General features: G+C 34.1%; 5 protein-coding genes and 1 long non-coding RNA gene across 8 annotated transcripts; 1 reads left to right on the forward strand and 5 right to left on the reverse strand.

The window, feature by feature from the left end:
- Positions 1 to 8,307: 8,307 nt before the first annotated feature.
- Positions 8,308 to 114,871, reverse strand: LOC133178604 (glutamate [NMDA] receptor subunit 1-like). 3 transcript variants are annotated; one of them, XM_061313337.1, is made up of 18 exons: positions 114,793 to 114,871; positions 106,107 to 106,528; positions 105,012 to 105,182; positions 104,743 to 104,843; positions 104,519 to 104,631; positions 102,877 to 103,057; positions 93,310 to 93,466; positions 91,414 to 91,512; positions 90,956 to 91,067; positions 77,665 to 77,789; positions 67,223 to 67,387; positions 57,972 to 58,206; positions 54,931 to 55,079; positions 50,154 to 50,311; positions 43,176 to 43,348; positions 35,746 to 35,850; positions 35,228 to 35,373; positions 8,308 to 8,897 (listed from the first exon to the last, which is right to left on the reverse strand). In XM_061313337.1, the coding sequence occupies exons 2-18, from the start codon at positions 106,485 to 106,487 to the stop codon at positions 8,589 to 8,591; spliced, it is 2,880 nt and encodes a 959-aa protein (XP_061169321.1). In that variant the 5' UTR covers positions 106,488 to 106,528; positions 114,793 to 114,871; the 3' UTR covers positions 8,308 to 8,588. The 3 variants fall into 3 exon arrangements, with proteins under 3 accessions (XP_061169321.1, XP_061169320.1, XP_061169322.1); XM_061313336.1 differs by having other exon boundaries at positions 114,771 to 114,839; XM_061313338.1 differs by lacking the exon at positions 8,308 to 8,897 and adding an exon at positions 29,200 to 30,419 and having other exon boundaries at positions 114,771 to 114,838.
- Positions 114,872 to 115,999: 1,128 nt separating this feature from the next.
- On the forward strand, positions 116,000 to 138,163 carry LOC133178910 (HIV Tat-specific factor 1-like). Its single transcript, XM_061313569.1, has 8 exons — positions 116,000 to 116,080; positions 120,998 to 121,138; positions 122,852 to 123,200; positions 127,409 to 127,617; positions 128,417 to 128,586; positions 129,436 to 129,532; positions 137,075 to 137,164; positions 137,625 to 138,163. Exons 1-8 carry the CDS (start codon positions 116,078 to 116,080, stop codon positions 138,000 to 138,002), a joined length of 1,437 nt encoding a protein of 478 aa, XP_061169553.1. The 5' UTR covers positions 116,000 to 116,077; the 3' UTR covers positions 138,003 to 138,163.
- A 2,395-nt stretch (positions 138,164 to 140,558) lies between these two features.
- On the reverse strand, positions 140,559 to 146,518 carry LOC133178605 (transcription cofactor vestigial-like protein 2). The gene is made up of 4 exons (XM_061313339.1): positions 146,329 to 146,518; positions 145,534 to 145,843; positions 143,883 to 144,278; positions 140,559 to 140,956 (listed from the first exon to the last, which is right to left on the reverse strand). The coding sequence occupies exons 1-4, from the start codon at positions 146,401 to 146,403 to the stop codon at positions 140,910 to 140,912; spliced, it is 828 nt and encodes a 275-aa protein (XP_061169323.1). The 5' UTR covers positions 146,404 to 146,518; the 3' UTR covers positions 140,559 to 140,909.
- A 33,191-nt stretch (positions 146,519 to 179,709) lies between these two features.
- LOC133178491 (uncharacterized) lies at positions 179,710 to 189,525 on the reverse strand. The gene is made up of 6 exons (XM_061313185.1): positions 189,232 to 189,525; positions 189,079 to 189,147; positions 185,698 to 185,949; positions 184,988 to 185,455; positions 180,198 to 180,270; positions 179,710 to 180,087 (listed from the first exon to the last, which is right to left on the reverse strand). The coding sequence occupies exons 1-6, from the start codon at positions 189,368 to 189,370 to the stop codon at positions 179,733 to 179,735; spliced, it is 1,356 nt and encodes a 451-aa protein (XP_061169169.1). The 5' UTR covers positions 189,371 to 189,525; the 3' UTR covers positions 179,710 to 179,732.
- A 2,006-nt stretch (positions 189,526 to 191,531) lies between these two features.
- LOC133178911 (uncharacterized) lies at positions 191,532 to 198,689 on the reverse strand. Its single transcript, XR_009720072.1, has 6 exons — positions 198,332 to 198,689; positions 197,330 to 197,366; positions 196,421 to 196,476; positions 196,077 to 196,144; positions 195,675 to 195,747; positions 191,532 to 192,528 (listed from the first exon to the last, which is right to left on the reverse strand). It is a non-coding gene; the product is annotated as an uncharacterized LOC133178911 (long non-coding RNA).
- Positions 198,690 to 242,043: 43,354 nt separating this feature from the next.
- Positions 242,044 to 260,086, reverse strand: LOC133178912 (probable insulin-like peptide 7). Its single transcript, XM_061313570.1, has 3 exons — positions 259,982 to 260,086; positions 242,347 to 242,537; positions 242,044 to 242,269 (listed from the first exon to the last, which is right to left on the reverse strand). The coding sequence occupies exons 1-3, from the start codon at positions 260,083 to 260,085 to the stop codon at positions 242,085 to 242,087; spliced, it is 480 nt and encodes a 159-aa protein (XP_061169554.1). The 5' UTR covers position 260,086; the 3' UTR covers positions 242,044 to 242,084.
- Between the last annotated feature and the right edge of the window lie 8,532 nt (positions 260,087 to 268,618).

Here is a 268,618-nt window from a genome sequence, read left to right on the forward strand (position 1 = left end):
TGGTCCCAAAATTAACGCAATTTCAATTTTTTTTTCAAAGTGCGTAATTTTTCAAAGTGTGTTGTAACACAGCATACTCTGCTTGTCGGATCGAGTTAATTTTAAATGTCTACAGTACATGGGCAACATCATTTTTCGACGTGACTATGAACAACCGGACTACAAATTGACATTTCGTGCAATGAGCGTCTATCCTCTTCCTGAATCTTTTTTATGCATTTAGAAACAGGTGCATGTACTCTGGTTTCATTTTATAGATAGAAAAGATGATGCTAACAAAACGTGTAAAAATTCATTGATGTACCTCAAGCGGTTTCAATTTTATAGCGCTAGTCCACGAACTTTTTGATAACCCTTTATAAAATTCATATTTTGATGATGTACTTTGCATAGTGTATATTGTAATATTAAGGAGGAATGCTTCACCAAAATTTTATTCAATGGATATTTTAAGACATATATTTTGAAATACGGTTCAAGTTGTGATTTATCCAACATAAAACATATTATGACTCAGAATTGTGTAAATCTAATTCAATATCAAATATAATTCAATAAATAAATAAATCTGATTTCAATAAATATTGTCCAAATACTTTTCGGGGTTTTTTTTGTTTGTTTTTTTTCATAGAATGACTGTTTGTGTTTAATTGTGAAATAAATTTTCGTTTGAGCGACGAGTCCGAATTTTATAACCAGGAAGTCGTAACCTGAAAGTGTTCAAGTCTAAGACTCGTTAGTACAAAGACCGTACGAAACTAGAAAGGTGCCAAGATACGTAGCAAACCTTAGGCGGCCGGTAGAAGTGACACAAGTATGTCTTAATGTCAGATGAAAACAACAGCCAAAATAATAATTATATTAATAATCCCCAATAATTTGCAATTCAAGAATTTTTTAAAAACAAGTTTCCATGAATTACCAGCATTTGTGTAATATATCTGAGGATGGTACATACAAATGTATGTAAATTTTGAATTTACTGGGTGGCAGTCAATATTTTTACAATTATGACAACTAGTTGTGGTGTTGTTAATTTTGAATTTACTGGGTGGCAGTCAATATTTTTACAATTATGACAACTAGTTGTGGTGTTGTTAATTTTGAATTTACTGGGTTGCAGTCAATATTTTTACAATCATGACAACTAGTTGTGGTGTTGTTAATTTTGAATTTACGGGTGGCAGTCAATATTTTTACAATTATGACAACTAGTTGTGGTGTTGTTAATTTTGAATTTACGGGTGGCAGTCAATATTTTTACAATTATGACAACTAGTTGTGGTGTTGTTAATTTTGAATTTACTGGGTGGCAGTCAATATTTTTACAATTATGACAACTAGTTGTGGTGTTGTTAATTTTGAATTTACTGGGTGGCAGTCAATATTTTTACAATCATGACAACTAGTTGTGGTGTTGTTAATTTTGAATTTACGGGTGGCAGTCAATATTTTTACAATTATGACAACTAGTTGTGGTGTTGTTAATTTTGAATTTACGGGTGGCAGTCAATATTTTTACAATTATGACAACTAGTTGTGGTGTTGTTAATTTTGACTTTACTGGTGGCAGTCAATATTTTAACAATTATGACAACTAGTTGTGGTGTTGTTAATTTTGACTTTACTGGGTGGCAGTCAATATTTTTACAATTATGACTAGTTGTGGTGTTGTTAATTTTGAATTTACTGGGTGGCAGTCAATATTTTTACAATTATGACAACTAGTTGTGGTGTTGTTAATTTTGAATTTACTGGGTGGCAGTCAATATTTTTACAATTATGACAACTAGTTGTGGTGTTATTAATTTTGAATTTACTGGGTTGCAGTCAATATTTTTACAATTATGACAACTAGTTGTGGTGTTGTTAATTTTAAATTTACTGGGTGGCAGTCAATATTTTTACAATTATGACAACTAGTTGTGGTGTTGTTAATTTTGCATTTACTGCTACCCGGAAAATTCAAAATTTACAAGACAGTATTCCTAAATACTGGAAATAACTTGAATGTTGCTGATATCACAATTTTCGGAATACATTTTTTTTTTTGGAGATAATGAAACGTTTAAAATTCTTTTGACATACGAATTTTTCCTTCTTTCACGAGCTTTTGATTTTTTCTGATCTCGGGGATCGTCTTGTAACTTAAGATACGTTGTGTGCCACGTATAATATACATAAATTTACATACTATATCAATTTAACTTTTAGTGAATCTTGAATTACATACTTTCGTTCAAATCAAACGACAAAGCTACACGAGCTAAAAATATATGTGAATAACTAAATATATATTATTGCAGAATTAGCTCTATATGTGCAATTTAATTAAGTATATATAAAAGATACACATGCGGCAAATTTGACTGTGTGCAGCTAAAGCATGCACATAAATATACTATTTTTCTGGCTCTATACATATATGTGCAACCTACATGTATGTACATGTACATTGCTAATCTGGTTCTGTTCTATCATAATGCTCTCAGTCTGGCTATCATAATGCTCTCAGTCTGGCTATCATAATGCTCTCAGTCTGGCTATTATAATGCTCTCTATCTGGCTATTATAATGCTCTCTGTCTGTCTATTATAATGCTCTCTGTCGGTCTATTATAATGCTCTCAGTCTGTCTTTTATAATGCTCTCTGTCTGGCTTTTATAATCCTCTCAGTCTATTATAATGCTCTCAGTCTGGCTATCATAATGCTCTCTGTCAGGCTATCATAATGCTCTCTGTCTGCCTATTAGAATGCTCTCGGTCTGGCTTTTATAATGCTCTGTCTATTATAATGCTCTCAGTCTGGATATTATAATGCTCTCAGCCTGGCTATTATAATGCTCTCAGTCTGCATATTATAATGCTCTCAGTCTGGCTATTATAATGCTCTCCGGCTATTATAATGCTCTCAGTCTGGCTATTATAATGCTCTCTGTCTGGCTATTATAATGCTCTTTGACTGGCTATTATCATGTTCTCAGTCTTGCTATTATAATGCTCTCTGTCTGGCAATTATTATGTTCTGTCTTGCTATTATAATGCTCGCTCTCTGTCTGGCTATTATAATGCTCTCAGTCTGGCTATTACAATGCTCTCAGTCTAACTATTATAATGCTCTCAGTCTGGCTATTATAATGAATTCTGTCTAGCTATTATAATGCTCTCAGTCTGGCTTTTATAATGCTCTCTCTGGCTATAATAATGCTCTCTGTCTGGCTATGTACATGTATATTTAACTTACATACATTAACAATGTAATATATATCTGCTACTTAAGTATGCAATTAAGCATGTAAATAATGTACTGTCAGTCTGGCTCTGTATCTGCTACATATAAGTATGTAAATAATATATTGCCAATCTTGCTCTGTACATGTAAGTGTGTCAATGATATAAATACTGCCAATCTGGCTCTATATGTGCTACATAAGTACATGTATGTTAGAGTAAAAAAAAAAATCTTTACAAAGAGGTGGCAACCATTGAGAGAGCCCTCCACAAACTCCACCGTCTACTCTCAGTGTTGACTCTACCCAAAAAAGTCTCTCAACAATTGCAATGAAATCAGTCTCTCAAAGAATGTCCGGAGAGCGCAGATACTAGTAGTTTGTCCAAGAGTCTCTTTAATCTCCCAATCTCTAAAAGTCTTTTAAGGAATGCAAAGTGTTTTGAGGCTCTCTCAGTGGTCTCTTTTAGTCTTAAAGTGATCTGTCTCGGTCACATTTGATCTCTCAGAAATTTCTGTAGATCTCTTAACGATATCTATTGTTTGCAAATCAAGCACTCGGCAATCTCTCACATCGAGGTCACTACAGATTGAAAGCAATGTAACCACCAATCTATTTGGAATCTATAGCCTGGGCTTCTTTTTAATAAGCACTTTTTCATTGCACAACAAGCCCCTTACAGTGATGTCCCAAAAACATTTACACAGTGTCAGACTTTTCAAGGCTTCTGGAGTTTGTTGAGAGATCAGACAAGTTGTACATTGCTGGAAGGTCTCTCAACAATCTAGTCATGTGTATAAAGGGGCCTAAATTATATACTGCCAATCTGGCTCTACACGTGCTACTAAAGTATTTGTACTGTAACTTTAACCTTATGTACATGTATCAACACCATTGTATAATATATACAATACGTACATGTATCTATTTGTACATGTATGTTACTTTAGCAACAAGAGGCCCAGGGGCCACATCCCTCACCTGACCACTATGGCTAGGAAAAAGCAGAAATCAGTTCAGTCTTGAAAGGTTGAAAAGTTTAAATATAAAAGTGGTTTGGGGGGGGGGGGGGGGTGAATTGAAGAAATTTGAATTAAGATTACCTGAGGATGCTTCCATTTAAATATAATCAATCATGGCTTTGCTGTTCTTGAGAAGAAGATTTTAAAAGATTTTTCCTATGTATTCCTATGTAAAACTTTGATAACCCATTGTGGCCCCACCCTAGTCCCAGGGGTCATGTTTGAACAAACTTGAATCTACACTATCTAAGAATGCTTCCATATAAATATGACCGATCATGGCTTTGCTGTTCTTAAGAAATAGTTTTCTTTAAAGATTTTTACTATGTATTCCTATGTAAAACTTTGACTGCCCATTGTGGCCCCACCCTATCCCCGGGGGTCATGATTTGAACAAACTTTAATGTACACTATCTGAGGATGCTTCCATGCAAATATGACCAACCATGGCTTTGCTGTTCTTGAGAAGAAGATTTTTTAAAGATTTTTCCTATATATCCCTATGTAAAACTTTGATCGCCCTTGTGGCCCAACCTGACCCCCGGGGTCATGATTTGAACAAACTTGAATCTACACTACCTGAGGATGCTTCCACATAAGCTTCATACTTTCAAGCACAGTGGTTCTTGAGAAGAAGATTTTTTTAATGATGCCATTAATTTTTCATAAATTCATAATTATCTCCCCTTGGAAGAAGGTGTGGCCCTGGACATTTGAAGAAACTTGAATCCCCTTTACCCAAGGATACTTTGTGGCAAGTTTGGTTGAAATTGGCCCACTGGTTCTGGAGAAGAAGTCGAAAATGTGAAAAGTTTACAGACGGACAGACAGACAGACAGACAGACGGACTACAGACAAAATGTGATCAGAAAAGCTCACTTGAGCCTTCAGCTCAGGTGACCTAAAAATAATTGCTGTGGGCTCATGGAATGTTCTACATCTATGGCAGTAATAGAAGATCGAGGCACACCAAACAGCAATTGTTATTAGATAATGATTTTATAAATACTAGAGGTGGGGCTGAATGCCCAGACAAATTGGATTATCAGTCGAAATATCTGACATAATATTGCACACTTTATTTTAAAGATGTATAAAGACAAATATAAATTCAGATAAATAAAACAATTAAGAAATTTGCCCTAAATTATAGAGTGTTTTGAATGTACATGTAAATTAGAATAACCAAATCCTTATAGAAAATACATGTACTTATGCTTTTTTTAAGTAATCAACCTTTAAAGACTAAAATTCTTTGAAAAAATTATGAAAATCACTCAGAATTCAATTAATGTATATCAAACCCTATAATTGTTTTAATTGCATGTATAACAAAACATTTAATCATATCTAACATATCGAAAATATAACCATGAAATAGAAATGAATTATTTGACTGACACTTCTGGTTTGAATACAAATTTATATTTTATATGTACAGTAATTCTAAATGCCGAATTCAGAACAAAAATATTTTGTTTGGAAGCATAAAAAACAACAAATTTGATAAAAATAAACAGTAAGGAAGCTCTGAAAATGACATTATAGACAATCAACAATTGGTTACATAATATTGTATAATTAACGGCAATACCAGTAATTGGTAAAGGTTCCCTCAGGTTATCATACAGCTCTACCTTGTGTCATGGGATATGTGCCAAAAAATAATCTAGACTACAGGAATTCATCTTCTGAATTAGCACGTTTTCACTTCTAGAAGGAAGAATTCTATAGATTTTATTTAAATATGCATGTAAAATCTGACATCCTACTGCTTAGCCTCATCTCTAATTAAGGGATAATTTATGTAATTTCACTACGCAAAGTTTGACAGTTCTAGAGGAAGAAATAAAAAAAAAATATCATATACATTGCAATGAAAATCCTCCCTTCCCCCCATTCTGCCTTTCCCAACAAAAAGGACATGATCTGAAAAACTAGTGAAAGGTGTACCTCCATTTTATGCAAATTCTTCCTTAATTTACAATTTTAAAAGATTTTTTCCTATATATTTCTTAATGTAAAACCAAATTGATCTTCAAATGTGGCTCAGCTCGGGCATTCCTGGGGCATATGATTTGAACAAACTTGAATTGAATCTACACCACCTGGAATGCTTCCATATCCTATGAATAAATCATGCCTTTGCTGTTTTTCATTACATTTTTTTTTTTTTTTTTTAGATTTTCTTCCTATATATTTTATCACCTATTATGACCCCACCCTACCCCCCAGTGGTCATGAACAAACTTAAATCTACACTACTTGAGGAATGAAGATGCTTCCATATTGATATACGAGGGTTGTCCGTAAAGTTCATGGACAACCTTGATAATACCGGTAACTGAAACACATTGATAAAATATATGAAACTATTTTTTTCATTAAATTCATGTTTCATTTCATTAATATGCATGTTTTCATCACAAACAAAGCACAAATAGTTATATTTTTATCAGATACAAAAAAAGACACACTCATACCCGGAGCACTAAAATGAAAATCCTTGACGTCACCCGACGTCAAGCTAAATACATTTAACTTTTCTCAAAGTAGTCACTGTTTAACTCAACACATTTCTTATGTCGCTTTCACCGATCATCAAATATGTGTACAAACTGTTCTGGTTTCATACGTAATATAATATTTAACACTTCCTGTCTAAGATTCTACAAATCATCAAACCTCTGTCCGCTTAAAAACGACTTTATGTACGGAAATACGGCAAAGTCACTGTTAATCACGTCATGATCACGAACTTAATTTTTTACAGCACTGCAATCTCGGAAAGATGGTCTTCCTTCACGCATGTCATCCTGTAAACTGTTCCTTCCTTTCGATCCGAAATATTTTGTACCGCTTAAACACTAAAGAATGGCTTACTTTTCTATATTTTCCCGACTTTTTTAGGAATTTGTGGGTGTATATAGGTGTTTTCCGATGTCTACACAAAATTTTATCACTGCTCTCTGCTCCACCTCTTCCAAAAACGTCCCTTTTTCGAACGATGACAATCCTGTCTTAAAAAATTCTAACCTCAATTTCTCTGCCATATCGAAACTTTGAACGTTCAAACTTTGCATGTTTGACGTTATAACTTTTATCAACGTCATTATGTGAAAGTAATCCAAATTTCCGCGGAATTTTACATAATACAAATGAGATATATTAAGTGATAAATAGCTTTTTAATTAAAACTTTGCCATGCTCCGGGTCACCATCCCAAGTCTAATAATGTAGTCATAATTGATTTATTACATTTAAAATTGAATAAAATTTTACATTTTGTAATTCCCATATAGTAAAGGATTATAAATATGCTAATAATTAATATCTATAACACAACTTCTATTTAAATTTTAGTCTGTCCACGAACTTTACGGACAACCCTCGTATTTAAACATGCCCGTGCTTTATTGAAAAGATTTTTTTAAAGGACTGTCCTGCATATTCCTATGTGAATTAAACTTTGATCACATATTGTCTCCCCCTCTCCCTTTCATGATTTTGAACAAACCTGAATCAACACGTTTTGAAGCTTTCACATAAGTCTCAACTTTTCTGGCACAGCCTTATGTTCTACAGAAGAAGATTTTTGAAAGATGCCATTTTCACAAATTCTTAATTATCTCCCTTGAAAGAGGGTTTGGCCTATCATTTGAATAAACTTGAATCCCCTTCACCCAAGGATGCTTTGTGGCAAGTTTGATTGAAACTGGCTCAGCAGTTCTGGAGAAGAAGATGAATATTTGAAAAGTTAACAGACAGACAAACAGAAGGATGACAGACAAACTTTGATCAGAAAAGCACACAAAAGCCTTCGGCACAGGTGAGCTAAAAAGTAAGTCATTAATCAAATCTGGTCTATGAGAAAAAATCAACTAGCATTATTTTATTTTTTCATAAACAACTCACCAAATTTAATGTCCTAATTTAATATCTTCTCTGACCAACATGTACTTATATCATTTTAATCAATAAAATAATATCATAACAAAAAAAGAATAAAAACAAAAACAAAAACAATATCAACAAAATACCAAAATAGACTTAATTCATAAATAGACGAAAAACAACATTTTTCCTGCCTTCATTAATTTTAAATAATCTGTAAGAAAAAAAAGGTTAATTTTCCATTATCTTAAACATTTTTCAATAGCTAGGATGAGAATACATGCATCAGTAAGTCATTATCTTGATAAAAAAAATCTGGATTTGAGTCTCCTTTCACTGATGGTCAGAAATGTGACTGCGTTGGTTATAATCAGAAGCACAACATTAACAGGTAACTCTATCTTCGTCAGCTAAATACATGTACAAAAATCCTGTTCCTTATCTAGACATAGTTATCTTCAGCACTTTTTTCTGTGAATACTGGGTTGTTGATGGTGGCTGAGTGAGTGACAGTTCTGTACGAAGGAGGGGAGTACATCATACCTCCAGTTGCTTCTGTGTACGATAGCCTATGCCCAAGACGGGGAGGAGTTTGGTCTACAGGGAAACTATAGCCATTGCCCTGACCTGTAGCCACTCGGCCCAGGGCACTGCCATTGCCCTCCACAGTAGGTTTCTTTGTAGCCAGTTTAGCCAGGCGTTCCTGCTCCTCTCGTTGTCTCTGTAATGTTTGGCGAAGGGTTCTTCTTTTCTAAAATAAGAGAAAAATTAAATGAATGAATGAATTGTAAGCTAATTTTAACTTAAGAAATAAAATTAAACAAGCTAATTCAGAGAATTTTGGTCCCCCACTTAAGGAAAAAAGAAGAGCATGCACAGAACTGGGGGGGGGGGGGGGAGGGCCAAATCCCCCCCCCCCCGGGATTTGCAGAGTACTGAAGCAAATAAAAAATGCAAATATGGATATATAGATTTGATTGCTTATTCTTTAAAATGTATACAGAGGAGTCTTTTTATATAAAATATTTATCACACTATAATAATGATTTAATGAGAAGGTTTGTACAAGCCAGACGTCATAACTTCTTCATTTCATATGGTTGAATACTATCATTTAGTAAATCGAAAAATAGACATGTATATAATATATTGTCAAAAATATACACAACACATGGTGTCTAATTTAGCCTTTACTAAACAGTACGTTCTAATAGATGTAATTAGAATATAAAGTCCGCCGACAACCTGTATTACACGTAATAACTCTCCACATGCTAATAGTTTAATACAAACGGGGAGTAACTCTAAAACGCTGAGTGTGTTTGATGCCAACAAATTTCCTGACCAATTGACTTTTGAAAAAAAAAATGACCAGAATAAAGAAAAAACAAGAGATGTTTGTGAAACACTTATGCCCCCCCCCCCCCCACCTTGGACATTCATTATAGGATGGCTCTATCATACCCAAAACAGAACCTGACCTAGATATTCTTATGATAAAACTGTATACCAAATTTCATCTCAGTATGAGCAACCTCTGCGAAGAAAATGATTGGAAACTGCAAATAACTGGAATTTTTCTAAGTCCAAGGGGCACAACTCTGTCAAAAATTGCTTGATTGTACCCAAAACAGAATTAAACTTGGATATTCTTATGATAAATCTGTATACCAAATTCCAACGGAATGAACGGAAACTGTTGGTGGACTGACACAGACCGATTGACAAACAGCAGCAAAGCAATATGCCCTCCCAACTCTGTTAAAAATTGCTCGATCAAAACAGAACCTGACCTAGATATTCTTATGATAAATCTGTATACCAAATTTCATTACATTATGTGCAACCTCTGCAAAGAAAATGAAGGAAACTGTTGGTGGACTGACAGACCGATGGACAGATGGCAGCTAAGCATTATGCTCTAGCTCCTTTCTTTGAAGGCGGGCATAAAAAAATGGGACGGGACACTTTGAGAGGAGCGGTCTGGATCATAGGGAGTTAAGGTATAAAATTTCATTGCAAAAGCTCAAAAGCTTCTTGAGACATTGCCCGGAAACAAAAGTGTTACACACATACGGAATGCATGAATTTACGACCTTGACCTTTGGACCTCAAAATTAATAGGGGTCTTTCTTAGGCTACAGGGAGTTGATATGTAAAATTTCATTGCAAAAGCTTAAAGGCTTCTCGAGATACCATGCAAAAACAAAATTATTACAGACTGACAGAAAGACAGATGGGCAAAAACCCAAATTAATATCCCCCACATTCAATGAAAGTGGGGGGGCAAATAGGAAGTCTATGACAAGTTGGTTACTTCAGTAATTCAGTGATTTAATAGTTTAATAAGAGTTCAACTTTTTTAACATTTTGTTTTGAGTTTTACATTAAATGAATTTATCTTGAGCTTCCAGCACAACATCAAGTATCCTGCATAACATTGAGTATCAGCCATGTTAACCTTAATAAAAAAAACTAGGCAGATTAATGTTTATGATTTAATTTTTAAAAAAATTTCTCCTTGATATTTAGAAGACAAAAACTTGTATTTAAATGTACTTAAATATTCATTTATGTTGATTAAAGTTCTTCTTCTGCAGACACTCTATAGACTTCCAATGTTTGTCCTTAATAAGGATAGTTGCTTGTCAGCCAGCTCCTAATTTTTACTCTTAAATTTATTATTTAATCAAAAAAGTCTCAAAATGAAGCTTGAAATTGAAATCTTTTCGTGCAACAATTTTTAATTCAAATTCATGCATCTCAATATGATTCAAGGTTTTATTAAAGTCTCAGAAATGGTCTTGTAAAAATTTGACATTTAAAGGCAGAGTTTTTTTACTGGTGGTAAATTCCAGGTGAAGGAGGGGCTAATTTTGTACAGGTGTGAATACCTTGAGGGCTAGCAGCTAGTCTCTCTTGGTCGTTTGTCTCCTAATCCCTATACACAGGAAGTGATTTAATACACAGTAGAATACCCAAGAAGTCAAACTTTACCTGTGTTGGGATTTTGAGATGATTTTAAATTAGAAATAAAAAAAGTTGTTAATAAAGTTTAATCTCAATGATTTTTAGTAATTTGTAATTGTGTGTGTCTCTTTATAAGCATCCCCACCCATTAAAAAATTATTATTTGAAGTATTTGTTGAGCTTTGAAAAAAAGTTATACCAAATTTTGATATATATTATAATAATTTCATAAAGAATTTCATGATTATTTCAAATACTGAAGGTTTGTATGTATATGTTATCAAGCTAAAAATTCCATAGTAACACAGTTTCTCTATTGTTTATACCATGTGTGGTACATATTAAAGGATCAAAAGTTAATTTAAAGGTCACCACGAGCGCCAAACAAGGTGTACAGGGTATACACAGGGAATAGTAAGTAATTGTCAATCAAGTTCTAGCACCCAGTGATGTACCTTAAGGAGGCTGGGGGGGTCAACAAATTAACCATCAGATACAACTTATTTTTTTAGATATGATATCTTACAGTACCCACATCGTTATTCTTTACAGGATACACGATACGATAGGATACACGCACGATACGATAGGATAAACGCATGATACGATAGGATACACGCATGATAGGACAGGATACACGCACGATAGGATAAATGCAAAACACGATAAACGCAAAACACGATAAACGCAAAATACGATAAACGCAAAACACGATAGACCTGATAAACGATCTTCACGATAGGATAAACGCAAAACCTGATAGGATTGTTTCAAAATGCGAAACAAGACGAAAAGTTTTCTTTTTGATATACTATAGTATGATAATTTTAATTACTTACAAAGCTGCAAATCGAAATGATAAAACATTTTAAATTTATCATGATAAAACATTTGAAGTAATTATGCTTTGTAAAAGATATGGTGTTTTTGTCAGTAAAATTGATCGTCATCAAACTCAAACTGTAATTATTTTAAGAATAATTCCACTATATGATGGAAATTAGGCGATTTCATTTTTTGTATAATTATACAAATGTCGAAATACCGTTCTTAGGGAAAAAAAGGATATTCATATCTCCAGAGGGACCAGATACATGTAATTCAATAAATGCACTTTTTTCAGAATATGGTAAATATATCATTTCATCACAGAATTAAACTTTGATTTATCATTTAAATTTACTATGGTATAGAAGTCGGGGGGGGGGGGGGTTGGGTTGGGGGGTTGGTATTGTAATTCTTTAGTTCTCTTTTGAGGCATTGTGTTTATCAAATAAAAACAATATACCCACCACCTTGTAAAATCCTTGATCTCAAACCCTGTCTAGACAAAAAAAATGTAATCAATAGGCGCGGCTCTTAACAATACATTCAATATACATGTATACATGACCAATGAAAGCTAAAAATTATGCTCAAGAACTGCTTGATTAATAAAACAACTACTATATAATTATTTAGGATTTATTTCTATATAATTTTTTATTCACGAATAGACTGGCAAATTATTTCACTGTTTACAGATAATCGGATAAAGAATGAATCCTCATAACACTGCTTTCTCGCCCCTTTATAAATGCAGAGTTTTACCTTTTCAAATCAGAACATTGTTATATTATAGCTAAAGTCTTCAAGCATAGTCTGTATAGATACTCATAAAAGATTTTTTGGGGAAAGAGACTTTCAATATATACATTATATCGATTAAAAAGAATCGTATACTTCACTGTAAAATCCCGGTTTCGCCAATACAGCTATGTAGGTCATTGTATTATTTGAATGAGAAGGCGGAGCGCCTCTCAAGCGTGCGATTAGTATGAATACATTAGCGTGTGTTCAAGGTGTACTAATTTTTATGATTAACTGACACCCAAAAAGACTTTTTCATGTTAGAGACCGACAAAATATAAGCATACATTTTTAATTTGGTTGGCTTAACTTTGATTTCTTTTCTGCTTAACTTACGAGTTGTATTTGAAATGATTTACTAGAAATTCGTTAAATTATTTATATATTAAATACACATTGGAATTTGGAAACGGAACGTATAACGAAGGATAAACTATTTTTCACACTTTAAAGAAACCTTTAAAAAAAAGAAGAAATAATTAATCCATTTAAGCTTATTACGTACATAATTAGAAATTGTTCATACATATATATAATTTTGCAAATTCCGAGTGCTACAACAAATACACCTAGGCGGTTGAATTATGATATAAACTACACTCGGTGTATAAAAAATAGATTGTTAAGAAAGTGAAAATTTAAACGTCAATTAAACGTCAGTTTAACGTCAGTATCATCGCTGGTGGATAAAGAAACATCCGTGTCAGTGTACTTTGTACAGTCCAAATAGCATTGCTTCAAAAAATCCTGTTTATTCATGCTAGACAAGTTAATATGATCTCCCTCATTTAGGAATTCATTAATTGTCGAAATCCACTCCTGTACTTTTTGATTTTAACAAACTCTCTCCCTGGTGTAAGATAAATAATAAATCACTCCGAGGTATTCTTAACACCCTTTTTCATTCGACTGATTTTTTTTTTAAAGTAATATCTAGATCGGACATGTGAAAGGGTTATACAATGCATGTTCTTGCTTTTAAACATTGTGCTTTAAAAATACCTTCAAACATGGACTTTCTTTTACATGATCCGCAAAAAAAAAAAAAAAATTAAATAAAATAAAATAAAAAATAAAAATAAAAATTTTAAAAAAAATTGTGAAATTTTGTGCCGATGTAAAAAGTTATAGCATTTGCTTCAGAAGAAACCTGAAGCTTCCTTCTATTCAAATTAGGGGTGCTTTTGTGCATCCAGTGACTTTTCATCTGATACACAGATTTTTTGAACGCTCCGTACTTCAATTTCTTTCCATGAAGGTTTCTTCTATTGGAAGTATGCATTGTGCACTTGTAACAAACAATTTATTTTTCTAAAGATATGATTAATTGTTGTTTTTCAAATAACGGACTATAAAATTAATGACAGTTTTAACTAAAAAAAATCTTTTCTCTTCTTCGAAGGCAATGAACGGAGCACCGATGTATATTTAGGAACAAGGGCAAATGTATGATATATACCGACAGTAATTTAAATTTTAAAATTCTGTATTTATGAGACACAAGCAGTAAGTGCAAGCTATATGCTACAGTACAGTACTCTGAAGTTTATATCAGAAGGATGTTGGAATTCCTCATTGACAATATCTCTGTAGTCTTTGAAGACCAGGTCTTCCAGCATGCTTTTGCTGGTAACTAATTGTGCTCCTTTTTTAGTCGACCTTCCTTTGAAGTAGAATTTATGCAAATGCTAGACTTCAATATAAATTGATATATACCCCCCAAAAAATCAAACAAAATCGACTGAAAATATTAACACATCTTAATCATAAAAAAGTTTTCTCCCAGAATTTTAATTACCCATCTGAAAAATGATTTGACCATCGATAGCTCGCAGACATTAGACATAATGTCGCATAGGTGTGCTCAAAGCGTGGAAGTGAATAGATTTGAATCACGTGTTCAGTGCTTTGTTATTCATGAGGTCAAAGACGGGTTGAAATTTATAAACAAGGTGCCTTTACTATGGAGACAAGCACCCGTGATTTTGCACCTTTTTGGAAAATAACACATGAGCGCAAGACTGTTTCAATTTCTTTCATGAATGTAAATGACAAGTATAACTCTTTACATTGACCGTACTAACGACAACTTGAAACATCCATGCGCTCATATAAAAAGTGGGCTTGCAAAATGGGGGTGTGGCCTAAAGTCTATGAGAAATCGATGTAAACAACATACCCCTGCTATATTAATTACATAAATACCTAATTACAGCGCAAAGAAGTAAAAATTGAAATTGAAATCAATAAACTACAATGTTTGAAGGAAAGATTGAGGCAAAAATATTTAGAAAATCTTTAATTTAATTTTTTTGTAAATTATCGGGGGGCCAGATATGGACGTTTAAACGATTCATCCTTTAAGAAATAAAATCCACAGGTATTTATTTGTACCTATTAAATACATGTACTAATAAAACAATTTAATTTCACGAATTGAAAATTAATCGTTATCGTTGGTTGTCATCTTAGCCATGATTGACAAGAGCTAATGCATTTAGCAGAACACGTTTTCAGTTCCCGGCACGCGGAGCCCGTGATCGCTGTTGTAAATGACCTTGATCACAGTCGTAAGAAGAGTGTTGGAAGTGTAAAGAAGATTCCAAAATATTTTTAAGGGTAAGGGGTGCATCGGGCGCACCCCGAAAAAAGCAATAATTTTCTTTAAAAAAGAAAATTATGTATAAAAACTTGTTAACAACGAAAACTTAAAAGTTTGTGTGTTTTCACTGGAACCCCCCCCCCCCCCAGAAATATTTAAACCTGTATTTGCCGATGTGTGTGAATTATAATTCATTTACATGACAATTATTAATCAACCAATTTTATGCATAAAAAGACTATAAATGACTCATCGTTTCAAAATTATTTGTAAGAAAATTATGTTCGTTTTTAAAGAAAAAAAATTAATTGTGCTCCCCAGCCTAGAATTCCCATACTTCACATTTATAGCAACGCACTAAATTTTGTATTTATTTTTCACGCCTGTCCTATCTATCTATTATTTTGTATTAATCCCCCATATGTTCTTATAATCTCTATACACAATAATTGTAAAATGGTGAAGAGATTCAAATTAATGATTGAAAAGAATTCCTGATGAATTTTCTTTAAAAAAATGTTCAGTATTGCTTCCTTTAAAAATTATTGAATCAAATACCTTAAAATTGATTTGCATATAATTAATTACTTTGAACACGTTTTCTTTCCATCTTTATTTAGATAAAAAAAAAGAAGAAAATCAAACAAATATGAAATACATTACCGAGTTATTTTATTTAGTTGTTTCCGTATTTTTTTTTCTCTTTTAAAATACCACCGGTATGATAAATCCGAATAAGAATTAGTAACAAACAATACAGAATGACATGTTGTTCCATCAATAGCCATATTTAAAACAAGAAGTCTGTGAGCCAATGCTCACTAATAATACCCCCGCCCTAATGTGAATACACAAGTTCGGTTATGGACAAACACAGTGATAATCAGGAAATTGACATCGGATTTGTAAAAAATGAATCCCAACATATGGCATGCCTAAACAAAGACTGTGCTAAAATTTCAAGCATCTGCGATGTCATCATGAGTAGTTGCTGAGAAAACTACGACCAAAATTTATTATGTATGGTACGGACAGACGCATGGATAAACAGGAAGTTGACATCGGATTTGTTCCAAAAATGAATCCTATTATATGGCATGCCTAAACAAAGATTGTGCTAAAATTTCAAGCATCTGCAATGAGTAGTTGCTGAGAAAACTACGACCAAAATTTGTTATGTATGGTACGGACAGATGCACGGATAAACAGGAAGTTGACATCGGATTCGTACAAAAATGAATCCCACCATATGGCATGCCTAAACAAAGACTGTGCTAAAATTTCAAGCACCTATGATGAGTAGTTGCTGAGAAAACTGCGACCAAAGTTTGTTATGTGTGATACAGACAGACGCACGGATAAACAGGAAGTTGACATCAGATTAGTACAAAAATGAATCCCACCATATGGCATGCCTAAACAAAGATTGTGCTAAAATTTCAAGCATCTGCGATGAGTAGTTACTGAGAAAACTACGACCAAATTTTTTCATGTATGGTACGGACAAACGCACGGATAAACAGGAAGTTGACATCAAATTCGTACAAAAATGAATCCCACCATATGGCATGCCTAAACAAAGAGTGTGTTAAAATTTCAAGCACCTACGATGAGTAGTTGCTGAGAAAACTGCGACCAAAGTTTGTTACGGACAGACAGACAGACAGACGGACAGACAGACAGACGGACAGACAGACAGACACACAAGGGTAAAACAGTATACCCCCCTCTCCTTCGGAGCGGGGGTATAATAAAGTGACTTCCGAATGAATCCTACACGTTTCTCACATGATTCTTGCACGAAAGTCGCACGTTTCTCTCACGGTTCTTACACGAAAGTTGAATGTTTTTCACACGCTTCTCGCACGCTCGCTACACAGTTTGCACGAAACACTTTGGAGCTTGCACGAAACGCTACACGGTTTGCACGAAACGCTGCACGGTTTACACGAAACGCTACACGGTTTGCACGAAACGAAAAGCGCACGAAAGTCACACGCTTTTTTGGGGTAGTTGCACGTTTCAGTGTCTGTAGTATAAAATTTTTAATTGTTAATTAAGCGTTGTTCATAAAAATTATGAACAATATCCAGAAAATAAGTAGATGCATTTCATTGAAACCCAGTAGGGTTCAAGGTAAATACTTGACACCAGGTGAGAGCTAGAGTTCAGGTATGTCTACGTTGAATACACACGGGCCGGTCATGTGGGGAAAGGGGGGGGGGGTCTTGACTTGACAAGAAGACAGTGTACTGATTAGGCAGGTAGGTGTCAGTTCTCTTGTCACGGGAGCGCTTCCACCTGTCACCAAGTTACAGTATGTATTACTTCATCTCCGCGCCGAACTAGGTAAGATGTATAATAAAAATTTGTGTGGTTTTGTTTATTTATCTATTTATTTATTTTTTACATCTTCTTAATGCAGTAGTTAAATATGAATGGCAAACATCTATATTATAATATATACTTATCAGAGAAAAATAATAATACAAAGGAACAACAAAACTTGCGTGCATTGACAAAATTTATGTTTCCATTATCGATAAAAAGGATAGCCTTAATAAAGATACTGATACTTTTTTTATTCATAATTTATTTTTTGCACACATACCTAATGTTTTATATTTCTATAATTATCAAAACAAAGTTAATAAAGGTCTCGCTTTTGTGACTCTGACTGTGTAAAGGGATTATAATATTTCTATCTTTGACAAAAATATTTCTTACATATCTACAAATTTAAAAAAAAAAAATGAATGACTTAAACAGTAGATTGATTATTTCATGTACAAAAATAGAACTTGACTTTCGATTTATGCTCTCTGCTTGGTGACGGTACTTGACATTTATTTATTTATTTATTTTCTTTACAAAATATACCAGAGTTAGAGTATTAATTTCTCTTTTTGTTCAACAGTTAGAGTAATCCTAAATAAATTAACAAAATGAAAGATGAACTCGAGATATCTCGGGTGTTTCTTTTCAAGGTAAAGATAAAAAGCGAGGGTTTCCGAATGCACACGATAAACGCAAAACACGATACACGATAGAACCTGATAAACGATCTTCATGATAAACGCAAAACCTGATAAACAGAAAACACGATAGAAAATGCAAAACCTGATAAACGGAAAACACGATATGATAGGATACATGCATGATACGATAGGATAAACGCACGATAGGACACAATAGAATTGTAAAGAATAACGATGCGGGTACTGTAAGCCGTCAACTCTCATTTAGCAAAGAAAAAAATCATACATTTTAGTTTTAAAATTTGATCATTTTTGTATATCTTAATATGGAGCTCTTCTTCTAAAGGAGATCAATATAGTCTGAAAATTGCCACAACCACCCAGCCCTCCTAATGCACTTGATTGACAGGGGTACACAGACTAGGTATTTTTGAATGTGGTGCTTAAAATCTCTGCCTTTAAGGTGTAATATCACTCTGATAAGAGAGATAACTTTCCAAGGAAATTATTCCAAGAAATCCAATGAATTGTCTTACCAGAGTTTAGTAATGAGGACCATTATGAAATTGGTGAAATTTTGAGCAGAGGGATATTTCACCTTACAGTTTTATCGAAATCGAATTTCCTTTAATCTAGCCTTAGATACCATAATGGTTATTAGCATGATATGATATATTTATTAGAAGTGACCCCCCCCCCCCCCCCGGGTATATTTGCAATGCAACATGAAAATTTGTTTTAGTGTATAAAATTTGATGAGAATATCTTGAATAGTTTCTTTAAAATTGAAATCTAAAGATTTGTATATAGATAATAAATTCTCACCAAATTAGGTATAAGTGCATATGCTTACATAAATATATCTTATGGTTTCTTTAAAACTTAGCAAAATACAAATTTCAGAAAAGTGAAGTCAAGGTCACAGGAAAGTTCAAGGTCAAACATTTTTGATGCTGCAGTTGAATAGTTCTCACATATACGTATCAGCATATTAAGTTTGATAAAAATATTTTGAATGGATTATTTAAGACTGAGCTAAACACTAATTTAAAATAAATGAAGTTAAGGTCAAAGGAAATGTCAAGGTCAAAAAATGTTGATGCAGTTGAAAAGCTTACATCAGTATATATTAGCATATGAAGTTGGATAAAAATATTATGAATGGTTTCTTTAAAGCCGAGTTAACACAAATTTATAAAAGTGAAGTCAAGGTCAAATGAAAGGTCAAGGTCAAAAATGTTGATGCAGTTGAATTGCTTACATCAGTATGTATCAGCATATGAAGTTTGACACTAATTTAAGACAAGAGGCCCAAGGGCCTTAACGGTCACCCGAGTATGATACAACAATTTAAAGGATGCATAGAGTATAAAATGAACTGAAAGGTGAAACTTTGTTCCCAAAAAGCAAGAAAAATAGGGTGATCATGATCAACAAAATAATTGGTCTTAATATTCATTAACAGTTTATAAATTATGTTCTATAAATCTGATCCCCATTTATCACTATCACCATACAGTATATTAACAAATTATCAATGCTTCTGTACTATTTTAATCCTTTGTTGAAATTTCTTACATTGGCCTCTCTTGGTCCTTGATGAACATTTAATAAGACAAGTTATTTTTGTCTCATTTTTATTTATCTACTACTTATAAGTCTATCTGATCATTAAAACTATGAAAGTACTTTTTGTATTATACAATAAAAGTTTTTGCATAATTATCTTATTCTATTTACCTTTCAAGTACATTATTTACAGTGATAAATTATCAAAAGTAAATGGCAAAGGGGAATAACTCCTCTCAATAGAATACAAAATAATAGAGCCCTGGCCAGGACCAGAACACTTGACCAAATGGTCCAGATGTTCAAAAATCTGGTAAAAATAATCTTCCTTACGAAAACTTTTACTCTTTTTATGCCCAGGTGTGGGGAAGATTTTTAAAGAAATAACACATTTTTACTACAGATTCACTATATTATCAATAGAGCCCCCCCCCCCCCCCCCCAACACCAGAGCTTCTGACCCTGGGACCATAAGTTTGCTCATCATAACTAATCACTTTGTTTATCTGCTTAACACCAAGGAGCAAACAGGATTATTTAATAGAATTAATGCATTTTTACTATATTATCAAGAGCCCCACCCTCACACCAGCACATCTGACCCAGGGGTCATGAAATTCACTACTCTGGAAGAAGCACTCTTGCTCATCATAACTATACACTCAGCTTCATTGCTTTTTTAACCAGAAGCAGAAAGGAATATTTTCAAATAAATTTTGCTTTTTCACTTTATAATCAATAGAAGCCCCCCCCCCCCTCCAGAACCCTTAAATCTGGAGTCATAAAATTCACAATTTTGGAAGAGGCATCCTTGCCTATCATAACAATGTACTTAGTTTTATTAAACAATACCCAGGGGCAGAGAAGAAGATTTTCAAAGAAATAATTCACCTTCACTACAGGATCTATATAGCCCCGCCCTAGCACCAGAACTCCTGTCCCCGGGGCCACGAATTTCACAATTTTGGAAGAGGCATCCTTGCTTATCAAAACTATGTATTTAATTTGTTTCAATAATACCCAGGAGCAGAGAAGTAGATTTTCAAAGAATTAAGGCATTTTCACTATATAATCAATAGAGCCCTGCCCTAACACCAGAACCCCTGCCCCTGGGGCCATGAAATTCATAATTTTGAAAGAGGCACTCTTGCTCATCCTAACTATGTACTTAGTTACTTTATTTAATACCCAGGAGCAGAGAAGAAGATTTTCAAAGAATTAATGCATTTTCACTATATAATCAATAGAGCCCCGCCCTAACACCAGAACCCCTGTCCCTGGGGCCATGAAATTCACAATTTTGGAAGAGGCACTCTTGCTCATCATAACTATGTACTTAGTTACTGTAATTAATACCCAGGAGTAGAGAAGAAGCCTTTCAATGAATTAATGCATTTTCACTATATAATCAATAGAGCCCTGCCCTAACACCAGAACCCCCTGACCCTGGGGCCATGAAATTCACAATTTTGGAAGAGGCACTTTTGCTTATCATGACTATGTACTTAGTTACTGTAGTTAATACCCAGGAGCAGAGAAGAAGATTTTCAAAGAAGTAATGCATTTTCACTATATAATCAATAGAGCCCCGCCCTTACACCAGAACCCCTACCCCTGGGGCCATGAAATTCACAATTTTGAAAGAGGCACTCTTGCTCATCATATCTATGTACTTAGATACTGTATTTAATACCCAGGAGCAGAGAAGAAGATTTTCAAAGAACTAATGCATTTTCACTATATAATCAATAGAGCCCCGCCCTAACACCAGAACCCTTGACCCTGGGGCTATGAATTCACAATTTTGGAAGAGGCACTCTTACTCATCATAACTATATACTTATTTAGTTTATTTAATACCCAGGAGCATAGAAGAAGATTTTCAAAGAAATAATGCACTTTCACTATATAATCTATATAACCCCTCCCTAGCACCAGAACCCCTGACCCTGGGGCCATGAATTTCACAATTTTGGTAGAGGGGTCAATGCTTATTACAATCATGCCAACAGTTTGACTGCTTGATGTCCAGGAGTAAAGAAGAAGATTTTTAAAGATTGCATTAATTTTGGTGGTCTTAGCCCCACCCCTCAGGCCCCAGGGGGGCAGGGATCATGAAATTCACAATTTTTGTTCCCCTTCACCCATAGATGCTATATGCCAAATTTGGTTGAAATTGGTTGAGCGGTTTCAGAGAAGAGGCTAAAAATGTTCAAATGTTAACGCACATCGCACGACGCACGCCGACGGACAAAAACGGATAGCAATAGGTCACCTGAGTGACTCAGGTGACCTAAAAAGTGAGGTCAAGGTCAAAGGAAAAGGTCAAGGTCAAACAAGAGGCCCATGGGCCACAACGCTCACCTGAGTAACAATCTGATTAAATTCAGATCCTTTGATCTGCTCACATAGATCGCTACACAAGGATTTGAAGAAACTCCATTTAGGGTCATCTCCTGGTGACCTTTCCAATAAAAATATTCATTAAAATATTGACCAATCAGAGAGATCGTACTTAAGCGACATTCAGGAAAGAGGATGTAAAGTGAAAGTAGCTGTAGAGAAAATCTTATCGTTTCGTACAAACAAAGAGCTAAAAACAAGGCAAAAGCAAATACTAGATATATTTCTGTACAGAAAAAGACTGTGGTCATTCTTTTGACAGGCTATGGAAATTAGGTCACAATTTTCCCTTCGTGTATCATCGGGGCTTTCACTTCTGAGACTGAATTCCGAGATACTTCTAAAATCTTGCAAGTAAACGTTTGATTGGATAATTGAAAGGTCACCAGGAAATGACCCTGAATGGGGTTTCCTCAGATCCTTGTGTAGCGATCTATGTGAGCGCATCAAAGGATATGATTTTAATCAGATTGACCTAAGTAACTTTGGCCTTGCTGTTTTTCACCTGATCCCCCCCCCCCCTTGTAGCACTTATTGTGGCCCCGCCCTACCCCAGGGGTCATGATTTGAACAATTTAGAATCTACACTACCACAGAATGCTTCCACATAAGTTTCAGCTTTTCTGGCCCAGTGGTTCTTGAGAAGAAGATTTTTAAAGGTTTTTACTACATATTTCAATGTAAAACTTGGATTCCCTATTGTGGCCCTGCCCTAACTGGGGGTCATGATTTGAACAATCTAGAATCTACACTACCACAGAATGCTTCCACATAAGTTTCAGCTTTTCTGGCCCAGTGGTTATTGAGAAGAAGATTTTTAAAGGTTTTTACTACATATTTCAATGTAAAACTTGGATTCCCTATTGTGGCCCCGCCCTAACTGGGGGTCACGATTTGAACAATTTAGAATCTACACTACCACAGAATGCTTCCACATAAGTTTCAGCTTTTCTGGCCCAGTGGTTCTTGAAAATAAGATTTTTCAAGATTTTTACTACATATTTCAATGTAAACCTAGGATTCCCTATCGTAGCCCCAACCTACCCTGGGGGTCATGATTTGAACAATTAGAATCTACACTACCCCAGAATGCTTCCACATAAGTTTCAGCTTTTCTGGCCCAGTGGTTTTTGAGAAGAAGATTTTTAAAGGTTTTTACTACATATTTCAATGTAAAACTTGGATTCCCTACTGTGGCCCTGCCCTATCCCTAGGGGTCATGATTTGAACAATTTAGAATCTACACTACCCCAGAATGCTTCCAATAAGTTTCAGCTTTTCTGGCCCAGTGGTTCTTGAGAAGAAGATTTTTACTACATATTTTCAATGTAAAACTTGGATTCCCTATTGTGGCCCCGCCTTAACTGGGGGTCACGATTTGAACTATTTAGAATATACACTACCACAGAATGCTTCCACATAAGTTTCAGCTTTTCTGGCCCAGTGGTTTTTTAAAGATTTTTTACTGCATGTTTCAATGTAAAACTTGGATTCCCTATTGTGGCCCTGCCCTACCCTTGGGGGTCATGATTTGAACAACTTAGAATCTACACTACCCAAGGATGCTTCCACATAAGTTTCAGCTTTTCTGGCCCAGTGGTTCTTGAGAAGAAGACTTTTTAATGACCGCTCCCAATTTTTGTCTTTTCTTGATTATCTCCCCTTTGAAGAGGGCTTGGCCCTTCATTTTAACAATTTAAACTCCCCTTCACCCAAAGATGCTTTGCATCAAGTTTGGTTAAAATTGGCCCAGTGGTTCTTGAGAAGAAGTTGAAAATGTGAAAAGTTTACAGACGGATGGACAAACAGACAGACAGACGGACGGACGACGGACAACGGGTGATTAGAAAAGCTCACTTGAGCTTTCAGCTCAGGTGATCTAAAAATGTTGATGCAGTTGAACAGCTCTCACCAGTATGTATCAGCATATGAAGTTTGATAAAAATATCCTGAATGGTTTCTTTAAAACTGAACACTAATTTAAGAAAAGTGAGGTCAAGGTCAAAGGAAAGGTCAAGGTCAAAAAATGTTGATGCAGTTGCAAATCTCTTAGCAATATCTAACAGCATATGAAGTTTGATAAAAATATCTTGAATAGTTTCTTTGAAAATGAGCTTTGAACTGAGCTAAACGTAGAGCGCGACAGAAGGACAGACAGAAGGACGGAAGGATGGAAGGACAGAAGACGGACATGACAAACACAATATGCCCTGGCCATATTCATGGCATGGCTTAAAAATGAAATTTTCTCCAAATGCCTAGTAGATACCTGTATTTTTTTATCCTAAAATACATTTGCTGATCAATTTTCAATTACATGTAGAAAATGCATAACTGGTGCTTTTATTCACATTTCATGAATAAATATTTGAGATTTGATAATTTGTATTAATTTCCCTATATAATATGATAAACCATAATATAAATGAACTTTGAAGAAATACCATGGGTAAGTACACAATACTCTGTGAATTCAGAGACATTTTTGTGGGCATTTTCAATTTCTTTCGGATGATTTTCAGAACCTGAGAATCGGAGTACCTGAACAAAGATATGGCACAGAAAGGAATTAAACATTTTGCTGAGAGTGACCTTGAACATGTCCAAATGAACTTTTGTTAAGGTCATTTCAAACCCTCAGGTCATAAGTAATCTTTACGTGAAGTATGAATTTCTGATTTTTCTTCATTAGACAGTTATAGACCAGCGCAGAACAAATTATACAGTGTTTTTCCGACAGTGACCTTGAACTAGCCCAAATGACTTTAAATCAAGGTCAAGACACACCTACAGGGGCTTCAATAGGAAAGAACAAAAAAATTCTCTCTTTTTTGTTATAATATAGTAATACCATTTTTCAAATCCACACTCAATATTCAGAATTATGCATGCATGTTGGTGTAGTCTTTTTGTGTACCAAAATGTATTGAAAATGGACTATGTTGTATTTTGTAAAACAAACAGAAAGACTAAAAGACTGCTATTAATACAAACTAATCCCTAACATATTATCACATACGTCTGGTCTTGGACCAGTAGAGCTTAAAACAACAACAGGCTCATCGGCCATCATCAGTCACCAGAGTATAATGGATACTCTCTAGCTAGGATCAACTCTGCCCCACTTGGGCATTTTTAATATAAGATCAATTTGGCTCAACTCTGAGGACCATTTTTATCCCCCAGTAATTGAAGATTTTGAGGCATATATCTTTCAGTCTGTCCGTCCATGTCTGTTAATCTGTTTTCCCATAACATTTGAATTGTTGGTATTTGGGCTTTCATATTTCACATGAGTATTCCTTGCGACAAGACCTTTCTTTGGTTGACCTTGACTCTTGAGTTTGATTTTTTTAGAGAAAATTTTACCAAACTTTAACCTTGGCCATAACTTTTGAATGATTGGTGCTAGGGCTTTCATATTTCACATGAGTACTTCTTTCTTATCGTACAAACATTTTTTACCTTTTGATCTTGACTGTGGAGTTTGACATACTTTTGAAAAACTTTAAACTTGAACAGTTTGAACACTTTGGGTACCAACATTTTGACATCGACCTTTAAATTTGACCTACATTTGTAAAAACTTTAACCTTGTCTATAACTTATGAAAGGTTGGTGCTTGGGCTTTCATATTTCACTTAATATGTATTCCTTGTGAGAAGACCTTTCTTTGGGTACCACCATTTTTGAACTCTTTACCGTGACCTTGGGAGTTTGATTTACATTTAAAAACTTTAACTTTGGCCTTGAGCTGCCATATGGGGGCATCAGTGTTTCACAAACACATCTTGTTATATTTTGGTTAAAGAGTTTACAGCACTGTCATCATGCTTACAGTTCCCTTCTAAAATTCTTGTCTAGGACGATAAGATTTTCAAAAATAAAATGAATTTATAATGTATGACCATCTAATTAATCTTCTTCCTAGGACCTGGACTCAGGGAACACATTTTACAATTTTTCTTGAAGGCAAACTCTTTTACTATAATCAAGTTTGCTTGCTAGATGTCATGAGTAAAGAAGGAGATTTCATATCTCACACTGGAACATAATCCCTAAGGACCACTGAATTTTACAATTAACAAGCATTCTGAGAGTATTGCATTAGCAATACTAGTCCCCTACTGGCAAGTGTAATCTGGTTCCCGTTAAAAATTGAAAATGCCATAATTCCATCAAAAATCAATGAAGCCAAACAAAATGCAAACTTGATCTATAACTCATCAAGGTAAAGTCACATACCAATAATCAGCTCAATATCTGCAAGCGTTTAGAAAAAAAATTGCAGAAAACCCTGAAAAATTGAAAAGGTCGTAATTCCGTCAAAAATCATTGAAGCAGAACGAAATGCTAACTTGATCTGTAACTCATCAAGATATACTTATATATCAAAAATCAGGTCAATATCTGTAAGTGTTTGGAAAGAAGTGCGGAAAACCAAGTGGGACAGCCTGACAGACAGACTTAGGGACAGACAGACAGACGGATGGACAGACTCAGAGGAAACCTATAGTCCCCTCCAGTTTCACCGGTAGGAGACTAATAAGAACTATTGTCATGTATAATCATACAAACACTTTGTCTGCATTAGGTCTAACTGGGTCCAAATATAAAGATTTTCAGATTTTCTCTTCTTTTTTTTCATTTAACCAAATTTGCTCCACCTTGGGACCCAAACTTTGGACCACAGGGACATGAATTTTATTCTTTTGGTAGAAGATTTCTTCCTCATAATAATCATATAAAAAGTTTGCTTGCTACTTGTCCATTAACAAAGAAATTTTGAATGTGTAATCTATTTTCAAGTTATGATCAACTTAAAAACACCCCTAGGCCTGAATGCTGAATCTATGTGGAAATGAATTTTACAATTTTAAACATAAGTACTCATTGTAAAATGCAGTTTACATGCTAGGTTTCCATGAGCAAAGAAAAAAAATTAAAAGTATCATAATGTATTTCAATAAAATAACCAACTCAGTCCTACCCTGGCCAGGGGCTTGAATTCTTGACCGAGGGGCCAAGAATTTCACAATTTTTTCTAGATGTCAAGAGCTAACTGTTCATTTTCAGTCATGCAATTTTCCTAGAAATCCAACTATTACGCAGATTTTGAAAGGTGTAATTTATTTTCATTTATGTCCACTTTAGCCATACCTTGCAGTCTTTACCCATGTCCCAGGGCCAGGTATTTTATAATTTTTAGAGATTGAGTGCTAAGAGCTGATTAAACTCAAGCAAACAGCTCGATTACCTGCTGCTAGATGTCCAGAAGATTTGGTATTTTGATGCTTTGTACAGTTTTTTTATTAATTCAGACCAAATTCAGACCAATATGGTAAATACAGCTGAAACGAATGTTCGAATTTTCGCGAATGAGTAGTAAATGGCAAATATTCGGTATCATGATTTATACTTCAACGTTTACTTTGTTGATTAAATTATATCGGTACTTTAATGGTATTAATAAGGATTTAGCACTACTTTATCCTTTCGATGCTCCACATGAACTGTTGACTACCTCTCAGGATTTTATTAGTGTTAGAAAGTACCAGAAATATGATTAGAAATTTAAACGAAGATTTTTCTTTTTCTCAGTATAAATCCTGTTGATTATATGCTCAAGATATTTCATTTTCATATTGAGTGTAATTCACAACTACCAATTCATTACCGATCGTTTGCATCGCCCCCCTATTTCCATGCGTTTTTCTATCACAGGTGTCACTAAATCACAAATGTGTTTTAAATACCTGGTATTCTTTTAAAAAGAAATAATCCTAAAAACTAATTACTGACTTTAATTTCTTTTGAAACATGTTTATTTACAGACTAACCTCTTAAAATGTTATAAGCATGTTAAGTAATGTGAATACTCCGGTCAAGCACGTGGACTTTTGCATTTCCAACTTTTTCTACAGTATATGTCATTCTAACTATCAAACTGCGACTTTTCTGTATTTTCCATGTATAGATTTTTCTAAATTTTAGCATGTCAAGATAGTTTCCTATCTTAGAACGTAAATTTACACATTTTCCCACCAACCTAGCCTTGCGTGATATAATAAGATCTATACTGTAAATAGGGCGAGATCTGCACCACCGAAAAATATCGCTGTTTTCCATTTTCTTTGAGGAGAAGCTTTAACAATGGGCAGTTTAACGTCAATTAACTATATCATTATAAATTTTATTACTATATACGTATACAAATTTTCTTTGGTCTGCAAACTGTATAGGTATTATAAAATTTTTAATTAGAAAGTTTTATCTTTATATATAACATTGACAAATATTCTAATACAAATAGAATAGTAGTCCGAATATTCCAATGTTGATTTCTGGTATTCGTTTAAGCTCTATAATATGGTAAAAGTATTAAATAATTTACTTTTAATTGAAAATTCTTACTGTATACAAGGTTATTTTTCTCTTTAGCCTTTCAGTTACCATGATTACTGCTGTTGTCTTTGAATTTGCCCCATTTTAAATACCCCTCCCCCTTGCAACAAGGACTGAAGGGGCAAAAATAAAATGAGGGCAAACATTTCACTGTATATAGCATTCACTAATTAAATTCTATAAATGTTTCTTGATGTCTTCTAAACTTGCACTTTATTTTAACTAATTCAACGAAAAACTGTACGCATGATGTATATTTTTTAAAATTATTAAAAATATAACATTTCTTTATAATTAGTACAAAGCATAACCTTCAACATAAAAAAATTCAATAAAAAGAATTATGTAATATCTGTATCAAATCTAATTGTGTCCCAATTTTGTTGAATTTAGATAAAAACCATAGGCAGAGTATCAATGTAGATAACTGCTTACAGATACTCAAACATTCTTCTGATCTAACAATCTAAGTTGACCCAGTAAATAACAACAGACTATATGTTGAAAATCAACTTTAATTAAACTCAGAACAAATTTCTGTAATAAATATCTTTAAAGGAAAACAACAACAAGGACAGGGGTGAATAAAAATCACATCTCTCATTTACAACAAAAAAGAAGTAGACATTCTGATTAGCTGGATTACTTAATTACATATTCTAGTTGACAGATGCTGGTTAACTAAAGAACTTAAGTATGGATTCTGGATGACTGGAATACTTATAACTATGGATTCTGGTAATCTTGAGTACTTAATAACAGATTCTTGATGACTGGAGTACTTAACTACAGATTCTGGTTAGCAAGAGTGATTACATGTAACTATAAATTTTGGTTGTCTGGAATACTAAACTACCTTGCAGATTCTGGATGACTGGAGCACTTAACTACAAATTCTGGTTGACTGAAATACTTAACTATAGATTCAGGTTGATTGGAGTTCCTAACTACAGATTCTGGTCAACAAGAGTTCTAAACTACAAATTCTGCTTGTATGGAATACTTAACTACAGATTTGGATTGATTGTAACATTTAAGTACAGATTCTGGTTAACTGGCATTCTTAACTATAGACTCTGGATGACTGGATAACCTAACTACAACTTCTAGTTACCTGGAGTGTTTAGCTATACTTCTAGTTACCTGGAGTGTTTAGCTATACTTCTAGTTACCTGGAGTGTTTAGCTATACAGATTATGGTTGATTGGAGTTCTTAAGCACTAAATAGTAATTGGCATATCTAACATGTAACGTCTGGTTTTGAGATACAGATTATAGTTAACTCGATCTCTTAATGATTGGTTTCTACTGAACAGGTATTCATAACCACAGGCTACCTTTTATTTCTTTCTTATTAAGTCTTTATAACGGTGGCTACAAGGCCTTAAGAGCAGTTTCTCAAGAAATGCAATATTAAAGACTACAAGCAGAGTTTTGCGAAATAATAAAACTGAACTCTAAATCTCAAAAATAGAAATAATTTGGCACATCACATTTCTCTCACATATTAAGATTTTTTTGTGCTTTAAGATGCCCATTCAGACTGGGGCCTTCCTTATTTGTCATAACTTAATCTTTCTACATCACATTTATGAACAGGGACAAATCAGCAACATCCTGATTAACATTTCTCGGTTTCTTCTGTAATCTCGGCCATGGCTTCTTTGTCTTTTAGTGCCTTCATATAATGCCAAGTTTCTCTTAACAATTTTCTTTTCTGAAAGTGAAATTTTCAAATGAAAATGGGTCAACATAATCAAATATAATCAAAAGTCAAAAATATATACCAGAAAAATTACATCATTGGAATATGTCATCTCAAGGTTTCTTAATGAACTAGAATTTTCAGACATCTAGATGCTATAAAATGAATTAAAAACAATGTGTTCAGCAAAATATTGAGTAAGATTTTCATAACTAATAGTTTTCCCCTCAAAAAACAAACACAGCAAAATGTCATTAGCTCAAACCTAAAATTTTTGTTTATAACAACAAGAGGCCCATGGGCCTTAATGGTCACCTCTGTGAATAATCAAAGAGGAATAACTTTTCTCAATGTAAAGTAAAAATTTCCTTACATATCAGGCTCCTGATCCCCTATTGTAGCCTCAACCTATTCCCGAGGAGACTTGATCTGAACAAACCCGAATCTACACTTCCTGAGGGTGCTTCAATATATCAATATGACATATACCACTTTGCTGTTCATTAGAGGAAGATTTTAAAGATTTTTTCCCTATAAATGTCTATGTAAAACTTTGATCACCTATTGTGGCTCCATCCTACACCCAGAGGGTCATCATATATGAAACAAATTTGAATCTATATTACCTGAGGATGATACCATATAACTAATCATGGATTTCCTGTTCTTGAGAAAAGGACTTTTTCCTATATATTCCTCTTTGTAAAAGTTTGCCCCCTATTCATGATTTGAACAAACTTGAATCTACACTACTTGAGGATTCTTTCATATTAATATGACTTATCAGGGCTCTAATTGGCAATTAATTTAGTTGCCATAGTGCCTTAATTTTTTTTTATAGGTGCCTGAAAATTTTTTATAAGTTGCCAAATTGGCGAACATTTTAAATTGGCTTGGTGATCGCTGTATTCTGCAACTTTTAACATTTTCAACCATTTTTTTTTCTGAAGAGGAAAAAAGAAATTTAAAAGCAGAGAAAAATTATTTTTTGCAATGGAAGTATCGTGTTTTCTTTGTCACCTTGTTTTTTTTCAGTAAGCACACGTGAGAACAAAATTTTGCGTCGTGTCAGTGCACTCAGAGCTCAGGTAGACTAGATAAGACATTAGCTGTCCAAGGTAAGTGTTGGCTTCAGAAAATCGATAATTATGGAATGCATTAAATTAGACAGGTAATTTTTTGCCAATTAAGTTCTCACTCATTAGAGATACCATCTACATATTAGTGTTAGGTCATCTTTATACGGACGAGAATCTTAATCATGTAAACATTCCTCTATATTATTATACTTTTAAAGAATATTTCATTCGATCCAGGTTTTCTTAAAAAGAAATTTTAATTTACAAATCGATTTACAAATTTTGAATATTAGAGTTTTACATGCATGCTTAAGTTAAAGGTTGCATTTAATTGACTAATATTTCATGCTAATTTTTTCTTTACAATTTTTAAATAGATTTATATTCATTACATGTGGAAAGTTAAAAGATGGGGGAGGGGTGGTTTCAATCAAATATGAATGTTTGAATAGCAGCACAGGGAGAAGGGAGGGTTGGGGGCACATACTCTTGTCACAACCCCTTTCAGAAGCAGAAGGGGCACTAGACATTCCCCTTCTGTGACTACCCCCTCATGAGAACCTATATTGATTACAATCAACTTTTAAAGTTGGCGCCTAAAATAAATTGCCTGGTGACTAAAAATTTGCAATGGTGACTACATTTTTTTTGACAAGGAGCCAGCTGGCGCCTTAATTTTTGAGGTCACTTAGAGAGGCACCTGCTTATCAGTAAATATGGCTTTGCTGTTCTAGAGATGTTGTGGAGACAACTTATGTAGGCAGTGCCTGCTGTCCAATTCTTGTATGTTTAATTCATGATAAAATATTGTTTCAATCAAAAAGATGTTTAAAGATTTTTTCCTTTATATTCCTAAAACATTGATCTCCTATTGTGGCCCCACCCTACTCCCAGGGGCACTGATTTGTATAAAATGCTTCCTGAGGATGCTTCCAGATAAATGACTAATAATGGCTTTGCTGTTCTTCAGGAGGAGATTTTTTTTAATACATTTTTTTTTTATATTCCTATGTACAATTTTTAACGCTTATTGCGGTCCCACCCTTATCCCGGGGTCATGATTTGAAAACTTGAATCTACACTATGTCAGGAAGCTTTTCAATAAGTTTCATCTTTTCTGGCCCTGTGGTTCTAGAGAAGAGATGCCTTGAAATTTTCACTTATTCTTAATTACATGAATTCCCCTTGAAAGAGGGTGTGGCCCTTCATTTGAACCAACATGAATCCCCTTTGCCCCAGGATATTTTTGTGACAATTTTGATTGAAATTCGCCGAGTGGTCTAGAGAAGATGTCAAAAATATTAAAAAAAATTACAGATTACAGACAACACATTGATGCTGGACACCATTTGATCAGAAAAGCTCACTTGAACCTTTGGCTCAGTATAGTAAAAAAGTTCATTTGTTTTTTTTCATTTTTTTCTAAACTAGTTGTCCAAAGAGTGCTGTATAGTACCAGTAGTGAAGAGGAATGTTATTAATTCTTTGACATATTAGTAGGTTAAAAAATTTAGTAAAAGTTAATACCTTGCCAATACCACTGTTATTCATCTTCTGCACTTCCATGCTTGTGAAAACAGCATCAAAGCACCACAAATCATGCTGATGTGACAAGACATGTTATTAAATGTTACAAGCACTGCTGTCTTATACTGCATAGATCGACAAAAAACTCACAGGCTTCAAATACAGATATCATAATGAATTAGACTTTTGAGCAGCTCACACAAGATCAGGTATTTTCAGGTGGTTTATTGTATATGCACAGGTGCTTCAAACAGCTGACACTGTAAGCTCAAATGTCAAAAGCTTGTACTGTAAGATTAACTTTTAGTAACCAGCTTACAATATAAGCTAAAGTATTGACAACAGTTAACTTCAAACTTCAGTGATGCTGAGTGCATAAAGCCCCATGTAATACTAAGCTCTCCACTGTCTGTACCTGTGCACTTCTACAGTAACTTTTGCATACATGCTGCTAAATTTGCATTTTTCCCACAGCTTCAATGAACAAAATGTATCATTCACGTCTTTAATAAATGTCAGAATTTAGCTCAAGTTTTGAAATACTTGTGCAAGTTGAGGATTGAGCTTATGACTGTGATACACTGGTGATTATGAGGAGTTGTAGTTATGATACTGATGATTCAATAGTGATAATGAGGATATAATGGTGATTATGAGGATTACTTATAATACTGATATAAAGGTGATTATTAGGGTTTTACTTATACTGATATAATGGTGATTATGAGGGTTTTACTATAATACTGATATAATGGTGATTATAAGGCCAACTTTAAAATAATGTTTGTTTACTCTCTCCAGACTCAGGATGAAAAATTTTGATCAGTAGGTAGGTGGAGAATTTTTTTCCCAGAAATTTTCAACATCAATGCTGAATTTTCAAAATCTATTATACAGAATGCATAAAAAACAATAATTGTTTCCTGAAGGCTAAAAAAAGTTTTGAGTCGGGCCATTTTTCAACAGTCAGTCGGGAGAGGGCAACCAAACAATTTTTTAAAGATGGCCTAAAGATTTTACTTATAGCACTGATACAATGGTGATTTTGAGGATTTTATTAATAATACTGATATAATGGTGATTATGAGGATTTTACTTATAATACTGATATAAAGGTGATTATGAGGATTTTTCTTATAATACTGATATAATGGTGATAATGAGGATTTTTCTTATAATACTGATATAATGGTGATTATGAGGGTTTTACTATAAAACTGATATAATGGTGATTATGAGGATTTTACTATAGTACTGATATAATGGTGATTTTGATGATTTTACTTATAATACTGATATAATGGTGATTATGAGGATTTTACTTATAATACTGATATAATGGTGATTATGAGGATTTTACTATAGTACTGATATAATGGTGATTTTGTGGATTTTACTTATAATACTGATCTAATGGTGATCTTGAAGATTTTTCTTATAATACTGATATAATGGTGATTATGAGGATTTTACTATAATACTGATATAATGGTGATTATGAGGATTTTACTATAATACGGATATAATGGTGATTACGAGGATTTTACTATAATACGGATATAATGGTGATTACGAGGATATAATGGTGATTATGAGGATTTTACTTATAATACTGATATATATGGTGATTATGAGGATTTTACTTATAATACTGATATAATGGTGATTATGAAGATTTTACTTATAATACTAATATAATGGTGATTATGAGGATTTTACTTATAATACTGATATAATGGTGATTATGAGGATTTTACTTATAATACTCATATAAATATGATTATGAAGATTTTACTTACGATACTGATATAATGGTAATTATGAGGATTTTACTATAATACTGATATAATGGTGATTTCGAGGATTTTTCTTACAATACTGATATAACGGTGATCTTGAGGATTTTACTATAATACTGATATAATGGTGATTACGAGGGTTGTACTTATGACAATTATTCAATGGTGGTTACTTCAAGTCATTCACTTTTCATGCTACATTTCATTAAGTTTCCTTCACTTTATCTGGAATGAGCATGTTGCTGTATTACTGTACTATTTAAGATAAGGTTATATAGTGCTAGGTTCTTTTACTCAGTAAGTCCCACTACATTGTAAGATAACTTTAAAGTTTTAGAAATCTAAAGCAAAACCTTAATTTGGTTTAAATATGAACATTTTTTGGTATTTACAAGCAGTTCAAGTCAATCCTTACCTCTATGTTACCCCTCCAGCGGTCTGCAGCATTTCTGGCCAGCTCTAATTCCTTGTCCTTCAGGCCTCTGTGTCTTTTATAAGCTATCTCAATCACAATCAAAATAATGCCAGCAATGATGCCCCCTGCTACCATCAAAAACACACCTAGAATCATACAGGGGGAAAATATAGGAAATTCTCCAAATAAATACTAAACAATTAAAGAACAATACAGTCATCTACAGAATAGAAATATTAGACATACAGTCAAACCTCGTTATCTTGAACTCTGTGGGACCGTGAAAAATTTCAAGATATCCGAGGATTCAAGATATCAATAGTAAAATACTAAAGGAATATGTGGTTGGGACTTCCAAATCACTTCAACATATCCATGGTGTTCGAGATATCGGTGTTCGAGATACCGAAGTTCAACTGTATTTAAGAAAGAGGATTGGTCCTAACTCTCAACTAGCATACATCTCCACTGGTTTGTGCATGCTTTTAAGTAAATGTATGGTTGAAATGATCACATACTGGCCATGTTAGTCAATCCCAGTGTGGCAGGTGTTGTATCTTTCTCAGGACAATCATTTCTTCCCTCTAAAATCCATTTATTGTCTAGATCCTCCATATTTCCCTCTATAATGAGGTAAGATGCATGAGTTTTTTTCAAAAGCATAAAATACTTAACAAAATTGTTTGAAAATCTTAAGTATTAGGACTTGAATAATATTCTGATACATCAATGATACAAGGTTCTATGATGTGTATCAATACACAGAGTCTAGTATCAAACATTTCCTAACTGCATGATTTTAATTATGGTTCAGTCAAACAGAATGCATCTATGAAGTTTTTATTTTGCTAAATCACAAATTTAATATACCTTCTCCTACATAACATCACTTTTAATTGATATTAATCAGCATTTCTTCTGGTGCTTGCTAGTTAAGAAGACAATTTTAAATAATGCACTTTTTCTTTTTTGCCAATTTGGCCTCATCTCAAAGATCCCTTAGGAGTGGGGCTCATAAAATTCAAAATTTTTGTAGTCCATCATTTATAGAATCTCCACAATAAGTTTGGTTTAAATTGGCCAAGTAGTTTCATCAGAGAAGTTGAAAATGTTCAAAAGTTAACAATCAAGAGACCCCTGGGCCACAAGGCCCTGCTGTTCTTCATCAGAAGATTCATTCACTTTATATTCCTTTGTAAAACTTGGATCACCTATTGTGACCCTACCTTACCCCCAGGGTCATGATTTGAATGAACCTGAATTTACACTATCTGAGGCTGCTTCAATATCAATATGACTAATCAAGCCTTTGATATTCTTGAAAAGAAGATTTTTAAAGATTGATTCCTACATTTGTAAATTTTGTTTGTAAAATTTTGATTGCCCATTGTGGCCCCACCCTACCTCTGGAAGTTATGATTTGAACAAACTTATCTACACTATGTAATGAAGCTTCATGTAGGTTTCATCTTTTCTGGCCCAGTGGTTCTTGAGAAGAAGATTTTTGAAAGATGCCATTAAATTTTCTTGAATTCTTAACTATTTCCCCTAGAAAGAGGGTTTGGCCCTTCATTTGAACAAACTTGTATATTTCGTATGTATCCTAGAGTACCCATAAATCGTCCCCTTATGACATTCAACAAAATAGTAACGGCAAGCGCGTGCAAATTGATAAACAAACTTCAGTGCTAGCTATAGAATGGAAATGCTGATTAATTGTTAAAAGTCATTTTTTCATATCACGCTTGACAAGATTTTTAGAGCTCTTCTACAAAATCAAACTTTTACACTGAAAAATGTCACCCATACCCTATTTTCGTCCTTCGGGGGGGGGGGGGGGGGGGGGGGGGAGGGGGGGTGTTGAATTTTAAAAGCATTTTTTTTCCCATATTTTCATTTGTAAAAATTTGATCCCCCATTGTGGCCCCCACCCTACCCCCGTGGGCCTTCATTTGAACAAATTTCATTCTACACTACCCAAGGATGCCTCCATATCAATAATCAATTTGACTAATCATAGCTTTTCTGTTCTTGAGAAAAAGATTTTTTCCTATATATTCCTCTGTAAACTTTGATCACCCATTGTGACCCAACCCTACCCCTGGGGGTCATGATTTGAACAAACTTGAATCTACACTACCTGAGGATGCTTCCATATAAATATGACCAATCATGGCTTTGCTGTTCTTAAGAAGAAGATTTTTAAAGATATTTTCCTATATATTTCTATGTAAAACTTTGATCCCCCATTGTGGCCCAACCCTACCCTCTGGGGGTTATGATTTGAAGAAACTTGAATCAACACTACATGAAGATGCTTTCATATAAATATGACCAATCATGGCTTAGCTGATCTTGAGAAGAAGATTTTTAAAGATATTCTCCTACATATTTCTATGTTAAACTTTGATCCCTCATTGTGGCCCCATCCTACCCCTGGGGGTCATGATTTGAACAAATTTGAATCTACACTACCTGAGGATGCTTCAATATAAATATGATCAATCATGGCTTTCCTGTTCTTAAGAAGAAGGTTTTTAAAGATATTCTCCTATATATTTCTATGTAAAACTTTGATCCCCCATCGTGGCCCCACCCTACCCCCGGGGGTCATGATTTGAACAAACTTGAATCTTCACTACCTGAGGATGCTTCCACATAAGTTTCATCTTTCCTGGCCCAGTGGTTCTTGAGCAGAAGATTTTTAAATGATGCCATTATTTTTTCACTAATTCCTAATTATCTCCCCTTGAAAGAGGGTGTGGCCCTTCATTTGAACAAACATTAAATCCCCTTCACCCAAGGATACTTTGTGGCAAGTTTGGTTGAATTTGGCCCAGTGGTTCTTGAGAAGAAGTCAAAAATGTGAAAAGTTTACAGACAGATGGACAGACAGACAGCTAGACAGACAGACGGACTACAGACAAAATGTGATCAGAAAAGCTCACTTGAGCCTTCGGCTCAGGTGAGCTAAAAAAACAAAACAAAACAGAAAACTTTAATATAATGGTTGGGGTTAAGATGTAGACTTGAAAGACTTGAATTGATCACCTAATTATAATGTGTAAAATATTTACATTACAGGAAAAAAAATTTATCTACTCTGCAGTAGATGAGAAATTAATTAAAGAGTGGCAGTAAAGATCTCTTTTTACTTGATTATCAATATATTGTTGTGAATTTCATACCCAGTAGACGACCACTGAGTTAGTTATGCTTCAATGCACATGGCACCTGTGAAACTGGTAAAAATTGTGACAAAATACACCTTCTTTGGTTGACTAAATAAAATGACTGTTTACTGAAATAAAGTCTCGGTTCATAAAAATAAAATATTCTCTTCTTCATTACTTGGCTTCTTTTCGATTTTTTTGCGGGGGGGATATTGATCAGGACTGGCGACTGAGCAAAGTGATTATTATTGCTTGGGCATGTTGAAAGATTGATTTATTTAACAGGGAGGGGGGATGATAAATTCTTATGTACGATAAATATTGATTTTATTTATTTGTCATTTTAATAACATATTCCTGGAGGGAAAAAAAATCTCAATTATATACAACTTATAAAAAACAAAAAAATGAAAGAAAAACCACCAGCATGAAATAAAATGTTTTAATTTGTAGGACCAACAGATATTCTATTGTTGGAAGCATTCACAGTTATTAGTCAAAGTTACAGATAAAATCTTTGATTTTTGGAGACTCTATCATTTACAGTGATGGCTTAGATTTTTTTCTGAAATAATTTGTAATACCCGTATGGCCGCGCAGTACGTCAACCAAACACGGTAACGTCAATATCTAGGTGGAAAGTGTATAAGATCCTTATGATCTGGGGGCATTAAATTTTTGTTTTCAAATTCTTAAATTAAAAGCCCATGCATGTAATTCAATACATAGACAGGCATAAAATAATAAAATGAAGGTAAATTTGATCTGGAAGTGATTTTTGGAGACGTAACTGCCGTGTACACCTTCAATACAAAATGGACCTCAGGAAAAAACAGATAGTTTAAGGATTTTTATTTTCTTTAATTTTACTACTAGTTTAAACTGTATATTCTAAAAAATAATTGCTAATACATTTGCATCATTGTGTTTACCAGTTATAACAATTAAACATAGGTAATCAGAGATCACAGAGCTCACCTCAACGAATGTTGCCTTTAAGTAAGGCAAAGTCCCACACTAAACTAATAATCTAGGAGTGTGCATCCCTAGATGCAACATTTATGCGATTTTGGTCTGATAGGGCTTGCAGTTACTTGGTAATAGACTTATTTGAAAACTTAAAACTAGTCACTCATCCAGAAAATGTAAGTCAAATCCAGCATCCGAAGCAAGTTTGAGATTGTTCGTCCCTTGATGCATCATCCATGCAAGTTTTGATCAGATAGGCCTTATAGTTACTTGGAAATGAGATCTGCTCCAAAAATTTTAATCTGGTTACTCATCCGGAAAATGTAGGTCAGATCCAGCAACCGAAGCAAGTCCAGTAGTGTACATCCTTAGCTGTATCATCCATGCAAGTTTGGTCAATATAGGGTTTATAGTTACTTGGAAATGACATCTGCTCCAAAAACTTTAACCTGGTCACTCATCCAGAAAATATAGGTCAGATCCAGCATCCGAAGCAAGTACAGTAGTGTACATCCTTAGATGTATCATCCATGCAAGTTTGGTCAATATAGGGTTTATAGATACTTGGAAATGAGATCTGCTCCAAAAACCTTAACCTGGTCACTCATCCAGAAAATATAGGTCAGATCTAGTATCCGAAGCAAGTCCAGTAGTGTGCATCCTTAAATGTATCATCCATGCAAGTTTGGTCAATATAGGGCTTATAGTTACTTGGAAATGAGATCTGCTCCAAAAACCTTAACCTGGTCACTCATCCGGAAAATGTAGGTCAGATCCAGCATCTGAAGCAAGTTCAGTAGTGTGCATCCTTAGATGTATCATCCATGCAAGTTTGGTCAATATAGGGCTTATAGTTACTTGGAAATGAGATCTGCTCCAAAAACCTTAACCTGGTCACTCATCCGGAAAATGTAGGTCAGATCCAGCATCCCAAGCAAGTTCAGTAGTGTGCATCCTTAGATATATCATCCATGCAAGTTTGGTCAATATAGGGCTTATAGTTACTTGAAAATGAGACCTGCTCCAAAAACTTTAACCTGCTCCAAAAACTTTAACCTGCTCCAAAAACTTTAACCTGCTCCAAAAACATTAACCTGGTCATTCTTCAGCTGAAATTGCAGCATCTGAAACCTTGACTGGTACAATGAAACACACTAGAAGCATCCTCCATGCATCTCTGACTAATATAGGCCATAGAAGTACTTGAAAAGAAAACTGCTCCAAAAACCTCAGGGATCGACATTAACGGTTGTCCGATTGCCCGGGGCAAGTAAATTCTCAGTACGGGCAAGTGAAACTGCTGATGTACTTGTCCGATCGGGCAAGTGAATATTTGATAGATTTTTTAAATCTTACATTAGTTTATAAACAAAACAATAATTTGAACATTTGATTTCTACCAGGAATATATGACATTCTTTTTGTAGACGGAAATTCCTCAGTAGCGCCGTTATTCAAAAATCGGGTTCGTTATTCCATTTTTCTTTCTGGGTAGTTGACAAAACTGACTTCTTAACATTCTTATTATGAAATATGATATTTAAAAATAGCTCATTTATTTACTCACAGAACATAAAGAAAACCAGTTATTCTCGGCACACGATGTATTCTGATTAGGATAATCAGTGTGAGTTTACAAGTATTTAAAATGTAGCATCACCTGCACATCAAGATATTTTTCTGGCACTTAACTTGCCAAATATAAAAAAAAAATATCTCACTTTATTTACAATAATAAATTAAGTTATCGGTTTCCCTTCTTTCTAAATTTTGGGCAACCAAGTTTTGTATTCGGACAAGTCAAAGTTTGAGTTCACTTGCCCAAAGGGCAAGTGAATCTTTAAGTTGATGTCTATCCCTGAACCTTAACCTGGGACGCCGACGCCGAGGGTATTACATAAGCTCCCCCAACTTCGTTGAGGTGAGCTAAAAATGACGTCATCGATACATAGTTCGAAACGTGCGGTCTGCGTGAAGCTTGAGGACAATTTTAGGATACGGATGAATTTAGGGTATACAACGATAAAATTTTGGTCATCCACTGTTGCCTAACTCTACCCCTGGGGGGTCAAGATTTGAACAAACTTTAATCTACACTACCTAAGGATGCTACCATGTAAATATGACCAATCATGGCTTTGCTGTTCTTGAGAAGAAGATTTTTAAAGATTTTTCCTATATATTCCTATGTAAAACTTTGATCGCCCATCGTGGCCCCACCCTACCCCTGGGGGTCATGATTTGAACAAACTTGAATCTCCACTACCTGAGGATGCTACCATGTAAATATGACCAACCATGGCTTTGCTGTTCTTGAGAAGAAGATTTTTCCTATATATTCCTGTGTAAAACTTTGATCACCCATTGTGGCCCCGACCGACCCCCAGGGGTCACGATTTGAACAAATTTGAATCTACAGTACCTGAGGATGCTACCATGTAAATATGACCAATCATGGCTTTGCTGTTCTTGAGAAGAAGATTTTTAAAGATTTTTCCTATATATTCCTATGTAAAACTTTGATCGCCCATTGTGGCCCCACCCAACCCCCGGGGGTCATGATTTGACACTACTTGAGGATGCTACCATGTAAATATGACCAATCATGGCTTTGCTGTTCTTGAGAAGAAGATTTTTAAAGATTTTTCCTATATATTCCTATGTAAAACTTTGATCGCCCATTGTGGCCCCACCTGACCCCTGGGGGTCATGATTTGAATAAACTTTAATCTACACTACCTGAGGATGCTACCATGTAAATATGACCAATTATGGCTTTGCTGTTCTTGAGAAGAAGATTTTTAAAGATTTTTCCTATATATTCCTATGTAAAACTTTGATCGCCCATTGTGGCCCCACCCGACCCCCGGGGGTCATGATTTGAACAAACTTTAATCTACACTACCTGAGGATGCTACCATGTAAATATACCAATTATGGCTTTGCTGTTCTTGAGAAGAAGATTTTTAAAGATTTTTCCTATATATTCCTATGTAAAACTTTGATCGCCCATTGTGGCCCCTCCCGACCCCCGGGGGTCATGATTTGAACAAACTTTAATCTACACTACCTGAGGATGCTTCTACATAAGTTTCATATTTTCAAGCACAGTGGTTCTTGAGAAGAAGATTTTTTAATGATGCCATTAATTTTTCACGAATTCATAATTATCTCCCCTTGGAAGAGGGTGTGGCCCTTCATTTGAACAAACTTGAATCCCCTTTACCCAAGGATACTTTGTGACAAGTTTGGTTGAAATTGGCCCAGTGGGTCTGGAGAAGAAGTCGAAAATGTGAAAAGGTTACAGACGGACAGCTAGACAGACAGACAGACAGATGGACTACAGACAAAATGTGATCAGAAAAGCTCACTTGAGCCTTCGGCTCAGGTGAGCTAAAAATCAGACGTCATCAACATTCTTATTTCAGGAGGAAAATTGATGAATATAAAGCTGCTAATTGTGAATAATACACAGTGTGCATCTTAATAGGATATGGACAAAAACCCGCTATCGCTAATACATAAAGGAAAATTAAATAAATGTTGAATTTTCATACTTTAAAGGAAGAGTATCATCGACACAGTTTTTGGGGTCTTCGAAAATGTTTGATAGGAAGAAAACAGTAAAAATGAAAGTGCATTTAATAGTAGAACCAAACCAAGATCTTGTTCCGAAAAAGATCCAATAAAATTCTTACTCGCCATGTGGGCGATAACATCCTCAAGAGTTGGTGGCCCGCAGGCAAAATTACTCACATTTGCGAGAGGGTTAGTGGTTATTTGCAACCCTGAGTAAGGTTACATACTTTCATGTAGCTTGAGAATAGCCATCGAGATTTTGGAGGTCCATGGACTCTTTTTCTGCAGTCCCACACCCAGTCCTGACCGCCCAAACAAGTCCCCCACAGTTATGAGGTCACAGTTCTGTCCTGCTTCATATTCCAGCCGAGAGGAGTCCCAGATAAATGCCTGTAATTTCCTAAAATTAAGTATCAATAAAGACAATCTTAGAACAACTGACAATGATGATATAGATTATGGTTATATGTGTATCATCTAAAACTGCCTTTATGTCTCTGATATATACAACTAAAAATATGTCCTTAGGACATGAATGCCCTGCCCAGGGTTCATTAGTATTGTTACATGAAAATTTGTATAAGTGTATGAAGTTTGATGAAAATATCTTGAATAGTTTCTTTAAAACTGAGTTTTAAATACAGTAAATATTAAAGTCATTGGAAAAGTCAAGGTAAAAAAAATGAGCACAGTGGATGAATTCTCACCAAATTATGTATCAGTGCATAAGCTTACATAAAACTATGTTGAATAATTTCTTTGAAACAAAGCTAAATGAAAATTTTAGAAAAGTGAGGTCAAGGTCAGAGGAAAGGTCAAGATAAAAAAATGTTGATGCATTTCAATAGCACTCATCAAAATGTATCAGCAATAATGTTTTACAAAAATATCTTGATTTGTTTCTTTAAACTGAGCTAAACACAAATTTGAGAAAAGTGAAGTCAATTTCAAAGAAAAGGTAAAACAAGAAGTCTGCGAGCCAATGCTCACTAATAATACCCCGTCCTGATGTGAATACACAAGTTCAGTTATGGACAAACACAGTGATAATCAGGAAATTGACATTGGATTAGTAAAGATGAATCCCAACATATGGCATGCCTACACAAAAATTGTGTTAAGATTTCAAGCACCTGCAATGGGTAGTTGCTGAGAAAACTGCGACCAAAATTTGTTATGTATGGTACAGACAGATGCAGGGATAAACAGGAAGCTGACATTGGATTTGTACCAAAATGAATTCCATTATATAGCATGCCTAAACAAGATTGTGCTAAAAATTCAAGCATCTGCGATGAGTAGTTGCCAAGAAAACTACGACCAAAGTTTGTTATGTATGGTACGGACAGACACACAAATAAACAGGAAGTTGACATCAGATTCGTGCAAAAATGAATCCCACCATATGGCATGCCTAAACAAAGAGTGTGTTAAAATTTCAAGCACCTGGGATGAGTAGTTGCTGAGAAAACTACGAATAAAATGTTTGTTATGTATGGTACGGACAGATGCACAGATAAACAGGAAGTTGACATTGAATTCGTACAAAAATGAATCCCACCATATGGCATGCCTAAACAAAGATTGTGCTAAAATTTCAAGCATCTGGAATGAGTAGTTGCTGAGAAAACTACGACCAAAATTTGTTACGGACAGACAGACAGACACACAGATGGACAGACACACAAGGGTAAAACAGTATACCCCCCTCTCCTTCGGAGCGGGGGTATAAAAATGTTGATGAATTGAATAACTCTCATCAGTATGTATCAGCAAAAAAGAAGTCTGTGAGCCAATGCTCACTAATAATACCCCACGCTCTGATGTGAATACACAAGTTTAGTTACGGACAAACACAGTGATGATCAAGAAATTGACATCGGATTTGTACAAAATGAATCCCATTATACAGCATGCCTAAACAAAGATTGTGCTAAAATTTCAAGCCTCTGCGATGAGTAGTTGCTGAGAAAACTACAATCAAAATTTGTTATGTATGGTACGGACAGACGGACCGATAAACAGGAAGTTGACATAAGATTCATGCAAAAATGAATCCCAGAATATGGCATGCCTAAACAAAGATTGTGCTAAAATTTCAAGCATCTGGAATGAGTAGTTGCTGAGAAAACTACGACCAAAATTTGTTATGTATGGTACGGACAGACACACGAATAAACAGGAAGTTGACATCGGATTTGTACAAAAATGATGAATCCCAACATATGGCATGTCTAAACAAAGAGTGTGTTAAAATTTCAAGCACCTGGGATGAGTAGTTGCTGAGAAAACTACGAATAAAATGTTTGTTATGTATGGTACGGACAGATGCACGGATAAACAGGAAATTGACATCGGATTAGTACAAAAATGAATCCCACCATATGGCATGCCTAAACAAAGATTGTGCTAAAATATCAAGCATCTGCGATGAGTAGTTGCTGAGAAAACTGCGACCAAAATTTGTTATGTATGGTACGGACAGACACACGGATAAACAGGAAGTTGACATCGAATTCGTACAAAAATGAATCCCACCATATGACATGCCTAAACAAAGAGTGTGTTAAAATTTCAAGCATCTTGGATGAATAGTTGCTGAGAAAACTGCGACCAAAGTTTGTTATGTATGGTACGGACAGACGCACAGATAAACAGGAAGTTGATATCTGATTAGTACAACAAGAGGCCCAAGGGCCTAAACGGTCACCTGAGTACAATACAACAATTTAGAGGATCCATAAACTAAAAAATGAAGCTTTGTTGCCCAAAAGCAAGAAAAATAATATGATTAGCATCAACAAAATAATTGGTCTAGTATCTATCTGCCTATCTGACTTTCCAAGTCATTAAATCTATGAAAGTACATTTTCATTATACAATAAATTATCTTGCATAATTCTCTTATTCTATTAAGCTTTCAAATACATTATTTACATTGATTAATTATCAAAGGTGAATGGCAAAGGGGAATAACTTTGCTCAGCAGAATACAAGTTAATAGAGCCCTGGCCAGGACTAGAACATTTGACTAAATGGTCCAGGTGTTCAAAAATCTGGTAAAAATACCCTTGCATATTAAAACTTTTACTCTGTTTGCCTTGAACATCCCCAGAAGCATAGAAGATTTTCAAAGAAATGCATTTTCACCATAAAATTACATAAATAAAGCCCCATCCTTACCCAGAACATCTGACCCATTGGCCACGAACTCACAATTCTGGAAGAAGCACCCTTTCTCATTATAACTATACACTTGTTTCTTTACTTTATAACCAGTAGTAGAAAAAATATTTTGAAAGAAATTATGCATTTTCACTATATATAATCAATAGAGCTCTTTCCCCCTCACCAGAACCCCTGACCCAAAGGCCATGAGGCATTCTTCCTTATCATAACCATGCACTTCCTTTGTTTGAAAAATACCCAGGCGCACACAAGATTTTGAAAGAATTCATGCCAATTCCCTATCTAATCAATAAAGCCCCGCCCTAACACCAGAACCCCTTACCCAGAGGCCATTAAATTCATAATTTCTGAGGCAGCCATGCTCATCATAACTATGTACTTAGTTTATTTAATATCCAGGAGCAGAGAAGATTTTCAAAGAATTAATGCAATTTTACTATATAATCAATGGAGCCCATCCCTAACACCAGAACCCCTGACCCAAGGGCCATGAAACAATTTCTGAAAAGGCAGTCATGCTCACCATAACTATGTTCTTAGTTAGTTTATTTAATACCCAGGAGCAGAGAAAAAGATTTTCAAAGAATTAATGCAATTCTACTATATAATCAATAGAGCCCTGCCCTAACACCAGAACCCCTGACCCAAGGGCCATGAAATTCAAAATTTTGGAAGAGGCACTCTTGCTCATCATAACTAAGTACTAAATTAGTTCATTTAATAACCAGGAGCAGATAAGAAGATTTTCAAAGAATTAATGCATTTTAACTATATAATCAATAGAGCCCCACCCTAACACCAGAACCTCTGACCCTGGGGCCATGAAATTCACAATTTTGAAAGAGGCACTCTTGTTCTTCATAACTATGTACTTAATACCCAGGAGCAGAAAAAATTATTGCAATTCTACTATATAATCAATAGAGCCCTGCCCTAACACCAGAACCCCTGATCCTGGGGCCATGAAATTCAAAATTTTGAAAGAGGCACTCTAGCTCATCATAACTATATACTAAGTTAGTTTATCTAATACCCAGGAGCAGAGAAGAAGATTTTCAAAGAATTAATGCCTTTTCACTATATAATCAATAGAGCCCCACCCTAACACCAGAATCCCTGACCCTGGGGCCATGAAATTCATAATTTCAGAAGAGGCACTCTTGCTCATCATAAATATGTACTAACTTAGTTCATTTAATATCCAGGAGCAGATAAGAAGATTTTCAAAGAATTAATGCATCTTCACTATATAATCAATAGAGCCCCGCCCTAACACCAGAACCCCTGACCCAAGGGCCATGAAATTCAAAATTTTGGAAGAGGCACTCTTGCTCATCATAACTATGTACTAAATTAGTTCATTTAATACCCAGGAGCAGATAAGAAGATTTTCAAAGAATTAATGCATTTTAACTAATGTATATAATCAATAGAGACCCGCCCTAACACCAGAACCCCTGACCCTGGGGCCATGAAATTCACAATTTTGGAAGAGGCACTCTTGCTCATCATAAATATGTACTAAGTTACTTTATTTAATACCAAGGAGCAGAGAAGAAGATTTTCAAAGAATTAATACATTTTCACTATATACTCAATAGAGCCCTGCCCTAACACCAGAACCCCTGACCCAGGGGCCATGAAATTCACAATTTTGAAAGAGGCACTCTTGTTCTTCATAACTATATACTTAGTAAATTTATTTAATACCCAGGAGCAGAGAAGAAGATTTTCAAAGAAATAATGCACTTTCCCTATATGATCTATATAGCCCCACCCTAGCACCAGAACCCCTGACCCTGGGGCCATGAATTTCACAATTTTGGTAGAGGACTCAATGCTTATTACAATGATGCCAACAGTTTGACTGCTTGATGTCCAGGAGTAAAGAAGAAGATTTTTAAAGATTGCATTATTTTTGGTGGTTTTAGCCCCACCCCTCAGGCCCCAGGGGGGCAGGGACCATGGAATTCACAATTTTTGTTCCCCTTCACCCATAGGTGCTATATGCCAAATTTGGTTGAAATTGGTTAAGCGGTTTCAGAGAAGAAGCTAAAAATGTTCAAATGTTAACACACGACGCACACCGCACGACGCACGACGCACGCCGACGGACGAGAACGGATAGCAATAGGTCACCTGAGTGACTCAGGTGACCTAAAAATTACTCCCACCATATGGCATGCCTAAACAAAGATTGTGCTAAAATTTCAAGCATCTGCGAAGAGTAGTTGCTGAGAAAACTACAACCAAAATTTGTTTTGTATGGTACTGACAGATGCACGGATAAACAGGAAGTTGACATCAGATTCATACAAAAATGAATCCCACCATATGGCATGCCTAAACAAAGATTGTGCTAAAATTTCAAGTATCTGCAATGAGTAGTTGCTGAGAAAACTGCGACCAAAATTTGTTATAGACAGACAGACACACACACACAGCTATACAGACAGACACACAAGGGTAAAACAGTATACCCCCCTCTCCTTCGGAGCGGGGGTATAATAAGGTTTGATAAAAATATTTTGAATAGTTTCTTTGAAACTGACCTAAACACAAATTCTTGTAAAGAAAGGTCAAGGTCAAAAGAAAAGTCAGTCAAAAATTGTTGATGAAGTTGAATAGTACTCCCCAGTATGTATTAGGATAAGTTCAATAATGATACCTTGAATATTCTTTTTGAAATTTAGCTAAACAAATTTTTGAAAATTGAGGTCAGGGTCAAAGGAAAGGTCATTGTCAAAAAATGCTGATGCAGTTGAATAGCGCTCATCAGTATGTATCAGCATATAAGGTTTGATAAAAATATCTTGAATAGTTTCTTTGAAACTGATCTCTAACAAAAAGTGTGATGAAGGACAGATGGAAGGATGGAAAATGGCAAATGACAAACACTATATACCCTGATCATATTTAGGGCAGGGCATAAAAGTATCCCACCCCATAAAAAATTCAAAATTAAATAATAATGTTACATAATGTTATATTACATTGTTATCTTATGGAGTCATGCACATATGAGCCTATTTTAGCCCTAACCAGACCTAAGGAGCCATAATTTCAACAAGAGGCCCATGTGCTACAATACTAACCTGAGTCATCTTTGCCCTTTTATCGCAGATTAATGAAACTTGAGGTACTGTGAACAGAAACTATAGGTACTGTAAGCACTGAGCTCAGTAAATGATACTCCCTGCCTCCCATATGATTAAAATGGCAAAGTCCATGTTTTGCTCTGGGAGACCCGAAATAAATGCAGATCAAAAAGTAAAATAGGAGGTGCACAATGGCACTATGTAACAAAGATTCAGAGAAAATCTAATTAGATTTCATTCAGTGGTATAAAAGGAGTTGTGGATAAGAGATGGGTACCCCAAAGCATAACAGACGGACAGGCGGATGTAAAGACAGATGGAAGGACAGGTGGACGTACACCCCCATCACTATATACCCCCTTGCTTTTCAAGCGGGGGTATGAAAAGTTGTATACTGTAAATTCACATATTTTCATGGGGTGAAATTTTCAAGGTTTAAGGAAAATTCATTGATTTGTGGGGATTTGATTTTGTGGGTGAAGAAGTGCTGAGTCATTATATATTTGAAATTTTAAATTATGTGGAGGAAATGAATTCGAGGGTCTTTTCATACAACAAAAATTTACCCCCCACCAAAATTTTACAGTATTAGATTAATAAGGATGATTGCAGAAAGGTCAAATTTTGAACATCATTAAAAGTTTACAATTTCTTAATATTTTAGAAATTTAATATTTGCATCATTTACAACCGCAGTAGGTCTAAAAATATATATCCAATCCAGGCATCCATTTTTTATTTGTATCATCTCTCCGTAAGGTCACTGCACACCCTTTACCCACAGGCACTCTATGGGTGAAGTTAGAGCCAGATGGTACCAAGTGGAAAGAAAATTATATGCTCAGGACAAATGAAATCAGATGGACAGTGGGATGAAAAGAACAGAATGATCCCTATAGGGCCCTAGTAATGACTTACATGTTAACAATGTCTCTGATTGCCTCATCAGCTGTCTTATAATTTCGTGGTTCCATCTGACGATACATAGTGGACAGTTCCACTTGTCGTTTAAAGTACATTTCCACTGCACTATTTCTCACTGTTGCATACTTAAAATCTTCATTAGGGTTCCTCAGCTACAAACCATAATTAAAAAAGAAGCTAAATATCAAACAGCCTTGCTGACAGCTCTAAATTGCAGTCAAATAATACCTGAAGCCTTCTATAATTTACTGTCAAAGCCTAGGATAAAACACTATGGCCCAAACCCTGCTGTAGGGGCCATTATCACTGATCAATATTAAAATAACATTACTTACAAATTTTTTTACAATATTGCTCTTAATTTAAAATATCCAGCTTAATTTGTAGTACTTGGGTTATACTGTATAATTTGAACTTAAATCTGCAGAGTCTTCAACCAAGTTGAGCTAAAAATATGACTAATCATGACTTTGCTGTTTTTGAGAAGAAAATATTTAAAAATATTTTCAATGTATCCCTAATGTAAAACTTAAACTGCCCATTGTGGCCTCACTCTACCCCTGGGGGTTATTATTTGAACAAATCTGAATCTACACAGTCTGAGGATGCTTCATAAATATAACTAATCATATTTGCTGATTTTTATTTTACAGATGTTTTTTTAAAATTGCAGGTCTGTTTTATATTTAAACAAGAGGCTCAAGGGCCTTAACGGTCACCTGAGTATAATACAACACTGTCAAGGATCCATAGAAGTATAAAACAGAATCAACTGATAGACGAAGCAATGTTGTCCAAGAATTTCAAAAATCTGGTAAAAATACCCTTGCTTATTGCAGTGTGCTAGACCCAAACGATCTCCTTGAGATCATACTTGGTTTTCCCAAGCCTTAAAGGGATGATAATGAATGCAAACAAGAGGCCCAAGGGCCTTGAATTGCTCTTCTGATAAACTGTACAACCTATCACTTCTATTTGAAGCCTCTAAGTATCCTGTATATTTAGATAAACCCTTGAAATTTCATAGGTAGGTTATCATGACCTACATTTTAGATGAAACACTCTGAAAACCCAAGATATTCTCAGCCAATCAGTACCTGAGAGTTGGTCATGGTGACCTAATTATCACATGTCATTCTCTGAGGACCCAAGATGCATCAACTAAGTTTGATGATTCTAGGCCAATTGATACCTAAAATATTTTTAAAATTATAACCATAAAATTTCAAAAGTAGGTCACATTGACCTACTTTTCAGATGACATACTTTGAGGACCCAAGATGCATCAACTGACAAAGCTTGATGATTCTAAGCCAATCAGTTCCTGAAATATTTAATCTAAAGCCATAATTTTTTTTAAAGTAGGACATGGTGACCTACTTTTCAGTTGACTTACTCCGAAGACCCAAGATGCATCAACTGACAAAGTTTGATGATTCTAAGCCAATTAGTACCCGAAATATTTAATTATAGTCATATAAATTGAAAAGTAGGTCACGGTGACCTACTTTTCAGTAGACCTACTCCGAGGACCCAAGATGCATCAACTGACAAATTTTGCTGATTCTAAGCCAAATAGTACCCGAAAAATATTAGATACAGCAATAAAATTTCAAAAGAAGGTCACTGTGACCTACTTTTCAGTTGTTGTACTCCAAGGACCCAAGATGCATCAACTGATAGTACAAATACCTTTTCTGCTTAAACTTTCAGTAAGGTGTGACATTCTCGGCGATACATAATTAGCGTCTCAAATAGTGACCTAGATTCTCATTGGTTGCCAGATTAGCTCATCAATACTGAAATTTACACAGCTTTTCATTCACGGGTGAAATACACATGGGATTAAAATGAGTCAGAGTCAACGAGTGATGCAAGGAACCAATTACATCGTTTCTTACAGTAAAGAGGTGTGGCTTATGTAATCTTATTGTTTGTTAACAACAACCTAAAGTTGCTAATGTTGTTAATTTCTTAACCAATGAGAATCTAGGTCCCTATTTGAGAGAACTCTAATTATATATCGCCAAGAATGTCACGCCTTACTGAAAGTTTAAGCAGAAAAGAGATTTGTACTAAAGTTTGATGATTCTAAGCCAATTAGTACCTGGAATATATAATTAAAGCCATAAATTTTCTAAAGTAGGTCATGGTGACCTACTTTTCAGTTATTGTACTCTGAGGACTCAAGATACATCAACTGACAAAGTTTGATGATTCTAAGAATTAGTACCCAAAATATTTATTTAAAGCCATAAATTTTCAAAAGTAGGTCATGGTGACCTACTTTTCAGTCGACCTACTCCGAAGACCCAAGATGCATCAACTGACAAAGTTTGATGATTCTAAGCCAATTTGAAATATTTAATTATAGTCATATAAATTGAAAAGTGTCACAGTGACCTACTTTTCAGTTGACGTTTTTTGACCAAGATGCACCAACTTACAAAGTTTTATGATCATAGGCCTTAAAATGTCCAAATTATGCCTCTAAAACGCTTTAGAATCAAATGCCTGCAAAGTTCAAAAAGTAGGTCAATGTGACCTACTTTTTAATAAATATATTTTATGGCCCCAAGATGATCATCTTACAAGATTTAATGATTCTAAACCTCTCAGTATACGAATTAATGACCTCAATTGTTTTGAAAAAGATTAGCCATAAAATTCAAAAAGTAGGTCAATGTGATATTTATAGTTTATTGATAGTAATTCATCCACTGTCAAACAGATGACCTCAGTGTGAACATACTATGTACACTTTTAGCTTAAGCCAAACATTCATTCTTCTTTTGTTTCTATATATATAACATTCTTTCTTGTATTCTCAGTCAATCAAATAACCTGTTAATTAAATTTTATAAAAGGATTTCTTGATCAACACAATCTAGCAAAGGGAAGGAACTCTCATTTACTTCCCTTATTACAATTGAGTACTCTGTTTGCCTCCTAGAGAAAAGGCACATTTACTTACGATAATATTTAATACATTTACATTGATATTATTGCATTTAGCTTGTTTGCTAAGTACTCAGAGGCAGAGGAGAAGATTTTCGAAGTATTAATGCATTTTTGCTAATTAATCAATAGAGCCCCACCAAAGCACCAGAACCCCTGACCCAGGGGGCCATGAAATTTACAATTTTTGAACAGGTCGAGGAATCTACCTTATATGGATATTGTTGTCATTGCGCACAGCGGTGCTCACAGCAAACAATGGTCCAATCCAGTGAATGAGCCGAAAAGCATTCACAAAGTCTTCACAAGTAGATGAGATTCCGATTTTTTTGATATTCTTAAATTTTCCATGCTACTGGAGTTATTCATTGTTGCTTTGTTATTTGTTTACAAGAAATTAAAAGTTAATGCATTTATAAAAAACGTAAGTTTATTGCTGTACGGCATTTATTTTAAACAGTATTAATTCTCATGTACATTGATCATAGAACGTGTATTGAGTAGCATATATATCGAAGTTGTATACGTTGTAAAGAATGACAATAAATGAGTACACCTCAGAGTCGATTGTTATTGTTTTGGACCAGCTGGGAATAGCCATGTGAAATTCATATTCACTGATAGTACAGCGCAGGAAAAGCTGCCAGGCAATTGTCAACAAAGGAACTTGTACAATGGCGTGGAGAAAGCCCAAATTTTACCTTTGTAAAACATTTGACAATGTATGTAAATGTGAGCATGGAATAATGATGTACATATTGTATCAAGTGTGTAAAAATGCTTCATATGCTTCAAATGCATCATATCTTTCCAAGAGCGATTTGAAAAACTGGCCTTTTCCAAATGTACATGTTGTATTTTTTGTAGTAACCCATAATGCAACTCATTTAGCTGATTGGTCAGTTTGACAGTCACGTTGGTGCCTCATTTAGCATGTAAATTTATTCTGACATCACAGAAAATAGTTTCCTCGACCTGTTGAAGAGGCACTCTTTTTCATAATTACTATGTACTTAGTTTATCAGCTTAATACCATGAGCAGAGGAGCAGATTTTCAAAGAATTAATGCATTTTCACTATATAACCATTAGAGCCCTGCCCTAACGCCAGAACCCCTGACCCTGTGGTCATGAAATTTATAATTTTGCAAGAGGCACTTTTTCTCATCATAACTATGCATATTGTTTGTTTGATCAATACCCAGGAGAAGAGGAGAAGATTTTTTGAGAAATACTCATTTTTACTATATATTCAACAGAGACCCGCCCTAGCACCAGAACCCCTGACCATGGGGCCATAAATTTTACAATTTTGGTTGAGGGCTCAATGCTTATTACAATCATGCCAACAGTTTGACTGCTTGATGTTCAGGAGTAAAAAAGATTTTAAAAGATTGCATTAATTTTAGTGATTTTAGCCCCACCCCTCAGGCCCCAGGGGGTTAGGGACCATGAAATTCACAACTTTTGTTCCCCTTCAACCATAGATGCTACATGCCAAAATTGGTTGAAATTGGTTGAGCGGTTTCAGAGAAGAAGCTGAAAATGTTCAAATGTTAAAGCACAATGCATGATGCACGACGCCAGATGAAAACAGATAGCAATAGGTCACCTAAGTAAACTCAGGTGACCTAATAAAAATGAATGATTAAATTTTGTTTCAATATCAAAATTATTTCAAAAGTTATAAAAATTTGAAATTTCGACTTACAGTAAGTCTTCTCAGTTTATGGTCTTGAGACCTGTTTAAGACACTATGACATTCAGTGTGTTGTTTTATCTTGATTGGGTATGCTTATTGACAATATCATTACCCTGGCATCATCAATTCCTGTAATGGAGGCTTCAGGTCTATCTAAAACAAGGAAGGCAGCTAGGTTAGCAGTATAAGATGCCACAATGATCATGGCAAAGCCTGCCCAAACCATACCAAGAACTCTAGCACTGAAACTCCTGGGGGTTCCTGTGTAAATCCAAAAAAAAAAAATGATTAAAGATGTTAAAGAAATTAATGGAACATCATTTCTTAATAATTACATCATTGAATATTTTCTCTTTTATTTCTTATGAAAACCAAATTGCTATTTACTTACTTATTTAAAAGGCAATAAATACAATTTACTTCTTTTAAACTAGCTAAATCTGTTAAGGCCATCAGTAACTCCAAATATGAAAGAAATGTTAATGATCATATCTTTTGAAATTATTTTGATAACACAACAAAATTTACATCAAATGTTTATACTGGAATATTATACAAACCTGCAAAATTTTAAGTATGTATGTTAAACAAGAGGCCCAAGGGCCTTAACAGTCACCTGAGTACAACAATTTAGAGGATCCATAAACTGATAAATGAAGCTATGATTATGATTAGGATCAACAAAATAATTGATCTAGTATCTATCTGTCCCCCATTTATCACTAATACCATGCAGACTATTAACAAAATATCTATTTTTTAACCCCATATTGTTACCTCTCACATTGGTCTCTCTTGGCCTTTGAAGATCATTTAAAAAGATAAGTTAATTTTGTCTCATTTTATTCATCTATTATTTCCAAGTCTACCTGATCATTAAAACAATGAAAGTACTTTTTGCATTATACAATAAAAGTTCTTGCATAATTCTCTTATTCTATTTACCTTTCAAGTACATTATCTACAGTGATAAATTATCAAAAGTAAATGGCAAAGGGGAATAACTCCTCTCAGTAGAATATAAACTAATAGAGCCCTGGCCAGGACCAGAACACTTGTCCAAATGGTCCAGATGTTCAAAAATCAGGTAAAAATTCCCTTCCTTATAAAAACTTTTACTCTGTTTGCTTCAGATATGCCCAGGTGCGGCAAAGATTTTTAAAGAAATAGTGCATTTTTACTTCAGATTCACTGTATTATCAATAGAGCCCCCCCCCCCCCCCCCCCCCCCTCCGAAACACCAGAGCTTCAACCCTGGGACCATAAGTTTGCTCATCATAACTAATCACTTTGTTTATCTGCTTCACACTAACACTGCCCCACCCTCACACCAGCACATCTGACCCAGGGGTCATGAAATTCACTACTCTGGAAGAAGCACTCTTGCTCATCATAACTATACACTTAGCTTCTTTGCTTTTTTAACCAGAAGCAGAAAAGAATATTTTTCAAAGAAATTTAGCTTTTTCACTTTTCACTTTGGGGTCATAAAATATAAAATTCACAATTTTGGGAGAGGCATCCTTGCGTATCATAACAATGTACTTAGTCTGTTTAAACAATACCCAGGGGCAGAGAAGAAGATTTTCAAAGAAATAATTCACCTTCACCATAGGATCTATATAGCAGTGCCCTAGCACCAGAACTCCTGTCCCCGGGGCCATGAATTTCACAATTTTGCAAGAGACACTCTTGTTCATCATAACTATGTACTTAGTTACTGAATTTAATACCCAGGAGCAGAGAAGAAGATTTTCAAAGAATTAATGCATTTTCACTTTATAATCAATACAGCCCCACCCTAACACCAGAACCCCTGACCCAGGGGCCATGAAATTCACAATTTGGAAGAGGCACTCTTGCTCATCCTAACTATGTACTTAGTTAGTTTATTTAATACCCAAGGGCAGAGAAAAAGATTTTCAATGAATTAATGCATTTTCACTATATAATCAATAGAGCCCCGCCCTAACACCAGAATCCCTGACCCTGGGGCCATGAATTTCACAATTTTGGAAGAGGCACTCTTACTCATCATAACTATATACTTAGTTAGTTTATTTAATACCCAGGAGCATAGAAGAAGATTTTCAAAGAAATAATGCACCAGATGCCCTGACCCTGGGGCCATGAATTTCACAATTTTGGTAGAGGACTCAATGCTTATTACAATCATGCCAACAGTTTGACTGCTTGATATCCAGGAGTAAAGAAGAAGATTTTATAAGATTGCATTAATTTTGGTGGTTTTAGCCCCACCCCTCAGGCCCCAGGGGGGCAAGGACCATGAAATTCACAATTTTTGTTCCCCTTCACCCATAAATGCTATATGCCAAATTTGGTTTAAATTGGTTGAGCGGTCTCAGAGAAGAAGCTAAAAATGTTCAAATGTTAACACACATTGCACGACGACGGACAAAAACGGATAGCAATAGGTCACCTGAGTGACTCAGGTGACCTAATAAAACTCAAGATATTCAAAATCAGAATTTTGACCTAAAGTTCTGTTCTCATTTTATGGTCTCGAGGCCAGTTTTGTCCCACCTGAAACTGGATTTCTGGATTCATGTGACAGAAGGTTTACAGGATTCGTTAATCATTATAACATTCATGAACCTTATCTTCTAGAAGTTTAGGAGTAAAGAAGGTATGGAATAGTGATAATAAATTTCAATAAATGACCAACTTAGCCAACTGTGGGGCCCAATACTTGTCCAAATGGACAAGTAAGGAAAAAAAAGTTGAGTCCTGGAAGCTTTAATCTAATTTAGCAGTTCTAGCACAGTTTTTATCCTGCTCTATTTTCATTTAATAATTTTCCTTTGGAAAGGGACATGGTCCTTCATATTTGAACAACTGAAAGCAGAATTCCCATATCTAAGGATGTACTATTGTAAGTTGGTTGGAACTAGCCCAGTATTTTTGAAAAGTTTAAAATGACATTAAGAAAAGTTTATGCGCAATGTATGGCACTCAGATGAAAACAGACAGCAAAAGTAATGGTAATTTCTACATAATATACATAGATTGTAGTGGTTTAACATCCACTGTATAAATAATGCCTACTCTCTTTAATACCCCTGTACAATAAGTGTCTAGTCTTCTCCAATACAACGTCTTCTTCAATACAACAGTAAAATATTAATTTTCTACCTTCTCCTATTCCGCTGTTCAGGAGGACTCCCCATGCAAACCACATGGCACTTGACAAATTCAGGGCATCCTCTTCAGTGTCATTATTTTTGGCCAGCTTAAACCGACCAAATGGACTGAACCTGTCCAGGAGGTAGAGAACCAGTGCAACCACATGTACAGACAGCGCCACCAAAATCCAAAGTGTGTCCTCAAAAGGTTGCAGGAATGAGTCCAATTTAGACTCTGTGGCTGTCTATACAATAAAATTTAATAACATCACATATAAGACATAATACAAATATGAAAGGAATGCATTGAGATGATATATACAATAGGCCCATGGGCTACACCTGAGCACCTTGGCAGGAAAAAACAGAAATCAGTTCAGTATTGAAAAGTTAAAATATATAAGTGGTCCAAAATTACCCCCCAATGGAGGGAGGGGGCATGATTTGATCAAACTTGAATCTACACTTACTGAGAATGCTTCCATATTTCCTTGACTAATCATGGCTTTTGAAGAATTTTCAAGATTTTTTCCTTATACGTTTCATCTTCTATTGTGGCCCACCCTACCCCTGGGGGACATGATTTGAACAAATGGACAGACAGACAGACATCCCCATCATTATATATCCCCACTTTTCAAGCAGGGGAGGGGGGTATAAATACTGGTACACAACTTTTTTTATATGTTACAGATTATTCAGGGGGAAAAAACTCATCAAAATCCAAAACAAAAAAGTTCATTACCGTTTTTACAAAAATAAGAATTCAAAAGACTCTTGAATGCAGATATTCCAGAAGCATTTCTAATATAGTCTGGCAAGTTATTCCACTGTTTAAATGTTGATGGAAGGAAACTCCATGTATGATGTAGTTCTAATGTGAGGAATTTTGAATTGTGCTTCACTGGTTCTGAGGTTATAGGAGTGATTTGATGGATGATAATGTTTAATCAAATCATACGAATATTGAGGTGAATAGCCATTTATAATTTAAATTTGTAAAATAATATCAAGAAGTAAGTAAGATTTTGCCTTAATTGTGCACTAAAAATTTATTGTTTACAAAAAATTTTAGAACTAGCTTAAATATGAGTTGAGTATATGCACCGGGTAGAACGGTACATTCGGGGTGGCGGCAATGCGTGACTCGGGGTGGCGGCACCGAGGCGAGGAAAACATCAACACCGTGAGTAAATCTGAATTTTTTTCATATGTTTAGACGTGTTAGATCAGAAAATTGTATTCTACGGAAGAGAGCAAATATCAACCTACCTCTGACCGTTTAAAGCAGCCTATAAGAGTGCTCCGTTTTCTCAAACACTCCTCCTCACTTTTTGGGGTATCAACGTTTTTGACTTTTGACACAATATTCTGTTTCAAAATCGACCTCAGAAGGGTTTTTTCCTTATATCTTAAACAGTAATAAAGTAATACGATAGAATAAACTTCTATCCTACTTTGTAAGTCAATATATTTTACTAATTAAGCCAATTTTGCCTTCAAACTCGATGCGACGCTCGGGGTGGCGGTTTCTGTGTCTTGCGGGGTGGCAGCATGTATGAGAAATAGGGATTATTTTTTCATGCAGCGTTCTCCTTAGTTAGAATAATCTAACTGTGTCTCGGGACAGGCCCACACCACAGTTAGAATGCCTCCCATATATCCGTAATGTAGCAGAAAATTGCAGAATCGCTCCTAAATGATTTTGGAGAAAATTAATGAAGTTGCATTGAAAATAATAGTCAAATTATTCATAACAAACCTTTTTGAGACTGTCAATACCTTTCATCTAAAAATTTAATCCATATAATGGAAGAATTCAACACTTTTTCACCAACGTTTTTTTCTCGTTTCAAATTTACACACCATGTTGACATTCGGAACTCTCGGGATTTTTCATAGTAAATGCACTGAGTTAGAGTTATCTCCGGTACTTTCTTTGCTACATAGACAATACACGAAACGCATTCTATCGTTAAACCGGGTCCGTAGGACATTTATCATTTTAACGATAGAACATTCTATCTACATTCTCCTGGACCCCTTTCGAGACAAAAAAAGATTCAGATCTCTTAGAAGAATTAACATTATGTCATGGTACGATGTTATTTCGCTATACATGTGGCTATGTCAAACTTTAAGAAGCATATTTTTTATAATTTAAAGACCGGAATGAACAAGGAATGGGCACTATATAATGATAGTAGTGCGTTGCTAATATTGGTATTACTTTATACAGTTCCTACATTTAAGTTTTGAACAGAAGTCCAAGTTAAGCAGAATAATCAAGATAATTACAATCAATGTTTATATACACATATATACTGTATATTAGCAAATAATCACGATGGTTTAAATTTCACTATGTTCGCGATTCATCATTTTTCCGCAAAATTAAACCTATCGTGAATGCTGCATTAGTTTTTAAAAACGTTTAAATGCGTATACAATATTTAAATCAATTTCTTGCATCATGAAATTAAAACCATTGCGATTGGTACTTTTTGAGAAATCGTAAAATTTTAACACCGTGGAATTAAAACGACTTACAGTAAATCCTTGTTGTTGTCCCTATAATAAAAAACAACTGAATGACTGCATGTTAAATTATTAATTGTGATAATCCGCTTACTCGGGACATATGTTCAAAGCCGAAAGATTGGAGTTTTAAAAAGTAACAAAATAATTATATTGTGGGTGTCAACTTTTTCCATGAAACCCCCTGTCTTTTTCTTTAAAAGATTTCTTATTTTTTCAAAAAATATATATAATTTTATCCCTGACCTGTGATACACATAAATCGACAATTTTAGTTTAGTAGGAACCTGTCTGGAAAATGATGTATACAGGAATACCGCAGATCAGAAAATGGGCAAACCCACAATATAATTATTGTGTTACTTTTTAAAACTCCTATCTTTCGGCTTTGAACATATGTCCAGACTAAGCAGATTATCACAATTAATGATTTAACAACAGTCATTCAGTTTTTTTTTATTGTGGTGACAACAACAAGGATTTATATATGTCACATAATTACAATCAATGTTTATATACACATATGTGTATAAAAACATTGATTGTAATTATCTTGATTATTCTGCTTAACTTGGACTTCTGTCCAAAATTTAAATGTAGGAACTGTATAAAGTAATACCAATGTTAGCAACGCACTACTATCATTATATAGTGCCCATTCCTTGTTCATTCCGGTCTTTAAATTATAAAAAATATGCTTCTTAAAGTTTGACATAGAAATAACATCGTACCATGACATAATATTAATTCTTCTAAGAGATCTGAATCTTTTTTTGTCTCGAAAGGGGTCCAGGAGAACGCTGCATGAAAAAATAATCCCTATTTCTCAGACATGCTGCCACCCCGCAAGACACAGAAACCGCCACCCCGAGCGTCACATCGAGTTTGAAGGCAAAATTGGCTTAATTAGTAAAATATATTGATTTATAAAGTAGGATAGAAGTTTATTCTATCGTATTACTTTATTACTGTTTAAGATATAAGGAAAAAACCCTTCTGAGGTCGATTTTGAAACAGAATATTGTGTCAAAAGTCGAAAACGTTGATACCCCAAAAAGTGAGGAGGAGTGTTTGAGAAAACGGAGCACTCTTATAGGCTGCTTTAAACGGTCAGAGGTAGGTTGATATTTGCTCTCTTCCGTAGAATACAATTTTCTGATCTAACACTTCTAAACATATGAAAAAAATTCAGATTTACTCACCGTGTTGATGTTTTCCTCGCCTCGGTGCCGCCACCCCAAGTCACGCATTGCCGCCACCCCGAATGTACCGTTCTACCCGGTGATATGACTTTGATAAATCATGGACCATTCTGGAAAAATGACATCATTATTTTGATACATTTCTCTGTTTTAAACAGAAAAAGCCTCAAAATGACCTAATTCAAGGGTTATTTTCCTTAAGAAAATAGTGTCCACAGCCGTTGCCCACTTAAATTTTTTGGATATGTTGTGAAAAATTCTTTGAAACATCACATTTCTCAAAATCTTTGTGGGCAATGCATGTGGACTATATTATATGAAAGATAATTCCACTGAAAAGTGATGTCTTCTACAACTCAAGAACATAGGTAATCAAAGATTACGAAGCTCACCTCGATGATTGTTATCTATAAGTAAGGCAAATCTCACATCATATTTAGTGTACATCCCAAGATTAATATCCATCAATATTAGATTCAGAATCCAAAGCAAGTCTGGAAGTGTTCATCTCTAGATACATCATCATCCATGCTAATTTGGTTAAAATATGGCTAAAATTCACTCATGTGGAAAATCTAGGTCAGATCCAGAATCTGAAGCAGGTTAGTTAGTGTACATCCCTAGATGCATCATCCATGCAAGTTTGGTCCAGGTAGGGCTTACAGTTCCTATGGAATGGACCTGCTCGAAAAACTTCAACCTGGTCACTCATCTGGAAAATCTAGGTCAGACCCAGCTTCCAAAACAAGTATAATAGTGTCCATTCCCAGATGCATCATCCATGCAAGTTTGGTCAAGGTACGGCTTATAATTACTTGGGAATGGACCTGCTCCAAAAACTTTAACCTAGTCAACAAATCTGGAAAATCTAGGTCACATCCAGCATCAGAACCAAGTGTGGTAGTGTCCATCCCTAGATGCATCATCCATACAAGTTTGGTCCAGGTAGGGATAGTTACTTGGGAATGGACCTGCTCCAAAAACTTTAACCTGGCCACTCATTTGGAAAATCTAGGTCAGATCCAGCATCCGAAGCAAGTGTGGTAGTGCCCATCCCTAGATGCATCATCCATGCAAGTTTGGTCCAGGTAGGGCTTATAGTTACTTGGGAATGGGACTTGCTCCTAAAACTTTAACAGGGACGCCGATGCCAACGCTGGGGGTATAGCATACATGTAAGCTCATCTCGACTTGGTCGAGGTGAGCTAAAAATACATGAAAATGCACAAGTTCATGACATCATAGTTAGCATTTAAGATCAGGTGAGAAAAACAATTTGTATGTTTTTACTGCATGGAAATTCAACAATTCAGAAAGCATGAGTTTTAATTTCTGACATCACTTTCATATTTAAGAAAAATACAATTTTGCAACACAGTAGGATCTTTGACGATCAGAAATTTGTCTTACTGAAATTTTAATCAAACAAATCTACTGTCTTGCAATTTCTAATGCAGAGCACTTGATTGTCTCTTAATTAGGGTACATTGTCTTGATTCACCCTGTATTATGAATTACATGTACAGGCCAAGATCTATCGTATAGTCGAACGTCCCTCTGTAGACCTTATGCATGAAGGAACAAAGAAACATCATTTTTTTTCACATGTCCATGTAATCGTATCATTGCTTGTTGAATTTTTAATAATATTTAGATACTTAAAATTAATTACATGCATATCTTTACTTAGAACCACGTCTCTAGAATTATGTTGCCACTGTGACTGTGAGTCAAACATCATACCATAATCCTTTATTGATGTATAGTTGAAGTAGTAAAGACACCCCTAAAAATTTTTTACTATAATTCTAAAGTTTCTATTTTAAATTCAAAAACTTACCAGTAATATGATTAAATTACAAAAATCATGGCAAATGTACTTTTAAGGACCCTCTCTACACTAAACGAAAATGTTTTTCGGACATTGAGAAAATTATATTGTATAAAGGTGTAAATACTGAGCTTATTTATATCATTTTCAACATAGGGTGCCTGGCTTTACTCCCCAGGAAAAATGTTCAGATTCAACAAAGTTTTGATGAACAGAAATCACTGTTGTTTACCTAAGTGGGGAAAAAGCATGTAGATGAGGTGTTCAATGAATTTATATTGGCCTTTCAAAATGTTAAGAATGCTTGAATTAATTGATAAACTCTAGATTTCAATTTATTTCATTTTAGTTCTAAGGGCAAACTAGAACTGTCCAAAAGGGACAAATACCCCCCACTGGGTTTTTCAGAGAAGGTACCAAATCACTGTTTTCTAGATGTGAGAGGTGTTCACAATTTGCTTAAACATTTAGAGTGATATTTTTTTAATGAATAAAACTAATGTGCAGCCTAATAAAACATCAATACTAATAATTACAGTGTTTTTTATTACATTGATAAAATAGTTTGCAACTATCTGTCATCTCTGCAAATTGATTGTTGAAAAAAAAATATCATAATTAATTATACAAAGTCAAATTGATCTTAATACATTTATATCAAACTCATTTTAAAAATAAAAGGCTGGTTTCAGTAACTATGTATTTTGACAGACATAAATTACAATATTAAGAGGCTTAGACAACAGAGATCTTTATTTCTTTCTCCCCAGTTCTCAGGAGATATAGATAAGACCTGCTTAATCAGAGATGCCCTAACAGCTTCCCACACTGAACTCATTAATTAATCTTTAACTGGATGCATGTCCACTCATTACTCCAAAGGGACAAATAGATTTACACTATCTGCTGTGTACTGTAAAAACTGTTTTTAATATTTTGTGATTTTTTTTTTAGTTCTGATGAGTAGTTTTCAGCTGTAGTTCACATTTTTGTACAGATGTTCTAGATTCTATGTCTCAAACCTTAGACATGAACCCGAAATGACTAAGTCAATAAAAATGAAAAAAAAAAACACCTGTAAAATGCAGAAAAATTATCAAATAATGTTGAAAATACCAGGTGCACATCTTCATATGGTAAATAATAAGTGTACAGATTTTCATACAGATCTATGCAATAGTCTCTGGGAACAGATCCGAGTTATAAGAGTGAAAATTTAATTACTCATTATATTTTTTTTTAATGAATGAAATTAAGGTGCAGCCTTATAAAACATCAATACTTATAATTACAGTGTTTTTTATTACATTGAAAAAATAGTTTGCAACTATCTGTCATCTCTGCAAATTGATTGTTGAAAAAAAAAATCATAATTAATTATACAAAGTCAAATTGATCTTAATACATTTATATCAAACTCATTTTAAAAATAAAAGGCTGGTTTCAGTAACTATGTATTTTGACAGACATAAATTACAATTAAAAGGCTTAGACAACAGAGATCTTTATTTCTTTCTCCCCAATTCTCAGGAGATATAGATAAGACCTGCTTGATCAGAGATGCCCTAACAGCTTCCCACACTGAACTCATTAATTAATCTTTAACTGGATGCATGTCCACTCATTATACTCCAAAGGGCATAATAGATTTACACTATCTGCTGTGTAATGTAAAAACTGTTTTTAATATTTTGTGATTTTTTTTTTTAGTTCTAATGAGTAGTTTTAAGCTGTAGTTCACATTTTTGTACAGATGTTCTAGATTCTATGTCTCAAACCTTAGACATGAACCCGAAATGACTAAGTCAATAAAAATGAAAAAAAAAAAAAAAAACCCTGTAAAATGCAGAAAAATTATCAAATAATGTTGAAAATACCAGGTGCACATCTTCATATGGTAAATAATTAAGTGTACAAATTTTCATACAAATCTATGCAATAGTCTCTTGGAACAGATCTGGACAGAACCACATAATAAAAATGAAAAAAAAACACCTGTAAAATGCAAAAAAATAATCCAATCATGATGAAAATACCAGGTGCACACCTTCATATGGTGAATAATAAATGTACAAATTTTCAGACAAATCCTTGCAACAGTTTCCAAGAAATGGTTCGGACAAAATCTCATCTACAGACAGATGGACAGACAGACGGACATGCTGATTCCAATATACCCCCCCTAAACTTCGTTTGCAGGGGGTATAATTACTCTAACAACATAAAAATACCACAGAATCAGAACTCTTAAGTGGGCAGTGTATAGAGGACTCTTAAGGATGGCAAGTAGTTTCGATTATATTGACCAGAATTTCCTCTGCTCTTCAATGCATGTTTATAAAATATGAAGTTATATAATAATATGAACATAAAAACATCAGGGTTCTATACTTACAACATGTAGATACTAATACAATTAAGTATACTATTAAGTTTTTTGTTTTTAATTGTACTAATGGTTTTTTTTTCAAGTTGCATAAGAATGTGTGTGTGTGTGGGGGGGGGGGGGGGGGGGGGGGGGGGGGTTACAGATTGTTTGTGTTATAGTATCCCAAGTTATTATGTTATTATATATTGGAGACATTCTAATTGTTTTCAATATCCATTAGTTCATTTTTTACTAATATGCAGGATCACACCATTTGTGTATCGAATTATTGATACAAAAAAGTTGTGTGTGGGTGTATGCTTTTGTAATTATAATGAATAGTGGTTCCGTTGCAAATTTGATCGCGAAAATACCACGAATATTACTGCTTCACAAAAGTCTGCAACACAGTTAAATTTCAAATGATGGAGAACCCTGATGAAACCCAACCATTCAAAAGTTCTGGGCAAGGTTAAAGTTTTTGTCCCACATATATATTACAGTACTGTTACTGAATTTATCCTTTTTGGCTGTCGAAGAACTGTCTTTTTAAACTTGCTTATCATATAATGGTAATGCCTCATAGCAGCATGTTTTAGTAAATATTATACGACTCAAGGTTAACAGGGTTAGACACTAATGTTAGTCCATTTAGTCTTGAACTAAAAAATTTCATTCGGACAAATAAAATCTCTGGCCCATTAGTTCGAATAGACCAAAAACTAAAATTTCTGGAAAACAATGTGAATAAATTACCAATGTCCAATTCTCGACAACTTTTTCTGGAAAACCCGGCATGTATTTTTAGCTTTCTAATTTCTGGCCTGTAGTTGGGCTATTCTGAGTCAATTCAGTGCTCAATTTTAGACTGATTGAAATGAGGAACAATGTTTTAGTGATCATGATTAAGTATGACACATAGAAACATATTGGACATTTTGGATGTAATGTATGGAGAATGAGATCGGGAATACAATCCTACTTGCTGGTTGTGAGATTTCAACGAATCTGTGGAATATGAAACACTTCCTGTAAATGCTTTGTTCATAAAAACGTATAAAAAGTACATTGTAATGTTTAATAAATCGTTACAAAACATTGATGTTTCCTTTTTCAAAAGACTTGTTAAAAAGCCTGCGGACTAATGAAAGTAAAGAAGCACTGTTGAACCCTGGGTCAAGTAAGGAATCTAAAAAAAATTTTTCTAGAAAGTAATCAAACTTTTTGGACAGTAATAGCAAGTTGATAGCAAACATGTGCGTGAGATGAATGAAACTGTAGAGAAGTGTACAAGTTATAACAATAACATTTTAAAGATAAACCTTTCTGACAAGAATGGTCAGGCCCTGGTACTTGAATGGCTTAGAGAAGTCGATGCGGCCAGCCCTCTCTGGGTTTATTGTCAGTGGAGCTACAATCATGTCTGCTTCTTTATCAATGAGTTCAGCTATGATACCATTCCACTTCTTCTCCCCTGTCTTATTCACCTGTAATCAATAATTATACTGTTAGGACTAGCTCCTATTATACCAGCCTACACCTGAAATCAGTAACAATAATTATACCCGCACTTTCTAAAGAAAGTTCGGGTATATTGTTGTTACTCATGTCTGTCCGTCCGTCCGTCCGTCTGTCACACTCTTATTTCTCAAACTCCTCTTAGATTTTACACAGTAGCCTAATCATCTTTTGGGAGATGTTTGGTGGTGTCATGTAGATGTGCAGTAAAGTTTCGGAATTTTCATTTTCACCCTGGGGGTCAAATGGGGGTCGAAAAATGACGTTTTTTATGCAAAAAAGCCCCTGGTTCCCTGAACTCCTCTTACATTTTACACAGTAGCCTAATCATCTCTTGGGAGATGGTTAGTGGTGTCCTGTAGATGTGCAGTAAGGTTTCGGAATTTTCATTTTCACCCTGGGGGTCAAATGGGGGTCGAAAAATGACGTTTTTTATGCAAAAAGCCCCTGGTTCCCTGAACTCCTCTTACATTTTACACAGTAGCCTAATCATCTTTTGGGAGATGGTTGGTGGTGTCATGTAGATGTGCAGTAAGATTTCGGAATTTTCATTTTCACCCTGGGGGTCAAATGAGGGTCGAAAAATGACGTTTTTTAGGCAAAAAGCCCCTGGTTCCCTGAACTCCTCTTACATTTTACACAGTAGCCTAATCATATTTTGGGAGATGGTTGGTGGTGTCATGTAGATGTGCAGTAAGGTTTCGGAATATTCATTTTCACGATGGGGTCAAATAGGGGTCGAAAAATAACGTTTTTTATGCAAAAAGCCCCTGGTTCCCAGAACTCCTCTTACATTTTACACAGTAGCCTAATCATCTTTTGGGAGATGGTTGGTGGTGTCCTATAGATGTGCAGTAAGGTTTTGGAATTCTTATTTTCCCCTGGGGGTCAAATGGGGGTCAAATTTTTTTTTTAAAAATATGTTTAAACATCCTGGTTCCCAGAACTTCCCTTATATTTTATGCACTAGACTTAAATCATGATCATTTGGAAGATGATTGATTTTGTCCTGTGGATGTGTAAAATGGTTTTAAAATTTGCATTTCCATGTGGATAGCAAATAGGGGCAGGAAAAAAATGGCCCCTCCCTAACCCATGGGGTCATGATTTGTACAAACTTGAATCTACACTTCTTGGGAATGTTTCCATATTAATCATGTTTTTTTTGTTCTTAAAAAGAAGAATTTTGAAGATTTTTTTTCCTTTTAAATCTCTATAAAACTTTGATCCCTTATTGTGGCCTGACCCTATCCTCGGAGGTCATGATTTGAAAACTAGAAATATGTCCATAGGACATAAATGCCCCGCTGAATGTATATTACTAATGCAACATGAAAATTTGTATGAGTGTATGAAGTTTGATGAGAATATCTTGAACAGTTTCTTTAAAATTGATACTAAAATCTAATAAAAATGGATATAGATGATAAATTCTCACAAAATTATGTATAAGTGCATGCTTACATAAAAATATCTTAGATTGTTTCTTTAAAACTAAGCAAAATACAAATTAAAGAGAAGGGAGGTCAAGGTCACAGGAAAGTGCAAGGTGAAAAGTTTTTGCTGCAGTTGAATAGCTCTCACTAATACATATCAGCATATTAGGTTTGATAAAAATATCTTGAATGATTTATTTAAAACTGAGCTTAACACTCATTTGAGAAAAGAGAGGTCAAGGTCAAAGGAAAGGTTGAGGTCAAAATGCTGATGCAGTTGAAAAGCTTATATCAGTATGTATTTACTATTAGCATAGAAGTTCAATAAAAATATCAGAAATGGTTTATTTAAAACGTAGATAAACACTAATTTAAAAAAGTGAGGTCAAGGTCAAAGGAAAAGTCAAGGTCAAAAAAGTTGATGCAATTGATATCTCTCAGCAGTATATATCAGCATATGAAGTTTGATAACTGTATCTTGAATTGTTTATTCAAAACTGATCTAGACACTTATTTAAGAAAAGTAAGGTCAAGGTCAAAGGAAAAGTCAAGGTCAAAAATTTTGATGCAGTTGAAAAGCTTACATCAGTATGTATCAGCATATGACGTTTTATTGAAGTCGGACATGACAAACACTATATGCCTCGGCCATATTCATGGCAGGGCATAAAAAACTTGAATCTACACTATATGAGGATGTTTCCATATCAAAATGCCTAACAAGCAAATTCAAAGAATTGTGGCCCCCTGCTTTCCGTGTCCTAGTGGATGGGATGCCATTATTTATGACATATTGTTTCAAATATGCAGGCCTTATCATATGTCATTCAAAAGTAATCACCAAAGTTAAAATTTTTGAAAATTAGGTAAAACATCAAGGTCAAGGGGTAAAACCAGAAGTCTCTGATGAGACTGTAGCTCTACTGGTCTGTTTGTATAACAAAAGAAAAGTAGCACTTGGATTTGAAACATTGCAACATGCAACAATAAATAGAATTATGTATCTTAATGTAGTCTACTTTTGTGACAAGTTATATTGAAATCAAATGAAAACTAGGAGTAGTAGCGTTCTGAAAGTATTTCATGGAAATTTCTATTTTTAGTAACCATGACAACACCATTCACCCAAATAAAAAAAAAAACAGAAATACATATTATGTATCGTAGTGTATTCTAACTGTGTGCCAAATTAGATTGAAATCAGACCAAAATTGTAGGAGGAGTAACGTTTTAAAGGAATTTCAAAGAAATTTCTATTTTAAGTAACCATGGCAACACTGTTCATCGAATTCAAAAACCAATGCAATAAATTATGTATCTTAGTATAGTCTTCTTGTATGCCTAATTATATTAGAAGCAGACTAAAACTGTAGCAGGAGTAGTGTTTTAAAGGAATTTCACAGAAATTTCTATTTTTAGTAACCATGGCAACACCGTCCATTGAATTCAAAAACCGATGCAATAAATTATGTATCTTAGTGTAGTCTACTTGTGTGCCAAGTTATATTGAAATCGGACCAAAACTGTAGGAGGAGTAGCGTTTTAAAGGAATTTCACAGAAATTTCTATTTTTAGTAACCATGGCAACACCGTCCATCGAAATCAAAAACCGATGCACTAAATTATGTATCGTAGTGTAGTCTACTTGTGTGCCAAGTTATATTGAAATCGGACCAAAACTGTAGGAGGAGTAGCATTTTAAAGAAATTTCACAGAAATTTCTATTTTTAGTAACCATGGCAACACCGTCCATTGAAATCAAAAACGGATGCACTAAATTGTGTATCTTAGTGTAGTCTACTTGTGTGCCAAGTTATATTGAAATCGGACCAAAACTGTAGGAGGAGTAGCATTTTAAAGAAATTTCACAGAAATTTCTATTTTTAGTAACCATGGCAACACCGTCCATTGAAATCAAAAACCGATGCACTAAATTGTGTATCTTAGTGTAGTCTACTTGTGTGCCAAGTTATATTGAAATCGGACCAAAACTGTAGGAGAAGTAGCGTTTTAAAGGAATTTCACAGAAATTTCTATTTTTAGTAACCATGGCAACACCGTCCATCGAAATCAAAAAAAACGATGCACTAAATTATGTATCTTAGTGTAGTCTACTTGTGTGCCAAGTTATATTGAAATCAGACCAAAACTGTAGGAGGAGTAGCGTTTTGAAAAATTGTTTACAGACAGACGGACAGACAGACAGACAGACAGACGGACGGACGACGGACACCTTACTATCGCATAAGCTCTTCTGGTCTCTGACCAGTAGAGCTAAAAATCATAGCATGCTTGGAAACATCTTGTTACAGGTAATGTACATGTCAAATATAAAAGTCCTATCTCTTCTCATTCAAAAGTTATAAGGAAATATAACATTTTTGAAAAGTAGGTTAAACTTCAAGGTCAATGTCACAGAGTCAAAAGTCATGATATATTTAGAAAGGTCTTGTCACAGGTCATATACATGTATAATATGAACGCTCTATCTTTTCTCTTTCAAAATGATCATTTAAAATAATGTTAAATTTTTTGAAAAGTAGGTCAAACTTCAAGGTCAAGGTCATGGGTTCAAAAATCATGGTATGTTTAGAAAGTTCTTGTAGGTAATTAATGTACATGTGAAATATGAAAGCCCTATCTCTTATTATTCAGAAGTTATGACCAAGGTTAAATTTATTGTGACAGACGGACAGACTAACAAACAGACAGACTGACAGACAAATGAGATTTAATGTCCCCTAGGTCCCTTTTGTGAATAATAATGCCCTTGCTGTTCATGAGAAGAAGATTTATGATGGAAAAAATCCCCTGCATTTTTCTATGTAAATCATTGGATCCCCATATGTGGCCCCACCCTACCCCAGTGGGTCATAGTTTTAACAAATTTGAAGCTACACTAAGTCTATGTAAAGAAAGTTTCAACTTTTTGGGCCCAGTCAGTGGTTCTTGATAAGACTTTTTTAAAATGATACCACCAAATTTTCACTAATTCTTGATTATCCCCCCTTGAAAGAGGGTGTGATCCTTCACTTGAACAAACTTGAATCCCCTTTACCTGAAGATGCTTTGTGGCAGGGTTGGTTGAAATTGGCCCAGCGGTTCTAGCGAAGAAGACAAAAATGTGAAAAGTTTACAGGCGGACAGATGGATGACAGACAAAATGTGATCAGAAAACCAGAAAAACTCAAGTGAGCTAAAAACTGATGATCACAAGTACTTGGAAAGAGTTACAGTATTTGAAAAGCAGTTTTTTTTTTCATGCATTGTTTTCAGAAGCTGAAAAGGTATGACTTGTATCCATGTTGAAAAAACTTCACATTTCAGAAAACAGTATGATTAAAAATAGTTAATCAAGGTGCTTTGAGTAGCAAAATAAGCTAAACTGGTATAGCTAATTCAACCACAGAGCTTAGTGAATTTTAAAATGCACAACCTTTTCAACTCTTAATCATTCTTAAAATATTTATATCATCATTTCTGATTCAAGGGAGAACTAGAGATATGATCAGAAGTATATCCCTTGACTAATAAACATGTACATGTATATTGTGTTTTTTAAGTCATTAATGTTTGTTTGTTGTTAAATGTCCCTCTTGGGAATTTTTCACTCATACGGAGACACCACCACTTAAAAATAATGAAGACGTACAAGTCGGATTTGAGGTTAACATTCATTTTAGGAGTTTTCAACAATTAAGACGTAAAGAGATAACTCCTTCCCCTTGCCCCTTCCCAGACCCCTGTTTGTTCATGTATGCAAACTAGTCTAATACTTTGGTTTGACATAAAAAAAAAATGTAAATATATACAAATAGTTTCATGGTCCATCTCTTTGAATGATTTTCATTCCTAATTCTAGGAGGGTACATGGGTTGACCCAAATTCATGAATGAAATGTCAAGTAATCTTATCATTGATGCACTTTTATTTAATTTGATGTAGTCATATTATGAACATTTCCAGTTCATTAAGAGAGTGGGGATGACCTCCAGGGGTTCATAACCTTAAACCATTAGATGTACATAACATAATAACACAAGAAACAAAATTATGTATAGTCAAATGGAAAAGTCTTCTACTATTTAGGAGTCACATGATCATTTGTCATTTTAGGGACAGGGAGCGGCTAGGGAGATTGGAACCCCCCCCCCCCCCCCCACCTGGAATTTGCAGAGTTATTTAAATAGGACTATATACTGATTTACAGAAGCAAATAAAAATTGACTTTGGATACCCTCCCCCTTTAAAAACATGGACCCCACCATCATTGTTTTTATTTTGTGTGTTTGTTTGTTTGTTTTTTTTTTTTTTTTGCTCCTCAGGAAATTCTGGGCTGGAATTTTTTTGGACTGAGGTGTGGACCCCCCTCCCCCCCCGGAAAAAAATTCCCGGATCTGTGCCTGTAACTGAATGTAATGTATTGTAGACAACGGGAGATAACTCTTCAGAATGTGAAATTCGTCTATTGTGGCATCCGATGATCCACTCTCTACCATCGGCTCATACATTCAGTGTCTGCACAGGGGCTTGCTCCCGGCGTGTAATAATTATTTATTTTAAAAAAATCATATACGTTAATACTAAAACTACATTAACGTATATGATTTTTTTTAAATAAATAATTATTACACGCCGGGAGCAAGCCCCTGTGGTGTCTGTGAGAGAAACGAACGACAACTCTGCATAGGAGATTGCCGATGATCTTTGATTCTTTTTAAACTTTAACCTAACCATTTGCATTTCGGTTTATTTTACCCCAATCTATACTTAAACTTGTACTTACCGACTGTCATAGGTCCTGTCAACTTCATGAAATATAATCCAATTAAAACACAAAATGAATTAATTTCCACTGATATACATGTAACACTGCACCATGTCACATGGCATGTGCAATCTAAAAATGATAATGGTAAAACATAGGCGCCTAGTACTAGCACTGGTAGGGTGACGCAAGCCCAGTGTGATGTAGAAATTTTCAAAAAGGTGTTCACATACATGTACAGTACAAGAACAAATTTGAAATTATCATAACAAACGATGTTTTAACATAACTTTGCCATCTAGGCCTATTTCCAAAAACAGGCAAATTGTGTGTGTGTGTTGGGGAGGGGGGGGGGGGTAACAAAATTGATTGGGTATGGCTTTTCAAAGAGGTTTTTGCCTAATCAAATACTAAAAAAAAGTTTGCACATTTTGATAAATTCATCAAAAACGCTTTGTACTAAAATAATATTATTTCTGGTTGAGAAAATAAATTTTAAAAAGTTCCAATTATGGGCCAAAAATTTATATCCCCCCCCCCCTTTTATCAAAACCTAATTTACATCATTAATTAAATTCTGTTATTTCAGACTGGTAATGAATTAAGTATATGAAATGCGCATAAGAGGTTCATGGGTCACATGGTCACCTGAGCATTTTATGCTCGATTTGACGAATACATGTACTGTGTAAATTATAGAATTATTTGGACTTCTTCCTTGGTAAGCCCAGTATGAAGGAGTGTGCATTTAGAGGCAAACACCTTAGTGCGGGTATTACTGTCTCATGACAGCATCTAGTTATACTGTTAGGACTAGCTCCTATTATACCAGCCTACACCTGAAATCAATAACAATAATAATACTGTTAGGACTAGCTCCTATTATACCAGCCTACACCTGAAATCAATAACAATAATTATACTGTTAGGACTAGCTCCTATTATACCAGCCTACACCTGAAATCAATAACAACAAAAAGCCCAAGGGCCTTGAATCACTCTTCTGATAATTGTACAACCTATCACTTCTATTTGACTCCTCCAAGTATCCTGTATATTAAGATAAAGTAAAGCCTTGAAATTCCAAATGTACATCATTATGACCTACATTTTAGTTAAAGCAATCTGAGAACCCAAGCTGCATCAACTGACAAAGTTTGATGATTCTAAGCCAATTAGTAAAAATATTAAAATATATACTAGGCATAACATCAAAAAGTAAGTCATGGTAACCTACTTTTCAGTTGACATACTCTGAGGACCCAAGATGCATCAACTGACAAAGATTGATGATTCTAAGCAAACAAGAGGCCCATGGGCCACAACGCTCAACTGAGTCAATATGGCCCTGTTGTTCTTCGTCAGCAGATTTTCCTCCTATATATTCATATGTAAAGTTTTGATCGCCTGTCACCAAACTTGAATCTATACTACCTGAGGATGCTTCCATATCAATATGACTAATCATGGCTTTCCTGTTCTTGAAAAGATTTTTAAAGATTTTTCCTATATATTCCTATATAAAACTTTGATCCCCAGTTGTGGCCTCACCCTACCCTCAGGGGTCATGATTTGAAAAATATTGAATATACACTACCTAAGGATGATTCCATATTCAATATGACTAATCATGGCTTTGTTGTTCTGTAGAAAAAGATTTTAAAGATTTTTTTCTATATATTCCTATGTAAAACTTTGATCACCCATTATGTCCCCACCCTACCCCGGAGGTCATGATTTGAACAAACTTGAATCTACACTACCTGAGGAGGATTCCATATCAATATGACTAATTGTGGCTTTGCTGTTCTTGAGAAGATTTTAAAAGTTTTTTTTCCTATTTATTACATGTATTAAAAACTTTGATCCCCCATTGTGGCCCCACCCTAGCCCAGGGGGTCATTATTTGAAAAAAATTGAATCTACACTAGCTGAGGATGATCCCATATCAATATGACTAATTGTGGCTTTGTTGTTATTGAGAAAAAGATTTTTCAAGATTTTTCCTATATATTCTAAGTTTCAACTTTTCTGGCCCAATGGTTCTTGAGAGGAAGATTTTTAAAAGATGACACCAAATTTTCACCAATTCTTAATTATCTCCCCTTGGAAGATGGCATGGCCCTTCATTTGCACAAACTTGAACCCCCTTCACCCAAGGATGCTTTGTGGCAAGTTTGGTTGAAATTGGCTCAGTGGTTCTGGAGAAGAAGTCAAAAATGTGAAAAGTTTACAGACGGATGGACAGACAGACAGACAGATGGACATGACGGACTACATACAAAATGTGATCAGAAAAGCTCACTTGAGCTTTCAACTCAGGTGAGCTAAATAGTACATAAATAATAATATAAATAAATACATTAAATAATATATACAGTCATAAACTTTCAAAAATAGGTCACAATGACCTACTTTTTAGTTGGCATTCTCCAAGGACCTAAGATGCATCGTCTGACAAAATTTGATGATTGTAAGCCAGTTAGTACCTAAATATTAAAATATAGCCATAAAATTTCAAAAGTAGGTCATGGTGACCTACTTTTCAGTTGACACACTTCGAGGACTCAAGATGCATCAACTGACAAAGTTTGATGATTCTAAGCCAATTAGAACCTGAAATATATAAATATAGCCATAAAATTTCAAAAGTAGGTCACGGTGACCTACTTTTCAGTTGGTTCCAGTAAATGTTTTACCAAGCCTCTTTCTTTACTCCTCACTAAGATATTAACAGTAGTGAAGGAGAATCTTCAAGAGTACTGTGCAATAATATATTTGAGAAGTGGTGTAAATCAGATGTGGATACTAAAAAATTCCAAGGAACTTTTGGAACATTTGAAATCACAAAATTTTACCAAAATCAACAACATAAAAACTAATGACTTTCTGACATCGTTGACAGCTGCTTTTTCAATAAAAATGGAACTCGTAAATTTACTTACCTTGTCATTGGTCATTTGCAAAATTACTTTGTTAAAAAACAATCTGATTGTACACATAAGTACTCTGAAGTTGACAATAAAAAGATGCTCGAGTTTCTGATTGACAATACCTATGTGGTTTTTGGAGACCAGGTCTTCCAAAAAGCTATTGGAATTCCCTTGGGTACCAATTGTGCCCCGTTATTAGCAGACCTATTTTTGTATTCATATGAAGCAGAATTTGTTCAGAATCGTTTATGTGAAAAGAAGAAAACACTTGCTGTGGCCTTCAACTTGACATTTAGATATATCGACGATACTGTCAATTAACAATGGTTATTTTCCATTCTTATGTCGACAAGATATATCCCAGTGAGCTTGAGATAAAAGATATCACTGATTCTGACACATCTATTTCATATTTGGATCTTTTATTAGAAAAAGACGTTAATGGTGATCTAACAACAAAGCTTTATGATAAATGTGATGACTTTAACTTTTCAATCGTCAACTTCCCTAACTTATGCAGCAATATATACCCTTATCACCTGCATACGGGGTTTATATCTCAGTTGATTTGATACGCCAGAGCATGTTCTACATGTGAACAATTTCTAATAACAAGGTAAGTTATTGACAAACAAGTTGATGAAACAAGAATATCAGCAGTCTCGTTTAAAGTCATCATTTCATACGTTCTATGGTCGATACAATGACCTTGTCAGCAAATACAATCTTTCATTAAGTCCAATGCTGACTGACTTTTTTCACACTAATTGTTAGGCCATTATTTACACACTGAATTGTCAACAGATTTTCCCATTATTTCCCAATCATGACAAGGAGTACACGGCGGGTGTGGGGGGTCAGCAGGGGATGCTCACTCCTCCATGGCACCTGATCCCACCTCTGATGTCTTAGAGGTCTGTATTTGCTCTGCTCCTATCTTGTAATGTTTAATGGACTTTTGAGCTCGAATACTGTTCGTTATCTCCACATATTTCATTGATGTTCTTTGAGGACCTAAGATGCATCAACTGAAAAAGTTTGATGATCATAGGCCTTAAAGTGTTCAAAATATGCCTCTAAAACAATTTGAAATGAGATATTATAGCCACCTTTTTGTAAGATCCAAACTCTCCACTAGAGCCTAGATGAATAGAGTATGTAAAGTTGACCATGTCTGCTATCTGTATCAGCATGTCTATACAGTATCCCCAGCAGCAGTAGTCTTCTTTAATACCTACAACATATATATCATACTGTACAGGGAGCTCCATATCACCAGTTTATTGTACTACTCAATACGCTGTATTATAAGGACAGCAACCTTAACTATTCTACACAATTTGGTTTACCTTGAACTCAAATTTTAAAATATCCACAATACCGTCAATTACAATCAAGTATATATCAGATTAATAGTCAGATGGTCAAGTCAATCCATTTCTTTTTTATTCACTATATTTGATATTATACTAAACAAGAGACCCATGGGGCTAGAAAACACTTTTTATTTACTGCAGACCAAACAAAATATTACATTTTTGCTGTCTGTCTGTCTCTCAAACAACTGGAATACATGTGGAATGTACAGTACATGCATGTGGATAACATCTGAAAGAAGTTATGACATTATATTGAAGATTCTTTAACTGGTCTTAAATTAAGGTCAAGATCTAGTAAATGAAAGGTGCCTACGGATTTTTCAAATCTTAGAAACGAGTTCTTTTAATGATTCTTTACAAATATAGCTTGGTAAAATAAGGTGTTTCGGGACATAATTTTTTGATAAACTAGACGAAAAGACATACTTTAAACAGTAATTTTTAATGAAAAACAAAGAAAGTCAAGTATAAATTTCGGAGTTTTTACCCATCTCAGATAAAAGAAATGTATCAATATTGCCTACATGCAGTCCCTAAAAAAAACGGTTTTTTGTTTCTTCTTAATCTCTACTTCAAAATGATATTAAATTGAATATAGATATCAGGGTTACTTTTGACATGAATTCAAATTGAATACAATGAAAATGCTTCATTTTCTACATAATTCTATTACAGATGTAAAGTACAGGAAAAATTAAGCTAAAATCAATTATGACATCATAATGGATCTACAGTCCCTGAAACGTTCTACTTTCCCACTTGAACGGTGAGCGAACGCTGAACGAAAGGTGAACAAACGCTGAACGAACGGTGAGTGAACGATGTGTGAACGCTGAACGCAACTTGGTGAACGATGTGTGAACGCTGAACGGTGAGCGAACGCAGAACGCGGAGCGCAAACGCGAACGCAAAGTGAACGGTGAACGAACGGTGAACGCAAGATGAACGATTTGTTCGGAATGCCTCTGATCTTTTCCTTACATTGAAACTATTCTATTGTATGTATGCCTGGTGCTAAATGAATAATAGATAAATAAACAAATCAATGAAAAGTATCCTAAGAAAGACGATACAGGCACATTAAGTAAAATTTTTATTTAAGTTTTTAACAATATTTTCTGCGCATATGTACGATGTTTAAATTCAACTTTTTAAAAACACGATTTTTATATCTGTAAAACATTGTAATTGTTACCGAACGCTGAAGTATAAAAGATAAAATTAATCTAGTTGTAAAATAAATATGTTTATTCTTATTTGATATATAAAATCATTACAAATAATGTGGATTTTAGAAGAGCAAACTACGGACTTATAGAATGAATTACAACGGTTGTAACAACCATACATATATTTCCGTGCCAAGACGATTCCGTGTAAAACTAGTGCTAATTGTAACGGGAACCGTTACAGATGTTCCCCAAACGGCTCCCCAATCCCTTATGATGCCCCATTCCCTACAAGCTTCAATAAATTAGACAATACTTTTGTAATATAGATGGACACTTTATTTTTAAGGGTATTTTATTGGAAAACTACTCCGATATAGCCATATGGGTATTAGCCAATCAAATTTCAGTGCATGTGCTTGCACATGTTTTCTACATTTTTCACATTTATTTTCTTATAGTGTCTCACAATACATACATTTGTTTTAAATATTAAAGAATTTCATTGATAAATAAGAGAGATGTGACCATTTAAGTATTAGCCAATCAGAATTCAGCATACGCGCATGCATGGCCTTGCATTCAATTTTGATAGTATCATAATGTAGGAGTTCTATGTGCCTATCCATGTCATAAATTTCATCCTGTTTTGTTGAAAACCAAGGGAGTTATAGACATTTAAAGTTTCAACCAATCAGATTGCAGCACACCTGCATGCACATGTTTTCAAGAAATTTCCTATATAACATGTTGTAGCACCTTATAATATATACTTATATTCTAAATTTCAAAGTATTTTGCCAAAAAACAAGGAAATTATTGAGATTTTTGTATCAGCCAATCAGAGAAGAACGCACGTGCATGCGCGTGAGTTCACACTAATTTGACCATGTCATCTTGTCTAGACTACTAATATATCTTTATATTTTGAGTTTCAAAGCAATTCATCAAGAAATATAAAAGTTACGACTTCATCAAGTATATCAGTCATTTCACTCATTGCACGCGCGCGCACGTGCATGCATGTGCGCGCAAAATGACCTTCGTTCCGAACACCTACGCAACATGCCCATTAACCCTAAAAAGGTTTCATGTCAATCGGATGAGTGGTTCTATGAGAACACTCCCGGACAAAAAAGTACCGGAGAAGAAAGTAGAAAAAAAGAATAATAATAATAATAACTAGTGCTAATTGTAACGGGAACCGTTACAGATGTTCCCCAAACGGCTCCCCAATCCCTTGTGATGCCCCATTCCCTACAAGCTTCAATAAATTAGACAATACTTTTGTAATATAGATGGACACTTTATTTTTAAGGGTATTTCATTGGAAAACTACTCCGATATAGCCATATGGGTATGAGCCAATCTAATAGCTACATTTTTTACATTAATTATCTTATAGTGTCTCACAATACATACATTTGTTTTAAATATTAAAGAATTTCATTGAAAAATAAGAGAGATGTAACCCTTTAAGTATTAGCCAATCAAAATTCAGCATACGCGCATGCATGGCCTTGCATTCAATTTTGATAGTATCATAATGTAGGAGCTCTATGTGCCTATCCATGTCTTAAATTTCATCCTGTTTTGTTAAAAACCAAGGGAGTTAAAGACATTTAAAGTTTCAACCAATCAGTTTGCAGCACACCTGCATGCGCGTGTTTTCAAGAAATTTCCTATATAACATGTTGTAGCACCTTATAATATATACTTATATTCTAAATTTCAAAGTATTTTGTCAAAAAACAAGGAAATTATTGAGATTTTTGTATCAGCCAATCAGAGAAGAGCGCACATGCATGCGCGTGAGTTCACGCTAATTTGACCATGTTGTCTTGTCTAGACTACTAATATATCTTTATATTTTGAGTTTCAAAGCAATTGATCAAGAAATATAAAAGTTACGGCTTCATCAAGTATATCAGTCATTTCACTCATTGCACGCGCGCGCACGTGCATGCATGTGCGCGCAAAATGACCTTCGTTCCACACACCTACACAACATGCCTATTAACCCTAAAAAGGTTTCATGTCAATCGGATGAGTGGTTCTATGAGAACACTCCCGGACAAAAAAGTACCGGAGAAGAAAGTAGAAAAAAAGAATAATAATAATAACTAGTATTAATTGTAACGGGGACCGTTACAGATGTTCCCCAAACGCTCCCCAACTTCCTTTTGGTGTCTTATTCCCTGTAAGCTTCATTAAATGAGGCAATCAAGTATATTAGTTTTTTTTACGCATTACACGCGCGCGCGCACAGGCATGCATGTACAAAATGACCATGGCAACTTGTCTACACTTTTAATACATCTTTATATTCAAATTTCATTAAAAGATTTTAAAAAATTCGGCTATATGAAGTATATCTGTCATTTTACGCATTGCACGCGCGCGCACGTGCATGCATGTCCATGATGATCGTGTCATCTTGTCAACATTATTAATATATCTACATATTTCGGGTATCAAATCATTTCATCAAAAAGTATAAAAGTTACAGCTATATCAAGTAAATTGGTCATTTTAGCATTGCATGCGCGCGCACGTGCATGCATATGAATGTTGACAATGTCGTCTTGTCTACATTTATTATATGTCTTTATATTCTGAGTATCAAAGCATTACATCAAAAAATGTAAAAGTTCTGGCTATATCAAGTATATTGGTCATTTTACTCATTGCACGAGCACGCACGTGCATGCAAATGCATGCATGTGCGCGCTGATCATGTTATCTTGTCTATACTTCTAATATATATTTATATTCTGAGTTTCAAAGCAATTCATCAAAAAATATACAGTTAAGTCTATATCATTTGTATAGGTTATTGTAATAATTGCGCATGCGCACACGTGCATGCATGTGCATTCTGACCTTGTCATCTTGTCTACACTATTAATATATCCTGATATCCTGAGTATCCAAGCATTTCATCAAAAGATATGAAAGTTATGCCTATATCAAGTATATTTGTCATTTTACTCATTGCACGCGCACGCACGTGCACGCACGTGCATGCATGTTTGCGCTAATCAAGTCCTCTTGTCTACACTTCTAATATATATTTATATTCTCAGTGTCAAAGCAATTCATCAAAAAATGTACAAGTAAAGTCTATATCAATTGTATTGGTTATTTCGATCAATGCGCATGCGCGCACGTGCATGCATGTGCATTCTGACCATGTCATCTTGTCTACACTATTAATATATCCTTATATTCTGAGTATCAAAGTATTTCATCAAAAGATATGAAAGTTATGGCTATATCAAGTATATTGGTCATTTTACTCATTGCACGCGCAAGCACGTGCATGCACGTGCGCGCAAAATGACCTTCGTTCCGCAAATCTACATAACATTCCTATTAACCCTAAAAAGGTTTCAACTCAATCGGATGTATAGTTTCGGAGATCACTCACGGACAAAAAAGTACCCAGGAAGAAAAATAATAATAATAATAATAATAATAAGAAACAGAGTAAAAACAATATGTTCCCAAACTTCGTTTGGGGAACATAATAACTAGAAACCTTGTTGCCATGGCAACAAGAAGGTCTTCCGTCCCTTCTCTGTCTTCATAGATGTTGATTCCTCTTTAAACTACATGTTATGTTGTGCATTCCCTGTCACACCTTCATACAAAAAATAGTTCCTTCGCCATGCGCTCGGCACTTTGAAGTGAAAGTTGCGGATATTTTGGATGAGACCTTAAAAACCGAGGCCCCGTGTCACGGCAGGTATTGGCACGATAAAGATCCCTCACTGCTCAATAGCCCTAAGTGCCGAGTAAAAGTCTAAATTTGAAGCCCTTCACCGGTGGTCACGTCTCTATATGAGTGAAAAATTCTCGAATGGGACTTAAAACAACATACAATCAATCAATCAATCAATCATACATAAAATATAATTAAACGTTTATATTTTGAAAATATTGCAAAACTGGAACGAAAAAAATACGAGATATCATTTTAAGGAGGGGGGAGGACCTACGTTCCAAAATATTTTTGTGTGGATTTCTTTAAACTTTGAGATTCTCACATATAATTGTACAAAATATAAAATTATGTTAAATATTTTTTTTTAATTTAAGACCTACATGTATCTACACTATTTTGTTTTATTTTACCCGATTTCATGCATTTCAGGTTACCCCCCCCCCCCCCTCCCTGAGTCAGCACCACACAGGCATAACAAAATGATTGACACTTTACGTGAAAGCATATTTTTTCACATACTGTTTCAAGTATACAGATTTTTATGTATTTCATTGTGTTAATACACTGTATACCATTAATTAACCATACCTTTATCCGCTAAGTCGCTTTGAGCTCTTAATTATGGCGGATCTTGCTTAAAATAAATGTCATTGAAGTTCCCTCTCATTTGAAATTGCTATTTTTATTCAATCAAGATGAGAAAATAATATATTCTACTTTCAAAATATAATTTGACAAATCTCCGATTTGTGATTCAATTTCATAGGTACCTAGCTACATTAACATTTTTACCTTATTTCGTCATATCACAGACATATGCACATTAATTAGTGCAAAATTCAACTGCAAACTCTCTATGAAGGAGTAAAAAGACACAGTACCATTGTGAAGTCAAACACCATTGCTCTGACGTTGAACGACATAGCCCCCCCCCCCCCCCCCCTCCCTTTCAAAGATAAAATATTACATTTGAGCCCAAACAACAGTGTGAAAAAAATCGGACATTCTGGGGATTGAATAGTGCAAAATTTAACTGCAAGCTCTTTATGAAGGAGTAAAAAGACACAGTGCCATTGTGAAGTCAAACACCATTGCTCTGACGTTGAACGACATAGCCCCCCCCCTTCCTTTAAAGATAAAATATTACATTTGAGCCCAAACAACAGTGTGAAAAAAATCGGACATTTAGGGGTTTGAATAGTGCAAAATTTAACTGCAAACTCTTTATGAAGGAGTAAAAAGACACAGTGCCATTGTGAAGTCAAACACCATTGCTCTGACGTTGAACGACATACCCCCCCCCCCCCCCCCTTTAAATATAAATAAAATATTACATTTGAGCCCAAACAATAATGTGAAAAAATTTGGACATTCTGGGGATTGAATACGAGTTCCCCGCGTGAAAATTCAACATGCTAGCCATTACGCTATCAAAGACCATCGTATCATAGTAGCAAGCAATAAATATCTAAGTACGGGTTAATCCATTTTTGAATAAATTACATATTTAGCATTCTGATAAGATTCTCTATTTAACCTATACATATCATAAAAAAATAATGAAAAACAAAAAAGTTCAAAAAACTACCCTTTTTTAATCACTTCCTGTGACGACCGGAAGTGGCGACGACACACGAAATGTTTCGATCACACATCTACAAATCACCTTCTATCATACCTGAAAGTTTCAGACTCCTACCTTTAACAGTTTCCGAGAACATTCACGGACTAGATTTTTAGTAGAAAAAGTGAAAAATCGTAATAACTCCTGACCGGAAGTGAATTTTTCCAAACTTTTTCAATATTTCAAAATGGCATGAAATAACACATCATTCCTGAAAATTTAGCTGAAAATGATTGAGTAGTTTTTGAGATATCGCGATTTGAAAAGGTCAGAAAAATAAAAATGAAAAATAATAATAATAATAATAACTAGATGAGATCTCGTTGCGAGCAACGAGTAGGTCTTCCGTCCGATTTTTCGATAAGATGAGATATGATTTTGACTATGATCTTTGTTAAAAGATAATAATATATATAGACTTCCCTAATAAGATTTCAATCCTTTGATTTTATATACATTATCAAAGAGCTATCGATGAATTGCTTTTGGCCCCTCTGAACCCCTAGTTTGAGGGGCAGCCCCTTTTTCTTGATATCAATTGAAAGGTCTTGTGTGTGATTTTGAAGACTTTTTGTTCAACAACTATTCAGAGATTTCTTTTCGTTGTGGAGATATGCTGAATGGAAATATTTAGGGGCCACCCCTCCAAGTCCTTAATGGGGCCGTTTGACAAAAATTGAAAGGGTGCATATTGTTTAGAACATTATTCTGACCATCTTTTGTTCAGTATTGCTTATCAAAATATTCCCCCTTTTCGAGATATAAAGCGTCAAAGATTTAGCATTCTGGCCCCTTGTGACCCCTTATTACGTAACATATGATCAGAATCTTATCATATATTGTCGTAAATCGTTAAGATAAGCATATTTGCTTCAGTAATGTATTACAAATTATTGATCGTTAAAGAGTTATAGGTTGAAGACTTTTGGCCCCTCTCAGCCCCTAATTTGAGGGGTCAGCCCCTTTTTCTTGATATCAAATGAAAGGTCTTGTGATTTTGAAGACATTTTGTTCAAAAACTATTCAGAGATTTCTTTTCGTTATGGAGATATGCTGAATGGAAATATTTAGGGGCCACCCCTCCAAGTCCTTAATGGGGCCGTTTGACAAAAATTGAAAGGGTGCATATTGTTTAGAACATTATTCTGACCATCTTTTGTTCAATATTGCTTTTCAAAATATTCCCCCTTTTCGAGATATAAAGCGTCAAAGATTTAGCATTCTGGCCCCTTGTGACCCCTTATTACGTAACATATGATCAGAATCTTATCATATATTGTCGTAAATCGTTAAGATAAGCATCTTTGCTTCAGTAATGTATTACAAATTATTGATCGTTAAAGAGTTATAGGTTGAAGACTTTTGGCCCCTCTAAGCCCCTAATTTGAGGGGTCAGCCCCTTTTTCTTGATATCAAATGAAAGGTCTTGTGATTTTGAAGACTTTTTGTTCAACAACTATTCAGAGATTTCTTTTCGTTATAGAGATATGCTGAATGGAAATATTTAGGGGCCACCCCTCCAAGACCTTAATGGGGCCGTTTGACAAAAATTAAAAGGGTGCATATTGTTTAGAATATTATTCTGACCATCTTTTGTTCAGTATTGCTTATCAAAATATTCCCCCTTTTCGAGATATAAAGCGTCAAAGATTTAGCATTCTGGCCCCTTGTGACCCCTTATTACGTAACATATGATCAGAATCTTATCATATATTGTCGTAAATCGTTAAGATAAGCATCTTTGCTTCAGTAATGTATTACAAATTATTGATCGTTAAAGAGTTATAGGTTGAAGACTTTTGGCCCCTCTCAGCCCCTAATTTGAGGGGTCAGCCCCTTTTTCTTGATATCAAATGAAAGATCTTGTGATTTTGAAGACTTTTTGTTCAACAACTATTCAGAGATTTCTTTTCGTTATGGAGATATGCTGAATGGAAATATTTAGGGGCCACCTCTCCAAGACCTTAATGGGGCCGTTTGACAAAAATTAAAAGGGTGCATATTGTTTAGAATATTATTCTGACCATCTTTTGTTCAATATTGCTTATCAAAATATTCCCCCTTTTCGAGATATAAAGCGTCAAAGATTTAGCATTCTGGCCCCTTGTGACCCCTTATTACGTAACATATGATCAGAATCTTATCATATATTGTCGTAAATCGTTAAGATAAGCATCTTTGCTTCAGTAATGTATTACAAATTATTGATCGTTAAAGAGTTATAGGTTGAAGACTTTTGGCCCCTCTCAGCCCCTAATTTGAGGGGTCAGCCCCTTTTTCTTGATATCAATTGAAAGGTCTTGTGATTTTGAAGACTTTTTGTTCAACAACTATTCAGAGATTTCTTTTCGTTATAGAGATATGCTGAATGGAAATATTTAGGGGCCACCCCTCCAAGACCTTAATGGGGCCGTTTGACAAAAATTAAAAGGGTGCATATTGTTTAGAATATTATTCTGACCATCTTTTGTTCAATATTGCTTATCAAAATATTCCCCCTTTTCGAGATATAAAGCGTCAAAGATTTAGCATTCTGGCCCCTTGTGACCCCTTATTACGTAACATATGATCAGAATCTTATCATATATTGTCGTAAATCGTTAAGATAAGCATCTTTGCTTCAGTAATGTATTACAAATTATTGATCGTTAAAGAGTTATAGGTTGAAGACTTTTGGCCCCTCTCAGCCCCTAATTTGAGGGGTCAGCCCCTTTTTCTTGATATCAAATGAAAGATCTTGTGATTTTAAAGACTTTTTGTTCAACAACTATTCAGAGATTTCTTTTCGTTATGAAGATATGCTGAATGGAAATATTTAGAGGCCACCCCTCCAAGTCCTTAATGGGGCCGTTTGACAAAAATTGAAAGGGTGCATATTGTTTAGAACATTATTCTGACCATCTTTTGTTCAGTATTGCTTTTCAAAATATTCCCCCTTTTCGAGATATAAAGCATCAAAGATTTAGCATTCTGGCCCCTTGTGACCCCTTATTACGTAACATATGATCAGAATCTTATCATATATTGTCGTAAATCGTTAAGATAAGCATCTTTGCTTCAGTAATGTATTACAAATTATTGATCGTTAAAGAGTTAAAGGTGAAAGACTTTTGGCTCCTCTGAGCCCCTAATTTGAGGGGTCAGCCCCATTTTGTTGATATCAAATGAAAGGTTGTATCATTCTGCACAACTTTTCTTCTATATGTTTTAACAAATTCTTAACATGTATGAAGATATGAAAGAAAAGGTGTAAAAATTTTTGAGATGTTTATGAGACATGTTTTGAGCCCTACCGAGCTTCGGCGCCTTTTGCGCTAGAGAGATTTGGACACCTGCCTGCAAATCTACAAACCTTCCCCTACCTTCACTGAAAATCTTGACTCAATATCTGAAGTCGTTTCGGAGGAGTTTCCAGGACAAGCCGACCCTCTGAAAATCAGAAAATCCTAAATATCTCGAGATGGAAAGTGACGTCATCAACGAAAAAAATTTCCAATAAGGTTCAGATCAATACCTATCAGATCTGAAAGTTTCATGAAAATCGGCCAAGACGTTACCGAGAACTTGCGTGCACAAAATCGGTAAGAATAATAATAATAATAATAATAATAGGGAAAAAGAAACCGAACGAAAACAAGAAGGTCTTCCGTTGGAGACGGAAGACCTTAATAAGAAACAGTAGAATCACTATAAGGTCTTCCGTGAAGACGGAAGACCTTAATAATAATAATAATAAGAAACAGAGTAAAAACAATATGTTCCCAAACTTCGTTTGGGGAACATAATAATAATAATAATAAGAAACAGAGTAAAAACAATATGTTCCCAAACTTCGTTTGGGGAACATAATAATGAGAAAAAAAAAATAAAATATTTTACAAAGGTATATGGATGTATTGCATAAATACGCCCTTTTTTAAAATTGTAATGCAATAACATATTTATCAGTCAGTTTCATTTTTTATGATGATTTATTGAGCAGACTTCTACATGTTTCCCGGCCGTGATTATACTTGGACAAGATGATACAAAGAGGCATTCATATCATTTGTTATATATTAAGTTTTCACAACTTCATATTTAGGTAATATGCTGTCATAGATTTTATTAAACAGACAAATTAGAGAGAGAGAGAGAGAGAGATTTGGTTTTACCCCCCTTTCTCAAATGTTTGTACCTATATCAAATAAAATTTCTTAATTATTTTCTAAATATACCAGTCAATGAAAAAACTATTTTTATTACCAAACCTATTTGTGTTACAGTCATAATCGGTTTTTTTATTTTCCTGCTTCAAGTTCACACGAAGTCCACGTGCTTGACCTGTCAATCAAAATCATTCGACACTGTGCAGGTGTGAAAGTCTCGTCACACCGAAGGCAAAGCGTTAAGTATCTCCAAGAAGTTTTAACATTTTTTCTTATCATTTCTAGATCTGATTCCAACACTTCTAAAAAAAAAAAAATAATAATAAATGAATAAAATACATTGGGAATAAAAACTTGGAATGATTAAGCCGCTTGAATTTGAAACCTACTCCCTGCCAATTTAAAATATCACCGCCGGCACATGTATATTTTGAACTACTATTGTTTAATGACTTTGTTTACATGCATTGTTTTGAGACTGAAATTTTTGTGCTACAAAACACATTAACTTCTATTTAAATGTTAATTAAAATACAGGGCTCGACATTAACGCTTGTCCGCTTGTCTGGTACCAGTGAAAAAAAATTACGGACAAGTGAATATTGCTGGGCACTTGTCCGATTGGACAAGTGCATTTTAATGTAAAGGAGTCTCTAAATAATTTAAAAAAAACGACTGTTGAAAGTTAATCGGTAGTTTCAAGACGGAAGCTGTACATAAAAACCGGACTTCGATCCCGATAGGGATCGCTATTAATGAGTTCAAATTTGATCGGGATCCAAGTTCACTAATTGCATACTACTGAAAAGGCATGGAACTTATGAACTTTACGAAGTTTGGTTCACTTGTGGACATTTATGTTGTTGTCAGACCAGAAAGACTAGATAAAATTTCATTTTATGTGTTTGTTGTATTTATCAATAACATCACGAATCAATCAAGCACATGTCATGTGTAATGGACTTTATTTTAGTTTTCCAGTTGACAGTATTAGATATTTATTAAAAATTTTTCGGACAAGTGAAGTTGAAGTTCGGACAAGTAAATGTCTTGGTCACTTGTCCGCATGGACAAGTAGGAAAAGATGTTAATGTCGAGCCCTGAAATATACTGGAACTACTACCTAAGTAACAGATTTACGGGAAAGGGGGGGGGGCTCTTAATTATATCCAATGACAAATATATAAAGTTATGGTGAAAAATATCATCACTGGAGAATCACTTTGGTTATGTTAATGATTATCATGTTATAAAGGCATTTCTCTCTCTCTAATTAAAGACTTTATATTTGTAAAGTAGAAAAAAATTCTATAACGTATTAAATTTTAAACAAATATTTTTTTTTTCAAACCACACTATCAATTTAATTCCCTCTAAAGATATTTTAATTTAACTGGATAGCTGCAGTACTGTTTTTAATCCTCAGAATTAGTTCTAACATGTATTTCTGTACTATTTAAAAAAAAAATATGTTAGAAATAAATATTTTCGTATTTCTGCTGAAGTTGGTAAATTAATTGACTTCGGTTATTATCTATCCATTAACGATTTGTCGTCTTTAACACAACAACAAAATGTTGCAGTGCTTGAAGCATCTGTATATTGCCGGTATTTAAATTTGATTTTTCAGCATCGTTCTACATAGGTACATACATGTACTTATAAAAACATTTATTTTCCAGATAAATTTAATAAATAACCTAACAGCTAAGTTAGAATAATAAAAATAAATATTGTGGATAATTTTTTGTTTAAACACGATATGTTAATTATTAAATTTGTAAATCCTTACTTAAAAAAAGATAAGTCCATTCACTTCGGAGTTCCGAATGACAATAAAGACTGAACGATAAGTGAACGCTGAACGCAAAGTGAACGAACGAAGAGCGAACGCTGAACGCTTCGTGAACGGTGAACGCGAGCGCACGGTGAACGCTGAACGCAACACTGTGAACGGAGAGCGAATGGTGAACGCACAGTGAACGAACGGTGAACGCACGCTGAACGAACGGTGAACGAACGGTGAGCGAACGGAAAAATGGGAAAGTAGAACGTTTCAGGGACTGTAGCACAAAAAGACAGTCTAAAGTCATTCGCTAGATCTTCACCTTAAAATGAAGTAAATGAGGAAAACAAACTAGAACTGTCCAAAATGGACAAATACCCCCCACTGGGTTTTCAAGAGGAGGTGCCATATAAAACAATGAAAATAATTCTAAGATTTTTCTCAATCTCAGCAGACAGCTCACAAAAGATTTGCGAAGAGATTTAAATGTTGCTGGTCCTGAAGACTGTCCTTAAGTTGGGAACATTCCTTGAGTTCACTTGTTATTAATTTGCATGTATGGCTTACCTGTTGTTTCATTTACCAGGGGACATAACCTCTCATTCTTGTCCCAGTTACACGAGTCACTCTCGGTCATCTTTCTTGTGTATACAAATGGCACAGATTCCAAAGTCACAATCTATCACGAAATTTTACATCACAAATTTAGAAAACACATCTTTTAAAAAATTTGTTCATATAAGTCTTGGGACTCATTTTTTTAAAAATAAATAATCATTTTGAAAGACAAGGTTGATATAATTCACAATAGGTAGAGTTTTGCCATTAGTCACCGCAGTAACTCAGAGGAAATAAATATTAAATATTATATAAGAGAAAATAAATATTAAATATTATATAAGAGGAAATAAATATTAAATATTATATAAGAGGAAATAAATATTATATATTATATAAGAGGAAATAAATATTAAATATTATATAAGAGGAAATAAATATTAAATATAACAATTAAGACTTAATACCTTTAATTCTGTAGAGATGTTAATTCCACTTGGCCTGGTTGTCTTCTTGCCTGGCCAAACTATTTTGGACTCATTAATTCCCAGAACATTACTAATGACCTGTAAACTATACTTATTATAACATGTATCATGCACTCCAAGGCATGCAACATTAATTTTTTGCATTGCAATACATGTGTCATAATTCACTATTCACACACACTAAATTCACTAATAATTTTCATCAGAAATAAAATTCACATCAATGATAGAGATATTTTAGGATGATCCTTATTGTTAGATGTATATGTATAAGATAATATTTACATTCAGTGTAATTTTCTTTATGAAATCCATTGGAAATCTACAACAATGAACCCCCTATAACACAAATCGCAGGTAGGTTAAGGCTTCCCGTAGAATATGATAGTGCACTCTGTGCCTTCACATCTCTGAACTACCAATATATGACGTCATAATGGAGAATGACGTCAGGTCACTGCAAACTTGAGGTGTTATGACGGGGAGAGTGTCATGAACTTTACACTTTATTTCAAACTGCATGTAAAATGCTAGATAGCTATTGCAAAATTCACGGGTCGTTAAAGGTTTTTTAAGTCTTATATGTCCGAATATTTTAAAAATGCACCGCTTACCTACCCTTGATTGAAATTCATCATGTTCAAAATGCTTATGAAAAATATACTTTTGAAATGTACTCTGTTTTATACCCGTGGTTGGAGGTAGAATTTATTTTGTGTGTATAAAAGAGTCTGGCGCAGGTGATTAATGAGGATTAATCTGAGAATTTTTGAGGAGATCTGAAAGAAGAGGTTGTTCTCTATCTGAATCTTGCTTGGGAAAAATGTGTGTTGGCTTTGTTTTAATACAGATTACGATATTGTGTGGAAAATACCCTCAAATTTGTAGGTAAGTTGAATTTCTTAGGAAATATTTTGTACCCAAATAATACTATAACTTTTCCCAAGCACATTTCGGATACACAAGGATACGATGAATTTATTTATGTAACAAAATGTTAATAATTATTGTGTTAATCAGCTGCGCCGAAGCGATTTATATGAAACACTTCAAAAAATTATAAATGACTGTCACGTGATCAACAAAGTCATGTGATATCATAACAAATATGCTAATATATAGCCGAGGAAACCCTTTATATAAATTGGAAGTACTAAAGTTCAATACTTATAAATTAAAACCAAAACCGACCTCGCAATGATATATTATGTTTTGAGCGCATTTTAAAGCTTCGGGAAGCCTTAACATAGCTGCGATGAAACCTTGTCGCAGTGCAGTAGAAATACACAATAAGAACTACATACACTTTAAATACACTAGGAACACCAAAAAGGCAAAATATATATTGTTTAGACTCAATTTAATTAAGAACAAATGCCCTATTAAATTGTTGTAAAAATAGAATAATTCTACATTAAGAATTAATTTGTCTTTTTTTTCCCCCTCACTATATTCATTTGCTTTATTTAACTTTTCATGTCATAAAGGCTCCTACGTCTTTTTAACACACCAGTTGTGAAAGGCGATAAATCATAATTAAACTGAATGGAATTAATATTTAAGAAGAGAGAAAATTAGAGAATGCAAATATAAAAATTGATTTCTTATTTCTGTATGTTGTTGGTCGTATAACAGGACCTGTCTGGGCCGACAAATGAACATACTGCGCAAATGCGTGGTATTCAATTTGTCGGCACAGTCAGTGCTGTTATATGACCAATGACATCTAAAAATAAGAATTCAATGCTGAAATGAAATTGATGGGTGAGAATTAGTTTTTCAATAAGATCTTGAAATTATGTATCTTGATATTTTCTACTGAAAATGACTGAAAATTGAAGGGGGACATTTATGAAAAGCTTGTACTGTCAAGACCTTTGGATTTCCATAGAAGCCAATATTTTCAATGCTAGGCTTTCCATTTTTCAGCTGAACATTCTGAAAATAGTAGACAGGATTCAGGCGATCTCCTGATGAATCAAATGCAATCTGTCCAGTCTTGCCTTTTTCCAACTTGGCATCCAAGAGAGCCCTGAAAAAAAGTTTTATTCCATACTTTGGTAAACATGGTACAGTATCACAGATTGCTGAAATCATACAAACAGAAGAACAAAGGTTTTCAATGGTATGAGGAATGATGCCTGAACACAATAGGCTTGAATTTCATTATTTTGGTAGAATATGCCTACTGCTCATTATAATTGTGATACTATGTTCATGAGTAAAGAAGGTGGAATGCTTTTATTCAGTACTAACCTACTAAGTCGCACCCTAGGACCTGAATCCTGGTAAATGGCTGACTACTCATTGTTATCATGCAAAAATGCAAAAAGTTTCAAAGTAAATGTTCATGGGTTAAAGATTTTCAAAGCTTCAAAATTCTTTCCAAAATATGATAAATTCATCCCCACCTTAGAACCTGAAACCCTAATCCAGGTGCCCTAAATTTCCCTTTTGTAGAGGTAATATAGCTGCTAGCTCATAATTGTCACATATTTAGTTTACCTGTCAGATATTCAAGAATATATATTTTTTATAATATAATTATGATAATGAAAATGAATTTTCAATGCTTAATCCACTGTTGAGCCTATCCTGGGCCCAAAGTGCCATGATTACAAAAGTTTGGTAGAAGGTTATAGTAGCTCGATCATCAATATCATGCAATAAGATTGCATGCTAGAAGTTCAGGAGTATAAAAAAATATTTTCAAAGATATAATCAATACATGTATATTTTCAATATAATCTAAAATTTATAACCCCAGCCTTGAAACTGATCCTAGGACCGATTTAGTAATATTGGTATAGGATAACCTGTTCCTGATTATCATGTGAACAGTTTGCCTGGTAGATGACTCAGTGGCAGTGTGCAGAAAATGATTTTTGTAGATTACATGAATTTTGAAGACTTTGAACCCCCAACCCCTCAGGTCCTTTGAGATTGGGACCGTGACATTAAAATCTTTTATTCCACTTTATCCATAGATGCTATAAAACAACAATGGTTCTGACAGCCATTTTAAAAAGCCACTTGAAATATTCAAAAGTTAAAGACAAACAAGCCAATTTAAAGAACTGTGGTCCCCTGCTTTCAATCTCTTTGTGGTTGGGATGCAATTAATTAATGACAATTTGTAACTGTCTTGTCTGTGAATTGTTTTGTCTGTCCATACATGTACAAAAAAGATTCTTTGAATTCATAATTACAAAAGTTGCAGCCAAGATTAAAGTTTCTAAAAACTGCATCAAATTATGTCTTCACTATCAGAGTCATGAGGTCAAATATCATAGGTCTTTTCACATGTGAAAAAATATGAAAGCCCTGTTTCTTCTAACTGAAAGAAAAGTTACAACCAAAATTTTAGATAAGTAGGTAAAATGTCTAGGTCAAGGTCATAAATTCAAAAACGATATTTCTTTCTGAAAGATGTTGCCACAGGTAATGTACATGTAAAATATGAAAGTCCTATTTTCTCTCATTCAAAAGTTATGTAACAAGAAAGGAGAAAATGTATGGCTGGACAAGGAATCGAACCCGGGACCCCTGCATCACTAGTCAGGTGCTCTACTGATTGAGCTACCCAGGCCGATATCCATGACCCAATTCAGTTCATTCCTCCCTCCTTAAATTGTCTTTGCCCTTGACGACACAACCCAAGTTCTTATTTGCCCCTGGCAGGGCTTTCACCTGCAAGTCCAGGGGTGGTCAACAGCACCAAAGGCCTATATCCACTGTCCAAACCATTACAGTTATTACCAATGTTAAAAATTTTGAAAAGAACTGTAGGTTAAACTCTCAGGTTGTCACAACATCTAAAATTCATACATTGGGAAAAATCTTAAAACAGGTAAACACATACAATGTTTGAAAGGTTCATCACTTATATCAATATGGTCAATTACATATATCGGTTTTCTATCGAATCCTTCTAACTATTATTATGTCCAATTGGATTGTAAAATTAGTTATATGTATTTTTTTTTCCTCAACAATAACACAGATATTTACTTGTATATAAGATAGAAACCAGATGATCAAATAAACCATCTCAAGCATCTATATAAGCACATGTAACCAAATTTTGTCTGAACTCCACCTTTAAAATGTAAATGATGATTAATGCAATTAAAAAGTGTGTATAATGAGCATTGATTTTTAATATATAATGTCCTGTGAAAAACAAACAAAGAAAACATTTCTTTCCTGAACATTAAACAAAGAATTTACAAGAAGAAAACATTTTAAAATTTACTGTAATCTAAAATAATCACAAGTAATCATGATTACATGATGAAAAAGTAATCAGCTGTAATTGATTACTTTTACAAGAGGCCCAAGGGCCTTAACGGTCACCTGAGTATAATACAACAACTTAGAGGATCAGAGGATCCATAGAGTATAAAATGAACTGAAAGGTGAAGCTTTAATTGTTGCCCAAAAGCAAAAAAAAAAAAAAAACCAGAAGTCTCTGATGAGACTGTAGCTCTACTGGTCTGTACGTATAACAAAGGAAAAGTAGCAGTTTGATTTGAAACTTTGCAACAAGAAACAATAAATAGAATTATGTATCTTAATGTAGTCTACTTCTGTGCCAAATTAAATTGAAATCAAATGAAAACTGTAGGAGGAGTAGCATTTTGAAAGTATTTCACAGAAATTTCTATTTTTAGTAACCATGACAACACCATTCACTGAAATCAAAAACCGAAATACATATTATGTATCTTAGTGTATTCTTATTGTGTGCCAAATTAGACTGTAATCAGACCAAAACTGTAGGAGGAGTAATGTTTTAAAGGAATTTCACAGGAAATTCTATTTTTAGTAACCATGGAAATACCGTTCATCGAAATCAAAAACCGATGCACTGAATTATGTATATTAGTGTAGTCTACTACTGTGCCAAGTTATACTGAAATCAGACCAAAACTGTAGGAGGAGTAGCGTTTTATAGGAATTTCACAGAAATTTTTATTTTTAGTAACCATGACAACACCGTTCATCGAAATCAAAAACCGATGCATTAAATTATGAATCTTAGTGTAGTCTACTTGTGTGCCAAGTTATATTGAAATCAGACCAAAACTGTAGGAGGAGTAGCGTTTTAAAGGAATTTCACAGAAATTTCTATTTTTAGTAACCATGGCAACACCGTTCATCGAAATCAAAAACAGATGCACTAAATTATGTATCTTAGTGTAGTCTACTTCTGTGCCAAGTTATACTGAAATCAGACCAAAACTCTAGGAGGAGTAGCATTTTATAGGAATTTCACAGAAATTTCTATTTTTAGTAACCATGGCAACACCATTCATCGAAATCAAAAACCGATGCATTAAATTATGTATCTTAGTGTAGTCTATTTGTGTGCCAAGTTATACTGAAATCAGACCAAAACTCTAGGAGGAGTAGCGTTTTAAAGGAATTTCACAGAAATTTCTATTTTTAGTAACCATGGCAACACCGTTCATCGAAATCAAAAACCGATGCACTAAATTATGCATCTTAGTGTAGTCTACTTGTGTGCCAAGTTATATTGAAATCAGACCAAAACTGTACGAGGAGTAGCGTTTTGAAAAATTGTTTACAGACAGACGGACAGACAGACAGACAGACAGACAGACAGACGGATGGACGGACGACGGACACCTTACTATCGCATAAGCTCTTCTGGTCTCTGACCAGTAGAGCTAACCAGAAGTCTCTGATGAGACTGTAGCTCTACTGGTCTGTTTGTATAACAAAAGAAAAGTAGCACTTGGATTTGAAACATTGCAACATGCAACAATAAATAGAATTATGTATCTTAATGTAGTCTACTTTTGTGACAAGTTATATTGAAATCAAATGAAAACTAGGAGTAGTAGCGTTTTGAAAGTATTTCACAGAAATTTCTATTTTTAGTAACCATGACAACACCATTCACCCAAATAAAAAAAAACAGAAATACATATTATGTATTGTAGTGTATTCTAACTGTGTGCCAAATTAGATTGAAATCAGACCAAAATTGTAGGAGGAGTAACGTTTTAAAGGAATTTCACAGAAATTTCTATTTTTAGTAACCATGGCAACACCGTCCATCGAAATCAAAAACCGATGCACTAAATTATGTATCTTAGTGTAGTCTACTTGTGTGCCAAGTTATATTGAAATCGGACCAAAACTGTAGGAGGAGTAGTGTTTTAAAGGAATTTCACAGAAATTTCTATTTTTAGTAACCATGGCAACACCGTCCATCGAAATCAAAAACCGATGCAATAAATTATGTATCTTAGTGTAGTCTACTTGTGTGCCAAGTTATATTGAAATTGGACCAAAACTGTAGGAGGAGTAGCGTTTTAAAGGAATTTCACAGAAATTTCTATTTTTAGTAACCAAGGCAACACCGTCCATCGAAATCAAAAACAGATGCACTAAATTATGTATCTTAGTGTAGTCTACTTGTGTGCCAAGTTATATTGAAATCGGACCAAAACTGTAGGAGGAGTAGTGTTTTAAAGGAATTTCACAGAAATTTCTATTTTTAGTAACCATGGCAACACCGTCCATCGAAATCAAAAACCGATGCACTAAATTATGTATCTTAGTGTAGTCTACTTGTGTGCCAAGTTATATTGAAATCGGACCAAAACTGTAGGAGGAGTAGCGTTTTAAAGGAATTTCACAGAAATTTCTATTTTTAGTAACCATGGCAACACCGTCCATCGAAATCAAAAACCGATGCACTAAATTATGTATCTTAGTGTAGTTTACTTGTGTGCCAAGTTATATTGAAATCGGACCAAAACTGTAGGAGGAGTAGCGTTTTGAAAAATTGTTTACAGACAGACGGACAGACAGACAGACAGACGGACGGACGACGGACACCTTACTATCGCATAAGCTCTTCTGGTCTCTGACCAGTAGAGCTAAAAAACAGGGTGATCAGGATCAACAAAATAAGTAGTCTAGTGTTCATTAACAGTACATAAATTAGGTTCTAATCTGTTCCCAATTTATCACTCTCACCAGACAGTATATAAACAAATTTATAATCAGTGCTTCTATACTCTTTTAATTCCTTGTTGAAATCTCTTACATTGGCCTCTCTTGGTCTTTGATGAACATTCAATAAGACAAGTTATTTTTGTCTCATTTTTATTTCTCTATTACTTACAAGTCTACCTGATCATTAAAACTATGAAAGTACTTTTTGTATTATACAATAACAAGAGGCCCAAGGACCTTAACGGTCACCTGAGTATAATACAACAATTTAGAAGTTAAATACACTGACAGATGAAACTTTGTTGCCCTAAGGCAAGAGAAGAAGGAAGATCAGGATCAACAAAATAATTAGTCTACTCATAAATTAAGTTCTAATCTGTCCCCCACTTAACACTATCACCATGCAGACTATTAACAAACTATTAGTGCTTCTGTACTATTTTTATTTAGACCTCTAGCATTGACCTCTCTTATGGTCTTTTGAAGAACTTTTAATAAGATAAGTTATTTTTGTCTCATTTTTATTTATCTATTACTTACAGGTCTACCTGATTATTAAAACTAAGAAAGTACTTTTTGAATTATACAATAAACATTCTTGCATAATTATCTTATTCTATTAACCTTTCAAATACATTATTTACAGTGATTAATTATCAAAGGTGAATGGAAAAGGGGAATAACTTCTCTCAGTAAAATACAAATTAATAGCCCTGCCCAGGACCAGAATGCTTAGACAAATGGTCCAGATGATCAAATCTGGTAGAAATACGCTTACTTATATCATTTAAACTTTTACTCAGTTTGCTTCCGATATCCCAGAAGCAGAGAGGAATTTCACAGGTACAATGCATTTTCACTACAGATTCAACAAAGCCTTACCCTAACACCAGAACCAAAGACCAAGGGTCAAGAAATTTACAAATTTGGAAGAGTTACCCTTATCATCCTATCTATGGTCTTCAAAGAATTAACACTTTTCCACTATATCATCAAAAGTCACCCCACCCCACCCCCCCCCCCACCCCCATTATGCCAGAACCCCTGACCCTAGGACCTCAAGATTTAAAAATTCTGTTTGAAGCTCCCATTTTCATCATAGCTAAGCAATTTATTTATCAGCTCAACACTATGGAGCATACAGGATTAATTAATGATTAATTAATAGAATCAATGCTTTTTTTCACTATATAATCAATAGAGCCCCCCCCCCCCCCTTCCTCAAGAACCCCAAAAACTGAGGCCATATATTTAAAAATTTTGGAAGAGGCATCCTTGCCTACCATAATCATGCTCTTAGTTTGTTTAAATAATCTCCAGTAGCAGAGAGGAAGATTTTCAAAGAATCAATGCATTTTCACTATATAATCAATAGAGCCCCACCCTAACACCAGAACCCCTGACCCTGGGGCCATGAAATTCACAATATTTGAAAAGGCACTTTTGCTCATCATAACTATGTACTTAGTTACTTTATTTAATACCCAGGAGCAGAAAAAGATTTTCAAAGAATTAATGCATTTTCACTATATAATCAATAGAGCCCCACCCATACACCAGAACCCCTGACCCAGGGGCCATGGCTTTCACAATTCTGGAAGAGGCCCACCTCCTCATCATAACTATGTACTTAGTTTATCACCTTAATGCCCAGGAGCAGAGGAGAACATTTTCAAAGAATTAATGCATTTTCACTATAAAGTCAATAGAGCCCCACCCTAACACCAGAACCCCTGATCATGGGGTCATGAAATTTACAATTTTGGAAGAGGTACTCTTGCTCATCATAACTATGTATTAAGTTACTTTATTAAATATCCAGGAGCAGAGAAGAAGATTTTCAAAGAATTAATGCATTTTCACTATATAATCAATAGAGCCCCGCCCTTACACCAGAACTCCTGACCCTTGGGCCATGAATTTCACAATTTTGGAAGAGGCACTCTTGCTCATCATAACTATGTACTTAGTTACTTTATTTAATACCCAGGAGCAGAGAAGAAGATTTTCAAAGAATTAATGCATTTTCACTATATAATCAATAGAGCCCTGTCTTAACACCAGAACCCCTGACCCTGGGGCCATGAATTTCACAATTTTTGAAGAGGCTCTCTTGCTCTTCAAAACTTTGTACTTAGTTACTTTATTTAATACCCAGGAGCAGAGAAGAAGATTTTCAAAGAAATAATGCACTTTCACTATACGATCTATATAGCCCCACCCTGGGGCCAGAACCCCTGACCCTGGGGCCATGAATTTCACAATTTTGGTAGAGGGCTCAATGCTTATTACAATGATGCCAACAGTTTGACTGCTTGATGTCCAGGAGTAAAGATTGCATTATTTTTGGTGGTTTTAGCCCCACCCCTCAGGCCACAGGGGGGCAGGGACCATGAAATTCACAATTTTTGTTCACCTTCACCCATAGATGCTATATGCCAAATTTGGTTGAAATTGGTTAAGCGGTTTCAGAGAAGAAGCTAAAAATGTTCAAATGTTCACGCACGACGCACGCTGACGGACGAGAACGGATAGCAATAGGTCACCTGAGTCACTCAGGTGACCTAATAATTCTTGCATAATTCTCTTATTCTATTAACCTTTCAAGTACATTATTTACAGTGATTAATTATCACAAGTAAATGGCAAAGGGGAATAACTCCTCTCCTCTCGGTAGAATACAAATACAAATAGAGCCCTGGCCTGGACCAGAACACTTGACCAAATGGTTCTGATGTTCAAAAATCTGGTAAAAATACCCTTCCTTATTAAAACTTTTACTCTTTTTGCCTCTGATATGCCCAGGTGCAGAGAAGATTTTTAAAGCATTAATGCATTTTCACTATATAATAAATAGAGCCCTGCCCTAACATCAGAACCTCTGATCCAGGGGTCATGAAATTCACAATTTTGGAAAAGGCATCCTTGCTTATCATAACCATGTATTTTCAAAGAAAAAATCCACTTTCACTATATGATCTATATAGCCCCACCCTAGCACCAGAACCCCTGACCCTGGGGCTATGAATTTCACAATTTTGGTAGAGTCACTCTTGCTTATCATGACTATGTATTCAATTTGTTTCAATAATACCCAGGAGTAGAGAAGAAGATTTTCAAAGAAATAATGCACTTTCACTATATGATCTATATAGCCCCACCCTAGCACCAGAACCCCTGACCCTGGGGTCATGAATTTCACAATTTTGATAGAGTCACCCTTGCTTATCATAACTATGTATTCAATTTGTTTCAATAATACCCAGGAGTGGAGAAGAAGATTTTCAAAGAAGTAATGCACTTTCACTATATGATCTATATAGCCCCGCCCTAGCACCAGAGCCCCTGACCCTGGGGCCATAAATTTCACAATTTTGGTAGAGGGCTCAATGCTTATTACAATCATGCCAACAGTTTGACTGCTTGATGTCCAGGAGTAAAGAAGATTTTTAAAGATTGCATTAATTTTGATGGTTTTGGCCCCACCCCTCAGGCCCCAGGGGGGCTGGGGCCACAAATTTCACAATTTTTGTTCCCCTTCACCCATAGATGCTATATGCCAAAATTGGTTGAAATTGGTTTGCTGGTACCAGAGAAGCTGAAAATGTTCAAAAGTTTACGACCGACGGACGACGACAGACGAAAAGAGATAGCAATAGGTCACCTGAGTGACTCAGGTGACATAAAAATCCAAATTGTAATTGTAATTTAATTGATAACTTTTGAAAGTCATTGACCCCATTCCTGGATATCAAGGGTAAAATGTTATAAAGATATGTGATTGGTAGTTCCAAATCACTTCACCATACTCATGGCATTCGAGATACCAGTGTTTGAGATACTGAAGTTCAACCACAGTAGTAATTCATTGAATATCATGGTTTTTTTTTCTTTATCTCAAAAATCTTGATGTGAGCCCATTGCTGAGGTGTATGAGTGAGAAAGAAATGAACAACAACACTGCATAATAGGTTGATTATATTCGCTTTAATAGAAAAACCAAGATGTTAAGCAGTAGCAAGGAGATGACATAACAACTTAGATGGTGCTACATATGTAATGAAAATAATAAAAATTATTTTTTGAAAAAGGCAATTATTTTCTCTGGTTAGTAAATCTTTGCTAGAAAAACAGGTCAAACTTCAAGCTCAAAGTCATGGGGCCAAAAATCATAATATATTTAGAAAGTTCTTGTCACAAGTAATGTACATGTGAAATATGAAAGCCCTATCTTTTCTCATTCAAAAGTTTTGATCAAGGTTAAATTTTTTTCTACCAAATGAATGCACAAGCCAACTAAAATTGAAATATCTAATCCACATTTTGATGCAAGTGAATTAAAGGTACCCTAAGCATGTATTCATCAATACTTACTGATTTCAGTATCTTCAAGGAATCTAAGCTGTAAATCCATACAATTAATTTAAAATCAGTTATTTAGCAACTTACTTCAGAATGGTATTCCCTGCACGCCACGTGGAGGATGTTGTGTTACAGCTATTAGGGGTGTCTGTTATCTCCTTTAGTGTTCCATTAACAAGGTCTTTGACAGTCTGCACAATAAGACTGACACAATCCTCTAAGTGAGCCTTTTCATTATTTCCATGGGATAACTTCAGGCCCAGGGTACCTACATGTAAGAGAGTTAAGGCTAGCTTTAGGCATTTCTATGCAAATGAACTAATTAAACAAACCTGAATCTACACTACCTGAGAATGCTTCCATATTTCTTTGACCCCAGGGGTCATGATTTTAACAATTTAGAATCTACACTACCCAAGGATGCTTCCACATAAGTTTCAGCTTTTCTGGCCCAATGGTTCTTGAGAAGATTTATAAAGATATTTTCTACATATTTCAATGTAAAACTTGGTTTTACTATTGTGGCCAAGCCCTTCCCCCGGGGGTCATGAATTTAACAATTTAGAATCTACACTACCCCAGCATGCTTCCACATAAGTTTCAGCTTTTCTGGCCAAGTGGTTCTTGAGAAGAAGACTTTAAAAGATTTTTTTCTTAGTATTTCAATGTAAAACTTGGTTTTACTATTGTGCCCCGCCCTTCCCCCGGGGGTCATGATTTTAACAATTTAAAATCTACACTACCCCAGGATGCTTCCACATAAGTTTCAGCTTTTCTGGCTGATTCTTGAGAAGAAGATTTTTAAAGATTTTTTCTATACATGTATATTTCAATGTAAAACTTGGATTCCCTATTGTGGCCCCGCCCTTCCCCCGGGGGTCATGATTTTAAAAATTTAAAACTACACTACCCCAGGATGCTTCCACATAAGTTTCAGTTTTTCTGGTCCAGTGGTTCTTGAGAAGAAGATTTTTAAAGATTTTTTCTACATATTTCAATGTAAAACCTGGATTCCTTATTGTGGCCCCGTCCTTCCCCCGGGGGTCATGATTTTAACAATTTAGAATCAACACTACCCCAGAATGCATCCACATAAGTTTCAGCTTTTCTGGCCCAGTGGTTCTTGAGAAGAAGATTTTTTTAATGACCCCACCCTATTTTTGTCTTTCTTGATTATCTCCCCTTGTAAGGGGGTTTGGCCCTTTATTTTAGTAATTTAAACTCCCCTTCACTCAAGGATGCTTTGTACCAAATTTGGTTAAAATTGGCCCAGTGGTTCTTGAGAAGAAGTTGAAAATGTGAAAAGTTTACAGACAGACGTACGGACGACGGACAATGGGTGATCAGAAAAGTTCACTTGAGCTTTCAGCTCAGGTGATCTAAAAAAGCTATGGAAAGATGCAGAACATTTTTACCTGTAGATGTGTTAAAGAAACTTTTATTTGAAAATTTATAAAATTAATGGGTTATGCAACTTCTGACTATCTAATGACAATGAAAATTCTAACTCCTGATGTTAAAAGTTCTTACTTCAAAGTTCTTATTTATATAGGTGCATGAGAGTCTCACTGTTAGAAGATAAGGAAGTTCTCTGATAGGAGGTACAGCTACCATAGAGGTTATAAAGAATAGAGGTGCTTCTTAAGATGTGTTTGTGTGTGTGTGTGTGTGTGTGGGTGGGGGGTGGGGGGTGGGGGGGGGGGGGAGGGGGAGCTGCAGGACTCTTTACCCTCTGGTACGTAGGGAGATCTCAGAGCCTGTTCACTAACAATCCATGCGTATCCCTCTCCTGTTAAATTTAGTGCTTTAGCATCCTGGAAAATCTGGTCAGCATCCTCTTGCCTGCAACAAAATACATCTACATAATATGTACATACAAGTATGAATGAAGAGGGGCAGGTATTTCTGATCTCGGATTCACTATACATCAGTGATAACTGTATCACCACTTACGTTGCTGACAGCAGGACTACCCGGGACTGTAAGATGCTTAGTTGTTGAAGGTAAGGTTTATAATTTTTATCGCCCGATGGATATTTTATTACTTTTTCAGTCTGCAAATGAACACAATGTTTAGTCAAAACTTGTATATGCTCTTGCTCTTTCATCTTCTCCTGCATACTAATACACATTTCAACACTTGTTAATTGTCGTACTGGAATATCAGTCCTTTTATATTTATCTCTACATATTAAGTTATATTCCATCAACTATCTACTTACAGAGATTTCATCTGCCTTGGACTGGAATCGATTGAGAATCATACGACCTTCTATGTCCATACTATGAATGAACACAACCTGATTCCATTCAAAGTGTTGAAGCATCTTCAACCAAACATCAGCTTGATGGAAGTAGGGTGGTACTGTACGCAGGAAGGTCTTGTGGACAGTCTGGAAAATAGTCTGGTTTAATGAGATAATGACCAAGACAATTATACATATTAAAATTTCTGAAAGCATACCAGAAATGTAATATGAAGATAACGAATAGTTATTTCATCTCGGAAGTCCAATGAAACAATACAAATTTGGAGCACAGCAAACATGGACCTCAAAATTTAGAGGTGGGATTAGGTGCCATGGTTGTGAGCATCCCCTGTGGATTGGTCACACCCGCCGTGTGCTCCTTGTCATTATTGGGGGAAAAAATGGAAAAATCTGTAGAGAGTGCAGTGTATAAAATGCTTAACAATAAGTATGAGAAACGTCAGTCAGTGTTATCTCTGGCATTTAAGAGATTGGACAATGTTTTGTATGAACACATTTGCTAAATGCTTTCTTCTTTTTTTTAAGCTCATCTGAGCCAAAGGCAAAATTTGTAAATCTGTCAATGTGTCCTAGTCTTTTACATAAATTTATAAATTCTCCAGAACCACTGAGGCAATTTCAACCAAATGCAAAGAGTACCCTTTGGTGAAGAAAACTTTAATCTGAACTGCCTGAAAATGCTTGCATATTATTTGTGACTAATCATAGCCCTCTTGATATTGAGAAAAAACTTTTAAAGATTTGTTCATACATATTCCCATGTAAATATTTGATCTCCTATTGGGACCTCATCCTACATCCAGGGGTCACAATTTGAACAAAATTGAACCTGAGGATGCTTACTTATTAATGACTAAGCATGCAGTTCTTGAGATGAAGATGTTTAAAGATTTTTTACCTATCAATTCAAATGTAAACTCTGCTCCCCTAATTTCTCCCCCAAACTTGAATCTGTACTATCTGAAGCTGCTTGCATATGAAAATCGAATTTACTCCTACAATTATTAATGTTGTGAGATACACAGAGAAAATTTTCATAGTTCTTACCATGTCTGAGAATGAACTGTCTCTTGCTGATATACCAATGACTGGGATAGAGTAGAAGCCACAGGTATAGGACACAGAGATAGGAGGATTGTTGTCCGAATTCTCTGGCTTGCTTACTATAACTGTATGAACTCCCTTAGATATCACAGCACTGCACAAGTTCAAAGCAGATCGAATTGGATTAGCATCCATTTTGATGTAAAGAGCCTGGAATTCTAAATCAGCCGGCAAATCTTGGTTGGCTTTTCTTACAGCTTCTTCAAATGTGAGACCATTTTCATCTGTACTTACAATACCTGCCATTTTGAATGTGACCTTTCCTTCTGAGGACAGTAGGAGACTTATGTGTACAATAAGTAGCAGAATCCTTGTCTTGGCCATACTACGCCTGAATGATCAACAACGGAGCTGAAGGAGGTCTTCTACAAGTATAAATTATCCTCATATCCAGATACATGTATATGCAATATCTCTCAATCAATGAAGTAATCTGAAATAAGATTCCAACACTTTTCCTCAACAAATCATCATCTTATATTTAATGATAAATTTCCAACCTTTATCAAAATTCTGTAGTTTTCTTCTGCTTTCAGGTCAAAAGTATTCAAAACACTACCTGAACCTCTCTAAATTTACTTTGAATTTAAAAGTATTCTTCATCTGATTTCTTGACTGTTCAGTATGATGGAAAGGTTTGAAATGACGTTATCACCATGCAGTTTCATACTCACTAGTCCATGAATATAAGGGGTGTTCGATTAGGTTATTGTATTGTGTCACTGTTGGTTATCTAAATGGGCTAAATTGGAGTGATCCTATTGTGTTACAACAAAGTTGGATAAATGAATGGGTAAATGTTTCTTTGGGGTCCAAAGTGGAGGAGTTTTATAAGCAAGATAAATAACTCGATAGTGTTGAATAGTTTAGAGAAAACATCCCCTCCTCAGGCCGAATGTTTCTCTAGACTATTCAACACTATCTCATTATTTATCCATTACAGTGGCTGCGACGTTATTGTTGACAACTTACATGAATGATTCCGCACAATGAACGCACGATAAAATCTGTTACACAAACGATCCTTCACGCACACGATTCTACACGTTACACGATCTTACACGATTGTTAACGCAAACGCACGATTCTTCACGCAAAATAGTTCAAATTCTTTAGGAATGGATATTTTCAAAACGAAAGAAGGCTTAATACATTTTAGATTTCAAATAATTATTGATATTAAAAAATGAAAAAAAAAAATAGAAATGGATATTTCTGGAACTAAATACATGTAAGACTTATTAATTATTTTAGATTACAAATAATTATTTACGTAATTCTCCGACTTAAGAAAACAGATTTTTCCCCCTTCTATCAGAAGATGTAGATGTAGGTGGACCGTGAATTTTGATTGAATTGGATTTCATACTATGCAGAAAGGAATAAGTTTGAAAAAAAAATGGCATGAAAATGAATTAAATTTTAAGTTATATCCACGTTTCCATTTGTGAATCTCTAAAATCAACAATTATTTTACAAATCATTTATTTGCAGAAATTATAAAAATAATTAAAAGTAAGCTCCAGAGATAAACACTGATAAACGAAACCCCAACAATCATGTTGTGTACATGTACATTCGCCTACTAAACTGATATTTATGTAAGCATTGAGAATTGTTTTTTTATTTATTTGTAAAAATATCTATTTTATGATTTTAAAAATATCTTGACCATAATTAGCAGTAAACATAATTAACATCAGAAAAAAATCCTTAAACATCTAAGTACGGTTTATCACAAAAAATCACGCTATTTGACGAGAACACAATATTGTACGACTTACTATATTGCTTATTTCCAAGCGATAATTAGTTCGTTCTGCTTTCAATTATGTAAATCGAGCTTCATTTATTTTATTTGGATTGAAAAAAAAAACAACAGTCAAGCGAAATGCTTGTATAACAAATAACATTCCAATAAAAACTTACAAAACGAAATTTACACGTTTCTTATCGCACGATCACGCACGATTTAAACCGCAAACGATTGAATCTGATACACGCACGATCTCGCACGTTACACGAACGATTCTTCACGATTGGTTTGTCAACAATAACGTTGCAGCCACTGTACATAGTTAGTGGTCAGAGATGAGAGAGCATGAGAAGTAGTTATTATTTTGCTGACTGTTATGTATAAATACAACATTTTAACAATATCCCTCATCCCAAACCTGTTTGCATATGTCAAATCTCTCAAAATTTTCTTATTTAATTAAGTGGTTGATAAAAAGGGTTTTCTTGACTTCATGGTACAATCCAAGTAAAGATGTGTAATTGAAAATAATTTAATTTAATTCTGCACTATTCAAGTCACCATATTAAGTCCTTAATCATTACAAAAACTGGGGGATTTATACTTCAACCTCAACAATATTTAATCTATGGATTGACTTGTTGTAAATCTGAACAAATTCTTAGCTCAAAGCATCCCTTTTTCTCATTGGAATCATATTAATTAAATGTGAACTTGATTTGTATTATTTTCGAAAATGTGTTTTATTTTAATTGCACTTCAAGTCATCATCGAGTTAACAGTCTGATTCATGGTATGAAAAGCATCACTTTCAAATCTGCATTACATCGAAAAATATACAAATACTTCAGCTTTCAAACTAGGTTCGATCTCTCCTACTTTCAAAATTTTCTGCTTTGATGGGAACCCTCAAGTTCAATCAGTATATAGATAGGGCAGTGAATTCAAAGTCTGCAGTGATTATCATACGAAAATTAATAATAGCTGCCACTTTAGCATGTTCAGAAAGAGATCCATTATTATAATAATCGCAATTCTCGGTTACTTATCAAATAATGTAATCATGTAGTATACCTTCATTACAGCTTACCAAATCAAAATATACGTCAAACTTGGATAATTTCTTGAAATAATGTCAACTCCCTCTTGTGCTTGTCAGGAATTGTTGAAATTTACAATGTAAATTTTTGTTGACTTTGAAAAATTGTGTCATATGGAAATTGTTTCTAGTTGCATGTATTTAACCTGACTAGAACAGGTTTGAAAACTCTGTGCGCCAAAAACTTTTTTTATCATTAGCCCAGTTGGGCTAGCAATGGCAAAATTTTACTAGCCTGAATCACTGTTTACTCTGTAGGTTCCTTAAAAGTGTGAAAAATAAAATGACTTTTTTCTTTCATCCCTATCATGTTTAGATTTAATCAACAAGGCTCATTATTTAATTTCAAAAATCAAATTTTTATTAATCCTCTGTTTTGTCATTTTATTGTCAGTTATTTGATCCTGTATTAAATCAAACTCTTTTGTTTTACAAAATGATGCAGTCCGACACACAATATAATGAACATTTCATCACATTTTCCTAAATAACTGAGTCATGGCCCACCGCCCATCAATCTTTCCATTCGTTAGAGACTCTGAGGTGTGTTTCAATTTGGAGCATTTCTTGATGTCAGTAACAGTCACATCCATTAGTCATTTAGGAAATGACAAATTATAAATTACCAAACCCAGCATGGACATGGATTTCTCATTGAGAAAGTTGAAATTTTCAATCAAGAAAATCTTTTCAGACAATTTTTTTTTTCTATTTTTTTTTTTTTTTCATATTTAAAATATTGAGATGGAAATGAATTAATATGGCTGAAAATTCTACTAGTCTGATTAGGGCAAGTTCCAACCTGCACATTCCACTAGGACGACCAAAGAATGATTGCACTTAGTGTACAAAACGTGGCCCCCGGTAAATTGCGCAAAAATAAAGTATAGAAAATAGCCCCATGAGATAAATAATGCAATTCTTCTATGTCTAAATCGTAACTTTGCAAAGTTACAGGAATTAAAAGTCCATAAAAACAAAGAACGAAGCTGTGTTTTGTAAGAGGGGTCACTGCAATTCATGAATCTCCATTGATATTCAAATTTATTCCGATTTTTAAAGCGGTAATACACGGTGAGCGCATTGTTGCCCAAATTTCTCAAAAGGTGTATAACTGTTGAAAATTCATCATATTTAAAGGAGAATTTTGGGCAAGCCTGCGCTCGGGGTAAACTTTTTGAAAAAAGGTACAAAAAACCGACAGTTTCCTTCACTATTCATGGTTATATTTACATGTCATTGACCTCATTATGACCTGTTAAATATTCCAATTTATCATGTGATTTGTAGACTCGGGTAACTTTGTGAATACAAAAAAAAAATCAATAAATCTTGTGGCTTTAGCTCCGATACGCAATTCAGACCGTTTCATTTTCAATTGATCAACATCCAATTATTTTTCCTGCCCAGTATTTTTAGTAGTGCCAAATATTGCTAAAATATTCATTATTTTGTAAGTAAATTTAACATTTTTGAATATTCCCAAACTGGTATTTTTTCTGTAATTTTGCTTATTTTTCTCTGTAATTTTACTTACTAGTATTTTCTTTTTTTAATTTTCCTCCCCACCCCTTCTTTTTGGTACATTTTTGCTTTGTTTATTTTATATCAATTATGTATTTACGTTGACCTTGATGTAGGGAGAGGGCTAAAATAGGCTGACCCTTCTACTCAATTCCATTTACTTTTCTTAAAAAAATATTCTTTAAATTAAAACATACATCTATATTGATTTCAAAAGAGTTCAATTATATACTTTTCAAAGGAATTCTTTAGGTATGTATAAAATTCCTCTTTTGGTAAAACCCAGGCCTGTAGGAAGCAATTTTAGTTTTTGGGGCACAGCCATACATTTTCAGTTGGGAGCACTACCAACTACCAAAAATTCCTTGACAAGCAAAAAAAAAATGGGCGGATCAGAGGTAATTATTGAAGGGGCACAAGTGTATGGTGGCTATGTTTTCTATAGTGTTCTTTATATCGGCAAAGTTGGGGGGGGGGGCTCCGTGCCTCCCCCCAGGTTTCTACGGGCATGAAACCGATGATAATAGTGGCATCAGACGGATATTAATATTGTTTAGGTATTAGATCCATATTTGAAGACAGAAAAAATAATGATGCTACCATTCATAAGAAATATTTGACGATGAGGGTAATGGAATTTTAATCGGGCAAAAAGTGTAATGATATTTTAGTTTTAGTCCTTGGATTTAGGGGTTCGCTTGGGGGCTAAATGAGTTTCCAAGCCATAGTCTACATCTTAGCAATAGCATCATTCCTCAAAATGTTTTTGACTGTAAAAATATAGGTATACAGGGTAGAAGTACGTATGGATTGTTTAACACTGAAAAGCTTACTGGGACGAAAAAATAACAAAACAAAACAAACAAGCACATATACAATTAATAAAATTGTTTATGTGATTAAATATCACAACAGCATCACAAAAAAATGTTTTGTTTTGTTATTCCATACACCAGTATTTATTGTACTTAAGTACGGAGAGTGAGAGAGATTTATATTATTTTTAAAAATTCAATACGTGTTTACATGTACAAGTAGGCCTGGTTTATTTAGTGTTGATTTTCCACGTATACGCCACGTAAATTGCGATCGCAACTTAATTACCCTATTTAAAATAGAAATAATTTCGAAACAAAAGTAACTTGTCATTCACCTGTTGTTTCTTAAGTAAGCTTCTAAATTTTTTTCATTTACTATGACATCAAGGATCAACCAGAACCTACCAAAAATGGGGGGAAATCTGGATTTAGGGAGGGAGTACATGTACATCTTCAAGATCCTCCCCCGCACCCGTCTTTCCAAAAAAAAAAACAAACAAACAAACAAAAAAGAAAACGGCGAAATCTTTGAGAAGTTTAAACATGTTCTTTGTGTTTACTTTTGTGCATATTTTTTTTAATCAAATCGTGCTGAGTAGTTCCCAGAAGCCATTATATAACTGGCGATAACATGTTTTCAATCGATCGATGAAATGCCCCGCCTACTCCGAATATGAATGAGACACAATTAACACCCAGCTCTGACAAGCGCAACATTCCGGAATTAACACCACTAGTGGGCATTTTTAATTACATTTAATAAAACTAAAGCGCCGTTTTCAATGTGATTTTTTGCAAGTAATGTACCACACAGATAACAAAATATCGGTTAGGTGTAAAATAATTAAGATTTGAGTTAATTAGATGATGTTGGAGGGGTCCAAAAAAGGGGCCAAGGCAATATGCTTAAGTGGAAACATTCTTTTTACGAGTGTTCAGGCATCCAGGGTTTGACATTAACTTTTATGAGTACTAGACCAGTCAAGCTACTTCCCATAATTTTTACTAGCCCTGACCATAAAATCACAAGCCCTGACCAAACTTGAAAATTTTCTTTTTATAACCTGCTATTATATTGAAAAAAAGTTTCGAAACCATACTATCTCTCATCGTCTCAGGCCACGGTCCGCATGCCGATATAGCTCTATAGCATATACCTGTGGCTGCCTGATCACAAAAAGTGTTGTAATCTTGAATATTTATGCCTCTATATTGTGACGTCATTTTCAGCCAATGACAATATTTGTTTCCATCACAACTGAAATCAACAATTGACACAAACAGGATACAAGAAATGTTTCGTATACTGTGATTGCATGGGTATTGAAAGGTCGCGTCAAAGTTCATTATCCAACTTTGCTTTACTTTCATTGGTCAATAATTTAATGAACTATGAAATATTCTCATTCAACCACGGCCAGAATGGGAGAGGATCGTACATTTTGGCTGTGGTTTGCGACGATGACTATCTCTCGCACGTGTTTACATTTTGACAGACTGTTCCATATAGGTCGCAGCCCACTGAGTCAGGTTAAGCAGAACATGTGAATATTATAAGCTTTAAAAAACATTCAAGGAACTTAAATAAAATTATTGTAAATATACATGTAAATAAATTAAAGACTATTTCATTCGATGATTATTCATACTAATTGATTCTGAACAAAGCTAGTTTCGAGATCGAGACTTGTCTATTTACAGCCGGGCTAAATATAGCAATTGTGTCATGCAGGGAAGTTTTCCTTTTTGAGCGATTTGCAATCGGAAAATTAAGAAAATTTCTTTAAAAAGTTTTTAGAACATTTGTTTGAAAGACTGAAATGAGGGTTAACGTTTATTTCATCCACGCAACCAGTCGGTCTAGTTCATGAACATTTGACACGACCAGACCACTTATTTACTAGACTGGGTCGGTCGGACGTGCCTTAATGTCAAACCCTGGCATCAGGCTAGTGCTTTGCATGTCTGGCGGACACAGTGAAAATGGGGTACTACTAAACAGAGAACTAGGGCTGTGTATTGAGCAAAATATTTCGATACGATACGATACAATATTTTATAAAGCGATATGCGATATATTGGATTATTTATTAAGTCTTTCAAAAATGTCTTATTAATGACATTTAATGCATAAATTTGATAAAAACTGGGTGAGTCTAACATAACATGTTAAAATATAGTTGTCTATGTATTTTGTAATAGTTATTTAAGATGTGCTCTCTCCTTAATGTTTATTTCATTATTGACCAGTTTTAATTGGAAACAGTTCAAAATAATCTTTGGTAACTGAAATTCCCAACTTTTTTACAGAATTATAAGGAAAACTGCCTGTCCGATACGTATTGGAAGTTATTTTTTCGATACGATACATTCCAGAATATCGATACTTATTGAATATTCGATATATTGACACAGCCCTACAGAGAACCCTAGAGAACTCTAGAGAACCCTAATGATTTTTAATTATTTAGTTTGTAAATGAAATATTTATGTTTTAAATAACCAATATATCATACAAAAACAAAATAAAATTTAAAAAAAGAATATTATGCCAAATGTTATGCTTATTTTCAATGGAATACTAATGTACGAAGACTTCATCATACTTTGTGTTATTTTAATTATTTTTTCAAATAATTTTACGCCAGAGTTAATAACTAAGAGTTCTATATAACTTAAAAAATAAAATTAAATGAAAAATAATGTGAAAAAGAATTGTAAAATTATGTGGTAAAATTATTATTTCAATTAACAACGTATTTGAAATTCGGTCGGGATCGGGATGACATAAAATATTACACTACTCTATGTTGTTACGTTTTCAACTTTTTTCGAGGGAAAACTTCCATAAAAAATTCATGTTATTGATTTTATAGATAGAATATGACTTATAAAGTAAAAATAAACTCAATTATGCATAAAATTTATTTGAATTGACCAAATAAACCTTGAGTTATCTAGGGTTCTCTAGAGTTCTCTAGGGTTCTCTGTTTAGTAGGACCGGTGAAAATGATAAAACTTAAATGTTTAATGATATTTTCTTTGGAAACGAGTCAGAATTTTTTGAACATTTCATTTTAAAATGTTTCTGAAGCTCTCATCTCAGTTTGGAGGATAGGGCCCAGGCTATCATGTTACAGATCTCATAATCAAGAATTAAAATCAAGTACTTAAATCTTGAACTATGCAAACGCAATATACATGAAATACATAAACTAAAAATATAACTGTTGGTTTAAAATCCCAGCTCAATAAGCTACAACCATTCATAAAACTTCAAACACTAGTACAGACATTTAAGCACAGTGAGTAAGTAACCATAAAATTCATGTGCAGCTTTAGCATATTTATGGTACTATAAAAATACTGACAATGATGGCGAATCAAAAAAAAAATATCAGTTTACGCACATGCAAGCTGAGTGTGTTTTACCAATCGATTTAATTGTATCCTTCGCCTACATTTTCATCGATGATCGAGGCCAGGTTTTATCCTCAGGAGCATTGCTCTTCAGCGATTGGCTAGTCATTTATGACAAATGGCAAGCCGATTTACCCAATTGGACCAAAATGGACAACGATTTTGACCCAGAATTCATACTTCTGCTAAAACGAATGTGTATAAATATTTACTATGTATGCTTAACACAAGCTCAAAACATTTTTAGAAATATGTGGAAGACTAGCGGTGGCATTTTCTATACTTATTGAACATTTAAAAAAAAAAAAAAAACAAAAAACATGAGACCTGGTTCGGCGGTGACAGTTGATCATTGGTACATGTACACCGTGGTCTCGTTTGATGAAATATATGTATTTCCATAGAAAAGTATTTAGATAAACTTCTTGAACAACTTCATAAAAATTTCCCAACGTACCAGAACAGCTTTCTAAAAGCCTTGTTTCCAATGAAAAGGGGGCCTGGGACACTAAATCTCAATGAGAATATAATGTAAATACAGGTAAACAGCTGTAAATGATACTTACACATTTTTTGTCTTCATTATTTTCTTAAAGCGTCTCTTGTTAATTATATTTAGAAAGGAATGCATATAACAAGGAAAAAAATAACGAAGACAAAACGAACACACACACACACACACACACACACACACACACACACACACACACACACAAAACAAGGAGGGAGGAATGTAGGAGTTCGGGCTTTATGGATATCGGCCTGGATAGCTCAGTGGCCAGAGCACCTGACAAGTAATACAGGGGTCCCGGGTTCGATTCCCGGTCCAGCCAAATATTTTCTTCATGCATTTCTCCTTTCCTACTACACTTAAATAAAAATTATTTTCTAAAAATCTTTTGTGTTTAATTTTTCAACACTGAAAACAAGAAACTAAACAATATAACTACAGGTCAATCAGGACATAATACTAATCAGGACATTATACTATCCCATGAAAAATCCACTAACAAATCTATTCATACTTTGGTATATTCGTAACAGTATCTTTAATTTATAAAATGAAAAAAAAGATTAGTATAACCGCGTAATCTCATAATTTGTGTATTATATACGATTCTTTCAACTCTTTAGATTTAGGTTTGATACTGAAAAGTTTGTACTATCTCGTGTACGAACGATCTCGTGTACGAGCTAATTTAGAAGGAAAACCGAAAGGAAAACGACTGTGGCCGAAAACAATTAACATTAAATCAAATGTCCTAGTTCTGTTGTAAAAACCCAGCGTATCCATGAAATGGTAAGATTATAAGATTTTTTTTGTGTGTATAAATATTCAGAAGTACAGTATTGTGCCATATATTTATGAACAAACGTCGGCGACGTCACGTAAACGGACGTAAACAGATGAGTTACAGGGAATGTTATAGCCATATATAATACACTAAATTTTGATAATTAAATAATAAAGCTTACCTTAATATTTTGTAATATTGCCCTTGGCACTGACTACTTTAAGCAAGCGTCTAGGAATTGAACGATACAAGTTTTGTATGTATGGTGTTGGGATGGCTGTCCAAATATGGCGGATTTCACGTTCGAGGTCGGCAGCATTGTTTATATTTAAAATTCGTTGCTTCAATTTATTTTTTAATAATAACCAACAGTTTTCTATAATATTACAATCAGGGGATTGTGCTGGCCATGTGATCGAGTTGATGGCATTTCTCTGTTTAAATTCAGTAACAATCTGGGCCCGATGAACGGGCGCATTGTCATCTTGAAAAATAAAATTGTTTGTTGGAAAATGCCGAGCTACAACGGGCCAAAGTTCTGAATCAAGTATGTCTATATATTTTTGTGCATTGATATTACCATCTACGACACATATTGTCCCCACACCATTCCATGTTATGCATGCCCAGATCATCAAACTTACTCTGACCGGCGGACCAGGGCATAAACACTCGGGCATCCAATCTTCACCCGGTCGTCTCCAGACATACACACGGTTGCTTTCTCCTATTACTACCTTACATTCATCTGTAAATATCACTCTATCCCATTCTCCTTCAACTCTCCACAATCTCTTTCCTCTTGCCCATGCCACACGTTTTTTGCGGTTCTCGTCGTGAATACGGATCTTCTTTCTTACAATCCTCCTATGAAAATTATTTCATACAATCGTCTTTTGACTGTTCTCTGTGAAACAGGAGAATGCCTACCCTGATTGATAATATCCGTAATACCAGCTAACGGAACAGTACGTTTGGTTTTTACGACTCTTAAAAGTTTCCTAGTTTCACGGTCGTCCATTTTTCGTTTTCTGCCACTTCTTGGGGCCTTTTCCACCGAACCTCTAGCTAAATAGCGCTGTACAACTGAATACACACTGTTCCGAGGAATGTTCAATTCACGGCCAATAGTTGCATATTTTTGTCCTGACAGATATTTGTCAACAATCATTTGTTTCACGGGTGTAGAAAATTCTTTGCCTTTCCCCATGTTTACATTCACAAGACCTTTTCGTTTTAAGCTGACGTCATATTTAACAAATGACGTCATAGATCGATAGTGGAAATTCTTAGCTATTTATGAGGTAAGACACTTGCATGGTAAGATTGTGTAATTGCGAGAAACCTAGCATTTTTTTATGATTCTTTCAAAATCATGACGGTATTTTTACGTTTGTTCATAAATATATGGCACAATACTGTAAGTTAATTACCCTGGCATATTGTATTTCTGACCCGTTTAGATTATCTCTGATTTCTTGCAAACTTTTAAAATGAGGACTCAAAGATTTTATATGTGGCTGGTAATAAAATCATATAATCCAAATTACAGTTTTATGTTCACTTTATTATATGCCGTCATTTTAGGAGGGTGCAGTTTTCTTTGCAAAAATAAAAGTGCCTGGTGTTATCAAAGCCCCTGAAGTACAGTATTGACTTTCAGTCACTATTGACCTTGAATATTTGTAGGATATTCCACACAATGTAAATTCAATTATTTGTCTTCAATGAAAATATTAAAAATGTTGCATATTTTGGTTACAGACAGTTTTATTACCTTCAGTGGCTCATCCTCGCAATGCCAGGGGTCCTGAGTCAACATGTTGTCGTGGGACCCCTGCCAAATTTCATTCAGTAGTTCATGGGCTGACTGCATGTAGAGATGTCTTTTGGAAAAATTACAAATCTTGATTGTTTTTCTTATCTTTCAACCAATCACATTAAGCCATTCTATGATAAACAACTTGAAACACGCGCATTTGAGGCGTCAACTGAATCCTTTCTCAGGGTTCTCATTAACGCAAGAATCTGCGTACTAGATGCAGCAAAATTATTTGGGACGCAAGGTTCTTAAAAACGATGCGTCCGCGGACTCATGAGTGGACACGTCCTCATCGGCAAGAAAATTTGGGTGCTTTTGGAAACTGGAGATTTTAGATGTTAGGATTTGTCAAAGAAATATTATTAGAAACCTTCCAGTAGCTATCAAAAAGTATATCCAAGAAACAACTTTTCTTGTACCTATTTCTATTTTTTTTAAAACAGGGATTGATTATAAGATATTTCATGTTTATTCATAATAGTGTCGCATGCCAAACTCCGATATCTGTAAGTTACACACTGCAGCTTCTTTTTAAAAACACTTTTTGAATCTTGAGTTTTATCTAGAAACCTTAATTACTGCTTGTATACACAGTATACACAATGAAGCTTGATTATCTCGTGAATTTCACCCAAATGCAGACGACCGACAGGATTAGTTACGCCTCATTGCACATGACACCTGTGATTCTATACAGCCAACTATAGGGTACTACATATATATGTAATTGATTATGCAACAGTTAATTTTAGCTTTATAAACAAGTTTATTTTTATGGCAATTATGCATGTATTTTAGAATATGGCTTGGATACATTACCAGTTTACATATTTGAATATGTTAATATTGCGTAAACAAACTGTTAAAATAATAAAGATTTTTTTTTTATGTTTGGATGGAAGGATACTGCAATAATTCAGTTGGGACTCAACATATCTTTTTTTGGGGGGGACACATCAAATTTAGCTGGGACGCAACCATCTCAGAAATCTTGAGTCCTGGGACTCAAGTTAGCAAAATCCTAGTGAGAACCCTGCTTTCTGTTTACATTATCTTACTATTTATGAAAGCTTTAATTCAATTTGATTGCTTCTCAATGAGAGAAGCAAGCCCTAAAATATAGAATGAAATAGGCCAGGCAGGGGCTCACAACAATGTTTTGACTCAGGACCCTAAGCATTGCGAGGATGTCAGTGGCTGTGCACTCTATAAATCTTCAATGAAATTAAGTTACATTTTCCGATAAAATTTTGGTAGAAAAAACCCTTATCTATGGAAGAAAAAAAATTCTTTGATGTACCCTTTCTTTTCTTTTTTTCTTTGTTTCAGAGATGCAAAATACATTATCAATAAATATCTGTACTTAAGTGATTATGGCTTTTACATGTACCAATTAGCAGGTGAAATGAAAATTAGTTAAAAGATTAGAATTTCTGACATCAGACAAAAATCACAGAGAAAATCCACTGAATTAATTTATTCCAGCTGTCTTTACAACATTTTTACTTGTTGTGTACTTTTCCAAGTTAAGCAGCCAAAAATTATGTTGTATCTCAGTATCTGCATTTAAACAGATTGTGAAAAATAGGTTGAAAATACAATATGGTTGAAAACAGGATACAGTCAATGTTATTTTTTAATCATATGAAATTAATAATATTAATGAATTAATTTTTTTTTCAAAGATATATAGTCTCAGAAGTGCAACATTGTGTGCAAACAAATTGAGTAACAAGCATTAATTTAACACATTATGAAAATTTGTTTGCACACTAGCAGTTATGAGACTGCATCTTTCAAAAAAATAGTAATTTAAAACTTATGTTTACATTTGTTTGCAAATGTGATTAATCATGTTTATATTTCAAAATTCCTGTATTACCCTTCAGGTAAGTTACAATTAATGGAAGAGCCATTGCAACGGCTACTGTTAAACTGTTCAATGTGAGTGTGAACTTTGTTTTTTGCTTATGATCATGATGAGGTTGCATCTACAAGCCTGAAGGCGATCAGTGTTTGTGATGTCAATATCAAAATCATACTTTAACCTTTTGTCCTCCCTGTCCTTATTATGGTGTTTTGAATGCCATAGCTTTCCACAAGCTTTAAAGCCAAAATCTATGTGGAATTTAAATATTATTTTATAACCTATAGACTATATTCTGATCATGCTGATGAAGTGAGAAAAATGTATGTTTAATTTTTTTCTGTTTTTTTTTTTTTTTTTTTTTTTTTTTTTTTTTTTTAAGGTCAGTTGAGCCTTCGGCTCAAGTGAACTTTATCTGATCAAAATTTGTCTGTTGTCTATTGTTGTCATCACCATTACCATATACTTTATACAATTTCATCTTTTTCTCCAGAACCACTGGACCAATTTCAACGAAACTTGGCTCAGAGTATTCTTGGGTAAAGGTGATTCTGATTTGTTCAAATGAAGGGCCACACCCACTTCCAAGGGTAGATAATTAAGAAATAGTGAAAATTGGGTGGGGTCATTTAAAAAATTTTTTTCTTAAGAACCACTTGGTCAGAAAAGATGAAACTTAAGTGAAAACTTTTTGTCATAGTGTAGGTTCCAGTTTGTTCATATCGTGACTTCCAGGGATAGGGTGAGGATGGTGGGGCCACTATGGGCTATCAAACTTTTACATTGGAATATAAAGGAAAAATTTTTAAAAATCTTCTCAAGAACAGCAAAGCCATGATCAGTCATATTTATATAGAAGCACCCTTAGGTAGTGTATATTCTAGTTTGTTCAAATCCTGACAGTGGGGATAGGGTAGGGCCCCAATGGGGGATCAAACTTTTACATGGGAATATAAAGGAAAAATCTTTAAAAATCTTCTTCTCAAGAACAGCAAAGCCATAATCAGTGAATTCATAAACATATGGAAGTATCAAGCACAATATGTGATCTAAGTTTAACCATGTGTATGTATAGAGAAAAGAATCTTTTGATGACTAACAGAAGGACCATACCTACACAGGTAAGCATTGTGACCCATGGGCCTCTTGTTTTATTTTAATTAAGTCTAAGACTTTGTCCAGGCTAAATGAAACACTTTGACTTTAATTTACATTTGCATGCAAATATTGCAGATGGAGGAAGAAATTTCATTTACAGAACAACTGGAGCTTGAAGAATTGGAGAGGAAAAAGAAAGAGGGTGCACTAACAAAAACAGATGAAGACGGTACTGTGTATGATTGGGATGAAGAGAAGAGGGCTTGGTTCCCAAAGGTTTGCAATTTTATATCAAACCTATTTAGTAGAATCACAGATAAAGTGCAGATTCAAAATAACTCAAAACAATATTGAGCATCAATTTAAGACCAAATTTAACCAATTGGGAATGGTTGTTCAAGTTGTTGAACTTAGTCATTTTAATGCAAAATATTTTCAAAGGTACAATGATATTGTTGGCATGTCAACTCCTGCAGTTTTCAGAATAGAAAGTTTTTTTTTATAATTTATGTGAGAAAATACCAATACTGTTCACGCTAAAGAAAACCTGGTTTACTGTCACTTTGACAGCTTCTCCCTTGTTATGAATCCAACTTGAGGTTCTCATATAGATATAAGGTACCTCAGTAATAAGTCCCAGTGACTTCCATATAACCCAGTTTTACTGTTTGTGTTTAATTATTATTCAAGGTTTATTGAATTACTATCCCGATGAACAAAAGAAAATTACAATTATAGCAGTAAAAAGATAAGATTTTCTGTGTTCAACACTTTGTATTGTTATACCTTTAAAAATTGTTTCCTGTATAATTCTACACTAAAAAAAGTCTAACATTTCCAATGTTTTACTGAGCGGTCATAAAAAAATTGATGCTTGACCGCAGAGCGAGATATTGGACCTGTCAATGAGATGTTGGACCACTTACGTCACAGTGCAGGCTGGGTCAGCTTTATCTTATTTGCATTCATTGAAGTTCAACAGAACTGTACGGAATTGACCAAGTTTAAACCGCAGTGCGGGTAAACAAAATTTACATCATGTTATGTCAAAATAAAAAAGTAAAAGGTATAACAAAACATTTATTGACTGTGTTCTTAGGCAAAATGCATTTTGTCGACCCCTCGAACCAAACTGTTTGCCTTTGGCCTAACGGCCTCAGTTAGGTTTGGTTCTTGGGTCCGACAAAATGCATGTTGCCCTCGAACCCATTCAATAAATGTTTAATATTAGTTGAATAAGCATTCTGAGAGTATTACGTTAGTAATACTAGTCCCCTACCGGCAAGTACAATCTGGTTCCGATTAAAAACTGAAAATGCCATAATTCTGTCAAAATTATTGAGGCTGAACAAAATGCAAACTTGATCATAGCTCAATATCTGCAAGTGTTTAGAAAAAAATTGCAGAAAACTTAAAAATTATAAAGGCCATAATTCCGTCAAAAATCATTGAAGTACAACAAAAATCAACTTTGATCTATAACTCATCAAGATACACTCACATACCAAAAAATCAGATCAATATCTGCAAGCCTTGAGAAAAAAAAGTGGAAAACCAAGTGGGGCAGACTGACAGACAGACAGCTAGACAGACATGGTGGAGATCTCTAGTCCCCTCTGCTTTCACTGGTAGGAGACTTATAACACTAAATGTGATTCATGATTTCTGGAAAAACTTCAGACTGGTAAATTTTTCAGTGGAGTGATTGAACTTACAGTGAAATCTGACACCTGTGCATTCCGTTTCACTGTGAGTTCGAACCTCAATTTAAATTCCCATTTTACTACGGGGGTTTTGTGTTCTTTACACTGTGAAATCCGAAATCCCCATCTATGCCAACACATAATTTGTCTCCCAATGCATGTCAGACTAGACAGGTTTCACTGTATATCAGTCCTGTAAACTGGTGAGCAAAAAAAGTTCCAAACTTTGTATTAGAATATAAATCAAGCACATCATTCTAATAGCAGTATCTGACTTATGATATAGATTGATGAGGACTTCATAGCAAAGTATCAGATGAGTTATGGAGCCAACGAAGAAGAGGGTGGTACAAATATAACAAACGATCAGGACAAGTATAAAGAGTACTGGGAAAATTATCATAAACAGCAACAGCAAAATGAAAGTGAAAGTAATGCTGAGGGAGTTGACATAAACAGTGAAGAATATTACAAAAAATATACAGAATATTACCAGAATTATTATGCTCAGTATTATGCGCAGCAACAGCAGCAGTCAACGGGTCAACAAGAAGAGGAAGGGGCCAAATGTGAGGGGGAAAAGAAGGGGAAAAAAAGGAAAGGAAGCAAGTTTATAGTCCAGAAACCGGCAGAAGGTACTAATGATCTTAAAGACCTGTGGCCCTTTTCACAAAAATTCTTACGATTTAGATAAAAATTTGATACCTCTGTAATTTTTTTAGTAAGAAAGATATTATTTTTTTCTAAAATATGATTTAATCTATAGTCTAATGCAATAGAAATATTAGATTTTTGGTGACCTACTACAACTGAGATACTTGTTATAGACTGGAAAAATTTTTGTCTTAGTCGTAAGATTTTTTGTGAAAAGGGTCGCTGGGGGTCGTAACATAAAGCTTGCTAGGTTTTTGACTTAAGTAGGGTCATAAGTATGTTTTAGGTGCAATCTTAAGACCTGCCTAAGTACTACTTAAGTATGTCTTAAACCGTAACATAAAACGGACTTAGGTAGGTCTTAGCTAAGTCAAACTTATGTTCAAAATATTTTTTATGAATCATTCTAGTTTTTCAATTCATTTTTATATATATATATTTGTAAAAATGATTTAGTTACGTTTTTAATCACAAATATATTAATGCTGACGTCCTTACCTATCGGATTTAGTTAGTTTAGATTAATTTCGTATTTAATTAAAGTTAATTCTATTTAAATTATTTGAAATACAATGTATTTGAAAACAAATATTGCACGGTCACAAAGTGGCACTAGTGGTTCATTGTAAATGCGTGAATATTGTTTATCACTCGAGACTGCGATGTTCTCAGTTTACCGTTTGTTGTTATTCTTTCGTTTGACAAATGTTCACTTGCTTTCAAATTGTCATTCTCGCAGACATGGCACGATAACCGAACGTCTATGTACTTGAAATTGAAACTCTAATAAAAAAAAAGTGCAAAACAATAGGGACATTTTGAATTTTTTTCCTCCCATATCAGTAAGCAGAAACTGCAGACGTTTTATGATATACTTATTTACAATTTAATGAAGGATGGAAATTAAAGAATTGTTTTCAGAAAATAATTTTTCGTATATCTCCAACTTATCAACAATCTCTCTCTCTCTCTCTCTGGAATGTTAGTGAACGGTAGTGAATCCTGTCTGAATCCTCGCTTGTTGCGTTCTACATTCAATCTAATTTACAGAAAATCTTATTTGTTTTCTAGTCATCATCCTTTAATTCACCGACAATTTTTAAAATCATTTCATCTCATTTTTTTCACAGTGAACAAACCAATCCATGATTGCTGTATACAAATTACTTTTATAATTTAAATTACATGTGATATACTTATAAAGATTAGTGTTTATAACCTAGGTCCCACTAATATTTCAAACGTATCCCAAAAATAATATTTTGCATTTACATGTATATGTCATTTAGAGAGTGATATTGTAATCAGTGATGAATAACCCCCCCCCCCCCCCCCCCCCCCCCGACGAAAAAACTAAAATTCTTATACCAGTATATTAAATATAGAAAATTATTTTTTAATGCATGATATAAATAGAGGAATGTTTTTACATAGAAAGTCAACGTTAAATAGTTCTAAATATATGTTTAAGAAAGTTAAGACATACTTAAGTCACCTCTACCGGCCGCCTAAGTTTTGCTAAGATTGTCAAATCTTAGCACGTTTTTAGTTACGGTCTTAAGTTTAAGACTGTACTTAAGTCCTACTTAAGCATGGTCTTAGACTTAAGTACCCTTTATGTTACGACCCCCTGTTCAACAGATTCAAGTTTGTCAGATTTAACTTAAACAAAAAAATGCTTTCTTTCTGAATGGCTAGAATAACATTTGCAACATTGAAGAAAAATTTAGTAATCTATGATTAAAAGCATGTTATGTAAAGTTTTTCTGCAAGTATTGCAAAAGTTAATCCCTGTATTAAAGGACTTATCGCATTAAAAATCCTTATTTTATGAAAAATATTATCTACAACCTTGTTTATTAAAATACTGAATACAATAAAAGTTGTTGTAACCATATTTTAAGTGATAAGTTGAAATTCAAATATGGCAATATATCCATATAATTTCAATTAAATTGGATTTCGGCGAAATACTGCTCTGACATCATAGGCGACAATTCAGTGATAGAAAGATGACTGTTTATGGACTTATCAACGACAAATGCAGCTTAATTACAAAAAATGATGAAACAATTCATTCCTAGCATGCTTTTCAATTATTATAGAAATATTAACTATAAGGCTTTTGAGATATTTTTGTTTTTTATTCCATACATTTAGAATCTGTAGCTCTAACTACAGCAATGAAGACCTCAACCCTTTACAAAATAGGCCCTATATGAAAGCATACTTGCATAAATTAATATAGTGTTAAAAATGAAGAATAACAAAGTTATATAATGTTAAATTTGTGTGTAAAATAGATTAAAACATGTGATAAGATGACAAATCAAATTGTATTATGATGGTGAGTTTCTTTGTCTTCGCCGTGTCTCCTATTGTTGCTGCTATTTAATTTTTACATTGTTTACAGATTTTTCAGATTTTCTCTCTCGGACAGTTCAAACATATAAGGTTGGATATCCAATTTCATATCATCAAAATCAGTAATTTGGTCGTCCATAGCTCAAAATATCCAGGTTGTATCGCATATATTTTAGTTAGATTAACATGGAAGAGCTGATCAGCCATTGTCACCTTTGACATCACAGGGTCATGTGATCGCTATCTAATTAACTTGGATTTTTAATTCAGAGGTTTTCATTTGAGTCAATAATTGTTTAATTACTGTGGTATATCCGCAGTAAAAACACCAAATTTATAAAATGCAGTCATAAGGAACGTAATATGCTTTTAATTTCAAATAATTTAAAATTGTGCGATAAGTCCTTTAACAAACAAAGAAATACATTTTATTGTTTATTGTTATAACTGGTAAATTATTCATATCAATTGGGTGAAGTATGTAAATATTGTATTACATTTATTATTTGGTCCATGCAATATTTTGATGGAAGATGCCCATTTCTTTAGAAATCTTTCAAACAGATGGCTTTAAAAAATGGCTCTAACTAAATTATTGGTAATGGATTGATAAAAATTGGTTTTCATGAGAAATAAAGCAGAAAATATTCAGTGGATATAAGATATAATGCTAATCCTGTCTGTTTACGTGTACATAAGAGCCTCATTAATCTGGATGCCAATAATCCAGACTGTTGATGTTCCGGGAGGTACCAATTTTTCAAATGTTATTTGCTCTCAGTAATCCAGCAATCCATGTTCTGGATATGGACAGTCTCAATTTTTACAACAAAACAATTGTCTGATGAATTCAAATAGTTTATGAGAGGGGGTAGAGTGCTCCAAAAGTGTTTGTTGTCTGATGTAAATCAATTAATAGTTAAACAGAAAGTGCATTTTGTACATTTATCTTGTTGGTAATTGAGAATTTTTTTCTTCTGAATAAACAAAAAATGTCTGATGTTTTAAGTTATTAACAGTGTAAAAAATACTGAATAATCAAATTTATTTCAATTTAAAATACATCATATTAAGTTTTGAAGAGATAGGTGTTTATGAAAATAGTTGCACAGATTTTGTATTTCTTATGACTAGTTTTGAAAACCAAAAAAGTAACGATAATGGTAATTAATGCATTACTTTCCTAAAGTAATGGTAATGTAATGCATTACTTAAAAATGAAGAGTAATGGAAATGGCAACTTAATGCTCAAATTCTAGAAGTAATGAAAGTGTAATAAATTACAAAGTAATTCACCCCAAGCCTGCCACAAACCTGAAAAATTTCAAAAATCTACAAAAATTGGCCTCCTCGAATTTTGATGATTCCACAGTAAATGATAAACAAGCAAAAGTCCCTCAAAAAGTCCTTCATGCTATTATAAATATTAAATGTATTATATTTAGCATGTACAATATTTGATGGAAATTGTTTTTTCAGCAAGTTAGCAAAGATTTGATATAGGGCATTTCTGATTGTAGATCTTAATTCATATTATGTATATTTGTATAAAATAGAGTATATTTGATTTAATATAAGCCACTTTCCTTCAAAGGCACTAAATAGAATGCATAGCCAAATATATTTATGTTTGCTGTAGTAGTGGTAGAATTGACATATAATTTCTGAGATTCACCCAAAAATTTAATGAATATGTTATAACAATAATTTCCTGTAATATATATATATATATATATATATATATATATATATATATATATATATATATATATATATATATATATATATATATATATATATATATATATATATATATATAAATTAGAACCACAGTGGTTTGATGTGCAAGATGAGAAAAACACCAATGTGTATGTGAGTGGTCTCCCTTTGGATATTACGGAGGAGGAGTTCAAGGAATTGATGAACAAGTGTGGAATGATCATGTTTGATCCTCAAAGAAAGGCTCTCAAACTGAAGCTTTACACAGATGAGAATGGACAACCAAAAGGCGATGGCAGGTGCTGTTATATCAAAGTAAGACACAATTCAATGTATTTAACTATTAACTTTAAAATAATGTATGCATTAAATTTATAAAAAATCTGTTTAGGTGTTTAAATAATGTTTTAATGAATTTTTTTTCTGAAGGTAGTGAGCTTTTTTAATCATCTCTATGGCCATACATGTATCTTTGAAGTTAAATAAAGCATGGTATAAATAACACTTTGGACAATTGCATTGTTGTGATAATAATTTTCAGATATGATTATAACATGTAAATTTATGAAAATCATGTACTAGCACATTAAGATTTTTGTACAGTAATTAATGTGATTGAAAAGAAATTAAAATATTTCAGTATAAATTATGATTTAATTACAAGTAATTGAAAAAAATGTTCAAGTACAGATTTCTTCCAGTCATTTTGAGAAATGTAATACACTCAATTATAATTACTTTTCTTCAAATACCCAATCCCTGATGTGTACAGGAAAAATATCCCCAGAACAGCAGACCCATGTTGATATTAATTAATACTGAAGCATCCCAGTATTTTGTGCATATCTTAGCTCCCTTAGGACCAGATTTTGGTCCACAATATGGAAATATTTTTTATGAAATTAAAGAGGGAAATTTTAAGGGAAAAAAATCTGATGGTGAATAAGAGAAGGGCCATAGTGATGCAAGAGAGTGTTGTAACCCATAGGCCACTTGTTTATTGCTACAAATATATATACAACAAGTATATAAAAGGTTTGTTTTATGCAAATAATAAAGACATTTGTTTTAAGCATGAAAATTTTTTGATTGCATGTCTGTTCTGTTTCTGAAGGTTGAGTCTGTAGAGCTAGCACTAAAGATTTTGGATGGGTATGACATACGTGGACACAAAATTCATGTGGAAAGAGCCAAGTTTACAATGAAAGGAAATTTTGATCCAAGTAAAAAACGAAAGAAACTCACCAACAAAGAGAAGAAGAGGTTAAAAGAGAAACAGCAAAAGTGAGAACATGTTTGATATACATGAAAAACTAAATACACCTGATAGTATTGATCATTTTAGAAAAAGTTTGAATCATGATTTTATGAAGAAATTAAAGTGAAAGTGTATTATTGTTGGCCTCTAGTTCCACCCCCTCGCCAAAAAAGAAAAATTCAGAGACCACTAATTTAATTCACATATTCTACTGAACTTAGTACTAAACTAGAGGTACTGTGAGCACTGAGCTCAAAAAATGATACCCCCTGCCTTTCATACGATTATAATAGCAAAGTCCGTGTTTTGCTATGGGAGACCCTAAATAAATGTCAGATCAAAAAGTAAAATAGGAGGTGCACAATGGCACTGTGTAATAAAGATTCTGTGAAAGTCTCATTAAATTTTATTCAGTGGTATAAGAGGAGTTGTGGAGTTGTGGATAAGAGATGTTTATCCAAAGCAAAACAGACGGACAGACACGCCTATCACTATACACTTCCCACTTTTCAAGTGAGGGGTATAAACATAACAACTTTCTGTATTAAAAGCACATCTTAACTGATAAAAAAATTTAAATTTAGATAATGATATAAACTTTTGAAAATAAATAATTGTTTTTCTAGATGACATCAACTAAGCTACAAGTTTACTAACCTTAAATATTATTCAGTTGCAGATGCATTACTCTCCCAAAAACTTATGTACATGTATATATATATATATATATGTATCAAATTTGATGTATATCCAGGTTTAGGTATATTTCATGGCCTTTATTTTTTTTTTTAATAAAATTGGAGTAGGTTAAAGTTCAGGTGATACTTGTTTGGTTTGAAAAATTGAAATCCTCTCATGACTGTTGTGTTTTTCAGATTGTTTGACTGGCGACCAGAGCGTCCAATCGATGCCAGACTTAAATGTGAGAAAGTTGTTATTTTGAAAAACATGTTTTCTCCCAAAGAGTTTGATGTAAGTAAGAAAAATTCAAGGGAATCGTAACAATCACCTTTTGATGCCTATTGATCAAAATGATGACCTTAATTACATCCTGGGAGATGGACCTTAAATTTTTATTATGCAAAGGCTGGCGACCGTTTCACTAACAAGTCGCAAATCGTAAACGTACGATTACGTTTACGATTGCCAGACGTGCACGTTAAGGAGCGTTTCACTAAACCTATCGTAAACGTAGCACTAATTAGGACCGGCGAGTTATGATCAACTTTTTGGAACTCTTTTGGCTAAGAGGTGTATTTATTTGAGAGAGAGAGAAAAAATAAAAAAGAGATCATTACGAAATAAAAAAAATATTTCACCATTTTTGTTAGTCTTAAAAAATAAATAATTGAAGAAAGAAAAGGACAAAAATTCATGGAAAATAGATTATTAAAAAGAAAAATATAATTTTATATATTTATTCTATGCATGAAATTTGACATAAGTTCCTTTAAAACTAGGATCAAATCATATGCATCAATTATCTAAATTCATTCGTGCATTTTACTTCTCTTAATTGACAAGTTAAGTCCATGGTGGCGTCTAAATGTTAATATCTACTTCAAGCTAAAATTTATTACACACTCGTGGTGTAACATACATTTTTGAAAACGTTTATTTCCGATTGTACGTATCAATTGGCGGTTCTTATTTCATGTTTCTGTTAAAAAATTATAATAAACAAATAATACAATTCAGTATGTTTATTTTTTTTAATATTGCTAATACTCCCATGCAGGATTGTTTAAGTTTTTTTTTTTTTAAAGTTACTCATTTTAATATGTATTATATCAATTCTTTCTCTGCTTTCTGCTTCATCAATTAACTTCTCGGAGAGCAATTGCCTTTCTCACTATATTCTTTAGAATTTATAATTTGTACACAACATAAATCTATGACATGTAAGTAAAGTTTTTAGCAAACTATCCATCGTAATATCCCGTGCAAATCTTAAACATCGGGAAAATAATTGTGGCAAAATATTTCCAAGTTATCAAACTAAATTATTAAATTCTTGAAAACCTCTATATAAATTGACATGGTTCTACAATCTTTAACAGGCACTGATCCAACAATTTTTTTTAACCGGCTACCTACTCCTCATAGAATTTGTATATCTAAATGTAACCGCACCTATAAAGTTAAAAGGGTTGATTTTATTTTATTATAAGTTGCGAGTATGTATATTTTTTACTAAATGTGAGTTTTAAGATCAGACTCAGTCTACACAATTTACCAGTATTATGACTGAGTGCAGACAAAGATGTGAAAAGTGGAAATATTTTTTGTTTTCTTGCTTATATTTTTGTTTTGTGTTGCTTTTTTCTTGAAATTACTTGCACATAAGTATCTTAAGAGTGCCCTTGACTGCTCGTAGACTTACGATCAACTTTAATCTTAACTCGCAATTTGTAACTCTTAGTGAAACGCACTTACATGCTATGTTCACCTTTACATCTACGTTTACGAGCTACGACCTGTTAGTGAAATGGTCGCCTGACTCTTAGCCATGGGATATTCTCTAAGTATCAGTACACAAATATAAATTTAATGTAATACATTCATAAATAATGAGTTTTAGTGTTTCAAAAGCTTTATCTTAGAACTACTTAAACAAGATGTGTTTGTGAAACATTGATGCCCCTGTATGGCAGCTTATGGCGAAGGTTAAAGTTTCTCAAATGCAAGTCAAACTCCAAAGTCAAGGTCAAGAGATCAAAAATGTTGTTACCCAAAGAAAGGACTTGTGTCAATGAATATACCTGGTAAACATGGAAGCCCAAGCACCAACCATTCAAAAGTTATAGTCAAGGTTAATGTTTTCTAAAAGTGGGTCAAACTCCAAGGTCAAAGTCAAAGGGTCAAAATTAATGGTACACAGGGGAAGACCTTATCATAAGAAATACACATGCAAATTATAAAAGCCCTAGTACCAACTGTTCAAAAGTTGTGGCCAAATTAAAAAAAATTTCAAATGTAGATCAAACTCCAGGGTCAAAATGTCGATATTATTGGTATCCAAAGAAAGGTCTTTTCACAAGGAATATTCATTAGAAATTTGAAAGCCCTAGTACTAACTGTTCAAAAGTTATGGCCAAGGTTAAAGTTTTTTTATAAGTGGGTCAAACTCTAAGGTCAAGATCAAAAGGTAAAAACATATTTACACCCAAGTCTTTACACCAGAAAGGTCTTTTCACAATGAATACACGTGCAAAATATAGAAGCCCTAGCACCAAATGTTCGAAAGTTATGACCAAGGTTAAAGTTTTTCAAAAGTAGGTCAAACTTCAAGGTCAAGGGGTCAAAATATTTGGCTTTCAAAGAAAGGTCTTTTCACAGTGAATACACGTGCAAAATATAGAAGCCCTAGCACCAAATGTTCAAAAGTTATGACCAAGGTTAAAGTTTTTCAAAAGTAGGTCAAACTTCAAGGTCAAGGGGTCAAAATATTTGGCTTTCAAAGGAAGGTCTTGTCACAAGAAATATTCTTTTGAAATTTGAAAGCCCTAGTACTAACTGTTCAAAAGTTATGGCCAAGGTTAAAGTTTTTTTTAAAGTGGGTCAAACTCTAAGGTCAAGGTCATAGGGTCAAAAAATATATACACCCATAGAAAGGTTTTGTCACAATAAATAATTATACAGAATTGTAAAATATGAAAGCCCCAGCACCCATTGTTCAAAATAGCCAAGGCTTAAGTTTGGTAATTTTTTGCAAAACTAGGTCAAACTCCAAGATCAAGGTCAAGAGGTCAAATATGTTGGTATCCAAAGGAGGACTTGTCACAAGGAATACACCTGTGAAATTTGAAAACCATAGCTCCAACCAATCAAAAGCTATAGGCAAGGTTAAAGTTTTTGCAGACAAACAGACAGACGGACGGATGGACAGGGCAAAAACTATATACCCCCGAATCTTCAATACAGGGGCATAAAAAAAAATTGGGCTGTTATTGTGAACTCTTTCTGGAAAGAAATGGTCTTTGATGTCAACAACTTTAATATACACTTTTTAGCTCACCTCATCGTTGTTGGGGGAGCTAAAGTAATACCGTCTGTGTCAGCGTCCCAAGTTAAAGTTTTTGGAGCAGATTTCTTTGCAAGTACTTCTATGCCCTATATTAATCAGAGATGCATGGAGGATGCTTCTAGTGTGTTTCATTGTACCAGTCAAGGTTTCAAATGCTGCAATTTCAGCTGAAGAATGATTGCAGGTTAATGTTTATGGAGCAGGTTAAAGTTCTTGGAGCAGGTCTCATTTCCAAGTAACTATAAGCCCTATATTGACCAAACTTGCATGCATGATACATCCGAGGATGCACACTACTGGACTTGCTTCGGATGCTGGATCTGACCTACATTTTCTGGATGAGTGACCAGGTTAACATTTTTGGAGCAGGTCTCATTTCCAAGTAACTTTAAGCCATATGTTGACGAAACTTGCATGGATGATACATCTAAAGATGCACTCTACTGGACTTGCTTCGGATGCTGTATCTGACCTACATTTTCTAGATGAGTGATCAGGTTAAAGTAAACTATAGAGCTATCCGAACCAAACTTGCATGGATGATGCATCAGGGGATGAACACTCTCAAACTTGCTTCAGATGCTGGATGTGACTTAAATTTTCTGGATGAGTTATTAGTTTAAAGTTTTTAGGTAAGTTCATTCCCAAGTTAACTGAAAGCCCTATCAGACCAAAATTGCATAAATGTTACATCTAGGGATGCACACTACTACATTATTAGTTTTGGGGCTTTGCCTTTCTTAAAAGACAACATTCGTTGAGGTGAGCTCTGTAATCTCTGATTACCTATGTTTATTATTGATATACACTTTTTATTATTTACTGGTTGCTTGCATGAAGTAGGATGAGGCACAAAACATTGAAGATTCTTTTGATCACATTGGGAGAAATATTTAAAAATCTTCATAAGAAGAGCAGGGTGGTGATTAGTCAATTAAAAGATAATTTGAATCACCAATGCAATGTACCGGCTACATTGTACATATGAAAATGTCATCATAATCTGTGCTTCAAAAATTTAACCAATAAAACTCAAGGAGTACATTTAGTTATATGTATGACAAATAACATTAATCCACACACAGTGGCCCCCATGGAGTAGCACAGGGGAGACAGAGCCCTTTGGAAGCTTCTGAATTTTAAAAAAATCTGAAGGAATGTCTAGTCTGTTAAAGTTGAATCCATAGTATGTGTCCGATGCATGGTAAATTCATACTATATTAAGACGTTAGGGTGTTCTCCTTGTTTTTCACCCTGCAGTCAGCAGCCCCCATGATTACTATTTAAAGTAACCAATCAGCAGCTGCAGAAAAATTTTTAAAAAAAATATACAGTTCAATACAGACCAGTCAGAATGAATGACTGTTTACGATTACGGCATTTGTAGTAAGCAGCAACACGTGGTCAGTCAAAGTCCATTTTCTGCATGTGTCATATTTGGTTGTGATAGATAATCTTAGTTCAAGGAGGAGACCTTCTAAAGGTTTTGATTTATTACAATATTGGATTCACACAACAAAGCACTAGAGTTTCTTGAACATCTAAAATGAAACTCTAGCGAATCAAACATTTTTAGCTATCACTTGCATACCGCATGCATGTTCTAGTACTCAAGTGTTGCTTTACTAGTTTTCATGTAAAGATACTTATCAAATTTTTATCTGGTCAATTTACAATTGAACATGACGCGTAATATTATAGAAAGTAAAACAGACTCCAACTGACCACTTGTTGCTGTATTCTAACATAGTAAACAATCATTCAACGTGTTCTATGCGATTGGTTAATACTCTTGGTGGTATTTGGGGATCATATGTTTTATATGTAAAGCATTTTTTTAAACCAACCAGCCAGTCAGAGAGTAATATGGTAGTTTAGCACGCTTGATCAAGCAAACTGAGATGCTGTTATTGGAATGATAGTACTTCGTCCAGCTGTAGTCAGACGACCAAATCGTCTCTTTGACTGGGCATTTAAATAAGTTGTGCACACAGATCACGCGCCAAGTACGCCCATCTTTGTATACTGATACAAATCTATGAGAGCAATTAAAGTGTTTTTTAACCTAGACAATTTATTTCTTTTACTTATGACATTGTATTTCTTTTACTTATGACATTGTATTTCTCATATTTCCTCATTTTACTCTTGGTTCATCTTTTATTTAATTCCATAAAGTATTCCTTCATATTTACATCCACTGAATATTTTCTCCTTTATTTCTAAAGAAAACCATTGCCGTTTATCAGTTCATGAACAACACTAGGCATATCACCTGTAAAGATTTCTTGATCAATGGCTGTTCCATCTATGAAACCTACTATGACGTACATATCAATAATACATTAATTAATCTTTTTAATCCTACTTTAAATGATTATTTATAAAGACATAAATATAAACAATAAAATGTCTTTCTTTGGTTGTTAGTACGGGAATTAACGTCGCAGCTATTGTAGAAAAAAATTACATAACCCGCTTACGCGGGTTATGTATTTTTTCTGCAACAGCTGCGACATTAATTCCCGTACTAACAACCAAAGAAAGCATTTTATTGTTTAAATAAAACTCCATACACTGATAAATCTTTGTAAGTGTAAACTCTCATTATACTATTATAACCATACGTAAGAGATCATTTATAAATCTGCTTAATACGAGTGAATGAACTTAATACAATGAGACTTCGTTTAGTTGTTAGATGTCACTACTACATATGTATCTACCATGCTATAAAGGAACAATTATACTGAGGGTTTTAGTTCTATACATGAAAAAATGCCGGTATTAAAAATACAGGTGTATTCATACTTTCGACATATTTTACTAATGGAGTAAAGGTACATTTCTTCTTATGATGGTGCAATACAAATGAACCTTGGGTAAAGCAGTCATGTCCTTTGTTTTAAGTAAACAACATACAATCAATCAATCCTTTGTTTTGGTTTATTCTTAAAAAAATTATAAGGAATTGTAGATATTTTTTCTTTGATTTTCAAATGGAAAAGATACACAGTCTAGCCTTCTTCATTGTATCAAATTGAGAGGTAATTTGTTCTTTGCTATCTGTAACAGGTGAGCACTACTGCTGCCTGGCTTTGAGAAATAAAGTTTCATAAATAGCCTTGAACTGTAACATTAAATGCATGTTATTTTTCTAAGATTAAGAAAATAATGTCGTCTTTTAATTACAAAAGCTAAATTAGATTTAGTACACTGTTTAATATACATAATGTTTTCATTGGAAGTCCATGTCAGAGACAGACAGGGAAAGCAAAAACATCAACAAATATGTAACAAATATTACAGTTATGTCGCTACCAGTCACTTTCCATTTTCTTTGTTAGTATTAAAGTTATTGCAGCCTTTCACAAAGTATATTAATGTAATAAAACCATCATTGCGGAATTCTAAACTCCCTTGCAAGCCGTATAACGTTAGACTTTGACATCCCAGCTATGTCCTAAGCGCATTCCGGGAATGATGTCGTGCTATTTAAACATGTGTCTTTACCCAATATTCAGTGTATGTCCGACCCAAGTTGCTTATGAACAAATTACGCCGATGCTCAAAAGATGTAATTCAATTATTTTATTAATGTGCACACAGACAACACGTGATTTAGGTGAATGCATGCGGCAGCTTTGTGTGGTATATCGGTCTGTCATGTTTTCTCTCCGGTCTAAGTTTGTAAGACATTAAAAAAAAAAAAAGATTTGATTTTATTCATGTGTATTATTTTGAGTGTACCAGAAAGTATTACCCCCAAGTACTGTTACATGTCATTATTTATCAGATAGAGACCCTTATATAAGTTGATTTTTTTTTCCAACAATATTTTAAAAAGATTTTTGATTAAGTTGAATAGGATCGAAGATTGTAAGCTCTTTTCATAAGTTCTAGACACTAATATATCACAACGGAACTGATATACTTTAAACTCTTTTCATTAGAAGAAATGTTTATCCCTTTTGAAAAGTCTGATATTTTCCAGAAAATCTTTACTCAGGCACTATAAAATCATATTCAATTTATTTTAAAAAGTCAAGAATAGCAAAAATTCAATATGATTGTACTGTGCCATACCTTTAAAAATGGTTTCCTATATGAATCTACAATAAAAAGAAGTTTTTCAATTATTTTACTGAGGGTTCAAAAATATTATTTATAGATAGAGAGGGGGGGGGGGTAGATTATATCATCTAATTCTTTTGCGGACGATTTTTGGGGGAGGGAGGGGTTAGGTGTTAAAAGCATTTTTGTGTAGATTTCTATGTGTACATAATTATGCATGATTTATCATCTTTTAGATAAAATTTCATTTGTTATAGATACCATTCCATTTGGGATTTACTTACACAGTAGCACTAAAACAAATCGGATTGTTACGAGGGTCTCTTTAAATTATTTCTGATTGTAAATGACCGGGTGATAGAGCTTTGATTTATCAGCCACATTCTGTAATAAAAATGAGTTTGCTTTTTCAGGTGGACCCAGTGTTGATTAATGAACTTCGTGACGACGTTCGACAAGAAAGCTCAAAATTTGGAGACGTCAAAAATGTCAAAATTTATGATGTAAGTATCAGACGTTTCTTCCTTATTGTATTCCTAGCGGTATAAGACTATAAGAATCAGTCATATTAGGAGTGTAGAGGATAGAAATATTCCGCGGGTCACTTTTGCGTCTTTGATGAGGACTTTCAAGTCCTTTGCGACAGTTGTGTTATTTCTTTAGTTACTTGCCCTCTTTCAAACCAACAGATTTTCTCAAATTTTGGACAACCGAATACCTTGTTATAATGATTGTAATAATGAAGGAACCTTAATAAAGCCTTAAAATTTCCTAAGAAAACACCAAACAGAAAATCCTTAACAACTACAAAAACAAGCATGGATATACGGTACTGAGCTATTCTTATCCAGGTATACAGTAGCATTTGTTTTCATACATTCTAAATAATATGTATATATTACTCGTCAATGAAATGCAAGATTTTTTTCTGTTTTAAATGTTCTTTTTCTATGATTGTGCTAGAACCACCCAGAAGGCGTAATGTCGGTGTCATTCAAAGAACCAGAGCAGGCGGACGCTTGTATTGCAGCAATGAATGGTCGTTGGTTCGCTAAACGCCGAATCTCGGCGGAATCTTGGGATGGAAAGACTAAATATGAGATCCAGGAGTCAGAAGCAGAGCGGGACGAACGACTGAAAAAATGGGAACAATACTTAGAGACGGACAAGGAAAAACAAGTTGATGTTCCAGATCAGTCACCAACAAATACTTCATTTGTAGAAGCCACTGGGGCGTCAGGCGTGTGTAATACAGAGACTGAGACGGGCGTGTCTCCCGCTACAGTATGTCAAACGACACAGGCAAACGACACGACATCTGGTGCACAAGGCTGTCAGTAGATAATATACTCTACCATTCAAAGTTAACAAGTTAAAGAAAAGCAAGAAAGGTCTACGTAACAAGTCCTTTAACTGTTAACGATGTTTTGTCTGTCCATATGTAGAAAATGTTAAATCTTCTTAATATGCAAGGTTTAACCAATAAATAAATGACAATTATAGCAGGGCACGTTTTTGTCAAATTAGGGCTCATATTAAGCCTGTTTTCGTCAAGATGGTCTGCAGGGCAGGTATCATGTTGTAAATTTTGAATTTACTAGAGGGAGGTAAATGCAAAATTTACAACATGATAACTAGTTATCATTTTGTAAATTTTGCATTTACCTCCCCCTAGTAAATTAAAAAATTACAACATGATACAGGCCTGCACTAAAAATATTTAGTGTATATTTGGAAGAGTAGCTACAGTAAACATACGACGACACGATAAAGATTGGGCTTCTAGTAGACCAGCTCTAGGAGATTTTATTCAAAACATTACTGGATAGGAATGAAATGATGAAAAAAGATTTAATAGAATGACGCAAAATCACAAGATGGCAAGTATAAATGTTTCTTGACATATTTCTTATCACAAAAACAAAACTCAACGAAATAGATGCAAACATCATGTACCAAATTTAGTAATTGCATTAGGATGGGAATAACTATCTTCTGACGCCACGTAACATATTAGATGTTTTTCCGCTTGTCGGAAAGATCCAAGAAGTTGCGATTGTCGAAATAGTTTCACACGGAGTTAATGTAAAATTAATTTGATGGACAATAATTTAATTCGAATTAAATTACATGTACTAGTAATTCGAATTAAATTTTCCATGTGAACACGGTTTATATTTAATTTAAATTTACTTACGATTAATCGATTTAAAATCTCCGTGTGAACAAGGCATTAGAAATCGTGCAGTGCTAAAATGTTCACGTTCAAGAAATACTAAGTTGGAAACACGCTGGTTTGATGCTTGTAAAAATGTTTGTTTTGCCAAGAAATTATTTAAGGTCCTTCTCAGATTATAGAAGTAGGAACTATATCTCATGTTGTGAAATTCATACAAAACAAATGCATCCTCTGAAATATTGAACCGATATATGTATTACCAACATGCACTCAGAATAAAAAAGGACAAGGAAATTAGTTATCTTTGTCAATCTGTAACAGTTAACAAATCTATTAGATATTTTCATTTAGAAAAAAAGAATAGACAGTAAAAGTTGGAAAATGTGGCGAATATTAATTGTCAAAGAAAATTCACAGTTGAAGGGAAAAGCCCACTATTACAAGTGACATTTTGTGGATATTGTATAATCTTTTTGTGCACATATGCCATTCATCAGTTCGGACAACGCGAAAAAAGAAGACGAAAATAGCGTAGACCCTGACTGTCAATCACGGCACCCAATCTAGCATTTATCAATGACATATGTAGTGTATTAGATACATCATGTTACAAAGCTAGCTGTATTATTTTTACCTCCTCGTCGTGGTGTGAAGAACGGGACTTATCGGAGATGATTACCGTGATACTGAGGCGTCATACAGGGAGAAGCGCTTGATCTATATTTCTCTTGACATTCCACCGAAATTGTTGTGTCAACGTCCATTCTATGACAGATTGTATTATGATGTGTCTATAACAAAACGTTAACACTATAATTCATTCAAACATTTCTTTGTTATTGTGTATGTCCTGTAATACGCAGATTTATAGAGCTAGCGGGTATTGTACAGACCAAGTACATATTGTAATAAACACGGGAAGTGCCGGGCAAACCGATACCTCAGAACCCAATTTCTTGTGAATTTTGATTACCTAATGTTAAAGATGTTATGAAATGGGTAAAAGTCTTCTTTGTAGAAGGATTAATCTATAAACATGATCATAACAAGGCAGCAATTTATTTGACTTCAGATGATTCTCCCGAGTGTTCGCCTTATCATTATTAGAATGCCATGATAATCTTTTTTAAACTTGAGAAATAGGGCAGTCTAAATTTTCATCTGAAACAACAAAGACCGTGTCATATAATCACACCGTAATCTGTAGGATTACACACGTTGACTGCAGTTTAATTAATAACAATTTCTTGTTGAAAATTCTGCTGGCAATACCAATGGTTTTGACAAATTATACGAAGAAAACCCAAACAAGCTTGATAAGGATCGCGTTGTAATTATCTTTGCCCACACTATTGGTAACCGTAAACGTTATAGATAATTAGAGACAAGTCAAGCTACCTCTCCTCCAGATGAACGATGGAGTTAGAGCAATGACAGCTGCAGAAATAGAGAGAACACTGGGGATAATCCAGCGACCAAGTTTTGTTTTGGTTTGTGTTAGATTGAATGCTTGTTTTATCACGTGTTGAGTGCCTCCTGACGCTTAGCTTCTCCAACTTTACATCACTTACTGATCATTTTATACACTCCACTGTAGCCGATCATACTCCTTTGTCAGTATAAAACAAGCATATTGGTATTTAAAGTTTTGAAGTACTTTCCAGTTAAAAAGAAAAAAAGGAAATTTAAAAAAAAGTCCAATTATTGTTGAAAAAAGGTTAATCTATACAATATAACATTTTATTGTACACCATAGCCACTTATAGCAGATCATATAATCTTTGTAAGTTGATGAGATAATGACAATATTATATGAATGCAAAATCTACGATTCATTTTTATGATCGGATGGAAGTGAGCACAGGCCTGCTGCCACCGGTTTTGACCTCCAGTTTTTCAACATTTGCCTCCATTAATCAAATTGAAAAACTTGAACGAATTTATCGTGCTCATTAATAATGGTATAGATTTTAGACGTGTGAATGTGCACGTTGATTTGTTGTCATTTATCACCACAGTGGACGTGCTCTCTCTCGTCTCTTGTTTTGCAGGAACTCTTGTGTAGGGTGTCACCAACACAACTCCCGCCGAGCTGTCTGTAACTGGTACTCCAACCCTGTAAAACACCAAATTCTTCATTTCCTCATGCAAGCATTATTATGTAAAATTCTTCTTTTTCTATTAAAAAATATATATACCTGAGAAACGGTAAAGATGGGAAGAAGATTTATTTTCGAGGTACACGAGTTAATACTTATTCTCGTACTATTTGGGGGTTTAACATATAATTTCAATTTTTTTAATCCATCAACAGAGCATATTGTAATTTATATATTTGTCGACTGAATACGTGAATGATAAAATAAAAGTAATAAAACCCTCGAAAAAAAAAAACAGAAGGAAATTCTCAAATATTGAATATACCTGTATGTACATTTAATTCAGCAGACAATAAATGATGATTTTATTTTATACAATGTTCAGACAGTATTTGAAAAGAATCATAATGACCTCGCGTGTTTTTCTTACATTCAAATTGTGCTCATCGAAGATTCGTAATTATAAATGGAGCCTCTCTCTCTCTCTCTCTCTCTCTATATATATATATATATTGCTCTCTCTTAGAAAGCCTATGCACAGTATAAATCACGGCAGATTAATATTTTTTCAAGGAGATAAAATGAATACTTGTAGCATTAAAATACATTATTTACAAGATTTTGAAAGTGTAAATTAACTGCGAATATATATATATATATATATATATATATATATATATATATATATATATATATATATATATATATATATATATATATATATATTGTCTGCAAGAAGCCCAGTTTTGAAAAGACTTTGGAAACTTGTTACTTAAATATATTTTTTCAAAGACTTTTCCAAAAGAAAAAAATATGGATGTCAGAAATCTTCATTAAAGCAATATAAGCTGCAACTTTGATGTCAGAATTTTTTGTTGCAAAATTGTAATTAACCATTTCAATGACAGAAAAAAGAACGTTTATAAACTTCTGTTGTTCATATTTACGATGGAAGAAGTATTTATAAGCTTTGATTGAAGCAAAATTACATTATTGTCGTCTTGTACAATATTGATTTGAATATTTGATTGTACAAAATCCTTTTGATACTTTATTTCTGTCTAATTGATCAAAAAGGTTTAAATTACATACAGATTTATCATAACACAATTTAACAGCAAAATAAAATTCTCAAAACTGCAGCACATATTGCTTTAAGAATGGATAAATAATAATAATAATAAAAAAAAACAAAACATAAATCTTATATAGTACTTGTTTTCTGTATTTGAATTGAAAATTCAAATTGTAATTGCAAGGGGATTTTAAAATAAAAATCTTAAACTTTGGTTGTAACATTTCATACAAAATAGACTTTTGATGATATAAAATATCTGTGGAACAACAAAAGGAATAATAAAATGAAATTATAATTGGAATATATCTATTTGAATTTCATAGAAATTTCGATTGGTTTATGGGGGAGGGGGGGTCTGAAATTTTTGATCGAATCACTATGTGTAAAAACTGGTTTGTTATGGAAAACCTTTGAAACTCCAAAAGGAAAATAGGCTTGGACTTTTGATTTATTAAAGAAAATTGTATTTTACAATTTAGGGAATTTTATTCAAGTAAATTTTTTATTAGAGATTTTTTGGCCTCCAGAATATGTCCCTTTTTTATATATAAATATTATCATTATTATAATATACCGGGTACAATATGTAACATTGATATCTTTATTAATTTTTCCGAAACACTGTTGATATTCTTTTGTATATTTTTAATACGGTAACAGCGTACTGATCCTTAAAATGAGAATTTCTAAACATTTAATTAACTTCCACAGATGAAAAATAAAATAGATAGAAAGAATCACAATAATCTTTAAGTGGACCACGAATTATATGTCTTACACACAACCAGCTCTCCCACATAATTAAGTTTCCCCGTGGAAGATTTTCTGGATACACATTTAGAAAACTTTCCTCCAAAAGGGAACGTTTAATATATAGTATTTTTTCCGCTTTGAAAACTTAAACTTCCCACCTTACCAAAAACAGTTGGGTTATATCTTATTATAATGTATTTATTTATGTATTTTACTATGTGATATCGTCTCTGTGAACCTATTGATGAACGTTTTGTGAGCAAGCATTTTAACACATTACTAACAATTCTCAGTACCAATTTGTTTTTGAAGACCATGGACAAGAATTATTTCATTGCTCGACAAACAGTAAGAAAATTTTGTAGCTTTGAAACAAATCATATAGCATTGGTTTCAGTTAAAATTCAAATTTCATGACAATGGTCCATCAAGATGCTAGTAATCTAACAACAGTTCCAGCAGATCAAAATCAAACTAATTGAGCCGTGTACTATCAACAATCAAAATGTACATGTAATGAATGTACTTAATTTTGATTTATGAATTAATTATTATTTGATTGTGGGGGATGTCAACAGCCAAATATCCTAGGATACATGTAGGAAATTTTTCCAAGGGAAACTACATGTATATCCGGGAGGAAGGTTTGCTAAACAGTAATTACTCCGAGGGGGGTAGGGCATTGCTGTATAGTAATCATTCCGCGAAAGTTTTGCTATGCGGAAGGTTTACTATACAACACTCTATCTATCTATCTATCTATCTATCTATCTATCTATCTATCTATCTATCTATCTATCTATCTATCTATATATATATATATATATATATATATATATATATATATATATATATATATATATATATATATATATATATGAATCACTTTGAAAGGAAGTTATTAAGTCGTAAATAAATCTTAACTGTCTGAGAATCTCGAAAAATGACAAGAGTTGTAAATGACGAACCAATGATTACTTTCAGATAGTCTTACTGTAACATAAGTTGAAATACTCGAGCCAAAAGGTAGTGTAATTGCTAGTTTATAAGGCCAGCAAAAATACTCGAAGTCGCCATTAACTTCAATTTCAATGTTGTTCAAAAATATTTACCATTGACCGGTGGGTCCCCTTTGGATGTAAAATCCATTCCTAGTCTGGATAATCCATAATAACTACTTGTTCCCGCTAAAGATTCCATATTTTTGGCAAAGTCATATTTAGATTGTCTTGTGTCATAACTTCCAGGAAACATGAGAGACTGGTATGTGGATCCAAACTTTCCTGTGGCGTCAAACGAGGAATATGGGAGAGACCCGCTAAGGTCAGTGTGACTGTGGGAGGGGAGCCTGTAGGGCCAGTTATTTTGCAGTGAGTACCAAGATGACGGGAAATATGGATCCCGGGAGTAGTCAAAGTTACTTCCTGTCCCAAACTGGCCTGACGGCGGTTTGTAAGCACTGTTCCAGAATGACGGCGGTAACTTTCGATGACACATCAGTGGTTTTTCTTCAAAAAAGTAGAAAATTAATTGAAAAAAGAAGGGAATCAGTTGTATGAATCTCTCTCTCTCTCTCTCTCTCTCTCTAGAGAGAGAGAGAGAGAGAGAGAGAGAATATCTTGTTTCCCTTCAGATGATTTTTTTTTTCGCTTTAAGGAAAACAACTTTGGCAATTTTTTTAATCCTTTTCTTCAGAGTGTGTAGTGTAATTGTAATCTTGAATTGCAAACGTGTTATATTTTAGTCATAGCAATTTTGTTTTGAATCATAATAATAGACTGTCATTAGTAAATTTTTTTCCCAGATTGAATAACTTCAGTTTGCACACACGGACTCTGCAAAATCTAATTAATTTCTTAAATCAATCGTATATTACTGCTTCTCACTATGACAGATCACAAGAATATTCGATTGATCATGCTGATAATAAAAATATCACTATTAAGTGCAGACCTCCTTAATTTTGAAATCGTAGAAATTAAGCAGACACAGCTGTAAGCCGACCACACTTTATGTCTCCGCGTTTCATGGAATTCACTGACCCAAATCGTGCGACTTTTTTCAAAACAAAACAGAAACTAGTAGAATTAGAAATTAAGAGAAATTTATAAGATATTTAAAAAGCGGGGGTTTCTTATTGACCCTTTTCGGAATATTCGGCACCGGACAGGACAACTAATGAAACAGTGGTCTAACTCCGGCAATTATCGGTTTATTAAAAAGCGATCTCCATAAGATATAAACAATCAAGACTCAAAATCTAACAGGAAAAAAAAAAAAAATAAAGTTTTACACACATTTATTGAAATATGTAAGACACTGTTAGCAAAACGACTTACTCCAAATAATTCTTAAATATATAGACGGGAAAATAATTGCATGTTGTAAGCTGCTTATTGAAAAATCTGACTTTCTCTAAGTTGACCGATTTCACGAGAATCAGAAAAAAGAACATATTTAATCCATTTAACTCAAATTTAAAGTTTTGTCCAAGGGGTTTTAGAAATGTTTTATCTTTAACCAATTTTCCGCAAGACTGGAACGAGCGGTAAAAACGTATTTTGCACATTTGAGAATAAAGATTGCAATCTTTTACTACATACACCTCGGAACATAATTTATAATGTAAAACAGAAAACGAGGCTTCGAAAAAAAGGTAAGCGAAGTACTTCATCATTTTGCTATATACATGTATAAAGTGGATTATGTCGTTGTCACAATAAAGTTGTTATTGTTTAGAAACTAATTTCTATAGGAACTTACCTGCTTTAGATTTGACGGAAAATGACGAAGAGGAGCTAAAATTTCGGTCCAGATTAAAGCTGCTTGGTTGACTGAGAGCTCGACTGAAGTGTTCGTCCACCACGGTCGAAGTGTCCCCAGAAAAATAACTCAGGAGGACACAGTTTGGGTTGAGGTATTGGGAGGACTTCGGTTGAGATTCCGGGTCTATTTCCCCCTCTATGTCCCCATGTCTATCATTTCCTGTGCACGGGGGTAATGAGCTGTGGGGGTATGAACCGCTAGCCTGTAGGTGATGATGGTCTGTCGTTAAGCCGGGAGTTCCAAACTTCTGAAAAATAATTACGCCTATTTTATTCAATATTTTTTTAATTCACAGGAATATACTCGATCTCATATTAATATCTGAAATAAAAAGCACACGGGCGACGAGAACAGTTATCAAAAACATCTGAGCATTTCCTGATTATTTGACAAATTAGTGACAATCGCAAATTTACTTAAAATCATCCGTAATATCAGTCACCAAATAGTATTAAAAGGATCGTCAAATTTCTTTCTCAAAGATAAATATCCAACCAATAATAGAACTCGAGTAAAATAATTCCTAGAAGTCCAAAGATATCCACTATATACCAAAACATCGTAAGAACCTATCGGTATGTTTGCTTTCCTCGGTTTGGTATGTATACCGGAAATTCCAACATGTTTGTTGGATACAAGATAAACACATGTCCGATCTTATTTAAACGAGATCTATTATTTTTATTCAATTTAAAAAAAAATTAACTTTTCTCCTGTTTTATTTATACTTACCGCGAAATCGCTTGATGGTGTTTTATGAGAGAAATACGGATTATAGAATTGATACATCATATCGCAGGATGTCATAATGCAATGCTCAAAGGTAGATCGTGCGAGATGGCATTCTCAGGCGATTTTTACCATCTTTTTGACATTCCTTGTGTTTTTCTCTGGAGTATTTGGAGGTATTAGAATGGTTTTGCTATCTTTCGTGGTTGCTGAAACACGAGCTGATAGGACTACGTCATAACCACGCGCCCTGGTCACGCCCCCTTCAGGAACACGGGGACGAGATGAATTCTTATTCCACCAATCGCACAAGATCATTTACTTTTACTCGCTGAGAGAATGCGCTGAGAATCAACTTCCACTGCTTCATTGTTTAGCAGATAATGCAGTCTATAGAGCTTATTCTGTAAAGGAAGAAGTTTGAATTCCTTGATTTATGTATTCAAAATTGTAGTGCAGTTAAATAAAAAGAAATGCTTGCACGATCTATTCGATATAAAAGAAGCAGATTAGAATTATTTAGAAATTCCCTTCTACCTAATGCGGTAAAACAATGGAATTTACTTACAATAGAGGTCAGAGAAGCCATATCAATCAAATCATTCCGAAAAAAAAAACTTGGTAACAAAAATTTAAAATCCACTATCGTACTTTTCTTTCCTAAGCGATATACCAATATTATTCATACTAAGCTAAGACATTGTTGTGTACTAAACTATGATTTATATAAACGAACAATTATTGATAGTCCTTTATGTTCACGTCGAAAATATGAAAAAGTGCGTCATTTCTTTTTTGCCTGCAAAAATTTTTCTAATGCTAGAAGTAATCTTTTCAATCACTTGTGGTCACTATTGATATAAATCTATTATAAAGTGGTGATGTAAATTTGCCTTTACAAATAACAGTATTTTTGCTGCTGTTCATAATTTATTGTTCATAATTTTTTGACGAACATGTAGATTCTCATAGTTGAAATATGGAAAGATGGAAATAACGCTCAAAAGTCCATTGACATAATACAAAATCGGGAGCAGAGCAAATACGGTTGTGTTAATTAATCGCTTTTCACTTGTATTAACTGTATTATTTTTCTTTAATTTGCATAACATATTGTAATATACATGTATAGGGAGAGGAACTAATAAATTATATTTTAAAAAAAAAACTTGTTCCAATTTTTTTATTTATTCAATAAACAAAGAAACAGAGAAAGACATGTCTTTTTGAAAGTATCATTTCATTGCATACATAATTCCTAGCAAATTAAGCAAAAAGTATTTTATAAATATAATATATAAACTCCCAACAGGAACTTCCTGTGTCAGATGCAGTGAGGCATAAAGCACGTTGTTGGCGATAGACATCTTGCCCCACGGGACTCTCGCCGATAATTTTCCTCGTGCCATAACTGCCCCTTAATTAACATACCAAATTAACACTTCAACTTCATTATCTGGTCTTGTCTTGATAAATTACCAATTAATGAAATCGATGCCTTTCGCTGCAATTTTGATTACCTGAGAAAATTATGAGTCTGAGTGTGTAAGAAAATATCTAGTATGCGCAAAACATTTCAATATGGGCTACAAACAACAGTACATTGAGGGAATGTTTTCAAGATTTGATCTTGATTGAGGACAGCGTCTCCTGCATTACAACTTGAAATTAATACACTAGGTTTGGCTGACTTATATCATACAATCAGAAAGATCTTACATATATAGCATAGTGTACAATGTTTTCACTGAAATATGTGGATCATCAAAATGCATTTATTAAAAAAACAAATTGGTCGACTAATTTTGTTTGAGGATACTTGAAACATATTCGTCATAAATGGTATTACTATAGAAGGAAAGGTGATTTGTGTAATGTAGATGATCAATAGTGCTGTAGTATAGGCCATGTCATCTATGTAAGATCCCTTTACTGTATATTTCATTTTTATAACTTATCTGACCGGTTTTTTCCTAATTTAAGAGACAAGTATATTATTACGTGTAAACATTAACTACTCCCGAAAACCAGGTCACTTTAATGCAATATTATTGGTTTATACATAGACCTAAAGCTTCAGGTCTATGGTTTATGCTAAACTGCTAAAAAGTAAAGGAAAATTAACGTTTTGTAAACATGTTTAAAAAATCAATAAAAATGTTATTATGACAATATTTTACACATTTATATATATAATCGTCCATATTTTATGCCTGTTGGATGTTTGTCCATGGAATTAAGAACTAATATTTATCAAGTATATTCTAGTTTTGAGAATGTAAAACATTTTTTTCATAAAAGCGATAAGAATGAACAATGGAGACACGTCATAAACACATAGCATGTTCAGTGTGAAGTGAACTTTATAGAAATTTCTTATATTTATCGCTTGAATAAATTATCTTCGTCTATATTCGGTAATTTACTTTCGAATATAAATATTTTAAAAGATAAATATTTCAGTAAATCGATGGAAACATAACTAATTGCAGTAGAATTAATGAATAAAAAGAGCCTACAAAATGTTAGAGAACGGAATCATTCTCTTCGCAAGATCATGCAGTCTGTAGTCAGACAAAAAAAAATCGTTGGTAAATCTGGGACGAAATGTGCAAAATGACTAGTCACGTCCCACACGGGTCTTGTTCCGATAACTAAGAAACAATACAAGCTTTCGACAGGAGCAAAAACCATGTCCGCAACTAATATTGCAAATACATGGTGCGAGTGAATTTCATCGACACATGTGTATTTCATTAGAGTTTCTGTGAAGACTGGGCGATATCTCGATGTTATCGGAGCTCTGTTAGATGTTTATCTATTTGGCTACCTGATTAGAATTGTTTTCTAGGTTTACAAAAGAAACGAGACCACACTTGGCTTTCATCTTGGAAAATGAATAAAAGAGACATTTATTTTGTTATTTCAGATAGCACATAGAAATACTGATCTCAATAACACTAATGGTATATAGAGTTTGCAAAATTATTGTTCGAGTCGCTATGGGATAAGACATGTTTTATTTCAATCAATGTTACACTATATCAGATTAAATCATTAATTGATTGGAAATCCTATGCACAGAATAATCAAATAATATTTGCATTTATGACATCGAATGATATCAGTCACAGGCCCGGAGGAAGCAATTTCATAAATTCTGGACAAACAAATAATAATAATAATTATTATTATTATAATGATCATGAAAAAAAATCAATAAATAAAATTGAAATGAAATTTTCAGACGATATTTTTGATGGGGCACAACCATAAGTTAATTCTACTGTATAGTATGTACTAGCAAAATTATTGTGGGGCAACATATTAAAATATACATGTATGATTCAGAACCGAGTAAATATGAATTACATGTAGTTCCTGCTAAAATATTCAAAGCATAGAAAATTTCTCCCACGATTTTATCTTTAAAGAATCTGGGGGAATAAGACGAGCCGTGTGCCCATGCCCATTTTTCGGCTATGCAAGAACATTTATTGGAAAAAATCTCTCAATTGTTCGAATTTACTTAAGCATTTTAATGTTTACCGTAGTTTTCAAAATGATATTTACATTATAAACAAGCTAAACAGTTGACTTTCATTTACTGTCACATATGTCTTACATGGGTAAGGACTTCTATTTAATAATTAATCTGCATATTGAGTGTTTACTCTTATTGTGGAGATATTATAAAAATGTTAACATAGTATATAATGATAATGGTGATCTAGAAGCGCTTTTATTTAAAATAAATAAAAACGGGAATAAAAGTATTCAAATATCTATTATAATTTTTATCCGGCATTTTAAATAATTTACTGTAAATAAGTTCATTACTACATGTATATATTTTATTTCCAGTGAAAAATATGTTATTCCTATAGACACTTTTTTAATAAAGTGAAAAAAAAAATCAAAAAGATCAGAGCATGACTCGAACACTTTCCTAAATAAACGTCCATTTAAAGAGCTCCTCGCTAACCACTAGACCACGGAGTCACACTAACATGTCTCTTTAAATAGCATACAGTTCTCTATATTTAGCAAGCGTTTTTGAACTTAGAATTTTTTAAGACCACGGTGAAAATTTAAGTAAGTTAACTTAATTTTTTATGTAGAGTGGGTCTTCATACCAAATTTTTGCAAGTGTAAAAAGCAACATCATTCCATTGCCTTTCATTAATCGTTCTCAAAAAAATGGTACGATGACCCACTCTATTTAAAAAATGTAGTTATATCATCCAATTTATGTCAGTTTCTGTGAAAATTGAGCGTGATGCCATTTTGTTGTGTTAATCAGAATCATTTTCGCTGTTACAGTATTCATGTTTTGTCAAATTTGTATGCAAATGGTAATAAGCATTACATTAATTCAACAAAAAGTGAAATTTTTGTAAAATGAATTTATTGATTTTTTATCGATCGTTATGTAGGCATATGGCTCGGCTTATCCCCCCAGTTTCTTATTAGGATTGTTTCGAGACGTAACATGGCTTCAATGTATGGCCTGTTGTAAAGATTTTAAAAATTATAGAGTTTAGATATTTGTTACATTAAAGTGTTAGAATTCAGATAATTTTAAACTAACTATAACATAGTTTTAAATTCTGTGAATTTCTTAAACTTTAATGTAACACTTGTTATTCATAGAGAAGCAAGATTGAATTTCTCGTCGAAAAATTAATTTCCTTTGCAAATTATTCCAAAGAGGAATCAAATCAAATAAAAATGACTGTATAATACTTCAACTTAATATAGATTAGGGTATGTTTCATGCCGAAATAAAGTTATGCATTAGAGTTGATCTCTTAGAAATCCGTGTTTGCTCTGCTCCTATTCTGTAATGTTTAATGGACTTTTGAGCTCGAATACTGTTCGTTATCTCCACATATTTCATTGATGTAAAAAGACTAGTTATTATTATTAGAAAGACCATGATGGTGTATTAACTAGGGCAGTCCATTTTAAAAAAGATAAAGAGGAATGCAAACAGGACTGTCCAATATAGACAGATAAAGAGGAATGTACACAGAACAGTCCAATATAGACAGGTAAAGAGGAATGCACATAAGACAGTCCAATATAGAACATGTATAGAGGAATGCGCATAGGACTGTCCAATATAGACAGATAAAGAGGAATGCACACAGGGTAGTCCAATATAGACAGGTAAAGAGGAATGCACATAGGACAGTCCAATATAGACAGATAAAGAGGAGTGTACATAGGACAGTGCAATATAGAACATGTATAGAGGAATGCATACAGGACTGTCCAATATAGACAGGTAAAAAGGAATTTACATAGGACAGTTCGATATAGAACATGTATAGAGGAATGCACATAGGACGGTCCAATATAGACATGTAAAGAGGAATGTAAATACGACACTCCAGTATAAACAGGCATCGAGGAATGTACATATATCGTACACTCCAGTATAAACAGGTATCGAGGATTATTATATGATTGAATAATTCCTATCTCTCTGATTGGCTGAAATCCAACATTGTAGAAAAAAAAATTACGTATACCTGCACCTGACCTTCCGGGTGAACATAAGTATATTTTTTCGACAGTAGTTTTGGAAAGCTATTTCACTTGCTTCCGACTTCCAATCAGGTGAACAGAACATTCAAGCATATATTGTCCCCCGCTTTCACTGAAAGTGGGGGATATTAATTTGGGTCTGTCTGTACGTCCGTCAGTCCGTCCGTCTGTATTTCTGTGTCTGTAATACTTTCGTTTCCGCGCGATATCTCGAGAACCCTTTAAGCTTTCGCAATGAAATATTGCATAGCAATTCCCTATGGCCTAATGAAGAACCCTATTTATTTTGAGGTCAAAAGGTCAAAGGTCAAGGTCATAAATTCTGTCTGTTTTAACACTTTCGTTTCCGCGCGATATCTCGCGAATTCTTTGAGCTTTTGCAATGAAATTTTACCTAACAACTCCCTGTGGCCTCAGGAAGACCCCTATTGATTTTGAGGTCAAAAGGTCAAAGTTCAAGGTCGTAAATTCATAAATTTCGTCTGTGTGTAACACTTTCGTTTCCGGGCGATATCTCAAGAAGCTTTTGAGCTTTTACAATGAAATTTATACCTTAAATCCCTATGGCCACTCTTGCCACTCTCAAAGTGTCCCGTCACGTTTTTTTTATTTATTTATTGTATTAAAACTCGCTTGGCACTATTTTTAGCACAGGGGCATGTGGAGAGTTATTACGTATAATACAGGTTGTCGGCGGACTTTATATTCTAATTACATCTATTAGAACTGTTTAGTAAAGGCTTAATTAGACAACATTTATTGTGTAAAATTTTGACAATATCAAACGTGAATATAAACATTATATGTGACCTACTGTTTGCATTTAATTTGCTGTAGAATCAAATGCCTGTATGGTCTAGTGGTATGTTGCTCGCTAAGCAAGCGAGAGGCCCGGATTCGATCCCTAGACGATTCTCTATTCTTTATTATTATTATTTTTATTTTTTTTATTTTTTTTTTTTTTTGATTTACTAAATGATACTATTTAACATGTGAAATGAAAAAAAGTTATGACCTCTGGCGTGTACAAGCTCATAAATCATTATTACAGTGTGATAAATATTCTATATATCAAAAAGAATCTTCTATACACATATTAAAGAATAAGCAATCAAATCTTTATATCCATATTGGCATTTTTTTAATTTGCTTCAATATACATGTATACATTTAATAATTCTACAAATCCAGAGGGGCAGTGTGACCCCCCCCCCTTTCAAACTGCGCATGCTCTTCTTATTTTTCCCTAAGCGGGGGGCACAAATTCTCTGAATTAGCTTGTTTTTAATTTAGTTTAAATTATTTATTGAAAGGTTGGGAACCCTGCTAATGGATGTTAACATCCCCAATAAAATTTGGAGATAGGAGAATTCTCCGTCTAAGAGGGGGGGGGGGGGGCTAGTCAAATATTTTATTTTCAGTTGCCAGTTTTTTCCCTTATAATGCCCCCTCTCATCAAAATCGATCCTATATACGTGCCTGACATCAATTTTTTCTACATAGCATCTAAATAAAATTTGGTACAAGTTTACACAAATATTCTAGATATGAGGCATGGGGTATGTGATATAGCTTAATTCACATTAGGACATATTATGATATATAGGACAGTTTAGTATAAAAAGAAATTGAGAGATGTGATATAGGGCAGTCAAGACGGAAATGTTGAGCTAGAATGAAATAATACTACATATAGATCTCTAAGGGTTTCTATGTTTATCTGGAAAAGTCTGTTTTTTAATGATACAACGGAATCATAGAGTTCAAGTAAACACATACTGACAAATAACGGTAAGATAATTGATTAAATCTCCTCATTTGCTCAGCAGAATCAAGTAGTATAGTATTGTATATGAGAAGAAAAATTAAAGCCACCGAATGCGTTTTTTTTTTTTTGCAGGTGTTTTGTTTCATTTACGGTGCAGACCGGCTGTATTACGGATTTATGTGCATAGACTGTGTGTCTAATTAGTTTATGTTAAAATATCCACATTTTGCACTAATACAAATTATTCCCAGGAAATATTCAAGGGAAAAATATTCTTAAATTTTTTTTTTTCACAGTTTGTGTGAGAAAGGGGTTTGTTCAAAGAGATTATTTTTCTTTTTTTAAACAAAGAAGGTCGATGTATGGAAAGTGATTAAAGTGACACGGTGTTATTTATCAATAAAATATTTTTAGTTGTAGAGATCTGAGTACATAAAGTTTTTTCTAGATCTCTCTAGCTTTGTCTTTTGGAGCTTCTCAAATGTTCAATATTTTTCTGAACTTTGTCCGTAATTCGTGTCGATCCATCCATTCCGAGGCAGATATACGTCTGCTATATTAGTCAGACGAGTGTCTACCCCTTTGCTCTGTCCTAATCAGACAGGTGTCTGCCCTTTGTTCTGTCTCTATCAAACATGTTCCTGTCCTGTCCTCTCGTAATCAGACATCTGTCTGCCCTATGCTCTGTAATTATCAGACATGTGTTTGCCCTGTCCTGTCCTAATCAAATACGACTGTGTTTGCCCTTTCCTGTCCTGATCAGACATGTTTCTGCCTCCTGTCTTTATCACAGATGTATCTACCTTTTGTCGTGTCTTTATCAAACACCTATCTGCTTCCTGTACCCGTATGTGTCTGCCCTTTAATCCGTTTTAATCAAACATGTGTTTGTCCCTGTTTTATTTTAAGCTCACCTCGACGAAGTCGATATGAGCTTATGTTAATAATGTTATACCCCCGGCGTCGGCGTTAGCGTCGGGGTAAAGTTTTAGGAGCAAGTCCATTCCCAAGTAACTTAAAGCCCTACCTGAACCAAATTTGCACGGATGATGCATCTAGGGATGGACACTACCAGACTTGCTTCGGATGCTGGATCTGACCTACATTTTCCAAATGAGTGACCAGGTTAAAGTTTATGGAGCAGGTCCATTCCATAGCAACTATAAGCCCTACCGGGATCAAACTTGTATGGATGATGCATCTAGGGATGGACACTTCCAGACTTGCTTCGGATGCTGGATCTGACCTACATTTTCCAGATGTGTGACCAGGTTTAAGTTTTTGGAGCAGGTCCATTCCCAAGTTACTATAAGCCCTACCTGGACCAAACTTGCATGGGTGATGCATCTAGGGATGGACACTACCAGACATGCTTTGGATGCTGGATTTGACTTACATTTTCCAAATGAGTGACCAGGTTAAAGTTTTTGGAGCAGCAAGTATCTGTAAGTCTTACTGGACAAAACTTGCATGGATGATGCATCTAGGGATGGACACTACCAGACATGCTTCGAATGCTGGATCTTATCTACGTTTTCCAGCTGAGTGAATTTTAGCCATACTTTAACGAAATTAGCATGGGTGATGTGTCTAGGGATGACCACTTCTAGACTTGCTTTGGATGCTGATTTGACCTATATTTTCCGATGAGAGAACAGGTGTTGCTTTATAATTATATGGCCTGTTATGACTAAGCTTGCATGGAGGATGCTTCTAAGGATGGACACTTCCAGTCTTGCTTTGGATGTTGGAACTGACCTACATTTTCTCGTTTAGTGAACAGGTAAAAGTTTTTGGAGCAGGTCCATTTCCATTTAACTATAAGTCCTACTTAAACCAAACTTGCATGAATATTGATCTTGGGATGCACACTAACTAGGAAATAAATATGATGTGAGATTTGGCAAGTACTGAAAGATATCATTCATCGAGGTGAATTTCGTAATCTTTGATTACCCATGTTTATTATATGTGTCTATCTCATGTCCTCTCCTTATCAGACATGTGTCCGCCCCCCTGTTCTGTCTTTATCATAATTGTGTCTGTACCCTGTTTTGTCCTTATCAGACATATGTCTGTCCCCTGTTCTGTCCTTATCTGACATATGTCTGCCCCCTGATCTGCCCTTATCAGACATGTGTCTGCCTCCTGTTCTGTCCTTATCAGCCCAATGTCTGCCCCCTGTTCTGTCCTTATGAGACATGTGTCTGTCCCCTGTTCTGTCCTTATCAGATATATGTATGCCCCATGTTCTGACTTTATCAGACATGTGTCTGCTTCCTGTTCTGTCCTTATCAGCCCAATGTCTGCCCCCTGTTCTGTCTTTATCAGACATGTGTCCGCCCCCTGTCCTCCCTGTTAATCTAAGTTTTTCCTTATACTCTTTCAAAATATTAGTTCTTCTCCCGGTGCGTCCAAAAGAAATATTTTTTTCAGTCCAAGTAGATCATAACGATAGTGTAGTATTTTGCAACGTGGTTAGTAAGTTGTGTTTCCTAAGCTACTTTGTGTAGATGTGTCCCACCAAGAAGTTCCGGGGAGGTTCTGTTCTGCTCAGAATAAGTACCGACTCTTACTGTAAGCAACGATACCTTGCATACCTCATCTGTTGTGATAGTGCCTCGTTGTACATTCTCACACATTTTCTCGGATTTCCAGATTTTTATCTGACAGTTTCTTTTATTGTTCTGGACATTCACATTGGAGATTAGTCCGTCTATCGTTTCTATGTTAAGTCTTAGAATTATGACTTTATGGAAGTTGGACGATGATTTTGGACAACGGAGTTACAAGATTAGTCGATAAAATACTATACTAAACTCGTTCAATATTTTGTGTTGTCACTTAAAAGAGAAATTTGGATATTTGTGTTGGCCTGATTTTAAGCTTTACTGCTTAGACAAAATATGTTTACTTTTTTAAACTGATTTGATAGATATTGTTTTCATTCTGTTTTTAAATTATCTTTGAAATGGATGGATTCACATTAATACTGTAAATATGAATAAGTAAGTAAATCAAATAAAACTCGTCATTCACAAAACATATCTTTTTTTTAATACAAGAATATGTGTACGTATAAGATCTGCAATAAAATGATATCCTCATTGAGGAATCTTGTAACGCGGTTATGAAGATTCAAGGGTTTGCCTTAAAGTCTCAGACACTAATTCACCAATCTTTGTCCAAAATACCTACCCGTACCATTATTCATACTCAAACAATGGAAAGACAGCTTTATTTAACAAATATGCTTCAATAAATAAAATTAATAGGCTTCGTTTGATGAGCATAAATTTTTACAAAAACAGCTAAGCACACTGTAATTTGGAACAAGATCCAATTTTCTGTTCGACTGCGAGTTTGAGAGGGCCATAAAAATGTCCGCAACAGAAATTCCAGCTTCGTATTAGACATGGTGGCAGTTTAAATAACATGATTGGCCACAGTTTTGATTCCTAGAATTCCGAACTATGGTAGCTGATATGCTGTCTGCGCGTGCATCATCACCACTTGTCCTTCAGCCTTCCAAGTTTCCCATCACCTGTCCTCGGTCCTCTATCTATCGGACAACAATCGTCTTCGTATAAATATAATGTTTGATTATCTCATGTTTGAAAGAACTATATATATATATATATACATATATACATACATACATATATATATATATATATATATATATATATATATATATATATATATCCCTACAGTTTAAAAACAATTCACGTGTGATATCAAACAAACAAAACAACATCGACATTCAATGGGTGTTCTTCAGATTTCAAGCAAACCTGTGGATTTGCTTATTGTAATTTCATTTTTTTAAGCGAAAGCTAACGTGAGAAAATAGGCTTGTTAATTAAACCCTGTATGTCTGCCTAGGGGAGGGGATGGTTCGTAATGAGTTACCGGGTCGGTGTCAAGTGCGGGCCCTATATTTTGAGATCGTTTTCCTTGAACTTTTCCACGTATATATACCCTTTCCTTAATAGCTTACCCACCGGTCTACAAATTTCCGTCATAGGTTTTCGCTGCTTTATTATGCAACTTTCTGTGTTGTTTCAGAGTGCATAATGAATTATGGATTGCTATGAGGGGGAGTTTTTATTTAACTTTGCACATCGAGTTAATTTATGTGGATGTTCGGTACCGTCTGAGAAAGCTCGGCATCAAAGGTTCTCATCTGGACTTCACTGCAATTGAAATGTCAAAATGTGATTTCTTTAATTATGCATTTAATCTGTTATATTGTGTTTCTCACAAATGTTGAAAAGTACACTAATTATTAACTGCTTGCGATAGATTAACGAGCATTATTTTTAACATGCTTGATGACTTTAGTATGCTTAGGGTGACTGAGAAGTCGAGAAGAAAAAAATATCCAAACTCTTTAACATGCAGTATGGACAACTTACTCGCTGTCCTCTTAACTTCAATGTTCCTTTGTGACAAGTTGCATTTGGTTCCGTGTAATTATTGACGCATTTTAGTGGCGATTGCATATGAAGAATATAATTGTGCATGTACAAAGTTTATTACTGTAACACACGTGGTTTCTTGAAAAAAAATCTATTGTTAATAATCTTCGTGAACCCGAAACTGCAAATGAATAAGTCAACATTTAGAAACAATGCTACTGCAATGATAGTGTCCAGTTTTTATGAAGTGATTATACTTTGTATCCATCAATGGACATTTAGGCTTAAACTTCCATTTTGGTCTGTAAACTGTACGTGCTATTGAAAAATAAAATATTTGTCAAAATACGATTTTATAAAGAACAATTGAAGGTAAGTTTTCACACTATTCTCTACTGCTTACTCTAAGTGTAGTAATTAATCAATTCTGGCTTTCAACCACAAATTCGATTATTTTAAAATATCGTTTTAGAATAAGCATTCATTTGATGTTTGCAAAAAATGGATTTTTATTTTAATGCGTTCATGAAGAATTGGCGATCTATTTAAGCATTAAAGTCTTATTTTTGGATGTCATCGGTCGTATAACAGCACCTGGCCGTGCCGACAAATTGAATACCACGCGTAAGCGCGGTATGATACATGTAATTTGTCGGCACAGACAAGGTGCTGTTATAGGACCAACGACATCAGAATAAGAATCCAATGCTTATATTTACAGTCACTAATATTCTCTCTTAATAAATGTTAATTTCATTCATCACCTTTCAGAACTGGTGTGGTTAATGGATATGTAAGAGCCGTTATGACGTGGAAAGTTAAATAGCGCAAATGAATATTGCGAGGGAAAAATGACACATTAATTCTAAACGTACAATTGTTATATTTTCAAAATAAATAAATTAATAGGGTATTTGTTTTTAAATATTTTGTGCCAAAACAATATGCATTTTGGTGTTCTTAGTGTATTGAAAATGTATGTTTTTCCTATTGTGTATCGGGTGTTGCTAAAACGTGGAACGGAAAACGGAATGGAAAGCGGAACGGAACGGAAAATATGATTCTAGGTTAAATCACTGTAAAATATATAAATCATACCAGAAACGGTGTACATCTTATAAATTTTTCATATTTAATCCTTAATTATTAAATACGAGTTGATTTAGTCATGTTCATTCTCTTATTCATGGAGATATCTGAACAAAGACAAAGAACGGGGTACGGAAAACGGAACAGAAAATATCTAATGCCGTACATAGATACATGTAACATGTTGTGGTAAAATATGGATGAGTGGGAAAACTTTATCTGATCAATATGAACGGCAAATTTCGATATCCTTACGAGCCGTATGAGCGAAAAATTCCATAATTTTCAATGCATATGTACCCATGCACCTTAAGCTGTTAAGCGTGGATAACGTACATCTCTGCCCCCTCCCTTTCTATACAAAATATTAATAACAACTCTAAATTTTCTGGAATATATGTAATTTCCCCATCTATCTTTACATTATTCTGTGCAATCAGTTTGTGATGTTTTGCACCATTTGGCCATATTACATCTTTCTTAAATCCCCGTATCAGGTCCCTGTGGATTGCATCGTTGTAATACCCCCCCTTTTTTTAAATTGTTTCTTTAATGCCAGTGATCGTTGTCTCTAACACAGATCTGTGTATAATCTGTCGTTCTCTTTCTCACTGCATGTTTCAAAACATCAATAATGATGATTTTGTCTCTGACGAATAAGTCATTTTTTTAAAATTCAGATTTGGATGAGTGATAGATGAGACATTCTGATAGATGACTGGGATGTGAATTTAATTAATGTGTATTTTATTGACCATTGCATGTATATGCCACATGTTTTGAGGAAAAAAATCATGAATAAATCAAATAAATCAAATTATTATGATAACTTTTAATTAGATATGAAATACATGTATTAGATAAAGAATATTGCTTTCTATGTCTGAATTATATATGTGCATAGTGAAAAACTTGACATCAAATTTTCCGTTTTCCGTTCCGTTTTGCATTTTAGCAACACCCTTGTGTATCCTACCGCGCCGTGACAAGGTTTCGTGTGTGTTATATAGGGGGGTGAATGTTGTAGATTTCCAGTGGATTTTATAAAGAAAAATTACACAAGGTGTTTAAACAGACATTCAACGATAAATGGACCAATTCAGAGAATAAAACATGGAGAAAAAAATAATTGTTTCAAATAGCCAAATGAACATCATAATTCACTAAAGGACATATCAGTGAACTTGAAAACAAAAAATTGTCCACAAATCTGGTATCGTTAACTTTTTACAACAATTTCAATATACCATTGATTTAAAGGTAATGTTACGGAAGTTTATGCTTGTTCAAGCCTTATTATTTTTTAAATAAAGCCGAATTGACCAATTTTTCGTTTCTGATGTTCAGTAAAGAACGCTTAAGTATGATTCAGAAAGTCTCGCATGAATCCGAAATTAAATTAAATATTCGGGAAAAACATCGTTACGGAAGTTAATTCCCAGCAATAAAAGTTAAAATTCTCTTCAATAGTTAAAATCAAAGTTTGTTTAAGGATAGTAAACAAAAATATGAACCATTTCGCTCACAAAATAATTAAAAAAAAGTACCTTTAATGCAAAAACTTTCCTGAATTACCGTTACGAAAGGTTAAATTTTTAAGAGAGACAACTGTTTTTGTCTAATTCATTGTTATGTCGAAAATTAATCGTCTAAAATAGCTGACTCGCAACTAGAATCGATGATATTAGGTTCCGTGGTCACTTTCAGATAAAATTTCAGATTGAATCAGCATTGAAATTTCAGATTGAAATTTAAAACAAAATCATTACGGAAGTTAATCGATTTTAAGCGACATGCTATGATTTAGCATGAAAGGAGATTCATGCATTTCTTTGCGAGAAGTGGTTTGATTTCTTTTTATATAGGATAAAAAACTTTTTTAACATTCATTGCAATCTATTCGAAACGATTTTACGGCTGAAAATTTCATTTTGAAATTTGTAAATAAATGAAGCGACATTAAGATTTGCAGTGGAATACGGTTTTCAACATTACATTACGTTCATATCAAAACTTTAAATGCATATATATCTGTAAATATTTACAAAATCATGCGTGTATGTTAAGTCTTAGAGTTGAAATCGACCTTTAAATTTATAGTTAAGATATTACAACAGTAAATTTGTAAGCGACATAAAAAATTCTTAATTGGTCATGTTTTTGTAGAATGACAAAAAAAGTAAAATATATAATTTATATCCTTTCTGTGTCTGGTATACCTAGATACACACAGATTTATCTCAGGTCAAAAATATTTACTACAATATCATTAACAAAATTAGTTAACATTTTGCAATTCTATAGACATGAATTTAAAGACTAAAAAAAACTTTAGTTGCCAAAATTTACAAAAATGAATATAGTAAGGGATTTATTCAAAGTCACTAATTTGCTACAAAACTGACCAAACAAAAACCGTAAGTTCTCCAAATGTAATGTTATTGAAAAAGTGGACCTTCATCAAAACCACATGACCAAATCAATCAAAATCAGCACTAATTCGTCAGCTCTCTCCGATGGCTAGTTCGCGGCAATTTACGAGCGATTTGCTGCTGACACTTCATCAAAGACAACAAAAATTTTGTTTGCTCAGATGTGGCAAGTAAATTAAATATCATTAATTTTTCTCTTCTCTAAAATTCTTAGATTATACATTAGAATCAGATTGTCTGAGAGTATTTTAACATGTATGATCGAGGAATGCATTATTTGAAGCCAGCACCAGAAACGGTAACAGAAATTTCACATTCTTTTTTTTCTGTTGTTGTATTGGTGGTGTGAGTGATCAAACATGACTTGTTAGTTGTCGACAACACATTGGGATTTTATGTGAGTTTACGAGATTCTAATCCTCGGTTCCTCTCGACCATGTTTGAGGCAGGTAGTTTTTCTGAGTTTATTTTCAGTTGTATGTCTCAAGGAAACGGACACATAGAAAACCTAATTACACTTTAATCACAAGCACAACTACACGGGTCCACTTTTTATTGCGATATTGTAAAGTAGATATTTTGTGGCGGGGCCTTGCCGTGCTTATACACAACAAACTCAGCGAGAGACGAAATCACCAAAACCGATGCCTACAAAATAATGGAAATGTCAGCACTAATTACACACACTATCCTATTTTTTTTTACCATCTCCATACATCACTTAAACAACGCTGAGAAGTTTCCAGTTCACATATTGGGCGCATTTGTCTTAAAAATTGACCACAAGTATTTTTAAACCACAGAAGTCCCTGCTTATTATCAGGTGAACGGCTCCAAGTTCACCTTTTTCCCCCGTTCTTTTGTTTATGCCCTCCTTCAAGGATGAGCCATTCCTTTTGTTTTAATTTGGTTCTGATAGCTTTATAAATTTCAAGGATATAAACAAAATACTTAAATTTAACAACAGATATTGTCAATCTTCACACACACACAAGGTGTTCAACATGTTCTATGTCAATTAATGGTTTGATGTTAGAACTGTTAAAGAAATGAATTATGCTAAATCATTAAAGAGTAGACCTTTTGACATCATAGACAACTGCTTCCTCGACAAAAATGGAATTCCTAAATTTTCATACCTTGTGAGTGGCCATTTACAAAATTGCTTTTTTTTCTTTTTTTTTAAATCACATTCTGATTCTACATACAAATACGCTGAAGTTGATAATAAAAAGATTCTGGAGTTCGTCATTGACAATATCCATGTAGTCTTAGAGACCAAGGATTCCAACAATCTGTTCGAATTCCGATAAGGACTAATTGTGCTCCTTAACCCTTTCGACGCCAAAGCGACATAAATGTCGTTTACTGTGTCAACGCCAAACCGACAAAAATGTCGTTTTTCAATAAATGTTTTACATTTTCTTTTATTAACCATAAACCTTACGTGTAATTTAATACAATAATATCTATATTTTGACAAAAATATAGGTCATTATTTGTACATAGGTACTGGTCTAAACATGACGTCATATTTCTTACGTTGAAGTTAAATTATGACGTCAGTTTAGGAGTACGCTAGAATTGTAAATAAAGTATGGCGCACTTTCCGTTAGCATCCTTATGGTTCATTGTTGCCGGAAAGTTTTACACTGATTTTCCCCGGAAATATATACATTTACATGCACATATTTTTTTTTTCAGAGAGAGAGAGAGAGAGAGATAGCTCTGTGCACATATATAAGCATTTTTTTTAATATAAGTGGTTTTTTAATCTGAATAACACCTTATAAAATGTTTTAACCATTTTAATTTTAATCCCTAGTTATTCATATTGATATACTCGATTAGACAAGCTCAGGGTGTATAGCGTCGATTTCCAAATGGGTGTTGGTTGGGGGGAGGGGGGTTAACCATGCAGAGATAATTGACAAGCAAAAAAAAAATTCCGAATGAAAAGGCAACCGCTAATAATTCAAACTGAAAAAGAGACATCATCGTTGTTTGAATATAAATACCGGTAACAAGGGATGCTTGAACCTACGTTTAAACATTAAACAACAACAAAGAGGAGGGGAGGGGGCACACAGCTATACTAAATAAACACACAATAAAACGGAGGAGTGGGTACAAAAAATCTAAATTTTGTTTAAATAAAAAATTGAAATAATGGATTAAATGCATTAAAAAATATTAGTCCCTGAAAATAATATGAAATTGTTCTGGTAAAAGCCAGTTTGAAATGAACTTGCAACTTGTTTAGGAATTGAATACAGCTAAACAGATGTGGACTTTTTCCAAGAGCATTATACTTAGAGTTGAAGAAAATGAGAATTAAATCGACAGTGACTTTTTGCTTTAAAAATATGTATGAAACAGAACAAACAGTAGATTAAATAGTAGAGTAGGCTGTAAAGAAATTATTATTAAACTTCTGATAAATGTTTACATGGCAACACTGATTGAGAATAAATCAGTGATAGAAGAAAAAATGTACTATTACATATAACAAGTGGTTATGGATGTCATTCAAATGATATGAAAAAGTTCAAAATCATAAACCAAACACTAGTATGGAAACTGTACATTATGGGAAAAATAAAAATAAAAGCAACGTTGATGTTTTGAGCAAAAACAAAAAAAAAAACAAAAACAAAACAAAAAAAACAAATTAAAAAAAAAGAAGAAAAAACAAACAAAAACACCCCCCACCACCACCAAAAAACAAACAAACAAACAAACGAATAAACAAAAGAAGAATTGAGATTCGTTCAAAACTTTGATGACCGTGAAAAATGTAAGGAATCATTTTTTAAAATTGACTATTGAATTCGTGTATGTAATAATTAAGCTATGTTTAGCATTGAAATCTTGAACGTCAAGTTTCAACTCTGATATCTCGACACCCCGGATATCTCGACATTTTCTGAAAGTTCCGTTGAATTATACATGACTTTGAGGAAAAAGGATATACACACACCTTTCTGCCTTTGAAGGAAAAAAAAAACGTTTTTAATCCTGTCCTGTGGTAACAGGCAAAAATACCCGTCATGTTCTGTAATTTCGAGATTCCACTTAGCCTATGAAGAGAGTCGAGTAGAGCAGGAGAGTTTCAAACATAAAATGGATATTGCTTACCTGCATCGCCTTATACAAAAAAATTAAAAACGTGTTGGACGTATTATTTTCAATTCTTGCTTGAGACATAATTATATATGTACATTTCATTGCACCGAAGTATGAAAAGCCTTAAGATGTCAGATTAGCTGATGTCACGGAGGAAGATGACTGCGTAAAAATATATTCCAGTCTTTCAAAATCTTCAGTTTCAATTTCAGATTTCGTCAAAATTGTAATGCAGCTGTATTTCACTTTGCTCAGAAAAGTCCAGCTATGTTAAATATGCATAATATAGAAAAGCTCCAAGAGCAGAACAACCATCTCTTTGATCAAACTCTACTTAAAAAAAAATAATAATTTTAGAACTTTCCGTAAATCTGAGTTGTAAACCAGACAATAAAATCTCTCGCGAGATTTTTTTTAATTCCAGGAATCCAGAAAGGTCATTATTTCAGATCAAGCGCAATGCTACAAGGAATTCTATTTTTCCTAGGATTGAAATTTCGAACTTTATAAGCTTAAACATGACACGTGACTGACGGCTATATTTCTATGTCCAGCAGGTGATAGTAAGTATATGGCAATATGATCGCGAATTTCCAATTCATTCCGACATTAAGACCGCAGAACATTTACTGTCAAGGTTTGGAAATACATGTATGCAGATTACGTCATTTTCATCTATTAGAGTCAAAACATTTGAGCGGGTAATTATAATAATTCAGCGCGGGCGTCTGGATTAAAATTCTAGTTCGAAATTCATTTTAAATTCACCTCAGCTACTCTTGTACGCACAGTGTTAGTGATAGATATAGAAGATAAATAATGCCAATTTCGAAATAATTAATATAATATATTAATATATATTATGTAATAATTATATTATATAATAATATATAAATCAGAGTTTTCTGTCCAATGTTTTTTGTTTAAAAGAAATAATAAGAGGACGAACATTTGTTTCTTGAGAAGGGGGGGTGGGTTAGATCTTAGAAATAAGCAGAAAGTTTTTGAGTTTGGACAGCCCATATCAGTGTCGTCTCGATCATCAAATATTTTAAGTGTAACAGATGGAAATGAGGTACATGTAAGCTGTATATTTCCAATCTTGCCAGTTAATGTCGTGCGGTCTTAGAAATCTATTTTAAAACCAATTTCCTTAGTGTTTCATTTGAGATTACAGTTTCGGCCCTTTTAAGATATGATGTACGATTGCTGTGTCCAAGTGATAAGCGTCGATGATCGAGAGCACAGGTTAAAAAAAAAAACAGAAGACAGCTTTTGATATAACCTGATTTACTTGGGAAAAACTAAAAAATTGACTAATAGTTTCAATTTTCATGTATATGAAATAAACTTTCACAATCTTTTGAATCATTATGTGCCTCTTTTTTTATGTTTGTATTCCATACCTTGGAAGAAATTGATTTGTATGAACAACATGGTCGTAGGAACCCCCAATAATTGTGCCGATATTATAGTATCCCAACTGAAAATGTATGCTCCCCCCCCCCCCCCAATGAAAATGCTTCCTACGGCCCTGAATAATAAAAACTTATTTAAAAATATTCTATCAACGTATTTTTAAAAAAAATTATATTAAAAAAATCCGCTTGGAAGTAGAAAAACAGACTTTTATAATTACTTTTTATGAACGGAATAAACTTAACCAAAAAACAAACAAACAAACAACTACCGTATTTTACACATCATGCATCTGAATCAATTTCCCGTTAGAATTCATCGGTGATACAGAAAATACTTGGAGTGTTATTATCTTCTCTTTTAAACAAAGTTGAAGGGGGGAAAAGTAAGGCGCTTGTGGATGTGGGTGGGTGGATGGTAGAGTGAATGCGTGCTATTAACCGAAAGTAAAAATTTTTTTAATATCGAGATCGATTTGCTTTTTTGCGAGGGGATGGCCCACTTTACGCGCAGACCCCTTGTTTGGGTTGGATTTCTTTTTTTCTCTATGGGGTATCTGCGATTTTTTTGGGGGGGGGGGGGGGGGTTTAATGTTTCAAGTGCGCCTGCTTTATATCCATTTTTAATTGGGCTAGATTATAAAATATAAAAAGAATATTTTGTGTGAAATTGTTATATTTTTCGACTGAATATAAACCGTTCCCAGATCCTAAATGTCTAGATCCCCCTCCTCCTTAATTAATGGGTCTGCCTCTTAAAGTGTGAACTAAGGCGTCTTTTCTTAGGAATAATTACATACTAGCAGCTTAGAAAAAGATATCAAATATTTTCTCAAGTTTTTATGTGTCAAAACGATTAGGATTATTAAATAATTTTAAGAATGTTTAGAAAGTGAACTTGAATTGCTGAACGCGACATCAGTACATTTTCTGTGACTAACGTCAACGTTGTTTTAAAGTGCCTTTCTAAAATGCGTATGAAATACTGAAAAAATCAGATATTTTTAAAAGTTATATATATTTGCACTCAGAAAGGGCCAGGCTATTTAAGGGCCCCTTTTCTCGTGACGGCAGTCATACATTTATAACATTTAGTAAAAATACTATTTGAAAAAGACTAAACGTCGCTTTTGGTATACATGTATGTAAAGAATTTCCTTGTGAATTCTAGCTACAGGATATATATAATATCTGCTAAATTTACTTTATGGGGATTAAAAATTATTGGAATGAATATGACTATATTATGCGCATTTTCCTTGAAAACTATGAACATCCTATTACCTTGCTTAAACAGGTGCTTGTTTCATTATCAATTTGACGCTTTTTTCTGAAGCAAATTATTTTACGTCTCAGTTGACGTCATAGTACGGCATTCATGACGTTATAAACGTAACTATATTCGGCGTCGAAAGGGTTAACCCTCTTACTGCCAGAGGGGTCATATATGGGCTCTACCCACTGGCTGCCACAGGGGTCATATATGTCCCATCAAAAATATTTTATATTAAGTTTTGAACTATTCAATATTTAAGTTCATTAATTATGTATTTATTCTTAAGCATTTATTTGTTTCAGCTGATAAAAATTGTATCTTGTCCGTGGGGCATATATTGAAGTAGGCTACAACTGGGATCTACATTGACGACGTCAAACTCACATTGATGACGTCAAAAACGTCACAATAGGTATAGGCTATTCAAGACCCTTTACATATGGACTGAGCAAATTATTTTAACATGATAAATAAAACAACCATTGAACTTTTTTTATTTAAACTATATAGATTCACGTTGAGATCTATAAAAAATAAATAAAACGAATAGTACAAAGAATTACGATTAAATAAATAAATAAATTAATTAATTAATTAATAAAAATATATAAAGAAATATTTAGGAAATAATTAATTTTGTAATTCATCAATCATTGATTATATTTTGTATAAAGTTTTTACAGAAAATAATTATTGCTAATTAGTAAGTGATCAAACCAGAGACTAAAATAACATTTAGAGAATGGAAGGGGAGGTTTCTTCCTTCTTCATGGTGGTTTCAAGTACTCCATCAGAACAAGATACAATGACAGAATCTAAGTAGGAGATGTATTGACAGACAGTGTCCAGCTTCATTAACAACATCTGAAAACATCGTGGTGAAGTTTGGCATAGATATAATAGAATATTCAAAGAGAAGGCTTGAAATCTTTGTTAGCAATAAAAAATGCAAAGTATGATCAGTAAACTAGCATTGTCTTATTTTATTTTTTTTATAGAAGCACAAATAAAATTTAGGATGTTTCCCTTTCGTGTTATTAAGGGGCTGACCATTTGATCCGGGGTTGGGTGGGTGGGGGGTCAGAATTTGGAATGAAACACTTTTGCATGTGATTAATAAAGTCTTCTTCCTGAGAATTATGGGAAGTTTTCTAGGTGAAAAAATAAAATAAAATAAAATCTAAAAAATGTCCCTTAGAAATAAATATTCTGTCCTGCAAGGGTATTGAAATAAATAATCTGACTCAAGAAAATCACCACCACGCCCCAATCCCCTGTGAATTTTAGTTTTTAGTTTTCAAAGGTTAGTTTAATAAATATAATGAATAACACGTTTCATGCCTGACTGAAATGTTGAATTAAGTCTAGGATTGCTTAATGATCTTGAGGCCAGAATATATACAGGAGAATTAGATTATGAATATATTTATCTGATTAGAAATAAGTCAGAAAACGTTTATGTCTATTTTGTAATTAAAAAAAAAAAAAAAAAGGAATGGGAATATTAGAAAATCATATCAGGAGTACTAAAAGTGGATCATATGACCTATGGACATCTTTTTTTTTTTTTTTTAAAAAAAAAAAGAAGGCAAACAGTTTATGTTTTGAAATAGTGCATCTTTAATAAATTATTGATTATCATGAAGATAAAGAGAAAAAAAAACTTTTTCGCCCGCACCAGCCATATGGTTACATATTGATGAATCTGTTTCTGTGGAACACTTCTGATTTCTTTAGCTCCGATATGTTTCCGAGTAACAGAAAGCGTTCGTACTATGTACATGCATACCTCTGTAAATTGGACAAAATAAAGAAATGTTCGCGGGATAAATATTTCCAAATTTTTATAAATTACAGTGGATTAGCTACTATACATGTATGTAAGCGCGCATGTCAAAGTATCCACATGAACATCCCCTCCCCTTCAAAAAGGAAATAAAAAAGAAATAAAAAACAAAATATTTTGAAGAGAGAATGTGTTTTAATAATTTTTTTTCAGTATTCAAAGATCGTACAATCGTACACTCCTAAATGTAGTCAATTTCTGTTCAACCCCCCTCCCCCTACCCGCTGGAGGGTGGGGGTGTTAATGCTGCTCTAGACACTTTTGCTTGAGTCAGAAAAGCATATACATGTATCCACATTATCTTTACCCAGCTATGCCACTGAAACAAGCATTCTGAGAGTATTGCATTAGCAATACTAGTCCCCTATCGGCATGTGTAATCTGCTTAAAATTTAAAATGCCATAATTCGGTGAAAAACCATTGAAGCGGAATGAAATGCAAACCTGATCTACAACTAATGAAGGTAAAGTTACATACCAAAAATCATCTCAATATCTGCAAGCGTTTAGAAAAAAATTGCCAAAACCCTTAGAAATTTAAGAGGTCGTAATTCCGTCAAAAAACAATGAAGCGGAACATCAAGATACACTTACATACCAAAAATTAGCTCAATATCTTTAAGCGTTTCGGAGAAAAGTGCGGAAAACAAAGTGGGACAGACTGACGGACAGTCAGAGGGACAGCTAGACAGACGGACAGACAGCTAGACAGACGGACGGACAGACTCAAAGGAAACCTATAGTCCCCTCCGGTTTCACCGGTAGGGGACTAATAAAACACTGTCATGTTGTAAATGTTGAATTCACCGAGTGGCAGTAAATACAAAAAAATTACAACATGACAACTACCACCCTGTAAATTCATGACATGACAACACTTGTACAGGTTATAGGCAGTTTTGAGACGAAATCATATCATTTTTTACACTTCATGATAGTAAATTAAATTATAAAGATTAAAATTTTTAGCTAACCAAGTTCCATTTGATCAAACTCGGTAGGAAGAATTTCAAATTAGCTTTTTCTGTTTTAAAAAAACGACTTTCATTGATTGGATTTGTTCTGCTACAGTTTTTTCTGAAACAGGTATTTTTACCATTAAAAAGAACAATACCCCCCCCCCCCCAACAAAAGAAATCTGGATGAGGCTGGAAATTTCAACTTTTTTAATGCAATAACGTCGGAGAGTTCGAACATTCTACACCAAAAGTAGGAAGGCCGATATTGGCTTTTCATTTAGGATTATTGCAATACTAAATTGACAGCTAAAGAGTGTACATATACCTAATGCATACTTATATATTACAGGTAGGTCTTACCAATTAGTAACTATAAGAGAAAAAAGAAGTATTATTCGAATAACTTGCGTTTCTTCTTTATATTAATTTTTTGAAAATGGTACATTATTAACTTTTACAATAATTTTGAAATTTCGAAATTTTACGCAAGCAATATCTAACAAACGATTAATTTGAGGAAATGTTGTGTTCTGCAAATACGCGTAAGCTGTGTGTTTCTTTAATCCCATATGTTTCCGAAATTATCTATATATTAATTCATTCTTTAGAGGTGCCTTTGGATTTCGATTTACCCTGCAAATCTGCAAACAATTTTGAACAGAATAATTATATTAGCAAAATTTTACAATCATGTAGATTTGTAAAATTAAGCCCATCGTAAACCACTTGCCTAAATAGTTTTATTTTCATATCATAGCATCAGAACGGACATACAATATATGAATTTTAAATCCTTAAAATTTTTGGTTGAATTTTTTATTTATATATTGTCGAGCATTTCAGTTTAAAATGTATAGAAAGCAATTTCAATTTGTTTGTTTGTTTTAGGGGGGTGGGGGTGGGGGGCACAACCAAATATTTTCATGGGAGGACTTTCAAATAGAAACTCCTCGTCAAGCAAAAAAGTTATCATGCAGACGTTATTCATTTTATCATTGATCCCAAGCATAAAGTAGAGCGTATACTTACTATATGTTTTACACAATTTAATATATATATTGGCAAAATTATTGGGGGGGGGGGTGCGGTCCCCTCATGCCTCCCCTTCCGGTTCCTACGGCTATAAAATAGATAAACTCCATATGCACTTTTACATGAAACAATTTTCAAATAACTGAATGTTCCGAAAATAAAAATTCATTATAGCGTTTAGAATTTCCTTCGTTATATTCAGGTTTTGCTAAAATGTTACTTATGTATTAAAGTACTTCGAACTCAGAATTAAGTTTCATGCACAAACCAAAAGAAGAGTTAGATTTTATGAATGTTACACATGATAATATTACCCCCCCCCCCCCCCTTATGAATATTTGTAACAAGCGTGTATGTGTCGTTTGCTAGCCCCCCTTCCCCCCCCCCCCCCCTCCGGTTTTCGGCTAAATCTATAAATCTACTTTTGTTATAAACACTTTTTTTTAGGTCACCTGAGTCACTCAGGTGACCTATTGCTATCCGTTTTCGTCCGTCGTCGTCCGTCGTGCGTTGTGCGTCGTGTGTTAACATTTGAACATTTTCAGCTTCTTCTCTGAAACCACTGAACCAATTTCAGCCAATTTTCGCTTATAGCATTTATGTGTGAAGGGGAAAAAAATTTGTGAATTTCACGGTCCCTGCCCCCCTGGGGCCTGAGGGGTGGGGCTAAAACCACCAAAATTAATGCAATCTTTAAAAATCTTCTTCTTTACTCCTTGACAACAGGGGGTCAAACTGTTGGCATGATTGTAATAAGCATTGAGCCCTCTACCAAAATTGTGAAATTCATGGCCCCAGGGTCAAGGGTTCTGGTGCTAGGGCGGGGCTATATAGATCATATAGTGAAAGTGCATTATTTCTTTGAAAATCTTCTTCTCTACTCCTGGGTATTATTGAAACATATTGAATACATAGTTATGATAAGCAAGGGTGACTCTACCAAAATTGTGAAATTCATGGCCCCAGGATCAGGGGTTCTGGTGCTAGGGCGGGGCTATATAGATCATATAGTGAAAGTGCATTATTTCTTTGAAAATCTTCCTCTCTACTCCTTGGTATTATTGAAACAAATTGAACACATAGTTATGATAAGCAAGGGTGACTCTACCAAAATTGTGAAATTCATGGCCCCAGGGTCAAGGGTTCTGGTGAAAAGGGGGGGGGGGCTCTATTGATTATATGGTGAGAAAGCAAAATTTCTTTGAAAATCTTCTTCTCTACTCCTGGTTATTATTTAAACAAATTGAATACATAGTTATGATTAGCAAGAGTGACTGTACCAAAATTGTGAAATTCATTGCCCCAGGGTAAGGGGTTCTGGTGCTAGGCAGGGCTATATAGATCATATTGTGAAGGTGCATTATTTCTTTGAAAATCCTCTTCTTTGCCCCTGGGTATTATTTAAACAAATTAAATAATAGTTATGATACGCAAGGATGCCTCTTCCAAAATTATGAATTTCATGGCCCCAGGATCAAGGGTTCAGGTGAAAAGGGGGGGGGGCTCTATTAATTATATATTGAGAAAGCAAAATTTCTTTGAAAATCTTCTTCTCTACTCCTGGGTATTATTTAAAAAAGTTAAATACATAGTTATGATAGGCTGACTCTACCAAATTTGTGATATTCATGGCCCCAGGGTCAAGGGTTCTGGTGAAAAGGGGGGGGGGGGCTCTATTGATTATATAGTGAAAAAGCAAAATTTCTTTGAAAATCTTCTGTACTCCTGGTTATTATTTAAACAAATTGAATACATTGTTATGATAAGCAAGGATGCCTCTTCCAAATTTGTTAAATTCATGGCCCCAGGGACAGGGGTTCTGGTGCTAGGGTGGGGCTATATAGATCCTATAGTGAAGGTGAATTATTTCTTTGAGAATCTTCTTTTCTGCCCCTGGGTATTATTTAAATAAACTAAATATATTGTTATGATATGCAAGGATGCCTCTTCCAAAATTGTGAATTTCAGGCTCCCAGGATCAAGGGTTCTGGTGAAAAGGGGGGGGGGGAGGGGGCTCTATTGATTATATAGCGAAAAAGCAAAATTTCTTTGAAAATATTCTGGTTAAAAAGCAAAGACGCTAAGTGTATAGTTATGATGAGCAAGAGTGCTTTTTCCAGAGTAGTGAATTTCATGACCCCCTGGGTCAGATTTGCTGGTGTAAGGGTGGGGCTCTTGAAAATATAGTGAAAATGCATTGATTCTATTAAATAATCCTGTCTGCTCTTAGTGTTAAGCAGACAAACAAAGTGATTACTTATGGTGAGCAAACTTCTGGTCCCAGGGTGAGAGGCTCTGGTGTTTCTCGGTGGGGAAGGGGGGGGGGAGGCTCTATTGATAATATAGTGAATATAGTGAATCTGTAGTAAAAATGCATTATAATATTTCTTTAAAAATCTCCTCTGCACCTGGGCATGTCAGAGGCAAAAAGAGTAAAAGTTTTAATAAGGAAGGGTATTTTTACCAGATTTTTGAACATCTGGACCATTTGTTCAAGTGTTCTGGTCCTGGCCAGGGCTCTATTAATTTGTATTCTACTGAGAGGAGTTATTCCCCTTTGCCATTTTACTTTTGATAATTAATCACTGTAAATAATGTACTTGAAAGGCTAATAGAATAGGAGAATTATGCAAGAATTGTTATTGTATAATACAAAAAGTACTTTCTTAGTTTTAATGATCAGGTGGACTTGAAAGTAGTAGATAAATAAAAATCAGACAAAAATAACTTGTCTTATGAAATGTTCATCAAAGACCAAGAGAGGCCAATGTAAGAGATTTCAACAAGGAATTAAAATATTACAGAAGCAGTGATAGTTTGTTAATATACTTATGGTGAGAGTGATAAATGGGGAAGAGATTAGAACCTAATTTATGAACTGTTAATGAATACTAGACTAATTATTTTGTTGATCCTGATCACCCTATTTTTCTTGCTTTTGGGCAACAAAGGTTCACCTTTTAGTTCATTTTATACTCTATGGATTCTCTAAATTGTTTTATGATACTCAGGTGACCGTTAAGGCCCTTGGGCCTCTTGTTTAAATTACTTGTCACATGTATGACATTTTCTTGATTTTCTTTACTTGAAATCGTAAAAAAATGTGGTTATCTTAAATTCCTCTCTCAGCAAAAATGAGAAAGTTTCTCCTTTTTCGGGGGGGGGGGGGGGGGTCTTCGATCCCTGGTTATTAATTTAAACATTTTAAAAAAGTAATGGTAATAAACCCAAGTCTTATATTTTTTGCGTCCCATATCGTATAGATTGTAAAGAAAACATGCATTTATTTTGTCTAAAAACCTCTTTTCTAGGCGAAGACTGGGGCTTATTTAGATAACGTTTTCCTAGCAAAACGTTTCCATAAAATAGTGTTGAATTTATAATTAAAATACATTGTTCTTTTTTATTTTTTTACCACTGATTCTCTCATCTAAATAAGACATTTTTAAGTAATATTTTAAACAGCGTAAAAGTAAAAAAAAAGTTTGTTCATCGTTATGCTAAAATCGTTCATATTACATTAGAGAGGTTGAGATTTCATACGTGTACGTGTACGGGTACGTCTAGTAGGGGAATTACCTAAATTTCTTGCGTATTACGTCACCAGTTTTGGCGTTGATAAGTTTACACGTTCCTACAACTTGTAAAAAGGCATCTACACGTAGGTGTAAACTTGTAGCTTTTTCAATAAAAACTAGTCAATTTATGTGTGAAACCGTTATTGTTGTTAATTATTTAGGATGTTAAGTTTCATGAACACTTATTTTAACCATGTTTTGTTCACTAACTAAAGTCAAACTAATGTCACAAAACTACTAAATAGTTGAAACAGAGACATCGATTACAGTCTACACGTTCACGTTACACGTCTTTAAAATCTCAACAGACAAATTACAAAAAACGTGTACGTGTATGTCAAAGTTTGTACACACGTACACGTACGCGTACACGTTTAGAAACTCAACCTCTCTATTATAAAATTTTTTACCTTTGCCAAATTACGTGGATTTTTTATGACTGTTACGTAATACTAACAAGGGAGCTGACGTCATTAACACAGAATTGAAATGTCCCTGTGTTCGTTATTTAGTAATTCATAAAATCATTACAATAAAAAATTATCTTTATAGGCTATTGCTTATCATTAAAAGAATATTCAATGCATATTGATACTTGTAAGCAAAAGTTCTGGCGTATCAACTGCACAATTTTGACACAGTTCTGGCAGTAAGAGGGTTAATTAGCCGACCTGTTTTTTTTTATTCCTATAAAGCAGACTTTATTCAAAAACGGTTGTGGCCTTCAATTCAACATTAAGACATATCAACTACTATCTATGAACAATAGTATACACTTATCCACTGGCTGTGAGAGGGATAGCTCTTTTATCAAACCCGGGACAGGAACTATTCCCCGAGGGCTTGCCCGAAGGGAATAGTTCCTGTCAAGGGTTTGATGAAAGAGCTATCCCACTCACAGCTTATGGATAAGTGTTTTATTATACTGATGTATATCATAATTTCTGAGGGTTTGTTTTACCTGATACTACAGTCTCATAGGCAAAACATGAAAAGAATAATTATAATAGTTTTGAACAAGTATTTGGAATAAGATAACACTGCTAGAATGAGCTGAAATCTTGATGACGTCACAATGCTACTGAAGTCAGGATGACATCATCAGTCTATAGATTGATTATAGGAAATCAAAACTGGCGGCAAAAATTGCATGAAAATTTTCCGAGGGTTGGATAGCAAAAACTATACCCCGGGGTATAGCTTTGCTATGCGTGGAAATTTTCAGACTATCAAAGATAGTTATTTTACCTTCTTAACTTTATATAGGAACATTTTAACAGAAGTATAATAATTCCTTCCATTCTCCTTACGTCGCGGGTTTGAATCCCACTGTGGGACGTGGAGACCGGTCCTTCGGATGAGACCGTATAAACCGAGGTCCCGTGTCGCAGTAGGTGTTGGCACGAAAAAGATCCCTCACTGCTCAATGGCCGTAAGTGCCGAGTATAGGTCAAAATTTGCAGCTCTCCATCGGCAAGTGGTGGCGTCTCCATATGAGTGAAAAATTCTCGAGAGGGACGTTAAACAACATACAAACAAACAAACAAACTTCCATTCATGCGTCAACTGGATATATCCCAGTGAACTCGAAATAAGACACTACCAGAGTCCAGCACATCTATTTCATATTTGAAACTATATATTGACTATAGACACTAATGACCAACTAACAATTAAACTGTGACAAAGAGATGCCTTCAGTTTTTTCATCGTCAGCTTCCCTTATTTATGTAGTAATATCTCACTATCAGCTGGTGTTTATGTCTCCCAACCGATTAGATACGCAAGATCATGCTCTGAGTAGGATCAATTTTTAAACCGAAGTAAACTTTTCTCATACAAATAAGTTGATGTTACAAGGATTTAACCCCGTTTAAGGTAAACTTTACGCAAATTTTATGGTCGTTACAAAAATCTTGTTTGTAAATGAAATATAGAGATATCGAAGAGAAATCAAGCTCAAAAATCCATTGAAACAATACAGATCGGGAGCAGAGCAAACATGGACGTCTAAAAACAGAGGTGGGATCAGGTGCCATGGAGAAGTAAGCATTCCCTGTCGATCCATAACGCCTGCCGTGTGCTCATTGTCATGATCGGGAAAACGGAAAAATCCATAGACAGTTCAGTGTTAAAATAATGGCCTAACAATTAGTATAAAAACGTCAGTCAGTATTCGACTAAATGGTAGATAATAATGAATTTTAAAACGTGTTACATGAATAACGAATTTAATTTGTTATAACAAATTAAATTAATTAAAACGAATTCTTTACTTTGTTATAATGAATTAAATTCGTTAAAACGAATTCGACAAATCGTTGTATCGAATTCATATACCGGTAAATTTTCTACAGCCCCGATTATTGAGTTTGATTACACGAATTTAATAATTCGTTAAAACAAATTTTTGAATTTGTTTAAACAAATTTAATTCATTATAAGAAATTTTAGAATTCGTTCAAACGAATTTAATTCGTAATAACATTTTTTTACAATTCGTTATAACGAATTCAATTAATTTGTTATAACAAATTCAATTCGTTATAACGAATTCAAAGAAATTGTTATATCGAATTAAAATCGTTATAACAAATTCGACAATTCGTTATATTATACTTTCATGTAAATTAGTTGAATCTGATTTGTCGAAAGACATTTGTTAGAAACACTATTACCCGCTGAATAATGAAGCCACGCCCTCCAGCGTAGCAACAGTTAACATTGCTTGACGACGGGTGATATTCCAAAACATATTGACTGCGCAGAATTTATGCTCGCAAGTTTCACTGTAATATGTTTTTGTATAAAACATTCAGTATAATATAATGAATATATTTATTCATATACAAATATATATTTATATGAATAAGGATGCGCCTTGGTTGACAATAGTTTTCTTGGGATGAAAATTTTCAATGTTACACTCAACTACATGTAGTATTTATATAATATCGAATTCAAAAATATTTTTGATAGGTCCTAAATGAGCTTCCATACAGTAAATACTTTATTTCATCATAAAAAATGACAAAACACCAAATCTGTGATCTGTCCTTCAGTAAAACTATATCTTTATACTGATTTGCACATAAACATTTGCAAATTTTCGTATTTTTCTCTATATAAACCTTTATGGAATCTGCCGCCATTATAGCTCCAGTATGGTCAATTTGCAAATGAACAGAATGAAACTATTTTTTCATATCTAAAAAAAAAAATCAGACCTCACATTTACATATTGGGTGCATGACTAAGTTATATTCCTATTAAACTATACAAGCATGAATGGTGGAGCCTGGGCTCAAATGCTCACCTTCTTGAAAGATACTCAATTGAATATTGCCAAATATTTCCCCTTCAGGTCGATTTAAAAAGGTTAAAATAAAAATTGAAACTCAAAGCAAGTATAATTGGAAAGCATAATGTGACAAAATTAGGGATGTCAATTTTCGCAATGATTCATATTCGAATATTCAATGAAAGTATTCGAATATATTCGAATATTCGATAAAATAAATTAAATCTTTTTATTTTTAAATTGCAACATCCTAGCTACTCTCATGAAAGGTTTAGCGCAAGATATTGGAAGTAAAATTGTATGAAGACTTTTGTAGTTGTACAATAAGAAATTTGATATTTGTCAATGTTTGAAATAAATAATTGATTTAAATATAGAAAAGTATAATTTTAACAAATGAAACATGTGTATTTATAGTACCTCCAACTGAGGAACCAGTCGTCTTGCCAAACGCAAGATAATCGTAACGGTATACTGTTCAGATTTCAGTATTTGTAATAAATTACAATTATCTGCCTAATTAGAGATATAATTATAATCTTTGATACAATGTTTTTAAAATATAAACAAATATTTCCAACGACAATTTTCCTACATAATTAACTAATTTCCCGATAATGAATATGAAATTCAGGATTATGTACAACCCAATATATAATCATTTATTCTGAAATTGAGCCCTTTACAATATTAATTACAGTCTAATTCTATTGAACATTCATTTGAATGATCAATTAAATTTGTTTTGATAAGTATACGCTTCACGTCTTTTAGACATTCTAAGAAGGTTTTCATTTTGTTGTCCTCGATTCTAGATCCCATCGCATTTAACTAATAAAACTATGCAAGTACGTTTTGTATTATACATAAAGCATTATTGTACAATTCTTTAACACCTTACTCAAAACAAATTACATGTAATTTAGTAAATCTAAAAGATAAGAAAGTAGTGAAAGAAATCAGGCGATCGAAATTAATCGCTAGTAAATTAAACAGGGATAATTCCAGCACTGTTCTAACCAAACTTTATTAATCACAGTACTTCTTTTTATGAAATCTGAAAAAACACCGAATATTCGAATCTTAAATTCATATTCGAATATCAACTCATCCCTACACAAAATATAATTCGAGCTTCATATGGGATTTCTGCATAGGGCTGGAAAGGATAATGATGAAGCATGCTTTAATCCGCTATTTTTATACTTGTGAGAGGTTACTCCAGGGTATCTCGTCAAGAAAAGTGCATTGAGGCAGAGGGAGCGGACATTGAGGAACAATGACGTTGAACTCAAAGGCGATAGGGCCTGGTGACTATATATTTTTCCTTATCAAAATAATTTGCCAAAAAAAAGATTTCAAGCGAATCTGCTTAAAATAATTGGGAAAGCAAAAGTTTTGCAAGCACATGAGTATGATTATGCATTACGTGTATGTTAATAAGTGATGGAAACAAAAATATATGTAGCCCAGTGAGAGCAAATGAGGAAGAAACAATAGTAATCATGGAGATAAATGAATCAGTTATCAATATCCAGATCATGTCCTTCCATACCTCTTACTTATAGTCCCTTTTTTCTTTTTCATGGGCTTAACATTTTTATTGAATTACTCAGTTGGAACAATGTTCTCCTTGTCATTGCTAAGAACATATTGTGTACTGGTACCCGGTTCTTCTTCTTCCAGAACTAGTTCTTCTGGATGACGTTCTAGAGTGGGCGCATACACTCTTTCATCCTTTTTCTTGCTGGCCCCTGGATGGGTCTCAATAAAGGCTTTATTAAAAATACCATGTTCACAATAATCATCACCTTCATATAAGATGTTGTGTTTAGTTCCGTACTCATGAAACTCATTGTTATACTTCAGAATCTCCTCTTTATCTGAATTAGATTCCTGTAGACGAAGACTTGGTGTCGGGGATACCTCGTACTTAAATATTCGTTTCTTTTCCCGCTGTTTTCTATTTAAATACAATGGAAAATTTAAGAGTAAAAAAGTAAATAATCAACAGATGTATAAAACATGTACCTTTACAACAAAATATATTGACATTGAAACAGATGAACTTACCTGATGCATACTAAGATAAGTATAATGAAGGAAAGGAGGACGACTGCTAGAACGAGGGGGATGATTATTTCCACTAAAAAAGAAAACCTCTTGAAAATCCTCAACCACTTAGTTTAATGTGAAGATATTACACATTCATGTTAAAAACTGAAATCAGATTGGTTAAGATACAATTTACCAATTTGTTTCGATATACTCAATAAGAAATACTCTCTGTGTAGAGACAATGAACATAAGTGATATTTCATTTTGGAATTTCCCCACATTTTTATTGATTTCTGAATAGAAGATTAACTTTGACGTAATAATACTCTCGAGACTCCTCCCCCCCCCCCCCCCCCCCCAAAAAAAAAAAAAAAAAAAAACTGACGCCATAATAAACCATGACTACACGAACGAGTATAAGGCAGTGGAAAGATTCCTTAGCACTACCGATGCCGAACAACTTTTAGGGGATCGAAATGGCAAAATACATCTCATGTTTTCTCGATGTAGGTGAAAACTATTTAGAAGACAGGACCATTACGGTAGCTATCGGTAGAGGGCTCGCTCGGAATGTCTTGGGTTCAACTCTCGGCTGCGACAGACTTCAGTCGACAAAGAAATAGGTACAGCAACTGTTTCTTTGCCAAGCGCTCGGTACTTTAAAGTGAAATTTGAGTCTTTCGGATGACACCTTAAAAAACTTAGGCCATTCGCTCGCGTTGTGCAGTGGTTAGAGCGTTTACTATAGAGTCGCAGAATAAGGTGTTAGTCCTTACGTTCGAATCCCACTCCGGGACGTGGAGACTGGTCCTTCGGATGAGAACGTATAAACCGAGGTTCCGTGTCGCAGTAGGTACTGGCACGAAAAAGATCCCTCAATGCTTCAATGGCCATGAGTGCCGAGGTCTAAAATTTGTAGCCTTCCACCGGCAAGTGGTGGCGTCTCAATATGAGTGAAAAATTCTCGAAAGGGACGTTAAACAAGCAAACAAACAAAAATCGAGGTCCTGTGTGACAGGAGGCGTAACCGTTGACGCGATCGCTCAATGGCCCTGAGTGCCGAGTAAAGGTCTAAATTTGAAGCTCTTCACGATGTATGGTGACGTCTCTATATGAGTGAATTCTTGAATTGAACGTAAATAACATACAATCAAAGAATCGCTCGGCATAACTGGAAAGTTCTAATCCGAACTGAGGAAGAGAGATAGTCTTATTTGAAATATTCCCTTATTTCATACGAGAGGAACTGCTAAAATGTGCCATGAAATGCAAAAGTGTGTGTAAGGAATTTGTTTTCAAAGAGTTGTTGAATGTTCATGAATGAAAACAAAAACATTTTTTAATTTGTTTAAATTTTCATTAAACAAAACAATTATTACTGTGTGGTCGGGCAAATTGATTTTCATTGATTTTGCTTTGCCTCGGACTAGAATGACGCTCTGTTATTTGGTAACAGACGTCATATACCTGCCATCACTATTTCTTAACTTCTGACGGTGAGTAGCAAAATTTGAACGGTAACATGGCGGATAAAACGGCGTTATATCATTCAAATTTTAAAAATTATGCACTTTATTAAAAGTGCATTGGTCTACTCTGATGACAATGGGCTTTCCTTGAGAGACTTATTACCTTTGACTCATTGAAAAGACGACGGAGTGTGAGAACACTGAGAGCATACAGATGGCTGAGCAATTGTTCGAAGATCGTTGAGAGCTAGTCAATTTAATGTAAATGGGGTTTTAGTAGTTAAAAGCACAAAGAGAGACAATTCTTAAGACTCTCAGCAATTACATAAAGAAAAGCGTTGTTCTCCCTCATAGCAACCTGCTGTACAACAGTCGCCCGAACAACTTTATCCTCCGAAGTAAAGATCATTCAGCAAAATGACGTGCAGATAAAACTCAGCCTTTGCATCTTAACAAATCTTGCAAAAATTGTATTTTTAGATATTCGGTCGAACTGCGTTACGTAAATGTGTTTATTGGTGTTTTCTCAGCCGAAACCTTTGTCAATTTTTGGTTGTTTTTGTATGTTTATTTCTTTTGTTTTTGTTTGGCTTTTTGGTTTTTTTTATACTAATCATAAAATGCAAGATGAACATTATTAAACACATACAAATTAAACTGTAATTATTCTTTTTGTCTCTTATTTGCCCCAAAGAAAATAATTTAACAATTGTATCCGTTCAATTCAGTCACTCAATAGAAATATTGAAGAAAAAAAACAAACAAACAAAACAAAAACACAAAAACCAAACAAAAAAAAAAACAAAAACAAAAACAAACAAGCTGTGTTTGTGAAACACTGATGCCCCCGTATGGCAGCTTATGGCGAAGGTTAAAGTTTCTCAAATGCAAATCAAAATCCAGGCCAAAAGATAAAAAATATTAAATTTGAGAGCCCTAGCTGCAACTGTTCAAAAGTTATGGCCAAGGTTAAATTTTTTTTAAAAGTAAGTAAATCATCAAGGTCAAGGTCAAAGTTGTTGGTATCCAAAGGAAGGTCTTGTCACAAGGATTACATATGTAAAGTATGAAAGCCCTAGCACCAACCATTCAGAAGTTATGGCCAAGGTTAAAGTTTTTCAAAAGTAGGTCAAACTCCTATGTCAAGGTCAAAGGGTCAAGGTGGTTGGTATCCAAAGGAAGGTCTTGTCACAAGGATTACATATGTGAAGTATGAAAGCCCTAGCACCAACCATTCAAAAGTTATGGCCAAGGTTAAAGTTTTTCAAAAGTAGGTCAAACTCCTAGGTCAAGGTCAAAGGGTCAAAGAGGTTGATATCCAGAGGAAGGTCTTGTCACAAGAAATACACATGTGAAGTTTGAAACCCCAAGCACCAACTGTTCAAAAGTTGTGGCCAAGGTTAAAGTTTTTCAAAAGTAGGTCAAACTCCAAGGTCAAGGTCAAAAGATCAAAGTTGTTGGTATCCAAAGGAAGGCCTTGTCACAAAGAATACACATGTGAAGTTTGAAACCCCAAACACCAACTATTCAGAAGTTATGGCCAAGGTTAAAGTCTCATAAAATTTTGCAAAAGTGGGTCAAACTCCAAGGTCAAAAGGTCAAATACGATGGTACCCAAAGAAAGGTCTTGTCACAAGAAATACAAATGTGAAATATGAAAGTCATAGCTCCAACCAATCAAAAGTTATGGGCAAGGTCAAAGTTGACAACAGACAGACAGACAAACAGATAAACAGACAAACAGACAGACAGGACAAAAACAATATACCCCCGGGATCTTTCGATCCGGGGGCATAAAAAAACAAAACAAAACCAAACCAAAAAACAACAAAAAACAAGTTTGGCAACTTATAATGAGGGTTAAACTTTCTCAAATGCAAATCATGGAAAAGGTTAAAATTTTTCAAAAGTAATTCAAACATTAAGGTCAAAGTCAAATGGTCAAAATTAATGTGCCCAAGGAAAGGCCTTCTTTTCACAAGAAATACACATGTGAAGTATGAAAGCCTTTGGCCAAGGTGAAAGTTTTTCAAAAGTAGGACAAATTCCAAGGTCAAGGTCAAAGGGTCAAAGTTGTCGGTATCCAAAGTAAGGTCTTGTCACAAGGATTACATATGTGAAGTATGAAAGTCTTAGCACCAACTATTCAATTGTTATTGCGAAGGTTAAAGTTTTCCAAAAGTATGTAAAACTCCAATATCAAGGTCAATGTGCTACAATTGTTGGTATCCAGAGGAAGGTTTTGTCACAAGAAATACACATATGCAGTATGAAAGCCCTAGCACCAACTATTCAAAAGTTATGGCCAAGATTAAAGTTTTCCAAAAGTAGGTCAAACTCCTAGGTCAAGGTCAAAGCGTCAAAGTTGTTGGTATCCAAAGGAAAGTCTTGTCACAAGGATTACACATGTGAAGTACATGTATGAAAGCCGTAGCACCAATTGTTCAAAAGTTATGGCCAAGGTTAAAGTTGGTTTAAGTTTTGCAAAACTGGGTTAAACTCAAAGATCAAGGTCAAAAGGTCAAATATGATGGTACCCAAAGAAAAGTTTTGTCACAAGGTATACACATGTGAAATATGAAAGTAATAGCTCCAACCAATCAAAAGTTATGGGCAATGTTAAAGTTTTTGCGGACAAACGACAAACAGATAGACAAACAGACAGACGGACAAACAGGGCAAAAACTATATACCCCCGAATCTTTGAATACGGGGGCATAAAAATTAATAACAACCTCGCAAGTGCGAAGTGCATATGCTTTTCTGTGATGTCGATATACACTTCTGATTGACCTCATAAAAGGCTGTTTTATTATTTAAAAGTATTGGAGAAATATTTTCTTTGCAACTATAATAGAAATACTTTGATATGGTAAGTTGAGAAGTCGAAATATTGATGACGTTTGGCTTGTTGCTTGTTGTTGCGTATGCTATTGTTTTAATTTGTTGTCTTAGTTTTTAGTAATTGTTACAAACCTCCAAAAATACTTTTAATTTTTTACAAGTTTACCATATACACAACAGATATTAGTCTAAAATACATGTCTTTGTAAAAGTTATGATATATATTATTGTAACATTTCATGATTTGTACCTTGATCTTTAATGGAGAGAACTTATATAGGCCATTTTGCCTGCTGTTCAATCCATATTCATTGTGTATACATTTATGTATATCATGAATAAAATACTTCTTAAACTAAACTAGTTTTTAGTAATTGTTACAAACCTCCAAAAATACTTCTAATTTTTTACAAGTTTACCATATACACAACAGATATTCCGTCTTTTTTTTGAAAAGTGTTAACAAATCTTTTCGGCTGATAGAATACATACATGTTAGGCCAGAACTTGTCTCTGTTTTGTTTATAGTCGTGATCTCTAAACGCTGATCAGTGGTCAGCCCTGCTGAAGGATTTACATTCTCTGGTGAAGGTGAGACCTTCTCTGACGTTAAACCATAAGGACTGCCGTGTTTAGTTGGATTAGTTGTAACAGCTGTAAGACTAACAGACGCAATAGTTAGTAGAGTGAGTGACGACACGTGTGACTTTGTTCCTGGTTTATGAGTTACAGTTGTTGTACCCCTTACAGTACTAACTACAGACTCTGTGGAGTGTCCAGTAGAGCCTGACGACTGTTCCGGAGAACCAGATCCAGAGGAGGGTATGGCTTCTGAGGCACTAATCATTGGTGAAATAGTGGTAAAAGTCGACAACGGTCTTGTTTCTAATCGATCTGTAGGAATTATAAAGGTAGTGGACAATGGAGAGGAGGCGATAGCGGTATTTGTACAATTGACATCTGAAATAGTGCAAGGATATTGCAATACATTTGATTCAATAACAATTACGAAAAAGGGGAAGATAACGAAAATAGATCTATAAAAAATCTATAAAAACAATACAATTGTGTGAAGAGGGCATATTTTATGGAATACAATGTAAATACACCATAAAAGTGCTTCAGAAATAAGAAAATAAATCTACATCTCGAATTTTAGTTTACATGCTGAGTGTTGACAACACAGACGCAGACATACTCACCATTTATATGTTTTTTCTCTGTTATATTGAGCGCACAATTATATCCAATTTTTTCCACTTTGTTATTTTTCACTATATGACATCCGGTATCAAATAAACTTTGAATGTCAGGTATATGCATCCCGTAGTAAGTCACATTCTGAATGAAATGGTTGTTGGAGAATCTGCAAATACATTTACTCCCCGTGTCGTTTGAAAACCATATGCTTCCAATTTTTTCATTTTGTAGATGTACAATTCCAACGTAGGTTCCTTATATAAAAAATACAAACAAAAAGCCGCTATAAAGCCATATTAATTACCGAGGAGCAGGCCAGATTGTGTTTTTACCATTTATTTATTATAAGAAGAAAGGAGGCATTGACCTATAATAACAAAGTACATAATAAGTCAAAATCTATAATTGACATGAGAATATTTTATAGTTTTATTATATATTTATTTCAAACTATTTTAAAGTTTTTACCTTATACATTTATCTTACTGCATTTTAGACCGCAATATTAAGTGTTCTAACATAAACCAGATTTTGTGTGCCATTTGCTCTGTCACATTGTTGTCTGCTCAGTCATTTTTGCATATTCTGTTTGTCAGTGAGTTTATCACATGTTAATCTTCAACAGAATCCATACAGTTTGGTACCGATTTTTTTTGGATTACGGAAGTGATTATATACAAAATGAATCTCTTAGAATTTCAGCGAGAAAATTTCAAATATCGAAATGCAGGAATAGCTATTTATTGTCGACTACCGTGTCTGAATCACCGCTGTTGTTGTAAAGTCACACTGAGATAATTTACTTCAGGTACATCTACAGATGCAAATGACTTTTGTGAGCTGTGACTTTATTTCAAATGTGAGGATTTCAATACACAGCTATTAGAAATCCATTGACAGTTAAATACTAGCATTAAAAGATTTTTTTAATTAAGGAATGAATTTAATGGCTACCCAGTTTACGCTTTTTTATATACCGCGAAGCGGTTTATAAAGCGTAAACTGCCCCAACCCACTTTATACCGTATAAATTGGGTAGCTATTAATTTCATTCCTTATAATTTAATTTTCATTCATTTAGTTTAAGAAAAAAAGATGTTTTCTCTTAAAAAATGACTTCAAATTGTACAAAATTTAAATGTAACGTCAGGCGGACCGATACGTCTCTGACGCAAGTCATTGTGACGTAGGCAACCCAATTTTTACGATATAAAGTAAATTTTTTATCCAATCAAATTGTGCGTTACAATCAGAATTAAATTATTCTAAAATGTCTCGACATTTTTAACATTGCACTGTTTATCATATATTATATCAAATATATAGCACATGTAAGAAATATACTATGCGGTGTAAGTTTACCAACAAAGTGATGCAACTTGAATACAATAGCTGTCCTGTTGATTTATAATGTAAAATTTAGTCAGAGCGCAATCTCACGTAATTTGTTTATTTACGGAATTGGGTTTACAGATATCCGACCTACCTGTCTCAACCTATTTGCAGGACCCGCTTCAAGTGGAATTATCTCATTTGAGTAATATATCCAAAAGTAAATATTGTCCGCTTTACCTAACATGTCTGTTCCATTAATAATAAAACAACAATATTATAAACAGCCGACGCCCAGACACACAGTCATTTAAAGTGACAGTACGGCGCATCTCATCAAAAACTGACTTGATAAAATTTTCCGACAAGATTTGGCATTTTTTTACTACTCATAAATGTATAAACTTTCAGAAAATTACAACTTTTACAATTAATTAATTTGGATTACTTCATTAAAATTAATAGTTATTTATGGGACGTAAATATATACATCGCAACGTGTTCGGGGTTCCACATTCCATGCTATGCACGCATGCGTAGTTTTCATAAACAAAACAGCATGGTTAGAGAGGGAATCCCGGTAGGCCTGCTACATTGACAAAGTCGACTAAAAATAAAAAGAAACTGAAATAGAACTTGAAAAAGCAACTTTCCTGACTAAAATTTAGTTTGGGGATTAATATAATCGCTGGATAAGGAAGAAACGGGAACTCGGCGACACTCAAGCAGGGGTCTCGAAGGTTCTACTCGACAGGTTTGTTGATACTTGTTATCATTTCTCATTTTTCCGTCGCTTTCAAAGAAAAAAAAAATAGTGTAAACTCAACATAAAAAATACATCTTTGACTTATAAACATTGTTGCTGTTTGAAATGCAAATTTTTTTTAATTCTGCAGAAAAATATTTTGTTTGACATTTGCCGCGATAACGTATGATTAGTTGGTTTTTCCTTTCTCGGACCCCAATACACAAAACGTCAACATTTGTACTTTTAATTCTGTTAAATTCGCCTGAATGCAGACTAAAATCTTTACGATTATTATTTTAGATTATTTTATCAGAAAGTTATGATAATTTGTGTTTTTGAAAATTGCTTTCACCTAATATTCATTATAACTGTAAACTCTATAGTGTAGGCACGTGCCGTTTTGGAATTCACGTGGTACAAATAAACAGATCTAAGATTGCTCCAGTTCGTACGACCCTTGATTTTCCGGCAGATTCTAATTACGTTAATTTTGTTTGAGTAGAGAATATTTCTGTTTCTCAAACTGCTTACATCAACTTTATACCTTATTTCTTAATGACATATTGGGTAAATTTGGATGAAAAAGCACACATTTTGCAGCCGTACTGTCGCTTTAAGAAAACGTAAACATCAAATTGTTCTCTTTACTTAAAAATCATAAATATAAGCTATATATCCCTTCTTCTTACCAATCCTCAAGTATGAAGAAGATACGAAAATAATAGTAATAATAATAATTAAAATAAATAAGCAATAGAAAAACAAACCCCCCATCCCCACCCTCCAAGGAAAAAAAAAAACTTTATTCCCATCCAAGAAGAAGAAAAAGCAAATTTCCCTTTTGAAAGCGGATAAATAAATAAAATTGAATCGATAAATAATTTATAAATATATAACTGTACAGCAAATTAACATCGTATCCAACAGAATAACTCGTCTGTTTATTTTTAAATAAATTGCGGATGATATGATTCTATTCTTTATTTCTATATGAGAATATTCTTAGGAAAATATATCTTACGGATGAGCTAAATTAATTAATTCACAATTTAATCAATACTTTATGTCCCCTCAACTTGGCATATTTTTCTAGCTCTTCGGTGACAAAACTTCGTATAATTTTTAAAAATATTGTTCAATAATGTATTGTTCAAAGTCTATAGCTTTATTTCAATTAACTAATCATCCATCCATTTTATGAAAGATTCTGCATGATTTGTAAAATTCTAATGCATCATATGTATTTATGTACTCCTTTTTTAATAACTTGATGATGAAAGTTGGATGTAATGAAATACATTACCTGGAAGGATTCCATCTTTGTTTCCGTCTACTTTATAACACTCCTGAGAATTACTCAGTACTGTATACACTGGAAACACAAATAACGATTCATAATTTGTTCTTCATTATTTCAAAGCATTCTAAAAATATAGGAACTCCTAGAATCACCTACCATTTATAGAAGAGAAGGGAATCAGAAGGCAAATGTAGAAATGTATGTGAGCCATTGTCATTCCTATCACTGATAACAGAAAATCATTTTCAGTGCAACAGAAAGCTTTTCCTACCTGTTGGAATGTTTGTCTCCCCATGTTTGGATACCAAACCTCGCCGATCAATCCACGGGCCCGGCTCTGCTGATAAACCTCACTTGTCAAACGGAAACAAATCTCTTCAGACTCATTCTGTCCATGAATATTTCCTTATCTGACATCGGACTGAAACTATAGCATCTTATTGACTTGAAAAAAATTCTCCCTCTTTGTCTTAATTTGGAGAGATTTGGTGGATTCTTGCGAGTCAAAACAATTTATCTCTTAAAATTGAAACAACACACGTCTTAATGTTTGATGTAACTATATGTTACAGAAAGTACGTGTAATCGGTAATTTCGTACAAATTCCTTAATTTTTGAAAATGAAATTCCTACTCTGCTTAGGAAATACGTAAATTTATTGTAATCAGGATATACATGTATGTACTGAAATTTTCAAAACTTTTACACGTATTTTGATGAGATAATTCAAACTATGAACCATAAATTTTGATGTACAGTAATTAAAAGAATCTGTCTGTAATTATTGAGAATTATCTTATAAAAAGTGGAAAGTGCAAAAATCACAAAATTAATCTGAATAAAACTTTCCCAATTTTGTATAGTAATAAAAAAGTTAAAATTACAAGAATCATGCTGTGTGTTTCCATGGCCACAGATAATGCATGGAATGTTGTATTTTTAACGTATTCACATATATGAGAAAATATACAATATCTAAACAATATCCAAACAATTAACTGTGGTAGGAAATTGAATGAAGCACATTGTTTATTCTAGAGAGTTGGCATCAAGGGAGGTAATCGTTTTTTTAAACCAGGAACAATTGTTGATCTTTTTGGATTTTACAAAAGGGGGACTAATTGATGAACTGTTGGTCTGTTGTTTTTTTTTAATTTTGTCTGAAAAGAAACTAAGAAGAAAAGAAGACTGAAATTGAAGAAAGTACATTGTTTATCATATTTATCTTTCAAAAATACATATATCCCTGCTTATTGGGATTTTTGTGTCATTAAAGTACTTAAAAAGGAGCAATTATACCTTCTTTTCAAACGGTATATTTTCTGAGGTGCAATAGGGTAGACATTTATTCTTCGTTTCATTTTTAGACAGATGTGTCTTCTACAAATATATATATATATATATATATATATATATATATATATATATATATATATATATATATATATATATATAAAATAAAAACAGTTAATCAATCCACCCCCCCCCCTATTTTTTTGGTAAAAAACAAAAACGATCAACACTTGTTCCTGGTATTTTAAAAAAAAAACTACTACCTCCCTTGATGCGAACTCTCTAGAATTAAAAGAAGAAATGAATGACAGTACTACAAACGGTCGAACCTTCATAATGGTCATCTGATCAAGGCAATGATTTAACAGATGATTTAAAAGGTAATGTAGACACTTGCCTATTCATCCTGTAATTTTTTTTGTTTGTTTTTGTGTTGTTTCACGTCCCTCTCGAGAATTTTTCACTCAAATGGAGACGCCACCACTAGCCGGTGGAGAGCTGCAAATTTTGACCTATGCTCGGCACTTACGGCCATTGAGCAGTGAGGGATCTTTTTTGTGCCAGCATCTAGTGCAAAACGGGACCTCGGTTTAAACGGTCTCATCCGAACGTGGTCTCGAATACTGTGACTAGGTTACCTAGTAAACTACTGGAGGACTTCCCCTCTCTAAATGAAGAACGGTTCCAGTCATCACATTAAACAATCCATCTGCTATATTTTTTATCAGAATTACTTTTGCTTATTCTTTCAGTAGCAGGTTTTTGGGAGCAACACATTCAAGTAATCTTCTGACATCCCCCGAAATTGTACAAGTTAGTGTTAATATGTATAGATCACATTGGGTCTCAGCTTGTTGTAAAAATTTCACACGTTTTAATCATGTCTCTTGAAAAATATTAAAATGTGATCAAATGGGCCATCTGAGTCATAACGACCCTAAATCACACCTCCCAACCTTATCAATATTCAGGGTCATGAACCCAAGGGAGCATTCATTGCAACAGATAATTATTTCCACAAAGAGAGACAACTCAAGAATTTTTTAATGGTATAGTCAATTTCTTTTATCAATTTAGATCCATCAAGTCTGAAATTTGTAAAGTGTTATTAATTGTAAAAAAAAAAAAAAGAAAAAAAGAAAAAAGGAAAGAAATTATTATGGTTTCATATCCTTTATTTAATTAATCAGGATCACATCCAATCGATGTTTATGTTGAGTTAGTATAAACATAACAACAACACAGTCTATCTAATTTCACTATACATGAATGTGTAACTTAATTTCCATTTAATAAATATCCTTATTTTCAAGTATACAGTATTTGATTTCACATGTATCTGGTAGATGTAAATATTTCTGGAAGGTATCTACCTACAAAATTACATTCAATTAATATTTGGTTAAAGTTAAATTATTTAACAAAAAATGTACATACAGGTATGTACAAAATTTATAACTCAGGACTCGTATATAAAAAAAAAATGGCAATGTGAACAAACATCATGTATTCATTTTTATTTACAAGAAATGAACTCCTACAGGTTGACAGACAATGGAATGTTGTACAACAAATGAAGTTGTTAATTACAGAGCATATGTTATAATAAAAATTAAATTGTTTAACTATGAAGAATAAATTTTTAAATAATATCTAGATATCCTTCACAAGCTCCCTAAATTTTAAACAACTTATAATAAACAAAACTAAATACATGTACATGTACCTACTGAATTCTAGTTTTTTGTTTTCCTTCCTATTTAAACAGATTCAAGTTCCATTTTTTTTTAAATAATATTAAAACCTAAATAAAAGCCACTGAAAGACTAACATTGTGTTTCTTTCTTTTACTGATAATCTGTTTTAAAATACATGTGTAATTAAAATACGTAATACATGTATATTAGACATGCAGTACCAGAGAGAGATAGTTATAGCCCCCTACTTTTTTCTAAACATATTCTACTACTGTTTTATAATTGAATAAAATATGAAGACAGAAGTTTTATGTTACATAATATTTTGTAAACTATGGACTCTCTGAATAGGCAAATTCTTCTTTTCTTAGGAAGGGATCCTCAAATGATGTTTGGACACTTCTTAAGAATAGAAAAGATTCATCCCAATCCTCATGAATTCAGCAATCATTTGTTACATTGCCTGGAAAATATAAATGCAATAATATATAAGATTGCTTTATTTATAATGCATCATCCATTAATTTGAATCAATATAATACAGTCAAGCCTTATTATCTTGAACTCAATGGGACCGATGAAAAACTTTGAGATATTCAAGGGGTTGAGAGCTTGAGGGTAACATACAAAGAAGACAAATGTGGTTCAAGGGACTTCAAAATGACTTTGACATCTCCATAGTGATCAAGATATCACTCAGTGTTCGAGATACCAAAGTTGAACCCTAAACTGAGTATTAAAAAAAATCATATTATCATATTAGTAACAGCGTGCCCCTTTGTTAGATCAAGCACGCTTAAGTTTCATATGTTGAACACCATATTTCTCATTGACTGGATGTTAAATTTCATTGAAATGAATACTACTTTGCATATGAAATAGAGAATCCAGCAACACACTGATAATACTGAGCAGTCGCATTGAATGATTGTTTACAATGACAGCATTTGTAATAAGCAACAACACATGGTCAGTCAAAACCATTGTCGGCTTCTCTGTTCATGTGCAAAATAGTATTTCTTATTATTGAAATTAAATGTCAAATCAATGAAAAATATGGTGATCAACATGGGAAACTGCATGCTTTATCAAACAAAGTTACATGCTGTTATTGGAATAGTAGTATATGCCATATATAGATGCAAAATCAATTTATTATTATCCAGTTAAAGTATTTCATTGAGGGAGTTAGCAAGATTCCAGTTCCCCAAGGCCAGGACTACTTCCCACGGCGAAGCCGAGGGAAATAGTCCTAGTCGAGGGGAACTGGAATTTTGCTAACTCCCTCAATGATATACTTTTAACTGTTTTATTATACCGATACAAACGTAAAATTTAGAGGATTCAGATAGCGTGATTTCAAAGCAGGGATTAGCTCACTGAACTAACACATGGGATTAGTCCATTCACATATACCAATGTTAAAGTAAAACCTAGATGATTATGGATAACCGGGAATTAGCTTTCGAAGCAGGGATTAGCTCACTTGACTAACACTTGGGGATTAGTCCATAGTCTATTCTTAACAATTTCTATGGAAATAGTCACATCTAACGATCTAATGTTATACAGGGAAAAAATCAGTAGAGGTATAATAATGTTCATAAATAATATGCATGAGAAAAAGATTTGTACAAAATAAACCAATTAAATATAAATAAATCATATGCATTTCCAAGTGTTAGCAAATCATTTATCTAGGTAATAATGATGAATGTCAACATACCCCAGGTAGTCGAAATTGTTTGATTTTAAGATACTGAAGTTTAGCTGTACTTAATTAGACTGCACTATATTCAAATGTTTCTCAACAACACACATTTTTCACGTGTTGTAATGATAGGAGTTAAGCCCCTTTTCTATGCCCCAAAATATTGTTTTCCTTTCTCTGATATTTGTAGATATTTTAACCACATACAGTTTGTGAGCTCTGTTGATTATTCATAACCAGCTATTTTAAGTTGCAACTAGTTTGATGTTTAAAGATTAATTGAAAGACAGAAAGATAAAAAACAAACTTAAGTCTCCTTAAAATTGGAAATAAAATTATGAAAACTTATTTTAGCCCCCTCTTAGCCTAAGATCCATGAAATGAACAAAAAGGATTTTCCAATATTTACATAAGATCCCCCCCCCCTCCTTAACTATTTCCAGATAAATATTTTACCCCTAATTATGGCCCATCCTTAACCCTGGATTATGGGATTCTTTACTAAGATGAATTTATTCATGCATAATAATATGATTTATGGTGGGCCTGACTTTTAAAAGGCTTTTACCCTAAATATTTCAGAATAAACTTTGATTCCCCACTGTGGCCCTACACTACCCACAGGGAATATGGTTCGAAAAAATCTGAATCTGCTCTGCACTATCTCAGAGGATGCTAGCAAGATAATATGAGTATAATGACTTATCATGACCTGTCTGTTCTTAACAAGAATTAAGACTTTAACAAGAGGCCCATGTGTTCACCTGAGCACATCGGCTAGGAAAAAGCACAAATCAGTTCAGTATTGAAAAGTTTACAGGGGGGGGGGGATTTTATACTACTAAACTACTTGAGGTTGCCTCAATATCCATATAGCATATAACTTTGCTGTTCTTGAGAAGAAAATTTTAAAAGATTTTTCTATATATTTTTATGTAAAATTTGATTGGCCATTATGACCCCACCTTATTCCGAGGGGTCATGATTTGAACAAACTTGAATCTACACTACCTTGACTAACACTTGGGGATGCATGCTTCCATATACATATCACCAATCATGGCTTTACTGTTCATGAGAAGATGATTTTTAAGAATTTTTCCTATATATTTCTATGTAAAACTTTGACTGGCTTTATTATGGCCCCACCCTACCCCCTGGGGTTATGATTTGAACAAATCTGAATCTACACTACCTGAGGATGCTTCCATATGAAAATCATCAATCATGGCTATGCTGTTCTTGAGAAGAAGATTTTTTAGAATTTTTCCTATATATTTCTATGTAAAACTTTGATCGGTTATTATGGCCCCACCCTACCCCTGGGGATTTGAACAAACCTGAATCTACATTTTGTCAAGCAGCTTTCACTTAAATTTAATTTTTTTTTTTTCTAGCCCTCCGGTTCTTGAGAAGAAGATTTTTAAATACAGCCAATTTTCACTATTTCTTAGTTATCTCCCCTTGAAAGAGGGTGTGGCCCTTCATTTGAACAAACTTGAATCCCCTTTACCCAAGGATAATCTGTGCCAAGTTTGTTTGAAATTGGCCCAGTGGTTCTTGAGAAGAAGATGAAAATGTGAAAAGTTTACAATGACAACAACGACAGACAACAGACAAATTTTCATCAGAAAAGCTACCTTGAGCCACAGGGACTTGAGACAATCTTAGCAAAATCGGGTATATAGCTATAGTATAATAGGGGAGCCCTTTTATACTATATACCCGATTTTGCTAAGATTGTCTCAAGTCCCTATGCCTTGAGCCTTCGACTCAGTTGAGCTAAAAAAAATTTTCATTTTGTTTTTTTCTGACTGGCAAAATTACAATTGTTCTTTCTATTTAATTGCTATAATCTATTTACATCAATAACATATCATCACCACTTATAAACATACCTTCTCTTTGGACCTAACCTCCTTTGTTATTCTCATGGTTGATGCTTGCATCAGATAAATTGTTCTGTTACAGCTGAAATACAAATATGAATATTACATTAATACAATCCTCTTAACTTAATTTGTACAAATAAAATATATATGCATGTATTTGCAGTTAGATCACCAAGAGAACTGCATGAATGAACAATACTGACAAATTGCATTGCACTACTTGCAAATCAAACAAATACATGTATGTAAATCATTTTAAGTGTGCAGAATATGCTGAATCATGTATTGGTATAATTTGCAGTTCAAAAAAAATTGTTTGCATAAACATACAGCCAAGTGTGTTTTACAGTTTATTTCTATTTTTAAAAAATCTCATTTAATGGTAAATTTCTCTGCATATAAACTCACTGCAATGCAGCATGATGTGATTAACCTTTGTGCATTTTTTGACCCATTCTGTATTACCGAGGTATCTGCTGAAAGAGAAAAAAAAACAGAATGTGAATAAATCATTTGAACAAAGTTAAAAAAGTAACGGATGCATGATTTTCAATTATCAAAAGCCCTCCCTCTCTCTATCTCTCTGTCTGACAAATTATCCACAGGATTTTTTTACATAGATACACATGTATAACAGATATTGGTGCATCTGAGCAAAATTAAAATATCCTTTCTTTGTTTCTTCCAATCAGGCATAATAACTAAATACATGTAATAATGTCACATATAATATGTTATAAAATTATCCTTACAATGCTCACAATAGGCAAATCTTGAACTTTCATGTCATCACTGTCTTCAGAATATCCTGCAAGAAACGTACATTCCAAATAATAATTTGATTAGATTTATTTATTTTTATACATGTATTTGGTATTTTTTAGAATGAAATTCTCATTTATGATTTATGTGCATTACAGCACCATGCACATGGAAGTTCATTTTCAAATTCAACCAACATGTCATTCTTAAAAAATCAAAAAAGATAAATCTGTAAAGCCCATTTATTTTTTTTTAATGAAATAAAATTATTTTCTTGTGTGTGTAATTTGTGTGGGATCATCACTGGTGCGGATGGACATATCATTAAAAAAAAACATACAAAAAAAAGCACAGATTGTTGCAAAACCAACTTACTGAATTATAATAAGTTACAAATTTACAATGAAGGGCTCGAAATAATTAATGGCCTACTGGGCTGGGGCCAATTAATGTATTTTTAATTTAGGCTAGTGCATTGTGAGGGCATGTGTCCATTGGGTCATTGTTTATTATGTATACATGTAACAAAATTCATTTATGGTTGGGATAGTAACTAAACTTGTCAGGCAAAGTTCTGTCTTTTCTTGTTTTGTTAAATTAAACTACAAAGTATCACAATATAAACAAAAAATGTATCACTATTATTTTCTTTATGGTTTTGGGCCAGTCTTTTTAAAATCTACTGGCCCTGTGGGACAGTTGAAGTACTCTGAGCTGACCAGGAAAAAATTTAAGGTGATAGCCCTAGAGTGACCAGTGAAAGAAAATAATTATTTTTAGCCCTGAAATGATGTCACATTTTTTATGCTACATAAATAACATAATATAGATTTTCTAAATTTAATATTTTTTATATTTCTTCATGACTTTGTATTATTAATTGTGTTTTTTTTTCATACCGTTTTATGGAGAAGGCTGTTCAACATGTACTTAAACCTGAAATAGACAAAGCAAAAAATTAGTTACTTTTAATATTAACATATAACAATCAATTTACCATATGTAAATTAATTATATATTCTCTCAAACAAAAATGCAAAACATCACTGTAAATTGTGTTTACATTGACAGAGGTCTTAAATAAATTATTTCAATATTACAGATTGATGCCTGCAATGTTACTGTATATTATTTATACTATTTCATTTGTTAGTTTGGGATGGACAATTTTTTATAAGAAAAAAAAAATCCACTAACTTAAAGTACATTGTATTCATAGTTGAAAGTAGTAAACATGCAAGAAATGTTCCAGGATATCATAAACTGCATATGTAAAGTTTGGGTATATTAAATTAATATTCATGTCTGTAAAGTCTGATATGTGTGAGAACTGCATGGCTGCGTCTGTTCTCCCTAGCTAGCTTAATTAATCTCACCTTTTGCTTGACCCACTGTATTATATGTATATATGTTTTATATGTTTATGTACCTCATGTAACCATTTACATGGTTTTTGAGTGAATAAATTGAATTGAATTGAATTGCATCATCTGATCATAAATTCTGTGATAAATAAGAGAAGTAGCAAACATTTTCTTATCATTAGGTTCTATTGAAAACAGCATAATTGGTATAAATAACTGACAATATTAAAAGTGCAAAATGTAAACAAATGTAAACACCTTTACATATGTAGAGGAAATTCGGCAGAGCTTGTGTGCATGTACTATGATATGGATAGAATTAAATTTTAGTCTCTTGGTGTTAAAAAAGACACAAGGTTCTCACAGATCACTGGGCAATCTCTGAATACACATAGCTTGTGTAGGAACGGACTATAGCACACCTACATTTTCTCTTCATTTCAAAACATGCTTTTACAGCATTTTACAAACTTGCCCTTAAATATTTAGCCATTTTGTGCTACAGGTAATCGAAAAAATAAATCGACTTCTACTTACGAGTGCTTTTGTTTCCTAAACCAGTGTATGTGTGTTCATCTTTACCGACACAACTACTCCCTTGCACGTGGAAAAATGTTTACAAAATCGAGAGGTGCAGTTTTGACACTTTCATGTACAATAGCACGTGACAGAACGAGAAACTTCATACATACTTTCACTTTTCATGTAAAGAAACGTTTGTTTTTCAACTTTATGCAATTTAAAAACCTTGCAAATCGAGAAAATATAAAGTTTTACCTCTTTTTTCAAGTTGAATATTTCTCTCGATTTTCACCTCTCGCGTGTTGGTCTCATCTAATTCTCGAGAGTTCTCGCAATGAAAGCTGTTCGGACGTTTACGGATTTTGTTAATATTTTATGACGTTTATCTTCGAAAAGTTCCGATTTATGCAAATAAGGTTAGGAGGTGTGTAAATGCTTGAGAATTTTTTTTTTTAAAAATTTCACTCTTAATTCTTATAATATTTTTTACGCTGTGGCCCCACCTTAAACACTGCATGGGACATTTTGATCAAATATGAATCTGTATTAACCAAGGACGCTTTCATATTCATATGACTAAATATTTTTTACGAATCTCGAGATTTGTAAATGAACCCAAAACGTTTTTGTTGATTTAGTATAATACATGTATCTGTGCTTAAAGTGACAGTACGGCGCATCTCATCAAAAAACTGACTTGATAAAATTTTCCTACAAGATTTGGATTTTTTTACTACTTATAAATATATAAACTTTCAGAAAATTACAACTTTCACAATTAAATAATTTTGATTATTTCATTAAAATTAATAGTTATTTATGGGACGTAAATATATACATCGCAACGTGTTCGGGGTTCCACATTCCATGCCATGCACGCATGCGTAGTTTTCATAAACAAAACAGCATGGTAAGAGAGGGAAGCCCGGTAGGACTGCTACATTGACAAAGTCGACCAAAAAGAAAAAGAAAACTGAAAATAGAGCTTGAAAAAGCAACTTTCCTGACTAAAATTTAGTTTGGGGATTAATATAATCGTTGGATAAGGAAGATACGGGAACTCGGCGACACTCACGCAGGGCTCGCGAAGGTTCTACTCGACAGGTTTGTTGCTACTTGTTATCATTTCTCATTTTTCCATCGCTTTCAAAGGAAAAAAAATAGTGTAAACTCAGCATAAAAATACACCTATGACTTGTAAACATTGTTGCAATTTGAAGTGCAATTTGAAGTGCTAATTTTTTTAACTGTGCAGAAATATATTTTGTTTGACATTTGCCGCGATAACTTATGACTTGGTGGTTTTTCCTTTCTCGGACCCCAATACACAAAACGTCAACATTTGTACTTTTAATTCTTTTAAATTCGCCTGAAAGCAGACTAAAATCTCTCCGATTATTATTTTAGATTTTTTCATCAAAAAGTTATGATAATTTGCATTTGACTATTGCTTTTACCTCATATTCATTATAATTGTAAACTGTTTTAGAATTCACGTGGTACAAATAAACAGATCTAAGATTGTTCCAGTTCGTACGACCCTTGATTTTCCGGAAGATTCTAATTACGTTAATTTTGTGTGAGGAGAGAATATTTTTGTTTCTCAAACTGCTTACATCAACTTTATACTTTATTTCTTAATGATGTATTGTGTAAATTTGAATGAAAAAGCACACGTTTTGCAGCCGTACTGTCGCTTTAAAGAGGGCAAGCTCTTTAATTTAACAAACTGGATTGCTCTTACACAAAAATTCTTTGTAGCAAGGTTGGTGGAAATAGGTCAACTAATTTTGGAGAAGTCAAAAATGTTAAATATGTGTTCAGTCTATAACAGACAAAACAAGACATATAGACGTCGGACACCCTTCAATCAGAAACCTCACTTGGAGGATTTGGCTGATGTTACATGTGCAGGCTTGTATTAAGGAAATCATCAAGAGAATTGCATGATAAAAATTTAATATGCTGTGGCCTTGCTTAATACCATTATTTATGGTCTCGAAGGAAAACATTTCTCCATCCATCTTTTCCAGCATATCCTGGATTACTACACAAGTATCAAAATTTTTCCATACAATCTTTTTTTTTTAACATTTATTTCCCAGATCTTTAACGTTAAAGATGATATATATAATAGGGCAGCTACCAGGGATGGGGCCCTGACTAAGCTCCCTCTATAACAATATATAATAGTTATCCCTACAGCACCACGCAGGTTGCTTTATATCTAAATATCTACATCTAAATACAATGTCTCTATAACAATATATAATAGTAATCCCTAAAGCACCACGCAGGGTGCTTTATATCTAAATATCTAATACAATGTCTCACATAATTTATTCATATCGTACATTCAATATTATATGTATTAATTAAATTGTAAAACATATAACAACAAAGAAGATATATCCGGATTCAATTTTGGTTCTAATTTTCTTGTTCGTATTTGCAATCCGGTGCGATTCATAAATGTGTTGCAATATAATGAATAAATGGGAAAAATACATTTAATTTAAAGTTAATTTAAATCTGGACTGTGGAAAACAGGTAACAGTTCTTCGAATTCTGTTAATACAGTTAATGATTGATTGATTGTATGTTGTTTTACGTCCCATTCGAGAATTTTTCACTCATATAGAGACGTCACCATATACCGGTGAAGGGCTTCAAATTTTGACCTTTACTCGGCACTCAGGGCCATTGAGCAGTGAGGGATCTTTATCGTGCCAACACCTGTCGTGACACGGAGCCTCGGTTTTTAAGGTCTCATCCGAAGGACCCGCAACTTTCACTTCAAAGTGCCGAGCGCATAGCGAAGGAACAGTTGCTACCTATTTTTTATCGACTTAGGTCTGTCGCGGCCGAGATTCGAACTCACGACCTCCCGATCACAGAGCGCTCTACCGACTTAGCTACCGTGAACGGTAATACAGTTAATGTTAAATTCATATCTCCCTTAAAATTGCGTTTATCATTTTTTAACAATTGAAAAAATTAATTTCATTTCTTTCGTGAATGCTTTTTGGAGCAATGAGGTAGTTATTTTTTATTTTCATACTTGATATTGTTTCTTGTTTTCCATATTGACCACTTATATATATAAATCAAAGTGTTAACACAAATTCGAACATTTTTGGGTTCACTGGTAAATCCCAGTAGAACAGTATATGCATCAAATTTGATTGAATCCTTTACAGGTATTAGTAAAATTATTCTTTGTACCAATTCTAAAACTGGTTTGACGTGTTTACATTAAAAAAAAATAAATAAATAAATAAATGCTTCTGGCTCTCAATATTTGCTTTACAAAAAAGGCATTTGCCATTTGATAAACCCATTATACGTAGTTTTTCCTCGGTGTATAAGATGTTATGCAAACATTTCCATTGGAATTCTTAAATTTTTTGTTTTAATTTAGCTTCGTAAATTGACCCCCAAATTCTTTCCCATGTAATGTCAATTTGCAGCAAATTCTCCCATTTTTCTTGAGATTTGGGAGTAACATTTTTATTTAACACTCTTTGTAGGTCTTTGAGTTTTATATCATCAAAATTTATAAACTTATTTGTTTTCCTAACAATTAAGAAATGATCAAACAACACAAAATAGTTATTTATTTCTTTATCACTGGTATTTGCAGTATTTCTCCCTGCAAGAATATCAATATAATTTTTAGGTATGGCGGCATTTATCTTGTTATATTCAAAAACCCAACTTCTTTTATCAAGAAGTTTTGTAAATATGTATGCATTAGTCTTAAAAGACTTACTATCTTTATCCCAAATATCATCAATAGTGTGTAAGCCACATTTAATGAAAGACTCTATATATAGACTTTTACCTCGAAATTGTATATATTTATTTCCAAATATCTGGCACTTTAAAATTTCATCTTAGCTTTCTGGTTGAAAATTCGATCTGAATTCCTGTATGCTTATAATGCATTTTTATAAAATGTAGAAAGTTTATTTAGAGAAATGTTGGAAAGGTCAGAGCAGGTGCATAAAAAATATTCCTGTTTTGGATGTAAGTCTTTACTTTGTAACCAGAGTTTACCAATAGCATTCCAGTTTTCAAGTTCAGAGTGCATAATTTTGTATATTGTTTTAATTAGCTTACTTTTAATAAATGTAAATAAGTTAACCATGTCCAATCCTCCCTCAGCTTTACTGATGCAGCAAACATTCCTATCTACTTTCTTTTACTTTCTGATCCCATATATAAGACCAGATAATGTCATTTATCTTTTTACTATAAATATTTGGTATGCCTCTCATTTCAATTTCATATCCAATAATAGGAATTACTAAGTTTTTAATAATTAATGTTTTTCCTTTAAATTTATATTTGCTCCTGGTGCCTTTTCATATATTTCTAAAACTTTAAAGGATTCTTCTATAGATTCTTCATCTATCCTGATATCCTGGTTTACTACACAAGTATCAAAATTTGTCCATACAATCTTGTGATATCTTCAGGTGGTGCATCTAATGGCCAGTCCAAGCTTCTGAAAAACTAGATTGTCTCTTCGAGGGCCTTCCATCACATACAGTGTAATTTATTTACTGCTTTTATAAAGGGGGATTCACTCTTACAGAGAACCTAAAATACAATTTAAAACCTCAGTTATCTTAATTTTCATTTAGTTCATTTTATAACAATACATGCATTAATCCTTTGCTTTTAACTATATAGTCTTAGGTAACTTGTAAGAGTTTCTAACTAATATCTAAGCACAATGATGTAAGATTGCCTCAGTTGCATGAGGTTCATTTTACATTATTTGGTCCTTCTTCTCACCTCACCGATGGCTCGTTTCCTATGATACAAGTCGCTAAAGTGCGATGGTCCGACACGCCAAAGTCCGATGGTGCAGAGAAACAACGTTTATGACGTCACAATATTCCGACGTCAATCCTCGACGCCAAAGTCCGTAATTCAAAACCAATAATTTAGGATGACTCCTCGAATACAATTTGACTGATCTTACTTAATGTTTGCACTCACCTGTGTTATAAGGAGTAGTCCCTGCACACCACTTGGCTGATAAGGGTTAGTGATGGGTTGCACCCACCCAAGACATTAAGGGTTAATCCTTGTACACTATTTGATTGAATAGTTTTAGTCTCGCACCCCAAAAGAGGTTTGACGGATTAGAGTTAGTTTCTCTCCCATCCAGGATATGTAACAGACTTTTTGACCGATTAGGAGTAGCCTCGCACCCATCCAAGAGATTGGGGTTAGCCTCGCACACATCCGAAAGGTTAGGGTTAGCCTCGCACCCATCCGAGAGGTAAGGGTTAGCCTCGCAACCACTTAAGAAATTATGGCTAGTGGTACAATATATTTTTTGCGTTTTTTAGTGAACCCTATTACTTTGGCGTTTAAATACTTAAAATTCATTTAATTTATTTGAAACCGTTTTACCTAGGCGTGGCGCGACATCGCAATTTGGCGCAGAAGTACTTTGACGTCATAAACAATAATTTTTTTCCTGCGCCATCGGACTTTGGAGTGTGATCCATCGGGGTTTGGCGCAGACCATCGGGCTTTGGAGTCCCAACGCACTTTGGAATCCTACATATATATATATATATATATATATATATATATATATATATATATATATATATATATATATATATATATATATATAAAGCATTGGATCTTTTCACAAAAAATCTTACGACATATTTTTATCTTAAGTGAAAACTTATGATAAAAATCGTTTTCACAAAAATTCTTAAGAAATTCTTAAGTGCAAAATCGGTCGTAACTTTACGAGAGCCCCAACCCTCTCTTAAGTATTTTAAAACAGATTCAATTGTAAAAATATAACCACAAAAACCAAAATACACATTAAAATGAACTTTTTTAAGCAACTTCCATCAATATTTTATATTTTTATCACAATCAATGTCGAAAAATTAAATGAAATTCACTACAAAATATTTACGATTGAAGTTTCACTTAAGATTTTCGTATGACCTACTTTTACGTCAGACTTGTGATTGTGACGTCAGATTTTAAACTTCCCTGCTTCACAAACGTTGTCAGTAATGTTTGTTATGCTGACATATGTTGAAAACTAAGTTTTATTTTTATTTTCACCCATTGATTTAAGGATAATAAAGCATATTGAAGTCGTTGCTAGGGATGAAGTCTGTCGTAAGTAAAGTCTTAAGTTCAACCTGCTAAGAATGCGTTCGTGAAACGCACTTAAGATTTGTCGTAAGAGATTCTTAAGTTAAAATCCTATGCAAAAACTTAAGATTTTTTGTGAAAAGGGCTACAGATTTTTAAACAACTCTTAAACTAATATAACTGCCCTAAGTGAAAAATTATTAATATAGAAAGCACAAAGAAATGTTTCTTCCGCCCCAAACCGGGGTTGAACTCGAGACCTACGGAATCTGTCTCCTAGCAGTACAGGAACAGCGCACTAGACCGCTCGGCCATCTAGGCAAGCTTTCGATGCCGATGGAATTCTCGCGGCGCTGTTCTACACTACACGGTCATTGAGAATGGAAGTAAGATACATGTACAGTTATTTGGACATTAGTTTTATTAGAGGATCGTTACCGATACACATTGTAATGAATTTATATATATATACAAACTTACACAACCAGTTATAGTTGTTAGCTTTCAGCCTCTATGAAGTTTGAATCCTTACAAATAAAAAGATAAATATACTTTTTACATAAATAATAAACAAACACTTAATCACACCTCTTCACATGGCGGCACACAAATTCTACCATATCAAATGTGCGGGAAGACAAAGTGCTTATTTCATCGATTACTAAACAATGTGTTTCAAGAATTGTTTTCTTGGCATCTCCAAATCTGTCATCGCCTTCAAAGAGTTCTGCTAGAGTTTGGTGGGAATAACGGCCATCTAGGATTCCAGCCCAATGGTGTAAAGTGGTGGCCCTCACTCCTAGCTGCAGACTAGCCATCCCTGTACTTGCTGTAACAAAAGTGATCTTCCTCTGGCTGATCTCTTTAATAATTCTTCTGCAAGGAAAAAATACAAGTATTAAAACAGATGCATATACTAGAATAATGACATATTTACACTTTTGAGGGGGGAATTTTACCAAAATTATATATTCAAATGCTTTTTTTAAAAAATTGTTTGATTTTTTGGTCTAACTAATTTGAGGTATTTAGGTATAATGTCATGGCTCATATGACACTTGAAAGAAAAATGAAATGTCTGCTTAATTGATATATCCCTACATTTGAAAGAAATCAAAGAACAAAATTCACCAACCCCAAAATATGGCCCTTTAAATATGTAAAAATTAAACAAAATATTTCCAAGGAATATTATACTCAACCAGAAGTCTCTGATGGGACTGTAGCTCTACTGGTTTGTGCGTATAACAAAGGAAAAGTAGCACTTGGATTTGAAACTTTGCAGCATGCAGCAATAAATAGAATTATGTATCTTAATGTAGTCTACGTCTGTGCCAAGTTATATTGAAATCAAATGAAAACTGTAGGAGGAGTAGCGCTTTGAAAGTATTTCAAAGAAATTTCTATTTTTAGTAACCATGACAACACCATTCATCGAAATCAAAAAACGAAATACATATTATGTATCTAAGTGTATTCTAATTGTGTGCCAAATTAGATTGAAATCAGACCAAAACTGTAGGAGGAGTAGCATTTTAAATGCATTTCACAGAAATTTCTATTTTTAGTAACCATGGCAACACCGTTCATCAAAATCAAAAACCAATGCACTAAATTATGTATCTTAGTGTAGTCTACTTGTGTGCCAAGTTATATTGAAACCAGACCAAAACTGTAGAAGGAGTAGCGTTTTAAAGGAATTTCACAGAAATTTCTATTTCTAGTAACCATGGCAACACCGTTCATTGAAATCAAAAACTGATGCACTAAATTATGTATCTTAGTGTAGTCTACCTGTGTGCCAAGTTATATTGAAATCAAACCAAAACTGTAGGAGGAGTAGCGTTTTAAAGGAATTTCACAGAAATTTCTATTTCTAGTAACCATGGCAACACCGTTCATTGAAATCAAAAACCGATGCACTAAATTATGCATCTTAGTGTAGTCTACTTGTGTGCCAAGTTATATTAAAATCAGACCAATACTGTATGAGGAGTAGCGTTTTGAAAAATTGTTTACAGACAGACGGACGGACAGACAGATAGACGGACGGACGACGGACACCTTACTATCGCATAAGCTCTTCTGGTCTCTGACCAGTAGAGCTAAAAATGAACATCAGAATTCTGGGTTTAAGAAAACACGTTAGGTTTTAAAAATAGACACAAGTTCAGAGCTATGTGTTAGAACCGGTCATGGTCTCATAAATCTTTGATATTTTTGCCAAAAGCTAATAATTTTTAAGAATTTTCTCATAGTGCACACTTCTCGTCCCAAAAATTCAAGTTCATCTGAAATCTATATATTTCCAATCACTCAAAAATGCTGAAACATTTTGGGGCGAGGTGTGTGCACTATTTTAATTTTTAATTTTTAAAAAATATGTTCCGGATTGCGATTATGTACGTAATTCCATGTTAACATGAATATAAGTTCTCCAGCAGACCTGTGACTCTTACTACAGTCAATTTCATTGTGTTTTTATGCACTAACCTACTATGAAAAAATATCATCTTTTTATTAACTATATCAAAAAATTACCCTAATATTCTGTCACGAAATATGGAGATAACGAACAGAATTTAAGCTCAAAGTCCATTAAAACAATACAAATCGGGAGCAGAGCAAACACGGATCTCCAGAAACATCAATGGTGGGATCAGGTGTCATGGAGGAATGAGCATCACCTGCCGACCGGTCACACTCGCTGTGTGCTCCTTGTCATGATCGGGAAATAATGGTAAAATCCGTCGACAATTCAGTGTGTAAATAATGGCCTTACAATTTTTATGAAACACGTCAGTCAGCATATGACTTAATGATAGATTGTATTTGCTGACAAGGCCATTCTATCGATCTTAGAATTTACGAAATTATGACTTTATGCCAGACTGTTGATATTCTTGTTTCATCAACTTGTTTGTCAATAACTTACCTCTTTTTAGAAATTGTTCATACGTACAGCATACTCTTGCATGCGTATCGAATCAACGGAGAGATATACACCCTATATGCAGGTGATAATGGTATATTGCTGCAAGTTTAAGGGAAGTTGACGATTGAAAAGTTAAAGTCATCACGTTTATCATAAAGCTTTGTTGTTAGATTACCGATAACGTCTTTTTCTAGTAAAATATACAAATATGAAACAGATGTGTCAGACTCTTTGGTATCTTTTATTTCAAGCTCACTGGATATATCGTGTCGACATATGAATGGAAATAACTATTGTTAATTGAAAATACGTCGTCGATATATCTAAATGTCGAGTTGAAGGCCACAGCAAGACATTTCTTTTTCTCATGTATAAGATTTTGAATAAATTCTGCTTCATATGAATGATATGAAAATAGGTCTGCTAACAACAGGGAGCAATTGCTACCCATAAGAATTCCAACAGATTGTTGGAAGACCTGGTCTCCGAAAATCACACAGATATTGTCAATCAGAAACTAAAGCATCTTTTTAATAACAACTTCAGAGTACTTGTGTGTACAATCAGAATGTTTTTAAACAAAATAATTTTGCAAATGACCAATGACAAGGTAAGTTAATTTAGGAGTTTCATTTTTATTGAAAAAAGCAGCTGTCAATAATGTCAAAAAGCCTGGACTTAATTTAACGTGAGGAATGGATGTATACAAAGTTGAAAAGTAATTTTTATGTTATTGATTTTGGGAAAATTTTGCGATTTCAAATTTTCCAAAAGTTCCTTAAAATTTTAATTATCCACATCTGATTTACACCACTTCTGGAATATATTGTTGCACAATACCCCTGAAGTTTCTCCTTCTCTGTTGTAAATATTTTAGTGAAGAGTAAAGAAAGAGGCTTGGTAGAACATTTACTGGAACCCGCTATCTATCAGTTAATACACATGCACATTTAATCTTACAGGTTATCACTAAATGTAGAATCCAAACCTGACGGAAAATTATTTGTTGCATTACATGTTTACAATGCCTGCACAGAGTTCCTGAGGAAGGCAAATGGAGTAACTCCACCAGAGTTCCTGAGGAAGGCAAATGGAGTAACTCCACTAAGTATGGATGTACTGAGCAAATCGATTACAAAACTATTTGATGTACAAGCATTCCATGTTTGCACCGGAGGAGAAAAGAATATATTCAAAAATCTTGGTCTTCATGCATCAAACATCTGTGACACTACAATAAATTTACCATATGTATGCCAGATTCAGTGCATAGAACCAAACCTAACATTTAACTGTCCTATCCCAGTTTTAATTGACAATATTCAGCAGTGTTGCTTGGTTGCAATTTAAAGAAAATGATTTTACAATCGATCTAAATAATGTGAAGTTGTCATCAGATTTTCACATTCCCATAATGCAGTCCAATGTTGAAGGGTTTTAAACCTTGTTTCAAATATCAAATTGAGTGTGTGTGTGTGTGTGTGTATGGGGGGGGGGGTCCTGCAGATGGTGAATATTTTCCAAAGTCTTTTCGTGAAGAGAAAATGTCCACTACATACATGTATGACAGTAATTATAAAGTAGTGATGAGGTCCAAGTTCTGCATGCAAATACTGGACTGGCTAACAAAGAACACAGCTTGCACATCTTGTCATGATTTGCATCATACAAGGAAGAGAAGAGAAAAGAGAAAACTTGAAGAGAACAGTGAGGCAGACAATAAAGAGAATAAACACTCCTGTTTTAACACAAAGCCAGTGAGCGACACAGAAAAAGTGACAATTTCTTCAATAGTGAAACAAGGTGTAAAAGACACAGTTATTACCCGTGACAAAGAAGAGCATGAAGACGGGGAGAAGATCTTTAACTATGTATCGAAATGTGATCTATCAGAAGAATTTGTAGTCTTGTTCAAGTCCAAATTACAAAACTGTAACAAGGAGTTAGAAATACAACAAAAAAGGTGGGGCCCTAAAGTTAATAGTCTGTGTCTCAACCTTTACATACGCTCTCCCCAAGTCTATGAAGATCTGAAAAAGTCCAACTTCTTCAACTCCCTTCCAAAAGATTATTACAGTATTACAAAAAACTCTGTGAGGATTCGCCGTTTTAATGAAGCTTACTTGACATAGATGAAAAAAGAAATGGAAAAACTAATCATTTCGGAATTCGGTTGTCATGATGGCATGGTTATCGATGAAATGACCATTCAAGATGACTTAATAATAACAAAGTCTGATGTCATGATACATGGAGGTCGGTTGGATACGTTGATGTAGACACCACCAACAATAACATCAACATCATTTCCAACGGACAGAAGAAAGTCCAGCTACATGTAGCAACTCATGCTCTCCAGTTCATTTTTATGGATTTCCAGGCTTCAGGTACTTTGAACTTGAAAGATATTATACATTTGCTATGAATTAATTCATGAAACAATTCCTATGCCTTGAAAGAATTTACCTGTATGAACTGTTATTATGATTATTTCAAATTTAAAGTTTGTAGTTCTGAAATTAAACATGACTAGTATGGTATTTTTATAATAGCTATTCAAAAATGTACAAGTGTATGTGTGTAGGCAGTCTACTGTTTATGGTCTGAAATTATATATTTAAGAACAGGAATGAATATATGAAGTATGAAAAACAAGATGTGTTTGTGAAACACTGATGCCCCCGTATGGCAGCTTATGGCGAAGGTTAAAGTTTCTCAAATGCAAGTCAAAGTCCAGGCCAAAAGATAAAAAATGTTGATACCCAAAGAAAGATCTTGTCTCGAGGAATATACCTGTGAAATTTGAAAGATCTAGATACAACTGTTCAAAAGTTATGGCGAAGGCTAAAGTTTTTTAAATAAAAGTCAAACGTCAAGGTCAAAGTGGTTGGTATCCAAAGGAAGATCTTGTCACAAGGATTACATATGTGAAGTATGAAAGCCCTAGCACCAACCATTCAAAAGTTATGGCCAAGGTTAAAGTTTTTCAAAAGTAGGTCAAACTCCTAGGTCAAGGTCAAAGTGGTTGGTATCCAAAGGAAGGTCTTGTCACAAGGATTACATATGTGAAGTATGAAAGCCCTAGCATCAACCATTCAAAAGTTATGGCCAAGGTTAAAGTTTTTCAAAAGTAGGTCAAAGTCCAAGGTGAAGGTCAAAAGGTCAAAGTGGTTGGTATTCAAAGGAAGGTCTTGTCACAAGGATTACATATGTGAAGTATGAAAGCCCTAGCTCCAACCATTCAAAAGTTATGGCCAAGGTTAAAGTTTTTCAAAAGTAGGTCAAACTCCTAGGTCAAGGTCAAAGGGTCAAAATGGTTGATATCCAGAGGAAGGTCTTGTCAAAAGGAATACACATGTGAAGTTTGAAACCCTAAGCACCAACCATTCAAAAGTTATGGCCAAGGTTAAAGTTTTTCAAAAGTAGGTCAAAGTCCAAGGTCAAGGTCAAAGTTGTTGGTATCCAAAGGAAGGCCTTGTCACAAAAAATACACATGTGAAGTTTGAAACCCAAAGCACCAACTGTTCAGAAGTTATGGCCAAGGTTAAAGTCTCATACAATTTTGCAAAAGTGGGTCAAACTCCAAGGTCAAGGTCAAAAATGATGGTACCCAAAGAAAGGTCCTGTCACAAGGAATACACATGTGAAATATGAAAGTCATAGCTCCAACCAATCAAAAGTTATGGGCAAGGTTAAAGTTGACAACAGACAGAGAGACAAACGGACAAACAGATAAACAGACAAACAGACAGACAGGACAAAAACAATATACCCCCGGGATCTTTCGATCCCGGGGCATAATAATGAAGAGAACTGCAGCACACTGAGAGTTCAGTTTCTTCCATCTTCTATTAGTATTACTTTATTTTGAATGAAAATGAGTTTTATTATACAATATACATGTACAATATTTATTCTTTGTTGGCCAGTTGTGTGCCAATCCGGCTACAGCCCATCAACTGTACACAACATTCTGGAAATGCGTAGATCTACTGGGCGTGAATGTAACGGTTGACTATGTCATGACCGACGGTGCATCAACGAATCGCTCATTTGCCACCAACCGTTCACGGTAGCTCAGTCGGTAGAGCGCTCGCTCCGTGATCGGGAGGTCGTTAGTTCGAATCTCGGCCGCGACTGACCTAAGTCGATAAAAAATGGGTAGCAACTGTTCCTTCGCTATGCGCTCGGCACTTTGAAGTGAAAGTTGCGGGTCCTTCGGATGAGACCTTAAAAACCGAGGCTCCGTGTCACGACAGGTGTTGGCACGATAAAGATCCCTCACTGCTCAATGGCCCTAAGTCAAAATTCGAAGCACTTCACCGGTATATGGTGAAGTCTGTTATGAGTGAAAAATTCTCGAATGAGACGTAAAACAACATACAATCAAATCATTTGCCACCATGCTTTTCCCCCAAACTCCGCAAAAATCTAACTGAATATTTAGGGATATTTATTTCAGGGAGCATGGAATATGCTTTATTCTAGATGTCATGCACGTCTTAACAAGCATGTTGAGAGTATTGCATAAGCAATACATGTCCCCTACCGGTATCCCCTTTTCTTTCTATCATTCATTTTATAAGACCCTGTATATGATAAGTGCGCCCCAAAATGTGGACATTTCCGTAATTATTTGCTTATGAATGAAATGTCTTGGATTGTAGTCCATCTTACAAAGACGTGTTTGACTGCCACACTGACAGACATGCATGCTTTGATCAGAAAAGCTCGTGTAAGCAGAAGAGAGTAAAAGTGTGACATGTCAAACAATGTTTTATTTATATCCAAGAGTAATTATTTTACTAAAATTATCTGGAGGAACTTATTACTTTATATGCACAGTGATGATATGATGGTCAGAAAACCAGACAGGTAAGTTATAAATTACACAATCATGATGGTTTGTGAAGGCAAGATCAAGTATGGAGCCAAGTTCGTGAGTTGGCTCAGTAATCATTTGATGTAAACCAATATCAAGCAACATATCAACTAGCAGAGTTTGCATCTTGACATCAAGATTAAAGTCTCCAATAATAAGGATTTTTGAGAAGCTGTGTCTTCTTGGGTAAGAGTTTATTTGTTGAGTCAAATCTTTTACATCTTTTGCAAGAAGAGTCCATGATGTTGCTGGGGTAACATAAACAGATACAATTAATGTTTCTTTTACCACAACAGAGACCGTTTCTAGGACATTTGTATTTAGTGGAAAGATTTCAAAATTGTCACTGTTGATGTATATGGCAGACCCATGTTTACATTTTTTATAAATGCACTTCATCTTTTCAAACTGATACTCTGTATAGTTGTGAACCTTTGTTTCTGATAAGCACAAAATATCCGAATGCTCTGCAATTTTACAGTTTAGTAAATTTTGGTGATGTTCTTTTAGAGAACGCACGTTTCAATATGAGACTGTAAGGGTTGCTACATCAAAATCTTTCTGGAAAGTGTTTGGGATGAGAAGTTTGGTAGCTTGAAGTCTATGCATTTCATCCAAAGCTGAATAATTAACCTTGATTTTCTCTGCATCAAAGGAGCATAATCTCAGGCCATTCATTGATTTGGCTCTACTTAGAAGTGTGTAAATTTGGCCTGGCATTGTGTTGTTTTTATTGTTGTGAGTGGTCATATCTCCTATCATTTCTTCAAATGTACTGCCTTGGGCTTTGTGTACAGTTATTCCCCATGCTAATGTCCCAGGAAACTGAACTCGTTCAACTTGAAGAGAGCTGCATTTGTCACTTATACTAAATGTGGCACATACTGACCGAATTGGAACAAGATTTTTGTATTTGCTTTTTGCTTTTGCTTGGCGGCCAGTACTTGTATCATCAAATTTGACATACAAAATGCCCTCCAATGGATTAGATTGTGAAATATTCCGTTTCATTATGGTTCCTGTAGCTCCATTGACAAGTCCATCTTCTGTATCAACATTTTTGGTCTGCATGTACCTGGCATACAAGGCTACTTTAATTTCAGCCTCTAATCCTCCTGTTTCATGAGGATTACTGCTTGTTATTTGTACTGGGACTCGTTTGGTGTATATATCTCTTCTAGTATCTTGAACCTTTATGGTAAACACTTCTGATGGCAGCAAACTTAACTGCTTCTCATTGTAAAGATCCTTGAGGGCATTAGTAAGAAATATGGAAAGGGATCCTTCAGACACATTTGAATTATTTTCTAACTCCTTTAAGACAGTTACATCCTCTGTGGTATGTTGACCAAGTCTTACACGAGATAAGATGTTCGCAAACCTTGGGTCTTCTTTTTGACGAACTATTTCTTGTAGCTCATGCAGTGAAAAAAGTTCCCATGGTGTGGAAGCCAAGGCTGCATATCCTGTTGTTTGAGACTTGTATACTGGTTTTTCACCAACAGGATTAAGTTGCATTAGATCACCAACAACTAATACAGATACTCTGCCAAATGGTTCTTCATTTTCAAAGATCTCTTGTAATGTAAGGTTAATGTTTGAAAAAGTCTGTGCTCCTACCATAGAAACCTCATCAATTATAAGAATTTTCAATTGGCAGTAGGTTGATCTCATTGTGTTTAGTGCTGCAGATCCAGGGTGCCCGTAAACAAACTGTGAACCTTTTTGCTTCACAGGAAGATGAAAAGCATTGTGTAATGTTGTTCCACCTATGTTTACCGCTGCTTTTCCTGTAGGGGCAGTAAGTAGAACTGTGGGCAAATCTGTCTTATGTCCTGCTTTCCTAAGTGTTCGCACTGCACTTTGATATATTGTGTGGATACAGTGGCTTTTACCTACTCCAGCACCTCCACTTAAAAATATGTAAAATGGATTGGGCTCTTCCTCTCTTGAAGATGCTAATGACATTTTTCTGCACCAGGTAAAAATGTGTTGGTGTATATCTCTCTGTTTTTCATTGAGGCTACGTACCATACACATGTATTTTTGTCTAGGTTCTATATCAATATTAGTAGTCAGTGTTCTTTTCTTAGTGGGCTCCAAGATTATTTTACTGTCACTCATATCTTGGTCTAGCTGTTCTGATGATAGGTTGGCAATGTCAAGAAATTGATAGTCTTCATTAGTGTCAACTGGCTGATCCCTACCTGCTCCACTTGTGGTAGTATTTGATCCCACATTTCTTCAGGAGATTCAAGAGTCTCACAAATTTAACTAGCTTCTAAAACTTCTTCGAGGTAAGGTTCATATTTCTGAATCGTTGCCTCAATGCAAGAAAATACACTTTCAAACTTTGTTTTGAATGATGGCATATCTTCTAGTTCATCTTCATTTCTCCAAGGAAAATACAGAAGAAGAAGGCGATGATAATACTTTTCTGAGTCTTTTTGTTTTGTGACCGGATAGTCACGAAGCACAAATGGTACATTTCTTTTTCTCATTGTACCCATACCATTCTTCAGTCTGACAAGTTTTCCTGTAGTGATGTTTAAATCATTGTTTACATCATCAACTTCTTCAGATGTAGGTGATTTTGCAGAGGTATAAAAGGAAGCAAACTCTGCAAGACATATGTCTTCTAAGCTAGATGGTCGGGCTCCATATTTATCAATGATATTAGGCAAGAACACATCTGTGTCATCTTTGTTCATGTGTTTTAGCAGTGTAGGTGGTTTTAGAAGTCTTGTACGCTGATGTCTATATCCAGTGGGAACAAAGATTACAGGAGTGTTGGTTTCTTTAAGAGGAAGACCAATCAACCTTGCTATAGCTTCATGTTGTGACACCTCTCTTGACTTTAAGAAAATATTTCCAATAGACTTCAGCTTATCTTTGACTGTGATGGCCTCCTTACATGCATTTCGCATGAGTTCAGAAATAGATCTCTCTGGCTTACACATGTAAGATGTTATGTATGCTACACATGCCCAAACATCTGTAATGTATTGGATGTCCATATTTGCCCTGAGTGCTTTCATAATAACTGGGTTGTAAGGATTCACACAGGTTTCTGCTGGTTTTTGTTTCAATATGATATTGTTCTTTTTCATAGATACATTTAGAGCACCTTCATAAATATCTTCTGGTATTCCTGCAGCTTCTAACAATTCAGACAGTGTAATATCTGTTCCTGTGGATTCCAGGGTCTGCATTACAGAATTTAGTATATTTCTAGATTGCTCAATTTTCTGTTTAAACTGTTCGTCGCATGGAACACGAGAAATAGTTGTTTCTTGTGCAGGGGGCTTTGGGAAATGAAATCTGCAAATGATGTTTTTCTTCTTTCTACATGTGCGGGTATGATGATGAATTTGTCTGGAAGTGACAAGATCTCTTAAAGATTCATCTTCCTCGGGAATAGCACATGAAATATATGAATCAATGAATTCGACAACATCCTTGTCTGATTCTTTGTTTAATTGTGGTGCCCCTTGTACATGTATTGCTGAATGAAAGTGTGCTGTTCCCCTACTCTGCATTTCTTTTCTTATGTCATAGTTCAAAATCTGTCCAACTGGATGGACTCCAGAGAGGATAACATTTCCCCACAATTTCCTAAAGATGAAATCAATGTGTCGTGCAGCAGTAACTGGATTTCTTGCCAACCAGTTCCTTTTCGTTTTTTTTTTTTTTTTGTCCATTTCATTTTCAATATAATCTATATCAAAGAGTTCTCCGTATTGCTTGGCTATTATTTGAATTAGCTCGGGCCAGTGAAAATCAGCAGCAGATCCTGAGAGAAAAAATGTGTACGGCCCAAAGTGACGGATTTTTGCCAACATATCTTGTTGCATTTGCTTCCAGTACTGTGGCGTACCTCTTACTCTTTTGAAAGAAGCAAATATTTCATCATCTTTGAAGAATGCTTGGAGCCTTTCTGGTTGCTGTAGCTGTCCAACAGAAATATCTGTTTGCCCTGATTTCTTCAATGACATGGTAATGCTTTCATGAACTGAAACAGATTCAATCCAATGAAGACATTGAAATGTGTATTCCGGCGATTCTGCAAAACGAAAGTCACTTGATAAAAGTCTTGCATTCACATATTTCTTGGGGCTTATCTGCACTGATCTGTTTTCATGGTATGTGTTTCTACCATCAGGAAAGAGGGTTGGAAATGCTAAAGTTTCCCAATCTTTTTGATAAAACACTGATGTTGGAGTTTGTCCTTCTGCTGGAGCAACATTTAAAATTTTTTCAGTTGTAACAGAAGGCCCTTCATCAGGATAGACACAGGTCACTGAATTTAAAGAGCGTTTGTAGTTTAAATCTTCAACAATGTGCTCAGGAACATCTTGTTCAACTTCATCTTCTGAATCTGTTATTTCTTCATCTGCCTCATTTTGAGTATCAGGTTTGTTAAGAAAATGGGCATCATTTTCAAGCTCTATTGAGTCACCATTGACAGTTTTTTTCATTTATTGTAGAAGTTCCTTTAAATGGTGTAATACATGCTGACCTCCACAGTCCTTCATCTTGGCATTCACTTTGTGTTGACCATGCTCTGTTAACAGTTATATCTTCATAATTTTTGTTAACTTGTTGTAGACATGCAAGGGCATCATTAACACACTGAGGTCGTATGTATTGTTTGCAGAAGGTGGCCTTGTCAGATAACCTTCGTTTGAGATTTAAAGTAATTATTTGAGCCTCTGATGTATTACGAGGTAGTGATGATACTGTCTGCTGAACATTTGATGGCACTAAAACAACTTGTCCCTTCAAACCGTGTTGTGCACCTTTTGGAAGAGAAAGTATTTTCATGAAAGGAATGATTTTTGAAATCAGTTGCTTTTCAAGACTACTTAGTGGTTTTAATATCTGAGGCACTTCAATCACTTTCAAATTATTCTCAGATGCTTGTAATGGCAATTTTTTTCTTGCAAAGCTGTTAGCACATGTCATACAAATCCACTGGTTTTTATTCAAACTTAAAATTGTTGACGCTTGATTAATTAAATTATCTGTTACATGTTTTACTGAAGTGCGATATAAAAATCGATTGCACACACAACACTCATATGTGGGTCCATCTTGAATTGTCTTAAGAAATTTTGTTACAACATCTTGTACTGCTTCATGAGTCGTTCCCATGTTTGGTGCATATGAATGTAGCAGACTCGTTCTGTCAGTACGCTTATCTTTATGTTGTTGGTTGTCTTTCTGTTTAACTTTTTCAATTTCTTCTGCACTTAGAGACTTTCTTCTTTTCTCATGGTGGGTTCTATTAATACTTTTAAGTCTGTTTTTGTTTTCATTACTCAGCATGTTTCTCTTTACTTGATGTTGCACCCTATTATTGTCTTTTAACTTGTTCTTCTCTTCTGATGTCAGTGTTTTTCTTCTTACGTGATGTTTAACCCTGTCGATATCTTTCAACTTGTCCCTTTCTTTTGTTGTCAGTGTTTTTCTTTGTACTTGACGTTTAATCCTATAAATATCTTTTAACTTCTCCTTCTCTTCTGTAGTCATTGTTTTTCTTTTTAGTTGATGTTGAACCCTATTAATATCTTTCAACTTGTCCTTCTCCTCTGTTGTCATTGATTTCCTTTGTACCTCATGTTTAACCCTGTCAATGTCTTTTAACTTCTCCTTTTCTTCTGTTGTCAGTGTTTTCCTTTGTACCTGATGTTTAACCCTATCAATGTCTTTTAACTTCTCCTTCTCTTCTGTTTTCAGGGTTTTTCTTTTTACTTGATGTTGAACCCTATTAATGTCTTTCATTTTTTTCTTTTTTTCTGTTGTCAGTGTTTTTCTTTTTACTTGATGTTGAACCCTATCGATATCTTTCAACTTGTCCTTTTCCTCTGTTGTCATTGTTTTTCCTTTTAGTTGATGTTGAACCCTATCAATATCTTTCAACTTGTCCTTCTCTTCTGTTGTCATTGTTTTTCTTTTTAGTTGATGTTGAGCCCTATCAATATCTTTCAACTTGTCCTTCTCCTCTGTTGTCATTGATTTCCTTTGTAGTTGATGTTGAACTTTATCAATATCTTTCAATTTGTCCTTCTCCTGTGTTGTCATTGTTTTCCTTTGTAGTTGATGTTGAACTTTATCAATATCTTTTAACTTTTTCTTCTCTTCTGTCGTCAGAGTTTTTCTTCTTACTTGATGTTTAACCCTGTCAATGTCTCTTAACTTTTCTTTCTCTTCTGCATTCTTACTTTTTAGTTGATGTCGATTTCTATCGAGTTCTTTCAATTTGCTCTTCTCTTCTGTTGTCAGTGTATTCCTTCTTTGGGTATGTTGAAGTCTATCTAAGTGTTTTATTTTGTTCTTTTCTTTCCCAGTCAAAATGCTTCTTCTTTGTTTATGCTGAAGTCTGTCAATATTTTTAATTATATTTTTCTTTCTTTCAGTTAAACTTGCTCTTTTACTTTGCTGGTATCTTTTGTTTTCCTCTCTCAATTTTTCTTTCTCAGAATCTGTCATTAATTTCCTTCTCTTAGAATGCTGCATCTTATCTTTTTCTTTTATTAGTTCCTTGTTGTCTGTGCATATCCTTTGTCGCTGAATTCTTTTCCTAATGGTGTTAATTTCTTTCCTTAAAAGGTTTGGTTTAGATTTCATTTCTAGTTGATCTTGGTGAATTTCCTGTGATTCATGTTGTGTGTAGTAGTTCTGAACTAAATCTGTTTGTCAATAAGTTGGTCCATTCTTGACAGCATAGGAAATGGTTCAAATTTTCCTGATAAAAGACAGTCTCTTACATGAGTCCTCATCTGGTGCACATTTAATGTAATGTTTTCCAACTGCTTGCCAGTAAGTAAATTGAACACATTTGCAATAGCAAAAAATGCACATAAATTGCTACAGCCTTGTGACTGTGGACATGTATAAAATGCATTATTGATCATATCTGCATCATACAATAATTTTAATTGTGGTTGTAAGATATTTAAATGCCGGGAGTTGTATAGGCTATCATATACAAACAATCTTCCATTTACTTGGGCCGAAACCATATAATGGCCAGGTATTATGTGAATCTGGACAGCAAATTTGTCAAATGGGATTTTGGGATGTTCTCCACCAGACTTTTCTAAACCATAGAGGTATGAAGGTGGTAATAACCCATCAGAGCACCGAAAATTAAACTGTGCTTTTAAAACTTGTGATACAAAATCCATCATTTGGATGTCCATCTCATCACTTAGTACATCATTTATAGATACTCCATAAAATAACTCATCATGAAGAACAATATCTTCTGATGTAGTTTTATCTTGTGAAACAGATACTTTTTTCTTCCTTTTCCTGTCCAGAGACAGCTTTTGGGAAATGGTTTTCTTCCGTACCCGTGGCATGACTTTTTTCTGTTTTTTGTTATGCTGAAATCAACTCTGTAAAATATGTGCCGAATGAAAAATTGAGAAAACTAGTACTAGGCACAGTAAATATAAAATATCTCAAACTTTTTCTTGGCCCCATTGAGTCCAAGTTAATAAAACTGGACTGTAATAAGAATACCATAGTAGAATTCAGAATACGAGTGAGTCACAGTGACCTACTTTTCAGATGACATACTTTGAGGACCCAAAATGCATCAACTGACAAAGTTTGATGATTCTAAGCCAATAAGTACCTGATATATTTAAATAAAGCAATAAAAAAATTTTAAATATGTTACAGTGACCTCCTTGTCCGTTGACTAACTCTACGGACCCAAGATGCATCAACTGACAAAGTTTGATGATTCTAAGCCAATCAGTACCTGAAATATTTCATTAAAGCCATAAATTTTCAAAAGTAGGTCATGGTGACCTACTTTTCAGTCAACTTACTCCGAAGACCCAAGATGCATCAACTGACAAAGTTTAATGATTCTAAGCCAATTAGTACTTGAAATATCTAATTACAGTCATATAAATTTAAGTCGACCAACTCCGACAACCCAAGATGCATCAACTGAGAAATTTTGATGATTCTAAGCTAAATAGTACCCGAAAAATATTAAATACAGCCATAAAATTCCAAAAGTAGGTCACAGTGACCTACTTTTCAGTTGTCGTACTCCAAGGACTCAAGATGCATCAAATGACAAAGTTTGATGATTTTAAGCCAATTAGTACCTGAAATATTTAATTAAAGCCATAAATTTTCAAAAGTAGGTCACAGTGACCTACTTTTCAGTTGTTGTACTCCAAGGACCCAAGATGCATCAACTGACAAAGTTTGATGATTCTAAGCCAATTAGTACCTGAAATATATTCAATTATAGTCATATAAATTGAAAAGTAGGTCATGGTGACATACCTTTCAGTCAACCTACTCCGAGGACCCAAGATGCATCAACTGACAAATTTTGATGATTCTAAGCCAAATAGTACCCAAAAAATATTAAATACAGCCATAAAATTCCAAAGTAGGTCATGATGACCTACTTTTCAGTTGTTATACTCCAAGGACCCAAGATGCAGCAACTGACAAAGTTTGATGATTCTAAGCCAATTAGTACCTGAAATATTTAATTAAAGCCTTAAATTTTCAAAAGTAGGTCATGGTGACCTACTTTTTAGTCGACCGACTCCAAAGACCCAAGATGCATCAACTGACAAAGTTTGATGAATCTAAGCCAATTAGTACCTGAAATATTTAATTATAGTCATATAAATTGAAAAGTAGGTCACAGTGACCTACTTTTCAGTTGACGATTTTGAGGACCCAAGATGCATCAACTTACAGTTTTATGATCATAGGCCTTAAAATGTCCAAACCATGCCTCTAAAACACTTTGAAATCGAATGCCTGCAAAGTACAAAAAGTAGGTCACTATGACCTACTTTTTAATAAATGTTTTATGGCCCCAAGATGCATCATCCCACAAGATTTAATGATTCTAAACCTCTCAGTATTCGAATTAATGACCGTAATTGTTTTGAAAAAGATTAGGCATAAAATTCGAAAAGTAGGACAAGGTGAACTACTTTTTAGTGGACGTTCTCCAAGGACCCAAGATACATCAACTGACAAAGTTTGATGACCATAGGCCTTAAATTGTTCAAAATATCCCTCTTAATCATTTTGAAAAAGAATGGCTGTAAAATTTAACAAGAGGACCATGGGCCACATGGCTCACCTGAGCACATTGGTTTGGCAAAAGCACAAATCAGTTCAGTATTGAAAAGATCACGGGGGGGGGGGGGCTTTGTTGTACTTGAGAAGATTTTAAAAAATTTTTCCCATATATTTCTTTGTAAAAATTTGATCCCCCATTGTGGCTCCTCCCTATCCCAGGGTTCATGATTTGAACAAACTTGAATCTACACTACCTGAGGATGCTTCCATATCAATATGACTAAACAGAGCTTTTCTGTTCTTGAGAAGAAATATTTTTTCTATATGTTCTTATGTAAAATTTTTGATCCCCCATTGTGGCCTGACCCTATCCCAGGGGTCATCATTTTAACAAACTTGAATCTACACTACCTGAGGATGCTTCCATATCAAAATGACTAATCATGGCTATACAGTTCTTCTTCAGAAGATTAATTTCCTATATATTTCTATTTAAGACATTGATCCTCCATTGTGGCCCCACCCTACCCCCGGGGGTCATGATCTGAACAAAACAGAATCTATACTACCTGAGGATGCTTTCACATAAATATGATAAATCAGGGCTTTGTTTTCCTGAGAAGAAGATTTTTGAAATTTTTCCTATATATTTCTATGTAAAACTTTGATCCTCCATTGTGGCCCCACCCTACCCCCGGTGGTCATGATTTGAACAAACTTAAATCTACACTACCTGAGGATGCTTCCATATAAATATGACTCATCATGGCTTTTCTGTTCTTGAGAAGAAGATTTTTAAAGGTTTTTCCTATATATTTCTATGTAAAAATTTGATCCTCCATTGTGGCCCCGCCCTACCCCCGGGGGTCATGATTTGGACAAACTTGAATCTACACTACCTGAGGATGCTTCCACATGAGTTTCATCTTTCCTGGCCCTGTGGTTCTTGAGAAGAATATTTTTAAAAGATGCTATTTATTTTTCAGTAATTCTTTATTATCTCCCCTTGAAAAAGGGCATGGCCCTTCCATTTGAACAAACTTGAATCCCCTTCACCCATGGATACTCTCTGCCAAGTTTGGTTGAAATTAGGCCAGTAGCTTTGGAGAAGAAGATGAAATTGTGAAAAGTTTACAACGACAACAACAACGCAGCCGCTGACAACGACGACAGACAACGGACAAATTTCGATCAGAAAAGCTCACTTGAACCTTCGGCTCAGGTGAGCTAAAAAGTAGATCACTGTGACCTACTTTTGAGTCAACATGATATGAGGTCCTTAGATGCATCAACTGACAAGATTTGATTATCCTAGTCCTTATAGTAAGCAAAATATCAACATTTTAATAAAATGTAATTTTTGGTCAACTTTGAAGTGATCTTGAGACCACGCCCTTTGCCCTAGGGTAAATCCCTGTGCAAATTTTAATCTACAACATATCCTCATCCTTTTGTGTAAGTTTGTTGATAATCTGCCCAGTGGTTCTTGAGAAGAAGTTTTTTTAGCAACCAGTACTTTTGTATCTATTTTCCTAATTACCTCCCCTTGTTTAAGGGTTACAACCCTAGTTAGTATAAATGGGAGCCCTTGGGCCAAGGAAACCCTGTGACAAATTTGACAATAATTGGCCTAGGGGTTCTTGAGTTATGGCCCATATTCTAATAAGTTTACGCACACCGCACACATGGCCATAGCATTAGCTCTTTGAGCCTTTGGCTCAGAAGAGCTAAAAATGGACTCAGTTGACAAATTGTCATCAGTATGTATATGTGTTTAGATGAAATATCTTGAATAGTTTCTTTGAAATAGAGTTAACACAATATTTAAGAATAGTGAAGTCAAGATCATAGAAAAGTCAAAATCTAAAAATTTTGATGCAGTTGATTAGCTTTTTCACCGATATTTATCAACATATAAAGTTTGATACTACTATACGTCCTGGCCATATTCATGGCAAGACACTAAAATTGGCACATTTTTTTAGGTTTGGATTGGTCACTCTATAAATGATAAATTTCCTTTTTTTGGTAGACGTACATATTTTCTACTTTTACAAAGTTTAATGTTTTACAATAATTAAGGCAGTCAACTTTTATAGGGGGATTAATAAGAATGACATAAATTAATAGGATAGGCCTGCAATATACAACTAAGGTTAGATGTAATATCTTAACAATTGGAGATATCTGAGAATAGAGGTGAGCAAGGTAAAGACAATCCCCCGCTCTGAGAGTAGACATTTCTCAATTCTAAAAGTTCATGAAAAGTTATTTTTTTCAAAAATTGTATTGTCAATATCATTCAATAATATAAATGAAATGCAATGTGTTGAAGATGACATTACTTAAAACATTATTTTAGAAAAATATAAGTTTTTGGTGAACTTTGGAAATTGAGAAATATATTGTCTCAGAATGGGAGATTGTCCTCCCTTGTACACCCTCTTTCTTTCTGTTAAAGTAACTAAAAGTCCAAAAAAAAAAAAAAAAACATATGACAGACATAATGATTCAAAGTTTTATTATACAAAGACAACTTTAATGAGGGTAAAATATGAAACAAAGGAAAACTTTAAGGGAAAAAAATCCAAAACTAATGATTTTATGAATTATTTTCTCCATTAACACATGTAAATATCACTTATATTAACATGTCAGGGTAAAAGAAAGGACATAAATAATTGGAAGCAAAAAAAAACAGTTATTGTGCAGCACTTAAATTGGATTCTGATGAAAATAAGTAGTATCAGTCTGGGCAAAGGCTGCCGAAGATGGACTACAGATTGGTGAAGAGGTCTCTTCAAACGAAAAATCTGACTCATAGAATTCTAATTGCAGCTTAAGACACTGAATTTCTGAATGCTTTGATTCAACAAACTCCATTTTTTTTCAATTTTCTATTTTCCTCAGAAATATTTGCACGTAAGCATTTCTCTTCTTTTAATTCTTTATGTAGTTCTGTAATTTGAACTGTATGTGTCCCTCTTGGGACTTTAACTTTCTTTGAATTCTCTCAACTGCTGCTTGTGCACTTGCTTTGTCATTTATTTGAATGTCAAAAATAATCGCTTTGAGTTCAGTGTCTATCAGGTCCAGTCCAAAGACTATTTCTACCTATGTAGCTATTAATAGCTATCTAGGTATTTAAACCTACCCAAAGTAGCTATTTTTACCTACTTTTTGTATTACTTGCATTTTGCAGTCTTCACAACAATTCTTTTTCAGCACATGCCCTTCGGGCATGTATACCAGTCAATTTTACCCAGCCCATTGTATGCGTTTTTGTTCACAACTTTTGACTCGCATGCTGGTCGTTTGTTGGCCGGTATAGCTGAACTGAATTTCAGAAATAGGATCATGTTATCATGACAGCAGTCCACTGCACGTGGTATCAATAAACATATCGTAATTTAGCAAGAAACATCGAGAAAACAAATCGGTTAAATTAAACACTTTAATGATTACGATTGACAATCATTTGACAGGTCGTACTGATATGTTACGTAAGACGAATGTAGACTTCATATTTAAGACATTACATAGCAAGTTTACGCGAGTAACTGGGGTACAACAGAAGAAATAGCAAGTAAACATTGCGAATCGAAAGAAAATTCACACATGCCCTTCGGGCATGTAATTTGAGAATTTTCACATGCCCGCTGGCAAATTTACCAGGTCCCGGGCATGGGGCACCCAGGTTATTTCGAAAACTGTTTTGTGGCCAAACGGCCGTACAGAGCAAGTGGTGAGTACCAAATTTCTTGATACAGTCACACTTATGATGAATACGACAAAATTTAGGCCAAAAAATAATTACATTATAAATTGACAATTTTGCATTAATTACTATGCCAAATTGTTAATTTACGAAGTAATTTTTTTTGGCTAAGGTAGAAATAGTCTTTGGACTGGACCTGTCTATTGATTCATCAAATTTTATTTTTTTTTTTTTTTTTTACATCTGGGGAGGCCATTTTGCCTTTAAAAAACATGTATTGAACTATTTGTTGTACATATAAGGACTTGTAATGCTGATTTTTTTTACAATTCAATTGATGAGAATGAACTTAAATAATTCTCAAAGATGTCTATGCATCATCAAGCAACTCAAAGAATTCTATGCATCATCAAGCAAGCTTGCATGAATATACCGATGTGTAACGTTAATTTTTTCTATGTTATAGTCAATAGTAAGTAGAATACTTTGACAATAAAATCACATAATGTATGTATAACACGACAATCGGTAAATACAACTGCTTACTGTACGTATGGAAAACGTTACCTATTTGTTCTTAACTCAAACACATACCCCCCAAAAAAAATTCAAATCGAGAAAAATATTCATTATTTATTGCATCTGGTGTTGTTTCGCCAAGTACATTAAAACAATGCACAATATTACTTACCCGCCTTACTCTTCTCACTTCTGTCACAATCTAATTCTAAATCTTTATTGACATACGTTTTTGGAACATTAATTTAGTGCAGCACGAACCCGATCATAAAAAAGAGGAATGTTTAAAACTAACTGATTTACTCTAGCACATATTGGTCAAACGTGACAAAATTCCAACATGGTCTTTAGTTTGTCACTATAAAGCTTCCCAACAAATTTCAAATCAATAATCTTTAACCTGACAACCTCGTTTTGGAACATTAATATAGTGCAGCACGAACCCGATCTTAAACCAGATTATAAAACAGGAATGTTTAAAAACTTATTTACTCTAGCACCTGTTGGTCAAACGTGACAAAATTCAAACTTGATCTGTAGTTTATTACTATAAAGGTAAATAGCAAGTTTCAAATCAATTCTCAAAAGCATAAAGAAAAAAAGTGCGGAAAACCAAGTGGGACAGACTGACAGAGGGACAGACAGACAGACAGACGAACGGACAGACAGACGCAGAGGAAACCTATAGTCCCCTCCGGTTTCACCGGTAGGGGACTAATAAAAAAACCGCAATAAGTAATCTGGAATCTAGTAAGATACATAAGAAGACAAGTACAGGCCCCAAGACCATAAACTGAGAATAAACTTAAGTCCAAATTTTGATTTTTAATATCCTGAGTTTTATTTAGTATATTTGCTTAAAATTGGCAATTTTATATAACATTTAAATTCAAATATATGATAAAAATTTTGTTTCATTATCAAAATTACTTCAAAAGTTATTATAATATTGGTTTGAAATTTTGACTTAAGTCTGTTCTCAGTTTATGGTCTTGGGGCCTGGTCGCTATTTGGTTCACCATGGAAAATGTATCACACATGGGACCATTGGGAAGCTTGTTACCATAGCTTGATGTCAATTTTCAAATCGGCTTCTCAATCCATCGGAAACTGACAGAGGAGCATATTAACATTACTCCAGCCACGAAAATGAGGCAATTGAGGTGCAACCCTTAAAACCCCCCAGAAAATCTTGCTAGCAGTATTGATCTGTTGGAACAGACCTCAGAGCTAGTGGACATTTTCTGTTGCAGAAACAGACCTATTTCATCACATGCAGTTAAGAGATTTGAAATGCTCCATAAAGTTCTACATTATTTCAAGTAATGGGAAGATGCTGTGGAGAAGTCAGTTCTGCTTCTTTTCTCCAAAAACCTAATGACTCTGGAGACCCGAACAGACCTCAACTCTTCACTCATGGGATTTATTTCCATTTGTAAGAATATGCTCACTGGGAAAAACAGCATAAACCCAGGATATCTGAATACAAATATTATGGAAAAGGATGACTGCACTTAAGGACATGCGAAAATTGCGACAAAATAAACTTTCAAAACAAGCATTTTTCTTTTAATTGCAGGATTAGTCAACATCTAATCTACACTTTTACAAAATAACATTAAATAAATGTATGTATTTACGAAATACAAAGATGTTTTCAAGGGGTCATCACAATTTCTTAATCTCCGTACGATAATGAGGACGCCCTCTTTTTCCATAGTAAGCGCATGTTTGTCTATTGTTCTCCGTTTAACAGTAGTTGTATATTTGCATTATTAATATTGTGTCAAAAGGAGATTAATAAACAAACATGCATACAAACATGCACTCATGGTTTAAAAGACAAAAAACTGCTTCCTCTTACATTCGCTCTCTCTGTTGTAACCAAGGGCAGTGGCATATTAAAAATATTATAATTCCCCATGTGATTAACTATGTGAATTTAAATTCCGTCATTTGACTTGTAAGGTAGCCTGTTTTGTGCTAATAACCATGCTCGAACACTTTGAATTGTCAGGCATCGATTTAAAATATTCTTTCCTTACATGGACGTGCTCATATTGTTAATTTCGTTTTGACTTGTGTTATACAGAATAAACGGGGAGATGGGAAAGAGTAATCTCGTATTTTTATACACGTCATTGTTATTTATCTAGTCTAATTTTAGAAAAATTCTAAGATTATTCTTACAATGTTAGCTCCACCTCTGATGCATAACTAATGTTTATTCAAGGACAGGTAAGTAAATTCTATATAATTGGAAAGCAGTGAGGACAAAAAACATAGAATTATTTTATTGTATCACAGACTCTAATCATTTTAACATTTAAATTTTTGTGCCAAATTGACAGAATTCTTTAATAAGTATACAAAAGTGAAATGAGGTTAAGTATAAAAGCAACAGAAGCGACGGAAAAGACATAAAACCCAGCGTTGAGTGCAGTTATTCTTTATCCGGGCAGCAGTGTGGAGTAAGGGATGGACTGGATAACATTCCTACTTTGGCACAGTACGGAACATCTAATACTGCCATTATTCTTGGACAATGTACTGTTTCAAATAAATCAAATTCCACCAATAAGGCATCCTTCTCCACCGCAACTACACCCTGCCCCCTAAATACAACAAGAAATAAATCCTAGAGAGCTCTGAGGAGTGGGATTAGAATGTGATCAGCCGATCTCCATGTAATTAGTATGTGTTAATTAAATATGTTTCATTTACACCAGACTCCATGACCATAAACTTATATATACTTGCTTTACTCAAAAATATAAAGTCTAAGCCATATACCATTTATATTAAATTTAGACCAAGCTAAAAAGTATACTTTTGACAAAATCTTTCATTTGACTCAATAGTCTATTCTAAAGCAGTTTTTAGTCATGGAGCATGGGTTCTAATCCATTTTTATGGTATATATAATGTAGTTATAATGTAGATTTATATCCAATCCTTAACTTTCTTCATCATAATGAAATTCCAACCTAAATTTTAATTTATTTCGGAATAATTTTCAGTGAATTCAATTACTTTGAGGCCATATAAATCATATTACTGAATGTGGAACACAATGGAATGATGTTTTGTCAAATTATTTCCTTTATTTATTTCTGATATTTATTTATTTATTTATTTGTCTGTATGAATTTCCATTAACTATTGTTATATTGATATTTCTTAAATGCCAAACAAATAGTAATACATGTACCTGACTTAAAACTTTATGCACCATTTCACTTGTCACATTAGAGACACATTTTCGCGGAAAATGTCAAAGATCCATATTTTCAGTGTAACAGTTTAACAATACCAGTCTTTCAATAAATATGTATAGTTAAAAATAAAAATTTACGTCCAGAAAAAAAATGCTTGGGAAAAGGGGGGGGGGGGTTCCCCTGCACCCAAAACCCCACAACCACCCCATCCCTAATTATATATTCCCTAATGTTATGTTCACCTTAGTGGAAGTCGGTAGCAAGAGAAATAGCTTTCCAAAACTATTTTGACCATATCAAATTGGAATTTTCCGATCTATTTTTAGACCAATGTAGAGAAAATAAATCCTTATATTCACCTGAAAGGTCACATGCAGGTGGATATAACGTGGTATTTTTTCTACATTGTTGGATCTCAGCCAATCAGAGAGATGGGAATTATTTAATCATACAATAAATGTAGCGATTATACTGGACCTGATAATTAATTTATCATTGTTTTGCAAGACAATATGCACTTTGCATAGAGCAGAATTTGACATTGAATGGCGACCTTCATTTTGTATTTTGCAGTTTTAATGTGGGAAAGGAGGCATTAGAAACCATAACAAGAGGCCCATGGGCCACAATGCTCACCTGAGTCTATATGGCCCTGCTGCTCTTCGTCAGCAGATTTCTTCTCTATATATTCATATGTAAAGCTTTGATCGCCTGTTCTAGGAATACCCTACCGCCAGGTGCCATGTTCTGAATGAAATTGAATCTAAGCTTTCTGAGGATGCTTCTATAATCATTTGACTAATCATGGTTTTGCTTTCTTGAAAACAGAATTTTAAAGATGTCTGCCACCCTACCCGGGGGGGGGGGGGCGCTCATGATTTGAACAAACTTGAATGTACACTACCTGAGGATGTTTCAATATCAATATGACTAATCATGACTTTGTTGTTCCTGAGAAGATTTTTAAAGATATTTCCTATAAATGTTTGATCACCCATTATGGTCCAACCCTACTACTGGAGGATGCCTTGAACAAACTTGAATCTACAATACTTGGGGATGCTTCCATATCAATATGACTAATCATGGCTTTCCTGTTCTTTGAAAGATTTTTAAAGATTTTCCTATTTATTCCTATGTAAAACTTTGATCCACCATTGTAGCCCCACCCTACCCCCGGGGATCATGATTTGAAAAAAACTTGAATTTTCACAACCTGAGGATGAATCCATATCAATATGACTAATTGTGGCTTTGTTGTTCTTGAAAAGAAGATTTTTTTCTATATATTCCTATGTTAAACTTTGATCCCCCATTGTGGCCCCCACACTACCCCGGGGGTCTTGATTTGAACAAACTTGAATCTACACTATCTGAGGATACCCGGTAATTCCATATCAATATGACTTATCGTGGCTTTGTTGTTCTTGAGAAGAAGATGTTTACTTTTCCTATATATTCCTATGTAAAACTTTGATACCCCATTGTGGCCCAACCCTACCCCCGGGGGTCATGATTTGAACAAATTTGAAACTACAACACCTGAGGAGGATTCCATATCAATATGACTAATTGTGGCTTTGTTGTTCTTGAGAAGAAGATTTTTTAAAGATTTTTTTCTATAAATTCCTATGTAAAACTTTGTTCACCCATTGTGGCCCCACCCTACCCCAGGGGGTCATGATTTGAACAAACTTGAATCTACACTACCTGAGGAGGATTCCATATCAGTATGACTAGTTGTGGCTTTGTTGTTCTTGAGAAGAAGATTTTTAAAGGTTTTTCCTATATATTCCTACGTAAAAATTTGATCCCCTTTTGTGGCCCCACCCTACCCCCGGGGGTCCTTATTTAAACAAACTTGAATCTACACTATGTAATGAAGGTTTCACATAAGTTTAAACTTTTCTGGCCCAATGATTCTTGAGAAGATTTTTAAAAGATGACACCAATTTTTCACCAATTCTTAATTATCTCCCCTTGGAAGAGGGTGTTGCCCTTCATTTGAACAAAGAGCAAGAGCCACTTAGGGCCTTTTTTGGCCCTGAGACTTTCTGAAAAATCGAAACTGCTCAGTTTTGGTTGAAAATGCAGTATTTATAGCTTAGACACTAAGGGACCGTATATCTATTGAACATGACGTAATTTTTTCTCTAGTCAATGCATTATGATGTCATAAAATGCGTCATTTTTCCCATATCCTTTAAATTCCCTTAAAAATGGCCAAAAGTTGAGGTATTTTTTCAATATTTCATATAGAGCACAACCTCTGATCCAAAATATGCAATTACATAATGAAAGATCTGTTTCTAAAGATCACAAAACATGTTTTAATTTTTGGATCGTGGGCTGTGCTCATATTTTAATTCTTTGTTGAAGGTAGTCAAATACGAATGTTTTCTGCAAAATTTAAGAACATTGCATTTTCTCAAAGCCTGTTTTCCAATACATGGATTCTCAAAAAGAAAATTTGTTATAGGAAATGAAAGCACTAAGTCTCTACTTTATTTTGATATATGAAATGGGACAGAGGATGATAGTCAATTGATATAAGGACAGGGCCATTTTATGCATGAAGTGAACCTAGCTCTTTGAACCCTCTTCACCCAAGGATGCTTTGTGGCAAATCTGGTTGAAATTGGTCTAGTGAATCTGGGGAAGTAGAAAATGTGAAAAGTTTACAGACAGACGGACTACAGACAAAATGTGATCAGAAAAACTCAGTTGAGCTTTAAGCTCAGGTGAGCTAAAAAGCATTAATGATGACATTTACTTGCATATAAGGTAAACTTTGTTATTAAATTTAAAAAAAGAAGTACAGAAATAAAAACGCTAATTGCCAATGCAACATGCTAATAATGAACATATGCTTAGAGCCCAGTTATATTTATTCCCTGTGGGTTTAGGATAAATTGTGAACTTAACGGATATAACAAAATTACGTTTGTAACGTGTCGCCCGCGTGGCGCAGTGGTTATAGCGTTTGCTGTTGAGTAGCGAAGTAAGGAGTTGATCCTTACGTCGCGGGTTCGAATCCCACTGTGGGACGTGGAGATCGGTCCTTCAGATGATACCGTATAAACCGAGGCCCCGTGTCGCAGTAAGTGCTGGCACGAAAAAGATATCTCAGTGCTCAAAGGCCGTAAGTGAAAAGTACAAGACTAAATTTGCAGCCATCTACCGGCAAGTGGTTGCGTCTCAATGTGAGTGAAAAATTCTTGTAGGGAAGTTAAAGAAACAAACAAACGTTTATAAGGAAGCAAAATTCTCCGTCCCTGACACTTCATTCAGCGTGTTTTACTGTAGTCGTACCAAACACACAGCAGTGTTGAAATCCCCTAATTTGAAACACTCCGAACTGAAATTGATGTGTACTTTCAATTTAATTTGGTCACCCGCGTGGCGCAGTGGTTAGAGTGTTTGCTCTAGAGTCACACAGTAAGGATTGATCCTAACGCCGCGGGTTCTTATCCCACTGTGGGACGAGACCGGTCCTTCGGATGAGACCGTATAAAGCGAGGTCCCGTGTCGCATTAGGTGCCGGCACGAAAAAGATCCCTTAATGATCCTGAGTGCTGAGTATAGGTCAAAATTTGCAGCATACTCTGCGACTAAAGAGCGAACGCTCTAACCACTGCGCCACGCCGACGACATGGAAGTGGAATACAGCCATTTGACCATTAGTTTAGAGGATCGTTACCGATACACATTGCATATATATATATATATATATATATATATATATATATATATATATATATATATAGTGTGTTTCATAATATATGTTACAATCTGAATCTAAAATTTGACAAACACAAGAAAAAGATACGGACAAATGTTTTCATCATTTTGATGCATGTATCCAGTAGATTCATTATGTAAATTACAAACTTAAATGTTAAACTCTCGCCGAGAATTCAAACTTTAATGAAAATTTTTCTTACGTTGAATTTCACAAGGTCACAACTCACCTAACATAATCAAAATGATCTCCGCATATTTCAACTGCAAGCCAAAGTCTTTATTTTTTTTTATTAAGTCGTCAAACATTTTTGCTTAGAAATTCATCATCTGAAGTTTTGTGTTGTTTTTGAGCGCATTCAGTATCAGTGGTTTAGGATTTTAGACACTGTTCTTAGGAATCTCTTAAGAAAAAGGCATAAAGATTGAGAACTGGTGAATGCGAAGGTCAAGCTCCTTCCTTTGGTTGTTGCATTTATGAGAATTTGTACGTTGATAACTTCATTTCATATTTCAAAGTTCAATGTCCTCTGTAAATACTTGTAATGCCAGCATCGATTTCTGAGGACATCTTCCTGACACTTTTCTGAGGAGTTTGCTAAACTTTATAGAGTCTCCTCTTCACCATATAATCTCCCGTTCTTGAAGTCCTTAGTTGTTTTTTTAGGGGGTGGGAGCTATTATCGTTTTATTTATCGCATACTGCACGTCCCTTGGATTAGCATTCAAGAAAATTCCCATCCTTTTGGAATATTTCCCTTGAGATTTATATTGAAAAAAAAAAAAGCTTTACAGTTTTGTCCATTCTGAAAAGATATTCAAATTATGACATTGACGTTGATGTCACAATTAAACATTATAAGACCTTGATATCCTTGATTTTTTCACATGGAATAAAAATGCAGGTTTTGATGTTTAAAATGATTTATAGTTTTTGTTCAAAATATGATACGTAAGAAACATATTTAGATTTAAAAATGTAACATATATTATGAAACTATATGTAGCAACTGTTCCTTCGCCAAGGACTCGGTACTTTGAAGTGAAAGTTTTGGGTCCTTAAAAACCAAGGCCCCGTTTCACGGTAGGCGTTGGCACGATAAAGAACCATCACTGCTCAATGGCCCTGAGTGCCGAGTAAAGGTCAAATTTGAAACCCTTCACCGGTATATGGTGACGTCTCTATATGAGTGAAACAATGTACAATCAATCCCTTTGAACGACGTAGGTCACGGCCTTATATATCATGCAAATGTTCACATCAGGGATGGGGTCAATTACTTTAAAAAGTAATAAATTAAATTACAATTACTTTGACTTTTTCTTCAATTAAATTGCAATTAAATTACAGGCTTTCTAAGACATGTAATTAATTAAATTACAATTACTTTGCAAAAGTAATTAATTAAATTACAAATTACATTTTTAATTTTTTGAAAATTTTTATAATCCTTGTCAATGAATATACAGAACATCATTTATTTGTATATAAGCTCAGCCTCTGCACAAACAGTACAAGAAATAATATGCTATAGGCATTGTGTATCGTTCTGGTTTAATTTATAACATTTATTTACAAAACAATAAGAATCTCCTTAAAGAACTATCCGAGATCAGTTTGATGCAGTTTCCACCACACAAAACCTACATGTACACAAATTGCATGGCTTATGATATTTGATTAAAAGTGAGTATTTTAATAGAGTGAAATGAGTCGCAACTGTAACCCCTCAAATTAAATATTTCCTTTGAAGGTAACCTGAACATCCTAAATTGCTATTTATGTTGAACAATTTTACTTCATAAATCAGAATTGTACAGATAGAAAATTCATTCATAAAAATCTGTTTAGATGTTAAAATAATTATCAAATTGAAAGGGTTTTTTTCTAAAGCTAGCGGAGCATTTTAAATTGAAATAATTATCTTCATTGGCTTTGTCTTCTAAATCATGGAATGAATATCTCTTTAGAGGAGTTGATTTGTTTTGATTGCAATTTAAAGCTGTGATCTGGAGGGCAATAATCTCTTCCCAACAAGAGAGAACTTAATTAATGACACACACCTTCTTTTTCTTTATTATTGATCAAACAACAAAGATTGAAATATAATAAATGTGTGTTTCATAGCTGAATAGACCTAAGATAGGTGGTTCAAAATTCATATTTATAAACATAGATCAAAAAATTCAAAATTTACAAAATGATTAGAAAGAAACTAGTTTATTATTATCAAGCCAATCATTTAATTATTTTTTTTGTAAGCATTTATTTAACCTAAGATTTTGTATAATTGAAGGATTGAGGATATGTTTAACAATAAAATAAAAACCAGTAAAATGGTGAGGTAGTGGTGACGAATCACGATATATCATGAATATATCATGAATGTGTATTATATAAAGTAATTGAATGTAATTGAAAAAGTAATTGAAATTACATGGTATTTTTTCAGTGTAATTAATTAAATTACAATTACAAGTAATTGAAAAAATGTTCAATTACAAATTACTTCCAATTACTTCAAAAAATGTAATTAATTACAGTCAATTACAATTACTTTTTTCAATTACCCCATCCCTGGTTCACATACAGTTAATTGCTAGTGACCTTTAGAACAGCGTCCTAGAATGGTTGAAAATAAAATAAAAATGTTGACGATAAAGCCCAGTACGAACCCGAGTATTTAACAAACGAAGCCAAGCAGGACTCAACGCATGGCTATGGAAATTACGTTTAAGATGTGTCAGAAAAATTGAAACATTCTTGATTCCACGTATCTGCTAAAATTCTACAGTTGCAATTTTGAACCAAATGTAAAACTGGCAGAATATTTAATATTTTCAGCTGAAACTTCTCATATATATAAAATCGGTATGGTATTCCATTTCCATTCCATTTCTTTCTTACCATGGCTCAGCTAACTAAAGACATTTGTTAGTAAATTTTTAAGTAAGAAAGAATATGTAAATCAATATAATTACAACAAGAAACATGCATAATAACAGCAAAATTTATTATTACATACTTTGATTTCTTGAGCAAAGAGATTCAAATTTTAACAAGAGGCCCCAATGGCCTTAACGGTCACCTGAGTATAATACAACAATTTAGTGGATCTATAGAGTACTTAAAAAATAAACTGATAGATGAAGCCTTTTCTGCCAAAAAAGCAAGAGAAATAGGATAATCAGGATCAACGAAATAAGTAGTCTAGTATTCAGTAACAACTCATAAATTAAGTTCTAATCTCTCTCCCGTTTATCACTATTACCATGCAGACTATTAAACTATCAAACTATTACTGCTTCTGTATTATTTTTAACCCCATATCATAACCTCTTTCATCGGCCTCTCTTGATCTCTGAAGGACAATTAATAAGATATCAATGTTATTTTTGTCTCATTTTTATTTATCTTTTATTATTACTATGTAAGTATTTTTGTATTTTACAATTAAAATTTTTGCATTATTCACTTATTTTATTTACCTTTCAAATACATTATTTACAGTGATTAATTAACAAAAGTGAATCGCAAATGGGATCAGCTTCTCTCAGTAGAATACAAATTAATAGAGCCCTGGCCAGGACCAGGACACTTGACCAAATGGTCCATATGTTCAAAACCCTGATAAAATATCTTTGTTTATTAAAACTTTTACACTTTTTTGCCTTAGATAAGCCCATGAGCAGAGAAGATTTTCAAAAAAAATAATGCATTTTCACTACAGATCCAACACAGCCTTACCCTAACACCAGAACCCCTGACCCAGGGTCATCAAATTCACAAATTTGGAAGAGGTACCCTCATCATCATAACTATGCAATTAGTTGAAGATTTTCAAAGGATTAACACATTTTCACTATATTATTAATAGACGACAAACCCACCCACCTTCCCCTGCGAGAAACACCAGAACCCCTGACCCTGGGACCACACGTTTTAAAAATTTTGTAAGAAGTACCCTTGCTCATCATACTTATGTACTTTGTGTATCTGCTCAACACCAGGAAGCAAACAGGATGATTAAATAAAATTAAAGCATTTTAAATGTATTATCAATAGAGCCCCACCCTTACACCTCAACATTTGACCCAGAGGCCAAAAACTCAAAATTCTTGAAAAAGCACTCTTGCTCTTCATAATTATACTCTTAGTTTCTTTGCTTGGGTACCAGGAGCAGAAAACAATATTTTGAAAGAAATTAAGCTTTTTCACTTTAAAATCAATTGACCCCCCTATCACCAGAACCCCCGACCCTTGGGCCATGAATTTCATAATCTTGAAAGAAGCATCATTGCTTATCATAACCACAGGCACTTAGTTTGCTTAGAAAATACCCAGGAGTAGAGAAGAAGATTTTCAAATACATGATGCATTTTCACTAAATACCCAGGTGTAGAGAAGAAGATTTTCAAATACATGATGCATTTTCACTATAAAATCAACAGACACTAGCCCTAACACCAGAACCCCTAGCCCAGGGGCCATGAAATTCACAGTTTTGGAAGAAGCAAATTGCTCATCATAACTATGTACTTAGTTAGTCTGTTTAATACCAAGGAGCAGAGAAGATTTTCGAAGAATTAATGCATTTTTTACCAAATAATCAATAGAGCCCCGTCTCTAACACCAGAACCCCTGACCCAGGGGCCATGGAATTCACAATTTAAAAGAGGCACTCTTGCTCATCATAACTATGTACTTAGTTTGTTTAATACCCAGGGGCCCGTTTCATCAAAAGTCGTAAATATAAGCCTTAACTTAGTTGTACTTCCGGGGCTTACGCCAAAACTTAGTCGGGCGTAATTTACGTTTCACGAAGTGGTGTAGGTCTGGTCGTAAACTATAAGCTTAGTCTCAGGACTAATTCCTTGACAACGCTGCATTGCACATGCGCAAAAAACAAACATACGTATTGTGTACAATGTATGTAATACATTAATTTAATGAAAAATTACATGATGTTTTAGGGACCTTATAGAAGACATGCACCTTAATCTCATTGTTATAAAATATTAACTTCTTACAACATACCACCCGATTAAACTCCAAAATTTAAGGTCTGGGAAAAGAAAAAAAATGTTCTTGTAAATGAATGGAAAAAAATTTTTTTTTTATAATGTTAACATTATCACCACACCCCTTTTTTGATACAGAGACACACCCTTTTTGATACAGAGAGAGAGAGAGAGAGAGAGAAACCGTTACAATTTTATGTACTTGTATATGTACATGTATATGTAACTGGGCATATGATGGACTACTAAATTATTAAGAATCGATAACAGAAAACACAATATGCACCATCATGACAAAATAAAGATTTTTTCCATTTCTTGTATGGCATTACCTTGTACGCCATTCAGTTTGTTCCTAAAAATATAGCATTTATTTTTTTTAAAAATGCGGATTCTTTTTACTTTTCACGATAAATTGAAAATGGCAAGTATTCATTTTGAAATTTTCAGAAAGAACGAGGGCGCTTTTGATTGGCATTCGGCAGGAATCTGGACGCACTTGAAAAGTTACAAATTCAATGATCTGTCACATGAAATTTTAACATTTTTTTGATGTATCGGGTTCCTGTGAAATAGGAAAGGGAAATATTTTCCCGATGTTGTATTCTGATTTGCTGAAAAAGAACTTGAAAATTGGCTAGATGGGTCATTTGGTACAAATTGTTACATTTTTAAACACCTTTTTATAACAATTTGCTATCTCTCCATGATTTTGAAACGTTATTTGTGTGCATTTTAATTCAAAGAAACTAGCAAACATTTGTAAAAAAAAAATGGAGACAAGACCCAGAGACCATAAAAAATGAACTTTTTTCAAAAAAAATTCCAATGTGTAAACGCGGTGCTTCATTGTCGTTTTAAAAACCATTTAGTGTGCGTAGCGGTGATAGCTCAGTAGTATGCGTTACCCGCCCAGTGCAATGAAAAGGTAATATTTTTGGTTCGATCATCGCATGGAGCGTTAATATTTTTTTTAATACAAACAATCAATTATTTTGTCAGTTTAATTTTTAGTACTGGTTTGTTTTAAAATGGATAAATTCTGGTTCTTTTGCACCGAAAAGGAAAGTAATTCTTCCACCTACTGATACTTTAATATACACATGTACATGTACTTTCATTTAACTATACCCCGTAGGTGTTTATTATTTATGTGAAGCGTAACTATAAGTTATACATGTAGTAATTATTAAGATAAGCGGACTGATGTATTAAATTTGACAAAGTATTTCAAAATAAATTTAACATTTTCCCCATGTGCGTAACTTTGTAAAGTATGTCCAGCTGTGGTCAGCCGACCAAATCGTAGACATTTAAACTATAAATGTTTCGTACGCCTTATTCCTGCAGATCACACGCCAAACACGCCCATCTTCTTTATCATTCATTGTTTGAACATTAATACATTGTCATACATGGACGTTATAATTGTTAAAAAAAAAAATACAGTCATTTCCGAGTCAAGTTTCTCTGACAGCTGATTCTCAGAAGCTTTCGAGTGACCTTGTTGCCCCTTGTCCCTAAGGTAAAATCCTCTTTAATTAGTATTCAATATCAGGATATACTGACTTTCAAGTTTATTTACGAAATTTTTCGTCTTTTGAACGTTAACAACTTTTTCTGGACGCAGGCACGGGTCTGTGATTTTTATGAACGAGGGAGGGGGCAAGGTCATCAGTACACAAAAATTCCATCTGAGAAACTTGTTGACAGCCTAAAATCGTAATGGAGTTTTCGAGCACGATAATTTTTTTTAAAAAAAAGCCTACATGGTTTTACGATGAATTTAATTTTTTTTGGAATATAGATATTAACCAAAGCAAAAGAAGATAACTGTGCTTTTGTGGAAAAATTAACCCCACCCCCCACCCCACCCCCCCCCCCCACCCCCCCAAAAAAAATATGTTGGGAAAAATAATTTTTACGTCAAAATTATGACACAAAATGTATATCGTACAGTCGATTTACAATACCTCATACTCAAAATACAACAATCAAATGTGTGTAACTGCAGGATTGTCAAAACTTATGAGATAGTGTTAAAATGAATCTCTAATAAGACAATCTTTTCTGAAGAAATTGATTAAGTTATGTAGCTAAAAACATCATGTCAACTACCTCCCCGAGTGGGTGTAAACCCCCCCCCCCCCCAATCTTCATCTTCATAGTTTGTGAAATTAAATAATGCATTTTTTAATTAAAAAAACTTCTTAGAACCGTAATTCTTCTTAAGGAATGGTTAAATCGTTTTCAAATAAGTAAAATCGCTTTATTTTATGTTTACACCGGAACTTACGCCTACCCATGAGTAGACGTAAATATTTGGCCTAACTTTAGTCCGGTGTAAAGATACGCTATTTAATGAAACGCAAATCGTTGTGCTAGTCCCGACTTTACGCCGGCGTAGCGCTACGACTGGGCGTACGACCTTTGATGAAACGGGCCCCTGGAGCAGAGAAGAAGATTTTCAAAGAAATAATGCACTTTCAATATGATCTATATAGCCCCACCCTAACACTAGAACCTGGGGCCTTGTATTTCACAATTTTGGTAGAGGACCCATTGCTTATTACAATCATGAGAACAGTTCAACTGCTTGATGTACAGGAGTAAAGATTTTTAAAGATAGCACTAATTTTGATGAATTTCATGAAATTCACAAATTTGTTTCACTTCACTCATATATCTGTATGCCAAAATTGGTTGGCATTGGTTCAGCGGTTCCAAAGAAGAAGATGAAAATGTTCAAATGTTAACGGACGACGCACATCGCACAATGCAAAAAGACGAGAAAAAAAAGATATAGCATTGGGTCACCTGAGTGACTCAGGTGACCTTATAAAACTGAAAGAATTTAAATAATTATAGTACTATTTTTTAAAAATTTTTCTTTTCACATCTCCTTGATCTAACAATTTTAAATTGAGTTCAAGTTCCTTTTTTCTTGTTGTTCTACAATAAAATATTTGATATAGGAAATGAAAGCCTGAAACACTTCCCCCCTTACGTTATCTATTATACAATATTATTTGATTTTAGTATTCAAAGTCGAGGAGATATCTACTTCCAAACATCCATAATTTACAGTAACCTAGTCCGTGACTGTAATACAACCTGAATAACTTTAACCTTGCTGAGAGAAACTGAAAAATCTTTTTAAAAACATTGCCTGAAAGCAAAGCTATCGAAAGGAACTTGTAAATGATACATATTAATATATTTTAAAAAAAATCTTATAGTATACGCTATTATAGTTATTTTAACATCATCATTCTGAGATGGGGTCGGGTTTTTTTTTCATTTGTTTCGTCACCTTATTTCTTATTTTGACCTTTGTATAACCTTGATTCAGTTCATGACATAGTCAATTAACTTTAAAAATGAAGTTTTTCTTCCTTCGTTTACAAAAGTATCTGCTAGAAAAATATATTAGCAGGGGGGGGGGGAGTGTCAAATGGAAGTCTTTGATTTTATTTTACATTTAAAAATTATAGACCATATAAAATTTGCATCTAAGCTATCGTGGATTTTTACCTTAACCCAATGGCAATCTTAAGTGTTGTTATAGACATGAATTTTACACTTCTAATATCTGTAAACTCTAATATCTCATATTGATTCCAGGTACTCTCATAATTTTAGTTATAAAGAATCAACTTTCAAAAATAAGATTATGTCTTGGTACTGTTCACTTAATGGGATCTGGACAAAGTTGCATTTCTGTTTTGTTTAAACCTTAAAATTTCTATTTTTGTTCAAAAATAACCAGATTAATAAAATGAGCTTACATGTACATGAAAATTCTTAAAATTCAATGACAACGATATTCTTCATAACATAACGTGAAACATCTGCGTTTGTAAACATGGACACGAGCTCTGTTATTGTTAATGTTTACGTTTTATCGGGTGTGTCCAGCATCACTGAACATGAACTGACAACAATTGTGTGTTTGTTTTGCTTTCTCACATTTATACTCTGAACTTTCTGGATTAGAGTTTAATATACAACCACTTTTCTTAAATATTAAGGATACCTTTTATTTCGTGAAAGTTAAGGATGTGTCAACCAAACGCATGCTTTAATTTCTAGTTTTGATAATTTTCAGATAAAAGTGTTTCTAATCATGCTTTTATAATATATCGGTCTGAAATATTTGCATGCAAATCATGATATTAAACCGAAAATTTTTGAAAATATTAACTTCAAATCTGTGTCCAAGTCCCTTTAAAAAATTATGAGAAAAGTTAAAATGGTAGAGGCACAGTTCTAGAGAGACAAATATACAAGCAGACAAAAAAAAATCACAACGATGCTTGTTCTCAGGAGAGTGGGGGAAATCAGTAGTTAACTGAAATTGTAAATATTTTAATTTTGCATTTCTTTAAATTTCAAGTACAACTATCTAAAGCTGTTTTATGACAAATAAATCAAGATTCATGTTGATATAATATCCAGTCTTTTTTTTTCTACGTTCTGATTACTTTGTGATACAGAGTGACGGTTTATCACGTGCAGGAGTTGGCATTTGTGGCAGGAAGTCTTATAGAAAATTGGCAAAATTCTGCAAATTCTTCCCAGCTACAGCCTTTGGAGTAGCAACACTCGTTCAGAACATTCCTTTTACTTCTCATGCCCATTACTGGGGATAAAAACTTCATAGAAGCAGATTTTTCTATAAAAACTCCATTGTCTTCAGAGATTTCTGTAAATAAGTAGTCATACTTTCACAGATTAATAAATCCGATGATAGAATTCTTAAAATAAAACTATTGAGAAAATGAAGAAAGTACTTACCCTCATCAATGTGCCTCTGTTTAACTGAATGGTCCCAGTCTGCTGAGCGTTTCCGGATTCTGTAAATGTCCACCCGACAGGCCAAGTCTACATGTTGATCCAGTTCATAATGACAAACCCGATGACAGTCTGTGTGCCAGAGAGATCGCCACTCGTTCTCTGTCCTGTCAGAATTCAAATCTTTATTAACTCACTCCACAGTCTAGCACATTCGTATTATATATGAAACGGGGTTGAAATATAATTTAGTAGGGCATGACAAAAACTGGATATATTTTGCTATCCAGATCTGTTTTAATTGGATTATATTTGAACAATTTTTTTTTGAATATCTGATGAATATATTTGTCGGACAATCCAGCTTTTCCTTACGTGATCAAAGTTACAAAACAAAGGTTGCTGGAAAAGTTCGCGGAGACAGTTATTTACGGGAAATGCACTGTGCATTTGTGGGTTTGACCACGAATGAAGTAGATATATATAATATTAGTTTCATTACTTGACGTATTCTACTGATTGGATTTAAATACAATCAATTAATTTATAATAAACAACATAATGTTTCAAAGTGATCTGCTATATCTATGTAATTTTCTTTTCTTATCTCCTCTATGTTCTGACCCCTGGTCTCAAATTTATGGTTGAGCCTTAGCTCCCAGATCTGTTTCTAAACACTGGGTTTCAAACACTCATTAAATATAATTTGCTCCTTTTTAAAACAGTAAAAATTTATGACATCCAAATGCAGTAATTTGAGACAAGTAATTTTTTAGAATTCAGAGAATTTAAAACTAACTATAACAATCTAGTTATATTAAATGAATTTTAATTCATTGCAATTTGACATTTTAAATTTGCGTTAATTTTATGAAAATAATTTCTTTTTCTTAATTTTCGATACCGTCACGGTAGCTCAGTCGGTAGAGCGCTTGCTCCGTGATTGGAAGGTTGTGTGTTCGAATAACGGCCGCGACTGAAAGTCGATAAAAAATAGGTAGCAACTGTTCCTGCAACTGATGAGACCTTATAAACCGAGGCCCCTTGTCACGGTAGGCGTTGGCACGATAAAGAACCCTTAATGCCCGATGGCCCTGAGTACCGAGTGACGTCTCTATATGAGTGAAAAATTCTCGAAAAGGACATTTGTTTAACGTCCCTCTCGAGAATTTTTAACTCATATGGAGACGTCACCACTTGCCAGTGGACAGCTGCAAATTTTGACCTATGCTCGGCACTTAGGGCCATTGAGGGGATCTGTTTCGTGCTAGCATCTACTATGACACGGGACCTCGGTTTATATGGTCTCATCCGAAGGACCGGTCCCACAGTGGGATCAACTCTTCACTCGGAGACTCTAGAGCAAACATTCTAACCACTGTGCCACAAGGGCGACTCGAACGTGACGTAAAACAACACACAATCGATCAATCAATTTTAATTGTTTAATTTTATTATGTTTTCTCAAAAATAATTTCAATTTTTATTTCTTAATCACAAAAAAATTTACGCTGTCGGAAAATTCATTAAATGAAGAAAATGAGCAATCTGTCACTTTTTGGAAAACAATTTACTCATGACAGATTGCGAAACAATTATTTGATCTACTAAATAAACTGCAAAATTCTTTTTATTTCGGCCTTTTTGTTGGTAAATTCTTTTCGAGATTGGCTTGACACATCGCTATGACACAGGTATAAAATTATTTGTACGATTTAGAATCTTGTTTATTTTTAGAAACTCAAAACGCATATTTAGCTAATTGACTTCATTACCTTTCGGCTCTTTGATAATGTAAATAATCAGTGTCAAGCCTTTCAAAAGAAATTGCCGACTTACCTGAAATAAATTTTGTAACAAGCATCCTGATTGGTCAGAGGTTCAATTCCGAAGTAGAGTCCGGATAGATTGGGAATTTAGCTAAATAAATTCACTTTCTATCCGATGACTCTCCAATAAACAACATTCAACTTTAATTGAAATTGTTTCTCTTTGCCAATTTAGGTAAGCTTGTGTTATTTTTTTTTTTCATTCGAATGTTAAAGACATTTAATTTAATTTAATAATTAAATTAATAATTAATTTAATTTAATAATTCAATTTAAAATTTAATTTATTATAGTTTTTTAATTAATAGTTTAATAATTTTCTCTAAAGTATTTTTAATACAGAATTATGATAAATTCCTTAGTTCATTTGACTTACACCTAACTTTACATATTCTCGTTATAGAAAATGTTCATAGAGCATGCACTTGTGTATAGAATCGACTGGGAGACATAAACTCCATATGCAGGTGATAAGGGTATATTGCTACATATACATAAATAAGGGAAGTTGACGATAGAAAAGTTGAAGTCGTCAGGTTTATCATAAAGTTTTGTTGTTATGTTACCATTAACGTCTTTTCTAGTAAAATATCCAAATATGAAACAGATGTGTCAGTCTCTGTGGTATCTTTTATTTCAAGTTCACTGGGATATATCGAGTCGACGTATGCTTGGAAGTATCTATTGTTAGTTGATAATACGTCGTCGATATATTTAGATGTCGAGTTGAAGGCAACAGCAAGTTGTTTTATTCTTCTCCTGTAGAAGTTTTTGAATAAATTCTGCTTCACATGAATATAAAAATACATCTGCTTATATAGGGGCACAATTGGTACACATGGGAATTTCGACAGATTGTTGGAAGACCTGATCTCCAAGAACTACGTAGATATTGTCAATCAGCAACTCAGGCATCCTTTTAATATCAACTTCGAAGTACTTGCGTGTACAATCAGAATGTTTTAGCAGACTGACTAATTTTGCAAATGACCAGTCCCTAACAAAATATTCTATAGTAAACTATAGTTAACTGTAGTTTACTATAGTTAATTAAAGTATCAAAGTAAAAACTTTGGAACTTTGATTCACTATAGTAAAAACTTTGGAACTTTGATTTGCTATAGTGAAAACGTTGAAACTTTGATTTACTAGAGTGAAAACTTTGGAACTTTGATTTACTAGAGTAAAAACTTTGGAACTTTGATTTACTATAGTGAAAACTTTGGAACTTTGATTTACTATAGTGAAAACTTCGAAAATTTGATTAACTATTGGAAAAAACTTTGAAACTTTGATTAACTAGAGGAAAAACTTTGATACTTTGATTAACTAGAGGAAAAACTAAACCTTGATTTAGTATCGTAAAAACCGATACATGTACTTTCATTTACTACAGTAAAACCCGTGGAATTATGTTTTTGATTCCCGTTCTTGACATTTTATGATATTTCATGGTCAAATTCATAAAAGCTTCAGAAAACTTTTTATTAACCTAAACCCTTCCCTTAAAAAATGTACAAGAAATGAATTTTAATTTAAGTTTGTCTCTCGTGTCGATAGATAAGCAACATTTATTTAAATGTATTTAATTTAATGCACATGTAGTTTAAGTTTTTTTAATGGAGAAAGGAAAAAAATATATACTATAAAATAAAAGCGTCATTTTGAACCAAAACACGTGCTCCATCAACTTCAGTAAACATGTATTTTCTTAAAAATTTATAAATGTAAATATTACATTAAAATTAAGTAATTTGTAAATTTAAATTAAGATGTACAACAACCCAAAGCCCCACCCAACCCCATCTCTACCCCCTAAAAAGGCAAAATAAGCATAACATTAGTTAAATACTTTAATACTCAGTAAGTTGATAAACTATTGTGAAAACTTTGAAACTTAGATTTACTAAAGTGAAAACGTTGATTTACTATAGTGAAAACTTTGGAACTTTGATTTACTATAGTGAAAACTTTCAATTGGAACTTTGATTTACTATAGTGAAAACTTTGAAACTTTGATTTACTATAGTGAAAATTTGGAACTTAGATTTTCTATAGTGAAAACTTTGATATACTATAGTGAAAACTTTGAAACTTTGATTTATTATAGTAAAAACTTTGTAACTTTGATTTACTTTGAAAAAATCCGTGGAATTATGTTTTTGATTCCCGTTCTTGACATTTTATGATATTTCATGGTCAAATTCATAAAAGCTTCAGAAAACTTTTTATTAACCTAAACCCTTCCCTTAAAAAAAGTACAAGAAATGAATTTTAATTTAAGTTTGTCTTTCGTGTCGATAGATAAGCAACATTTATTTAAATGTATTTAATTTAATGCACATGTAGTACAAGATTTCTTTAATGGAGAAAGGAAAAAATATACTATAAAATAAAATTTGCGTCATTTTGAACCAAAACATGTGCTCCATCAACTTCAGTAAACCTGTATTTTTTTTTTAATTAAAAAATGTAAATATTACATTAAAATTAAGTAATTTGTAAATTTAAATTAAAATGTACAACAACCCAAGCCCCACCCAACCCCATCTCTACCTCCTAAAAAGGCAAAATACAATGTAAGCATAAAATTATTTAAATACTTTTATAAGTTGATAAACTATTGTGAAAACTTTGAAACTTAGATTTACTAAAGTGAAAACGTTGATTTACAATAGTGAAAACTTTGGAACTTTGATTTACTATAGTGAAAACTTTGGAACTTTGATTTCCTATAGTGAAAATTTTGGAACTTTGATTTACTATAGTGAAAATTTTGAAACTTTGATTTACTACAGTGAAAACTTTGTAACTTTGATTCACTATAGTAAAAACTTTGTAACCTTGATTTTCTATAGTATAAACTTTGTAACTTTGATTGATTATACTAAAAACTTTGATTAACTATAATAAAAACTTTGAAACTTTGATTTACTACAGTTATAACTTGATACTTTGATTAACTATAGTTAACTATAGTAAACTATGGTTAACTTTAGTTTACTATAGTATTGTTTTGTTAGGGGTGACAAAGTAAGAGAAATTACGGAATCCATTTTTATTGAAAAAGCAGCTGTCTATGATGTCAAAAAGCCTGTGCTTTGATTTATCTTGAGGAATTGTTGTATTAAGTGTTGAGAAGTCGTACATTTTGATGTTATTGATTTTGGTAAAATTTTGTGATTTCAAATTTTCTAAAAGTTCCTTAGAGTTTAAGTATCCATATCTGATTTACACCTTTTCTCGAATATATTGTTGTACAGTACTTCTGAAGTTTCTCCTTCACTGCTGTTAATATTTTAGTGAGTTAATATTTTAGTGAAGAAAAAAGCTTGGTAGAACATTTACTGGAAACCGCTATGTACCTTTGTTTGAAAGGATGTTTATGTAGTTAGAAATCCAGTATAAGTATTTCTTTGTTGGGAATAATAAAAATATTTAAAACTGACATATGATTTTGAAGTTATGGATATAAGTTGGAATACCACTTGCAAATTCAAATCCCAGGTCTTCTAAAATACAGTTAAAATAAATCAGGGTTTTTTTATCTATGGATTATGACGTCCCAACAAATATGCAAATTTTAGATTGCATAAACTTACAAACAGTCAACAATTATTTCATTAAGTCTTTTTATATTAATCTTTTAAGTGACCATGAGTTTCAGTTACCTAAGAAGCAAAAGCTGTTTTTCAGTGTATATGATTATTCACCTAAGTCAAGAAATTTATTGGTAATGAGAGCTTCTCAAAGGCGACAAAATTTCTCTTAAGTTAGAAATCCACCACCGACAACTTCAGATTTCATTAGCCAACAAGGGTGTTAATTTCTGTTTATATGACTGATTAGATTACTAGGCTTTTAATCTATTGTAAAATATGACTTTGAGGTGACTCATAACATTCATATCTCGATTTCTATCTTCGATTATATCCTTTCAGAAACTCCTATTATGTTGTCAGATTAATCGACATCAACTTAAAAAAAAACAATACTGTATTCTGAATTTTACTAAATGGTGTGTATTCCGACAGGTATCCCAGTAAATAGGAATTTTTGAAATGTGTATTTTTCTAATACAAGTACATGTATATTGTTATGATTTTACTCTAGAGGAGACCGACAAACCCTAAATTTATAAAGGGTACAGCAATTTTGCAATTTACTGCTTTTCGATTGTAACAGTTAAACTAGAAGCGCGAGTTCAATTCATTCTCTCTAAACAATAAATGGTACATGAGGTTCCGTGTACAATATATATATATATATATATATATATATATATATATATATATATATATATATAAGCACTAAAAACCAACAACACTGTATATCCTAAGTGTCGGATCTACTAAGTAGATACAAGGTCACGGATGGAAATTTATATAAAGCACTAAAAATGACCAACGACACGAACAATAATAATTGTCAAATTTTCGGGACAACCTGTCCCTTCCTCAGGACAAAGAAAAAAGTTAAGAAGTCATAAAAACAAAGGAAATAGAGAAGCAAAAACAACTAGCACTACTACTAAACTACCAAACACTAAATATTTACAATGTTACATGTTTAATTTTGAGTTTATAGACAGTTGTGAACAAAGAAATCCGGAGCGCTATGAATTGCGTCCGGTCTATCGGGTGTACTCTGGTGAAGTGTGATTTACATAATTGAACGAATTAATTATCGCTAATTAATTACGGCCAACAGTAAATCGTACATTGTCTTATTCTCTCAAAATAGCGTAACTCTACATGATAGAAAGAAATTAAAGAAAGATAATATGGAAGGACAATTTTGAAATATGAATTTGGATATATTATAAATTTGGAAATCGGAAAAAAGAAATAAACAAAAATGTGAGCTGTAAATATTTGGGTAGGTTGTTCCAGGATTACTAATACGAATTAACGGTAAAGTTTACACTATATAGAGAGAATGAACTTGTTTGTTACAATTCGGGATTGGGTCTAGTTCACGTTCATCCTGGTGAAGTCATTAAGTTTGTTAATACCATTAGGGCGGAATGACTTCAGCCTGTGCATCCAGAACTTTTCCTTGCCTTTTCTCTGCGCGTCTGTCCATCTTGGATTATGGTCAATAACCACTACTGTCATGTCCTCCCATTTGTGACCTTCAAGGTTGAAATGTTCCCCAACGGGTTCATTGAGTTTTTTGGTCCTAATGGTAGAACGGTGATTATTGACTCTCCTGCGGAGATCTCCTGTTTCACCAACATACTGTTTGGAGCAAACTTTGCAGCTGATGAGATAAATGCAGTTGTCTGTTTGACAGGATAAATTCCCTAGTATTTTGTAGCTGCGGCCTGTAACGGGGCTGTTAAAACTGTCTGTGTCAGAGCTGTACTTACAGAGAAGACATTTTCTGTCAGGGCAAGTTTTAAAGCCCCCGTTAGGTAATGGATTGTCCAATCTGGTTCTTACTACCATGTCCTTCAGGTTCCTCGGGCGCCTGTATGCAGCCAATGGGGGCTCCTTAAAGACCTCTGCCATTCGTTTATTTGAGTGGAGAATTGGCAGATTCTTTTGAAGGATACCGCTGAGGTTCTTAAGGACGGGATGGTATGTGGTTACCAGAGGGACCCTGCCGCTATTGTCTTTTTCCTTGTAGCGTAATAGGTTTTGCCTGTCATGTCCCGCCATCTCATCAATAGCAGTTTGTACGGTGCGGGCATTGTAGCCTCTCTTGCATAAGTGGGACTTAAGGAGACCGCTTTGTTCTTGATATAAGGCAGGGATGAACAGATGCGCCGAATTCTGGTGGCTAGACCCTTAGGCACACCCTTAAATGTGTGTGGGGGATGACAGCTAGTTGGCATAAGATACAGATGGGAATCTGTGGGTTTCGTGTGGAGACTGAACTCGATTTCACCATCAGTCAGGGTAGATGTAGTATCTAGGAATATGTTTTTCGAATTAGATACGTCTACTGTAAATTTGATAGACTGATGAAAGGTGTTGGCGAACGAAATGAATGCCTCGAGGCTCTCGCGACATTCCACCCACTTCATCTCTATATCGTCAATGAAACGCAACCAGCTAAGGGGCCTAAATGGTGCTTGAAGTAGCAAGTTGCGTTCCAGTCTGCCCATGAAAATATTGGCATAAGATGGTGCCATTTTCGTACCCATAGCAGTGCCATTAACCTGCAGGTAATGTTCTCCATTAAACATGAAGTTGTTATACTTGAGAACATGTTCAAGGAGCTTGGCAAGGGACTCGGTAGAAGGAATTTGTATGGATCTACTATCCCAGACTTCTCTACAGGCTTCGATACCCTCATCGTGCGGAATATTGGTGTACAAAGATGTGACGTCCATAGTCACGAGAAGGGTATGATCTGGAAGGCCAGTAGAGGGCGTCTTGTTAATGTAGTCCGTGGTGTCCTTGAGATAGGATGGCAAATTCTCCACGTGTGGACGGAGATGTAAATCGATGTATTCAGAAAATTTCTCCGTGGGGTGTCCAATAGCGCTAACTATAGGGCGACCTGGCATACCTTCTTTATGTATCTTAGGAAGCAGATAAAATTGTCCTGGTCTACAGTCAATAGGATTGAGTGTCTCATAGACGTTGATACCAATCTCGTTTTTCTCAAACATTTCGTCAAGAGTTTTGGTGATGGCGGTGGAGAATTCTTTAGTGGGGTCAGAGTCCAGTTTCTTATAGAAACGTTCGTCTGAGAGTTGTCTATGGGCCTCCGCCATGTACGTCTCTTTGTCAAGCACTACTACTGTAGAGCCTTTGTCTGCTTTCTTGATTACAATGTCATCCCGATTCTTTAATGATTGTAAGGCGGATCTCTCTTCCTTACTCAAATTGTCGGGAGCCTTGTCTGGCATTGAAAGGAGTTTCTCTATGTCTGACTCAACGGCGTCAATATACGACTCAAGGGCTCCGCATTTGCCCGGTGCAAGTTCCCAGTCACTTTTTGGCCGATAGAGTTTGTGTTCCTCTAGGTCGTGCAATTGTGGCTGAGAAGAGTCATATGAGTCAACTTCGGAGTTTTTTCTAGAAAAATGCTCCTTCAACCGAAGTCTCCGAAAGAAAGCTCGGGTGTCCTCTCTGACTTGTTTTTCGTCGACCTCATGTGGCGTGGGACAGAAATTCAGCCCCTTGGAAAGAAGTGAGGTCTCCGATTCGGAGAGAGGAACACTAGATCTATTGAGCACTGGGCAGACGTCAGGAGTTTGTGAGGGTCCGTCCCTCGCGATTGTCGTTAAGCGCTTGAAGCGTCTCGAGCGGGGTTTACGTGTTTTGTTAACTCGGACCTCTGATCGGTTGTTCCTGGTCTGTGGAACACTGTCTCGGAGAAATTTCTTTCTTTGAGTCTTGTTGAGTTCATTTGTTAGGGCCATATTATAGGTGTCAATAATATTATGGGCTTCATCAAGATCAGCTTGGGACATGCTATCAGTGAGGGATGATTCTAAGGAAGTGATATCACTCTCAAATTGCCCTAACTTGTGGATATCCCAAGAAATGTTAATGGCACTGCTATGGGTACGAAAATGGCACCATCTTATGCCAATATTTTCATGGGCAGATTGGAACGCAACTTGCTACTTCAAGCACCATTTAGGCCCCTTAGCTGGTTGCGTTTCATTGACGATATAGAGATGAAGTGGGTGGAATGTCGCGAGAGCCTCGAGGCATTCATTTCGTTCGCCAACACCTTTCATCAGTCTATCAAATTTACAGTAGACGTATCTAATTCGAAAAACATATTCCTAGATACTACATCTACCCTGACTGATGGTGAAATCGAGTTCAGTCTCCACACGAAACCCACAGATTCCCATCTGTATCTTATGCCAACTAGCTGTCATCCCCCACACACATTTAAGGGTGTGCCTAAGGGTCTAGCCACCAGAATTCGGCGCATCTGTTCATCCCCTGCCTTATATCAAGAACAAAGCGGTCTCCTTAAGTCCCACTTATGCAAGAGAGGCTACAATGCCCGCACCGTACAAACTGCTATTGATGAGATGGCGGGACATGACAGGCAAAACCTATTACGCTACAAGGAAAAAGACAATAGCGGCAGGGTCCCTCTGGTAACCACATACCATCCCGTCCTTAAGAACCTCAGCGGTATCCTTCAAAAGAATCTGCCAATTCTCCACTCAAATAAACGAATGGCAGAGGTCTTTAAGGAGCCCCCATTGGCTGCATACAGGCGCCCGAGGAACCTGAAGGACATGGTAGTAAGAACCAGATTGGACAATCCATTACCTAACGGGGGCTTTAAAACTTGCTCTGACAGAAGATGTCTTCTCTGTAAGTACAGCTCTGACACAGACAGTTTTAACAGCCCCGTTACAGGCCGCAGCTACAAAATACTAGGGAATTTATCCTGTCAAACAGACAACTGCATTTATCTCATCAGCTGCAAAGTTTGCTCCAAACAGTATGTTGGTGAAACAGGAGATCTCCGCAGGAGAGTCAATAATCACCGTTCTACCATTAGGACCAAAAAACTCAATGAACCCGTTGGGGAACATTTCAACCTTGAAGGTCACAAATGGGAGGACATGACAGTAGTGGTTATTGACCATAATCCAAGATGGACAGACGCGCAGAGAAAAGGCAAGGAAAAGTTCTGGATGCACAGGCTGAAGTCATTCCGCCCTAATGGTATTAACAAACTTAATGACTTCACCAGGATGAACGTGAACTAGACCCAATCCCGAATTGTAACAAACAAGTTCATTCTCTCTATATAGTGTAAACTTTACCGTTAATTCGTATTAGTAATCCTGGAACAACCTACCCAAATATTTACAGCTCACATTTTTGTTTATTTCTTTTTTCCGATTTCCAAATTTATAATATATCCAAATTCATATTTCAAAATTGTCCTTCCATATTATCTTTCTTTAATTTCTTTTTATCATGTAGAGTTACGCTATTTTGAGAGAATAAGACAATGTACGATTTACTGTTGGCCGTAATTAATTAGCGATAATTAATTCGTTCAATTATGTAAATCACACTTCACCAGAGTACACCCGATAGACCGGACGCAATTCATAGCGCTCCGGATTTCTTTGTTCACAACTGTCTATAAACTCAAAATTAAACATGTAACATTGTAAATATTTAGTGTTTGGTAGTTTAGTAGTAGTGCTAGTTGTTTTTGCTTCTCTATTTCCTTTGTTTTTATGACTTCTTAACTTTTTTCTTTGTCCTGAGGAAGGGACAGGTTGTCCCGAAAATTTGACAATTATTATTGTTCGTGTCGTTGGTCATTTTTAGTGCTTTATATATATATATATATATATATATATATATATATATATATATATATATATATACAAAGAATATACAAGATACACGTGAAATAGAGGAATTACATCAAGTTAAGTAAACAAAAGTAATCATGGAGGACAGACTTGTTCGTATACTTTATGTGCACAATTCAATTAATACACTGGAGACAACAGTTGACAATAATTCTGAGAATATGTAAAAGTTTGGTCTATTACAATATTTTTAGGTAGATACATTTTCCGACATTCTGAAAAAGTTGACATTCTACAATATAGTAAAAATAAAACTGCTAAGTAATTATAGTAATGGACTCAGAGAGTTGCTATTTTGACGTCATCATGTCAAACTATCAATCAAACAGGGTGTGCTATAAGTTTAATACTGTACATTGGGATTTTTGGAAAATTATACACATTGGAGCAGGTCACAGATCTGCACAACATTAAGATTTTCTATACTTATAAATAAATAAGTTTTGCCAAGAACTTGAGAAAGGCTTCCACCAGAGTTATACTTGCACCTTTGAAATTGCTTCACATATGAGATGATGTCCGTCTTGAATTTAAATAAGACCATACCTTCGTTTTCGATAATCTACTCCGAAATAACAAAATTGAGAGTAAAGTGGTGGACACTCTTCGATGTATCTATGTCACAGGGACCAATAGATAAATCCAATATAGTGACAAGTTTGGCTTTCCAGAAAGCCTGTCATCTCTTTTGGCTTCATTAGTGTCACCGAATAAACAGTGGAATCTAACATTTTTTCCTCAGCTATTACAGGCAGAAGAATCTTACCTGAAAAATCTTTGACTAGGAAAAAAGGGGGTTCCAAACTCGAAAATCCTATTTCTTGGATAAGGGAGGGAAGATTTAAACTTTCTGACTTTCTCGAAAAACACATTTTACTTGGGGAGGGGGTATGAATATACGGCAACAAAAAGTGTGGGGAAGGGGGAGGGAAGCTGCCGTTCAGTGAACATTTGCAACAGTAATTTCAAAAATTGTTGTTTTTTTTTTTGCAAATGTGTTTAAAAAATGTAACCACTAAGCAGTATTCGTGAAGTTTATAAACAATCTTTATACAAGATGGGTAAAACTTTAGTGTTCCTATTGATTTTACTTCACAGCAGCTTACTCTGGCAGCGACCAAGAAGTTTTAAAGCGCTAACTTAAATTAGTTCGGTGTCATATAGTGAGACTTCCCCCAGTGAGACTCCCCCCGGAAGTCTGGCTATATAGTAAGACTCCCCCCTGCAGGGGGGGGGGCTTACTATGTAGAGAGCCTTCCCCCCAAAACGACTATAATGCAAGGCTTCCCCCTTCCGTGTTCAGTTCAATTTTATTTACGTCGACAATATATATATATATATATATATATATATATATATATATATATATATATATATATATATATATATATATATATATATATATATTTGCATTTAATTAGGTAATGATATTATAAAATAGATACATGTATATATTTTCAATTGAATAAATATAAAAGTGCGCATTAAAAATTTATCGTGCACAGTAAATTATTGAATTGTTCCGAAACGATACTTATCAAAAGAAATATCAGTTTAACATTTAAGAGATCATTACTCGTGGTGTTTGTCTATGTTTACCTGCATGGAGAATGCAATATACACAATTTAGTAAAGATGTACACTTGTAAAAATAACGTACATATACGTACATTTTTCATTAAGTTATCTCACATCAATACTTAAGAAATAAATAACAAGTTTAAAAACTTCTCTGGGAAATGAAGTGGATCCGTCACGTGATCAAATCCTGTGAAGGCCGAAGGCAAAGGATTCTGTTTTGAAGGGAATATTCTGTGAAAGGCTTAAGGCTACTTGTGAACAATTACAGTGAGCATATTGGTGTCTGGGAATTTTTGTATTCATGAGAACCCATATTCGATGTTAAAAAACACAAGAAACACGTCCGATGTTTGAAAATAAAAAGTTGGAGGAATTTCGGTCGGAAAGGGATGGATGGAGACACTTGTCCGGACCAGATAACTTAAAATCAAGTATAAAATTTGACCAGAAACATAAAATCTACGATTTCAGTAAGGCACATTTATTATGATGACACTGGCGACAGCTTACATTGTTAAGACAACGTCACAACGATCTCGATGATGGAGGTGTGCCTACCGAACTTCCGAAGTACAGTGTTTGTCAGCTGTTTGTGGCGTGATTGCATTACATTGATATTTTCCAACAGATTTTCAAATTTATTGTGAGTAAAGTTTAATGAAAAAGAAATTATAGCATTCAGAGCACAGTCACTTGTTTCGTATACGAGGCACCTCTACTTGTTTTTACCACAAGGTACCTAACTCAATTTCAGGCACCCCCGCTTCAAGCTCGTATTTTGTTTATATATCAATCATTAACCTACTTTAAAATGACATCGTTCGCTTCGAAAGACTTTTTTCTTGTCAAATTCATCGTTTCGGACGTCTCTGGTCGAGCCTCTTTATTGTAAACCACTCATTTCTTCCTCGAAAATTATCACGGTACAGAATAAGACTTCGAATCGGATACATTGACTTCGGTTGGGTTATAAATGAAGGATAAAACCAGAGACCTCGGAAAGGAATACTCGTAAGTCTCTGGATCCCGGGGGGGGGGGGGGGGGGAGGTCTCACTTTACAACCAGTCTTCCGGGGGAAATCTCACTATATAGCCAGCCTTCTGGGGGAAGTCTCATTACGGGGAAGTTCTCACTATACAACGCCGGCCCTCAATTGATTTCAAAAGATTTTCTTAATCTTATTCTCCTAAGTGACTTGGCCATCGAGCTACTGGAGATATGAAGGCCAAAATGAGCTACTCTTAGATCAGAACCTTCTACTGTCCAGATTCAACTTTTAACGCTTTATATAATATAAATACATGTACACGCTACTGAAAAAAATTGCATAGAAAAGTGAAAAAATGCCATCAACGTAACTTTTCTTGCAATATAGCCTACTTCCAAACATAAGTAATAAAATTAAAACGTTATCAGCTAAAATTAAGCATTTACAAATTGTCTGAAAGAGTCCCAATTTACCAACCCTAATATTTAGGCTGTTCTCGGAAACAATTATTTTATATAATAATGTTGCCTTTATTTCAAGAATAGATGTGATTTGATGACCTTTTTGCCATAAACCAGTAATGCAATTTAAAATTACACAAAGAAAATGATTGCAAGTGCTTTAATTATAAATCCTTAAAATATAAATCATCTCTTTTACGCAGGGGCATTTATGTCTCTGCTTAACTTGTGCTTTATTTTCTAATTTTTTCCCTCGAAATACATTCGCTGAATAAGATTTGTTTTATTTTAAAAATGGCATCAATTTATTGAGTGACCAAACATGCTAAAGTACACATAAAAGTAAAGTTTTCGCCATCAATTCACACCAGTTGTAGTTAAGCTTTTAATGCGAGTATTTACGTAATTTTTTTCACTTTGATTTCGTTTTTCTGTAAATTCTTGGATCCACGCCTTGGCTGTTCTAATCGATGCCATGCTTAGTGCATTTTGATATACACGCACTGACCATCATTTACGCAATAGCCTAGATAACTGCATGTATTTTGAAGACTCACCACCACCCAAGCGATCCTGTCTCCCGGACTCTATGATTCCTGTGTAGTTTTTCTTTAAGATGACCTGTTTTGTTTGATAACAAGACAGATCGCCCATATGTTTACATCTCTATGTTTAGAAATCGTGTCATTCGCCAGACCACCAGCTTATCAATGGCAGCTTACACTGGGACTTCATATCCGGGTTTCAAACTTAACGTGTCATCACAGATATATTAATTTTATCAAACTTGATTCATTTATTTTAAAATGCTGAAATACACACTGAAATCAATTATTTTATTTTTGTATGAATATTCAAGAACAAGGTTCACTTAGGACCTTTTTTGGCCCTGTTAATTTCTGAAAAATAAAAAATTCAGTTTTAGTTAAAAATACATTAATTTTACTTGGACCCTTGCTGACTGCATATCTATTAAAATTGACGTAATTTTCTCGCTAGTTCATGCATTATGACATCATGAATTGCGTCATTACCCCCAAATCCTGACAAATTCTTCAAAAATGACCAAAAATTTAAGCTGTTTCTCAATTTTTTGCAAAGACCCCAACCTCTGATCTAAAATGTTGAATTATATAATAAAAGTAATGTTTCAGAAGACTATAATCCATGTTTTATTTTTTTGGATCGCAGGTTGGGCTCATATTTTAATCCTTTGCCGAATGTGCTCAAATACACCCATTTTCGTCAAAATTCAAGAACATTACAATTTCACAAAGCCACTTTTACAATACCTAGACTCAGAGAGGAACCTTTTTTTTTATAGGAAATGAAAGCACTAAGTCTCTACTATATATTGATGTTTGAAATGGGATATTAATTGGGACTTGGTCAGTTAATTGGTATATCGACAGGGCCATTTTATGGAGTTAGTGAACCTAGCTCTTTAATCTTAATTTGTTGAGGTGTCTAGAAAATTCAAAGGCAAAGTGAATGCATGACGTATTCCCTCTGAATAGAACAGAGGACTTTGTTATTTAAGGATTATTACTGCATCCAATTTTTAGCGAATGAAAGACGTAAATAAAACTTGGTTTCGATGCAGCGGGAAACGTTTAACAAACTCAATATTTTCTCCAGTTTTAAATTTAACAGAAATATGGAAAAGTCTTCAGAGTTTTGCACGGATTATATGCACTTAAATACAGGTATAAATTTTACAAAGTTTTAGATGACGTAGCCGGAAATTTTCAGGAGAAAGGGAGTTATCTAAATTTAGATAAAAGAACCAAAAAAAGATCAAAGAAATACGCACGAAGCATTAATTTTCAAAGGTGGGAGTGTTAATGAAGCAAAATATAAAGATGCCCGAAAAGACTTTGACAACTGTCTGACAAGTAATAAAACAAAACATAAAAATTCGGGGGAGGAGGGGGTGTAGGTTCCAACAAAAAATGTTTGGATACATTCAGAAGGAGGGTTTGACTAGCTGTAACAAAAAATGTGGGACCGGTCTTGCAATGAAAAATCACATACTAAATTACATAATTTCACAGCAAATATTATTCTCGGAAAAATTAGGGAGCCATCCCACCCCCTTCCGATACTATTTTAATGTGCCTGAGAAAACAAAGCACTCGGAATTCACTGTCACTAAACTTTCAAATTGAAACTACTTGGATGTTTTCAAAATACAATTCTTAATATACTGTATTATAACCAAAAAAGTAGGTAAGACATAAAATAAAAAAAGTAGCGTGTTCCAGTTTTTATACTTCTATGATTACTAGTCTTGCATGATTTATATATTGAGATAATTTTGATAATTTAATTTTAATGATTACTGCAAAATTACTTCCAGAAATGACTTAGTATTATATGTAATTACTTTGTCAGCATTAATTGGCACCAGTTTAATTTTGCGCACTCGCGCGGGTAATCATTTAGTAACCATTACAAAAAATTTATGAGAAACAAAATTTGTACATGTATGTAAAAAGCAAGGTGTCAAAAGAACTAGTCTTCAAGTGGTAGGACAGACAATCTCTATAAGAAAATGCAAAAGGGGTGCTGTTTAATGGAGGATCGCCATATAATAGCACTAATAGTAGAACAGATACCAAAAATCTTATTCATAAACGAAATAAAAAACAATTTAGAAGTGGCTAAACGTAAGGAAACTGTTAATATTGAATTAGGACTTAAGTACATAAAAAGGACATACACATATGAAGGGTTTCAAATTCTCGTTAATTAGTGCTTCGTTGAAAATAAGTCATAGTGCATTTCCCAGCAAAAACTATGGGTGCCCAAAAATACTTATACTTTTTGGAAAGTGTAAAATTAAAAGGCATTATGTTCAATATCTGGCATTAGTTTGAGTTGTACGAAGTTAAATGATGATCTTATATTTATACACTAGTATTTTTTTTATGTGCTTCTCTGAAAATGAAAATAGTGAAAAATTAAATCAAATTGGTTAATAAGTCTTGAAACAGCTTTTGTCGAAACATCCTTCATTACTGGGATCTGCTTTGAATTCATCATGAAGATCTGCCTTTATAATTGAATCTGCCTTTGGACTATGAGTTACTATCATATCACTGAACATTTCATTCTGCTTAAATCTATGTAACTACATTGTGCGTTAAGAATACATGTAAGTAATTAAATGTTAACTTTCTTCTATTTCAAACTTTAAGGTCAGAAAATACATAATTAAGTAAAGGTTTATCCAATAAAGAGAATGTTTGAAATTAAAAAAAAAATGTAATTTTAAAGAAAATTCAAAATCTAACGTTACGACCAATCCACAAACAACAAAAAGATTACACTGTAGATTGGTGGGGGGCATTTTATTTGATAAAGGATGGATCCTCTTGAAACTCAGGACAAAAAGGCCTTAACTGATTGATTCCTATTACAAACCTTTGAAGAAACAATGCGTTGTAATCCTGGTAGTTATGGGAAGCCACTGTTACATGTGTAAATATCCAGAGTAAAGTCCATATACAGCAAGGGACCAGAACCATCACTTTCTGAAATGTTTTAATGAAAAAACTGTCATACTCAAAAACAAGTGGAGATACTAGTACTAGAAAAGACGTTTCAAAATGAAATGTGGTTTGAAACTTATTTGCAGTTAACATTGACGCATTTTCAACATATTTTTTGTATCATATGTGTTAACAAAAGAAGCACAAACATGACATTTTTTTCGGCTTTATACACTTTTTTTTTTTTAAAAAAGATGACAATTTAAATATGCTTTGGACAATTGTTAACACAATGCAATTTAGTGCTAAAAACTTTCAGTTGAGATTTATGCACGACTTTAAAGACCCTCTAAACTGTTGTACAGACTGAGAGGTATCGGAGTGCTTACCTGTTAAGGTCTAATTTCTAAAGTATTCTGTTTTGAGAAAAAAAAGCTAAATGTTTTACATGCAAAATATAGCTCAGCAGATTGATATTTGATGAGGTTTAAATGTGACGACAAATGATTGAGGTGAGATTGAATTGATACCCAATACACCTTTTATCATTTGTTTCTCACTACGTGACTTTTTTCAAAATCCAATTTTCAAACACATTGCTTTGATGGTTATGATAATGAAATACACCTCTCAAAAATCTTACCATTTTTTTTGTCTTAACGTGATCAAATTGATCATTTTGTTTTTAACATATGTTTGACTTTGATATCCACATAATAGCACTGAAATATTACTTCTCTCCCACTTTTAGTCAGAAAGGGATTTGGGTCTGTCTACTGAAAAGCAATTGCATTATACTACTGGTCCACAACTTTGTACTGAATAGGTATTAAAAGCTCATGTAGCATAAAAGGCACTTATTAATTGTACTTATTTTCAGTGGGTACATGTTTGCCTTGATTCAAAGAAAAGCTCATTTGCTCAAGATGTAAGGCCACGGGTCTGAAATGTGTAAAATATATATCGTCCTTAATTTTTAAAAGGAGCAATAGTAAAGGCTTGTTTTAAAGGTGGCTTATCTCACTCAGTTTATTTCAATACAACAGCACTAATTATTAGGGATGTCTCAAATTTGTCAATTCATTTTCGTATATGCGTTATCCTATCATGACAGGATTCGCGTCGGTTTTGGTAGTAAATTTGGTTGTAGATTTTTGTAGGTGTACAGTTAGGAATTCTACGTAAAATGTTATTTGTGTTTGATAAATATATCTATGTTAATTTTAAGTATATATTTGTTTGTTTGTTTGTTTGTATGTTTTTAACGTCCCTCTCGAGAATTTTTCACTCATATGGAGACGCCACCACTTGCCGGCAGAGAGCTGCAAATTTTGTCCTATAATCGGCACTTAAGGCCATTGAGCAGTGAGGGATCTTTTTCGTGCCATCACCTACTGCGACACAGGACCTCGGTTTATACGGTCTCATCCGAAGGACCGGTCTCCACGTCCCACAGTGGGATTCGAACCCGCGACGTAAGGATCAACTCCTTACTTCGCGACTCTAGAGCAGACGCTCTAACCACTGCGTCACGCGGGCGACTTTTAGTGTATACAACTAATACATATGATTTAAAATAAAATATTTTGAAGCCCCAAGTGAACCGATAGTTTTATAAAAGATTTAATAAAGTGATGTACATGTCTGTGGTCTTACCAAGGGTAAAATTGTGTAACGTTCAGATTATTAAAAATTAAACATTTATCTGCCTAATTAAAGATACAATTATAATCTTTAATACATTGTTTAAAAAATATAAAACAACTCCATAGACAATTTTCTTAGGTCATTTCTAAAACTGAGGATACGTATAACTCAAGATAGAATAGCATCTTTACTCTAAATGATACATTCGCGAAGTGAGTATGACTTTTATACATTTGAAGCTATAGGTATTTTGCACGCTTTGTAAGCCCATCTCCTTTTGGAAGAAACAAGATGTGTTTGATAAACACAAATGCTCCCGAGAGTAGCCTATGGTAATGATAAGCAATCAGAAACAATGTGAATTGAAAGGGTTTTAACTTTGATCGCCGATTGTGGCCCCACCCAACCTCAGGGGTCACGATTTGATCAAATATGAATCTGCACTGCGTAATGAAGCTTTCACAAAAGTTTCATCTTTTTGGCTTCGTGGTTCTTGAGAAGATTTTTGAAAAATGCCAATAATTTTTCACTAGTTCTTTATTATCTCCCCCTTGAAATAGGGCGAGACCCTTCATTTGAACAAACTTGAATCCCTTTCTTCCAAGGATACTTTGTGGCAAGTTTAGTTAAAGTTGGTCCAGTGGTTCTTGAGAAAAAGTCGAAAATGTGAAAAGTTTACAGAAAGACGGACGACGGACAAAATGTGATCAGGAAAGCTAATTGGAGCTTTCAGGTGATGGAGCTTTCAGCTCAGGTGATGGAGCTTTCAGCTCAGATGATGGAGCTTTCAGCTCAGGTGAGCTAAAAAAAGAAGAAAAGAAAGAGCGTGAAATCACTACTGTCACAAGTTTATAAACTATGCAGGTACTAAATGTACAGGTTAACATCACCTGATCTGTATTATGTGATCGAAGAAATGCTGTCCTTATTTGTGAAAATTCCCTCTACCAACTGAGAACATCGATCACTATCAAGATTTTGTTATTACAGTTTCCTAGATCGTCTAATATATTTAATAATATCCTCTTTCTACATATATTACCAGGTTTTGTTTTTTTTTTTGTTTTTTTTTTTTTGTTTTTTTTTTTTTTTTGATGTTTCTGCTGCTGTTAACCACGTCACACTGGCATGAATTAGAACTCTCACTATCAGACATGAACTCAGCATACAGTATATGATAATTAAAAAAAGAATTCAAGGTGTGATGCCCTGATATGGCAATTAATTCTCCCTATTCAATTTTTGAAGGAATGAATGAATACTTATTAAATATGCGCACGTACTTTTCTATTTGTATTTGAACATTCAACTTTTTAAGTGTCCATTTTATCTTCAGATTTCGCTGGTTGTACCAAGCTTTATCATAAAAGTGACTACGTTACACAATGGTCCCAGTTTTATTACGAATGTGACCACGTAAAAAAACTGGTCCCGGCTTTATCATGGAAGCGACTATGTAACATAATGGTCCCGGTTTTATAATGAAAGTGACTACTTCACAAATTGTCCCGGCTTAATCATCATCATGAACGTAACTAAGGAGCATCTTGGTCCAGGCTCTATCATGAAAGTGACTAATGAGATAATGGTCCAATCTTTATCATGAATGTCTACCTGCATTGTAACATTATGTTCCTGGCTTTTAAAATGACTTTAGATGGGATACAAAACTTCCGGTTGGGGTTATAAATGTAGGATAAAACCAGAGACCTCGGAATGGTTTACTCGGAAGGCTCGACCAGAGACGTCTAAAACGAATTAATTGATAAGAAAAAAGTCTCTCAAAGCGAACGATGTCATTTTAAAGTAGGTTAATGATTGATATATTAACAAAATACGAGCTTGAAGCGGGTATGCCTGAAATTGAGTTAGGTACCTTGTGGTAAAAATAAGTAGGGGGTGCCCCATATACGAAACAAGTGCGCGGGTTCGAATCCCACTGTGGGACGTGGAGATCGGTTCTTCGGATGAGACCGTATAAACCGAGGTCCCGTGGCACGAAAAAGATCCCTCACTGCTCAATGGCCGTAAGTGCCGAGTATAGTACCCGACTGCATCATTTCTCATCTACGTACTGTGGTGGTACTATGCATAATCATTAAAATGATGAAGTACGATAGCAGTACCCAACTTAATCATGAACGTGACTAAACAGAAAGGGCTTTACATCGTTTCATCTGTTGTTGACTTTTAATTAAATCTAGAATTTTTGAAGGAATGAATGAATACTTATTAAATATGCGCACGTACTTTTCTAATTGTATTTGAACATTCAACTTTTTAAGTGTCCATTTTATCTTCAGATTTCGCTGGTTGTACCAAGCTTTATCATAAAAGTGAATCAAAGATTATCGATTGTGATTATTTTAATACGGAAGCCGGTAGGTGCCAGGTAGAAAAATATTTTATCTGGCGGCCGCCAGATAAAAAGATCTGGCGGCCGCCAGATAAAATATTTTTTTTACCTGGCACCAACCGGCTTCCGTATTTTAACCATATTTTAGTGGTGAAAAAATTCCAAGATTCTGAATGTTGATATAGCGTCATTTTAATTATTGTTTTGTAACATGTTTTTTTGAGGTGACGTAAGTCAGCCTCGTAAGCTGCTGACCAGCTTCAATGGCGCCCCCCTCTGATCACTACCATTTGCAATTTCTTATTTATCTTCACTCTTCGGGACAATTCGCGACTGTGTGATACCTTAGAAAGCAAGGATCAAATCAAAGATAGGTTGCTAATATGTAAACAATAGCACTTGCAAGATTGATTGGAAATATTAAAACGTTATTTTTTTATCAGTTCACTAAGAAATATAGTCCTCTGTTTATACATGTACATGCATTGAAATGAGAATTTCGGTTACAAAACAAGATCGAAAAAGTATTTAATGTGATTTCAAGCAATAAGTAGTGTTTTCATGGATTTATAAATACTAAATACAAGTTCCTGAGTGGAATAAGATAATTATGAAGTATCCCTACGCTCCGAACGATTTCAGCGAGGGCAAAATGTAAACAAATGGCAATGTATGTGCATTGAACGTCGATCGCGGGCAAGGGAGGGAACAGAATCGTGGAACAAAACCAGCTGAAAGAGGCGTTCTGCTTACTTTGAAATATTCGGAGATCAACATAGGTGCAACTGAGGCGCAATAGTCGCTTTTGAGCTTTACCGTAAATTATCACAAAAGCGAAGTTTGACATGTTCACCCCCTCTGTTTTGTAAATCATTTTTTTTAAATCTGAGAACACTTGGTAATATTGTCACTATTTTATAAATCTCTTATAAAAGGTGAATAACAGTAGGGCTCTTGCACCTATTTCCCTGCTAATGACCACCCACTTCATCGATAGCCTGGTTCCCTGTCTCATCCTTGCCTAGTGACGCGGAGTACAAGAAGCGAAACAAGGACAGGGAACCAGGCTACTTCATCGAATACTCGATCGGAACTCCTCTAGAATTTACGCCTCTGCATATTAAAAAGTACATACACAACAAGACAGCTGGACCTCTACCGATGTCATACCAAATTAAGATGTTGGAGATGAATTTCGACTATTTTTATTGTCAAAGATTAATTTATGCTGTGAATACAGACATATATTTTAGAGCTATTAACTGTCTTTGGCGATCACACATGTGAAAAAAGGCTGATTACATGATAAAGTCGCTCAGTCGTCATGCAGTAGTAGATCTACTAGTTTTCATAATATAGAAATTAATTTATTATTCTTTGTTTTCATAAGTGTAAATATGTAAATAAACTATGCAAGAAATGAAAGGGTTTTTCTGTATTTACCGGTTTTAGAGACCTGTTAATCAATTTCTTTAATTTTTGTAATACATGTATATTAATCTTCAGTTGCGGATGGGCTTGTGGCGGAAGCATTTATTTCCATAAAGGTGTTATAAGTGAAATCTTCCAAAAAAAGAGGATTAACACTAATTAAAACAGAATGCTGTGTTTCAAATGTCGTCAGTGGCATTTCCATAATTTTTAAAATTGTTATTACATGTTTATAAGTTTTTTTGTCCCCTCGTTACATTTATGCAAAGTATTTTGATAGTTGTATCCATAATTTCCCTTCGATCTTGAAACCTTACAGCTATAGATTTTGAATTGCTGGACTAAATCTATCACTAAAATCATGGACCCCCTAATCCAGTAAATCCACTGTCTATTTGATAAGTCAAATATTAGAATGCGGTATAATTGCCTTTCTTTAAATATGACATTTTCCTTCACGGCTGCTTCGGGCAGGCGTTAACTGACGGACTCATTAAGTGATGATTGAAGTGGTTATGATGTACTTGGATTTGGGGTAATTTAAAGTGAAAAAATTAAAATCAGTTTGAAAATTCAATTTTTGCTTTAAGAAATAATATGAATGAAAACAATGGTTTGAATTAATATGAATGAAAACAATGGTTTGAATTCCATTTTTGCACTTCATTGGTACTACAAATTTTTACAAGCACAATTAATGCATGTGGAGAAAATGACATTGGAAATAGTTTCAAGCAAATGCACAAAAGGGTTATTTACAATTATCGTGGGATTGATCTGGTTTTGAAAGCATATACATGTAGTAAAGCAATATTTTAGGAAAAAGGGCTAGTAACATTTTGATATGACTGTCTTGAAATACGCAGAATTAACTCTTAAAATTTTGTACATTTTTGTGCTCAGAAAGAATGCATGGAACCTTAGTTATCTGAACACCTTTTTTCGATTAGTGTGCTACAGATCTGAAGGTATTTTGAGTCTACAATGCTTCATATGATTAAATAAAATTAATTATTCCAATTAAGTTGAAAAAAATGTCTAAATGGGCCTGCCCCCCCCCCCTCCAAATCAAGAGAGGGGTTTTTATTGTATTAAATGCTAACTGTATCAGTGATTAATGTGGCTCCGGGGCCATAAAATGTAGACTAACTCATTTTTGATCCCAGTCTCACTTTTACAAAAGGAATTATTAGTTGAAAAGTGAGACTGAAATCAAGAGTGAGCTCATCTAAGTTTTATGGCCCAGGGCCTGGAATTTCAAAGACATATGACACATGGTTCCTTTTTTTTTTTTTTTTTTTTACACATTCATATGCATGGAAAATTTCTTTTGTTAGTATTTTCGCATTTGTTTAAAAGTAACTAGTTCAGTTTTTTATAGATCAAATAAGTTACAAAATGCATTTGTGGTGTTGCTCACCTTTTGCTTTCCAATGGTTTTCGGGGGGGGGGGGGGTCTCTTGATGTAAGGTTTTGTATATGCCAGTTAATTTGGGGATATATTTCACATTTTACTGGAAGACTTCACCTCGATTCAGTACTTTGAGTTCATGAAAGCGTTCTGGTCTTTTGTTTAGAAATATGTTTAACATTCCACGAGGACCTTTTTCAATTTATCGAATTTTGATCATTTTGTGCCAGAGTTAATCCCATTAAATAAGTTTCACACTTAACCCTGACAAAGGCAGCACGATTGATTTTCGTACATGTAATAATACTGTAAATCTGATATGTCGATTTCATTGATAACCTATAGGATGTCACCCTTTCATCTCATCTCTTTGTATGACACTTATTTCTTCTTCGTGTTAAACTTGTTTCACTCAGAATTTGTTAATTATTAATCAGTTGGAGACGGACCGTCGTGCCGTTGAAGTTCAACATTACCGCTACAATGCAAAAAAATTAACTCACTTTTCATTTCAACTTCGGATGTTCATTACCGCTTCATCGTATAAATTTATAAGACGATTAGCGATTACAACTCATTACCCCTACATACACAAATTTGCCTGTAATGATACAGAATGAGTTCTGTTTCATATAATTCACTCACAATATAGTTGAAGTACAGTTAAGTAGATGTATGGGTTCTATTTATTATTACTCATTAAGCCTATAGTCGAAATACAATAAGACTTTCAAAATTCTAAAGTGTGGAGATATGTAGAAAAAAAAAATGCAAAAATTGTGTCTTTTAGAAATGAAATGGCTACGGATCTTAAATAATACAGTGAAAAAAATCCTGCTCAAACTCCAACTTTCATATCCAAGGGGTAAGCCTTTGCATATACATGTTGAGCTTTGTATCTGTACATGCATAAGGCGCTGGCTAACGTATAAGAGGCATTGAAGCGGAATATATACTTACAGATGTATCGGTAATGTCTACTATTTTATAGTTATAATGAGTATGAAGCAGCTGTAATGACTATTTCGAAAATGTAGCGGTAATGTAATGCACCCTGTGTCATCAGGACCAAACTGTAGTCGAAAAAAAAATTACCTAATAAATCTAGAAAATATTCAGTTGTTTTGACCATCTTTATTCCTTTCCGTAGTAAAACGGTTTCTCCTTATGAAGACCAATCGAAGCACTAGGATAAGAAGTGCCATTGGAAAAACGTTGCTTAATTGTCGTGTACATGTACTTATTATATGAGCCTCTAAAACTTCAACAATTAGCAAACGACAATATGTTTTCTGTTAAGGTAATTCCACCCTCACAATTTTATGGGTTAAAAGTAGAAAAACTGCATTTATTTTCACTGAATATAGTTTAAATTAATTAATAACCACAAAAACTGAATAGGTTGCCATATTTTTAAGATGTAAGACATAAATTAACAGAAGTATATATTTCAGCATAAAAATTCAGACACTTTTAGTAAACAGTATTATAAAAATTATGATTCTGAAAGTTCCAATATAATTGTTACTTTATAAATGTGTTTGAATTGTGAAAATCAGGGAGAACATTTTACATAAGAAAGTACCAGGTACAGTAAAGAAAATGCCTGGATGAAGATACATGAGAAGGAGTTATTGCCCTTAGCAACATTTTTAAAAGATTGAATAATAAGAAAATATTCAATTTTTGAATTCTTTCACTAAACAATATTTTTCATTACATCT

The sequence above is a fragment of the Saccostrea echinata genome, unplaced genomic scaffold (genome assembly GCF_033153115.1).
Source record: "Saccostrea echinata isolate AGI-Se365-2 ecotype Australia unplaced genomic scaffold, CSIRO_AGI_Sech_v1 ptg000003l, whole genome shotgun sequence".
NCBI lineage: Eukaryota > Metazoa > Mollusca > Bivalvia > Ostreida > Ostreidae > Saccostrea > Saccostrea echinata.

Bases quoted from the DNA above. Each gene is read 5' to 3' on its own strand.
- LOC133178605 (XM_061313339.1), bottom strand. From the start codon at position 146,403: ATGACATCCTGCGATATGATGTATCAATTCTATAATCCGTATTTCTCT. The intron at 145,844-146,328 runs GTAAGTATAAAT...ATTATTTTTCAG, and splicing joins CACCATCAAGCGATTTCGCG to AAGTTTGGAACTCCCGGCTT. The intron at 144,279-145,533 runs GTAAGTTCCTAT...ACTTTTTTGAAG, and splicing joins TTCCGTCAAATCTAAAGCAG to AAAAACCACTGATGTGTCAT.
- LOC133178912 (XM_061313570.1), bottom strand. From the start codon at position 260,085: ATGGTTCTGGTCCCTTGCTGTATATGGACTTTACTCTGGATATTTACA. The intron at 242,538-259,981 runs GTTTGTAATAGG...GAATTCTGACAG, and splicing joins AACGCATTGTTTCTTCAAAG to GACAGAGAACGAGTGGCGAT. The intron at 242,270-242,346 runs GTTTTATTTTAA...AAATCTCTGAAG, and splicing joins CTTTCTTCATTTTCTCAATA to ACAATGGAGTTTTTATAGAA.
- LOC133178910 (XM_061313569.1), top strand. The intron at 127,618-128,416 runs GTAAGACACAAT...CTGTTTCTGAAG, and splicing joins GCAGGTGCTGTTATATCAAA to GTTGAGTCTGTAGAGCTAGC. The intron at 128,587-129,435 runs GTGAGAACATGT...TGTGTTTTTCAG, and splicing joins TTAAAAGAGAAACAGCAAAA to ATTGTTTGACTGGCGACCAG.
- LOC133178604 (XM_061313337.1), bottom strand. From the start codon at position 106,487: ATGGCCAAGACAAGGATTCTGCTACTTATTGTACACATAAGTCTCCTA. The intron at 105,183-106,106 runs GTAAGAACTATG...ACTATTTTCCAG, and splicing joins ACAGTTCATTCTCAGACATG to ACTGTCCACAAGACCTTCCT. The intron at 50,312-54,930 runs GTAATGATATTG...TATGGTTTGTAG, and splicing joins CAGGAATTGATGATGCCAGG to CTGAGGAACCCTAATGAAGA.
- LOC133178491 (XM_061313185.1), bottom strand. From the start codon at position 189,370: ATGGGGAGACAAACATTCCAACAGGTAGGAAAAGCTTTCTGTTGCACT. The intron at 185,456-185,697 runs GTGAGTATGTCT...GCACTATTTCAG, and splicing joins AGAGAAAAAACATATAAATG to ATGTCAATTGTACAAATACC. The intron at 180,088-180,197 runs GTAAGTTCATCT...GTATTTAAATAG, and splicing joins CTTATCTTAGTATGCATCAG to AAAACAGCGGGAAAAGAAAC.